Genomic DNA, 260,679 nt, shown 5'->3' with positions numbered 1-260,679 from the left:
CAAAAGATGTGAGCTTGACGAAAGCAATGTTGACTTCATTTTAATTTGTAATGAATTGAAGACAGAAAAAATTATTTTACCGTAATATACACATCTGTAACAGCAAGTGATCATCAAATTGTAAGTAATGCTGTTGGTAATAGAAAGGTCAAAATTATGGAGAAATTATTCTTCAAATGCTTGGCGTGTTCTGCTTCAATGTTTGGCATGTTCTGGTTAGTTTTTCAAGTTCTTCAGCTTTTCCTTATAGGGAAACTTTGATTTTTATTTGCTGCTAAGAAAATGGCGTCCGTCATGGCCAAGGAGTTTGATGGAACTAAATGAAAACGTGATAAATTAATGTCTGATATTTACAGGCTCCCGCTAGATGGCATACTCGAGCGTTGCGATCGCGAATTAATTTTTGAAATAAATTGTGTTTCAAAAAATGGTAGAAAGGTAAAAGTTTTTTTATTGACAATTACATAATTAATATAATCCACGTGAACAAAGATGAACTAATTTTTAACGATAACTATTAGATATAAATTGAAGAATTGGTTACTTGAAACTCGAAAAGAAGTGAAATGATTATGTTTAACCATGTGACTCAAATCAGATTTAATTGGATACATGTTAGCGACGTCACGCGCATGTTTCGAATCTGATTGGCTTCTAAATCGATAAATGCCACGATTAATTTATAATGACGTTTCTTGAAGATATTTAATTGTTTAAACCTAACTGTATCCAAAATTAACTTCCCAAAGTACATTCAGCACAAAAAATGTTTGAAAACTTACGGAAATTATGATTATGGGAACAAAATTTTTATCTTTCAAAAAGAAAAAAAAAATTTAGAAAAGAAGATTTTTTTTACAAACATTATATTTAATTGGGTATAATATAAAAAAAACACAACTACTTCCACTTAGTAGGAATAACATTTACCATGACGCAATGCTAAATTCTATGCCACTATCCACATAAATCAATTATTAATGAAAAATCGAATATCAATTACTTTTCTTTATAATGCAATAAAATCTGGCGAGCAGCTATTTAAACGATCAAACACTTCGTTTGTTTATTTGTGGCTTGAAGTTAGGCTCGCAGAAAATGCCATTCATGGGTTAAATTTAGTAGGAATAACACAACCTGTGACGTAGGCTATAGTATACCCAATTAACAATTACGAAATTAATATTATCAACATGAAGGAAGACTTAATTTATTCTTTAATATTGAGAGAGTATAATTGAAGCTTGATTTTAACCAAACAATTTTCTGAAATTTTATTCACAATTTTACCTGTGCATTAGGAAGGAAAAAAAAAACTGGAAGAAAGAAAGAGCACAGTTATTGACAAAGGTTACTAAACCATTTCAAATTTAAATGAGAAAAAAAGTGAAAAATGGGTATCTTGCGTCACTTACACTCTGTTTTAGGCGGTTACAGAGTTTCGAATTGTGTGTATACTTTTATCCGAAATGGCGCTTGTTGATTGCGTAGGTTATGAGAGTTCGTTAGCCGCAAGTGCTCTCTCTTTCTTTTTATTCATGTCAAGGATAGCCTGGTAACGAGAGTGTGGAAGTTGTATATCAGCATATGTGGAATGCGTGAATACAAGCAAGTTTTTTTGCTACTGATATTTATTTATTTACTTAATAGCGCACGAGACTGATTTTTTTATTTTTCGAACAACTTCTTACTGCTTCATTCTACAGGGGAAAAAATTTTTGAATTTTGAGAAGAAAGTGAAGATATTTAAACCATTTTAATGTAGACGAATAATAAATGGTAGCTTTCTTAAGAGGTTTGGCCATTCTAGCGGGGAAAAAATAAGCATATTTTGAGAGTTCATTTCAGCGAGATTATTCATGAAATATAAATTCTGAAAAAGCTCTATATAATACAAATTAGTGAACTATGAATTTGTTATTTTTCGAAATGATATTAAACAAAATAGTAATCGTAGAGCCCATTTTTGATGAATCTTTTATTGTTTTTTTTTAAAAATTTGTTGATTTATTTAATGAAATGTGTTTGGTTAAATCAGCAGCACTAGCAATTTTTACGTTAAGTTGAAGAGAATTTTATTATTATTATTATTATGAACAGCAGAAGTAAATAGAATGTTTTTTGTTGCAGATTCATTAATTTCTGAAAAAATATTGCAATAAAAAAATCAATCTGGTACTTTTCGGCTTGCCGGACACAAGGAAACTGAACTATTTTTTAATTTTTTTTTTATCTTATTTCATTTTAATGTGTTAAGAAATATATTAAATGAAATGAATAAATAAATAAAAGTTGGTGGAAGTCTGCATTTTTTGGCGACTTTTCGCTTGCCCTCGGCTAACTGAAAAGTACCACTCCATAAAATTTCCCAACAAAATCGCCAGAAATTTGTTTTTAATAGGACTCAAAATTTGTATACACTCTGCTGGGCATGTAAGTCTACACAATACAGACCCAAATGAACTTTTTACTTACCCAAGCATTTATAGTTGTATATTAATAGAAAAAATTTACATAAAATGCAAATAAATAAAACGTGGACACCTTGAATAATTTCTGATTTAAGGATCGTATTTTCACGTTCTAGGCCCAATTTTAATAGCTTGAGAGATCAATTTTCCTCTTTTCGCTCAATCAATCCTTTTATTCATTTACTGACTAACTAATTCTTTCTTTTTTTGAAGTTATACTTCTTATGCGACTTCCAACAAGGTTGCGTTAAACGTTTAACGCTACATTTTTATTGGCCGGGAAATCACGTGGTAGGATCCAGTTTTCCCTCATCATTCATTTCCATATTGTTTTGGTTCTCACTAGCATAAAAATAATAAAACTCATAAAAGTATTGTTTTTCTATAAATATTTTTTTAGTTTGTTTTGATACACATATAATTTAATAGGGTAGTATTTTTTATTTTCAAATTTAGTGGATAACAATTGTAAAAAATGAGTGAAAACAATCCCACGGACAATGCGACGGATTTAAGGTTATGTCAGGGTACGTCTCTTGTGAATATCAATTGATTATTAGATTTTCTCTTCTGAAATTACATTATGACGCATTCACATACATTATTAATACATTTTCCAGGGCGAGACGATGAGGCAACCACAATCACTTCCACTGGTTCAAGAGGTCCACGAGGGAAAAATGCACAATATTACCGTGATTACAGAGCACGGAAGCGAGCGGAGCAGGAAAAAGAGTAGTTGAATAGAACAAGTGATCCTTCTACGACTGCTGATTCTTCTACAATTAACGTCTCAGGTTGCGAAGTTTAACTTCTTCCACGCGGAGGGACTCCACGCACTATTTTTTTATTTACTGACTAACTTATTAATTCATTATTTTATTCTTTTACTTCCTAATTTATTCTTTGACTTATGTACTAGTAATGTCTACAATCATTGAAAATGCAGATATCATTTGGCAAACTAAATAAAAATACTTGTCAAATACAGGCTTAAAAACTTTAATTATTTACTCGCTGTTTTGACAATTTGTTGATTTATATTGGCTCATTTCCTTTTTTCCCCTTTCTATTCATACATTTATTCACTCCGCCTTTCATTAACTCACTCAGTTATTTGTATGTTTACTCACTGCATTGAAAATCATTATAAACGAAAATATTTGGTACAAAAAACAGTTTTCAATTGTAGGCTTAAATTCTTTTCTTTCATTTATTTAGACACTGATCACAATTTTTCATTAATTTCTTCACTTCTTTTCCCCCGTACTCCCCCCCCCCAATTTTTCAATCATTCATTCCCTCAGAGTCATTCTTTAATAACTGCTCGACTGCATAACTTCTCGAAAATCTTTATATGATGAGTTATAAATGGAAATGATTCTTCCATACAAAACTAAACAAATTTTTAATTTTTTAAAATCCCACTAAAAATCACAAACACCCCTCAAATACCCGCAAGAAAATAAAAAATGAAAAACATGAATCAAAATAGAATAAAAAGTAAAATGACTTTTAGCATATCTGAGAAGACAAAGATTTTTAAAATATTTTTAGTTATTTCCAGCACTTTAAAAAATTCTGAATCAAATTACAGAAAAAAGTATCGGCTCGTTGGGTGCATAATCCGTAGAATCCATTTTACTAAAAATTTCATTTTTACTGTAAAATATTATGTCGTAATTTTAAAGTAATTATTTATTTCATTAGAGTGATTCAGTGATTGCACGGTAATTGTTACTGTAAAATTCTCGGTATATTGGATTTTTTTTGTTTTCATTAAAATGGATTTAATGGTAAAATGTACCGGCATCTTGAGTGCTGGAAATTTTTACCGTAATTTGATCCAGAATTGTTTACAATGCACACAGGGTGCGTAGCGTTTTTCAAAAAAGCGCTTAAAGGTGCTTATTTTCGTTTTTTAAAAGCCCTTAAAGGTGCTTTTATCATTGGGTGTTTTTAAAAAGTGCTTAATTTTCCCTTTTTCATAGTGAGATTTTTCCTTTACTATGTTAATTTTCGCTTTGAATTATGCGAAAAGACATAGTTCACATTTTTCTATTCAATGTTTTCATAATTAATTCAACCCCAATCTATTTCGGCGTATAGTCTCTCCGTAGCGTATGAAAACGTCATTCGTTTTACATGATTCAAAATTTTAGGATTTTCGACAGTTGTCAAAAACAATGCCAAAAGTTTTTTTTTTTTTTTTTTTTTTTTTTTTTTTTNTTTTTTTTTTTGTTTGACATGACGGTTAAAACAAGACAAAACAGTCGATTATTAAAAACTTTCCAGCCCTGCCTAATTACGATATTTTTTAAAGTGCTTAAAAATATTTTTTGAGTGCTTGAAAAGTGCTTAAAAGGTGCTTATTTTTTGATGAATAATTTGGCTATGCACTTTGGTACATACTACAATTTATCACTGAGTAAAAGTAACATTTATAAAATATTGAATGACATTTTAATATTTTTCAACATTTCCTGCAATTTAATAAAAAAATTGTTTGTGAGTTAATAACTTTTGTTTATTACTATTATTTAATATTATAACTATTATTTACTTTTTTTTTGAAGAAATTCTTTAGCCTGAAATATTATTAATTACATAGTATGTATGTTTTAAAAAGCCTTAAAAAATTTAAGATTAATATAGTATAGTACTATAAATGGGGTGCTTTTTTCCCAGTTGACAAAAGAAAAAAATTAACCTGATTCGAAACTAATGTGGCTGTTGGAATATTATCAGAGGGGTATACTCTGCAGTTGTGTTATTGATTATATTTTTGAGTTTGTTCACAAATTTCTTGTAGTAAAATGTGTATGGAATTCATGAGGAAAAGCTGAAAGACCGCCATTACTTTCAAGAAACATCACACATCTTTGCTTCATTTCTACAAACCTTAAATCATGATGCAAATAAAATAGCCCTATCTGTTAGACTTAATGATGCAAAGTGATGCAATGAAATGACTCTTGCAAAGAAAGGACTAGACCATCCAGTCCCCTCCACCTCAGAGCTTACATACCTTGAACTTTTTGCAAGGCAAAAGGCCCAGAACAAACAAAAGTGGCTGCTTCCACCTATTCACTACTGGTATAAAGCAAAAAGACCAGGACTCTCTCCATCTCTCCCTGGTGACAGGCAAACCAACACCTGCCTATCCCGACTGGCCAGTGGACACCTGAAAAGTCTCACATTTTCTGCAAATCAAAAGATCTTTCCTCTTTGCCCTAAATGCCAACAAAACCAGGCATCACCTGAGCACATCTTGATCTGTTTAGGGCTGGACTGGAACGATATTCATTCCTCTCCCATTCTGGTTTCGGATTTTCTCAATATCAACGGATTCATTGATCTGGTCTGACCCCGTCAGACCAGATGGGAATTAGCAACAACAACAACAACAGACTTAATGATGATTTTGCATCGAAATTTATATTTAACGTTTCTCAACTAAAATGAATATTAACTGATCACTTAATCTGGTGTTTTCCATATTGGTTGAGATGGTTAAGTTTTCTGTATACACTGTAAAAAAATATGTATCAAATAAGTAAATATCACTGTTAAAATTACGGTATAAAATGGATTTTACGGATGATGTACCCAGGGTGCCAGAAGTTTTTACCGTAATTTGATCGGAAATATTTTACAGTAATAAGTAATAATAAGCAATATAATAAGTAAAAGTTACTGCCGACTTCATACTAATTCTCTCTCTTATACCGTAAAAACTAATGCCTGAAAAAATATAAAATTTTGTTTATATTTAGACAAATGTTATGAAAAATTCTGATATAAAAAAGTTATCAATGTGGTCATTACCTTTTGAATCACAACTTAGTGCCAAAATCGAAGATAACACTTTGTGTGTAGCATTCGTGAAATTTATCTTCACTGTAAAATTTTGTATCCTAATTTTTACAGAAATGTATAGTTAACTACCGTGATTCAGTAAATAAAACTGTAAAAATTACAGTAAAAATTGTGCTGAACAATAAAAATAAATTTTACGATAAAAAGTACTGGCACTCAAACTGCCGGTACTTTTACCTTCATTTAATTAGGAATTTTTTACAGTGTTGCTGTTGCTGAAATAATAAAAAAAAGAATTGTTTTATTTGCTTGTACTCTTATGAAAAGGTAAGCGAGACGTCTTAATTTTTTCAAATTTCGAATAGTTTTGAAACAAATAAGTAGTTTACATTGTTACATTCTTTTTACAGCTCTTTTTACAGCAAAACATTCTTTTTACAGCTCTTTTTACAGCAAAACATTCTTTTTGCAGCTCTTCAGTCAAAATAAAAATGTCAATAATGATCTTGGCTTAGTCTTTAGCATAATTAAAGTAAAGTAAACCCATAAAGTAATAAACAAGACTTTGGCGAAAAGATTTATCAGGAACCGATGTAAAAACATCGAGTAAGAAGTTTGAGAAGTTGGCACGCGTTAGCGATCAGGAAACAGGGCCACCTTCTAACTGAAACAATAAATTTAAACTAGTGGGCTAAGCCCCGTGCTCGTTAACGCTCGCCAATCCCCCGAAAATTGCTACGCAATCTTATATGCTACGCAAACCAAGCTCGCTTCGCTCGTTACTAACTTAGGTACATTGCAAATGCACAAAATTCTAAGAATTCAAAAGAATCATTCAAATCCATGTAACAACTTTTTTTTTTTTAAAGTTGCATCTTTTTAGTAAATACTAAGTCATTAAAAAAATTTGTATTCAAATAAATGTTGCATACGGCATGCAGCGCCACCTGTGAGTAAGCAGACTCCCTTACATTCTCTCACCGAACGGCTACGGGGAGCGAGCTCATTAAGATGTTCCAGCTCTAATTATTTTGTACTGCCATTTAAGTGTTTTTAGTCATAATAAAAGCTTTAAAATGCAACCCTAGACTGCTTTGAAGCTTCATCGACACTCCCCGTCCGTAACATAAATGACATGTAATTCGTTAAACCTATTAGAAATGTGCTATAGTATAAAATCTTAAGATAAAATTTCTAAAGCGCTTTCGACAAAATACTAAAATAGAGATCTATTGACAAAGACTACTCACTTCTGCCTAGCTTAATAGTATGAGATTGCCGCAGCTAATAGGGTGAATTTCGGAAGAGATCACATTTGGTGAGAATGTTCTCTCTGGTTATTTCCGTTTCCGTTTTTAAAAGCGTCATATGTTGAGCCACCTCAGCTAGATTTGGCATGTGAAATTTTTAGCGGCAATCATTGGTCGATTTTCTAGCGTTGCCATTCGGGGAGTTGTAATGAGGCTTTTTTCTGTCGCCCTGTAAAAGAAATATATATATAGATATTTGCTTTGTTTAAGCATATTTTCCAAAATAGAGACAAAAGTCAACGCAATAAAAGCTAATTCAATAATACTGATTAATTATATCAATAAAAACAAACTTGTTTCCTTAACTTCCGTCTAAGCCTAATGTACAGTGCACCAAAAAAAAAAAAAAAAGGGNAAAAAAAAAAAAAAAAAAGAGTGTGGATCACCCTGAGTAACTTTTGATCTAATGATCGGGTCTTCAAGTTCTCAGACTCATTTTTAAATGGTTTGAGGGGATGACCTCAAATATACTAATTAATTAGAGCAACTATATTTAAGTTAGGAAATCGTCGCGATCTGCAAAATATGGTCCCCATAGTTTTGTCAGGAGAGCATTTAGACTCCTTAATGTAAATTTCAAATTTTTGCTTTTTTTCGCCATATCTTGAGAACTTTTTAAGCAAAGTGAAAAATTTTTGCACGTGATTAAAAAATTCTTTTATCCAGAGTTAACTCCAAACAAAAAATAAATTTTTGTAAATATTTATTATTTTTCAGTATTTAATTTAATTATAGTTGAAACATTTTGAATTGTAAGGTGTAAAATTTTTGTACGTCATTTTAAAGTATGTAATTTTACAAAGAAAAATGCAAAATGTGAGCGAAATCAGTTGAATAGCTCCTGAGAAATCAAATTTTAAGGAAATCGTATATTTAAAATTTGACTTCTCAGGAACTATTCAAACGATTTTGCTCAAATTTTGTATTTTACAATGTAAATTTACAAACTTTAAAAAGACGTGAAAAGTTATTCAGGGTGGTCTGTTTTTTGGCGCACTGTACAACTAAAATTACCGTTGGTCTCGAAATTGCGTGTCTTAGTCTCCATAATCCTTCTGGCTCCCGATGGACTGTTACGGGAATACTTTACTTTTTACCATTAAAATTCAATTACAATTTATGACTAAAATTTACGTTTTGGAATAGTAGTTTTTTCCTCTTTGTCTTGATAGAGACACAAGAAGTACAAGAAATGAAATGATTTCGAAGGAAAAAATAAATGGTAGACATCAAAGGACTGAAATATTTCAAAGTAACAAACTGCAATAGAGTAATTTATAAAAATTTTTGCTTCATCGTTTTTTTTTTATTTTATTTATTTTTTATTTTTTATATTTTTATAGAATCACAATGTATAAATTTTTTTTTATAGAACTATGCTGTATAAGAAATGTGTAAGGACCATTTTTATAGAACTATGCTCTATCTTTACAAATAGTAAAATAAAGAATTTGTGTGTGTCTGTATACTGGAGTAAGAGCGAACGGCTAACTCTAAGAATACGAAATTCATCATGAAGCTAAATCAGTACAATTGTAATCGATATTCGTCATAAAGTTTTGTGCATAGTTTTGTGCATAGATTCTTAGTGCTGATTAATTGGTACTTATTTCTTCATCCAGTACTAAGAATGGGTATTCATCTAGTATAAAATATACGAGGGAAAGTCTTAAGAAATTCTTGTAAAATTATATTTTATAAAAACTATGCAGCAAAGTGTCTTAGAGAACTGTGATTTATTAGAAATATTTTAGGGAAATAATCTATGGAGCTGTTATTTCTAGTATTTAACTGTTAGATACAACAGTCTTAAAATTTATTCAACATTTTTTAGTAATATTCAGTAATATTTCGATCTTTAGGAGGATAAAGTTAAACACGTTAAAATTGTTCACAACAAGCACATTTAAAATTAGTATATGTCTTGGAGAACTGTGATTTATTAGAAATATTTTAAGGATGTAATCTATGAAACTGTTATTTCTAGTATTTAACTGTTAGATACAACAGTTTGAAAATGTATTCAATAATTTTTAGTAATATTCAGTAATATTTCGATCTTTAGGAGGATAAAGTTAAACACGTTAAAATTGTTCATAATAAGCACATTTAAAATTACTTATTAAACAACTTCCTTTAAAAAAAAAAGTGGATTTAGGAAATATTTTGCTTGTAGATTTTTCTTGGATGCTATGACATTCTCTGAAAATCATTCATACAAACAATTATAGCTTTTAAAAACGGGTCTTTGTTTTCTTTTTTGTTAAAAAATTTTTGACGCTTGTTTAGTGTGACGCGTGAAGTGGAATTCTCATAGCCTTGTACAAACGTCCGGTCACAGTGCGCCAAGGTTGCCAAGAAAAAGAACCTTCGGATGGAACATTGACACCATCCCAAATCATCCCTCATCCTCTCTGCCTGATTTGGGGCTTCGATAAGGGTACTTTATAGAATAGAGCTGGAGAATTCGATCGCCAAATGCACGTTAGAATTTTAAATGTTTATTTACAGCAATTATTACGCACGGTAAGAAAAATTGATACTTTGGCGCATTCTTACAGAACGTGAGAGGAAAAAGAAAACTGTTATAATTGCCTGTCTAAATGAAAAAGAGGATGGCAACGTTTGAAAGAAAATAACAAAATTCTCTTTAAAGATAAGTTAGTTGAGTTAAGCAAAAAGTTAATTAGAGTTAGCACTTTTATATTATGAGAAAAACTCTCGCTAATTACTAATAGAAATTCAAGGTCCGAAGTTAAGGGACAGCATATTGTGATTAATGATTGTAAACTTCTTATTTGTGTATTTTTATCAGAGAGCCGTGACGTTTAAAATTTATGATTGTAAACTCCTTTGCTCGTATTTTTATTTCTTAGATACGACAATTAATTTTATGTTGTTTTCGAAGCACTTATAAAAGTTTCTTGATCTAACTTCAAGTTATTGTTAATTTTTTGTATGATAACTGTTTAGGCTACACTGAAAAAATTCCGGATTACGGTAAAAAGTACCGGCAATCAGGGTGCCAGTACTTTTAAGCGTAAAAAATATTTTTACCGGAACATGTTACGGAACAAAAAATCTGATATACGTAACTTTTACAGTAATAAATAGAGTAAAATCACTGTTATTAAATAAATAGTACTGTAATAATTATAGTATATTATTTTACGGTAAAAATGGATTTTACGGATGATGCACTTAAAGTGCGATTACTTTATACCGTAATTTAATCCCGAATTTTTTACAATAAATATGATAATTAAGAAATTTTTTTTTATCGTTTTTATTATCAAAGAAATAATTTGTCAGCAATTGCCTTTCAAATATTGGCGCAGAACATTACTGGAATCGATCAAATTAACATCTGATTAGGATAGTTAAAAGGAATCCAACCAAGTATTAGTATCTCAAGAGCAGTAGTACATTGCATTACATTCTACATTTATACATTTTATTTTATTTTATAATAAAAGGAACATATACGCTTAACAATTAACGGAACGCTTCACATTTGATATGTACTTATTCTCCAAAATAGGTTTTAATACTATAATTTTATTAAAAAAAATCTAGAAATGATTTTAAAAAAATGAGAAAATTCTAAAATACAACAATTAAAACACAGTTTTATTAAAATAATATTAACATGTGATTAACATGTTAATATTATCAAATTAACATGTGATTAGCATGTTAATATTATCAAATTAACATGTAATTAAGATAATTAACGGAATCAAACCGAGCATTCGTATCTCAAGAGCAGCAGCACATTACACTACATTCTACATTTGTACACTTTATTTTATTTTATAATGAAAGGAACATATACGCTTAACATTTAACGGAACGCTTCACATTTGATATGAACTTATTCTCTAAAATAGGTTTTAATGCTATAATTTTATTAAAAAAAATCTTGAAATGATAAAAAAAAATGAGAAAATAATTCTAAGAGTACAACAATTAAAAAACAGTTTTATTAAAATTATATTTTTATTTATTTTGAAAGAGAATTCTACTTACTCTACTTTTGTATATTTTAGATGCAAAAAATACATAGTCATAAGCTTTCCGATTAATTATACTCTATTAGAAATCTCACGCTAAGTGAAGAGATACTCTACTATTTTATTATAAGTTATTGTAAAAATTGTCTTTTTATGGAATTTACATTCAATTGATAAACACTTAAAATTTTAAGAAAAAAATTTATGTTAATTTTTCATTGAAAAATAAAAGCTTGAAGGTAAAAATGAGATACTGATTTAAAAAATGCATCATTTAATTTTATTTTAAGACGCATGCATTCCTTTTTTTTATTTTCAAAGTCAATTCTATATAAGATCTCTTTTATATAAATAAGAAAAGTACGTGTAAACATACGCTTTCACATTTTATACTTAAACTTAAAGAAAATTTTACCACTTATCCTTTTAGAAGGAGTTATGGAGTTAAATTTGAATATCAAATTCCATATTTTAAAAGTAAAATAAGCAAAGCATTTTTCATCGTTTTCTGGATTTCACAGTTAGTTATGATCTTTTATACATCTTTTATCGAGATCTTTTGCATCATGAGTGCCTTCGTCAATTTTTTTTTAAAAGTTAATACTGTGAATCTGTTTGTTTCAACAAATTATTTATTGGTAAGTTTTCGTTAAAAGAAAAAAAGCAGCCACCAAACATCTTTTATTCCACAGCTAAATAATTACGCAATAGCACATGCTCCAAAAACAATATTCATAGAAAACGATTTTGCTCGTCCTTAAAACGGTTCTAACAATAGTTTTCCATAAAAATAGAATACAATATTTTTTTCCTTGAATGTAACAACACAACCATAAAAATCTGTAGCAAATACAAACGTTACTTAATAAATTACAGAGATAGGAACTGATTCTTTTGTCTTGTATCCATAAACTTAGTTCCCTTTGTTCCACAAAGAAACAAGTGAAGCTTTAGCTCGAACAATCGCCATCTTGGATAGAATTTTTTGGCAGCGCTATCTCTATTATACCAAGGTTACATCCGCAAGACCTTGGCATGGAGCATCGAACTTGTGTCCTTTCCCCAGTTACATCCTACCCCTCAACTCATCCCCCCTTTTTGACAGAAAGGGATGGGGAAAAACAAACCTCTAGGGGATAAAGGGGAAAGATTTGGAATAAAAAAGCTTTGCAATCTGACAGAGAAATCAATGACGCGTTTAGAATTTCTTGTGGTGTTCTAGCTTGCAAGATTTTTGGGAATTAAAATTTCCGAGTTATAGTTATTTATGCTTTATCAAATTTAAAAACGATTAATATTATGAAAAATTGATGCTAAAATTTTTATATAATATACAAAATATATTCTACTTTCCTATTTTTTATATAAAATATTTTATGTGTGTATTTTTGCTGTTTAAACAACAAAAAAAAAAAACTAAAAGCCATATGACGTTCTCAGGAACAAAAGTGTGCTTTTTTACATTATTAAATACATCAGTTAATACATTTCAATATTTTCAATATAGAATTCATAAAAATTGCATACTAATCTTATCAGATATACATGAAATTTTATTTAAATTGTTTAAGTAAAAATTTTTTACAACATTATTTTAAAGTTTAATGTATTTTGCTATGTAAAATTATATTCTTTAAAATGAGGAGAAAATGTGTAAAAAAAATTTCGATCATTATCAAATAAAATAATAAAAAAATAAAAAAAATATTTTTTGTATTATAAAAAATAGTCAAATTTACTTTATGCATGGAATTATTTTTGGATAAACGAATTTTATAATTAAGTGCAAAATTTTTTAAATTCGTTGAAAAAGTTCTAGAGTTATAACGAAATACGCACAAAATAAAATTAACATTAAAAGGTCCAAACTTTGGAACGCTCTCCTGACTAAACTATTGAGATCATATTTTCTAGATTGCGGCTACTCCCTATAATTTGGGGTCAAAAATCCAAATCCGTCAGGAAAGAAAAGGTACGTTTATTCAGAGAAAGAACGTTTTTGCGTCTAATTTCTTAACTTAAAATATAGTCTGCATTTATTAATTAGCATATTTGAGTTCACCCCTTCGAACTATTAAGAAGGAGTCCTAGAACGTGAAGATCCGATCATTAGATCAAAAGTTATTCAAGGTAATGCGTTTTTTTTCCTTTTTTTTTTGCTCACTGTACATGAAAAATCAATTTTTTAAAATAATAATTTTTCCCTAAGCGTTTCGTCGAGTAAATTATAATGTTTTAATAATGAATTTGATAATAAATTTTTATTAAATTGCAACTTATTTAATAAAATTATATAAATTGTAAGTACCAGTAAAATTTCAAACTCTTTAAATAAGTAAATATGAAACATGTAAACAAACGCCTATATACATAAAATGTTAACAAAAAGTCAATAAAAAAATGAATGCCTAAGCATTTGAAACAAACAGAAATTTTTTAAGTAACATTTTGTATTTTTTATATATACAATATTGAAAATAATGACAAATATTTAATAGTAAAATTATTTACTTCCTTCTGGTAACAAATGATAAACAATTTCTTTTTCGATAATGTTTTACTTCACTTAAGTTACAATGTCTGTCAAATAAAATTTTAAGAGTGCTTAATTACAGATACGTTTCCAGCAATTCTTCCCCGAACCTTTTTTTCTTATACATTTCCTGCCAGCTTTCTAATGAATATTAATAAATAGTACACAAATCATTAATTAGATTATTAATCAATTATTCGGATAAATAAATAACTATTAAACAACCCTTATAGTTGCTAAATTATTTACATTAGCCTATTCGTAAGTATCTTACGAATAAGTAAGTTATCAACAGCAAAAACTCTTTAAGAATAAAACAACTTAAAAAGTACCAGCAACGGTAGAAAGTGCCAGCACATTGATTACTTGCAATTTTTATCCTAATGAGATCCGAAATTTTTTACAGTGTAGGAGTTTAAGTTTTGTTTAAGTGCTACATTTTGTAACAAAGGAAAGGAGGGAATTTTCAATATTATTGTACCTCCATAATGTTAAAAAAATTCATTATTATTGTACCTCAATAATGTTAAAAATGTTTCATTATTATTGTACCTCAATAATGTTAAAAAAATTTCATTATTATTGTACCTCAATAATGTTAAAAAATTTTCATTACTATTGTACCTCAATAATGTTAAAAAAATTTCATTATTATTGTACCTCAATAATGCTAAAAAAAACTTTCATTATTATTGTACCTCAATAATGTTAAAAAGATTTTTTATTCATCATTAACGAAACGACCTGATATCTTAAAATTTTTGCACTAATTGCTCATACATTTATATACATATTTTTTTAAGTAAGCTAAAAATATTTTATAAAAAATAAAGTTATAAGCCGATACAATAAAAATTAATTGAAAAACTTGTTAATAATGAAGTTTACTTTTATGGCTAGAAATGATATAAATGGAAAATGGAACATGAATCGAATAATAGGTCATACCAAGTCTCTCACCCTACTCTCAGAAAGAGATCACCATATAGTCTCCTTTGAGAGGGCTGAGAGAAATTGTATTGGAATCGGGCTCTAAATGTTCCAAAGATCCGGGTATTCAAAATTCTTAAAAATGAACCATCTAAGTTATTCGAATTAAGCAAATTACTTTAAGTGATTCATGTATCAATTTACGCTTTAATTAACACATTTTAAGTGAAGGTCTAACCGATAGATTCTTGTTATCAAATTTAAAGATTAAAATAAATATATTTATTTTAACGGCTTTGAATCAAATCAATAAATTCTTAGTACCTAATTCAAATAAAATCAATATGTATATTCAATTTGTTTTAAAAGATTTTGATTAATTTGATCGACTGGTTTAAATGAATCGATTTAAATCAACTTATATCAATCAATAGAGGACTGAAGCAATGCACAAAAGGATTAATTCGAATAAATGGATTAAGTCTAATGGATACGAATTAATAAATTTGATTCACTGACTCGTGCTTAAGTAAATTATTGCCGTCATTCGAATCTCTGATTTGAAAAAAGCCTTTTTGTATGCAGGAATAGTATCTAGTTCGTCGTTTATAGCTTAAATCTATCAGCCTTTACATTTACAAAATACTATTGAAATAGTTAATTTTCCAGTTTAAATAATCGAGCAGTCAAATCAAGAGTAAATGTTTGAGTATTTAAATTGAACATAAACTTCAAATTTAACTATAAAATTCTTAAAAAAATTCTGAAAATTTGACAAAGTGAATTCTTTTTTGTTTGTTTTGTTTTTTGTTCAAGTACAGTAAGCAAAAAACATAACTTTTGATGTTCAAATTAGTCTAGAATGGTATATTCGCTAATATCGTAAATAATATATAGAATAATAAACCTTTAGATGCGTTTATTTAAAAAGAAATTTATTCGAAAATTTTTCAGATTGATGTAAATTAGGCTTTAAACATAATAGTACATATTTTAAAAATTAAACTTTCATTATTTATTTAATATTACCAAAATATGTCGACTAAACAATATATTATAAATACAAAATATAATTATTTTTTTTGCAATGCATTGAAAAAAATTGAAGATGAAAAATAGTTTGAAAGAAAAATACTAGTAAAAATTGTTTTATTTTATTTTCCTTTCATTTAATCATTTTCACATCTATATTGTGTAAATTCATTGATTGCGAAACTTGAAGACTTTGCAGAATACGAACCACTCCCGTTATCGAAACCTAAAAAAAAGTTCCTCAATAAAAATTGAAACCATAATTAAACTTAGGAAATAATACCACAAATAAATCATTTACGAGAAATTCCCCGGTACACCTTTTCCTCATAAAGGAACACTGAAAATGTTCCTTTTTTAAGCAACTCCTACCTTTCCTTACTAACCCAAATATCCATAAGGAAATAATATGGAACACTTATTGGCGAACATCTTAAAATTCCCTAAAATTCCCTCTATTTTACCTCTTAGGCAGACAGATGTACAAAACAGCAATTCTCAAGGATTTTCTTTAGAAGATGATTCAGGGAGGCAGTAAATAGGGATGATGAAGAAGGTGAGTGCACCTTCAACCTGCATGAACCTGCAATGTCTTTGTTGGGAGTTTGAAGGTTGCACCTCCCAGAGGATGGGCCTCACCTTCCATCTAAGAAAACATAAACCAGCTCCTCTATTTTCGAAAGTGAATGTGGTGTTATATTATTGACAGAGCCTCTTGAGGAAAAAAAAAAGAATGTTTTTTCATGGTCGTTATTCTGTTGGAGATCAATTATTTCACTTTCGAAATGTTCGATCAAGGAAAAAAGGCGCAATACTGGAGCGATGAGAGTTTGAAATTGGGTTGCTGGTTGTGCAATTCTTCAACTTTTTAGAATAATTACTTGTTAAAGAAATATTCCTACTGTAAAGCTTCACGAGAAAAACCAATAATTAATTTTTGTTTGATATTTTCTTAGAAAGTGTGTAAGGAAATTAGGCGCAATATAGGCTGGGAATTAAGGCAGGATGTGCAGTTCCTTAACTTTTTAGAACAATTACTTGTTCAAGAAATATTCCTACTGTAAAGGTTCACGAGAGACCAATAATTAACATTTGTTTGATATTTTTTTAAGAAGTGTGTAAGGAAATTAGGCGCAATATAGGCTGGGAATTAAGGCTGGATGTGCAGTTCTTTAACTTTTTGAACAATTGCTTGTTCAAAAATTTCTATTGTAAATCTTCACAAGAAATCAATAATTAGTTTTTTTTTTATAGTTCCTTAGAAATGTGTAAGGAAATTAGGTGCAATACAGGCTGGAAATTAAGGCTGATTGTGCAGTTCTTTAACTTTTTAGAACAACTACTTGTTCAAGAATTTATATTGTAAAGCTTCACGAGAAACCGATAATTAATTTCAGTTCCCTAACTTTTTAGAACAATTACTTGTTTAAGAAATATTTCTATTGTAAAGCTTCACGAGAAACCAATAATTAATTTTTGTTTGATATGTTTTAGGAAGTGCGTAAAGAAATTGGACGTAATATTGGGATGGAAGTTAAGACTGGATTGTTGAAAGTTTAATTAATTTTAAAGAATTAATTTTCTTTTGATATATTTTGGAAAGTGTGTACAGAAATTAGATGCAATATAGGGATGGAAGTTAAGACTGGATTGTTGAAAGTTTGAAATTTGGTTGCTAGTTGTGCAGTTCTTTATCTTTTTAAAATGATTACTTTCTACTACTTGCTAGAATAATTACTTCTTGCAAGAAGGAAATATTTGTACTGTAAAGCTTCACGAGAAACCAACAATTAATTTTTGTTTGATATTTTTTAAAAAGCGTGTAAAGAAATTGGGCGCAATATTGGGATGGAAATTAAGAATGGATTGTTGAAAGTTTGAAATTGGGTTGCTGGTTGTGCAATTCAACTTTTTAGAATAATTACTTGTTCAAGAAGTATTCCTACTGTAAAGCTACTCAAGAAGCCAATAATTAATTTTTGTTGCATTTTTTCGAAGGTGTGTAAGGAAATGAGACGCAATATTGGGCTGGGGAAAATTTAAGGCTGGATTGATGAAAGTTTAATATTTGGTTGCTAGTTGTGCATTCTTTTACTTTATGAATAATTTCTTGTTCAAGAAATATTCTTACCGTATAGCTTCATGAGAAACCAATATATCATTTTTGATTGATATTTCTTGAAAAAGTGTGTAAGGAAATTAAGTGCAATATTTGAGCTGAAAGTTAAAGCTGGATCGACGGAAAATTTAAACTGTGGTTGTCATTTTTCTACTTTTTAAAATAGTTACTTGTTCAAGAAATATTCAAACTGTAAAGCTGAAAAAGAAATCAACAATTAATTTTTGTTTGATTTTTTTTTTAAAAGTGGGTAAGGAATTAGCTATAATATTTGGCTGGAAGTTAAGGCATTATCGATGAATGGTTAAAATTTATGTTTGCTAAAAATTGGAATTTGATTTAAAAAGTGTGCAAGAAATGTAGGCACAATATTGGTATGGAAGTTAAGGCTGGATCGATGAAAGTTTGAAATCGGGATTTTCTAGTTGCGCATACTTTTTAAAAGAATTACTTTCTCAAGAAATATTCCTAATGTAAAGTTTCACAGAATTCAATAATTAATTTTAAATTATATTTCTTCAAAAAATGAGTAAGAAAATTAAGTGCAATATTGGGCTGGATTGAAAAAAGACTGAAATTGAGGTTTCATAGTGGGGAAATTCTTCCACTTTTTAAAGCAATTTCTTGTTCAAGAAGTATTTATACTGCAAGGTTTTCACGAAACCACTTATTATTTTTTGTTTGATATTTCTGTAAAAAGTGTTCACCTAAAACAATTTAATCCGTTATCGTCTAAAGGCCGATCTACAACATAGTGTTCAGTTTACCAAACATTTTAACATTGTTCTATTTTAGACAACCGTCGTTTTTAGATTGTAGTCTTTATGTCGATGGAAATATACATTTTCTTAGATTCATACATGGTAGTCATATGTTATATCTGAGCCATATTCACAGATTCATCACATCTATTATTTTAATTCATTATAATGTTTTCTTCTACTATAGCTGAGCACTATTCAAGGAACAATCACTAGGTATCTCAATATAACAAGATTCCATTTGATTTACCAAATCTTTTGTTATTGATATTTTTTACACATCAGTCATTATATTGATGGAGAAATTCGTTTGGTACTTGCAGTCCTTATATTGATGGAGAAATCAGTTTTCGTTGAACCATATATGGCGGAAAGTATTAATTTCGGGACATATTCACAGTTTCTTAAGATAAACTCTTTTACTTTCTCATCATCATTACTTATTTTAACAGAAACAGGAAGCGAAAGTTTGTTTTCTAATACTCAATATATTTACTGATTATAACAACTTAATTAGTATATTTTAAGGTACCAAAACCATTAAGAATGTAATTAAGAGCATGAAAGTTGGATCATTCAGAACTAAAGTTGTTATGAAGCTCAAAGGTTTTTACTGTTGACCATAGGTTTTTAAAGTACTTAGGGTCTTAGATAGGTTTTTAAGAGATGAGGAGAAAAAGTACTAGTCAAAATTTCTGGAATCTATTCTACACTGTAAATTACGATAAAAAGTACCGGCACTCAGGGTACTGATACTTTTACCGACAATCCATTTTTACCATAGATGGTACGGAACAAAAAATCTAATATACCATATTATTTACAGTAATAATTACAGTAAAATCACTATATCACTCTAATTGAATCAATATTACTAAAAGAATTTACGGTATAATGTTTCACGATAAAAATGGATTTTACGGAAAAATGAATTTTACATATAATGCACTCAAAGTGCCGGTAATTTGATCCGGAATTTTTTACAGGTTATTACAATGCTTCTATTCACAAGGTGGTTTAAAATACACCACGGAGTTATAATAAACATACCGCAACAGAAAACGAGTAATGATAATATATATTATTAAAAAACATGAACACTTTTTTCAAACACGAAATGAAAAACGATTTTTAAAATCAAGGTAGCTCTGAAATAACATTAAATGGAATCCACTAATGGAAAGTTACGAAACAAATTAAAAATGGTATAAAAAACAATGAAAGTTTTCTTCATATCTTTTGAATCCTATCTCGCTCCCATCCTGGCTGGACAAAATTTACATCTTCTGTAATGCTTTCGCTGTTATCACAAACCTTTAATTTATGAGGGTTACTAAATCAGGTCAAAACTGGTTTTGGCGCTGGAAAGAAAAGGGTTTGATGTTCTATGAAACATCCTTTGAAGGCCACTAATGTTACATGTTGCTGGAAAAAAATTTTTTTTTGAATGATAATTGGAATTTAGTTCCATTTATTTAATTAAAAGAATTTTTTTCTAATAAAGTTAAATTCTTTGTATATTTGTGGTGTCTAAGAAAGTTGTGAAGGCAAGCTCAAAGTTTGTTTTTAAAATTTAATAAAATGACTTCATTCTGTTTTGATAAATGTCAAAAAGTTTTGTTGATATTGTCAAAAATTGTAAAGTTGCATGTTAAAAGGCGTTATGATAAATGCCAAATAATACGAATTTGGTTCCGTTCATTTCGTTTTTGTCACATGTTAAGGTTTCTATACATCTTATTTTATTTAAAAAAAAAAAAATTGCTTTGCTGAAGTTAGAGATTTCTATAGCCGTCGTTGAACTGCCGACCCAATTTTGGGTTAACGACTATTAATGTTCAACTCAGTAGCCTTGTAGTTATGAGCCCAACCCAGAAGACAAGGGAACTCCTGGATCAAATATTGGGAGAAATTTGCCTTAGTCGAGGACTTTTTAAGGGAACTAACCTGCATTTGCGTTACATGGAGTGGAAAACCACACAAACTACGGATAGCCTGACTGGAAGGGTACTCTAACCCATGATTCCGTGTACCACTGAGGATATTTCATGGCAGCACTGTGGTCGGTGCGAGCCAGGCGCGGATTCGTATCGATCAGCCAGATCTGGGATTCAAACCAGGTTGACCTCATTGGGAGGCAAAAGCTCTTGTGCTCAATTAGTAAAAAGAATAGTTAATCAATTTTCAAAGATATATTTAAAATATCAAAACTGGAACAAATATTTGACATTGCCCTAGCTTAATATAACATGCTAAAATGTTAAATTTCTTGAGTTCCTCAACGAGAAAATAAGTATGATCAAAACTTCCGGAATACGGTAAATATATCCGTGTTTCTGGCTCTATGGGAACACCAAAAAGTTCGGTCATGTTTATAGAAGCGTATGGTAAAATTAACAATAAAATATATGATAAAATTTTTTAAGTGTGGTAAAATGTGGTAATTTTATCTTGATATCTTAGAGCATGGCATAAAAATTTATTAGGTAAATTTACTTTTCAGTTTTATATTTCTACTACTTTTTTGCATTTTTATTTCTTTATTTTTTACTTTGTGGTATTTTTTACTGTGTGGTAATAAGAACAAAAATTTTGAAAACTTGAATTTCCGGTGAACCGTTACCATATGAATGGTTTAAATACCGTATATTTTTGTTTTAGTACCAGAATTATGTTGTTGTTTTTTTCTTTTCTTAAACCAGAAATGTCTTAAGTATACAGTTCGGTAATTTTTCCACAATTTTTTTTTTCTTCGTGATTGATATGAAAGAAAAACTGTTAAAATTCAAAACTTAAAAACTACAAAAAATTTTGATAAATGTCAAAAAGTTATATTGATATTGATGAAAACTGAAAATTTATGCGCTTAAGATCAATTCGATAATTTCAAAAATTCTTATACTACTTAAAACCTTGAAATTAATTTTTCTTGTTTGGTACACAGTTAAAAAAATTGAAGCGTGCTGAACAATATTATCGTTTAAAATTTTCTGCATCATTAATATGATACTAAGTTGAACCATATTACTGTACTTCTTATACTTAATTACACGATACTATCGCTCAACTTTAAAAGAAATGTGTTACAATTTAACACCTTATTAAGACTGAAGCAAATTTACATGATATTAGATTCAACTTTGAATTAATGTTTATGAGATTGTATAAATTAACTAACCCAAGTGATTCGTACATTTTTTTAAAAAAAGAACTTGTTTTTCACATATATCTCTTTCAATTTTGCAATACATTTTATTTCAATTGAAGCGTGATAATACAATTTAAGTTCTTATGGATGTTGCAGTTAATTTACCAGACATTATGATTTAAAGTTTAATCTATTTTTCTAAGCCGGTAACTATTTAAATATTCTTCTTTTTTAAATACTATCGATGAAAGCACAGATCACGATTTCTAAAGATAATCTGAACTTTTCGATTTAAAAAGATCGATTCGAAAATACACTGAAAAAATTCCAGATCAAATTACGGTATATAGTACAACTTAGGGTGCAACATCCATAAAATCCCTTTTACCACGAAATAAATTTTACCGTAAAATATTATACTGTAATTTTTGCAGTAATATTAATTGAATAGAGTGATTCAGTGATTTTACGGTAATTATTACTGTAAAAATTTCGGTATATCAGATTTCTTTTTGTTTCGTAACTTGATCAGGTAAAAATGAATTTTACGGGAAGAAGTATTTATAAGTTGTATTTGGCAAATATTTCATCACTGAAACTGTACTGTTTTCTTGGAACCTAACAAAGAGTTAGAATTTAAAAGTTTTTGTAATTTTATATTTTGTCCAAAAATTACAAATTTTTTGAATTTTTCAAGTAAACGCGATGTTTTCAAACATTTTTTGTTTCTAAAATGGTGGTGGGAGTACGTTAAAAAGTAGCAAAAGAAAATAGAAATATATTTCGAATAAAAAATGAAAACATTTAGTAAATAAAAATATGTTTCGTTCAATAAATATTTGATTTCGTTTCACATACAACTGTTCAAACATTGCATAGCATTTAAAATATATACAACGTCTATATACATTAAGAAAAAAATTCTGGTAAAATTACCACACTGCATTATAATTAGATTTCTTGTAAAAAAAAACATAATTTTAGTATTAAAAACCAAAACATACGGTATTTATAGCATTTATTCAGTAATTTTTCAGTTTATATGTTCCCTGTTTACTGAGAATTCTGGTTCTTATTACTACACATTTAATTAAAAATACAAAGCTGAAAAGCAAATTTAACCAAATAAGTGATTTTTATGCCATGCTTTAAAGCATCATGATAAAATTATCAAAATTTACCAGATTTACCAAATTTTATCACTTATTATAAAACCATATTTTACCGGTAATTTTATCAAAATCATTACTAAAATCATTACTGCTTCGGTAACAATTACAACTTTTGGTGTACCCCTAGGGTAAGTAACACAGCAAAATTTATAATACTCTCGCAGTTTTGACCAAAATTTTTTTCAGTGTGCAACACAATAAAATATATAGCTATTTAAAAATTGGGTTAAAAGATATTAAGAAAGTTTACTAAAACGCACTGTATTGAACTCAAAGCCAGTCGTAAAAAAACGTTAAAAACCTTTATTATTTATTTCAAACATATAAGAAAAACCATTTCTAAAGTAAAGTTAATTCTGGAATTACATTAAATGGAAACCATTAATGGAAAGTTACTAGATAAATTAAAAATGGTATAAAAAAGCTATGGAAGCTTTTTTCATTGACGAATACGATCTTACTATCATCTACGGGAAAAATAATTTTTGTGATACTTTAACTGTTATCTCGAACCTTTTATCTACTAGGGTTACTAAATCAGATCGAAACAAGTTTGGACGCTTGAAAGAAATACCGTTTTAAAAGGGTTTATTGTACTCCTATTCTCCGGAATAACCTTTGAAGGACACAGTTAATACCATAAAAAATAATTAGATTCAAATCATACGTGCCTGTCTAGGAGGGGACAAGTATTTTGTGAAGTGGTAGTATAATTAAAAATAATAAAAAGATTGCCAAAATATTTCTTAAGATTTCAAAACTGAAACAAAACTTTTGAATTATACTAGTTTGATTTAGCCTGTTAAAAAGTTGAAGGTTAAACGTTATTCATAGGGTTTCTCCTAGGAAGAAAAATCAAACTTTAAAAAAAAAAAAATGTTTTTTTTTTTTTTTTGTTGATAAATTAGGAAGTGATTTTTGAATAAGTTTTGCGGTAAAATGTGTTCAATTACTAAAACGAATTCATAAATGAATTTGCAAATATTTTTTTTATAATTTTAAATTTAAAACAATTTTGAAAATTTGACAATTTTAAAAATGTGACAATTTTAAAAATTTGACAATTTTGAAAATTTGACAGTTTTGAAAACTTGACAATTTTGATACATTATGCTATAAAGTTGCAGTACCTCTGTAAAAATTCCTGGATCAAATTACGTTATAAAGTACCGGCACTTTGGGTGCATCATCCGTAAAATCCGCTTTTACGATTTGTTTTTCCGCATAAAATAATATTCCGTAATTTTTACACTAATATTTATTCAACTAGACTGATTCAGCGATTTTACGGCAATTATTATTATAAAAATTAATGTATATCAAATTTTTTGTTCCGTAGCATATTCTGGTAAAAATGGATTTTACTGTAAAAAGTACCGACACCCTGAGTGATGGTACTTAATTTAATCCGTTACTATAGTTTGATGCTGAATATTTTTACAGTGTGCTTAGAAACAGGGTATAAATATATCAAGAAAGCTTATTAAAACGCGATGTGCTAAATTAAAAGCGAGTAGTAAAAAAGGTTAAAAAGCATTATTAATTATTTCAAACATGATAAAAAAAATTTAAAAAACTTTGTTACAGTCAAGGTAATTCTGGGATTTCATTAAATGGAAACCGTTATTGGAAAGTAACAAGATAAATTAAAAATGGTATAAGAAAAAGTAATGGAAGTTTTTATCACTGACAAATAAGATCTTACTATTATCTACGGGAAAAATAATTTTTGTAATACTTTAACTGTTATCTCAAACTTTTAATCTACTAGGGTTACTAAATCAGGCCGAAACAGGTTTGGACTCATGAAAGAAATACCGTTTAAAAAGGGTTTATTGTACTCCTGTTCTGTGGAATAACCTTTGAAGGACACAGTTAATGCTATTAAAATAATTTGATTCAAATCGCAATTGTCTGTCTAGCAGGAGACAAGTATTTTGTGAAGTGGTATTATAAAAAGATTGCAAAACAAATTTTTAATATTTTTTTTAAGATTTCATAACTAAAACAAAGATTTGATACAGCATGCTAAAAAGTTGAATGTTGTTTGTTAAGCGTAAATTTCTCTTTAAAAAGAATTAAAATCCTTTTTTATTTTTATTTATTTATTTATTTTTGTTGATAAATTAGGAAGTGATTTTTGTAAAGTGGTAGAAAGTGTTTAATAACTAAAAAGAATGCCAAACAAAATTCAAATATTTTTCTAAAATTTTAAATTTTAGACAAAAATTTGATTTTGTTCTATTCATTTTATTCATATATCATCATGATATAAGTTGCACACTGTAAGAAATTCCGGATCAAACTATGGTATTAAATACGGAAATTTTGTGTGCATTATTCGTAAAATCCATTTTACCGTAAAATCCATTTTTTCCGTAAAATATTATACCGTGATTTTCACAGTAATATTTATTTAATTTGAATAACTCAGTGATTTCATGGTTATCATTAATGTTAAAATTACGGTATGTTCCGTGTATATTGTTGTCCCATAACAAGTTCCGCTAAAAATGGATTGATCCGAGATTTTTTATAGAGTAGTATAATTATAAGTAATATAAAAGATTGCCAAAACAAAGTTTAGAATTTTTTTTAAAGATTTTTACACAAAATTTGAAATTTGTAAACTAAGATTTGAAATTGTACTTTTTTGACATCGCTTGCTTAAAAGTTGAAAATTGATCGTTAATCATAAATTTCTTTCTAAGAAAGATCGAAACTTTTTTTAAAAAAAAAAATCTTTTGATAAATTAGGATTGATTTTTGTAAAATGGTAGTTTGTCCTCGATAACTTAAAAGGATATCAAATTAGTTTTCAAGTCTCTTACTAAAATTTCAAATTTGAAAAAAAAATTTACATTGTTTTATCTTGATATATTAGTTTATAAAGTTGCAGGTAGACCTTCTAAGAGGTGTGAAAACCTTTCTGTCCCTTAAATAATGATTAAGGTGATTTTTTTTTAATAAAATAGTGTGCTCCATAATTAAAAAGAATTCCTGCTTAGTTTTCGCATATTAGTTTTAAAATTTCAAAACTGAAAGAAAATTGGAAGGGATTTTTACTAAGCATTATTATTATTATTATTATAATAATGCTGTAAAATTAACGTACTGTACGTTAATTTTACAGGAATTTTTTTCTCCATGAATCAATGAGATACTTGCAAGTAGCGTAGTATGGGTATCTCGAACCTGATTTGTTGTTGTAACTTACCATTTGTTTATGCATCAGCAACTGTTCTTTCCATTCTATTTCGAGTAAACCTAGCCGTTCAAGTAAGAAATCTATTAAGTGATACATTCTATATGCTTACACAGAATTTCTTTCACAAAAACTTCAATTCTTTTACTATGTATTTCTTACTTAACACAAAGACCGACATGAAGCCATGTAGGACATAAAGAAACTAATTATGCATCGAAGTTGCCAGGTTAACAAAACAAAAATATATCACGGTTACAGCAGAATGCATAAACAAATAATAAATCTAAGTTTAAAAGACGTAGCTGAGAACGAATTGTATTTCAACAAATTTGATGTGTGCTGCTATTTTTAATTAACCTCGCATTAATTTACATTTTAACTCATGTGGAGACACTTAGCTCAACTTTAACTAGCCATTTTGCTTATAAATGATCAGCTGGCGTTGACATCATAGGTCACATGTATGGGTATCTGTGATCTTCTTCTTAAAGTCCAAATACCCAATCATAAATAAAAAGTAAAATAAATAAAAAAGTTATAAATGAAAAGTAAAATAAATAAATAAATTATAAATAAAAAGTAAAATAAATAAATTATAAATAAAAAGTAAAATAAATAAATAAATTGTAAATAAAAATTAAAATAAATAAATAAATTGTAAATAAAAATTAAAATCCTGCTTTTAAATAGTTGAATTTAATTTGCGACTCGCAAAAGTAAAAATACACATTCAAAATTTTTTAAAAATGAGAATTAAAAAAGTCTCTATACTTACTTCCGAAGCTTACTTTTGAAACAAATTTAGTTAATTCATTGCTGTAATATTTAATTTATTAACTGTTAAAAATTTAATATTCAATTAATATTCACCGCTTTTAAAATAACTCAATATTTTTATACTTCAATATATTTTTAGTAACCTAATGAAATCACTTTTGTGGAGAATAAAGTTCTTAATTTTCGTGTACTAAGTATGAAAAAGTATATTTAACTTAGCAAAAATCAGTTTTTATGAAATTTTTTACTTATTTTTTAAACAAAAAGTTAAGTGTGTTTAACGAAGGTTAAAAGCAAAATAAAAGTACGTTTTTTTTGTAGCTTTCACCGTTTGTGTCTCTCTAAAAGGCTACAATCAGCAGAACGTCAGTTTAAAGGTAAGACGCTGTTATGTGAAAATAATAAGTTTGATCAATCTTTTTTTTTTTCTTTTTTTTTTTTAACTATTAAAAAAGTTACTCTAATGCTGCATTATCCGGATTCATTAGAGTTTGCAAAATTATTCATTGTTTTAAATGATTTTCATCGATTTATATCATCTAGGTATAAATATCATGCCAAATTGGCAATTTTTAAAAAATTTAATAACTAATTGTAATTAATTTAATTATTTATTATTTTTATTTTGTTCGTTCTAAAGCCTAGATCTGTGGTCCCCAATTTTTTTCAGTTACGGAATCCTGAACGATCGTAATTCTTTTTGTGGAACCCTGACTTCTAAAGAAAGTTCATTAGCTAAAAGAAAATGTAAATATGCTTAAAAAAAAAAAAAAAAAAAGTTTGATGATAAATACTGATGCAATCATTTGTGAATGAATATTTTTTTAGTAATGCGCCTTTCTTTTTAGTTTAATGTTCAATTCATTGTTTTTGTATAAAATTATTTTATATTTTTTGGTATTTTATTTAAATTACATTATTTTAATAATTCATAATTTAATTAATTGAATAATTTAAATGATTTTATAAAAATATCCTTAATATTAAATGAATAATCGATTATTGGATGTACACAAACCTGTTGTTTGAAAAATCAATACTGGTTAAGCAAGAAAAAGTCACAATTCACGGAACCCTTGTGATCTTTCTTTGAAACCATAGGGTTCCGTGGTACACTTTTTGGGAATCACTTGCCTAAATAATTCTTTACGACAAGACGGCATTTATTATTTAAAATAATAGTTCAGTCAGGAGAGCAGTTTTTTTTTTTAATTTACCTCGTCGAAAAAGCTTTGAAAAACAGTAAATTCTTCGAAAAACCTTGTAAAAACTTGGAAGCAAAGCTTGTTCTACCTATATACTTATAACTTTTATACTAACTTATTAAAATATTTGGTCTTCTTTACATACTAACTTATAAATCTATTTGTACTTCTTTATATACTAAGTTATAAATTTATTTGTGCTTATTTAAGTACTAAATTATAAATTTAATTGTAATTCTTTACATACTAACAAACAAATAAATTTCAACTTACATATTAACTTATTACATATTACCTAATAAATTTATTCGTACCTCTTTACATTCTAACTTATAAACTATTTTGTACTTCTCTACATAGTACTAATAAAAATTTTAATGTATGCGCTAGTAACTAAATTTAGCAAATTTTTTTCATTGAGGAGTTTTTTCCTTTCAAAAGCTAGGTTCGATATCTTTCATGATGTACATTTCTTCACTTTCGTGTAGTATCGAGATTTAGTAATGGTTGAGTGTATCTTTTTTTTGTTGTTAAACATGCATTGTTGTCAAGGTAAAATGACTGGAAGGAAACTACAAAAAAGTAGTATCAACTAATACAAATTTTAATGCATGCTCTAGTAACTAAATTTAGTAAATTTTTTCATTAAGAAGGAGCTTTATCCTCACAAAAACTAGGTTCGATATCTTCCTCGATTTCGTCACTTTCTTGGCGTATCGAGATTTAGTAATGCTTGAGGGCATCTTTTCTTTCGAAGATGCATTGGTGTCAAGGTGAGATGAAAGGAAAGAAACTAAAACCTTTAAGTGAAAAACACAAAGAGAGAAAAGGTAGTTTATTATAAGATTTTTATTGGAAGGCTTCAGGCTTAGGAAATTTAATTTAAATAATCGGAGAAATGTTTCAAATAAAATTTTAAAGTTAAAATGAAAATAAAATATTTATTAATTACGACTTAAAAATCTATGCATGTTGGCAAAGAAATATAGCTTATTAGCACTAAAATACAGAGTATAGTAAATAAGTAGTAAATAAAAACTGTACAAGTAAAATGTTTTAATGCAAAGAAACGAAGCGACTTAAATAAATACACAGTGAAATGTAGTTAGATTGCATTTGAGAGAGGCCAATTATTGTTAAATGATAATGCCTAAATGCTAATTATTGTTAGAAATTTTTAGTTTATGAAATTATTTCGTATAAAGATGTATTTAATCTGATTTTTCTAAACGCATAGGTTTTTACATTAATAAAAACCTACTTTACGAACGTTTTTTTATCTATTAAAACTATAGAAATTCGTCCTAAATGCTAATTATTGTTACACTGATAAAAACTATGATCAAAATTAAAAGAATATGGTAAAATTTGCAGTTTTTCAGACTCTCTTCAAAACACCAAAAACTTGGTAATTTTTCCCGAAGTGCTTTGATAATGAATTTGGTAAAATTAACAATAAAATACGGTTTTATAATGATATATGATAAAATTTGGTAAAAAATGGTAATTTTGTCATGATACCTTAGAGAGCATGGCGCAAAAACCATTTATTCTGTTAAATTTACTTCTCAGTTTTGAATTTTTTACTAAATTGGGAATTATAAGAACTATAACTGAGAAAACCAGGATTTTCAGTAAACCGATAGGAACGAAAAAATTATCAAATGAATGGTTTAAATATCGTATGTTTTGTTTTTTATTACCAGAACTATGGGTTATGCTTTCCAGAATTATCATTACTATGCAGTAAGGCAATTTTACCAGGATTTACCTCCGTGTGTCAAAATAATGAAGTAAATTAGATATACAGGTTATAGAGAGTTAACTGAATGAAAGCTAAAAAACTATTAAAAATAAAAACTTCATGACAAAGTTATTAATTTTCCTTCTGTTCCCAAAAATTACAATAATGTGTCTTAAATATGCAAAAAAAGCTAAAACAACTTGTTATTTTAGCAATTTAATGAATTAAATTTGAAAATGAGGCAATAGTCTATGTTCTTAAAGTTAAAACTTTTTTTTTTAAAAATTTAAATTTGTTTCTGGATTTTTATGAAACAATATTTTTATCTTATATTTTTAAATGAAAAAAAAAATGTTTTGTAAATTGCAACAGTCACTATAATCTTCACAAACAAATACTTTTAAAATTATATTTGTGTAAAAGGAGAAAAATTTTACATCTGATTCGGGCAGACATTTTTAAGTTGAAAACGTAAATATTTTGTCAGTACGAGTTTGGTGTTGTTGGTGACGTATCCTTAACTTTTTCAAAATAAAAATTTTAAAAAGAAAAAATCTATAACAATATTGCATTTCATAAATTACAGAAATTAACAAGTGCTATTATGATAATTAAAGCATTGATTTTTTTTTTCTTTTTTTGTGGAATGTAAATGATAGTTAAGTTGAACCCAGTATGAATTAAAGTTAATTAAGTTAAAAGTAAACTAAAAAAAGTTAATAAATCTAAAATCAGTTGAGAAATCAAAAATCAATTTGAACTAAACTAGGAAACACGAAATGAGACCGATGAATGAATAAACTAGGAAATGAGAATGTCATTGAATGAACAAAAATTAAAAAAAAAAATTCTTGTTAGTTCTGGTAAAAATAATTTCCTTATGGTATATGATAACATGGATACATAAAAAGGGGTATATTTTTGGGTAATCGGGGTAAATTTTTTCATTCTAAAGAAACTGAGGTTAAAAACAGTAAATATTTTGCAATATTATATTTTTTTTATTTCTCAGACTTTATAAGTTATTAAAGTATATTTTTAACTTATTTATCTAGATTTTATGTTAAAAGGGGTTAAAAAAAAGTAAAAATGTAGAAGATATCTCATCCACGAATGTAACTTTTAATATTAATGGGCAAAAATGGAGAAGTAAGCAAAAATGACGTAATCTAGTACTGAGTATTTATCTTCACTTCTGCAATTTAGGTGGTTACTCTCAAGGGAATGAAGTTAATCTTTAAAATAAATAAATTAAATAAAAATAATAAAAATAAAAAACAAATAAATGAAAGATAATAAGTAAATAAACAAAATAATAAAAAAATAAAACAAAATTATAAATAAATAATATTTTAACAATCTTTACTCTTTATTCTTTTAACACACATCTAATGTTTCTTTTACTGATCTTGCAAACATTCTGCAAATAATTTACTTAAAAACGCAAAATTATAATAAACGCATCTAATATGGACTTAAAACGTATTGTAAGGAGCTATTGCATGACAATAACAGATATACACATGAAGTATGGTTAGATAAAGATGATTAATCCTAAAATAGCTTACTTTATTTATATTTTTGAAAACAATAGTCGTATATGAAGTAAACTAAAATTCATGAAACCTAAAATACCTCTCTCTTTTTTTCTTTTTTTTTTTACTCTTTTTTTTGTAAAAATATCATAGATATACATAAAAGAAGATATACATAGAAGAAGATATGCATAGAAGAAGATATACATAGAAGAAGATATACATAGAAGATATACAGATGATATACAGAAGTTATGATAAACTAAAATTTTTAGAGCTAAAAGTCATTTTTTTACTCTTTTTTCATAATCTCATTTTGTGATTTTAATCAGCCCATAAAAAATTATTTAAAATTATTTATTTATTTAGAGTTGTTATTATTATTATTATTTTTTATTTTTTTTGTCTTGTGGATTTTCACGAATGTTCAGCACTTACCATAAATAAGCTAGAATAATGCAAATTTTAAAGTATATTATGTTCTGTTGACGTTAAATAGTTGATTTCTTTAACAGATAAGCGGATATTGTCAATTTATTCTGTGACTTTGCAATTTTGAACCCAACCTAGAAGACAAGGGAACTCCTAGGTAATGCTTCAAAACAAGCTGTATGAGAACTAAAAATAGCTATTGCATGAGATAAAAACCAGAAAAATATTTAAGGTTAATTTTCTCAATATAATTCTAAATTCTAACCCATGATTTTTTTTTTAAATTTTTGCTGATCCAATTTTGAGTTTACGACTACCAATGTTCAACTCCGTAACCTTGTAATTTTAAACCCAATCCAGAAGACAAGGGAACTCCTGGATCAAGTATTGGGAGAAATTTGCCTTCATTGAGGACTTTTTGATGGAAGTAACCCGCATTTGCTTTACATAGTGAGAAAGACCATGAAAACCTCCCACGTTTAGCCTGATTGCAAAGGGACTCTAATCCATGATATGTCTATCACTGAGACTATTTTACGTCAGCACCGTGGTCGGTGCGAGCCGGGTGCGAACTTCGTATCGACCAGTCATTGCAGGGATTCGAACCCGGGTCACCTAATTGGGAGATGAGCGTTCTATCCCCTGGTCATTTGGATATTTAGGGATTATTTATGCCAAAATTAGGGTATCCGTCATTTACCCGGTACCAGATTTTCATTACGAGGTCCCGGCAAAAGAATTTCTCTACCGGTACTGGATACCCTGACCAGGTTTCTAATTTCAAAACCTGGCAAATTCTACTGGATATTCAGTGCTAGGTAACATTCATTTATTTTCTACGCAACCGTATTTTGTGTCAAAATAACCTTAAAACTAATCATAAAAATAATTATAATTTTGGAAATCCACGCATACAATTTGTTTTTTAATAGTTGAGCTGAAATAACTGGTTTAAACATGACATATTTTACTGTTGAGCAAAATTTCAATTCAGAGAAACATTGGGTAAAGTACGTTTGGTACTGAGAAATATTTTTTTTAAAGAGAGAATACAGGACCTGAAAATTCAGATATCTATAGCTGAAAACTATTTCAACTAGACTAGCATGACATTTAAATAAATTCGAAATAGGTAATTACATTGATGATTGAAGCAATTTTATTATAATTTCTTCTTTACGTGGAAAAAATCGTAACACAGGTGTTACGTAAACCTACTCTTGTCAGCGAAAATAAGATAATAAAAAAAAAATCCCTTTCCTTTAGGTGTTTACGTAATATTTGAATACCTCGGTCGATGTAGCGATCTGCATATGTCGGGTTAACCGCGCTAGGTTTTCGTGGTTCTCCTTTCCATGTAAGGCTTATGTGCCATACTACCAGTTAAGTAAAAATAACAAGGTACAAGTGTCACGCCACTGATGAATGCGATGATAAAATTAAAGACAATCTTTGAAAATGCTTCCTAAAAAAACACTGTATAAACGACCCGCAAAATGTTTAAACTTGGCTAACAATATTGACGCCAAACAGAGGGAAATTGTGATTTTACATTTCAAGGGCAATGCCGGAAATGAATTTTTGCTCTGATAATCAATTCAAACTGCTATTAAAATAACATCCTCTCTTAATATATTTAACAAAAGAGAACTTATCTTAACTCTCTCTAACAAAAATTTAATATTCATCCCGAAACAAAGCAGCGTATTAAAAATAAAAAAAGGCCAAAAAATCCTTTCGCTCCGTTCTTTCTCCTTTCGCCCAATCAAATCCTCGAATATGGAGCCGCCACAGAATTATGTCAATGGGTCATGACGTAACATCCCCACCTTCCTCTTCACCCTCTCTTTCCCCCGAGTTCAACGCACTCGGCCAGGGTTGTGATTTCTTCCACCAATAACCGTACACCGTTTCATGGATCGGAAAAAAAGCATGGAGGAGCGAAGTTACAGTTAGCAAACAGTCACACATTTTGATTTGGCACCTTACTCTTCCTGACTGTAATTTGTTGTTTACATATCATTTGAATATTTTGGATTGCTTCTGCTAATTTAATTGAGGGCCATGTGCTTCCGATGTTGTGACACTTTTCGGACGATGATGCTCAGTTCTTTACCATGGAACCGGAAGGATTTTTAAATTGGATTTTATGTGTTTTTACTCAGGAACAAGTGTACAGTGTATTTGTGTACTTGTGTTTTTGTGCGTGAGTGTTCAGTGTACTTGTTTATATTAATTGTTAGACTTTGAACATGAGAGAAGATAATCCTATTGATTCTATTATAGAAGAATCTCTGCCAAATAATTATAATATTAGCAATATGACAGTGCCAACTGAGCCAATTGGTAAGTGTTCATTTAAATATTTTTATCATTATTTTTCGCTATTCTTAATAATATAAGAAAACCTTATCAATTGTTATCTTTGTTTATTGATATTCTTTGGGTATTACACATAAAATTTGTGTAACAATTTTTGTGTTTATAACGTAAACAATACATTAATAATAATTTATAAGTTTATCAACACTGCCTAAACAGTGCATTTTAATAAAATTATTTTTTTTAGAAAATGCCATTAACAATGACAAAACATCATGTCAATTACAAAATTTTTTTTTTTAATAAACTTAATAAGCTTTATAAACGTGTTTAAAAATATAAGAAACGTATAAAAGTTTGCCTTTTTTTTATAGTTTCTGTATTTATATAAAAGACATGATACAATTTACTTATTTATGAAGTAAACGGTACATTAATGCATATTTTATGTTTATTAACATCATGTATTATGCTTATTAACATCAATATTAACATCATAGTTTTAATAAACTAATCGTTGCTAGGAAATTGCCACTGACAGGAAAAGAAACATATAGTAAATAATAAAAAACTTAACTATTATTTATTAATCTATAGAAAGATTTATGTAAACAAAAGAAATATTTGATAGTTCTATTTGTTTATTAATAATTTGCGTATTAAATTCAAAACAGGTTAATATTATATGTATTTGTTGTGTAAACAGTACATGATTACAATTTTATGTTTATCAAATTTATGTAAACAATGAATTAAAAAAATCACTAAAAAAAAATTCATAGATGAAACATAATGTAAACAATTAAAGAAATTTAAGTTTTCAAAGAATTTTTATAAGCTACTACTTTATAGTTATTGACAATAGTTCTTTTTGTTTACTAATATTGAATATTACAAATAAAACAGCTTGCATAATTTGTCTATTTACCATGCAAAAAGTGGTAGAATACAAATTTAATGTTTTTTCAACTTACTGAAAATAAAAAAATTAAATAGATTATTTACTGTCAGAAATTGTTATCAACAGGGGGAAAAGATCATGCAAATATTAAAAAATCATGTAAACAAAAAATTTTATCAAACTATAATTTTATTGAATTATTATTTTTATTGAACTATCATTTTTTTTTATTATTTAAGAAAGGAATATTAAGATTGTTTTATGCTTTAAAATTCATATTCATACATTTGGTAAACAAGCTGAAACATTCCACACATTGGAATGTCATTTTAACAATTAAAATATTTACTTTAATCGCAATCAATACAATTTTCTAAGTTTTATAGTTTATTTCAGATTTTTTTAAATAATTATTATAATGTTTATTCTTAACTATCCTGTACTTGACATTATACTTAGGAAACATCATATAAGCATTAATGTAACTGTAATAAAGTGTTTTCAAAAGTAAAGTAATTAGCAATAATTAACTAAACAAATAATATATAAAAAAGTGAAAGGTTAACATATTATATATGATATAGACAGTTAACATTAAGTAAATTTTTAATTTTGTTTAATAATTTTTCATTTAATAACACATTTTTATAATCCATTTGCTTATGATAAATCATGTAAATAATAAATTTCAATAAATAATACACTATTAGAAAAATTTCAAAAAGAAGATAAAAATATATCATAAAAAATACATATATTAAATTTTAATGATACCAATAGTGAAAAAAATGGAAAAGATCATTCAAACAATAAATTTTGATAAATCATATGTTATTAGGAAAATGCCATAAAAAAGGTAAAATATGATGATATAATAAATTTTTATAATACCAATAGAGAAAAAATAGAAAAGATCATGGAAACAATAAATTTTAATTCATATGTTAAAAATGCCATAAAGGAATAAAGCAGATAAAACATGATGATATAATAAATTTTTATAATGGCAATAGTAAAAATAAAGATCACGTAAACAATAATTTTTCATAAGTAAATTGTTACCAGGAAAATGCCAATAGTAGTTAGAAACACATTGCTTAAACAATTAAAATCATGTAATCAATAAATATTAATAAGATTAACTGGAAAAATCTAATAAAAATAAATATTAAAATTGTTGACGATTATAAATGAGAATTATATTTCTTATTTATAACACAAAATTTAATAATGATTTCAAACAAAAATTTTATCTAACATAGATTCAAAAATTTTATTAAATTTTGTTTCTTTTATTAGATGAAATTTGTTTTAATTATTTTCAGAAAACAATTTGTTTCAAGAAGAAAACGAAAATGCAACTAACAGCAATCAAAAAGTTTGAATGGTTTGAAAGGAAATAATTTTCGATTTAAAATCAATTCATCATAACCTAATTTTTATCTAATAACTTAACTTTAACTTATAATTAGTTAATAGTAAGACAAAAAATTCATAAGGCGAATTAAAATTTATTACTAATTACAGTTTCTTATAGAAACAGGTAATAATTGTTAAATGTATTAAAGTAAGATGTTAAATTATAAGCCATTTTGATGTAAAATTTTAAAATGGATCTATTGATCTATAGTTTAAAATTGTAAGAAAATTTTATAAATTTGCAATATTGTTATTTTTACACGGAGAAAGAAGTTCTGGTAAAATTACCATACTGTATAGTAATGATTTTTTTGGTAAAAATAAAAACAATAATAACCAAATAATACCAAAAAAATAATAATAATAGCGTGGTAATGTAAACCAAAATGCACGATATTTAAAGCATTCCGTAGGTTATTTTTCTGTTTGTATGGTAACGGTTTTCAGGAAATTCTGGTTTTCAAAATTATAGTTCTTATTACCACACATTTAGAAAAAAATTCAAAACTGATAATAAATAGTTTTTATGACATGCTTTGAGGTATCAGCATAAAATTACCACATTTAACCACGTTCACCAAATTTTATCACTTATTATAAAACCATATTTTATTTTGAATTTTACCAAGTCATTACCAAAGCTCTTCGGAAAGATTACCATGCGTTTTGGTATTTCCAAAGAGCCAAAAACAGGGTAAATTATACCGTATTCTGGTAGTTTTGACCATACTTTTTTTCTCAGTGTGAAATTATGAATAAGTAATTATGTTTTGGATCAGCATATGAATGAAAGACATACAATTGTTTCACATTTATTTTTAAACGTATAAAGTACGAAAACATTGTTTGTTGTGAGATAAAAGATAATAATTGCAAAACTTATAAATAGTCATGAAAAGCAATTTTAAATTAAGGTTAAAAAAAATCAATGACAGTGTCTGATAAAAAGGAATAAAAATATTTATTTAAAAAAACAGTTAAAAAAATATTTATTTAAAAAGACAGTTTAAATTTATATGTCTCCTTCAAACTAATCAGGTAATTTATATGCCAAATTTAGTTATTTTGTTAGTGACACATAATAGGATTCCATAAATGACAGTTGATTCTAGTTTGTACCACCCAGAAGCGTTGTGGTAAAAATATCCCTAATGGTAGAAGCATGATGACTTAAAATTGCATTATAGTCAAGCTAACCGTGGGAGTTTTTCTTAATTTCAATTTTAATTTAATTGTTACTTTTTGTTCATTTAACGTAAAGAAGGCTTTTTAAAATGGCAATTTAGATCTTGCATTTGACTTATGAATATCCTCCAAATTGGGATATAAATTACAAAGATATTTAATACCGTAAATCCACTTGGTGGATTTAATGTTGTCTGGGAAATCATGAATTTTACCTCTGAATATTCTCAGCTCAGTATATGGTAAAAATTAAAATACTTATCCACTCAAATAAAATCAGCAACTACAGTAAAAGTATTTCAGAAAAATAATTTTCTACATAAAGAAAAAAATTCTGGCAAAAAAAAAAACTATATTTATTAGTGAAGAAATTAATTTTGTATTTTTTTCCGTTCTTATGGTAGCGGTTTACCGGAAATTCTTGTTATTATCAAAATTGTAGTTCTTATTAAAACTCATTTAGTAAAAATACAAAACTGAAAAGTAAATCAACTAAATGGCTATGACATGCTCTAAAGTATTATGATAAAGTTATCAAATTTTTTTACATTTATTACCAAACAGCATGGTAATAAAACCATATTTTATAGTTAATTTTACTAATAATTCATTACCAAAACGCTTCGGCAAAAATTAACGTACTTTTTGCTGTACCCATAGAGCCAAAAACACAGCAAAGTTTAACACATTCTCGTAGTTTCGATCATACTTCTTGTTTCAGTGCAACAATAATTAGCATTTAGGACAAATTTCGATAGTTTTAATAGATAAAAAATAGCTCGCAAAATAGGTTTGTCTTATTGTAAAAACCCAAATGTTTTGAGAGAAAAAAAGAAATCGAGATATCTACATAAAATCTAAAAATAAACAAAACCTATTAATTCAATTCCACCCACTAGTGTATAAAGCGTGATAAATAAAAACAATATCATCTCTCATTTTTAACAAAACCTACGGTATCAAGCAAGTAGAATAAAATAAAACAAAAACATTCATCACGAACTAACATAAAACGGGAGAAAAAAAATAACTTTTACTAGTAAAACGTAAGACAATTCCTTTTCATCAGTGCATTTGTTTTATTATTGGAAAAATTATATAGGTTATGGGTGCTGAAGTTGACCTACATAGAGTTTGTTGTCCCATCTAAACTTTCTGACCTTAATACATAGGCTAGGCGTTTTCACTTTACCTGAACCGCAGTAGACCTGCTTATCATTATATTTTTTTCACTGTCTATCTTAAAGTGTGGGGTGGGACTGGCCGTGTGAATTTGAAAGGGAAAACGAGTGGCTTCATTGTTTCTGAATGTAGATCACTATTTAAATGAGAAATTTATCCAGGATTCCAAGTTTTCCTTAGCAAGGAAAAATGTTCTGTAAAATGTTTTTCTTTTTTTGTAATGGATTCCACTCTGCTATTTCATTTATGACTTAAAAATGATAAGACACAATGGAAAATCGTTGAAATAAACTCTTAACTTTGATAAGTGGGTGGTTTACCCTGTTCGTTAAATCAGACAAGAAGACTGACGTAGTAAAAACAATTTTAGCTTGAATGTGTTGAAATTAATTATGTTTTAGAAGTTATTTTACGGAAAATTTGGATCATTAACTAGTTCATACCCTCCAACTTATGAGGATTTTGAAAATAATTCTTTCTAGTGGTAGCGAACCAAAGTAGAAATTTTTAAAGCAAATGGATCTCTCATAAAACTTTTATCAGAACTTAAGAATCTAGCCATATGGCCTGCACTTTTATAAGTAATAGTGAACAAGTTAAGCTAAAATTAAATTTTTTTTAAATATTAAGACATTAATTTTGCTACCGTCTGAAAAGAAGATTTCTGAAACTACGGAAATTCCGTAGCAGTTGGAGGGTATGCTAGTTTTTCACAAAATTTTTATTGTGACCGACTTATTAAAACTGACTTTTCAGAAAATATTTTATCTCAAAAATGGATCCTTCAAAATTAATATTTCGTAAAAACGGACCAAAAGCAAAACATTATATCTTAAAAACGGAGCTTTACCAGAAACTTCATAGGTAACGGTTAACAAGGAATTTTGATTTTCAAAATTATAGTTCTTATTACCACACATTTACTTAAAAATACAAAACTGAAAAGTAAATTTAACAGAATAAATAGTTTTTAGGTCATGCTCTAAGATATCATGATAAAATTAACAAATTTTGTTAATTTTATCAAATGTTATCACACATTATTAAACCATATTTTATTGTTGATTTTACTAAAATCATTAACAAAGCTCTTCTGTAAGACAAATTTTTAAATTGTATATATGCGATCAATAAATATTTTGTTAATATCTACCAACATTACCCCATTAAAATTTTCATTTGCATCAAATATATATAAATAGGGAATAACAGTCGACTTTTTCCAAGTTTGAATCGTTCAAAAACAGACGCCTATTTTCAAGACTTGTCAAACATGAGAATGGGTGCCTGTTTTTGTACGCTTGAAATATATTTTTGAAGCTTATTTATATATATTTTTAAATTAATGAAATTTTAAATCAGGTATTAATTTACCGCTTCAGTTTCAAAAGATTATTTATTTAATTTACGAACGTTATCTGGGTCGAGTTGCTCTAATTAATTTATTAAATTTTTAAATATAATTACTGTAATTAATAAATAATTTTGTTGATTTAATTTATTTAAAAGTGGACAAATAACACATTTTAAAAGTGCATTTTTAGTTTTTTTTTTTAGATTTATATTATTATTTATTATGATTAATTTAATATGATTAAATTATTATGATTAAACTATGATTAATTTCTAATTTTAATAATTCGTTTTAATGTGACACCTTTTTTTAGTAGAAAATTCTGTCTCTGATTAATTCTAGCTTTTTTTTAAAACTTTTTTGATGAGAAATATTCACAATTTTTTTCTCTTCATTAAATTAATACTTAAAGTTTTTTGTATTTTTTTAGAAATTGATATTTTAATAGCAGGTAATGAGCGAATTTTAAAATCTCATTATGTGCTCTTTCAATGATCTTTTAAATTATTTCTTATTTATTTCCATTTAAAACTTATTTAATTGACAGTGAATAATTTTAATAATATAGTGTATAATTTTAATCTATGACATAAATTTTTCAAAATTAAATATTTAATGATCTCTTCTATTTATAAATTATTGTTACATATCGTTTTTAAACAGTTGTGTTAATTTTTTATTCAATCGATAAGAGTTTTTGAGTTACACTACTTTATTCTCCAAAGCAGGATGTGAAAACAGTTGTATTGAGACCCTGAAACAGGAAGAAAAAATACAAATCTATTCGTTTTTATTCAACCCATTTCATTTTTTCCCAGAATACGACCCTCAACTCTATACTCCAGATGATCGGATTCATCATCAGGTCTATGACCCACCTTGATCCCGTCTCCCTGATCCCAAATGAAAAAATCCCCTACCCCCAGATTTCTAACTCTACCTGCCACAATAATCCCTCTTTTTTCCCTATATAAAGTTATAGGAAGCATTTTAAAGATTTTAAAATTGAGAAATGTATTTTCGTTGAGAGAAAAATTACTTTTTTTTTAAAAAAATTAGTGTAACACTAATGTTTCTGTTACTTGTTTTATAAATTAGTGTAACACTATTTCTTCGAAATAAGTAGATTATTATTATTTTTTTTCTAAATATAACTAAAAAAATACGAGAAAAAATAACTTCCAAATGAGCGAAAATGTATTCGTTTTATGAATAAGTGCAAAATTATTACTTCTAAATAAATATTGTCTTGATTAGTATTTAAATTTTCTGAAAAATTGAATTGAGAAAATTATTATATGAAAGGAATTTTTTTTAATTATTTTTTTTTATGAATAAGTGCAAAATTATTACTTTATAATAAATATATTAATTTACTATTATTATTTTTGTAAAAACTTCTTTTATATCAAAAAATTATTATTTATGAATAATAATTTTAAAAATTATTAGTTTTTGAAAAAGTATATTATTTGCTTCAAAACAGATAAATTAATTTTATTTACTTTAAAAAAATAAGATTTATTAAATTGAAAAATATTTTTTAACCGTGGAAAATAATATTTGTTTTATAAAATACTGCTAGTTTATGACTTCAAGAAAAATGTATTATTTTTATTGTTCACTTAAATAACAAAAATTTTACATTTATTTAATAATATTTAAGACGTTAAACAATGATATACAATGAATAATCTTATGATTAAATAAAATGTTTTATTATGATTTAATTAATATTTTTTTAAGAATTATGAATAAATACTTTAATATTTAATAATAGATTAACATGATATAATATAATTAATTAAAAAGTTTTTTACGTTTATAAATAAATTTAAATTCCTTTGTCAGGAATTTAAATTTATTTATAATTTGTTATTGTTATTAAAATCGTTATTTAACAATTTTTATATGACATAATAAAGGAATTTTATTTCGGGATAAAATTATTCAGAGAACTAATATTCATAGGGAATAATTTATCAGTATAGGGAAAAAGCGTATGACCAACCTTGAACCACGCATGTGACGTTGTACTTACCCCATGCTTTACCCCGTGAAGTGCCCCATTGTTCCGGCTTTTGGGATTGTAATAATGGAAAGTGGTGGTTGTGTTGGCCTTCACCCCGTTATTCAGCGGACACCATCTTCCGCGTGCTGAAAGGCTGAAGATTGGGAAATGAACAGTACGCAGAGTACGCACCAGTCTCTAGAGGGGGAGTTGTAGGAACTATGAACAATTGCACATTCGTATGAGAAGTGGTGCAACTGTTCCAGTATAAAAAATACGGATTAAAACTTAACAATTATCAAGTTCCGTTATGATATCATTTCGTGTAAATATATAAAGCTATGTGTTTTTTTGTCATTTATACATCCCGTTGGGTAATATATGAATTGTTTTTAAAAAATTCAAAAATTTTCTCCTCACACTTTCTACTTTATTATTTTCGTGCAACTTCAAGAACATCACATAAATAATCAGTGTATGTTTTTGTTTTAATTTCTTTGTGGTAACTCATCCCGTTGATCAATGTATGAACTGTTTTTAGGAGATTCCAAAATTTTCTCCTCGCACTTTCTTCTTCATTTTTTGATTACTAATTCAAGAAAAACTTATTTAAAATTAATAATGCTTTTAAATTATTTTTGTTGTTGTAACTTATACATCCCGTTGGGTAATATATAAATTGTTCTTAGGAAATTTTAAAATTTTCTCCTCACATTTTCTTCTTCATTTTTTTCTTACTAATCAGGGAAAGATTATTTAAAATGATGTTTTTTTTAAAATTTATTTCTGTTGTGGTAACTCCCGTTCGATAATATATAAATTGTTCTTCAGAAATTTTAAAGTTTTCACTTCACTCTTTCTACTTCCTTTTTTTCGTACAACTTCAAGAAAATCTCATTAATAATCAGTATATGTTTTTGTTTTAATTTCCTTGTGGTAACTCATCCCGTTGGTTTATATATGAACTGTTTTTAAGAAATTCCAACTTTTCTCCTCACACTTTCTACTCCATTTTTTTCTTACTAATTCAAGGAAAACTTATTTATAATCAGTATATGTTTTTGTTTTCATTTCTTTGTGGTAACTTATACATCCCGTTGGATAATATATGAATTGTTCTTAGGAAATTCCAAAATTTTTTCTTCACTCTTTCTACTTCTTTTTTTTCTTGATAATTCGAGAAAGCCTTATTTATAATTAATGCTTTTTATTTTTTATTTTGTGGTAAGACATCTTGTTGGGTAACATATGAATTGTTTTTAGGAAATTCCTAAATTTTCACCTCACTCTTTCTACTTAAATTTTTTCCTTCTAATTCAAAAAGAATCTTATTAAAATCAGTATATGTTTCTGTTTTCATTTCTTTTAAGTAACTCATACATCCCGTTGGATAATATATGAGTTGTTCTTAGAAAAAAATTCTCCTCGCACTTCCTACTTCATTTTTTTTCTTCCTTTTTTACAATTTCCAGAAAACCTCAGTGCCGTTAGTCTGACTTTAAAAGGCTTTAGTGGATTTCTTCTCATTGGGCACAAGTGTTTGTTAAACAATATTTGTTTTAATTCTTGATTTAGTTCTCTTGAATATTGTCTTCTGGGATATGTTCCGAATGAAAAAGTATCATAAGCTGAAATGTTTTAATGCTATGAATATATGGCGGGGATTTTTCAATTTAGTTTTCTAATCGTTAGTTTAAATTGTTATTAAGTTACATTCTTTATTTTTTTTAATTTTCTTAAGCTTCCATTTGTTTTTGTGATATACTTCCTGCTGGCTCTAAAGAATTCTTTGAATTATATGACCTTAAAATGAGGAAGTGTTGGGACGAAAAATAGGAAACGATTTTCAAATCATCAAATAAAAATAACTGGTATCATCCCCATGACCTAAAATTTCCTTGATACCCGGAAGAACTACTACTGGAGAAAGCATTTTAAATAAATAGATGTATCATCTTTTAATTGCAAGTTTAATGACTTTCGTTTGTGTTTTGTACTCAATGGGTTTTTTAACGGATCTTTATTCAGTGTAACTAGTATATTGGAACAGTTATATTTTGTAACTTGTTTCGGAAACAATAGTGGTCGTTTTTTATATGTATTTATAACGATGGATATATTGTAAGGGTTATATATTGCTGGAATTACTTTGAAAGCAACGGGTTGCATATAAAATGGTATATTGTAAAATAATATTTGAAATTAATATTTCATTTTTCAATTTAAAAAAAATATCTGTTTTAAATAGGTAAATAAATTGGTTATCATCGATCTTAAAAAGTTGAATGTTCGAAGTGTAGGTATTGTTGGTAAACTCCCACACGAACCCAGTTTTGCTGACCCTGGTGCTAGCAAAAGATATCCCCAGTGATTTTTTCCTCTGTACATTGTAAATGAGAGTTGTGTTACATAAACAGATAGGCCATGGTGTTCGTTTATCCTAATACTTGGTTCCTTTGCCTTCTGAGTAGGGTTCTAATTCCAAAAATATAATATTTTACAGTTTTTCTTTCTTTTGGTCTCAAATCTACTACGTCTATAGTAAAGTGCTCTAAACTAGTGTTCGAATTTGGAATGCCTTATATTAAATATTTATAGCAAAATAAAATCTCATATCTAAAGAAGATCTATTATTTGGAATATATTTAAAAATTAAAAAATTTACTAATTTATGAAAAAAAAGTAAAATTTTTTTTGCTAATGCTATGACTAGTTTTAATTTATGTAGATCAGAAATTTGTAATACATACAAATTAAAATAAAACATTTTTAAGTTCATAACTGTTTTAAAAATTTTTAATCATAATAATGATAAAAAAAATCTAGAAATGAAACTAGCATAGTTACGATAAAAATCATTTCTGTAATTATTACGATATTATTTTATTTGATAATTATCGTTATTGGTAATGATAGCAAAATTAGCATTATTCACGGTTTTTTAAAATCGACACTGCACCCAGCACTAAAACGACATATCGCACAGAAATAGAATGCAATAAACAAAAGAATTGCTCATCTTAAATTGTTACTTATTTTATAATTACGTATATCATAATTATTTATATTACAATTATTTATATAATTATTAATTAACATAATCATTGCAAATTTTAAATAATTACGACATAGTATAATCCTTTACTAGATTTTTTTGTTATAAAATCAAATAGAAGCACTAAACATAAACAATAAGATTTTTAAGTTATACGAACGTATTAAATAAAATTTAAAAAATGCGCTTACAAGCGCATGCAATGCAAATTGTGGGAGAGTGGTAATCATTTTCCCTTCACTTTCACCAATCTGACCTTGTAACACACTTCTCAGTGTTGCCGCAAGCGGGCGTTGCGATCACTAATGCTTCTCTTTCATGCTCTTGCAGTCACGTGAATTTTGGGGTCACGAGCCGATCCAAAAGCGTGTCACCTTAAGGGTAGGTCGTTGCCCTGCTGTTTGATAAAAGTTTTCAGATCTGATTGGTTTAAACTCCTGATGACGAAACACGATTAGGCACGCCTATTTATTCCCTTTTTTTCTTCTTCAAATTCATTTTACTTTCCGTGGTCGGAGTAGCTGTCATGAAATAATTAAAATTATGCTAATGAATAATCTATTTATTCATTGTATCTAATTATGCTTACGAAATTAATAAGGTGTTTTTTTATAAAAGTTCAAAAATTATATGCTTGACAGAATTAAAATATTTTATTACTGTTTTGTCTGATTGCACTTTGTAAAAAACGTATTTTAATTAAGATTCAGTTAGGAATAATTTTTTATGTCATACCATACATTTTTTATTTATATATTTCTTATAAAGCCAAAGTTTAATAATTTATTTTCTTTTGATGCCTCTTCATTTTCGAAATTTTGATCGTTTCATAAATTGAAAAACTTAATCTCCTTTTATGAGTTATAATTTGAATTTTTCTGTTTTAAATTTTAAAAAAAAAGTGTAGTCAAATTTTTGGTCATAAATATCCGTAATATGTCTTCCATTCGAAAAGAAATTTCTTTCAGAAATAGAAAAAATGTAAACAAAATTTCTTTCATTCGAATAAAAAAATTTTCATAAGTGGAAAAAAAAATATTAGCCAAAACATTAAAACTTCTACAAAAAATTTTTTTTAAGTATAAAATAATTTCTATAGTTAAATAAAATTTAAATAGAAAAAAAAGTGGTCTATAAGGATTGGAAGGGAAAGTAGTAAAAATTCTACAAATTTTTCTAGAAATTACTAATTAAAATTATCATTGTTTGATTAATCGATTTGCGGGAGAAATAAATGTAATTTTTATTTAATTCTTAAATAGTTAAAGTACAAATCTTTAAGACTTTTATAAACAAATTTTGACTGATTCTTAAAATTCCTTTAATCTACGATATATATTAAGAAAATAGCTAATTAATTTTGTAAATTAACTAATTTTTGAAACTTTAAAAGGATCAATGAAATTTTTTTACAAATCTTGAGAAAATAAATTTTTTTTTTATTAAAAAGTACTCCTTTATTTAAAAATAACTTTACCATAGAACTTTCATTTGGTATATTATACCTCTTATAATAATAAAAAGTTTACATATCGCCAGAAATTGTTAATAAATGCTAACTGATTTCATGACAGAAACTAAGGGAAATAACTATCGCACTAATCATTTTTGAAATAGTTCTCTTTTTGTTTGATCAAAAATATCTTGATCATAAACAACTATATTCGTTAAACCTCTTTGTGTTTAACAAAAAATCTAACACATCATGAGAAATTTTAAGAGATCAGATAATTAATTTCGTCAATGAAATTTTAAGGAAAAAAAAACACAAAATTTTTTCACATCCTCAGAAATTTCGAAGTTTTTCTTAAAAAATGTTTTTATTTTTTATTTTATTGAATAATATCTTGATCATAGAACAATCATTTAATGTATTAAACTGCTTGTAATTATATAAAAAGGTGTATAGGACTTGATATTTAAAGAAAAAGTTGATTTTTAAAGCTAATTTAAAAAAAAAAAAAAAAAATTAACTAACTCCTTGATTTTACACATTCTCAAAAATATTATTATTTTCTTAAAAAGTACTCTTTTACTTCATTAAAAAATATTGTGATTATAAAAACCTCTAAACCTCTTATAATTAATTAAAAAAAGCTCCCATATCGCGAAAAATTAAGTAATTTTATACTAGCAAAATTAGGAAAAAAATGTAACACAATTTTAGAAATACATAGTAATACAAGCTAATAATAAACAGATTTATAGGAAAAAATTACTGTAAGTTCTTAAAGACGTTAGAAAAATATGAAAGCAGCAAAACATTTACATTGTGCTAATATTTTATTTCATGGCATTCTATCTATGAAATTCAATTACTCAATAAAATATTAGTCAATGTTTTTCCTCTTTAAAAGCCTTGAAATTAATTGTTCAGAAAAAAAAGTGATTTACTTTCAGAAAAGTTCTTTCTAAAAAAAATTATTAATCTACTAATCTCCTCATCTGTTTCACGACGATTTCCCTATCTTATCTTTTTTCCCTTTGGTAAAGGGAATAAGGGATAATTATACATACGCCAGCGAATGGATGACGCAAAATCCCGTTTTTGACCTATCTTTCTCACTAAGTTGAACGAACTCTGGTGTGATTTTAGGTCGAGTGTTCACAAACAGATCTTTTTATGACCGTCCTCCACATGATAGGGTACTCCATATTTGTTAGTCTCGGTGGAAGTTTTAAAATTCTTTTTTTTCTTTTTGTTAGTTATCGTTGGTCAGGAAAAATAACAAGTCGAAAAATTTATTCAGCAATTTTTGCTTAAGTTGCTTCTGTTTGAATATTTATATTTAAATTTTGTACATTTTGAGGACTTTTACCACACAGTTCTAAGAATAAATAAACTCCCTCAGTTATACTGCATTTTTATTTACAATTTGAACTCATTTTACGATTTTACTCTGGATTTTGAGAATATAACAATAAATATTCTAAAAAATTTTAATACAATAAAACTGTTTTTAGTTTTAAAAAAAATCAACTTTTTTGCTAAGTAACATTTGAGTATATGACAATTTATTAAATTGTCGCACATAAAGTGCCCCCCCCCCCAACATTCTTCGTTCAAGTTTTAGATTCATCGAAAATCTACATAAGGAAAAAAAATATGAACGAAACAGCTAGAATTTAGTAAAATTGATTTTGGTAGAATTAGCAATAGAATATGGTTTTATAATATATCATACAATTTGGTAAATGTGGTAAGAAATTTTTAATTTTAGCATGATAACTTAGAGAATGACATAAAAACCGTTTATCTGATTCAATTTACTTTTCAGTTTTGTATTTTTTTACTTATTGTGCGGTAATGAGAACTATCATTTTGAAAACCAAAATTGCCGGTGATTTTTTACCATATGAATGAAAAAACTACCAAATGAATGGTTTAAATTCCTTATATTTTCGTTTTTAGTACAAAAATTATGTTGTTTTTTTTTTTGTTAATTTTTAAAAAAAATTTTTTTTTAGTAGAAATGTTATTACCACACAGCACTGTAATTTTATCAGAATTTTTTTCTCCGTGTAGAAAATTTTCAGTTAAGGTTGTTGATGAAATGTTTATTAATGATTGTACAAATTTGAATGAAAGCATATTTAATATTATATGTTTACATAATTAATCTTAAGCATAACTAGTTGAAAGAAAATTTCAGATTCATACAAAATACAAGGATATTTGTTCTAAGGTTCTTCCATATAAAAGTATCCGTTATTCTTTATAACAAATTTCAGACTCAATAAACTTTTAATACTATTAATTTACTAGAATTAAAATTTCAGTGATAAACTCTTCAAAAAATATTTCTTCGGGGCGGTTTTTTCCGTGGATTTTTCTACAGAGGAAAAAGCTTACGATTCCTGTCTATTGACATTTACGAATTAGAGGAATTTTTGGACACATGTTTCATAAATTACATGGTTAAAATAAAGGTGTTATATGTCGAAATAAAGACCTTAGAAGGCCTCATCATTTTTAGACCATCACTTTCGCAACAACTTTTGTGTCCCTTTTTAAAGGGGCAAATATCGAATCCTTGATCTAAAAAGCGTACAAACAACCCTTATTAGAGTTGTCGTAATAAGCTAAACTACTTTTAAGTTGTTTTCCTCCTACTGCTTTACTTTACGCAGATACTCCTCCCAGAAAATAATTGAAGTGGGTAAGGCAATAGCTTCACCTAGGCCGTTTAGTACTTATTTCATCATAAAGTACTGTTTATCGCATTTATATATTAACGTGTTTTTTAAATATAATAATGCTGCATCATTATTATATTTGTATTAAGAAAACATGACCTGTTTCATGGTTAAGTGATTTAGTGAAGGCATTGTGATAAAAATTCGATTTAAATTAAAATAAATATATAAAAATATTAATATCATATTTGTATATTTTTACTTATACATATATACTTATTTTTTCGTACTTCATGGAGTTAATTAATAACATAATAGGTGCGATTATTAAAATTTTATAGATATTCTTACTTTATTTTTAACTGAAGAAATTGTATTTACAAATCTAACACAAATTATTTTTAATTATTATCTATTGTTAAAATAAGATATTTTGACTTCTTGTAATTATCTTACAGATAAAAAATACTTTTAGTCTAAAATTAAATTTCAAAAACTCGGGTATTTTTAGTCATTGTTAATTTCCTAAATTATTCTTAACTTATAGATTTTATATTTTATAATCAATGAATGATGCTATTTAATTGCAGTATAAGAAAATAATGAAAAAAAAATCTAATAATGACGTAATTCAAGGGGTGAAAATTGTTAGCGAGTTGGCAATCGTTTTTCTGAATGATATAGCTTAATTACCAGTAATATAAAGAAGAAGAAAAAAAACGGTACAAACAGTAATCGGTCATTAATAATAATTTTATTCACGGATCTGTATTGGCTCATGTAATAGAGCGTTCGCCTCCCAATACCAGGTTCGAATCCCAGAGATGGATGGTCGATATAAATTCTGCACCTGGCTCGCACCGACCACAGTGCTGATGTAAAAAACTGCCAGTGATAGACGTATCATGTGTTAAGAGTCTCCTTGCTGTCAAGCTGATCATAGGAGATTTTTCTGGTTTCCTTCTCCATGTAACTCAAATTCTGGTTAGTTCCATCGAAAATTCCTCCACGAAGGCTAGTTTCTCACAGTGCTTGATTCAGGAGTTACATTGTCTTCTGGGTTAGACTCAAAATTACTAAATTATAGAGTTGGGCATCGATAGTTGTAAACTCAGAAGTGGGTCGACTGTTAAAAGCCGGTTATAAAATTTTAAATAATATCATTGAGATGAGTGATATATAGTAGGATTTTTTTATTTTTCTTTAAAATATATCGTTTAACCGCAATTACATTGAAGACGAAAACTAGTGATAAAGTTAGACAAAGTTATTGATAATTATATTATTTGGAGGGATGAAAGAATTAACAATAAAAAAAAAACTCAAATAAGTGATAACTATATATATGGATAACCCCATTAAGTCTCTTTTTTACACACATGTAGAAAGGGAATTGGATATGAAGAAAGAGATAAGAGTACTGTGACGAAATAGAAGGGGGGGAAAATCACATAATTTGATTACTATTCAAGCGGAAATGGTATAGAATGAGGCTGAAACTATGAGAGACTGATTTCGACTGATTTTCCTAAGAGCTGAAAACGTCGACAGAAAAGTGTGCCACTTTCACTTGACGGGTCGTTCACTTTTGACCCTAATGAGTGAAAGTTAAATAGAAAAAATGAAAGAAAAGGAAATAAAAATAATCGAGTTAACCTCGTGCTCAAAGTTTATCAAAAGTAACTAAATAAAAATGGATGATTAGTAGCAAAGCATTTGATTAATAATTGTCGCTACAGTCGGAAGGTAGAACTTTTTAACAGAGATGTTATTTCATAATATATATAACAGCACTACGTAACAATTGTAATGCATACCGATATACATAACATGTATCTTTGCTCAAAGTTTATGAAATATAATTAAATAAAAATGGATGATTAGTAGCAAAGCATTTGATTAATAATTGTCGCTACAGTCGGAAGGTAGAACTTTTTAACAGAGATGTTTTTCATAATATGCATAACAGTACTACGTAACAATTGTAATGCATACCAATATATATATAATATGTATCTTTGCTCAAAGTTTATGAAATGTAATTAAATAAAAATAGATGATTAGTAGCAAAGCATTTGATTAATAATTGTCGCTACAGTCGGAAGGTAGAACTTTTTAACAGAGATGGTTTTCATAATATGTATAACAGTACAACGTAACAATTGTAATGCATACCAATATACATAATATATATCTTGCTCGAAGTTAATGAAATATAATTTAATAAAAATGGCTGATTAGTAGCAAAGCATTTGATTAATAATTGTCGCTACCGTCGGAAAGTAGAGCTTTTAAACTGAGATGGTTTTTCATAATATATGTATTAGTGCTACCTAATAATTGTAATGAATGGTACATAGTATTGGTAAAAACAATTGGGAAAATAACTTAGTTAAAAAACAATGATAAAAAATTGTCAAACTGCCAGAATTTAGTAAAATGTATCATGTTTCTGGCTCTATGGGAATATCAATGGGAACATCATTTTTAGGAAACGATTTAAATAAAACATTTTGTCTAGCTTGTATTGGTTTCAGAAATATAAATTATTTAAAATGTGTATTTAGGTAAAAAAAAATAGACAACAGAAATTTCTTTGCATTTCTATGCCTTAAATAATATTGGAAAAATGTTAAGGTGCGTAATAAATTGTGAACGATTTCTAAATTAATTTCAAACGAAAATGCAAATGTTTTAACGCAATTAAAATAATTTCAGACTCTAAATTATATTAAAAGCATTATTTGAAGCCTCAAAGATTTTATATCGATAGAAATAATTTGATTTAAACAATCGAAAAATTAATATCGATAGGAATTTTGTTATTTGAATCATAAAATATTATATTTAAACAAATATTTATGCAAATAGCAGTTTTGAAATAAAATTAATTAAAAAAAATTTTAATATTACATATGAATAAAAAAATATTAATAAAATAAGAAATATGACTTTTTCATATTTTAGTTTTTATTCCAAACATTAGAGTTTAATTTTAATCTATTTAAAATTTTCTATGCATGTAAAATAATATCATAGAAATAGAATATATAAAGTTCCGAATCGAGTTGCAAATTATTGAAATCAAATGGAGTATTTATTGCTGGAAGGGAGGAGAATAATTATTTCGAAAATTCGAGAGTGAAAGTTGTGTTTAACAATTTCTTAACTGTTGCAAAGTTATCACGTGACGTCGTGTTGAGGACACGTGATTTGTGTTAGTAGAGCTGAGTTGAAAGAGTGCAATGTACTTGTTGCCTACTTTCGGCCATTTTAAATCACGTTTTGTGAATATGTGTCGGGGGCAGGGCGATGGATTATGTGGCCATTGCTTTAAGGCCATTTCTTCTTTTTACAACGAAAAAAATACCAGAAGTTAAAGTTGAAAGTTTAACAATGTTGATACAATATTTCTTTAAGGAAAAATTTCTCAAAAAAAAATTTTTTTTTTCATCGTTAAAAAAATTAACAATGTTTGAGATTGTATTGACGTTTTCTGTACAACTAAAATAGTTTCAAAAAGCTAAATTTTAATTAGATTTATACAATTTTTCTTCAATAAATGATTTTTTGAACTTGAAAGTGTTTTCAATTTAAGTTTATAAAAGGTTTAAAATGTTTTAATTTTATTTCTAATATATTTATATATATAATGTTTCTAATGACTTAAAATAAATTTGAATTAAATTTTCGATTCGATTAAAAGTTTTCCTTAACTGAATAAAAAAAATAAAAAGCGAAAGTTAACAATGTTGATGGAATTCTTCTTTATTAGAAAAATTTTTTAAACAGGTAAGTCTCTCAAATTTAAGTTTATAAAATGTTTTAAGCGTCTCAAAATATATTTTTAAAAAACATATAATTTTTTTTCATCACTTAAGACTGCTTTAAAGTCTTTTTACATATTAAAAAAATTCAACGAGTTTAGTTAAATTTAACAATTAAAATAAAATTAATTAATAAAAAAAAATAATATTACGGAAGCAAAAACGTGATAAAATACTTCCACAATAAATTTTTAAAAAATTTTATGGCATTTTAAAATTCCGTTTGGTTCTTTTATATTTGTTACAAAAACGTTATTCATTACATTATACAGTGAAACCTCTTGGGAGCGACCACTCTCTGTTCCGCAGTAATGGAGGTTGGTCAGCAATGAATGAAACTTAGCGCCAATAAAAATAATACTTACTGATATAATTATGTGAAAAACAAATTTACAAATTATGATTAATAGAACTATTTTATATAAATAAACTGTTATGTTTTTTGTTTAAGTATGCATTTAAATTTATAGCATAAAAATTAGTTAGCTTTAAGAGATCAGAAGAGGTTTGTTTGTTTAAGATGCTTAGCTTTTTCTACAATAAACTTTTTTTTCTGATTAAACTTTCAACTCAAAAAAAATAAATCATTGATAGCATCGCCTTTAGTGCCTTCTGACTGCAACATGAGGTTGTAGATTGCAACATCTTATTGAGTGCTCTTTTTGATAACATCTTATTGATAACATCTTATTGAGCGCTCTTTTTAATAACATCTTATTGAGTGCTCTTTTTGATAACATCTTATTGAGCGCTCTTTTTAATAACATCTTATTGAGAGCTCTTTTTGATAACATCTTATTGAGAGCTCTTTTTGATAATATCTTATTGAGTGCTCTTTTTGGCAACATCTTATTGAGAGCTCTTTTTGACTATCTCTTTCAGACGATTTCTTCGTCAAAAAGTGGATCTCTAAATAAGAGCCTCACACAAATATTTTGAATACATTTTAATCTACTTTTTTGTTTTTTGTTTTGATATTTTTTCGTGTTTCCTTATTTGGCCTTTTCCACATGTGGTGCAGAGGTTTGCCCGGTCGCTGGGAGAGGTTTTGATGGTCTCTCCCAGTTTTCGAAAGAGCACTACAAGTAGAGAAACTACTGTAGCCGCTACTTTTTATAAATTGTAGTGTAGTGTAGTACTTTTTTAAAAAGTAGTATAACGAGTAGTCCGATGCAGAAAAAGCAGTAGTTTGTAGCAATTCCCTACAACTACTTTTAACGCTAGTTTAGAAAAGAAACATGGTTCTAATGCATCTGTTTTTTCGAATTTTATAGGTACAAATCTTCACAGGTCTGTCAAAGAATGCAAGAAAATGATCCTGTGACTGCAGCTTAGCGTTAACAGAAATTACGTATTTTATATCTCGTATAACTAATATTTAAACGTGCCATTACGAAAACTAGATAATTAATCACTTTGGCCACACTTTGCACACTCGTGAATTATTGATGTTATTTCAAGGGAAGGGAATGTATTTTCGATGTACTTAGTTTCTTAGAGGACAAAAAAAGCATTAAGCAATTAAAAAATTGCAAGTATTTTGTAATTTCGCATTTCTTAAATTAGATATTCGCTGTCGAAAATAGCAAAAAAAAGTTGAAGTTTAAATGAACAAATTTGAAAAATGTGCTTTAAGATAACAAACTGACTCATGTAAACGTATATAAATATTTCTCAATTATTCCCTTATATTTAATGTTGACCAATTTTTTCTTTAAAACTATTTTGAGGTGTACACAGTTGTAAATTAAGTTCTCCAACTAAGTTCATCTCCTTAAAGCAGTGAAGTAGTGGCTAAATTCCAAAGTAGTTAGTAGTCAGTGCAATTTCAAAAAAAGTTGTTGTAGTTGTAGTTAACTACATTTTTGACAAAGTTGTTGTTTTCCTACACTGGCCGTTAGTCAGTGCATTTTCAAAAAAAGTTGTAGTTGTAGTTAACTACATTTTTAACAAAGTTGTTGTTTTCCTACACTGGCCGTTAGTCAGTGCATTTTCAAAAAAAGTTGTTGTAGTTGTAGTTAACTACATTTTTGACAAAGTTGTAGTTTTCCTACACTGGTCGTTCTTAGAGGTTTTCTTCGACACAAAGTCAATGGAAAAAATTGCGTGCCTCCCAAAAGTGGTCGTATATAGAGGAGATCGCTATATAGAGGTAGTCTTTCCAGGCGATTTCACTGTAGTATTCTAATGATTGATTTTATGATTGAATCAAAATTTTAGCTATTACACCACATCTAAATACTGAAAGCATGTGTAAACGTACTCGGTATTAATATTGCAATTTATTGAAGTTCTAATTTTTAAAAAAATGTACATTTGTGAACCTAAAAGATAACTTATTTTCTTTCTAGCTAAACTGGATTATCTTCTTGTTAGGGCATTGGCAGGGCATATAAGAGGTGAAAGATAACATATTTCTAACGTGTTGTTCTGGCTGTTAACCTCTGATAAGAAAAAAAAAGGCCATCGCACTCTATAAATTTGACGAAGAACTTAAGCAAGAATTCTTTATAAAGACGATATACTCATTAATTTTACTCATGTGTTATAGAAACAGGGAACTAGTTTTGCTACTTGCTATTAATTAAAATTATGTCTGCAAAAGATTTTTTTGTGCGACGAAAAGGGAGAAAGAAATTCGAATTTCTCCCATAAACAGCTTGGAATAAAAATCTAACTAAATTGTTTTACATTTTTTATTAGAAAATTGAAAAAAAAAAAAAAAAAACACACACACACAAATATCTCTTTCGCGTGTTTAGAGTACAACTAATGTATTTAAAATCTATGAAATTCGACAATTTTATGTTTTTTTTAAAGGAATGAAAATATATAAATACAAATTTTTTACATGTTTAGTAATGATTTTGTTAAAATTAGCAATTAATTATGGTTGTATAAATTGCGATAAAATTTGGTAAATGTGGTAAAATCTGGTAATTTTTGTCATAATACCTTACAACATGGCATAAAAACCATTTATTCGGTTAAATTTACTTTTCAGTTTTGTATCTTTTTATTAAAGTGGTAATAAGAACTATAATTTTGAAAACCGGAATTTCCGGAAAACCGTTACCATATAAAGGGAAACATTACTAAATGAATGGTTTATATTCCGTGTATTTCGGTTATTAATACCTAATTATCATTATTATTTTTTTACCAGAAATGTTATTACCTTATAGTACGGTCATTTTAACTAAGTTCTTTTCTTCTTGTATCAATTAGCTTTCATTTTTGCGGAATTTTTATTTATTATTATTTATAATTTTGTATTTATTATTAAATTAAAATAACAGAGTTTTTTTAAGTTTGATTTTAAAAATTCGTTAAAAAGAATCTCATGAAATTATTTATATTTGCCTTGTTAAAACCACTACATATGTAAATATTTTGTTTTCAAACCATTGTTAAAATATGTCTTTTTCTAGACTCATGTTCAACTACTATAATTTTTTAATTAAATTTCTATTTTTTTTAAATGCTCTAACAGATATTTGTCTAAAAAAACATTTGCATCGTGTCGAAGTTAATCTTGTTTTAAATCAAATTAACTCGCATTGTTAACTGAAAATGTACTTGCATTGTTTACTTTCAGTTAAAACACGATTAAGAAATAATACTACTACATTAGTTATAAGCTGTAAAATTATTCTTAAAAGAAATAATAATTCTTGATGAAATTGTCATATTTATTATTTATGTACTCTTTCTCTAACGTAAGATTCAATACGATAGTAAGTCAACATTGTTTATGGCGTTTATTTTAATTTATTCAGAATTAATTTTTCAAATATTGTAAATAGATTATAAATAAAAAGAGAACAAAACAAAAAAGTATTCTGCGAATAAACAGTCGCAAGTGACACACTTACCTATCTACCGCCTGCCCTGATAGCCTATAGAAAATTTAATTTTTTCACTAATAGCTTCTGCTTCTTTTTTTCTTCTTCTTTTTTTTGTATAGTAAATGCTAAATAGGAAAAAGAAAAAAACAATAAAGATGTGAGAGAAAAACGAACAGGGAAGCGGAAAAAAGTGTGGCATAGTTTTTTTCCATCTTTTTACATTGTATTTATTTTTACTCTAAACTGCTTTGTTTTTGGCTTCATAAGCTGTTTTTACTTTACAAAAACATCTACTTTAATTTAATTAATATATTATATAACTAAAAGAAATATTTTTTAATTAATTAGAAAACAATATTCAACTTTCAATTAAATTTTATGATTAACTAAACTTTAAGTTTAATGATTAATTAATACTATTTTTTTTTAAAAAAAAGGATCTAAAAATTAACTAAAAACAATATAGCCTTTAGAATTTGATATTTTTTCCTTATATATATATATTTATATATATACCATTTAACTTTATTTAAGAATGATAATTATCCATTCATTGCTCACTTCTAATTGTTTTCTAGGATTAAAATTTTATCAATCTAAACTTTTATGAAAATTAATAATTAATTAAATAAATATTAATGGTGTTATTTAAACAATTGGTAGAACTTTTGTTTTATAAAGTAATAAATATTCCTGCACAAAGAAAAAGCAATGCAAAATCTGTATAAAGTTATTATGTATTTGGATAAAGTATTGGGTTAATTCTTTTTCTTTATTATGTATCCTTTTTAGGTTTATTTATTTCAAGTAATGGAATGAGTATAAATTAAACTTCATGGGGTTTAAAAACAAACAGTTTTGGATAATATTAGAAATAATAATTTAAAAATTATAAAAGAATTTTTAGATTTTATTTGTTTATTTTTTTGGTATAAACAAATAGCACAAAACTATTTATTACTTCATGACCAATGTACAAAATTTTTTAACAGCTTCAACACTTTAAACTTTTTCCCCCAACAGTTGGAAATTCCCTTCTGTTAAAGGGAAGATAAGAGAGAAAGAGGGAAAATGTAGAGAGTAGCTGTGGTCGATAGTTCGTTGACTCTCGACCTAGAAAGTAGAAGTTTGCGACATCCGCTCTTTCACCCATAGATTGAGGTAGCCTCCTGACCTCCACTTTCACTTATTTTCGCACACACAACCCTTTTTTTTTCTTTCCTTTAGTTTTTTTCTTCTTTTTTTTGTTCTACTTAAATCTAACTGAAGGGAATATTTTAGGGATTTTTATCACCCTTCTTTCTACACGTGTTTGTCTAATGATTTGATAAGCTTTTTAAGAGTTATCAGAAATTAAAAAAATAAATAATAAATAAAGCAACACATTTTCAGGCGTCTGAATATTTTTAAGATAACCTTTGTCTCTTATATAAGTTACGTAGTATGTTATTTTTGTTACATAATTTATTGCTTTTTTTCACGCCAAGTTAGGACTAAAAATTACTCACGAAATAAATGTTTCTAATAATGCATGCTGTTTTTAAAAGCTACTCAATAATTGACAAAACTTAAAAACAACGGTTTTATTACGAAAACTAATAGCATTTGTTTACTACGAAAAAAACGTAATTTAAATCTAATTTTGTAATTTAAAAATTTAAATCAGGAAAAACAATAATATTGATTGAAATATAGGAACGAATGACATTGTTTATATTGGTAAATTAAATGTTATTAATTTAATCGATAATGAGCAATAATCTAACTTATCTAATAAGTTTAATTTATTTTTCACAGGAAATTTTTCACATTTATTTTCTTGTTTTTTTTTTTCATTACAAATCATTTCGGACATACATAAACAGTAATAATATTAGTCGACTAAGGTTTTTTTATAGCATAAATTATTTAAGTTTATTAAAACCAAACTATAGTGTTCGAATTTATCCTACACGTAACAGTCAAGAAATAAAAATTTCCATACATTTGCTCCTAAATTTAGTTGCCTATTTTCTCTATTAGTAGCAGCATAGTGCAGAAAAAACACTTTTAAAGATTTACGGAAAATGATTTAAGCACTTTTCACCTTTTGCAACTGCTATATTACATGCAATATTAAATAGAATACATCTCCATAGAATATAGATTCAATTTTTTACAGCATTAATATTTCAAGTTTGTTAAAACTATTTTTAAATAATGATGTAATCAAAATTTTCCTTCGTTTGTAACGAAATTTAATTATATTGCTTCCCGGCCAGAATGTAGAAGAACCACATTTACAGATTTGCGAAAATTGGTTTAAGCAATTTTAACCTTTTGCAATAATACCTGCAATATAAAATGGAACATTACTTCTTAGAATATAGATTTAATTTTTAAAGCATTAATAATTCAAGTTTCTTAAAGTTATTTGTCAATAGTGTTCTAGTTTAGAGTATTCTAGTTATCTAAAACATTTGTGAGGAAATGAAATTTTTTATACATTTGCAACGAAATTTAATTATATTGCTTCCCTGAAAAAGAAGAGTACAATGCAGAAAAACAACTTTAACAGATTAAATGGTTTACTACTTAAAGAATTTTCATTTACAACTCTTAGATTAATTGGAGTAGAAAATAGAATATTATTCCTAAGAATATAATCCTTTATAATATTGATTAAAGTTTTTTATAGCCTAAATATTTCAACTTAATTAAAACCATTTGCCATAAATTTTTTGCTTTAAACTAAAAATATCACTTAAGAAATTTAATTTGTCGTACGTTTGCACCAAAATTTTCTAATATTGCTTTCTGATCAATAGCAGATAATGAGAAAAAAACCACTTTTACAGATTTTCTAAAAATGGTTTATTAATTAGACATTTCCCCCAGCTATAACATTTACATTCTCTAGAATATAGAAGGAATAGAATCTTCATAATATTGTTCTAATTTTTTTTTAAAGAATACATATTTCAAGTTAAATAAAACCATTTATCATTTTCTCTCTTAATATATTTTAAAATTAACAGTCACAAAACAACAATCAAAAATGTTATACGTTTGCACCAAAATTTAGTGACATTGCTTCCAATCAGTAGAAATGCAATACGAGAAAACCACTTTTTCATATTTACTAAAATATGATTTAACTGAAAACGATCTATATTTTAAAATCATATTTTTAATTCATTGCGCTTAAAATTGTTTGTGTTCTTAAGTTTTAAATTATAGGTGTTTGTGGAAAACTTATGCTTTCTTTTCAATAAAAAACTTATGTATGTGAACAATTAAATGTGAAAGTGATGCAACGTTTTACTTAAATTCATTTCATGGAAAAATTTATAATTAATTTTTTTCTCCCTTCAATCTTAAATCGATAAGGATCATTATTTGAACTGATCATTGCTTCCCTGCCCAAAACAGCAATATGCTGAAAAACCACTTTTACAGATTTTCTAGAAATGTTTGTAAATATGTATTGGTTCTTATTTTGGCTTGACAAAGCTAATTTTATGTCGAAATTGCAATAAATTTCAGCTTAATTTTAAGTTTTCTTTCTTAATACCATGATTATGATACTAATTTTAATTTTTACTTACTTATCAAACTATATTAATTAATTATATTTAAGGTTATACAACTAATGTAAACAATTTCTACATTTATGAATACATAATCTGTATTATAAAAGTTTATAATAGCTAAAATTATCTTAAATTTTTACCTAACTTGAAAACTTATTATTGAGTGTAATTTTACAAATCTGAAAACAGTTTTTCTTTAATTATTTTTTCTATTTTGTTTAGATTGCATTCAGTAATTTTGTTTCAGTTTGCCCAAAACGAACAGTTATTATTTAAACTGTTTAAACTTTCTATATATAAATATTTATTTAAATTAAAATTTAATTACTTATTTTACGCGGTTAATTATAATTTTTTTATTAGATTTATGGGGAAAAAATAGTAGAAAGTGTTTCCGTAAATTATTAACGTCTTAGCCTAAGAATTTCAATTATGTCTTCATTGTGCAATTATTATGTAACAATTATTATTTAAACAGTTTAAACTTTTCATACATAAATATTTCTGTAAAATAAAATTTAATTACTTATTTTACGCGGTTAATTATGATTTTTTTTATTAGATTTCCGGGGAAAAAATAGTAGAAAGTGTTTCCGTAAATTATTAACGTCTTAGCCTAAGAATTTCAATAATGCTTTCCTTGTGCAATTATTATGTAACAATTATTATTTAAACAGTTTAAACTTTTCATACATAAATATTTATGTAAAATAAAATTTAATTACTTATTTTACGCGGTTAATTATGATTTTTTTTATTAGATTTCTGGGGAAAAAATAGTAGAAAGTGTTTCCGTAAATTATTAACGTCTTAGCCTAAGAATTTCAATAATGCTTTCCTTGTGGGGAAAGTGAAAGTAATGAAAAATGATTGCGGAATTAATACAATTTCACCAATTTTTTTCCTGACACACTACTGCTACTTCCAATCCTTCATCGAAATCCTCAGGCTAATTTGGTAATCTGGGTTACGAGAGAAACTCAGCCTAAGTTCGTTGACCTAGTAAGGCTGCACATATGCACTAGGCGCGTTGCTATGGAAACAGATCCCCCCTTTTTTTTTCAAGCTAAACCAGGATGGGAAATGATGGAAAAGGAGGCTTTGTCTCTTAGCTTATTACGCATGCAATTTTTTTTTTTTTTTTTTTTTACAAATGGGTTGTTAATTATGGTTTATTTTATAATCGATTTTCGAAAATATAATAAATAAATGGATTGAAATAAAATTATAAGTCCTTTGTGTAAGTTATAAGTCCTTTGTGTATTAATTAATTGTTAACAAACATTTAAATATAATAAAGCGTTTATAATTAAAAAGCAAATGAATAGCAAATAATTTTTAAATGCAAATTATTTTTTAATGTGAAAAAAAACTCAATATTTTTGACTTGTGAAGAGAGATAATAGAAAAATTACTTTTTCGATAAATTTATATATATGTTATAAAATTTAATTAATTATTTTTATAAATATACTATAATAATCTTTGGAAAGTTTTTGTCACGGAGTGATTTATTTGCTTTTTCTAGTGATTTATTTATTATTTTCTTTATTTTTTTTTGTAAACGTAAAAAAAAAAAAAAAAAAAAAAAAAAAAAAAAAAAAAAAACTATGCAAATAAATAAAAATTTTACTTTTAATTGTTACAAAACTTTAAAATTATAAGAATTCTTTTGAAAGCAAAAATTTATCTTCGATAGTAAAATTATATGTTTTTTATAAATTACAAAAAGTAATAAAAGTTTCACTATTTTATGTTCTACATTGAATGTTGTGGTAAATTCACTTAGAATATTATAGTTAATTTAAACAATGCTTTAATTTACTATTTTTTTTCTTATTTAATATATTTTAACTATCCTTTAACAGGTTGCGTAGCCAGATTTTTCATCAAAAAATAAGCACCTTTTAAATACTTTTTAAGCACTCAAAAAATATTTTTAATCACTTTCCAAAAAAGGAAAAGAAACAAAATCATAACTAGGATCTGTGCAGTAACAAAAATTATTTTTTTCTTTCCTTTAAGGTTCTTAATTTATAAAAATAAAATCAATAAAATTCAAAAACTTTACATAATCATCATAAAATGACTAATTTTTGATAAATATTGCAGAAAAAAATTATAAAAATCATGAATTTTTTGTAATTTAAGACGACAATCGATACGGCAAAGAAAAAATGTCTTCTTAAAAGACAAAAAATTAAGCACATTTTACAAACACCAAATAAAAAAAGCACTTTTAAGGGCTTTTAAAAAACGTAAATCAAAAATAAGCAAATTTAAGCACTTTTTAAAAAGGCTACGCACCCTGTTTAAGTTAAGGTAGAAATTGATATGAGCCCCATTTAAAAAGTCATAAATGTACACTTTTTCTTATAATTTATTGTAAATAAATGTAATGATATTAATATTAAATCATATTAATTTATAAATAAATATATCATTAATTATGCATCAAAGTATTTGTTCATAAGAATCATAATATTAACTGATAAAATTTCTTAATTATTAAATTTTGTAAATGACAATATTTTATTTCAAAATTAAAACCCTGAACTCAAATTTCCACTTCGCAATGAATAACCATTTTAAAAAATTTTTTTGTACTTCATTCTTTTTCAATTCGTTGCGGCTTTTAATTATTTTTTATGAAAGAAAAATTTTGAAGGATGCAGACATTAAACAAATTACAGGTTTCTGAGTTCTTTGAAAAATAATGTTCGGTGTGAAGTAGTGAGCGGTTGAACTGGTTTCCCATCAGCAAGTGAAAGTGAAGGGGGAAATGAAAAGTGAAATCATGATCAGGTCATACGTTCAACGACCTCAAGTTCTAGAAAACTGGTACAGAAAAAGTTAGGAGGGATTAAAGTATGTCAGTGTAACTCCGCTACATTTATCTTCATTCCTCACTTTCTCTCCTCTTTCCACACAATTTGAGTGAAAATATACGTGCTGCCATCTATTGACAAGAAAAATAGTGTTATATTTTCTAAATTTAAAATCTTTTGTTCGAGAATTAATATTTTTAATAAATTCAACGAAGGCTAAATATAAAAATATTTTTAAAGAAAATATACTTCACAATTTCATGATTTCACAATGCTAAAAATAGTGCATTTGGTTTGCTATTATGAAAAATGAATTAAATTAAAAATAATTAAAAGCAAAGAGATATTTATTACATATTTATTATTTATTTAATTATGTCAGAATTATGTAATTTATTATTTATTGGGGAATTAATTCAATTTATTTTAAAAAATTTATAAGCTTGTATTTGGGGTTTAAAATAAGTTTTATTTTTCGCTGATTTAAACCTATTATTTAATTAAAAATATAAGAAATTATGTTTTTGTTTATAAAAAATTTATAATTAGTGCATTTAAAAAAAAAAAAAAAAAAGTAAATGCTGTAATTATCGGTATTTCTATTTATACAATTTAATGTTTTGCAAAATAATTTATCGATGTTTACGATAACTATTAAATAATTATAATAATTTTTAATTAAGTGAACATTGTTTAAAATTAATTATGAGTATTTGCAACACGATTTATTTTGTATGATTTTTGGAATTAGTATGGTATGAAACAAACTCATTATAACGTCGAATTCTATAATGATATCTCAATTTGATCTTTAAAAAGAGAAAGAAAAAAAAACTGTTCACTTTCAACCCTTTAACTTTGATACAAATATATTATAATTCCCATTGAAGTATGTTTGAAGATTTTAAAACGATTACCATTAGTAAATGATCTGTAATTAATCTGTTCAGTTTTTTTATAAAATATTAAATTTTTATTTGTAGATTATTTCTACGTCGAGTTCAAATCATTGATAATCGTATATTGATAAATAATCATTACCATTACAATATTAAAAATGATTTTGATCATTAACGAAATTGTATGCGCTAATATATATAAATATTTTATTTGATAAATTTTTTTAATAATTTGCATGTTTAAATCGTGCCATTTTTATGAAAATGTAATATATTTAAAAAGAATGACAAAAATTTACACTGCACAGACGTAAAAATAGTTATTTTATTGATTAAATAATAAATTAAATTTACGTGTACGAATTTGGGGTTTGATAGCATTTCTTAATTATAAGATTTTAAAAGTTTGTGTCCCCCCTTTTTAACCGCCATCATACTGGCATATACTGTACTCTATTCCAGAAAAAAAAGAAGAGGAAAATAAAGCTCTAAAGTTCGAGTTCTATCTATGTTATCTTTACTAAAAAAGTATATATACTCGTAGAAAAATACTTTAAAATCTTTTATTTATTTATTTTAAAATCAATAACCCTTAGTTTTTTAAGTTAGAAAATTTTTGTTTCCTTTATATTCTTCCTATTAAACTCCTTTCATTTTACAAAAATCTAAACACAAGGAGAGAGATTATAAAGTTTTATAGACTTTATCTTTAAAATTTGTAATTTCCTAGATCAAAGATTATTAATATGCAGGATTAATTAAATAATTTAGTTTTTGAGCTTGATCAAGCTAATTCATCTGTACATAAACTCATGCATGCGCGATTTAGTGTGCGCACCAAATCGCCTCCTCAGAAAATCAAGGTCGGCGGAAAAATACAGCATCATCCGTCGCCAAACTCAATTCACGTGGTTTCACTTTAGCAACGGTATTTCTATTATAATTTTGGACATTTCATCTTTTCGGAATATATTTAGTTTGTGGTTTTTATTTTTCTCTGAAATGATAGATTTTTCATTACAGCTTAGATCAGAATTTTAAGTTGATTTGAAAGACGCGGTTAGTGACAGTTAAGGTTTTAAGAAGACAAAAGAATTCATCGTAGAAGAATCAGGAATAATAAAAAAAATTATAATTATCTAAAAGTAATTCATAGAAACCATGCCACCCGAATATCAACCAGGTAAATATTTTAAAGAATAAAATTTGTTTAAAATCAGTTAAAGAATTTTTTGAAGTAATTTTTTTTTAACGAACTGTACAATTTTGTTCAAAATAATTGAAGAGCTAGAAGAAAACATGTTATGAAATTTTGATGAATAAACAGAATGAATGAATTAATCCTTATTAAAATCTATAGGAACAGCAGGAACAAAAAGCTGCTATCGTTTGCAAAACAACCTTTTTTTTTTTATTGAAACCACTTGATCGAAGATTAGAATAAAATAATAACCGTTTTATATAGTAAAACAGAACGTTTTCTTAAATTCCAAGTATTTTTTTCTTCAAAATTTGGTTTTATGTAAAGCGTTTTTTAACAAGGGCCCTCAACATGTTTTCCATTAACGCTCTTCAATCGTTAATGTATGTAATTTATTGTATTTATTCTGTGTTACTCTGATTTAATTAACTTTAAAAAATAAAAAAAGCATGGTTACTTAAAAAACAAGGATTCCTGATTTTAAAAACATGTTTTTCCATTAACGCTCTTCAATCTTTGTGCATGTAATTTACTGTATTTATTTTATGTTACTCTGATTTAATTACCATTTATTTAAAAAAAAAAACGTGGTTACCTAAAAAACAAGGATTTTCTTCATTTTTAAAAAATTCATATTTCTGTCATGACTGATTTGTATACAAAGCAAAGAACATGTTTTTAAGAATTGAACTCTGTGATAAAATTGTGTGGAATGTGATTTATTGTTTATCTTTCATATAAAAGAAATGTTTTCTTAAATTTTAGCTGATGTAATGTTAGCATTTTAAAAATGTGCTAGTAAATGTTTTTCAAAATGCAGTTGCATAAAACTGTGTAACTATATGGATTTTGGGAATAACTGAAACTATTAACGAACATTTCGAAATTTGTAAATTCTGCAATTAGAAGCATTAATATTATGAGAATTAAGTCAAAATTATAACTATCAAATGAATATAAAATAATTTTCTCTGATTACGTGTGATTTTTGAGTTTGAACAGTAATGTAGCTCGACAGTGTAATTTTTCTGACTTAATTTTCTCTTAATCTTTTTTTTTATCTTAATTCCTTCTTTGATCAAAGTAAATTATTATAAATAATTTACTATTTGCTTTTTTCGATGTTTTAAAAATGTATATTCGGGAATAAATTTTGTTGAAATGCGGCTAAAAAATACGTATAATTTTTTTGAATAAAACTATTTATTTGTAAAGCGATAAAGCATAATTTTATAATTATTTATTTCTTTCTGCTCATTTTTACGATTTAAATAAGACACATCGCTTTTTTGATTTCCGGAAAAATTCACTTAAGAAAAATTATTAGAAGTATAGTAATATAATAATTTTTTTTAATTACGACTAACATTATTATCAGAACTTAATTTCTATAATTATCACTATTATAACAAAATGTGATAATTTTAAGTATGAAAATTAGCAAACAAAGTTTATGGAATTATTAAATTCATAAAAAGTTAGTTTATTGAATTATTATAAAATTATATATTTTTTTTCGTAATAGTTAGATAATATTCACGTTTGTCTCTATATGTGCGGCTTTTTTTAATTGTTATGGAATAGAATAAATGAACAAGTTCAAAAATTCCATTTTATAATTTTTTTAATGGAATAGAAAATTGGATCTTGTAGTTTAAATATTATTGAATAAACAAAAACTTTTTTTTGAAGAAAAAATTTTTTTTTTGTGTCTGATTTTTCAGACAAAGACTTCGTTCTTGCGAGACCGCCTGGCAACGAAGAACTTTTTTTTTTTCAAGCGAAAAAAAAAACTATCTTTGGAATGTAGCCAGAGCGCCTTTAACTCTTAAGGAAGGTCGTTTATAAATTTTCGATTGTGAATTTTTGTGTTTATATTTCAAGGTTTGGGTTGCTATTTTCCTGTAGATTTTTTGAAGGCCAAGGATGCACCTTATCTAGAGTTTTTTTTTTCTTTTTCGTTTGATGATAAAGCAATTTTTTTAATTACTGTAACCATTAATCTTCTTATGAAATATTTCAGATTCATTTAAAGCTGTTTAGTGATTTTCCTTTATCTTATGCTATGTTTTAATTTTTTGTAAAATTATTTTAAAATTTTGCTTTGATATTTATTCTATTAGAAGTTTTTAAAAAAAATTAAAAAAGCTTTCAAATTTAGATATTTTTCTACTTTTGAGCTGCACATTTGATCATTATAAGTAATATTTTCAAAATAATAGATTTCTTAATTTTATTTTATATTTTTTTTAAAATTATTAGGCTTAGTATGTTAATAATAACACAATTATAAAGTGATCATAAAATTTACATTTCCGATGAATGAAGTAAAAAAGAGAAAAATCTACTTTTTATTTTATTTTACAAAGTAGATTTGTCTGCTATCTCTTATTTAGGAACTTAGTGTGTTCAGAAAGTATTGAATTTTTAAATACCTCTGAAATTTGAACCGACTTCAGAAGACGAAAATACTGAGTAAACTAAAAGATAAGTAAAGATCTCGCTAAGAATTATTGATTTTCCTATAGAACGGATTTGATTGATTTTTATTTCAATCCAAAATTTGTGATTAAACCTGTGTTTGTCGGATTGACGTCAAAATTATACATCAACTTCTGAAAACTTCGTCCTCTGCATTATCACTGTGATTTACACAAAATTGTTAATTCATATGATTTGTTATTTAACTTATTTGTTCTTTACTCTAAAAAAATATTTATTTAAAAAAACTGTGTATTTAATTTCATATGCATAAAAAAACTTGCAAACATATAAGTTAATTTTTTATACTAGGTTAAAATTAAAAGAATTTTTTTTTTATCAATGGATAAAAAAAAGTTTTGAATTTTCTAATGAAAATGAAATATTTTTGTTCTTTATTGCATTAAAAACTGAGCCGCTTTGTTCCTATAAATAAAAAAGTTAGCTTGTTAGTTTTATTCTTACCGATAAAATATCATGCAATGTTAGAAACTGAAATCTTGTAGTTCATATTGAAAAAAAGTTAAGATACGAAACTTTTTATTATTATTGTCAAAAATTTAAGTAGCTAAAAAACTGAGCCGTTTTCTTCCTATTGTCAAAAAGTTAAGGAATATGAAAAACTGAGTCCTTTTATTCTAATAGATAAAAAGTTGAGTAATTGTAAAAACTTATCTGTTTTGTTTCTATTAACAAAAAGTTAAATAATATTAAAAACTGAGGCTTTTCGATCTTATTAACTAAAAAGCAATGTAGTACATACAAAACGGAGTCATATTTTTCCCAATGACAAAAGCTTATATCAGAAACTGAGCCGTTTTGATGCACATGACAAAAAGTTTGATTTATAAACTGACCTGCTTTGTTTTACAGGATAAAAAGTTCAGTGACATTATAAACTGAGCCGCTATGTTTTACATGACAAAAAGTTAAGTGATATTATAAACTGAGCCGTTTTGCTTCACATGACAGAAAGCTAAGTGATATTATAAACTGAGCCGTTTTGTTCCTCATGGCAAAAAGCTAAGTGATATTATAAACTGAGTCGTTTTGTTTCATACGGCAAAAAGTTAAGTGGTATTATAAACTGAGCCATTTTGTTTCACATTGCAAAAAGTTAAGTGATATTATAAACCGAGCCGTTTTGTGTCACGTGACAAAAAGTTAAGTGATAATAAACTGACCAGTTTTATTCATGCTGACAAACATATAAGAAAAGTTAGACACTGAATTAGAGTTAATGCATCCAAAATGCTGATACCTTATGTTCAACTGTTGTAACAACACTTTCTTGTTGTAATGATTATATCAAATTTTATCGTAACAGCTTCTGCGAACAACTACTTATTTCCCATAAAATGTTGCAACCATAGCTATTTAAGTGAATTTTGAAATGATTTCTTTCACAAAAATACTGTTTGAAGATCAATTGTAACATTATGACTTAGACAGCTGTGATAGCTGACTATCATAAATAATAACTTATATTGATATGTCTGGATCTTGATTTTAATTTTTTTTTTTTTTGCTAGTATCGTGTCTGTAGGTCAACCTTGGTTGAATATGTACAGATAATATACACGCGCTTACTTGAAAAGTCCCGACAAAGTCAAGAGTCAGTGCGTCTTCGTCTAATTTTTTGTTTTCCTTCTGTCTAGAAAAGAGTCTTATGAGTTCATTCCCGACATTTTTCTAGACTCTTTCGTTTTTTTATTGAAATTTATTCTTAAAATTTATGAATACTTCTAGAAACTAAATCATAAACTCTTTTTTTTAAAATCATATTTACACCTTGATTTAAAGTTTACTTCGTTTTTATTTATTTTTAATGTAAATATTTAAATTTGGGAATGTTTTTTAAAATTGAATCATAAAAATAATCTCTTTTTTAAAATTTAAATTTGGATGTCGAGTTCAGTTCATTCTTGTAGTGTTCAGTAAATACTAGACTCTTTCATTTTTTATTGAAATTTATTCTTAAAATTTATGAATATTTCTAGAAACTAAATCATAAACTAAGTATTCTATTTTTTAATCATATTTACACCTCGATTTAAAGTTTACTTCGTTTTTATTTATTTTTAATGTAAATATTTAAATTTGAGAATGTTTTTGAAAACTGAATCATAAAAATAACCTCTATCTTTTTTTTAAAATTTAACCTTGGATGTAGAGTTTAGTTCTTTCTTGTAGTTTTCAGTAAATACAGAAATAATAATGTACTCATTGAGAAAAAAAGAATGGTCAAAAACTGACTGAATATGGTAAAACTTACCGTGTTATTAGCTTTATGGGAACGCAAAAAATCACGGTAATTTGGTAATGACTTTGGTAAAATTCATAATAAAATATTGTTTTATAAAATGTATTAAATTTTGTAAATGTGGTGAAATATGGTAATTTTATCATGATGCCTTTGAGCATGGTATCAAAACCATTTATTCGGTTAAATTTGCTTTCTAGTTTTGTATTTTTTACTAAATGTTTGGTTAATGAGAAATATAATTTTGAAAACCTCAATTTGCAGTAAACCATTACCATATGAACGGAAAAATTATTGTAATAATGGTTTGAATAACGTATATTTTAGTTTTATAACCAAAATTATGTTTTTTATTTTTATCTTTTTTACTAGAAATGTTTTTATTAACAATACGGTAGTTTTACCAGAATGTTTGCTCCGTGATGTTAAAATGATATAATCATAATTTTAGAAACTTTTAGTTTGAAATATTGAAAATAACTGTACATTAATTATTACAAAATAGTTCTGCGAGGGGATAAGAATTATTCAAAAATATCTTACTGAATGATATTGAGGGGTCTAAAATTATTAAAGAAATTATCACTAATAAGCTGGATCAACATATAATTGAATTATAAAAATTTAATTTAATTTTAATAATAAAAAAAAACTTGAAATTCTGATATCATCATAAAAAAAAATAGATGTATCATTATAAATACAACTTAGTAAAAAAATTAAATTGATATTTTAAGTTACTGGAAATATCAATTGAATTTTTTTTCATATCAATTTGATTTTTTTTCAACATTTATTAGTGAATGTTTAATAAACTGACAAACTAAGCTTGCATTACCAAGAAAAAGTGTTTAAATGTTGAGAAAGTTCGTTTAAAAAAAATTTTTTTCCGACTGAAACCCTTTTTTTTTTTCTTTCAAAAATGCGATAAAACAAATTAATATTCTTATACTTTTACAGCTGACCATGTACCCAAGACTGTTTATACATAATAAACAGTCTAAAATAACTGTTGTTACACATAATAATGAAAGGAGACTCTTTGAAAAAAAAATATCTAAGTGTAAAATAATCTTAAAAAATCATCTTGAAAATTTTAACATCTGATTTTTGTCAATTATATTTCAGTAATGTAGTTCTCAAAGCAAGACTGTTGCTTATGCTGGGGAATTAAAACAGTGTAAATTTAAAAATGCAGCAAAAAATAAGATCACGAATTTTAAACAAAAAGTTCAGATTTTATTGTATTGAATTAGGGTGACGTTTAGAATAGATGTTATCAGGACCTATCAATGGTAAAATAGTGAATTCTTGAAACAGTTACCGCCAAAAAATGGAAATATTAATACCAACGAAATGAAAATTTTTACATCAAAATCAAATTCACTGATACCATTGCTATACAACGAAGCAAATGCTATTTTTGCTAAAATTTTTGCGATGAGCACTCCAATTTTTTATTTAAATATATATTGCTACTAAAATAGCTCGGTAAATGTAAACAAAAAAAACCTTCCAGCTAACACATTGTATCAAATTTAAACCGAGACTTTAAGAATCGAAGTTATCTATGCCGATAAAGCTAAAAATTGCGAATTCTAAAAAGGATCTTTAAAGCAAATCAATAAATGCTATCTTTAGCTAATGGTTGCTGACCTTGAACTATATCTCATCTGTTCCTGATGAGCCATTTTAATAACCTTCATGTGCACTCTGGATATTTTTTTTATTTCAGTCAATTGATATCGGATTACATCTTTCTTTTGGCGAAGGTGACTTTTTTAAATCTGAATATGGGAGCAACAGCGATAATTTCTGTTATTTTTCGGGTTTTTCGCAAGCACAATTGACGTTCGCAAAGTTGGCGAAAATATTAAATGATGTAAACAAGTGCAGAATTTTAGATTGAGAAACAATTGAATAACTATTTCAAAATTCATTTTTAAATTTCATAGAGGTCTAGACGATGGCTGGTTGATACGAATTTCGCACCCGGCTTGCACCGACCTCAGTGTTGGCGTGAAATATGTGATAGACGGATCATGGGTTAGAGTCCTCTTGTCGTCAGACTAACCTTAGGAGGTTCTCGTGGTCTTACTCTCCATGTAACGCAAATGGTTAGTTCCATCAAATAGTCCTCCACGAAAGCAAATTTATCCCAATACTTGATCCAGGAGTTCCTTTGTCTTCTGGATTGGGTTTAAAATTACAAGACTACGGAGTTGAACATTAGTAGTCGTGAACCCAAAAATTCAACGACGGTTATAAAATAAAATAGAGGTCTAGAGAGCCGTGGTGGCTCAGGGGATAGAGCGATGGCCTCCCACTAAACCGGGTTCAAATCCCAGCTATGGCTAGTCGATATGAATCCGCACCCGGCTTGCACCAACCACAGTGCTGATGTAAAATATCCTCAGTGGTAGACGGATAATGGTTTAGAGTCGCCTTGCAATTAGTCTAATCGTGGGAGGTTTTCATGGTCTATCACTCCATGTAATGCAAATGCGGGTTAGTTCCATCGAAAAGTCCTCCACGAAGGGAAATTTCTCCCAATACTTTATTTCTGCCAACACTTGATTGTCTTGTCTTCTGGGTTGGGTTCAGAATTACAGGGCTGCGGAGTTGAACATTGGTAGTCGTAAACCCACAATTGGGTCGTCGGCTGTTCAACGACGGTTATGTAATAAAATATAAGTCTAGATGCCCCTGTTTTTTTTAATTTTCACTGAAAAAATAAATATAAATATTTCATGTAGTTAATATTAGTATTTTAATGGTAATTTATGTTCATTTGACAAAGTTTAATATTAGTATTTCATAGTCCATGCCAGAGGTATAAGAATATAATGGTTTAAAATTGCAGATGCAGAAATATCGATGTATTAGGAAAGTTTTACATTTATGTTTAGAAATATGTAAAAATTAACTTTCAAATTTTAGCATTACTTACAAATTATTACAGTGTAGCACTGTGTTTCCTAGATTTAAAAGAAAAGATTTTTGCAGAATCTAAAATAAAAGTGTCAGAATTAAAATAAAAGAAAGTGATTATATAAATACAATATTTAAGTAATAGTTTTATTAAAAAAACAAATTACCTCAATAGGCGTGTTTTCTTACTATTTACGTTTATTACAAATAATTCATTTAGAAACAATTTAAACAACATGGAGAAATGTTTAGAGAAAGCCAAGGCCCATACAGACTTGTCATGCCAGTGATGTTTTGTCAATGATCATTTGTCACTCCAGAGATAAAATAGTTTCATATCTATAGAAATAATTAAACTATCGTTTTATGCATTGTATTATATTTAAATGTCGACATTTTAAATAGAAATAATTACAGACAATGTGATTAACTAAGAATTGGAATTATAAAATTTATTCCTTATAATTTAAACTCCTGTTTTTCTTCAAATTCATAATGTCATTTAAAGAATTGAATACACAAAATATGAAATTCTTAAGAATGATCATTAATTCATTAGAATAATTCATTTTAAAATGCTTAATAAAGTGTAATTTTGAATTATTCTTTGCAGTTTTCAGAATTGTAAGATGTTTCGGAATAACCCTTATGAATTAATTCTAAGAATTATTTACTACTATAATATTAAAATAATGTATATTTTGAACAATTTCTAACACTTTTTCGTAAACATAATTACTAAAAACTATTCATCCTTATTGTACTGAAATAATACATAATTATAAATAATTAATAGTTGTTTTTCATCATTATGTTGGTGTCTGCCTATTTTGTTTTAATTTATCGGTCATGTGTTGGGTTCGTACGGTTAATTAGAAAAATTAAAAAGTTGTAACAATATTGCAATGATGTTGTTGTTGTAGTTAATTTACGTCGCACTAGAGCTTCACAATGGGCTATTGGCGACGGTCTGGGAAACATCCCTGAGGATGATCCGAAGACAAGCCATCGCAATTTTGATCCTCTGCAGAAGGGATGGCACCCCTGCTTCGGTAGCCCAACGACCTGCACGCGAAGTCGAGCACTTTACGGTAGCACAGTTTAACGAGGACCAATACCGCACACCCTCGGTCCCTACGCAGACTGATCCAAGTGGTCACCCACCCGCACACTGACCGCAGCCAGTGATGCTTGACTTCGGTGATCTGCTGGGAACCGTGTCTTAACGATCAGTCCACTGCGGTACCAGTATTGCAATGAAAAAAATTAAAAATTTCTTTTCATTAGCTTTCATTTTAAGATTGAAAATACGGAACCCTCTTGATTTCACAAGATACATATATTAGAAAATATCAAGCGTAATACTGTATACAAATTTATCAAAATACATTTTATTTTCTTATTTTTGCTCTCACTTTTTAAATTTTTTATTGTTTGAGTAAAAAATTATTTCGAAGTTATCTTAGTAACTTTTACTTAAGATGGTGATGAATAATTTATAAAATAATATTTTTTATCGTTAATCCTAAAAGCAGTTACGACTTATATTTCACTAACCGCAATTTCCAATGTAAAATAACATGACACTCCGTATACCAAACGAATGTTTTTAAATCAAGTGTTAAAGAGCCAATTCTGGAAACTCTCCCGATATCCCGAAGCGGCAGCCTCTATCCTGTCCTTGGCCTTGACCAGATGATGAAGAAAAAGAAAATGCTGCTACGGATTTGGCTGTAGAATGACGTCAGCAGTTGGAAAGATGGCTGGCTGCAATGGGTAAATGTTTCATTCCAATCTGCGCATCGTTCTTTTTATTCTCTTTTTCTTAAGTACTTATGAGAATAATTTTATTAGAACGTCATCTCTCCTTCTAACAGTGTTTTTTTAGAAAGAGTATTAAAAATAGAATGAATGCCTTTGAAATGGAATAAAGGAATAAATATAGATTTTAAGATATCGACTAACTCTATCGATTTGAGATGGCGATAGAGATTTTTTTAATATGATTTTTGTCTTCAATAACTGTTAATTTTAGTTTTTTAAATTCTTTTTCTTCAAATTCATCGAAATGTTATTATATGTGAGGAAAAAAAAGAGTTTATGATCCTTATTTATGATATTATTAATATTGAATTAATATTAAATAGGTTTTGATTTTTTTGTTCTAGACGTAATGAATATCACAATGAACAAGGAATCTGAACAATTTTAACAAAGCAAATTAGATAAATCAAAATGTTCTTTTTTATATGTTCTTTTTTGACAGCATTGATTTTAAAAAACGTTTCAGACTGAACAAAAAATTATATTACCACATGAACAGTGTCTACATTTTAGTTATTAAATTTTTTATAAGAAGTAGAAATATCTCCATTTCATTGTTTATATCATCTGCATGAAATTCATTCTACAGAAATATAGAAAAGAAATTTTACTGTAATTTAACCACTTTTTTGTAAGATATTAGATAGCTTTATTTGTGATCAGGATGTTTTTTATTTCGATCTGCTTTTAGCTTGCATTGATTTTTAAAAAGCATTGTGATTTTTTATGTAATCAGGATGTTTTTTTATTTTGATCTGCTTTTAGCTTGCATTGATTTTAAAAAAAAGCATTTTAGACTGAAAAAAATTAACGTATTATCATAGAAATAACTGCTACAGTTCAGTTTTTATTAAGTTTTCAAGAATTAAATACTAAGCAATTTTAGATAGCTTTATTGTACTAGATATATTGATATTAGTACTCGTTCTGCAGAAGTAGATGAATAGATTTTAGATTGAATTGAATATGTGTACTGTTAGTTGATATGTTCTTATGATATTAAACATTGTCAAAAATTCTAAATTCTTATCCTTAAAAGCTTCCTATTAAATCACTCAAGTAGCCTTAATTTAGAGCAATATGCTATAATAGACACTTATTTTACAGCTGTTAATTTATTTACTTTCCGAACTATGATTTTGGGGAAAATGATAGCATATAAGATAAATTGAAAAAAAAATTTCAAGTAAGCTTTCTTCTGAAGCTAAGTTTGAACTCTTTTATTTATTGTTAATGACTGGTAAAATTGTATTTCATATTAACATATGAATAATACAAAAAGTCTTTCACAAATTTTTTTAATTGTTTTTCAGTTAAAAATAACATTTATGATTCGAAAAAGATAACTGTGCACACACAGATATTTTCTCTTCAATATTCATTAATTTATGTTTATTCATTAACATAAATTTATTTCATATATGAACATAACGAAACTGAACATGTTTAAGAACAATACTTAGTTCATTATATGATGGTTTTTTTGTTTAAATTTTTTCATGGAATTCTTACATTTGTAAGTCTTTTTTTAAAAAAAAAATATATATATGAAATTGATTTTATGCGCTTTTAAGTATAATTATTCTAACATATATACAATTTATGAGCATTACACGCCCCTATTTGTGTATTATAATATTAAGTAATTAAGTTATTGATTCTAGTACTTTCTTTCTTTTTTTCATTCGTTTGTTAGTTATTCTCAAGCCAAAATCGATCTTGTATATTTTGAATTGTTATTAATACAATTTTTAATATTTCCCAGAATAATATTAAGCAACGATATACCTTTTTCTAAAATTCATATATTTATTTATTTTTTTTAAGTCAAAATAAATCTAATATTTCTACCATCCTCTGACGCTACAAGCGGACCTCCTAGCAACAAGATTATTTAATTTATCACCGATTTCATCATAAAAAAAATAATAACTTTAATCTAAAGAATTGCAGTCACTGTACTGTTATCTGCTCTGTTCATTAACAAAAAATTTTTAAAAAAAGAATTAGTACATTAACCCAAAGACACATCTGGGGTATTTTTTAAGAACACACTTAAATTTTTTTTAATGTTTTTTGATAACAACCAATCAGACGTTTGGGTTTTATCTTCTTAGCACTTAATAGGTCATGCATGAACCGATATTATAAGCTAAGTTTATTACCCTGGTGTTTTGAGCGGGTGCGTTATCGGTTAAATTTGATATGCCGTATATTTTCGGGTAAAAAAAAATTATTTTCTCATAGCAAGTTGCTTAAATATACCATAAAGCACTCAACTGGATTTTTTTTCAATAACGGTATAGATTAATATTTAAGGTTGATTCAAGGGCAGTTTTTTCGTTTCTTTTTTTTTTTAATTGCCATCTGTGATGCAAAGTTTTTGAGATTATTAGTTAGATCTCTGGCAATAATAAAATGGTATTGACAGGAATGCTAAGTTTAAAAACGCAGATCCTTGAAAACCGTTTTTTTCTATTTGAGTAAAAAAAAAAATGTACTACTTTCAAAAGATACATTTTTTTAAAATTAACTTGAATAATATTTTATTTGGGCTTAAAACTAATTATTTACTGTTAGCAGTAATTAAACATCGTTATTAGCAATTTTATTGTGTTTGTGTAACGCGGCTATCGATTTATTTTCACAATTTAAAAACTGCAATTAATTATTTATGCACCTTATTAACAATAATAAGCTTACACATTGAAATCCAAAATTTATTATGTACACACTTGCAATAATAAAATAAATTTAATATTTATTACGTTCTAAAATGTATTTATTATTATATTAAAACATATTTAATTTTTATATTGGTTCATGATATTTTGAAATAAAATATATTATAATTTTTACATTATGAAATTTAAAATTTATACTTTTAACAAGTATAATGATTGATAGTATTATAAACTTTTTAATTCTACTTTTTTTTTTTTCTATTTGCTTAATTTTCTAATTGCAAAAGTTTCTAATATATACTTGCAGTAAATTTTAAAAATTTTGTTAAGAATAATTTTTTTTTTAAATGAAGTATTTTCTTTATTTTGAAAAAGACATTTTTATAGAAACGTATTAATTAGATTGAAAATCAAATGTTTGGTAGCAGTAACTTATTATAAATTTATTTTGTCTCCAAATATTAGAATACTTCATTAGATATATCTTCTTTTTTTTAATCCGTTATTAAGAAGTTTTCTTTTTCACGTAGTACTCAAGAAATAGTTAAATTATAATTTAAACTTTATGATGCAGTAGTGCCATCTGTTGATATTACTTCCATTCATTTTAATATGCTAATCTTGTTGCATATTTTTTAAATATTTTATTATATCTGCGTAAAAATTTAAGAGTAATAATAAACTCTGGTTGCTTTTATATTAAATCCAAGCTCAGTAAAATTTCATTAAGTGGTTATCTTTAATTTTATGCTTAATTTAAATTATATTACTTTAATATTCAATTAAAAAAATTAAAAATATTTAGAATGGATTTAATATTATGCATTTTAATATTTTTCTTCAGCGAAAAAATACAGTTCCTAATTAATACAGATATTTTTGGATTTTTTAGATATAAATTACTCGTTGACATAAGATAAAAATGCCTCATGCTTGAGCGCCATCTATCCCCGTTGGCCGAAACTACTAATTCAGGCATCTTCTGCTTGGTGTGTCATTGTACTTGACCTAGATTGGCACTGGGCGGTCGTTATGGCAACAGAGCTCTCAGCATGAGTGTTTGATGCAGAGAATAAGACACTAATGCTTCTATTCCATTGAATGCTTTCCCCCCTCTTTTTCTTTCTGCTTTTTCGAATTTTTATCCATTCGAAAAATAATCCTTTAAATATTTTAATAAAAATTTTTGCTTATTATGGTGAAATATAATGAAACATAAAATAATTATTCCGAATTAAAAATATTTTTTATATTCTAATTATTAATGTTTTATGAAAGAATCTACAGTGAAATATTTTTTTTATAAATATTTGTAATAGTTGTGAGTTATTTTTGATAATATAATAATTTCGATAAGCAGCTTAAGTAAAATACATTTAGTGTAGCACATTTAGTTTAGTACAGCTTCTTTTGTAAAAATAGAATGAAATTTTTTCCTTACATAGATTCATCATTATGATTCATACGCAATGGTCAATAAAATATTTATAGCGGCATTAGCTTTCTTCTTTTGGTGGATCGATGGAACAAACATAATTATTCTTTCAACATAATTATTTATTATTCATAATTATCGCTACTAACATAGCTATTTAGAGAAAAATTTAATTATACCAATTTTAAATCGAATAAAACTACTAAACAAAAAGTTATAATTTGTTACGTGTTCAGTTATTTTTTTTCTTCCAACAAGCTGAACGAGATAAATAGGGCCATAAAGTATTTGTAAGTTTGTATGTCTGTTTTATACATTATTTTTGAACAAGGAATCAAAGTTTTCCAAGTTTGTCCATAATTTAGAACAACTTTTTTTTGCTAATTAGCGCTAAACATAATAACGTGTCATGAAATAAAATCATGACGAAAGAAGTTTTCACAACATTTTATTTTAATAATTGATAATTTTCATAAACTGACTTCTTTTAAAAGTGAACAGTTTTGCACTGCTATTGATTACCCCCCGCCCTAAAAAAATTCGGATACAGATGTGCTTTGATTCTGCTTCAACAAATCTCTCGTTTTCTTTCTTTTTTTTTTATGTATGTTACACCGTAAAAAAAATTCCTGAAAAATTACGGTACAATTTTACGGGGAAAAAAATTCTGTCTAACCGTGATTTTTAAAGTAATATTTTACTGAATCTATGTAATTTAGTAAATATTACTGTAAGAATTTCGATTTAAAATTTTGCTGTAAAAATTGATTTTACGGTATAAAGTACTGGTACTCTGAGAACCGGTATTTTACCGTAATTTTACATGATTTTTTTTCCAGTGTAGAAAAGACGAGTCAGTGAATTGGAAGTTGATTTCACCAGTTTAAATTAATAAAATCGATGTGGCTAAGTTCAGTGGTAAGGCAGAAATAGTCTACAAGAAACTCACAATAATTATTAGTGAATAGTTCCAAATTCTATCGACTAGTTAAAATTTGTACTATTACATTATATTTATTAAATAGTATAAAACCAGCTGAAAACGACCATCAATGTAACATCAATTGCTCATGAGGTCATATTAGTAACTTTTCAAGATATTGCGAGGAAATTACCGCTAAATTATAATTGCAAATCACACGTTCAAAAACCAGAATCTTTCGTCGAGCTCTGCAACTCCTTATGTCATGAATTCTCTTGAACCTAACCTTCAACAATCGACCTTGTTGCAGTGTTATTGCAGAGTTGCAACAATTCTCGAACCGAACAGCGAAACTCTTTCATTTGATTGTACTTGAAAAGAGAGGAAAGTTTTCGAGGTTACAACAACAATGAAACAACAAATTTTGGCCAACAGCCTGGCATCTACTTTTAGCTGAAGGTCTTGACGAATGTATTACGAAACGTATTTAGCCTTGCTAATATATATGGCGAGTACACAAATAACGATTCATTTTCTTTGAAAAAAATCTCTTTTAGACAATAAACGAACGTTTTTATGGCTATTTTTGAATAGGTTTTTTTCCCATTGATTAATTGATGAACTTGACTTTTTAAAAGAAATATTTGAGTTTATTGTGAAAGAATAGGTTTTCATAAAATTTAGTTTGCAAAACCTTTCATATAATAGTCAATGGAGAATATAACAGAACAAATGAATTAAGAAATACAATGAATGAAAAGAACAAAGAAGAAGAAAAAAGAATCCGTAGCTTCCTCGAAGAAGAAAATCATCCTAGATGGCATAAAACAGTACTAAAACGTTTGTTTTGATAGGTACTAAAAATCGAATGAATTCTGATGAAAAATCTAATGGTACTGAATTTCGACTTCAGTACTCTTCAATGTTATAAAAATTCGTACCAAGTTTGGAATGGTGATAATATTTGTAATAAAAAGGAATTGTACCAAAAATCGTACTTTAGTTTCACAGTAATTTGTATCATAATTCCTATAATAGTAATTTGTATCATAAAATAATTTTATTGAATTAACACTACAATAAAATAAAATTTAAATTTTGTTTTATCGTTGTGGGTGCTTAAATGTACTTCGAGCACGAAATTTCGTCAACATTATTAGCATTTTTTAGAGTTGTGTTTTAGCTACTGAGTTGTTTCAACTACTATTGTATAAAATGCATTGTAGTTTGAGACCACAAAGGCTAGTGTAAAATATAGTTTTACCAATGGCTTAGCGAATACGAAAATTTTATACATAATCAAATTTGTAGTAACACATACTTATTACATTTTATTAATTATTGCGATTATAAGTGTTTGGTTGTCATTACTCATTATAAGAAAGAGATCTGAGCTTCATTTTTGTGTTGAAAAGTTGCTTATATATCTTGTTTACTCTTCGTATATCTCATCTTTACATATTTTATAATTTTACTTTATCATTCTATAACACTCTGTCCTGCTACAAGTTTGCATGATTGACAAACGAAATCCTAAATTTTAAGCAACCTTTCCGACTGGCAAAATAAATTAGAACTTGAAGTCGTTAAATTCTTAAAATTACTAGCAAACGATCACGCGTTCTATTTTAGAGCACTTTCACTGGTCACGTGGTTTTAGTGCTGATGCCTCTTTCCTGGTCCAGTTCGCACGTGCCTGCCTCCCTCCAGCTAGAATGATACAATAAAAAAACAGGTGATTCTTTTAACATCACCTATATGAATCGCTTGGTAAAAAAGATACTACAACTTCTACTTCCTCAATGGGGCATTGACCTCCATTCGATTCAGCATTTGCATCCCCCCCAAAAAACGTTTGCTCTCCATCTTCCCTGAAGAGTGCGAGATTACTAGGCCTGGAAATTGGGGTGGGGAAGAGAGAGATGTGCTCCAGTGATGGGCAGTGCTGTTAGTTTGTTTTTTGTACTTAGGTTAGGGCTGTATAGTTAGGGTTGATGACCTACGCGGTGCTATTTGTGGTCTATTGTGACCACCAGGTTGAACATTTGCTTCTTCCGGAAAAGGTTAAATTACGTGGGAGTAATTTACCGACAAAAAGAACGTTTTTTTTTAACTACAAATACTGTTATAAAATCATATTTTATGTTTGCAATTTTATGCTGAGCATTTTTTAAAAAGAAAAGGAAAAAATTGCTTTTTTTAAAACGTGTAATGGTATTAATTAGATACAGCTTTTATTAATGCAAGAACTATAAATATTTTTATTCATGTATGGATTTAATCTTTGTTATATTGCTATTTTGTCATCTTTATTATTTTTGCTCCTTTAATTTCAGTTTTAGCTTTATGTACATTTAGTCATTTTTAATTATTCACATCTTTAGTTTCAATCGGTTTCAATTCTAGCTTTTAGCTTACTACGTGGTTTTTAGTCTTTTTTTATATATGCTGTATTTAGTTTCAGTTGCATCCAGTCTTTGCTATAGACTCATTTAGTTATTTTTATTTATGAACTTTTTTAATGTTTAAAAAAAGTTTGAAATTGATAATTAATTTATAGTGAAAACAAATTAATTTTTATTATTTCTTCTTATGAAATAAGTGCACAGTGCAAATATATTTACAAATGTTTTTTGCACCAGATAATAAATATTAAATTACAAGCGGCATATATTAGTCAGATGGAAAATTCTCATGGTTAAAACAATTTATTTTGCTATTTATTCCAAACACATTTATTTGATTGATTATTATCGAATAAATTTCTAGCAAAAAGTTTTATTTCAAATAAAATTATAATCTATGTAAGTGTAACTAAACTATACTTACATTGTTACAAAGTTATATCGTAGATATTGTTTTGGAGAATTTTCACTTTCAAAAAGGATTAAAATAGTTATTAATAAATATTTTTTTAATCTAAAATTCGAAGTGTTAATACATGTTTTGGAAATCAAATTTTTGTTTTTAATTTTTTTAATGAATTATTATCATTAAGTTTTTAAATTAACAACTTAGTTTTGTTAACTTAAAAATAATAGTTAAGAAACAATACTTATATTCTAATTTTGAAACTTTTAATTATTTCTCAAACGTAATCAATATATTTTCATAAATTTTTAAAGAACTAATAATTTTTATTATTTAAAAATTTATTTAGTTAACGATAAAAACTTATTTAGTCATTGAATTGTAAATTATATTTAATTCTGGATACATAAGTTTTATTTAGTGTTTGATTTAAAAAAAGGATTTAGTTTTTAAGTTTTAAAATTTATTTAGTTATTGATTTAAAAAAATTGATTTTTTAATTGAAATATACAATTTATTTAGTTATAGCTTTTTAAAATTTATTTAGTTATTGATGTATGAAATTTATTTCGTTATTGAATTACACAATTTAGTAATTAATAAGAAAAATTTATTTAATAACTAATTTATGAAATTTTTTTAAAAATACTTAATAAAACGTAGTTATTTATTGAATTGTGCAATTTATTTGTCATTAATATGTAAAATTTATTTATTAATGTATTAAGAAAATTTACTTTTAATTTTACTAAAATTTACTTTTAAAATTTTACTATTTCATTAATTTAAAAAAAATATTTAAATATCATTAACATTTTATCATATTTGTTACCGTACATTACGATAAATTACATATTTATCGTATTTATTTCAAAACAAACAATTCGAAATAAAATTCTGAATCCAAAATGATAAACTAAATCTCAAGAGGACATTGCACCAATTTTTTTTCATACTTAGCAGTGTACCAACTGGAGTGGGAATAAAATAGTGTGATCAGGCCAGTACCTATTTTCAAGGTCCCTCGGTTATTGAACTCATCCGACAAATGATGGGGAAGCCCGAGATGAAGAGGGTGAGGGGGTGAATACGAGAAACATTTGTGGAGTAGGGGTGGGTTATTCGAACCTTCCAGAACACGAGACTATTAAGGTGTTGTGTCGGTCAGGAAGTACATAAAATTGTCCACATCAATAACATGAGCGCGTGGGCTTCTTAAAGAAAGAGTTTTCATCTGAAGAATCACCTCTTTCAGTCGACTTGAGGTTAAAGGTTATAGCAGAGCCGCTACCTCATGATATGTGTAAAATTAAGACTGACGGAAGTAAAATTTGGCAAAGGTGGTGTCGATGAACCTTGGATACAATGTCAGTAAAGCGATGAAAAAAAGAGCACTTTGTTTATTTAAGTCAATGTGTGTCTTGTTGAATTCTACAAAACATTTATATCTTTGATTTACAGTTAAGGAAATTTTAACATTCAAAAAGAATTTATTAGATAGCCTGTACAATTTTTTTATTTTTATTTCCATATCATCAGATGTGAATTTAAAATTTTTCTTCTTCTTTTTTCTTAATTATTATTCGAAATGATACAAACATTTATAAGTTAATCTTGATGAAGTTTTAAAAGTATAAATTAGCTTTCCTTAAATCATACATTCAAAAAAATAGTTTCATCCTTGAATTATATTAATTTACCTTGAACCAGAAAATCATGCAAGTTGCTAAAACCTTAAAAAGTATTAAAATGAATCATAATTTCAGTTTAAGTTAAACAACAATTTTGTGTACAATTTACTATAACTATATATATATATATACTATATTACTAACTATATATATACTATATTACTAACTATATATATATACTATATTACTATAACTGTATGAACAATATTTATGTTTTATTTACCCGATCAATTTTACGCGACATTATGGTTTAACGTAAGCCGTACTGCATTTTACAGGCTTTTCCATTATGAACTTGCATCTTGTAATTCATTTACTATGTAAAAAATTCCGGATCAAATTGCGATAAAAAGTACCGGTACTTAAGGTGCCAGTATTTTTTTCCGTAAGGTGCAATTTTACCAGGAAAAAAAAACAAACTGATATACCGTAATTTTTACAGTGATAATTGCCGTGAAATCTTTGAATCTCTCTAAATAAATAAATATTACTGTAAAAATTACGGTCTCATATTTCCCGGTAGAATTGGATTTTACGAATGATGCACCCGAAGTGCTTTGTACCGTAATTTAATCCGGAATTTTTTACTGTGCATATACAATTTTCTTTTCTGGTTGAAAATTGATATCTTCAAGCAAATTAAACATTTTGGATGCTGTCGGCTTATAATTGTTTTTCTTATCATTTTCTTTGTGAATAAATAATTAAAAAATCTTAAAAAAATCTCGAAAGTTATTGACACCAGGAGTATTTAGAATAAGCGACAAATCTCTAATGTATCTATCTGTAGAATTTATGTATTGTAATGATCTTATATATTGGGGAAAAAATATTATGAATAAACTAATTTAGTTAAAACTTGTTTATACATTTTTTGCGGTTAGGAAATTATACCGTATTCAGAACAATTTTTTCTTAATAAATAAACCATTTAATTTCTCCATAATCCTCCTTTTTTCCTTCAAATTACATAAATTCCATTATAGAAATTAATCGAATTTTTGAAGATTCATATTAATCTATAAAATAAGGTAATGCCGAAATTAAATTTAATGATTCAAAAAGCTAATCAGTTACAGTTGTATTATATAATACTATAAATTATATTAATATAGTTTATATATAATATATATTTGCTATATTTATTAAATTTCATTACAATAAGCCTAGATATTGAGATTGCTAATTAAGTTATTGATTTATTGAATGAATTTTGAATATTCTTGTCACTAATTTTTTAATTAATGAACATTATCATTGAACTTCTCGCTCTTGATCATTATATTTTTTTTAACTAAATAAATAATAAAAACTCGTAAAACTTCCTTTGAGAAATAAATTAGTTTCAGTAATTTTCTAATTTGTTGACAAACTAATCTCTCCTGCTAAATCGGGAATAACTTCCGAAAGGGCCTTGACCTCACCGGAGCAACGCCCGATCGCACTCTCTCCTCAGGTATGCTGCCGGAAGATGGGCTGCTTTTCACAAACAAACAAACAAATATTCCCTCCCACTTCCAAATCGGAAAATATCTTTATCCCAACATATTCACCACAAAGCCAAACGACATTTGCTCGGAACATGGATTTTGAGACAAATCATTTTCTTGTTTTGTATCCTGTTTGTTCTGTATATACTTTCGTTCTTGTCCAGAGTCTTAATGGCGGAGGAAATGGAATTATATCTAACGGATGTCAGTTTTCTTAAAGAGAGAGAGAGAGAAATAAGCAATTGATTTTTACTCCAGCTTAGGTTATTCACTCCGGTGATTTTTCCGTTTGTAAATGAAAAGGAAATTGTTCCTGAACTGTAAGAGGAAGCTTGTCCATCTTGAGGAAATCGTTTGGCGAAAAAATATTCGTCCGAAAATTCCTATTTGTTGAAATACATATTGAATAATAAGTTATGTTAGTTCCTCATCATTTTGAATAAGATTTTACAACGACTTAACACAAAAGAAAGCCAGTGAGAATCAAAAAAAAAAAGCAACTGTTTTAAAGAAATTGGTTTGAATATGTTCTTTAGAAATAAAAGTTTTAAATAAAGCAATGGAAATTTTAATCGTTTTCATAATATAATCATTTATATTCTTTGTTCATTACCATTTGCAAACGATTTAAAAGAAAAGCATAGAAAAAATTTCATGTTCGCTGAAATATATAATTGCACATATAGATTTAAAATCGTTCTAATAGTAAAATAAGTAATTAAAGAAAGCAATCACTTCAAAACAATTAGTCCAAAAAAATTTTTTCTGTAAGTTTTAAAAATAAAACAATGGAAATTTTAATCGTTTTCATAATCATTTATATTCTTCGTTCATTACCATTTGCAAACGATTTAAAAAAAATTCATAGAAAAAGTTTCATGTTCGCTGAAATATATAATTGCATATATAGATATAAAATCGTTCTAAAAGTAAAATAAGTAATTAAAAAAAACAATCACTTCAAAACAATTAGTCCAAAATTGTTTTTTCTGTAAGTTTTAAAAATAAAGCAATGAAAATTTTAATCGTTTTCATAATTATTTATATTCTTTGTTAATTACTTTATTCTGTGCTACTTAATTAAATAACTTTAATTAACATTTCATGTCTGTTGAAAAACATATAACATATACAAATCTGAATCGCTCTAGAAGTAAAAGAAGGTAATAAAAATAATTGCTTAATCAAAGAAAAAGTTTTTAAAATAAAACAAAAGATTTTAATTGTATTTATATCCATTAAAATTATTTGTAAATTGTCAATACGTACAAATTTATATTTAAATAATCATTAAACATATTTGCTTATAATTTAATCTTACTTCAAATTTTTTGAAAAATTTAATGAGCAATTAAATGTTTTGCAAACTATTTAAAAAAAGCAATAATCCGTAAAATGCTTTTAAAAAAAGTTCAACGTAAATTGATAGAGCGTCTAACTACGTTTTGAAAGCAATCTTCGCACTTGCATGTTTTGTCTGTAAGTAAACGAAAAGAACTATGAGTTTTGAACACAAGAATCATTTATTGAAAAAAAAATCAATCTAAAAAGTTAAATGCTATTTTTTTAATTATATATAATGCTTTTTAAACGTTTGAATCAATCTAATTTAAATTCTACGTAAAATGAATGAACGTTTAAATATGCTTTGCGAGCAGTTTAAAAAGAAAATTATTAGCGTAAGAAAATTATTTGCCGAAACAATTTTGAAAATTACATGTTTATACCATTGCTATAATTATTTAGGTTCTTCTTAAATTAAATAGGACGTTTTAAATGCTTTGAAAATTGAAATTACATTGTTTGTATCTTCGTTTAGTGGTCATTGACGAAATAAACTAATATCACACGCAACACATAAGATTTTGAATTCGAATTAAAAATTATCCCTTTCAGAAATATTTTTGTCTTCTTCACATTTTAGGGCATATTATCGCGTTTTATGGCAAAGAAGGTTGCAAAATTGAAATTCCGTCTAACAGTTTAATAGGATAATTCTGAATTCAATTCGGGTTTATATTTCATTACTTCTAAATTATTTATATGTTAGTTTAGAGTTCAATGACAAAATAAATTAAAATTACATGCAACAAAAACAAGAAGAAAAAGAATAATAATTATCTTTTTCAAAGATTCCGCTTTTTAAAATTTTAAATGCATGTTATCATTTTTCATGACTAAGAAAGCCGCAAAACCGAAAATTGGCTAATAATTTTGTTTGATTATTTGAGACCTGCTTTTGATTGCATAAAACTCCTGCCGTCTGTTAGTCTTGTGGTCAATGATCGAAAATAGATTAATGTTACAGGTGCAAAATAATAGGGGAAAAACCTCCCTGTTTCCAAGGACTATCTTAAGGTGAATGCTCAGTTTTATGTTCTTATGCTAGGGGCGCCTGTTCCTTAAACCAAGGACATTCTCTGATTTTCCAGGATACTTGGACCTAAAGGGCCCCTTAGCTGATAACGTCCTCGCTGGGCCTCAGGGGCCCATTATTAGGCAAAAATATTTTTGGCATTTTCCAAATCTTAAAATTGCGGATAAAGTGTTCTGTTGTAAGTTCGAATTATTTCATTCCATATTAAAGTTTCATTTATGAAAATATAATAATTATTATTAAAAGATTATAATAAAAAATTAATTAAAGGTGAAAAGTCAATTCTAAATAAATAAAAAAAGAAACTGATAACTTTGTTAATATTTTTTCAGGGTCCGAAAGTAACGGTGACCTCTTGGTCCGAGGCTACTGAAATTTAACTCGGACAATCACAAAATAAATTATAAATGATCCCCAGGATTCGAAATCAATATTAAAGAACGCAGTTTTTTTTTAAAATTTATTTATTTTTTTTAATTTAAGTTTTGTATTTTGGTCTGTTAATTTGTTACAAAACACACGGAGAAAAAAATTCTGGTTAAATTATGGTATTGTATAGTAATAACATTTATGGTAAAAATCCCCATAGTTCTTATTAGCACACACTTAGTAAAAAAATGCATAATTTAAAATTAAATTTAACCGAATAAATGGTTTTTATTCCATGCTCTAAGATTGGAACAAAATTGACAAAAATTATCCAATTTTACAACATTTATCAAATTTTATCACATATTCAAAAACCATATTTTATTGTTAGTTTTACAAAAATCATTACCAAAGTAGTTCGGTAATAATTACCGAGATTTTTAGTCTTCCCATTGAGCCAGAAACACGGTAAATTTTACCATAATTTGGTAGTTTTGACCATACTTTTTCTTAGTACACAGATTTCATCATAATTATGAACATTACATATTCTCTGTATGTTCTGAACATTACATATTCTTCTAGCATGTTAGCAGGGGTGTGTATCCCTTGAAGACATTTGCTGGCATGTTTATTTTTGAAATTTCGTTTGGTTTTCATTTTAGTTTTCTCATATTAATTTAAATTGTATATATTGTAATTTTACATCTAATTTCACTTTTTCAAATCGAATAGGGATAAGCAAATAGACCATTAAAAATACGCACTGACTAGTAATATCCTTTAGTTACTTAATAAATTAGTGACTAAATTTTCTTAATTTCCATTTCGCTCCGTTTTCCGTTTTTTCTTTTGATTGAGAAAAACAATAAGTTTTCCAATCATACTAAGAGAAAAAAGTAGACCTTTTACCGAAAAAAAATGTATTTCTGAACGTTTCTGGAAAGAAAACTGTAGAAAAAAATCATATTTCTGAAAAGATTGTTAACTTTCGGATAAAATGAGCACCTGAAAATAATATTTCTGAAAAGATTGTTAACTTTCACAAGTTTCTTTCGGATAAAATGAGCATCTGAAAATAATATTTCTGAAAAGATTGTTAGCTTTCACAAGTTTTTTTCGGATAAAATGAGCACCTGAAAATAATATTTCTGAAAAGATTGTTAACTTTCACAAGTTTCTTTCGGATAAAATGAGCACCTGAAAATAATATTTTTGAAAAGATAGTTAGCTTTCACAAGTTTCTTTCGGATAAAAATGAGCACCTGAAAATAATGACGTCTGAAATGAATGCGTAATTGTCTCATAACAAACGTAACATTCTATATAAGTGAAAAATAACGAATTGTTCCTTATTCTTTATCACGAATTTCAGAATAAATGGAATTGAACTTTCCGAACGATTATTTTCATTTCATAACTGTTTTAACGTTTACTTTTCCAAATAAATGCATCTGAAAAAAAAATTAGCACGCGTCTCTTTGTTTATGAAGTTTTCATTTGCATACGGCCATTAACCCTTTTTTCTTTAGGAATGAAGATTCAAAGCAGAGACCAATTCTTGATATTTGTTCAGCTGGATATTGCGAGATAGCATGAAATATGTTAGTTGAGGGCAACGTATGTTTTATATCTGTCCTTTTAGAACAAAAAAAAAATGTAGTTCACACTCTTTGTCTCTATTTGAAGGGGTTAAGGAACTATATTTCCTGATAAGCAATTTACTTCAAAATTTAGTATCAATACGGATGATTACTGATAATTTTTTTTGTAGGTGTCATTAAGTACATACTGTTATTTTGTTACTTAGTTTCATTTATTTTATATAGTAATATTATTTTATAACTTTTTGTTGTATAATATTATTTTATATCATTTTTTCTTTCAATTTTTATATCGTAGTCAAGTTTATTACTGTTATAATTGCTAATGGGGGCTTGGTATTAATCTGTTCAATATATTACCAAACAGAATGATATATGATATTAAAAAGTCTGTTCTATATCTACTTTTGTAAAAATGAATAAATACATAAAATAAATAAATAAGATAAAGATATAAAGCAAATATATAAAAATTAATTTATAAAATAAATAAATAAGATAAAAATATAAAGCAAATATATAAAAATTAATTTATAAAATAAATGAATAAAATAAAGAAATAAAATAAATAATTTTGATTTACACTCTTTTCCTTCAGTTAAAAGATTAACAAACTACGTTTCTCAACAAATAATAATTTATAAAATTTAACAATTATCCTGTGTTTTAGAGATTTTTTTGTGCACATTCTTATTGTCTCATGCATTTTTTTTTGTTCTTTTACTTTACTGTTATTTTTTTTTAAATATATTTCTTAAAAAGCAGCAATGCTTTTGTTTTATTGCTCAATATAAAAAATTTTAAGCATACACGAAATTGTGTACTTACGTACGCCAGAAATTAGTGGAATAAAAGTATCACTCAATTGTAAAGTTTTAAAAATTTGCATTGAGTTCTATGAAAATGTTCTCTAATTTAAAAAAAAATATTGTAATCGATTACAAGTTAATCAAGGTGTTTTCTAATCACCACCCTTAGTATATATTTTCAGATATCTTACTAAAGTATTACCAATAATATCTAAATAATACTATTTATAAAGAGCAAATTAAGTGAATTGCAAATTAAGTGAATTTTTATTGCGAATACTTCTTAAGTGAAAAGTATTTTTTTTAAAATTTTTTTAATTATATAGATTTTGTAAAAACTGCTTGAAAAATTTAAAAATTAGGAACGTATTCAAATTAATTTACCTACAGAAACGTTTGATTCATAATAGTTTTTCCTTAAAGTATGCATCTATCAGTCACCTCTATACCGAAAAAGAATGTGGTCAATTTGTGGTGTATAGTAATGACATTTCTAATAAAAAAAATAAAAATTAATACTAAATAAAAAAACAGCATAATTCTGGTAAATAAAACCAAAATATACGATCTTTAATCCATTAATTTTATAAATTTTCCGTTCATATTGTAACAATTTACCAAAAATTCTGGTTTTCAAAAATATAGTTTTTATTGGCACAGATTGAGTAAAAAATACAAAACTGAAGAGGAAATTCAACCGAATAAATGGATTTTATGCTATGCTTTAAGGTATCATAATAAAATTATTAAACTCCATCAAATTTACCAAATTTTATCACGTTTCATAGAACATTATTTGTTAATTTTACCAAAATCATTACCGAGGCGCTTCGGTAAAAATTAGCTACCTTTTGACTTTCCCAAGAGAAGAGCCAGAAGCTCAGTAAGTTTTACCATATTCTGGTAAATTTGAGCAAACATTTTTGTCAAAGTGGTTATTATTCAGAAAAATCATTCATTCATATATATTTTTGGATAATACGGTTTCAGATGGATTCCAGGACTATTCCGGGTAATTGTATTTATTTATAATCTTCAGCTGGCACGTGCATCCGATCTTGAAAAAAAGACGAATTTGCATTTTTATATTTTCATCTCCTTTTATATTATTTTCACCGTTACGTAAGAAACGCCAAAACAACTTCTGCTTTCTTTACAAACAAATAGACGAGGAAAAGCTAAAAATACGGACATAAATCTTTTCCTCTATCTACAATTCTGTTATTGAATCGGAGATGAAACTGCTGCAGGGGTCGGGCACACTTTCAGATGATAAACAGCAGATTTTTAGTTGAGGTGAAAGCGCACAGCCTTCCAGTGAAAGCTGCAAGTGGTAAAAATAAGTCCATTGGATCACGAGCCTCGAAAACCACTTTTCCGACTGACAGAAGGGAAAGCAATCATAAACACAAACAGCTGGACACGAGATCGACAGGAAAAATAGACTTATTTTTACTCGTGCCAGCCACGCGATAGCAGCTGAATAAGACACGCTTCTCGCAACAATGCTCCTCAAGGCTAGAAAACACATAAAAACCGTTCCTTTTTTTTTCTGCTGTCCCGTCCCACTAGTCAAAGGGGGTAAACAGACGAAAAGTGCCGTTATTTTGATGTTATGCTATCCCCTCGTGTTATTTTCAATTTCGGTTTTTATTACAATTCCTTTCCCTTCTTACAAGAAATAGAAAAAAATATTTCTGAGTGGAAGTTGTAGTATTTTTTTTGGAAGATTTTTACTGACGTGTAAACATGTAATTAGGTATTTGCTATTTCCGGGCCGCCTTTCAATTTTCGCGCCTGCAATCCTGTGGCTTGCACAGTTCATTGCAAAATTCAATCTTAGAAAGGAAATGTTAAGATTTAGCTTGACATGTAGGGTCATTTCCTTAGATGTGTTTTGGCTAGCAGTATTGGCTAATTTGCTTAGCAGATGTACACAATTTTCCTTCCACCGATATCTGAATGACAATTCAGATATCGGTTGGATCAATTGTTTAAATATAACTTTTTCTGGTAAATTATTGTCACGTTTTTGATGCTGGTAATTAACAAGTTATACTCGTAATAAAACTTTGCATGCATTGCTTTACATTATTTTTTCTGATAAGGGTTTGCATAATACCTAAGTAGTGGAAATTTTAAAACTAATTTTAACATATTTCTCAAAAACATGTAATCGTGAGTTTTAATTTAATTATATATTTTAGCATAACAGAGTTTTGAATGCTTTAACTCACATAAATGATAATGATTCGAAAATTCTATTGAAAATTAAGCTACTCACAAAAAAATAATCAAAATAAGTGTCTTATTTGATTACAATGTGAAAGTAATCAAATTCTGCGAAATATGTCAAAAATATTTTAGATACATGTAACTTATTTCTCAGAAACATGTGCGTTTGAACTTAGTTTCAAATTATAGCATAGCACGTGTAACTTAGTATATGATTTAATGAATTATGAATGCTTTTGAAATTCACTCAAATAATAATGAGTCGTAGATTCTGTTGGAAATTAAGCTACCCTTTAAAAATAATCTTAATAAAAAATCAGATCTGATAACGGTACAACGGTTAATAACAAAATACTTAGAAAAAATAAAAAAGTCATTTTGTTTTGTCAGCTTCACGTTCTACGAGCTTGCAAGGTTAACAATCTTTACTTTTGATTACTGATTTTATTTTGTAGGTTATTGTCCATGTCTAAATGTTATCGGTTGTTTTCTAAAGTTATGTTTATCACACGTCGACCGACCTGTTGAAGGTATTGCTCTCTTTGTAATGATAACTTTTTATGTGAATTAAGCAGTTTCTATTTAATCTGACGCCATAAACATCAAACTAAGAATTATAGGCTGCTAAATAATCTTGTATTAGAAACGAACGATAATAATAAGTATTAGATATTAACTTGATTTACACAATTTATGTTTTTAACTTAGTAAACCACTTAAATTATAACATATTAAAAAATTATAACACTTGAATGCTCCGAACTTCCAAGTTGCTGCTTATGTAAAATAGAATAACTCTGTAACATTCTTATTATGTATATTTTACTTTAATAATTACATTATACTCCACATTGTAAATAATTTAAATATTCTGGATATTTAAATTAAATACGAATTAATAATAATTCTGCTTCTTAGTTAATAAGTATTTTTCGTTTCGGTAATAAAAATTATATAACTAAATTTTTAATTTGTTACTAGACTTTAATGGTCGAATCAGCAATTTAGAACTTAAAACAATTTCTGGTATTTTTATTAGTTAGAAATTCGCAAATTTTACTATCAGCAATTTTTTTAAAAAAATAATGCACTATTCTTTTGGTAAATGCGCTCTTTTTGTTTATCATTTCTTAGAAACAGTTCTTTATATTAAATTATATTTTTCATATAATTCGTTATAAAAAGTACGGTTTAGTTTTCGTTTTAGAACTATTGATCACTTCGTTAGAAACTTAGAATTTTCAATGAAGAATGAAGATAAATTTTAGCATATTAGTTATTATATTAGTATTTAGTATATTAGTATTTAGTATATTAGTATTTAGTATATTAGTTATTATATTAGTTATTATATTAGTTATTATATTAGTTATTATATTAGTATTTAGTATATTAGTTATTATATTAGTATTTAGTATATTAGTATTTAGTTTAAAAGCTCAATTTATAGCAATTTAACAATTAAGATTGAGATTAAGTTAATTTGAATGAAAATTTTAATTTCAATATCAACTTTATATATCTAGCATTTAAATTTTAACGAAATATACGTATTAAATATTTACATATTATTTTCATAACTGAAGTTATAACTTATATAATTAAATGAGAAAATGGTATTACTTTTTTCAAGTTCAATAATTTATCAGTAAACATTTTGATATCCAAAATTGCCATTTTAATGCATACTAAATGAAAAAACTAGCTCGCTACAGTGTAACATATCTTTAATGTGACCTTTTACAATGTTTTCTCCTGAGGTTTTAAGATGCGTCTGGGCAAGTGTCTAGCCTTGTCTGGAAAGAATTTGGCGTAGCAAATTTGCCACAATGTTTCTGATATCAAGTATACAAAATTAAATTTTTGTCTGGCTGATATTAAATTTGTTTCTTTGTTCCAACCTGGCAATAGGCATAAACATGTGAGAAAAAAATGAAAAAAGTATTTTTTGTAATTTTTTGTTTATTTTATTGGCAGTTTCATAGTCTAAAAGAGTAATGCGCAAGAAGACAGGTGAAATCGATTTTTGCGTTGTCATGGAAACGCAAATCACTTATTGTTTCCGTCTAGATATCGTTTTCTCTGATTAAAATCCGAGAGTTTTTCGAAATTTTAATGCTTAGTCAGAACGCAACAATTTAAACATGGAAAAAAATGTTTTTTTTATTTCTGTTATTGAAACAATTTAAGTCATAATAAAAAGTTACAGTTAGAAGTACAATTAATAAAAGGTAACAAATAGTAACGAAGAGATAGATGGTTTACGTTTAAAGAATGAAATTAAATGTCTCTTTTTTTTTCTATTGCTTAAATAAAATGTTAGAATTAAATTGCTATGGATAATTCATTATTATAAATTAAATTTCTTATAAAAATTGTGTATACTAACTTAGCTTAAACTTTAAAGTAGAGGAAAAAGTAGCCTTAACAATATTTTATATATTCTGAGGTTTATTTCACCTATATTTTCTCTGAAAAACAAAAGCACTGTCTAAACTAACAGTATATGGTAAAACATACCGTATTTATGACTCTATAGGAGCACTAAAAAGCTCTGTGTTTTTACCGAAGGGCTTTGGTAATGATTGGTAAAATTAACCGTAAAATTTGATTTTATAATGTGGTAAGAAATTTGGTAATTTTATCATGATACCTTAGAGCATGTCATAAAATCCATTATTTGGGTAATTTTTAGTTTTGTATTCTTTACTATATGTGGTAATAAGAACTATAATTTTGAAAACTAGAATTTCTTGTAAACCGTATATTTCGCATAACAACGGTTTAAATACCGTATATTTCGGTTTTATTACCAGAATTATATTGTTGTTGTTTTATTCTAGAAATCCCTATTATGATAATTTTACCTGAATTTTTTCTTCCTTGTATTTGCGTAAAAAATGTAATTTGTTTGAATAGCCAGAATTTCTAGGATAAACCGTTGCTAAAAGAACGGAAAAATTAACCAATTAAATGGTTTAAATAACATATATTCTGGTTTTAATACCAGAATTATTGTTTTTATTTTATACCAGAATTGTCAGTACGGTAATTTTGTCAGGATTTTTTTTTCTCTATTCACCTATACTTTAAAATTAAAGAAAAAGAAATTGGTAACTTTATTTTTTTTAAATTAAATAAAATTTACTATTTATTAAAAAAACAATAACTTTATTTTGCTCGAAGTCTTGCTTACGTCACGTTTGTTTGGGTTTATTAACCTCTTCTGTGGGACTTGGCAAGGTTGTGCAACGTGCCATTGACCTCCTTAACGCTCTAAAAAGTTTCCATCTTTCTGTTGTTTTTTTTTCTTCTTCCAAATTCTTTTTTATTATCCTCTCTCTTTCCTTTCCTCTGCCGTGAAAGAGAATTGAGATTATCCATTGGTTTTTGTTTTAACTTAATCCCAATTGCTTCAATGAAATAATTTTAATCACCTATTTCGCACATTCCGGTTTTCTAATCTCTATTTTGTGTTGGAATTATGCTTTAAGTCGATTCAGCGAGTTGAGCAAAAACTGAGTAAATAAATATCTTTGTAGAAGGTCATTGAACCTTTTAAAATCTAAAATTACTACATTTGTTGTTTAACAAATTGCATATTGCTTAGATGTTATACAAATTGCTTAGATATTGGGGAAAAAATTTAAAAAAAATTATTTACTTGTCCTGCAGTTTCTTTGAATTTTAATTTTATGTTTCTTCAAATTTTATGTTTATTAAAAAGAAAATTTTATTGTTATGAAAAAAAAGAAGAATTAAAATCAGTTTTTGGGATCTTTAGAAATTTATCGTATTTTTGTTTATATTTTAAAAATACCGCATTTTAGCTTCTCTTCAATACTGTTAAACTGTAGGCAAATTTATTATCAATTTTCTGCAAAAAAGTCTTTAAAATGGTTAAAAACTAAAAGTTTTGAAAACGTTTAGATTATTATTGCGCGTTAAAAGCAGATCTTTGGAATTAATAAGAAAACGATTTTGAATGAAGCTATCTATAAAATCGCTCGTGGTTAATGTATTAAATGTCTTGAATTTTGATTTTTTTTTTCAAGCAGTTTAACTTCAATGTCCCACTTTTTAAAAAATATAAAATTTCATTTGCGGAAAATCCACTAAAATCATCTTAAATAAAAATAGTTTAAATATTTTGAAATATCTTTTTGTATCTAAATATATGTATGACAGGAAAAAATTTCTTATTGCTTAATCTACATGCATATGCATATATGAAATAGATATAACATGTGTGTGTTCTGCGTATTCAAAATATACTTTAATATATTTATAGTATATTTTTGTTTTGTTTTTATAAATATAACATTAGATTTCAGAATGATGATCAAAATTATATATTATTTTTCAACTGAGTTTTTGGAATAATTTGGTTTCTTAATTAACTTACTCTACCAATAATAAAAAAATTATGAAAGCAAAACAATAATCACAATATAATTGCATTTAGAATTATTTTCATTTTCAACCGTTGAAATAAAATTTAAACTTATCCTATGTTATAACCTATTATGCATTTCACCAAAAATACTTTGATTATGTACTTAGATTTACGTAAAATTTTTATATAACCGTTTTATAATACTTTCGTTTTTCTCCACAATGATATAACACGCGACAGTATGGTATAACACGCGACACGCGATTAACCTCACCTCGCATTTTTGCGTCTTGTTTATTTCTGTAACAAAATCAAGCATAATAATTGCAATATTTTTCTAATTGAAGCCAATTTTTAGAACTGATAACTGAGCAAAGAATGCTTTCAATCAATGCTTGCTTTAATACTATCATCTTAATTTTAAAAGCATTACACGACGAAGGAAATTCTGGTAAAATTATCATAAATGGCAATGACATTTTTTTGGTACAAATAATTCTGGTTAATAAACCGAAATATACGGTATTTAAACCATTCATTTGTTCGTTTTTTCCGTTAATAACAGTTAACCGAAATTATAGTTTTCAAAATTATTACAGCTCTTTTAATACCACACATATAGTAAAAAACGCAAAATTAAAGAGTAAATTTAACCGAATAGATGGTTTTTATGCGATGCTCTAACATCAAGATAAAATTAATATTTTTTCCACTTTTATAAAACCATACTTTATTGTTAACTTTGTCAAAAGGATTATTGAACAGTTTTGATAAAAACTACCGAGCTTTTTTGGTATTCCCATAGAGCTAAAGACACGGTGAATATTACTATATTTAGCAGTTTTGACCGTACTTTTTTTTTTCAGTGTGGAAATTGAGTTCTTTTTTTTTTTCTTTTCTTTTCTTAGTACGTCAACAAATGAGATTTTTATATTATTAAACTGTTTTACTTTATGTACTTTATTTTATGTAGAAAAATATTACAACATTAATAATATTCCACTTTCGATTTTTTTTCTCACCCTGAAGTCAATGTTTGATCTCGTTATGTGGTCAAACACGCGACGTCAAAAGCCATTGACCCCATTTTTAAATAGCCTCAACCCGTGTTGTGTGTGTGTGCTTCCGCGTTTTGCGTTTTCTAACAACCCTTAACTCTATATTTTCAAAAATGAGAACGAATGATTAATTAATTTAGATTTCGTGGCTTTTTACTTTTATACCTTTTTTTTTTTTTTTGAAAGAAAGTGTAGAACTTTTTGTTTCAAAAACCTATCATCGACATTGTTTTAATTTTGAAAAATTTTTAACGATAAAAAAATTAAATAAGAAAAAAATAGTTATAATTAAAAGATGAAAAAAAAAAGATTTTACGATAAAAAAGTCATTTTTTTTTTTTTTGCATTCTTTTAACCATTAAAAACTAATTGTACATTAAGTTCGAATTGTAACTTTAAATAATTATTTTTGATTGTTTAAATAAAGTTATTCTTAATTCTAATGAATGAAGTAGTTGTTTTCAATTTAAATGAAGCAAAAACATAATATTTTGAAGGTTAAGATATTTACTATGAATTTCTTTCGCATTATTTTTTAATTATTAAGCATAGCTACATTTTATAGCTCAAAAAGTTTTAAGTTTAAATCATTAACTTTTAACTGTGCAAATAAACTTAAAGTTTTTAACTTTTTGTATGAAGTAGTTGTTTTTAAATGGTTGAATAAAATAGTCGTTTTTAATTGTTTAAATAAATCATTTTTAATTGTTTTAATAAAGTTGTTTTTATTTGTTTAAAAGTAGTGGTTTTTAGTTTTTTTTTAATTCGATAGTAGTTTTTAATTGCTTAAATAAATAGTTATTAACAGTTAAAATATTTTTAATTGTTTATAATTTTTAATTGTCTAAATAAAAGAATTGTTTTTTATTGTTTAAAAAAATCAACCCTAAAAAAAATAGAATTTTTTATTTAGTGAATTAAATTAATTTTTTTTACAAGGTTAAGATACTTGACGATAAATTCCTTTACATATTTTTTATTTATTAAAAATATTTGGCATCATTTAAGTCTTGAATTGTTTAAAATTTAATGTTTTTCACAATTGACAAACAATTGTTTTTTATTGTTTAAAAAAATCAACCTTAAAAGAAATAGAAAATTGTTTTTATTTAGTGAATTAAATTAAATTTTTTTTTTATTTATTAACAATATTTGGCAAACTTTAAAACTTGAATTGTTAAAAATGTAAAGTTAAAAAAAAAATTTGATCTTTTACTCTTGATATATTTCCTAAGTTGAATGATCTTTAAATAATGAAAGTTTTTATTCTTATCTTTTTTTTTAGCGCGTTCTTCATTTATTGCACACTAGTAAGCAAAAAGTATGTAAATAGGTGTTGATAACCGCTCATTATGGTAACTGATCTAAATGTTCAAACTAGAATAAGTACTTCCGCATAGCATTTAAATTAAATCCCAACAGTCTTGGTTTCCCTGATGCCATTCAACTAAACCTAATTTCAATTGTTCATAAGTAAATATATACCTTAGTGCTTATGCGGAAGGAAGAAGATAAAAAAAATCTGATAACGTTTCGTCCTTGTTTCCTTTGATGGTACAACTAAGTACTGATACAGACTTTAATTGAAGACTGGAGTTAAATGTTTTGCTTCGCCAGTTTTTATTACTCGAATATGTTGGCTGATTATAATATTAGATAAATGAGAAAAAAATGTTACAGTGAGAATATATTAAAAAAATATACATTATAATGGGTAAGGTAAGTGTTATCGTAGGGACAAATTGGATATTGAAATATCAGTTATTGAATTCGGCTATCAGCAATTTTAATCATACAATTTGAATACACAGATTTATCATTTTAAATTGCTTTTGCTATATATAATATTGAATATTGTGAAAAGTCTGTCAAGTTTAAGAAAATTGGATGAATTGAGAACAAAGATTAATTAAGTAAATAAATACCTTGACTTTAAGGTATATGAAATTTAAAAGCAAAAAGAAGTTATTAATGATTTTAGTCTATTTGTTTCTGTTTTTTTAAATATACTAATTGATTTAAGTATTATTATTATTGTTTATTTTTTTAAATTATTTGAAAATAACACCATTTAATTGTTTTAAATTTTTGCCGGTCAACTGAATGCAGAATTATATAAATTCGCATTTGTAATTGGGAAAATTTATTGGGATGCAGGTTATTATGACGAACTTATATCTTGACTAAATAATGATTATAAACGTAATCTTCCCCTAATTTTATTAAAAATAATTTATAAATTAGTAATGGTAAAACTTATCGTATCGTGATTCAGATTTCTTTGTGTTGTATAAAATAGAGACTATGAGCAATTTTTTACTAATTTCATAAATAAAATTTATTTTTTTACATAAAAGTTTTACATGCGTAAATTTTTTTTGAAAAAAGCTAGCATTTTAATTATTGAAAAAAATATTTATAAAACTAGCATTTTAGTTATTTTGATTTCTGTGAGTTAACTGATATCACTAGTTGCTTATCATCTACTTTTATACTTCCTATACATTAGAAAGTGTATTGGAAATAGGAAAATTTAAAGGGGGGGGGCATTTAATTTTAGATTTAAATTTAACTATTAAAAAACATTCTGAATAAATTTGACTAATTTTGCAACTAAAATTTACTTACACTTAAAATTTATAAATAATTATTGTTTTAAAGAAATGCCCTTTAGTTATTTAAATTTTTGAGAGTTAACTGACTTCACTACTTTGTGCAGAAATTTCTAAGTTAGTAGACGAATTTCTAAGTTACTAGACGACTAGGAGCGTCGCCTTCAGTTGAACGGACATTGAACCGAAGGGCTCAGAGCTCAATCACCTTTCGAAAGATGGCTTTTTCTACGATTGGCTTTAAAATGGCCTTTTTCTAATAATATTTATATTGCTACCATTATATATAATGTCATTTTGGAACTTATTAGGCAATAGCGATTTACTGTTGACATATACACATTACTGTTAAAGTCTTTTCAAAACAGACAAAAATAAACATTTGTGAATGTATGTTTATGGAAAAAAATGCATGCTTATTACCTTCTAGTTAACTGTCTATTTTACTGAAAAGACAAATAACTTTTTAAGATAATTATGTATTCATGGTAGCACTTTCTACAATTATGTAATATCGGAGGAAAACCACGAAAGGTTGAAGATATGGTAAAATGAATGCGATCTTGTTAACTAGTATTCAAACGCTAAAAATATAATTACCATATTACTTTACGAAAGTATTGTTAATTATTATTGTTATAATTAACTTAAAAAATTATTTGACTCTTAAATATCCCATATAAACACAAGAAAATATTTTGTTACTTGTTAAACTATTTTCATTTATCTTTTTATTAAATAACTCAATGATTTACTCTTGTTTTACAATTTAGTGTTTTTCTGTATTTATAAGAATTTCGTTTTAATGCTTTTTTCCCGTTATATTTAATCTAAATAAAGCTTCATTATTTATTTATTATTTATGTTGTAAAATAAAACAGTGATACTTTAGTTTTTGTAAAAGAATTGTTAATGTTTAATATAAATAGTTGTCAAAATTGTAAATTTTTTAATTTGTTAAGAAAATGATTTTATTTTAAAAAAATTAAATAATTTTAACAAATTGATAATTTTTATTTTAAAAAGCTTAGTATAATTGGTTTAGATTTAAAAATAATTGCATTGCTTCTTTTCATTAAAAGCTCAATTTTTTTATCGCAATTTCTATGATTAGTTACTAGCTATGTCATATTCTTACTTCACTCAACATTTAAATCGAATAAACAATTGAAGAAGTAGCAATTCAAAAATTAAGTTCCAGACACAATAAATTAATACAACCAAGAATCTTACATCATCCTGTCTCGTTAAAATCGTTGCGTGTTTCTCCCTAATTTTTCTATTCTAATATAAAAATTTATCACTGCCATAGTCAGTTTGATTTTAGATTTAAGATTGGCTTTTAGATCGAAAATTTAAAGGTACCTAATAGTTATCATTTATTATGGTTAGTATGATTTATTGCGCTCTTTTAGTTCAATTTTTAAAGAAAATTGTGAGTTGATTAACAATAATGTGAATTGCAAATCAATAAATCATAAGTCAACAAGAGAAATAAGGAGATCTTACCATGAATTACAACTAACACAAGTCAATCAAATATAAGAGAAATTAAGAGATTTTACCATAAATTACCCAGTTGTAATAATTAACAGAATATGTTGCTATGTTAACCATTGAATCGATTCTATACCTACAGTTTCTCGTGCGTCTGTGAGCAAATTTACGATTGATTTTGTAAAACATAAAATTTGACTATGATTGAAAAAGATCAAATAAAATCAGTCATTCTCAATAATGTGAAAAATAGTTAATTTATGAGATTAGTTATTAAGTATTAGTTTCTGTATTTCATGTAAATGTATTTCATGTCTACGTCGAATAAGTGCTAAAGTTCAATAAAAAAAAAATAAAAGAGACTTAGATGTTATTCTAATGCATGTCAGTAAAATAACTATTGGAATATAAGCGATTTCTAAACATTTTTTTTTTTTAATTTCCTTTTTTTTATTACATAATAGCTTGCATTTTTGATCATGGCTGCCTCGAATTTAATGAGTATTAAACGGTTTAGCGAGCAAATTATTCTATCTCATTATTATCCTATGGTCAAAACTACCTGAGTATGGTTAAACTCACCTTTTTTCTGGCTCATTGGGAACAACAAATGCCCAGTAATTTTTCCCGAAGCGCTTTGGTAATAATTTTGGTAAAATTATGATTAAAATATATATTTATTATATGTAATAAAATTGGGTAATTTTATCAAGATATATTAGAGCATAGCATAAAAACCATCCAATCCGTTAAATTTAATTTTCAGTTTTGTATTTTTACTACATCAGCTGTTATAAGAACTATAATTTTGAAAACCAGAATTTCCTGAAAACCAGAACTGAAAAATAACAAAATAAATGGTTTAAATACCGCATATATTGGTTATTAATACCAGAATTATGTTTTTTGTTTTTCTTTTCTCCGTGTGCAGCTGTATCTATTTTTTGCCGTTTTCTTTTAAAATACTTATATTTTCCTAAAATATTGAGAATTTTTTTTCATTGAACATTTGGCATTTTCTTAAATTTCAGAGATTAGTATTTAATTAATTATTGGTCGTGTTATTTACTTCAATTTATATTTCAACTGAGTTTAATCAAGATATTTGACAGTATGTTTTTTAAATCGACATTCTTATAGAAACAGACGATGCAGATGATATGAAAATTGTGGGAGAAGGACCATTGTAGATAACCTTAGCTCAGAATGTGTGAGAGTGCTGAGGTTAATGCACCCCTTGTGTCAGCGACCCCTAGTTTCAGATTTCTTCCGCTTTCTATAAGGCCCAAATACGCCCTCGCTTTTCGTATAAAACTTTTTTTTGATCTGGTATTAAATATTTTTTATTACTTTTAACTATTTAAGCGAAACAGATGATTATTTCCGTATTGATATTTTTACTGTTATCGTACCTTAAGTTCAAAGTTGTTATATTTCGTTAGACGCAATTTAATGATATTTTTGTAAATTTATTTTTCAAGATGCAAAACTAATTTCAAGATACATGTTTTTTTCCTGAAAAAATAACATGTAAAATGTTTTGCTGCTTTATTTTACTTACTTGGCAGTGATGTATAAGTTAATCTTGAGAAAAAAATCGTTTAACTACTTTACTATCAAAACAAACTTATTAATATAGTATAAATAAGTGAAATAAATTTTATATTACGGTTTGGAATGTTATAACAAAAATAAATATCAATTTTTATAATATCATTGGAAAAGCTTTTTTTTGTGTGTGTTAGTAGATAATCAAATAAACACTAATTGCAGATCTATCTCAAAAATATGTATATTTGGACATATTATATCGTAAATTATTAGATAAGTGATCCTACCAAGAAAAATTTATATATATAAGTGCTTTCTTTAAACATAATTTATTTAAGAAATTTCTGTTCAAAAAGTATAAAATCAAGATATATTGAAACGAAAAAACTAATAATTTATTTTAAATATTTTTTTAAAAGAACATTAATTGTGAAACGCAGAGTTATATAGACACTGATTTTAGTCCTATAAGTAAAAAAAAAAATAAGCCTGATTTTAAAATTTGTCATTAAAGAGCAATTATGCCATAAAATTATTTAGAAATGCATTAAAACGCAATTTAAAAAATTTTACGAATTAAATTAAATTTTCTTGATGAATTAATTCATCCATAGTTTTATTAAAAAGTAATCTAAAAAAGACGAAAGAAATATTTTTTAAAATTTTATTTACACTAAGAACCCCTTATTTGCACGGAGGGACTATACTGAGGCTGGATTAGAGTTTTTAGGAATTGGTTTTAGGCCATATTTTATTATAGATTGTATCGAGAAACAATCTGCACAAAAATATTTTATTAAAACACTATTAAATATCAAATTTTTTAAGCTGTTGATTTCTTAAAAAATATATCTCAAGACAAAATACATCAACACGACCTGTAGTTATATAAAGAAGATATTATTTTAAGGACTCTTTACTCATTGTTTAGACCCCCAATTTGATTATTTTTTAAAAAGTTCAAATAATTAAAATGAAATTAATGCAAAAGAGCAGTTTAAAAAATTGGCTTGATTGTGCTATCCATAGTTGCTTCTGAAAATTTCAATTTTAAATATATATTTGTTGTTAAATAAAAGCAAAACTAAAAAAATATTAATAATAACAATAATAAAACTGAATAGAATTGATGATAGATCAAAAATACGGTTCGTAATTCAATTAGTGTTATTCAGTTCTGATATCACAAAATGCAAATGTCATTGACCTAGAGCTCGCGTTAATAGTTTCCAATGTTATTAAAAGTAATTCTAACTTAAAGCTGAATTTAATGATTGAACAATGAATATTATTTAACTTATTTACCAAAAAAAAAAAAAAAAAACTTCCATTTTTTCCCTGGGAATTGATATTCTATCTAGTAAGTAAAAGTAATGAAGATGCCATTGACCTATACGCTCGGAGCTTGAACCGTGAATGAATCACTTAATGTTTTAACTTTTAAATCATTTTAAACGCAGTTTAAATAAAATTGAATTTAAAGGTTAATCGTTTTCTCAGTTTTAAGTTATTTAATGTTTTCCGTATAAATTAAGCATTTTTTTTTTAGGAGAGAATTCCTTTTTTTTCCTCGCATTGAAAAAGTTGCCGAAGCCATTGACCTGTCGTTCACAAATTATGAAGCAAATGTGTCATATAAGTTTTTATGTATTTATTTTAAGTTTATATGAAAAAAATAATTAAAATTTAGTATAAAATTTTTGAAACATTTGTATAAGACTGATTCTGCCAATAAAAAATTTATAAAATAAGTTACAAGATTTTTATAGAAAATTAGCTACTATTTTGCTAATTTTGTGTATAGAATTTTTAAAAATTTTTAAGTACATCATCTAAAAAACTTTCCAAATGTCAACGACCTGCAGCATCCGAACTTGCTTTATGCTTTAAGGTTTAAAAGGCAATGTACCGTAAAATATAATAGAATGTTGGAAAAGTTACTAGTAAAAATTTTTTGTAAAAAAAAAAAAAAAAGAGTTTAATGCTTTTATTTTGATAATAAAATCTGTTAATGATTGACGATTCACGATTACTGCTAATGAATCACGATTTAAAGGACAATATATTATTGTGCCGATATAATATTGTTAAGAATATAATATCGTTAAATATAGTGACTGACATTTGTTAGAATTCGTTCAATCAAACTTTTTATAGCTAATAAGCATTTGTTTAAAAAAACTGAAATAATAATTTTTAAGGTAAAAACATACTCGAGTATTTTTTACGAAATAATATTGTTTTATTATGGAATATGCAAATTCTCAAAATTGTTAGTTTTTAATATCTTAATTTGTTATAATATAAAAAAGTATTATTAAGTATTATTTCACAAATTTTTAAAAAAATATATATTTTAAATAATAATACTTTTTTTAATGTTTATATATTAACAACTATAAAATAAATAATCCCAAGAAACTTAAAGTGGTTTGAAATTAAATTTGAAATATAAAATGCGCTACTTCTGGTTTTCTAGTTTTGTTTCTCACTTTTTTTTTCTCCTCATTCACTCCTGGCGAATATTGAAAATGGGTGCCTGTTTTTGAGCGCTTGAAACATCTTAACTCTTATTTCTAATTCGTATGTTTTTGAAGTGAATAAAGTTTTAATCTAGTAATACCAACTATATTATTTTACTCTACACTTAATAATCTCGTCGATTAATGTATAAACAAACTTTTTTTTGTTAAAAAAAATTCACTGATTAGGTTGAAATTGAAAGTAAAATTAGAACATAATTTTAAGATGTAAGGTTAGTAAGTTGAAGTAAATAAATTTTCTTTAAATCGAACAGGAATTTCACTTTTACTCTCCATTATTAAAAAGTACAGAAGGATAGATTATGATTGAAAATAGAACTTATATAATAATAGCACTTTGAAAGATAATTATAAGTTTTAAGTGCTAATAAGGGCAACGACATTCTCTGATTGAAAAATTTCATGTATCCGAACGGCAATTCGTGAGTATTTTTTCCACGAACCCGGTAGCGTAATGCCAAAATACCATGCCAATTCATATCCGCCGATCCAATATCATCAACCGAGCATGGCCCACTCTGTCCATTAAGCTAACAAAAAGTCGGTGTCTAACAAAGCAGAACACTGGAATTCTGATACTAACAACAACTCCAACATCAAGAAGAGTTGTAGTGCTTCCAAGTTCATTGCCATCCAGATTATTTGTTGTTGTTTTTACTTTTTGTTTCCATCAGAAAATCTTTACCAAGCATTTTGGCTCACGTAACACACTTTCACTTATTCCAGAGTCAATGTACCGCGTTGACCTTGTCAAGTTTTTGTGTGTTTTTAATGTTGAATTCTCTTTAACTTCAATCATTGCGTCATTTGAATACAAGAATGAGATTTCTGTTTGTTGACGTTATTAATGACCGGCCGGTGTCTATGTTGAAATGAATTGTCTCTGGTTTTTATTTATATATAAATTTGTGAATTCATTTAAAATGGCGTCGAAGGTTCAAGAACCTTTAGGAATATCGGGAATGGTATTTCGAAATTAAATTCAGCCTTATGTTTTTAAAACCCATTTATCGCTTTGGCATTGCTTCATAAAGGTTACAAAAGAATTGTTGCATATGTTTAATCTAATGGTTACACCCCATTTTATGATATAGGCAAATGTCAGAGCAATTTCATTAAATAAATAATATGTTATGGAGTAATGTAGAATAAATATACGCCTTCCTTTTGTGGTTTTTAGAATACAATGCGTAATTTACCATGGAATAAATCATTTAACCACAGTATAATGTTACTGTTAGGGGGAAAAAATTGGTTGTTAAGGTTGATACAATTAATGTTAAGGTGATACGGTAATGATTACAATTTAATGGACGGGGTATTGTTCAAGTTATTTCATTATTGTGATTATTTAAAAATCAAATTAATTTTCGATCAAAACTTAATGATATATTATCCATTTTATAAGTATAAAAAGGATTCGCCCTAAAATGGATCATATTGTACTACAATACCAGGACATAGAATCAAATAACGTTTTAAATTTGCTGCAATAATGTACTAAGTTGTATTTTACTACACTCTTTCATGAACAAAAATAAAGAATTGGACCTAGGCTGTTGTATTAGTAGTAAGTGAAACTATCAATGATGTGGTAAATTTGATAAATGCGACCCAATTTTTTTTAAGTTATAAAAAGTTTTATGTCTTTGTACCACAATATCTGAGCATTGAATCACACTACGTTTCTTGCACAATAATGTGCTAAATTAATTAATATTATGCAGAGATCGAAGCTCATAGGCAAAAATTTTGGGGTGATAGAAAACATTTAAAAGAGCAATGTTCACCATACAATGCATGGGTGCAGAGCAAGCGGTGAACCACTAGGAAATATCCATTACTGTCGCATGTAAGAACGAAACACCAAACGAATGGAAAGAGTACTAAATTAATTTTATTATCCGCCTATAGGCCTAATTACAAAAACTGTGTTTTGTACTTTTATATAACAGTAACGGATACCTCCTAGTGGTTCACTGCTTGCTCTCCGCCCATGCATTGTATGGTGAAAATTGCTTGTTTATATATTTTCTAACCCCTTAAATTTTTTTATATGAGTTTCGAAATGTTCTATTGTTCTTTTTGAAACACGTTATCGTATAAGATAGATACCTAGACCAAATATCGAATCATCTAGATCAGAGCTTATTAAACTATAACTCGTGTCTCCAAATGGGCCTAGACAGTAATTGCTGCAGAAAATTTAAAAATTTTTTTGATTGGAAATTCTGGCGCAATGCTTCAATAGAACTAGTTAAATGACAAAAAAAAAGTGTTATAATTGTTAAAATAAATGTTTTCTGTACGATTAAATTAAAAACTTTCATTGGTTTGAAATTTTTATGTACCTTTGGTTCAAATTGTCAGCTCTTAGAAATGGAATCATCTCAAAGATTGTTTTTAACTAAGTTGTATAGCATGCTGAGTTAAATATTATCTTAAACTTAATATCGATGACTTTTTTTTTTATGTTTATCTTTTTATTTTTTCTGGCGCGTATCAGTCGCGTGCCCCCAGAATAAAAACATGAAGGGTGAATGAAACCAAAAACAACTTATCTGAAGGAACGGTTTCTTTTTGTTATAGAAAATGCATATGCTGTATGTTATCCCCTATATTTTTTATATTTCACTGCCCCCTCCGGAAGTGGTGCACGAGGACGTTACATGTCCATTATCCTTTCACTGTGACCACTAAAATGGATGTTTATGCCCACCCACCCCTTTGAGGTGTTTTTCTGAAGTTTTTTCAAGTTGTTTTTCAAAATGGACGAGGGTAATAGAGCCAGCTGGGGTTATATTAAATTAAGTGTAAATATGTTGTTATGAACTCACCATCGAAAAATATATTCGGAAAAGAACTTTTTTTTTTACAAAAGTTGATGAACTTGTTTCTGAAAATTATTGAGAAGCAAATATGTGTAGTTTATATATGTAGTTTATGTTTAGAAAAGTTGTTACAAATTTACTAATGAAAAATATGTTTAGAAATGAACTTCAAAAATTAATGAAATTGTCACTGAACATAGTTTGAATGCAGATGTGTGAAGTTTCGTATTATAAATTTGCGATGCCAATTATGAACACTATTCCAAAATCTATAGATTAAGATATTTTAACTCGAATACTACGCTGATTTTTATGAACTAAAATCAATATTTATTAGAAATAAAAAAAATGACATGTGTATCGTGAAATTGATGATTTTAGCGTATGATCAATAGAGGTTTATGTTATCGATACATTTGGAATGGTATGCTTTATTTTAAGTTATAATTTTAAAAAAGAAATTGAAAAGTTTTTTTTGTATTGTTTATATTGTAATGTGCAGTTTTAAAAAACGATCAGCTTTTCAAAATTGCTTAACTCATGCTTTAAGAGAAAATTTAGAATGCAGTTACATATTTTGGACCACTAAACTAAAAACAAACTATACACTTTTGTTTAAGTAACGACACTAAATGATTCAATATGATTTAGCTGCAAACTTTTTTAAGCATTACATTAGTTTAATTTACTTTTTTAATTGTAACATAACTGTTATTGTAACATTCGCCTACTATGCATTTTAACTATTATAGTTAAAATAACTGCTGTAGTTATATTCATTAAAAATAAACTGCAAAAATTAAACATCATGAAATATTTTATTATAAAAATAATACTAAATTATGGATTATTTAAAATACATATATAATTTTAAGAATTTTTAATTGCCTTAATTTATTCTATATATTGTTATTAAAAAAATAAGCTCAATATATTAATATTATTACTTCTTAGAAAATGCATAGATATGTAAATAATGTGTTTTACGATTAAGTTTTAGTAATACATTATAATAAAAATAATTAATTCCACAAATTAAGTTATAAGATTTTTTTATGTACTTTAGGTAAACCAAATTATGTATTTCTTACTTTTTTCTTAAAGTGTGAATCATTTTCAGAGTTTGTTCAACTTTTAAGAAGGTGCAGCCTGAAGTACCCTTAAAGGGCCTTTTTTTACTTGACATGAAGTCGTAAACATAGTGCCACGTGGGGCCTAATAAAAGGGGTATTTTGTGTTTGCTGTTTTTGGTTTTAAAAGGGCGGATTGGATCGTTGAGCTCTCGCCCAAATGCGCAAGGCATATGCTCTGATTCAATTTTATTTTTATATTTAAAGGAAATAGTATTAGCTTCCATCTGTTTTGATGTTTATAGGTTTTGGCTTAACTAACCCTGCAATAAAAACAAATTTTCTAAAACATTGCTAGAGTTTCTAAGCAATTTTTTATTTGTTTATTCCGATATACCCGTTTTACAATAATAATTTCGCTTAATAATAATATTAGATGCTATTTTACTATACACGCTGTTTAACTTTGCTTAGTTCATGAAATAAAAATATTAAAGACTAGTCCAGTATGAAAATTTTTATCTTTGTGTGTTTGTCAAGTTTGTCAAATGTCAACATTAGAGACATTCTAATATTTATACTAATTCATTCCAGTAAGCAAACTTTTAACTATGTGTAACAGTCAAGTTCGTCTAATAAAAATATTACAGTAGAGATTATGGAAGTTTCTAATTTTTTTAAACTTTTTAGTCAGTCACTTTTTATTACTCACTAATATTGTTGGTCAAATAACAATATTAGTGACTATTTTATGTATGAATTTTTAACCTTATATAACTCTCTTGTTCGTCAAATATAAGAAAGATTCTAATAAAAAAATATACCTGATTTAAAATTTAAATATTAGAAATTATAAAACTTTCAACTAAGAATATCTGTTTATTTCGTCTATTGAAAATAATAAAAATTATTTAAATTTTAATGTGATATACAAGACTTTTTTTTTTTTTAAATAATCTTAACATACAACATTTCAACTTGGCACTATTTATTCATTATTTTTAATTACATTATTTATATTCATTTATTCATTATTAATTACATTATTAGGTATAATATTTTTCTTTCAAGCGTGCAAATAATGTTATTTCTGTGTTAATATTTTAGAAATAAGGATTTTGCTCATTTACAATTTAGATATGCTATTATGAACATGTGTTTAAACAAATTGCAGTTCCTCAATGATCATTAAAATAGCTTTTAAACACTTTTACAAACTCTCCATTTATTTAACCACCTGTAACATGAAAATGCGATTCATTATCTTTGTTTTCTAAAATGATTTTTCTTTATGTACTTAGCTTGATGTTATGTGTTAGTCTCATTTCTATAATTGTGTTTATCTAAGTTACAAAAATATAAGTTGTAATTAAAAGGGGGGGAAAAGATTTTTTAAATTATTTCATGAATTAGAAAATAATCGTTGATTACTTTAATGTAAACCGTTTTTAATTGAAATATTGCAGAATAAGACTTAAAGTAAAATTTTATCCCTACTTATTTTTAACTCAAGTTGTTGTTTCGAAATTTTTTCTAATAGTTATTTCTTTAATATTTAACTGTCATGAATTCTATAACTAATGTTTAAAAACACAAACAATTAAATGAAAAAATCCTTTTTTTTATTCAAAATATATGTAAATATATAACTACGCAGAAAAGTTACAAGTTGCTAATTACTTTTTTTGGCACTATGCTTTTAAATCAGCTATTAGTAATAATTTAAATGATCATCATGAAACATTTAACTATTGATTTTAAAATAGTCGTGCAATTAATATAAATATAAAAAATTGCATTTAATATTCAATATTATTATTAATTATATTTTTAATTATTATTTTCAAACTTAAAGCTCACTGATCATTGTTTAATATCGATGTTTATAATAAATTAACTTGCAAACAAAAAAAATAACATGTCCTTTATGAATACACATTTTTGATAATTACTAAAGCTCATTGTTGATTTTTATTACCACTAAATACTTATATTTGATGTTTTAACTATACTCACATAAGTAAAACATTATTTATTAATACTTATTTTTAACAAATACTAATGCTCAATATTGATAATTATTATCAAATAATGCTTATTTTTGCTGTTCTTACTATAGTCACAAAAGTTCATTGACCTTATCTAAAAGTAGATGAAAAAGAATTATTTCTCTATAAATATTGGTAATATGAATCTTTTTTTTTTCTTGACTGCTTCATGTTAATTTATAAAACATTTAATATAATAAATTAAGAAATCATTTTATAATTAAATCAATCAGAACTAAATACACCCGAAAAAATTCCCATCACCGCGCTCAGCATGTCATTGACATCTCCACATTTCCAACATTCATACGCAGTTCCATTCCGAAAAATAAACCTGACGATAAATGAATTTCCTTTGGGGTTTTTCTTTCAAAAGAGGGAGTTAAGGGCAGGTAGTATGAAGGCAGGCAGCTGCCTTCCAAAGGTTATTACACCCCTGGTAGTATTCGAAAACGAAAGCAAGAAGGAGGCAGTTGAACGACCCCCGTGTGCCAATGCCCTCATCTTCCTTGGTCAAGGCCAACGTCACACACTTTTCACACTCATCTTCACCCTCTCCTTCCTCTGCTCTTCGTCTTCTTCTAGCATCATCTCCATCCTCCTAATGGAATTCTGTCACGTTTATGTCTTACCTTCGTCTACACCCATCATAAATTCTACTTTGCCGATATTAAAATCGGGTTTGTTTATTAACCTTAGCTCGAAGGAAATAGCTATTAATATTGACTTTATGCTGCTAATTAATGGTTTCGTAAGAAAGGTGTATAATTTCTTACGAGGAGTGTGTTTATTATAAGTACAATTATTGATGAACATTAATAACCCATTCAGGTATTCGGAGCAATCCTCATTATTATGAACTGATAATGTGTGCAATAATATTAAATAAATAATCCCAGGTGACTGAAGCGGTAATATATTGCTTGATTAAAAACTTAATTTACTTCAAAAATTGGAAATAACAATTTGCATGTTTCAAGCGCTTAAAAACAGGCACCCATTTTCAAGACTTGCCAAATGTAGCATTTATTATGAGCGCTTGAAACATGCCGACTGTACTTATGACTTAATTTGTATATTTTTAAAGCGAATGAAGTTTTTAATTTAGAAAAAAGCAATAATAATGACAGACATATTACAAATGGTTTGGGTTAAAATGTTAGAAACAGTTTTTTTAAGACATAGGTTTAAACAACTTAATATCAATTTAAAGAAATTACATTAAATATGGTAAACCTTTTTCATTTAGAACCTTTGAACCTTTTTCTTTGTTTGATATTTTTCATTTTATGTAGATTTTTTCTACAACTTTGTTTTACATAGTGGAGGGGGTACTATAATCAGCCTAACATTCTGTTACAATATCATCCAATTTCGTACTTTTTTCAGTACTTGTTTTTAGTTTTTTGTCATCAGTGAATAAAAATATTTAGTAATAATGAATAAAAATATTTGAAACGTTTTATTTATTTTTTATTATGACATTTTTTTCATTTTCTATGTAAAAATATTTGTCTTGTTTTTTTTAACTATTAATTGTTGGAATTTAGCTTTACATAAATATTTTTAATCAGTATGAAATTTTAAAACTTATTATTAATTGTGATAAATTATTTGCAAAATTATTAATTTGATAGATTATTTGCAAAATTATCAGTTTGATAAATTATTATTTTTATAAATTTTATTATAATAAAACAATAATTTAAATATTAAATATCGTTCTTCATTGTTTTTCGTTTAAATTTGCCTTCCTGACATCTTTTAAAATTTTTTCAAAAGATTACGTATTTTTAAAAATAGTTTTGAATTTACAAGGTAAAACGACTTACAATAAGAAGAATATTTTCTAAATACTTTTGTATTTAAATATTCTAAAAATAAAGTTATCCAAAACTCAATATTGCCATTTCATAATGAATATAATTGTCGCCAAATTTCTGTATTAAACAAGCAAAATAAACCAGCATTAACTAATGATTTGAAGCATTCTCCCTTGCGAGTTTGAGGTCAATAACATTGTTTGGCGACATCACGTGCATCGCGCTTGGCGACATTTCATAGGTAATAATAGGGGTCAAATTGCTCTCGCATGGGTCTATGAACTTGGATGCAGAAAAGTGAAAGTGTTACAATGACTGCTACGTTAGTTTTCGCTAATTATTTTCATGAAGTGATTTCTGTCCTTTATTGTATATATCTGTATTTAAGTTAAATCTTTCAATTTCATTAAAATAAATCTAAATTAGGGTAAAATTTTATATTAAGAATCCATATACGAATAAGGCTGAAAAAAATCCAGAATATAATTTAAATTTGACAAGTTGATTATTAAAATCATCTTACTGATGCTGGTTAGTATGGTCAGGCCGTATTCAATTTTTTAATTAAATATGCAGTTAATTATGTTGAATATCTTAATAACCTTAATCTGTACACATTGATATAATTGTACAAAATTTAATGTACATTCATGATTTTTATCCAATATTACATAAAATCATGCCTTGTAGTGACATCAAATCACGCTAAACGTGAGTTCCTAATCAGTTGTGGTTTTCTATTCAGTGTAACGCACAAATGGTTTGCGTTTATGAATTTTGCAGTCCTTTTCATCTCTGAATTGCAAGACTTACGTAACAAATATTAAATCTTTGTTTAGTGATTTGGCTTTTCATTGTCGATGAAAAATAATAATTTAAAAAAAAAAATGCATTTTCTCTTAAATTCAGCTTACGGAGAGAATTGACACCAGAATACACAATAGATTTTTTTAAATCAAAATTTGTCAAATGCTTTATTAATAGATAGTTTAACATTTCTCGGAATAATAACAACTATTTCAAAATCAGGTCGTTGAACTTTTCTGAGAGCAGTTCAAATAAACCCCTTTCCGAAAATTACCACAATTTTTTTTAAAAATAATTTTTAAAAAATTGAAAAAGGCCTAAATTACTAAAAAATTACAAAATTTAATATTAAACATAACATTTACACAAAAACCAATAAAAAGCTTCTTTTTTTTTAGAATTTATTGAATAAATTCTTTTTCTAACAATCATACTTCATACAACTTTATTGTAAACAACTTTTTCAATTATTCAATTTCAACTTTTTCAACAAACTTTTCAATTACGTTTACATCATATAAATGCAATATGATTTAACTATTCCCCACAGTTAAATTAATAAAAAATACAACCTTATCCAACTTTTAAAAGAATAATATATACACGCATTAACTTAACTCTTAATAAATTACTTAAATAATTACTTTATAAATTAATAAATAAAAACTTCTTTTTTAGTAAAATCAAATTAATTCATGTTCTGTACATAAATATTTCCTCAACAATTTAGCAAAATATATTTTAATTATAATGCAATTTAAATTAATTTTTTTGTTATAATTAATTAATAAACGTTTATGTAATTAAATAAAATTCATACGATCCTAAATAAATTTCAAACGAGCTATAAAAAAGCTGCACTAAAGTAACATAGCATAAGCAAATAACTATAGAAAATAAATAAAAGGCCTTTTACAGTAATTAACGCATGACTTCATGCGCTGTAAATAAATATTTTCATAGCAACTTATCAAAACGAAATTCAATTATAATTCGCAACTTCAATTTAATTAAATTGAATTATCCCAAAAGGAAAAGATATGCCAAAAAAGGTAGAGGTGAAAGAAAGGAAGACCGGGGTTCTTTTTGGGAGAAGATCTTGAAAGTGTAATGACCAACCAAGGTCATTTCCCTCTCTCGTGCAATAACCCCTTTTGATCTGCTGCATGAACTACATTTGGTCGCACCGTTGTTTTTGCACGTGAGCTATTGTTATTTATAAATAATTCCTCGTTGGTGTTTATTTTGGTATTGAATTTTCTGCGGAGGTTAGTTAATTAAAAAAATTATAAATATTATTAGGCAGGGCTAGTTCCATTATACAAATATTAGTGTTTATTATTTATCTGAAAAAAATAATTTGATTCGGAAGCTTTGGAGGCTTTTTTAAAGGGAACTAGTTCAAATATCAAAAAAATCTGTATGAAATTTATTAAAAAAATATATTAATTCAGAAATGGGTTAGTTCACAATTATGTCATTAGAGAGTAATTTGTTTTTCATTTTTAAGTGTATTTTTTGTTATTTTTATGTTATTATAATTAATTTTACGCTTTAGGTTGTTATGGTAATTGCATAGTGCGTCGTTTGACAAGGCATTTTATTTATTTATTTATTTTTAAAAAATAGTATAATATTTAGAAAGAATATAATGTGTGAGAATACTGAAATTTAAATTGTGAGTTTTTAGTTATTCTTTTTTTTTCTTTTTGCATGTGTGTGTGGTTTAGGATTAACTGATGAAGAACTGACTATTTTAAATAATGTGAAAACTGCGTGATTATTGTTTTATAGTTTTTGACTATAAAGCATTTTATTTACTTCTTTTATTTGAAATTTGGCATGATACATTTCTTAATTTTTTATTGTTATTATTATTTCTTTTTTGCAAAAAAAAAAAAAAAAAACTTCTTGCATTTATTTAATGAAAATAATAACCTGAAAAGATTTTCTTCCTTATTTTTAATGTTCATATTTATTTAATTTTTAAAAAAATATTTTTTTTAAAAAAAATAAAACTTTGCAAAAATTTACTTAGGGCAAAAATTTTGCAGGAATTAGAATTTTTAAGATTTGTTTTCAGTCATCTTAATCTTAAATTCAAGATCATGAAGACTTGAGATACGATTATGAATAATTGTACATATAAAAAAAAATTATATATTTAGATCTTTAAACAGTTTTGCTAATAATTGTATTCAAATGAGTAAGTTCAAATGACGTATAATATTACGACAAAAAAGAAAGAAAGAAAACATTAATCAATATAATAGTATATAAAATATAAATAAATATTTTTATCTTGCTATTTGTATTAAGAATACAATTATATAATATAAATAAAATAATATAATAATTATATAATATAGATAAAATAATATAATAATTATATAATATAAATAAAATACTATTTATACTGATTGATTTGTTAATTTCCGAAATAAACAAGATCAAAATACGTTCTTTACAGGGAATGTTAAACTATTTTAAATAATGTGAATTGCTAAAAACTATTTTTCTAAATTCTTTTAAAAGGTCAATAACTTATTTTAATAATACTATATAGATTGGCGCTCGCCAAGCTATTCTTTAGGCGCGCATATTTGGCGTACATCAGACGGGTTCGTTGTCCCTATGCATCGAAATTCAAGGTCACTAGTGTGGAGGGGGGAAAGTAGGCAACTCACTCAACCAGAGTAGTGGGGCATTGCACTTCACTTGATGGGGTCAGCGCACGGCCTCGAACTTTAGAACACCAACCCCCTATGATTGATTTTAAATTTTGAAATTAATGGAATATTTAATTAATAAAAATTGCGGTTGAAAGTAATATTTTCCATGTAAAGAGATTTTTTAATGGCATATAAAATATACTTTCTATAAGAAAGCATTTCGTTACAAAGTCAGAGAATATAAATCACTATAACTCTTTTCAATTGATAAAATGTAAAGGACATTGGTTTTTAGAACGTATTTATATTTTAAGAAGAAAAAGTTTAAATAAATATTCTTAATTAGAAAACGATGTTGATTAGCAGAAATTCATTAATATTATTTCCTTTAAAACGATTTTTTTTTTCATTTATTTTATGCAAATATGCTTACTAATCCATTAAAAAATAATAGTCATTTCTTCAGATAATTTGAAATACTATTTTTTATTAATTGTTTACATTCAAGTTCTATATTAGCATTCTATTCAATAATTCTATTTAAAAACTTTTGTTAAAACACTTAATTGGTTTAGTTTTTCTATTTTGAATTTTAAAAAAATGCTTGGGGCGTTCTTATTAGTAATTAACTCGAATGCAAACTATAATATCAATAAACGAATTTAATCAATAATTGAAGGATTAAGAAAAAATTATTCTATATATGACTAATATATAAATAAAATATTCACTGATCTAATAGTTAGATGACATTGACGAAGCATGAAAAAATTAATTAACCTATTTCTTTTTTTTTTTTTTTTTTACTTAATTATCGATACTCTTTAGTTATATCACTTAAAACCGTAGTAGATGAAGGCTTGGCATAACATTATATAGTTTATCCTAAAAGTTTTAACTTATATAATTGATATATTTTGTGAGAGTTGAGAAATATATAATAAGTTATATCATCCTATTTTTTTACATTTAATTATTTTAATTAGTAATTATATAATTCCATCGATTTGTAAGTGCAATTTGAATTAGTAAATAAAGGGTTAAGCAAAATATAACTCAATATGACCCTAAAGTTCAATGACCTAATCGGTAGGTTTTGTGAAAGAAAATAAAGTATTACCCTACTACTTTTATACCATTACCTTCATCGTTAACTATATTTTGCTTTATTCTTTAAGTACAGTTTTAACTAATAAATGAAAGGTTTAGCAAACTACAACTCAATATATACGAAAAGTTCAGTGACCTACTCAATACGTTTTGAGAAATATAAGTAAGAGAAAAAAATATAAAAAAATTACCGTACTACTTTTATAATATTATCTCCACTGTTAATTATATTACTTTAACATAGTTAATTATATTTTCTTTTAGTTATTAAGCACAATTTTATTTTGTAAACAAAAAAGTTAAACAAACTATAACTTAATATGTTAAAAAAATTCATCATCAGACGTAATCATTAAGATTTGAGAGTCAGTAAAAATATATAGTATTACCCTATTATTTTTATATTATTACTTTATTGTAAATTATATTATTTTTTAATTATTAAATACAATTTCCACTAATAAATTAAAGCATAAACAAGTTAACAACTTGATTACTTTGGAAAGTTCACTGACCTAATAGTTAGGCTTTTGTGATATAGAAGGGAGGAAAAACTATATAATATTACTTATTTTTTATATTATTACCTTCATCGTTAATTATATTATCCTTTAATTACTAAGCAGGATTTTCACTATTAAATTAAAGGTTAAGTAAACTATTACTCAATATAACTGAAGAGTTCACTGACCTAGTTAGGTAGGTTATGATTGGGAGAAAAATTAATATTAATTTATAACCTTTAAGTCACTAATTATCACCTTTTCACTAATTATATTTTCTTTTATATAATAAGAGCAATTTTAACTAGTAAATGAAGGGTTAAGCAAAGGATATTTCAATGTATCCCTAAAGTCACTGACCTAATCGTTAGGCTTTTGAGATATAGAAGGGAGGAAAAACTATATAATATTACTTACTTTTAATATTATTTTTAATATTATTTTAATATTATTGTTAATTATATTATCCTTTAATTACTAAGCACAATTTTCGCTATTAAATTAAAGGTTAAGTAAACTATTACTCAATATAATTGAAGAGTTCACTGACCTAGTTGGTAGGTTATGTTTGGGAGAAAAATTAATATTAATTTATAACCTTTAAGTCACTAATTATCACCTTTTCACTAATTATATTATCTCTTATATATAGTAAGAGCAATTTTAGCTAGTAAATGAAGGGTTAAGCAAACGATATTTCAATGTATCCCAAAAGTTCACTGACCCAATCGGTTTTGAGAGATATGAGAGAGAGAGAAAAAAAATCCAACCCACATCCTCCCCTCCGAAACGACGAGAATTTCTCACTAGGTTAAAAATTCTCTTGTAGGACGGGACGGAAGCTACTAGAACGAAGGTAGATACATGAGTTCACTGACCGAAGTCATCATCAAAACATTCGAGGGTCAAGAACAAATATGGCTCTTGGGTTGACACGAGATTCAAGCAAGACCAGCGTGCATGTGTTGCCCCTTCGGCCACTTCTAATTGCTTTTTCCTTCCTTTTCTTTATTGTTCTAAATCATTTCTTTTATTAAAGGGTTGTAAAACTTTGCGCAATAAACTGGTTTTTTTCAAGAGATCGGTATCTTTATTGGATACTGACATTTTTCAATTGAAGATGATACTTCGTATTCGATGTTGTGAATTGGCTAATTTTAGCGGTTGAAAATTACGAAAAAGTTCTTTGCTAGAATTGAAGTGCTTTGTACAATGCGCCAAAAAAAAAGAAAGAAAAACGGACCACCCTGAATAATTTTTACATGCTGGTATATGCAATTTGTATGATTTTATTACATAAATTGCGATTTTATTATAATTTATTATTAAAACATTATAATTTACTCGACAAAAAGTTAAGGGGAAAAAATGGTTTTTCATGTACAGTGCGTAAAAAAAAAATAATAATAAAAAAACGGTTCACATATTCTGGTCAGAAGAGCGATTCAAAGTTTGGTTAATTTAACTTTTTTAAGCGAATTGAAAAGCTTTAGCAAACAATTATATAATTTGTTTATTCAAAGATAATTCCATACAAACAAAAAAAAACATTTTTTTTAAAAATATTTATGATTTTTTATTATTTTATTAAAAAACAGTCGAAAAAATTTTTAATCGTAAGGAATACAATTTTTTACGTCATTTTAAAATATGTAATTTTACATGGCAAAATACAAAATTTGAGCGAAATCGATAGACTAATTGATTCCTAAGAAATCAAATTTTAAAATTTGCTTTCTCTGAAACTATTCTATCGATTTCAATCAAATTTTGTATTTTGCCGAGTAAATTTGCATACTTTAAAATGATGCAGAAATTTTATGTCTTACATTTCAAACAATTTTCGATTATTTTTAAATAAAATAATAAAAAATAATGAATTTTTACTAAAATTTATTTTTTGCATGGAATTATTTTTGGATGAGGGAGTTTTATAATAGTATGCATTTATAAAAAACCAGCATGATTATGATAGTTAAAATAAAAGTGGAATGCATCTGAAATTCGAGGAACTTATTCTTACATATATAGAATAAATGCGTGATAACTAGTAAAAGTATTCTGTTTTTCGTTCTAAGAAATAATTTATTTTATAACCTTTTTAAAAAAAATTTTTCCAATTATTTTGTTCTATTTCTCAAGGTGTAATTTTAGAAAACTAGTTTTTTTAAGTGTAACAAAAATCAATTCTATGTCGTGTCGAGGAAATGTTATCAATTATTACATAGTAATATCGCATTGCCTTTCCTATTATCTTTGGTTACACTCCAATAATCGCCAAAATATGACAAAAAGTGTTGGATGTTATGACATTTCCTAAAGCAAAAATAAGAAAAAGGAAAATGTTTCGGATGATGCTATATTAACAAAATAAAAATTGCTCATAAAATGTGTTACTTTTTCCCAATGGTGTTTTTTTTATTCCTTTTTTATAACGGTATTATAACTTTTGTTACTTAACAACGTTTGGTTAAACAGTTAATATCGGGAATATTAAGCGAATTAAATTACTCATCTTACAACAATGTTTCTTGAATTCCTGTTTTTATAATAATACAATAAATGCCTTTTTTTAAAAACTTTTCCAAGCTTTGGTTATATAGTTAGGATAGAAAATTCCTAGTAGGATCATATATTAAAAGTATAAATCATTTTTCTTCTTGGTATATTAAAAATAAAGGAAAAATAAGCTAAATAATGATAGTATTTTTAAAGCATTTAAATTTTATATTTACTTGCAACTCAAGTAATTGTTCGTATTTATCTGTTATTTTCAGCTATAGTATTAGTTTAAATATTTTTTAATGTTTATAATACTATAACTAAGAAAACTTATAACTGTTACAATTATCTCCCTCTATCTATCTATCTATATATATATTTATATATATATAAGTTTTTTTTAAAGTTGTATTACTAGTTTAAAAGTGCTTTGATTTGAAATTATAAGTTTTAAGTTATACCCATTTAATTCTTTGCATTATTCATTTTATATGAAAGAGATATTTTTATTGAAAAAGAACAAATTAACTTTAAATATTTTGTTTTTGGCAAATAACTTATTTATTTTATTGTAACATTTATCATTAATAATAAAAATGAATATTTGACATAAATCTCAGATAATTTTGAATTGTATTTTGCTTTTGAATTTTTTTATTCATTTATATTTCCTACGTTTACTCTCAAATATTTTAATTTTATTCTAGAATATTTTTATTTAATTTTCTTAAATTTCTATATTTATGCAAAAAAAATTACGACAAAGTTCATTGAACCTTTTATGCCGGCAATGCATAAAAGGTATAGATATTTCTTATATACACATAAATTAGATGTTTTAGCTTTATAATTCCGTGCTTTTGACTTAAGAAACAAAAACATTATTAAAAAGAATGTTTTTGATGATGCCGAAAAATACTTTGGTTTGATTGAAAAAAAATTTTTCATAAATTTATTTAATGTTATTAAATCTACTTTTAAGAACTAAAACAAAAGTAAATTTGTTATTCTCTAAAGAATTGATATTATGTTCTTTACCGCCATTTTTATTATTCGTAAAATAATCAAGAAATGAGTCCCAAGACACAGGGTTAATGTCTTTTTCAAGTGCATTGCCCCTATCCACCACTGGAAAAGAAACTAGATATTAAATAAAAGAAGGTAATTCGATTATGAATACTACATACTAATATTCCTCATTCACTCATTAATAAGCAAACTCGGAAGTGGAAAAAAATGCTCACGTGAATAAAACTGATTTGGAAAAACAAAAGCAAACCTCAAAATCCAATCAACTGTTGCGTTTATTGTACCTGAAAGTTTAAGAAAGGTAAGTAACCCTCACTGCGAAAAAGCTTACTGAGAGAGATACACCGAGCAGGAGTTGAATGACCTGAACCAAAGCGTTCCGAGCAGTAGTGAAAGTGTTACAATGACCTAGCATTGGAAAAATACTCCGGCTTAGGAACCTCGCAGGAAAAGCAACTTTACCTGGATATTGGCGAGTATTTTGGCGCGGACAATGCTTTTTCTATGAAGTGTTATTTGCTTTGCAAATTGTGCTTATTATTCTAAGTTATGAACACAGTATGTTGTAATTACGTGTTATTCATATTTTTTGCATTGTAAAATTGTTGCAAAAAATATTAATAGTACGCAATTTCATAAAATCAATCTTTCATTCATGAAATGAAAAATAATTTTAATTTTTTTTAATGATAATATGAAAGTTATTTTGTTTTTAATTTTTTAAATATCTTAATTATTTCTTGAAATTTATTAACTTAATTATTAAAATCTAACCCTTCATTGGAAGAAAAACTTGAGTGTGTAATATATAGAAAAATAGTTCCGAATATTACAATAAAATTACGTAGTTTTTATGGAACTTGTGTCTCTATAAGGATATGTTAATATATTTTGAAATTTTCATAGTGGGAAAAAATTACAAAAGTAAAAATGTTTTTAAAATTTAGAAAAAGAAGTAAACTTTTATTTAGGACGGTTTTTAATGCATACTTTAAAATTAGTTGTTTTTTCATAATCGACGCTTTAAAATTTATAATGTATAATTTTATTTGTTTTATTCTTTTTTATGATTTTCATATTCATACATTTTTATTACTTTAAAGCATTTTCAGTCTCTATTTGCAATATAAAATTTGTATAGATTCACAAAACGCAAGAAACTGTGAAAAGTAAGAGCATTAAACTATCGCCAACTGTCGCCTTTGTCAATTAAAACCACCGAAAGTGATTAACTTTCACTTTTTTCTCCTTGATCCATGAAAATGATGCCAAACACTTTTTTACCTACTCAATGTGTGTCATCGTTCCCAATTTGTTATTTCTAAAAACCCTCAATTTCACTTTCACTGACCAAAATGAAGACTGAAGAATATAACTAGGCTACAAGGAAGAAAACATTTATAAAACCAGGAAGAAATATACAATCAGAGTAAGGCACGTTTTCGTTTAGTCTTCCTGGGTTTTTCTTCCCCTGAAGTATTTCAGACCAAAATGTTTCAACTGAATATAGGGAAATGTAGGTCACACAAAAATGAGATCAAATTTTGAAAAAAAAATCTAGAACATCACAAACATTTTGTTATTTTGTTCCCGTTTATTAGCATATAATATGTTTTGAATGGACAATGAGTACGCAGACACGTGACTAGTAGAAACTGATAGTTTTGAAAGAAACGTGAGTTGTAAGATTTGATATGATAATAGATTTGCCGTTATTATTATTTAATATCATTTACTTTTGCCAATAAATTATTTTCATTGTCAACTTCACATTTTTGTTTTTATTGCATAAATGATTCAACTCTTTTTTTTTTTTTTTAATGAAATATAATTTCTGTAAAAATTTCTTCACAGCTAAAAAGTTTTTCATTTATACTTATAATATCGATACAATACAATCCGTAATTTTTCAATGACATATAATTTCTCTGTTTTTCTTTATTGTTAAAAAAATTTCTGCATATTGCGGATACAATTAATAATGTTGGTTTAAATTGTCTACACTAAAGTGTTTAATGTAGGAATCGTATTTTGTTAAGAATACTTTCTTGTACAATATAATAATTCTACTTGGATATAGCATAGCTTCATCATATTTAACTATATTAAAATATTAAAGCACATTGAACTAAAGTATCGTATTCATTAATAATTGTTAAACATATTTTATAATCGTAACGTTCAATTTGAACCGAATTATATTTCAACTTAATACATTATTAAGGCTTCAGTAAATTTGGACAATATGGCTTAAAGTGTTAATATTATTGATTAACGGTGAACCAATTTTGCGAAAACTGTAGATTTTTATTAAATTTGTACGATAATATTATAGTAACACCATATCGTAAAAATGTATACAGTAATAAACTATCACAATAAAACATTTATTTTAAGTAGTTTTTTAGGCTGAATGTTTGAAATATTAACCTTATATATTTTGAATATATATTAGATATTGAAATATTTGGAAAGATCAGAAAACATATGAGTATAACAGAAAGTTATCAATTTCAAAAACATTGATATGTCTTGTTTAATTATTAAATTTAAAATCCTTATTTTTCGGAACTTGAATTTAGTTTTTAAAATTTAGCTTTTTTTAAGTTATTAATTAATTAATTATTTTTTATAAATTAAATAAAAGTTTTGAGTGTTTCATCAAAATGCAATTGAATACAGAACTTGAAAAAACAATTACGGAAATGCAATATTTATAAAATCGTATTCCGAAAAGTTAGAAAATATTCTCTTCTACTTGATAATATTTTTTGAAAATAAAAAAAGCATCGATACCTTTTAAAATACAAATAAAATTTGAAATAAAAAGCTTCGAATCGACCTAAATCATGAGTTTAAGGAATCCGACTGTGTTTGGCAAAATTTTTTTAAAACAGTCTTAGTTAAAAAAATTTATTTTATTTTTAGCTCTCAGGAGTTTTAAAATAATAAATCTAAAGTAAATTTTAAAAAGTTTATGAATTTTTTTTTCAAAATAGGGGATATTTTGAGCATAAAAACCCGAATTTTTTTATGTCACGCTAACAATTAATTTTATAACAAATTGTGATGCATCAATATCAAAACATTTATTTTTTTTGATCAATAATATGGTTACCTGTGTTTTCATCTAAAAGCAAGAAATATATATATATATATTTTTTTTTTTTTTTAAAGAAAATTTCTAAACATTCTTACTTAAAGCATGATAAAAATAAGAAATTCAAGCTTAGAGCTTTTCTTTCAAAACATATCTAATATTACAAAAACTCTATTTCAAAAGTTGCAAAGAATTCTATAATAAATTTTTTTGTTTGTGTGTTATCGTAATGAGATTTTCTCAAAATCAACGTTTTCTCTGAAAATGCATTTTAAAGTGTGTAATTGCCAAAAACATACTAAAAAAGCTTAATTTATGTGAATAAAATAGTTAGAAAGGCTAACACTTAATTTCAATCTTAAGATATTTAAAAAGCTAATGAACATAAGTTCAACTAAAAATATGGACAATAAAAAAAATTACAAATTTTCGTTAAAATTTTCTATTTACATACAATTGGATATCTTAAAATTGGAATGCTAATTTTTATTGTAATGCTATTCTGAATTTTGAATAGACAAACAAAATGAAAATATATCATCCTTAATTACGTATTTATAATTATATAGGATTATAGGTTTTTCTGAAAATCTAATAAACTACATCGGAAATCGAAAGAAGAAAAAAAGAATTAACGAATCGATAAGAATATTCTTTGATGCATTCCTAAGTCAATCACCTCCCTGAGAAATCAATATGTTTATATTTTACTTTTCTCTGGGTCCTCAGACCAATAACCTACGATTGTTATGAAATATTCAATCGGGCGGTGAAGCCCACTTTACAGGCCTTACAAGAAGTCAGCATTGAGGCCAATGTCCTCAGTGAGGGAGAGAAAAACTCGCACTTGACAACACCCGACCCACGTGACTTCCTAGCCTCGTGCCCAGGACGTTGACTTAGCAAAAAAACTCTCTTCATGAGATCACGGGACTCCGAATTTTCAAAAACTGTCGTCTGATTTTAGAACGTTTCTGCTCTACTCCCAGGTTTTATTCTCCCCCACTCTGTTTCCCGTGAGGATGGGGAGGTGAACAAAATGGAGATCTTCTCTATTTTCCCCTACTACGAGGGATTGAACTTGAAAAGGTTTTAGGTTTATAATTTGTTTTTGAGGTCAAGGTCTGAGTGGTTCAGGGCGTTGGTTGTTTATCTTTCAACCCTTTTCTATTTTGCATTCGAACAAAAAATGAGATAGTTTACATGAATTATACTTTTGTGGTGCAAACATTCGTGTGTTTTTTTTTTCTTTCAATAAAACTCTTTTATTAATAGAAGGGAGCGCGCTTTTTTTACTCCTTTTTTTTATAATTTGGACTTGTTTAACTTTATTTTTCAGTTAAATAGCAAATAATTAATAAAAGCTTATGAAAACTAATCAAGTGGGAAACTTAACTCAAGTGGGAAAAAAGGAGTATAACCGAACTACTGATAATAAGGTATCGTGTTGCAGTTGAATATTTTAAACAGATTTAATGACTTAGTTTTCTATATTTTCCAGCAAAACATTTACCTTATTCCTTTAAAAAAAATTCAATAAAAAATAAAATATTTCACTTTGTCATTTTTGATAGTTACAAAGTCAAACGAAAAATTTGATAAAAGAATAGTATAATATTTTAAATTTCTGTAAATAGAATAAAGAAAGAAATTAATTCAAAACCAATTTATTTATATTGTATTTCAGGAAAATTCTGAAGTCCGAAAACATAGTGTTTTCAAAATATTTTTTTTTCTAAAAAAGGACCCTTCTCAAAATATTTTACCATAAAAACAGACCCTGCACAAAATATTTTATTACAAAATTGGATCCTTCGCTAAATATTGTATCTTAAAAATCTCTGTTTACAATATACAAAATACTTTACAAGGAATATTTATTGAAATTTCTTCGAATTAAACAGAAGAAATTACGCACACGAAATGTTGAATTAGTATGAGAGACGAGAAAAAAGCAGATTTTTGAAATATATCGTTCTCCGTCATGTCAAGGACCTGCCTAGTTCATTGACTCGCGTCGTTTTGGAGAAAGCTTTTTCCGAATAAGTCCCTTCCGATCAATATATAAGATATTTCTAACAATTCATATTTCTTAAGGTGCAAGAAAACTCTTCTTTACAGAGTTCATTAACTCAAGAGGATTCCAAAAATTTTCCCTCATTCTGCGTGCCCAAATAGAGATTTAATAAACTAATTTCTTTTCATAAATGAAATGAATTTTTATTTCCATTTAAAGTACAACTTGAAATGCGTGCATTTGCTTTAAAAGATGGGTTTAATAATTTATTTTTTAAAAAGATGAATAAAGGTTACTTTTTTTTATGCATGAATGAAAACTTTTTAAATTCTATAACTTATTATCCCGTATTTTTAATTCTCAATTTTTTGAAAATTATTAAGCATGTTATAATCTAGTAAGTGTATAGTACCACACATAAATAAATGCTTCGTACAGTTATTAGTTTATTTGCATGAATTAAAGTGTTATTGTATGGTTTTTCCCATAATATTAATTCGTAATTTTTCAAAATGTATAGTATTATTCTGAAACACATATATAATTGTACACGAATAATTATGGCTACATAGACAAAACGTGTTATTGTATTGTATAGCCATGATTTTATTTAGTTTTCTAAAAATATGCATGTTTTTTGCACTCAAGTAAATATAAAATATTGTACATGTATGTATATGTATTTTATACCAATAATTTAGCCTATGTTGATAAAAATTGTTATCGTATTGTTTGCTCTTTGATTTTAATTAATAATTTATAATTATACTAAAAATGTTTAATATAAAATCATACTTAAATATTCTTATTTTAAGAATAATATTACTTGTAAATACATACAATTCGAGTTTTGATTATAAAGATTGATTTTTTGTAAACTAAGGGTATTCTCAAGTAAATATTACTAAAATTACAAAACAATGTTATAATATTTCAATTTATTTTTAAATGTAATTAGAGTTTTGATTACAAAGTGAAATTTCCTTGATGTTAATGCAAATTATTGATATTGATATTGAATTGTTTATAATTAGCAGATGGAAAGGACGAACTTAGATTCAAAAATAATTGATAGTAAATTACTAGTTAATTTTTAATCATAAATCATGTAAGTTTAGAATTATTTATATAATTATTATTAAATTAACTATAGAAAAACAATATATTTTAAATTAAAAAAATTTATTTATTTTCTTTACTTTTTTATTTGATTCAATTTTTGATTATCATACAAAATTCCTCTTCTTGTAATTAAATTATCGATAAAAATGACTGATTTTTCATTCTCAAGTGAATGATTATAATATTAATAAATTACTGATGTAAATAACTAATTTTTGATACTCAAGTTAATGATAATAAAATTATTAACGAATTGACTATCAATATAATAATGTATTAAATTTAACAAATTTTATTTATTTTTCAATATAGTTTTATTTTTTATTATCAAGTTAAAATTCTCCAATTGTAATAAAATGACCGATAAAAATGACGGATTTTTGATTCTTAAGCAAACGATAATAAAATATGAAAATGGTTGATCATTTATTACTAACGATTTCTTTATTATTATTAAAACGATATAAAGTATCAATAAAATTATATATCAGATTAAAACAAAGGCTTTCAAAATTAGAGTCGAGTTAAGAGCCCCTATTTACTATAAATAGAATGGAACTCAGCTAAACAGCAATCGAAACACTTTGACAAAAGAGTCTTGCAGTGCATCAAACTTTTATCAGTAGAAGGTCAGAAAGAATCATTATAATTCAACTTCTCTAAGATGGCAACGGAAGAGTTGAATGGCACTCGTGTATGTTGGTGAACGAAGGAGAAAAAACTATCGTGAAAAAAGGCTTTTAACATTTTAGGCTCATTGCCCAGTTAATTTTTTTCTCTCTAACCTCGAGTTAAAGATGTGAGCCAAATGACTTGGGTGTGGCTATATCTAAAAAGAAAATGGTATTTTTGTACAACTATATTTATATAATCTTTTATAGTCTCGTTTTTTTTATAAGCTTCTCTATTTGTTGATATAGTTCAGTTCGAAACTTTGGTTCTTTACAAACATTAATTTTTAAGTAAGTTTTATAAATTTATAGCATTCAACTTCGTTATAATTCATTATTATTTTGATAAATAGATTTTTTTAGACATTCTAATTCTATTTAGAATAAATTGATCTAATTCTATTTAGAATAAATTGATCTAATTCTATATAGAATAAAATCTATTCTAATTCTATTTAGAATAGTGAACATAGAGAAGTATTTACTTGTATCGACCATTAGTGATTAAATTTTGACCTGGAGTTTTGTATTGAAATATAATATTAACTTCGGTGTATTCGAGTCTACATTTATGTTTTTCAGTTACTACTATTAAAATAGCGTGCAATAGAATAAATAATAATTTGAATAGCCCCACAACTGACGTAAGACAAACTTAAGCTGCGTGTACAATTGGAAGTACAAATTTGTTCTTGAAGGGTTTAATTTTGTGACTCATGGTTATCCCAGTTGTCTGACTCATGGTTAAATCCCAGTTGTGGAAGGATCATGCGTTCGAGTCTTATTCCTATGGAGCTATCCGTAAAACCTTACTGTGGTTAAGCTGTCAATATAACTCTAAAATTTATATTGAGTTAAAAGTTAGCCTTCGTGATTCTTAAAATTTGTCTTCACTGTTGCCACACAATTAATGGGGTATGGGAAGTTAATATTGACTTACATCCACTATGGGGATAAATAAAAGGCGGAGAAAACAAGATCGCGAACTGTAAATATTCATTTTGGCTTGAATTATTAGCGTTTGGTAAGTATTCTTAGTATTTTTACGAAATATGTCTTTATGCTAAACAAATTAATACCAGTTTCAAGTATCAACTAGTGAAATCACATAAACAAAACCAGATCCTGTTGTACGTGACTTGTAGTAACTTTGGTAAAGCGAAAATGGGCTCTTATTTTGTAACCCACTGAATCGAAAAGGGTTACTTCAGAGCATGGAACTTTCATTTGACGCAACGTCTCTGTAGGCAATCGAAGAAGGTCAAAACAAGACGTTGACACGTGAGTTGAAAAAGTCGCCGCAGCGTCGAGTAGATTGAGTAAAACCAAACGATACCCTTATTGTAAAAGAAATGAAGTGAAGTAATTTTAGACTGACGCAAGATGAACTGTGGCCGAAATGAGAGACATAGTAGAAAGTAGTTTTTCATATTTTATGTGCGTCATTCCTTATATTATGGTAGGCATTTTTATCCTTTTTAGTACTTTGTGAAGGAATTGATGGCCAATTATCAAATTTTTTCAATTATAAAATTTTTTTGAGAAATAATATTTGGGAATTTTATCTAAATTTCAAATAGTATTAATCGGCAACTAAAAGCGTGACCATATTTAGATACATTAATCTTCTTAAACAAGTTTAAAATTATATTTAAAAAAAAAATAATAATTAAAAAAAGGATTTAGTAAAAAAAAAATTTCTGATTCTAGTTATTTATATATTTTTTTGGCTAATTAATTAAAATTTATAGATAAATGTCTTAGTTCTATATTACTAAAACAACAAGTTAAAAAAATTTGCTCTCACAATTTTTTGTTATTTATTTACTCATTATCGATCGTCGACCCATTATTAGTCAATCGAAATATTTAACCCTTTTTTTAAAAAAAAAAATAATAATAAATATTTATCTTTTTAAAGAAAAATGCATCTGAACGAGGTTCAAAGTTCATCAAAAAACTCCCCTATTATGTCCACACGACGTGCAAACTAATTTATTTAAATAAAACATCTGCAAAAATGCAAAGATTTTATTTAAACTACGTCCATATTATGCTTCAATGCCCACTTTTTTACTTAGTAACTTTCACTTTTTTCAACCAGACAAATAAGAATAAGGAAACACAACGTAAATTTAGGTCGTACGCTTTGTTCAATTATTTATAATGGTCTCGTGGATAGTAGAAAGTGTTTTGGGGGAAGTATTTTAAAGAAAAACGTGTCACTCTGGCCTAAGGAAAGTAGGCCAAACTACAAGCAGACCAAACCTCATCTGCAAAACCACGAGATCTGAAAGCAGCAGATATGACATACTTTGTGTACGTCGCCCTTGACCTGAAAATTTTAAACTATCCTGTAGCTGTTGCCATTCAGGAATTTATTATATAATCATTCACGTTTTATTGAATGAAAGCGAAAGGGAATAGATTGAAACAATGATTGCTTTTTTTTGTAAGAAAAATAAAATGCCAATCATTATCGATAATTTTTGTTTTTTGCTTCAAAATAAGAATTAGTGTTTTTCTTATTATTCATAAGAAATACTTTTTAGTGTATGATTTAGCAGTACATGTATTTAATATTGTACAATGACATTACATTTTTTCACTTTTTCATAAGGCTAAAATATAACTAAGTCTTGAGAGTAAATGCCGATATTTTCCCATTGCTACTTTGGCTATATTAGTACAATATTCGAAAGCACAATTTTTGCTGATAAATTGTGTGAGCTGATGACGAAATTATATCTTTTCTTTATTTTGTTTTCCTGCTTTTTAATGTTTTTTCAATATTTTTAAAATCCAATGTATTTAATAATTTTTCTTCTTCTCTTTAAAAATACATATTATTTTTTACTTGTTTTCTTTACTTGTTCAACTTATATGTAAATATTCTTCTCTCAAAATACCATTAAATGTATTGTGTACTATTTCACAATAAGCATTCGCATGAATGAAGTATAACATTTTTGAAATAAATTGTAAACACACACAGAAAGTATTTATGTAAAAGTTTCTTGATGTTAAAAAAAAATAATGATTCAATTACTGCAAAATAATTCTTAGATTATTTATTATTAATTTTCAAATCTGTTTTCGCAATTTAATGTTGAGCTTGAGATCAAATGTTGCTCTCTGTTAAATAATTTACTTAATCATCTTAAAATTGTAAGTATATTCAATTATCGCAATACAATTATACAATTACTGGTATTGGTTCTTCTAATTCACGATATGAAAGCAACTGAACACATTTCAGTATGAGTCTTAAAAGTAATAAGGTTGTATTTCAAATTCCCTGATGCTTTTTTTATTTAGCTTTAATTAAAAGTGGCATTGTTTCTTATTTGCTTCTGATTAAAAAATAGTTATGAACAATAATAAATTGCATTATTTATTTATTTTTTTGTAATTAAGAAGGTCTTGCTTGTTTTACAATATTTGTAAAACATAGTTAAATATTGTCATTTTTAGTGGATAATGATAATAATATCTTATTTATTAACTGATTTTGTTTAGTATTTAAGTTTTATGAGCATGAAATATTTAATTAAAAATGTGTCTTTCACTTATATTATAGTTATGTTATATCTTTAAATTAGTTTTTATATTGATTTTATATAATTAAAAAATTTAAGATAATTGTATTTAGTTTGACTATTTGTTTTAATCTATTTTTTTCGGTTTTTAGTCTATGCTTTTAATTTTAGTAGTAATTTTAAATTAATCCATTTGTTTTTAGTAATTACATAAACCATATATGTCACTAATTTTAATATTATTAATAATTTTCTTATAAATTTTAAACTTTTTTAATGTGTGATTTTTTTTAAAAAATTTAATGCGCATTTTTAAAAAAAAATATTTATGAAATTGTTTGTTTTGGTTAAAAAGCTTCTTTGAAATTTACTAGTTGCAGGAAATTCTTATTAACTTTTCCTCTTATTAATTGCTATAAACATTATTAGAAATTCTTATTAGTTTTCCTTCATATTAACCAATAATTTTAATATAATTTTTTTTTTAAAGTTTTTAGTCTCTATAAATCTTATTAGAAATTCTTATTAATTTTTTTATTGTTGCTATTCTAGCAAAATATCTTATTGTTATTTTTTTTTTTTTTTTTTTTTTTTTTTTTTGTAAATCAAGTGAAATAATTTTATTTTATTAAGTTTTCTTCAAGTGCAGTCAAGTAAATTTGAAAACTTCCTTTCACTTAAAAAAAAAAAAAATTCCAGGAATAAAACCTTGTGACAGTAATCACAAATATTTTCGCCAACTGTCACACAAACTATTCTGAACGCTGTCGATTACAAAGAGCCAGACAGCGAATTACCTCACCTATCAAATATTTGCCATTCTGAAGGAAAAAGACTCAATGAAATGAATATAACTCTTTGAAAAGGAGTCCATAACCCCCAGATACGCAACCGCCCATTTCCAGGGCTCATCACGAGACGTCTATTGTCCAATAGAATCTATGATTCTCACCTCAAATTTCACTTGAATAAGAAAAGACTAAATGGTAATGAGTTACAGTAAAGACCTCACCTTTTTCCTTCATTACATAAATGACAAAAGAAGCAAAAGTGGTCATTTTTTGAGGTCAAGGCAAACAAGCTGCCGAGGTGAAAACTCTTCACGCGAATGTTGTTTGACTACAAGCATCACTTGTTAAACAGCTTGTTAATGCTATTTATGTCAGAATTTAGTATCTTCCCTTAAAAAAATTTAAGTTTGGTGAATAAAGTATGCCAAAACCTTGTTTAACGGATATCTATTTGTTGTCCTTTCGTATTGTTCTAAAATAAACCATTTTTTAAACGACCAACTGAGATAGGTTCCAACTGTTGCTATTATATAGTTTATTATTAACTAGTTGAATTTGTTCTAAAGTATGTTTCAAAGTTTCATTCAACAAGCAACGTTGTTTGCAAATCTTTATGTCATTTTTTATGTGAAATTTAGTATCTTGCTTTTAAAAATTTAAGTTAAATGAATAAAGTGCGCCAAAACTTTGTTTAACAGATATATGTTTTCGTTTTGTATTGTTCTAAAATAAACCATTTTATTAACGGCTAACTGAGATAGATTTTAACTGCTGTTACTATTTAGAAAATTGTAAACTAGTTCAATTAACTTTGTTCAAAAGTAAGTTTCATATAACAGAGAAACGTTTTCTTGCAGGTTTCATTACAACTTAACTTCTTAAAAGAAACACTTTACTGTATAAAGATACTAAAATTGAATGAAATCTTATATTTTCTCGAATCTCAAGCAAAAGGTTCAACGGCAGGTATATGCTCCCCTCAATAAATATAAATCTATATCCCCCTAAATATTTCAGACAAATTATTAAACTTTTCGTGAATTATCGTTGATTAAATTCCTTAAAAGTGAAAAATAAGAAAGAGATTAAAAAAAAAAAATAGTTAATCTTTTTGCAGGTATTTAGCGCATTTAAGAATTTTTTTTTTTTGTAATTTAATTTCGCCCCCCTCCCTTTTAAAAATTCCTGCGATGCCCATGATGCTAAGTTTTATGGATTTGATTACTATTTTTAAATATATGTGTATACGTTTTGTTAATAAAGGACACGAATAAATTTATAGGTAATGCAAATAACGCATCAATTATTTGTACTAATCCTACCGAAATTTGTTATAATTTTTTTATATTAAATTAACTACCCAGTATTCTAGAACAACGATTAAACAACTGTGTTAACTAAAAGATAATGCATGAAATATTATCATACCACGATTCACTTTATAATTTACTTAGCAATTCAATCATTATTTTAATAGTATTGAGTTAACTTAACTTTTGCTTTGATCTGCACTATCAAAATTCTTTTAGTTATTTTCAAAAGTTCGTGAATCGTATGTTGAAAACAATATACGGTTAAATAATTTCCTTTAACGTAACATAGAGTTTTTTTTTTATTAGTTCTAATTTCTCTAAAATTAACTCTATCACAAACTTTTGGTGATTATATACATAAATAAAAATAAAATAATTTTTTCTTCAAAAATGATGATTATTTATTTTTATTTTTTTAATTTAGGGCAATTATGGTGGTAGCTATTTAAGTTTGATGTAACACTGTTATGAGCTCTGTATTCAATATTTGTGATTTAACTTAAAGAAACAAATGGATTTTCAGCTTAATTTAAATATAATTCAGAATTTGTATTTTCTAAAGATGTTGACACATATGCAGATGTAGAAAAACGAAGTCATAAATAACATTGGGGAACAAATTTTTTTGTTGCATTTATACAAATACTTGATCTTCCATAATTCGGATGTAGGGATTTCAAATTTGAAATTAGTTTTGCTTCTAAAGCTACAGATTTTTTTAAAGGACATTTTTAGTGTATTTTTTGTCGAAATGTGTAAGTTTAAAAAAGTTATAAGTAACCGAAAATCGCTTGAATGTTACCTCATACTTCTAGGGGAGTTAGGGCACACCATCAGGATTAACATTGTACAGGAGCTCATACCCTGAAATATCGTAGTACTCTGCTAAGGGTGCTTCCCTATTAGGGCTTGTTCAAAAGCACACGAAGAAGCAGTTCATAACGAGGAATCATATTTCTTGCATCAAATTCAATTACAACGCACTCAAACTATTTCATTGTACATAACTTTTCTCTTTAATATTTTGCATTTTAAACTTAATTTGATTATTTATATCGATTCATTTATATGCTTCAATAAAATGATAAAGTTGCTTATTATTTCATTGAAGCTTAAACATAAGCTTGTTATTTTTTTACTTATTGAATTCAATTTATAGCTGAGCGATAACATTTAGTTTTATCTGAAGTAAAAATTGACGTTACTTTCGACATAAGAAAATATTTGCGATTGGGAAAGATAACTTGCAACATATTTTCAATTAATGTCTATATCATCAGCAGATTTTGTTTAGTTATCAGTCCTTCAACTAACTGCCTTTAATTGGGCCTCACAACTTCGTGTCCAATGCAAGAGGGAAAAAGGTTAAATCTGTAAAGATTATCATTAAATGGACCGGTTGGGGCCTGACAGTTTGTTCCAGAAAATCTCTTTTTTGCTTTCATCTCGCCCAAAAATTTGATAGAGGCCTTCAATAAAACAATTATACTGGGGATTCTGCCCAAGAGGTGATTGCTCTTTCAGAATGTTGTTATGGCTAGTTGGGGGAGATGGGGTATATAAAATGGGGTAGTATTTAGGGTTTGGGGGACCTACAAAAAAAAGAGGGTCACTTCTATCCAAAAATGTCTTGTAACAGAATTGTGTTGAAAGCAATTGCGGAAACCCACAAAAAATATTTATGTTAGGTATCTGGTATGTTCCATTGATTTTTTCTTGTAGATGAGGTACTTGTTGAAGATTGACATAGTAGCAGACGATTATTTTCAAAGACATAGTAGCAGACGATTATTTTCAAAGAACAGAATTTAAATTGCTGTTGAAGATTGACGAGTCATATTTAACCAGGTTGGCAAAAAGCATGAAATTAAAAAAGGACATATTGTATTGGTAGTTCACGTTTTCTCCTTGTTTGTTTTTTGAAAGAATCAGTAGAACATTATATTCTTTTTTTAGTTGAAGTTTTTCCTATGTTTTTTCTCACAAGGTGAGATTATTTTCGTTAAATTAAGCAATAAAATTTTATTTGTTTTTTGTTTCGCAATATTTCTTCTGTGCTACATTTATGTTATTTATTTAGTAGTTAAGAATAAAATGTTCTTTTTGGTAATTGCAACAGTACTGATTTTAAAAAGGAATCAGTTCTAGATTTAGCCCCTTTAAAAGTGCTAAATGAATTAATAAAATGCAGTGAAATCAGCCAAAATAGGATTAAAATTTTGGAGAGACGGCTGTTTTCATGCTTGAGCCTCTTGCTAAAATATGTTCTAAGTTCCGGCCAGCAACAATAAGTAAAAATTTTGAAAGGTTACAAACATTGAATTTTTCATAATTTGAGTACTCTATTAGAAATTTTTGAATGTATCATTTGAATTGGCTGAAACTGTAATAAGTTGCTAATTTGAACATTATTATCTTGCAAGTTATTCTCGAACGTGATAACACGATAATATAGTTCAACATTAAAAAAAAAACATGGTCCAAACCTCAATAAGTTTACACTATAATATCGTTCAACTTGAAAAAAAAAAGCGTGATACAATTTAAAACCTATATAAGTTAGCTTGATCATATGGTTCGACTAAGTTGAAACGATGGTTCAATTAAAAAACCTCAATAAGTTCGCAGCAACGTAAAATTTACCGTATTTCTGGCTCTATGGGAACACCAAAAATCTCGGTAATTTTTACGGAAGCGCTTTGGCAATGATTTTGGTAAAATTAGCAATAAAATCTGGTTTTATTATATGTTATAAAATTTGGTAATTGTGGTAAAATTTGGTAATCATATCATGATACCTTAAAAGTAATTTATTCGGTTAAATTTACATTTTATTTTTGTAAATTTTATTAAATGTGTCGTAATAAGAACTATAATTTAGAAAAATAGAATTTCCGATTAACTGTTGCAGTATGAACAGAAAAGTTATAATATTAATGATTAAATAAATAATCCCAAGAAACTGAAGCGGACTTAACTTTAAAAATATACAGATTGGAAATAATAGTCGATAGATTGCCTGATGCGAATGACAGGTCTGGAAAATGGGCTTCTATTTTTGAGCGCTTAAAACATGTTGACTGTTATTTTCAATTTATATACTTTTGAAGCGAATAAAATTTTTAATCAAGTAATAATAATGATTACATGAATAATAATGATTATAAGTGAGCTTATTTTGATGAAACAAATATAAAAATAAAAGATATAAAAATATTTAATCTGCTGATTTTTCTTTACCCCTTCCTTCTCTTGTCACAAAAAGTCGAAAATTTACAAAACTTCTCACTTTTTACCAACAGTGACATCTTTTGTGGACGCCCCCTTGTTAAAAAGTTAAAAAAGAAAATATTTTAAGATTACTGCGTCGCGATATTCTATTTTAATATCAAACCCTACTATTAATTAAATAAATACATTTTTATTGTTTTCATTGCGGCCTCTTTGGTTGGAAAAAGCATACTTCTGTTGAAAAAATGTTCGAATAATATTTACTTTAGCTGATTCCACAAGCCTACTTACAAATAAATATTTTCATGTGGCTAGCTATAACGGTTGGACGCTGCGCGACACAGGTTCTAAAAAGGCGACTCCAAGGTCATAAAAAGAGCCGCGTATATGACTTGCCTTTTTTATTAATACACCCTTTAAAATAATTCTTGAAAAGTTGAATGAACGACGAGCTTGCATCAATCTGTGCTTTCCAAGGTCGATCCTTGAGGAGCGACGAACCCTGCTTTGTCTGTTGACCTTGGTGAGGCTCGAGAAAGATTGCCTCCTTTGACATAGTGATCTGGAGAGCAACCAAAAAGGCAGGTTGGGTCCTCTTTCTTATGCAAGAGCCCCCTGCCAAACATTTTTTTTTCTCTTTATTTAGCATCAAAGAGATTTTTTTTTCATGGATTATATTTAATTTCTTTCTTAAGATTGTTATCAATAATTATGTTGTCGGTAAGGTGCAGAACTTGATTAGGATTTTTATCAACAATTATGCTGCCGGTAAGGTGCAGAACTTGATTAGGATTTTTATCAATAATTATGCTGTCGGTAAGGTGCAGAACTTGCTTAACCTTTTGCTGGTCGGAGAAAGAGCTACGTTTTTTTTTAGAACACTTTGGGTGATTAATTTGTCTTGCGATCCTCCAGAATATCAGTAAAAGAGCAGAACTGATTAAACGTTTTTATTTGTAAACATTTTTTAGGTAATTACGGCCTAGGTCAATAATTTTATGATCAACCAGAATAATTTTAGCTTTAGTATCATCTTGAATGTTTAATGAATAATTTTGTTGTTGATAGCTGGCAGAACCCGAATGCAGTCTTACGTAGAAAAAAAAAGCTATGTTTATTTTTAAATACCTTTTGGGTAAATAAGGAGTTTGAAGACCTTCTACAAATATCATTAAGGTGATTCGAGTTTTTTTAGTCATGCAAAAAACCATTTCTGATTTTAATCATTCTTTAGGTATTTAAGTTATTTTATGGCCTTAAGAATATCATCAATTTTAGTATCATCTTGAGTATTTAATGAATACTTTTATTATCGGTAAAGTGCAATCCGTTTCCTAATCATAGAATGGACTGTTTAATTTAATCACTCTTTATGTTGATTAAGCTATATTACGACCCTCCAGAATATCTTTTGTTCTAATATTCAATGAATTTATAACATTTTATTTAATGAATAGTTTTGTTGTGAGTAAAATCCAGAACCCGATGACTCTTTTACAAATCATAAAAAGGATATGTTTATTTTAATCACACTTTTGCTAATTAAGATGTCTTACTCTCAACTCTCTTTTACCCTTATACTGACTTACTCTTATTCTCATTAAGAAATATTACATTACCTAACGTTATGGAGCATAAATATTTATTTATTTATTTTCAAACATTTATGTATATATTTATTTATTTTTGAATTCAAGCTTATTTTAAAGGCTATAAATTGCCTAAATTTTCCATTATTTTATTATATATAACACTCATTTTTTTCAATTTTAATTTAAACAATATATACATATTATATTAAGACAACTTATTTTATAAATATATAAAAGAAATAATATAATTCAAAACTTTATCTAATTGTAATTTGTAATTGCCCAAGAATTTGTTCTTTTTTTAACTAAGTTAATTGGTGTAATTTTTTATTCCAAATGAAAATTAATTTTTTTTTATATTAGTGGAAAGAATAACAGTTAATATTAATTTGTTATTAATTTTCAATTGATAATTATTCTTAAAATATATTATTTATTTTAAATAGATTTCTCAAACTTATTTAAAACTATTTCCCAAACTATTTAAAGAAAGTTTCTCGAATTTTTTCGAAATAGATTTTTAAAAATACTGAAAATATATATATATATATATATATATATATATATACCCGACAATTCATTCTGTGCATTTGAGTTCGACAATAATAATTACTTTTCTAAAAATCATAGTATTATTAGTATATATTTTAATAAATTAGTATTATTACATTTTTAATTATAAAAAGTATTCCTAGTACTATAAGGTGAACAACCAAAGTGACTCGTGTATATGAGGGTTATGGGAGGGGTGGAAATCGAGGCAGTTGGCACTTGAAATCGCACGCAAATAAGTAGGCTCTAACAAAAACACATAGGTCAGTGACATAAGTCGAGCAAATGCTATACTTCGAGGAAAAACTTTAGCATAATTATTTAACCAATCTGGTTGTTATGGCAACCGATATCTTTATGAGGTGAAAACGATTGCAGTTCACTTTTTTATATCTTTTTTGTTTTTGTTTTTTATTGAACATTTATGCATTTAAAACTATATATNGACGAATGGTCCGATATACTACTCAATTAATGTTTTTTTCTTGTATTTCTATAATCATTCTATAATAAAATTATATAAAATAAAGCTAATTGGTTTTTAATTTATTATTTTTACTCGTTAAAGAATGTTAATTTAATTTAAAATTTATTTGCCAAAAATACATAAAAATTTATTTTTGTTCGCTAGCCATTTAAAAGCAAAACATTGCTAAATAAATAACATTTGTTTTTATCAAGGCATGTTTGGCAATTCTCAATCACCTTGGGTTTCTAATATATTCTTAAATAACTTATTATGAAGATAAGGAAATAGTTAATTAGTTTTGAATTTGTGAATAATTATTTTTTATTTACTTTGATACAGAATTATGTAATAAATGTATTAGGCATTTCTAAAAAAAATATTAATCATATTTTCACTTACAGCGAATTTTTTATTTTAAACGAGCATAATTTAGAGAGGAACTTATATTTTTATTAAATGTCGAAGAATATTATGTCCACTCTAATCGATTTTTTAATCTTGATTAATTCCATTCTTTTAATTTTCCTGAATTTCTATAATATTTACGAATGACTGATGAAGTATTTAAGGAAAAGTTAATAATTCCTAATTAAGTATTCTTACTTCATTTAATAAAAAAAAAGAATCAAAAAATATTTTGTTAAAAAATACAAAAGAATATTTCATCCTTTTTGCATATTTTTCTTTCAAACGAGAGTAACTTATTGAACAACAATTGATTTTATTAAAAGTCATGGAACTTTGAATATGTCGATTCTCTATTTTAATAAATTCTAATCTTTTAGTTTTTTTTTAATTTCTATAATATTTTAAAATTACTTATGAGGTAGTCAAGAAAACAGTAAATAATAATTTCGGATTAATTATTTTGCTTAATCTAATAAAAAATTTCTATCTAAAAAAAAAAAAAATTTCTGAAAAAAAATCTTATTTTCTCCTTTTTTATTTCGAGCAGCCTTAAGTTAACGAGCAACATTTAATTTTATTAAAAGTTATTGAACTTTTTGCCCACTTTCAAACTTAATCAATTTTAATCTTTAAGTTTGATAATGAGATAAGAAATTAAATAATTTAAGAAACTACTAAGGAAAAGTTAATAAGAAATTTTTTTATATTTTTTTGCTAAAAACGTGCCTATTTAAAAAATACATAAACATATTTTCTCCTTATGCAAGCTTTTCCTTTAAACAAATGTAACTTAACGAGCAACATTTAATTTTGTTAAAAGTCATGGAACTTTATGAGCCTTCTCAAACTTAATTCTAAATTTTTAATTTTTCTGAATCTCTTTAGTTTTAAATAATTTATGAAATAATTGATAAAATTTAAGTTTTTTTTTAAATTTATTTTAATAAAAACATATCTATTTAAAAGTTATTTTTTTTAAAAATACATAAACATGTTTCTCCTTATGCACGCTTTTCCTTTAAACGAGCATTACTTAACGAGCAACATTTTCTTTTATTAAATGTCATGGAACGTTGACATTGTAACGATTTTCAGAGTGTGCGTAACCACCGTAACTCTCGTATCGATCCCCCTATGTCGCCTAAAAGTGACTTCACCAGCGAGCATGCAATCCAGAATGAGGATTGGGAATACCGTCTCCTGTATCCAGGCAACTGAAGTTCGATTTTCTGGCATCGCTCTTAAGTTGCTGTCTATGCAATGTTTTACATAAAATGCATTTAACAATATGAATAAAAGCTATTGTTATGTAAAGTTCGAAATTATAGAGTTACATTTTAACATTTAATAGAAACTGTGTTCACACAACAATTTATAGCAGAAAAATTTTTTTTATGTTTTATTGTAATTTTTGTTCTTTTATTTGTTTACAATGTTAAAAAACGTTACAAATACTGGAAATTTATTTATTATTTTTTTTTTTGGAAAATAAATATACGTACGTTAAATTTTTGTATTATAGATTTTATAATTTTTATAATACAATTAATAATATAATTCATTTCTATGCTATTATTTTTAGGAAACTTACGTAAGATTTAACACAAAAATTGTGTTAACACAACAATTTATTGCAGAAAAAAAATTTTTATTGTAATTTTTGTTCTTTTATTGTTTACAATGTTAAAAAACGTTGTTACAAATACTAGAAATTTTAATTCTTATTTGTTTTTTTAGGAAATAAATATTCGCATATTATATTTTTGTATTATAGATTTTATAATACAATTAATAATATAATTCGCTTCTATGCAATTTTTTTTATGAAACTTACGTAAGATTTATCTAAGGTCTTCTTATTTATATTTAGACTGGACTTACAAAATGAATGTAGTATAATAAATTAAACGATAACAATGTAACGAGTTTGAAGTACAATTTAAGGACAAGACTGTAATAACTTTTACTCTATCAATTTTTATTATGGACAACGGGAAAAAAATGTTAAAACTGCTGAAAAATAATTTTTTTAATGTTATTTTCCCTCTAAAATAAAGGAATATATATATTTTTGTATTCTATACCTTGTTATTTATATTTCTTATTCTAATAATAATAAATAACATGGTAGTAAAGAATGTATTGTATCAATTTCAAAACTGTTGAAGTAAGAATGGAATGAAGCGATTAAATTCCAAATAATTTAATCACATGTTGCAATATCACGAGAAAAAAAATTTATATTAACTATCGATATAATCTTAAAATATTTTTATGCATTTAAAGTAACTAATTGATCTATATATAAGAATAAAACTTTTTTTTTTAATTTCGACTGCTGATAGAATAAGAGTGCTAGAATAAACCTATTAAAAACGTTTAATATGTTTTAAAACTTATTTATTTTTTACTTTAAAAGATTAAACTGATATAATGTAATAGTTTTTTGTATTTCTCCAAAGCTGACAAACTATGAAATGCTAGAATAAAGCTACTAAACACAATAAAATTCCCGCAGCACTACAATGATATACGATATTAATTGGCGATAAATTAAGACTTATTAGTATTTAAAACGATTAAATTAAAATAATAAAGGAGGTTTCAGTTTTCTTTTCCTTTCTTATAAAGCGTATAATATAAAAATACCGGATTAAATTAATTAAAAACATTAACATGCTTTGTATTTAAAACTATTTTATTAAAACAGTTTAAATTTTTTAAATTTTCTTTTCATTTCTTATTAAACGAATGAAATAAAAATGCTGGTGTAAAGCGATTAAAAATAGGAAAATAATTTGTCTTTATAACTACTTAATGGAAGCAATAAAGAATGCATAAAATTTCTATTCATTTCATGTAAGGCAGATAAAATAAAAATAGTCTATTAAAGCTATTGAAAACATTAACATGTTATCTAAATAATTTGTATTTAAAACTATTTAAAAGAAATAATGAAGAATGTATCAGATTCCTATTCATTTCATGTTAAACAGATAAAATAAAAAATGCTGTATTAAAGCGATTGAAAACATTAACATGTTAAGTAAATAATTTGTCGTTAAAACTATTTGACTAAGTAGATAAAATAAAAATACGGTATGAAAACGGTTAAAAACATTAACATGTTATGTAAATAATTTGTATTTAAAACTATTTAAAAGAAATAATAAAGAATGTATCAGATTTCTATTCATTTCGTGTTAAACAGATAAAATAAAAATGCTGCATTAAAGCGATTGAAAACATTAAGATGTTATGTAACGATATGAATTTAAAATTAATTCATTAAATAATAAAGAACGTGTCAATTTTCTTTTCATTTCTTATAAAGCGAGTAAAATAGAAATGTTGTATTTAAGCGTTTAAAAAACATTAACGTGTTATGTAAATGTATTTGCCATTAGGGTTCGTTGTGAAATGAATGCTGGTTGGCGAACGTGACGATTAAAAAAGGTTAAACCCGTGTCAGTCACTCTCTCCGCGCCCTTGAAACCATTTTCTTTTCACCCTTTTTTCTCCCTCTTCTTCTAACCTGTTTCAGAGTTTTGTCTTGTTTATTTGTTTTTCTTAATCTCATTTCCCTCCTAATCACTGATTTTCATTCTTTAAGAATACACCTACACTTGTAAAAATTGCATAATTTCCAATGCTAAGCATATTAATTTCATTTTCCCTCTTCATAAAAAAAAATAAAAATAATGTAATATTCTTCGTTATAATAAATATATATATATATACATATGTTTTTCGATTATTTATATACATCGCTATTTAATTACATATATATATTTTTTTATTTACACAGCTTAAAATAGCATAGTATATTTTAAATTGCGGGCTAATCATAATGACCAATTTAAAATTAGTTTGAATTTAATGCCTTGTATAAAATTTATTTCAAAGCAAATCGTTTTGAATAAAATAAAAATTTTCAGAGTTATTTAGAATGCTAGGAATGGGTAAGATAAATGTGTAAAATTTGATTATTTTTAAAAAATATATAGTAATATCTTTCCTTATTTACGTTATTTTTATGACAATAAAGAAAATTAAAAAAAAAAATCTGGATTATAAATAATATAAAAATATTGGTTACTCGTTGGCAATTAAAATAAGAAAATAAAAAAAAATATGGAAAGGAAAGATACTGTAAGATGAATAAAAATAGTTGATTTTTAATTGCGTAAAATCCTTAGACTTGGTATTATATGTAAATTTTATAATTTATTTAGACTTGAATTTAATAATAATTAAATTCTTTTTCCAAAAATCATGTTTTTGAGTTTTACAAAAGCTATAAAAATTATTTTTCTTATTCTATGTTTTCTGCTATAACATTTCTTATATTCCCGATCATAATTTTACTAAACAAATCTTGCCTTAATATAATTTGTTTTATATATATATATATATATTAACTATGCTTTAATTTAAATCAATATTTTGCAAAATTATTAAGACTACGAATTAGCATTTTAACATTACATCATTAAACTAACTTTGTTCATAAAACTTAGCTATTTGTTTTAAATACATACTTAAGTAAATAAGAATGTTTAAAATGATAATTAGTTTTAATCCTTTATGATTCGGGAAAATGAACCTCATTATAATCCAACTTACTCTAAAGGTAAAGATAATGGAAATGAGAGTGTATTCTAAAATCCCATGACTGACACATAACTAAAACCCAGATAGATACTCTCACCTCGCATTCTATCAGAAACGCGATGGAGGAAAATCGAGAGTATCGGAGAGGCCTAAAGGCAGAAAATCTCAACTTTCGCCAAAAGGAGCGCCAAAAACCCGAGCTTCTGACACACTGATCAAAGTTACAACAGAATAGAAGCGGTGTTGGTAATCGACGGTCATTGAACCTCTGACGGTAGGCGTGGCCTCTTGCAAGAGAAATCCTCTTCCACCAATGGACGGAACCCTAACATTTCCGAGCCGCATTGAACTCGCATTCCCATTGGCTCCGGAAGCTTCTTGCCGGCTTTCGTCTTTCCAAAAAAATAACAAACTGAACTTGAAGCTAACATTGAAGCGAAAGGTTCTTCTTTAATCATTGAGTTGCTAGATTCTGGACGTACCGGTTTTGTGAAACTACCACACCTGAACGAATCTTTGGGCATAACATAGCCTACCTAACAACTTTCACTGTCAGTTCAGACCTTGAATTCGATACCGGCACATCATCTGTGATTGTTTTCCCTCCGCGAAGGATAATGTAACTACGTATACTTTCTATTTGTATTTATGGTGTATCAAGGATTTGGATTTTCTATTTACATCACATGTTGCTGGTCAACGTGTGTTTACCACAATTTTTGGATGCTGTAATTTTGTGAATTTGATGAAGAATGAGAAATTGTAGGAATATATTTTGTTACGAGAATTTTTAAACCTCATCAGAGTTTATATTTGAGATAAAGTTTTTATATTATCCTTACTGGTGGCTACTGCCTGTGATCTATTGCCGTTTATTATTTGTCTTGGATTTTTTCTTGTCAAAATGATTCTAAGTGAGAAAGACTTGCAACTTTTAAATTCCCTCCCAGCCTCAGTGCCTGAACAGGAAAAACGGGAAAATGACCTGAAAATTGGTAAATATTTATTGAATAATATCATTACTTATCTATCTGTTCCTCTTTTTACTGATAAATTCTTTTATTTAGCTATTTGTGAGCCTTTGATTGTCAGAATTTGATTTAAGTAAAACCAGACTTTAAAATATAAATTAGAGGTTGCCCCCTTAAAATTAAGCAAAATATTCAGAAAATTAGTGAATATAAAATGTATTCCAGTGTAAATTTTGTTGATCTTTTTTACTTTTAAAAACTTTTATTTAAATGAAATTAAGACTAAAAGTGTGGGGAATGATAAAATTACATTTAATCTTCTCTTCTCTATAAAAATGAGCTGCTTTTTAAAATCATTAACTTTTTTAAAAATATCAAATGAAAACTTAATTTTAAAAAAAAAATTCTATTAAATATAGTGTAGTACTTGGGATTTCTCTTTTTTAGCAAATACTCAGTTTCAAAATAATTTTAGCGAAATGTTTATCGTGATCTTATGTTTAAAAATAATTTTGATGTACTCTTTTGCAATACCTAATAATGTAAACAACAAGTATTGAATTTGCAGTTTCTTTGTTTAAACTCAAAAACTTTGTTTTTTTTTCTGATGAACCTTAGTTTTGTTTTGTTTTTTCTGATGAACCTTAATATTGAATTATTGTTAACGTGAATTTTTCTTGTTAATTAGATTTAATTTTTACTAGCTTCTACAAAATTGCAAGTTTTAAGAATAGTTTAAAAAAAAAACTGCTGTTTCATTCTTATTATGAAGTTTTATTGTATATATTAGTTTCAACGTCTATATTATATGTATAGATTATGTTTACTTTGTCAACTTTTTTATTATCGCATGGAAGACCAAATTGTTAATTATCGAAGTCAATTAGTTGAAATGAGACTGAAAAAAAGATTACCATTTGAATAACGAGCATCATTGGAATAACGCAGATCGTCTGTTAATAACTTGTTAGTGTTTTTCACGAGGAGGCCGCCATATTGTTAGGAATACAGGATGCCGGGAGAAAACGAAACTCCCAAGGTCGATGGCCGGATGCGAAGAGTTTCCATGACAACTGCGTTACTATGGAAACAAAGATGGCGGACTAGCGGTGATAGTGCTGAGAAAAGTGTGGGCAAAGTTTCACTGTTTGTTACACTGTCAATGCCCCCTGTCAACAGAGATTTGACCTAAAGGTTACTGACCTACTGATTTCTACATTTTTGGGTATCATCAAAAACAATTAAGTTCAATTACCGATAACACAAAAAAGCTCAGCTTTCTAAAATATTTTCAGAAAAATACACAAGTATTCGGTCAATAACCTGAAATCTTATAAACATTTCTGTGGAAAAAAATTTTTTTTTCATTTTATCGCAACATAAATTATAATAGAAAATAAAATAATACCAAGAAAGTAGAATTAATTAAACCTCAAATCTTACATTGTCATAAAAGCTTTTTTTTAAATTTTATTTATTAGTATTTTTTTTATTTTAGTTTTAACTTTGCTAATTTTAATTTTATTTAACTTTACTGTTTGAACATTTAATTTCTTTTTCAACTGTTTTTTTTTATTGTCATAAATTTATTTGTGTTCATTTTTTTTATTACATACAATTTAATGGGTTTTTTTTAATAAATTTTATTTTGAAATTAACAATTATTTCTCGAAAAAAAATTTTCATCAATTTTTTTTATCCATTTTGACTTTATTTTCTTTTCTTTATGAACTAGATATCTATCATCTTTAATGGTAGAATTATTACTAACGTTATGGAGTTAAAAATTTTTGTAGTTAAATTTTTAGTTTGCGCTATTATATATTAATGCAGTTCCATAAATGCAAATGTGTTTTATTTAATTTTAGTAAATAGTGCAAACTATTTCTGAACTGAAGGTGTGGAATAATTTAAATAACTCTAAAAAATCATTAATTTTTTGTGTGATAGAAATTTAAAAAAAAAAAAAAAAAAAAAAAAAAAAACATTTTTCATAAGTTTCTAAGGAATTTAATTGTGGGGTAAATTATTTTTAAGATCGTGCTTTTGCTATTTCCGATGTATATAAATTCGCAAAAATAAATTTATCTTCAATTTATAACGAAATTATTGAGGAATGAGTCAGCTCATTTTACTCAGCATCTCCCGACGCCGGTCACGTGAGGTCATTAACCGCCTTCGGTCACCCTAACTGTGTTTTGTCCACAAATTTCCATGACCTGTGCAAGAAAGTTAAATTTCCCTCCAACTTGAAATTATTTTTTGTTAAATAAATTCAAGATCAAAAGTATTGATCAAAGTTCTACGTTTTATCCTTTCAAAAAGGCATTACGTAAGGAGTGGGGTAATAATTAAAGAAACGTTTTTTCTCTTCTATATTATTATGATGAAATTAGGTAATAGTAATTTAATGCAATATGAATCAAAATTTAAAATTTCCCGTGTTGTTTTATTACCTATAATTTATATTAAAGATGAAATATAACTACTATTAAGTTTTTAACTTTTATATAATTTTTTAACCAACTCTAGTTACTATGTTATTATTACAAAAATGTTTTTTTATGAATTTAAAAATTTTTGAATAATTTAAATATTGTTAAATGTCATATGTTTTATTTATTTATGTATAGATATATTCGTTTATTAGTTTTATATCAGATAAAATTTAAAAGCTTAATGACCTTAGTTCATATACTTAGACAAAGGTTTCATATATGAAATTATCAATACGTTTTTATATTGCAATTTTTTTTTGCAATTTAATTGATTTGACTGTATCATATATTTAATGAAATCATTTTCTTTTTACATTTATTTTATACTTTTTTTTTTAAATCAAAAAAAAAAATTTTTTTGTTGATTAAATAATCCTGAAGTTCATTGACCTTTCGATGTATCCCAAAATACTACTTATGTACATTGCTTAAATATAAATATTTTATCTTATTTAGGGCATTTAAAACAGCTTTTAAGCATAAATTATAAATTAATTTTTTTAATTAAATATTAAATATATGTATTATATATATATAATCAGATTTAGAAATCTTTATTAATCATATTAAATTTTAAAACCATTGTAAGAAAGAAAATAGTTTTAAAGTAATTATTTTATGATTAGTTTTCAAAATAGAAACAAACTGTTAAGTTATTCCATTATCTACATTGCGACCAACGATATATCGTTGAAACTTTTTCATCTGTATCTTTGTTTTTCCTGCAAGTGTACTTAGCACTAGGTGAAAAAAAGCATACCATGCTTTTTCATCTTTCAGTATTTTTGAAAGGAATTTAATGTTTTATTCTGTATTACTGCTATTACGTTTGAATAAATTAACACGTTATCAAAAATTAACTAATTTCCATATCATGTTAAACTATAATCTTACTTGAGAATTTTTATAAATATATTTATTTACTACGATTAAACGATTATTTTTCTAGTTATCTTTTTAAAATAGTTAATTTCACTATTATATGCGAAAGTAAATAATAGTGAATTCGTTACAATTTTATTCGTAATTGATAACTAGTAGATCTTAAACTTCATAAATTCCGTTAAGAAGTTTAAGATCTACTAGTTCGTTCGTTCGTGGTAAGATCTGCTAGTAGACGCAACGTTTAAAAAAAAAAAATTATTGAATATGTTAAGAAATAATATAAATTGAATATGTTTGGAAATAATAATGAACGAAACACGTTTGGAATTTATATGAATTGACTATGTTTGGAAATAATAGGAATTGAATATGTTTAAAATTTATGTGAATGCTTTAAAAAAAAAATTTTTTTTTTTGAAATAAAATAAATTGCAAATGATTGATTGAGGGAAAATGAATGAGATTGATTTATAGTATTAAATGCAACGTAACAATTAGCGTCAAAAGATCTATAATTCGAAGTTAAAGCTTATTACTGCGCATATTTATTTTATTATTATTATCTCATATTTACTAACTCATAGATGCTCACATAAATCATGCCTTTAAAATTAAATATATCTCCTCATGATGATGAAAGCTTTTTAAATTATCTGCCCCAGTTTGTTTTTTTCCCCTGCCTTTTCCCACTTACAACATTGTTACCAACTACACTTCCGATTTTAGATGTGAGCTACGCGCGAGGTCATTGAACTCGAGCGTTCATCTACTACTGTCACAAAGGAGCGCACTCTAGCCACCCCCGATTTCAGCTAGTTCACGAAGGGGACATTTTTTTTTAAAGCGTTTCATCTCCCCCACTCAAAAAAATGTATCTAATTTATGTACAAGAAGATATGTACAGAAAATGATTTGTAATTTTTTGCTCTTACTATTTTTTTTTTTTTTTTTTTTTTTTTTTTTTTTTTTTTTGTATGCTAAGACAAAATTGTTATGATAATATATGCATATTTAAAAAAAATTCTTGAATTGCGGTTAAAACTGAAATGTAAGTATAATTCACGAACATAATGCAAATAAAATTTCTGGTTAAAATAAATAGTTGTGAATAAAGTAAGTTGTATGTGTGAAATTAAGAAAATAACTTTAAGTTTATCATTTTTTAATGTATTTAATATCATTAAAATGTAAAAAAAATATTTTTAAAAGAAGATGACTGATATTTAAAAGCATGGCAAGTTTGTTAAAATTATTTAAGAATTTTTAGAAAATTTTTTTCAATAATAAGTAATACTTTAACGACTTTAAAAAAGTAATAATATGAAGCTGGACAAATTCTTAAAATATTATTAATTTGTAACAATCCGTAATAAGTAATATAAAAATGCGTTTACTTCAAAAATGTTATATTAAAATATTGAAATTTGTATTATTGCATTTTGTTATAAACAAAAAAAATTGTATTTTACATTAATTTCAAAATAGTAAAATTGAAGTGAAAATATTATAAAATTAAAGCAAATTAATGCAATTTTGTGTAAATGTCCTCGATCATAAATTTTTTGTATATAGTTCCTAAATAGTAAAAATGTTAAAATGAAAGCAAATTAATGTAATTTTGTGTAAATGCCCCCCTCAATTATAAATTTTTTAGAAATTTATTTTTGAGTGGAGTTAATATTTGACGGAAAAATTGTTTTCGATAAAAATATTAAACTGTTACGTCTGAGATAGGTATTAAAAATATATTTAAGAATGTGTTGTTGTTTTGTACAAAACTGAAAACTAAATTTCTTTATTTTGTTCTTTTTGCAGAATTTGATGGTACAACAGTTCTCTGCAGAGTCTGTGGTGATAAGGCTAGTGGATTTCATTATGGCGTTCATTCTTGTGAAGGCTGTAAGGTAAGCAATACAAAATCCACTTTAAATTCAATTTGAAATCAAGTAATTTTAATACATAATTTATTTATTTTTCGAATTTGCAATTTTGCTAAGTTATGTGTTTGAAATTGAAAATTACTGATTAAAAACATTTAAAGTATCAATACAATGTTATTTAATATATTAAAAAAAAAGAGTAGAGTTAAGTATATCAATGTATCATTAGTAGTTGGCCTTGAAATCATCCCCTCCTTGAGGTGAATGACCTAGCATTACGATTCCAAGATCTTCTGGAGTATTCTTTAAGAGGTCGTTGACCCATTCAAAACTATCTTCGATTATGGATTATAAAAAATTGAATGTTGATATATATATATATTTATTTATTTATTAATTTACTTTTATTAAAATTTCGCCACTTATAAAGAATATTTTTTTCTTAATAAATGAACAAGAAACTAGGAACACACATTTTTGTGATTAAATGATTTTAAATGTAATAGGAAGGTTAAACAAAATTTTTTTTTTCTTACTTAAATTGGTAAAGTTTTTTTTTTTTCATACTCACTTCTGAAATGAGAAATTTCAAATGAAGTTTATTGATATATTTAAATATTTTTAGTGTCTGATTAATTTAGCGCATTGCGAACTTATAAATGACGCACGCTTTTTTCCTAAAGAATTAAAATCGATATATTAGTTTATATTTAACGAATTTTTTATAGCAATAAAATATTATTTAAATTTACAGTAAGTTTAAACTAAAAATTTCTATGCTATATTTTGCTAATTTAAAAAAAAAAATAATCAAGTATTATTTAATGGACTTACAAGAAAATTTTTATTATTTATAGACCAAAAAAAAAGAAAAGAAAAACATGATTTTTCTAATAACGAGAATTAATTTTATATTAACTAAAATACTTGAAATAGAAATTTTAAACATTCCTTTTTTACTTTTCTATATATATAAAAAACAAACAGTTTATGATATTTTAAAATGTAAGTATTGGGACTATTTATAAACAATTATTTAATGAAGTACCAAATACCCAAAGCGAATCACGTGTTGTTCACGAGAGTCATTCATTGGTCATTGCCCTGGAAGTAGTCAAGAAAGTGATTGGTTGTTGTTCAAGTTCAGGGTTACCCGTGATGCTGGGGTTCAACAACCGCTGTGAGTTCGTCTGCTTCCTGTGTTATTCTGAATGTAGGTTTTTGTTCTAGTGGTGGCAACAGAGTTTGTTAGTGCTTTGGATTTTATTAAGCTTTCGAATATTTCTTTACTTAAGAAGTTATTCACTAATTTTCTCCTATTGATGAATTTTTTTTTTTTAAATTTGTCGAAATCTCAAGAAATTTATGACAGTGGATAAATGCAAGGTCTGATATGATTTTTATGTATTATATTATTATTATCCACTTATTATTTTGTGCATTAAATTATTATTATCCACTAAATTAAATTGCATTTATACATTATATTTAGTATAACATTATACAACTCTAAAATTTACCACGCATTTTTGATAAATTTTAATTGTATCCTTCCTATAGTTTCTATTAATAAATTTGTGAGTGATTTTTTAAATCATAATTATCGGAAAAACCATTTAGATTCTAAATATCTAATTATATTTAAATATTTTGAGTTTACAATATTTATAGATTGTTTTATATTTTTGTTTTGTATAAATTTTAATTTCACATATTTTAACAGTAATAACTATAATGAAAATATTTAATAGTTAACGTTCTGTACATAAAGGTGAAGAATTATTAATTATTTTATCTTTCGCCACATTTGTTGCTATCGGAAATTTTATATTACAACTAATTATGCAATAAAAAAAATGAAATGTTCTTATTAATTAGAAACTTACATTTGTTGTAGTACAGTTTTTCACATATTAGAAGTACGAAATAAAATCTGTTTTAAAGTGTAAAAAATTGATAATAATAATTTTAAATCTTCATGCGTTTCAAAAAATAATATATTTTAATAATATGAATAATATTTAATAATATTTTAATAAAATACAATTGAATAAGCGATAAAAAAGATCTATATTTTAAAATGTTTGATCTACACACGTAATTTAGCGAATTATAAAATGTAATTAAAAATTACGTTATGTACTGTATTGTAAAAAGCGATAAAATAAAAAAGCTATAGTTAAAAACAATCTTACAAATGCCATAAATTCTATCTCAAAATTATTAATGCATTTTAATATTAATAGAAACGATTAGATAAAATAAAAAAGCAACGCGTTGTGCAAACTGTAAGAATTATTAATAATTGTTAACAATTTAATCTAAGCAGTATATTATGAATGCCACAAATTTCTGTCCCATAAGTATCAATACATTTTTTAATGATTAGATGAATGAAAAAAATGCTAGCATATCATAAAAATGTAACAGTAATGTGCAACTCAACAAAAGAAAACAATTATTGTTACATTTATTGAATAACATAAGAATCAACAAAAGGAGGGGGGAATATGAACACATGTGTTCCACCTAGTAACCTCCACTCTGAGCAATCAGCAGTTCCACCCCAGATGAAACAGTTGTCCAATGAGAATTGCTTCATGACATGACGTCACTGAGCGGTATTCTGCAGGGTGAATGACCGAGTGTAACCCAACTTCCAGGCCAACCGGGTCAACGGCCTATGGTGCTTGCACTTATTTTAATTTCATTTTTTTTTTCTTTTCTTTTTTTCCAATTCGAACACAATCCCTTCCCTACACATATATCGGTCCAGATCAGCTCCAAACTGAACTTGAATATATATCACGTGATTTTTAATTCCTTCCCCCTTTGATGAAACGTCACTGCTTATTGCTTACCCTCCCCATTAGGAAACTTTCACTTTCATGAAAAGTGTGCCATCGGTCAATGAACTTTTTTATGAAATCGGGTCATAATGTATGTTGGGGAGTTTGCGTAACTTATAGCTCTGTTTTCCCCCTTGTTTCTCCCCCCCCCCTTCATGCCTTGTTTTTGGAGTAGCCGTTTGGCCTGACCTAAATTGTTTGGAGTTTATTGGGGACTGCTCGAATAAAATATAATGAAAAAAAATCGAAGTAGGAAGCGTTTTGCGATGTTAGTTAGACCCAGTTACAGTTTCTCTTTGGATTTTGAGCAGTGTGCACGTATCGTTTGCGTTTTCTTTGCTGCTGTTTCGTTCACGGGGAAAATGGAATTTGATTTGGAATGCTCAGCTCGCTTTTAATGAAATACAGTAAACCAGTTATTGTCTCAAAGCGGTGTGAGATATGTTTCTGTTTTTGCCTTTTAATATGCTGATGTGAGCGATATTTTACCTCGTCTATCTACAGCTAGTCATTTATTTATTTTGAGTGTCGTCTTTTGTTTGTTTGGTGCAATTTCGTGATTTTGAGTGCGAGCTTAGTGAAATTCTTACTGCAATATCGTGATATTTATTATTTATTAATGTGCCTGAAAAGTGTGAAACCTAAGGCTTCGTGTGTTGGAAATAACAATTTGAAAAGTGTAAGTTTTGCCGTTCATGGAATGTTTATTTTGCGAGCAGATATTGTTATGAAGTTATAAATTATGCATTAAAAACTATTATTCAAGTAAAATGGTTTAATTTTTCTTGTTTACCTTAATAGCCGTAAATACGAGTATTTTATTCAATGTATTAAATGAATTTCTTTTACCAGTAAATACTTAGATGAATAAAAGAGTTAATTTTTATAAACATTATTTTCGACCATTTTAAGTTGTATAATATTATATTATTAAAAATCAGCCAAAGTTGAAAATCAGCTGATCTTAAATTATACATTTATTTGCAGGGGTTTTTCCGGAGAAGCATTCAACAAAAAATACAGTATAGGCCTTGTACGAAAAATCAGCAATGTTCTATTTTGAGGATTAATCGTAATCGATGTCAATATTGCCGTTTGAAAAAGTGTATTGCTGTTGGAATGTCTAGGGATGGTAAGTCAAAAGTTTTTTTTATTATTATATTTATTTTTATGCTTATTTAGCTTTAAATAATTTGAATTTAGATTTTAGAATTTAAATCAGATAGATTGAAAAAATATTATTGCAATTCTTCGTTTTTATTATTTAAAAGAAGAAGAAAAAAAAGTGAGAAAACATGCTTGATTTATAAACCTATTTTAACAAATTTCTTGAAATTAGTGAGTTTGTCATTTAGAACATTTATTTTTTTTATGTCAGTCAAGTGTAATTCAAATTTTTTTTTTTTTTTTTCGGTTAGAGATTTAGACGTTATTATTATGAGAGTATATTGATGAAATCAAATATTAACTTGTCCTGATAAAAATATATTAATTTAATTTCTTAAGTTGTGTTCTGGAACAATAATGGATAGCAAGCATATTCCGATCTTCTTTTTTTTTATTACTATTATTTAAGCTCTGAAATGTAGTTCAATGATCCGTTCCTAGATGGCAGCACCACCGTCGAATCACAAAATATCGGTCACGTTACTTTCATCCTGAGACAGTTGGGTATAGGCATCGACTGTTTCCCAATTTGGACTTCATGTTTATATGCCGCAGTTCAAGGTCAGCTCAATATGCGCTTCACTCCCTCTCACTCTCATGCACGTTTCACTGCTCCTTCTTTAGATCATTTTTCTCTTTTACAATTGGCGCATAATCTCTAGCTTGGCGCTATTTGTCTCTTGTGATATTTTGAATTTTGTTACAGGAAGTCGTTAATAAGACGTTTTTAAACAATTTCGCAAATTTAGGGTACATACAAATACGGATTTTTAAATCCTTATTAGCAGTTTACACTTAATGCGCTCGTTTTTTTTTCTCATTTGTTCTCAAAATACGATAATTTTTTTCTTCCGTAGAACATAAAACAGTTTTTTTTTTTTTTTTTTTTTAAATTTATAAAACTTATAATTAATTGAGTGTAAAGTTGCTAAAAGTACTTTTTTGTTAATGTATTTTTAGTAAATTAATTACATTTGCATCGAACTATTTTATGTTTAGTTTGTTAATAAAAAATACTATTTATCACTATTAAAAATACCTGGAATATTACTATGACTGTGGATTACGTGATGGCCGTCTGATTCAGATAAATTTGTTTTTAAACATTGAAAATAAATAGTTTCAATGTTACAAAGTCATTCATTTTTATTTTTCATAAAATGTGATAAAATTGGACATTAGTTCCGCATTTCATGGGAAATTGACACCAGGCTTATATAAATTATACCTTAGTTTCTAGTTTATTCTATTCTCTTTATTGTAAACATTTGCAAAAATTTGTTATTGACTGATAAGAGTTTCCTGGCATGTGCTTGAGAATGATGCAACATCCCTTAATGTCACCAGACAGCAGACGATAACATTTTTTGATGTGTTCCTCTCTTTCAAAATAGTTTTCTAGCAGTTACGCAAATTAGTATTGTTATAATTTTTCAAGGAGTTCCTCTGGTTGCTTCCTCTGAATAAAATTTTTTAAAGGTTATTTAGGGGTGAGGCATGCTGATTCACGTTATCTCACTAATGTTTAATATGTGAACTTTGCCTGCAAACGATTTTTAATCTTGTTATATACGCAAACGATTTTTAAATTTGTTATATATGCAAGCGATTTTTAATCTTGTTATATACGCAAACTATTTTTAAACTTGTTATATGCAAATGATTTTTAAGAAGCAACCTTATTATTATTTTTTAATTGTTATGTTTATTTTTTGCAGACAATTTTAGTTTTTTTAATAAAATGTATTTAGAATTAGTTATTTATCGTTTTCTTTTCTTCAATAACATTATTGTTCTACATAAGTTGGCTTGATGACAAAATCCGTTGCAACCATCGCAAAAAAAGAAAGAAAAAAAACTCTTGTTATTGATCAAGGAATGAACTGAAAATATCGAACACGTAAGAATAAAAAAATAAATAAAAACCAGATTCCTTTTAGAGGACAAGGTCAACCATATGAAACGCAGGCTGTTTACGTCTTGGGAAAGTGCTCTTTCGTCTGAAGGTTTTCCAGAAAAAAGGATGCGTTAACAATCCACGTGTAGAAAAATCGATCTCCGTTTCGTGCCAAACGCTTCTTCTGTTTGGCGACGAATCTTTTTACTGTTAACCCCTTCCATTCAACTTTCTCCTCTGAAGTTATTATAGAGATTTCGGGCGTTGGTTATGATATGAAAGAACAGTTTTCCAATTATAATCTCTCTCCCCCCTCCCTTCCTGCCATAAGTTCTAATTTTAGTGATTGCTTTATTATTTCTCTACCGTGCGTATTAATAGATTAAAAATAATGCATCCGTTCGTCCCTAGGGTTTTATAACTCCTGAATAATTGTTTCCTGACTTCTGAGCTGACCTTTGAAATCTTCATAGCCGTTTGCACTTTCAGCCGTGCTGTTATTTTGAAGGAGAATTAATTGTACTTAAAGGGCAAAAGTCTTTTCTTTTTTTTTTGTTGTTGTTTAGGAGAATTGGGATAATTATTTTTTTGTTTAGGTGAATTCGGATAATTATTTGTTTGTTTAGGAGAATTGGGATAATTTCGTATCTTATTTTTTTAAAGTTTTCTTATTACAATAAAAATTAAAATTCGATAAACATTTATAAATAAGTTGAATATTTTTAGCAGAATTATTCTACTGGTATGTAATTCTACTAATATGTTAATATATTCCTCTTATTATGAAATTCATGTGAACATATTCCTATTATCATAGGTAAAGATATCGAAATAGGTTAATTGTTGTTAAATTTTTATTGTATAGGATGCCCTTTTGAGAACTTCTTATCAGAAAAATAAATGAAAATAAAAAATATTGTGGTGATTTTAAATTTAGTATTGTTAAGGAATCTTTCAACAATGCTGTAAGCATAAAATTAAGCTTGTGTATAAATGAATTACTAATCAATTAGTTACATTTTTCAATTTTTTAAAAATAATTTTGCTTCAATTTTTTCTTTTTTTTTTAATTTGTGTTTTTTTTTTGTCTGACAATACTTTAAAAAAAGGAGGGGGGATAGACTTGAATGATTGTGCCGTCCCTTAGATTTCTCTTGCAATTTTTGCATTCGCCTTACATAAAAACTTTTCCCATTGAATGTGCTTAATGTGACAAAATATCGACCTGGGAAAAAGCGATACGGGCGCCAGAGGTAAATGCCAACTTGAAGGTCGAGGAGCAGTAAAAGTAGGTCGCCTATACTAAGAGAAACAAGTTCAAGGCTACGTTATAGCTACGAAGCGTTAGAGGGCGCTAGTTACTATTCCGTACAACATCCCATCTCTTCCTTATCTTTTTCTTTCTCCTTTGGCGCTTTTTCTCATTCGCCAACTATCAAATGCAAAAAATAATCGAACGATTTCAATGTATTAGGAAATCAAGAAATTTATGTTTTAAATTTTTTTTTAAAATTAAGATTACTAAAATAAAGTCTATACTTGAGACAAAAGGGCTATCATTTTTAAGCTTTATTTAAATACAATTACGCGGAATAAGCTGATAACGAAAATATTATAAAGGGTTGTACATTTTCCAATCTTGATAATTTTATGACTTTCAATTCCATTTTTAAACACAACGAAAAGCAATTGTCATAATAAAAATCTTTCAATATACATATTTGTAATTTTTTTTAAACATTTTTTTCGAAGTCAGAAATGTGAATGTATTTTTAATGTTATAAGGTTCAAATTAAAATCAAAATTTTAAAATGATTTCGTATTGCAATTGCTAAATTTTATTTCAATACTATTTAAAATTCACCACATGCAAACATTACAATAAGTACTTAAAGCAGGAGTGCTACCTGTTCGGAAAAGATTTAATACTGGTACCTTCTTTTAAGAGAACTTTTACGCTTTTCCATCAAATTTTTTATTATTTTTCTAATTAAAACTTCCTCCAATCGTACATTAATATCCAACTGCTTCTGACTAAAAGGAAACAATTGTAATGTTTTTGCTACCAGTATTTTATATTTCCTGGATAAGTAGTAGATTTGCTAACGTAAATAATTAACTAGAACTACCTCAATATTATATAATCAATATTCCAATTTATCGGGGTCTTATAATTCGAAGTAAAATTACTTAATATTTTTTTTCCGTTTTACTATTACATTAAAATGAAATTTATCTATAATAAATTACTGTGAAAATGTTCTTTAAGTTAGTCATTGCAAAGTCGTGTATCCATATTTGTACATAAAGTAGTCCTTATCAGTGATGCAATTTGTATTTGCCAATAGCGAGCGGTTGAATTCGGAAAAACTTACTATCATTTCCCCCATTTGGCGAGATTGGCGAACAGTCGTGTAATAACCTCGGCGCTTCGAGTCCTTGGTCACTGAAGATTGCCATTAACTACTGTTATTCTCCATCTGCTCTCCGAAGTGAGCAACAACCTGCGTATCACTTAATTCATTTACGAAGTGAATATGTGCATATTTAATCTTCTTTGATTGTATTTCGATACGTATGTAAGCTCCGTGACTTTTTGTGGTGCGTTTATTCTAGTCTTAATTTAAACGAAAGAAATGACGAGTATTTTAAGTCGTTTGCTGACCGCGGATAAACCGTGGACTGCACCGTATATGATACCTATCCAAAGACCAGTGTATAGTTCTAGTTCAGTTGTTCAGAACATTTCAACGATGTTACACCAACATAATGTGGTTAGTGGAAATGATTTTCCACCGGTTCAAACCCCGGCTGGAAGGCGGAAAAAGACCGCACGGAAAGCCCAGGATACGCGTAAGTTGCGCTTGTTTGTGAAATTTTTCATGATTTAGCTGTTTTCTCACCTTTTTTATAAATCATTTTTTCCAGCATTGTTGAACAATTTTTTTTTTTTAAATTCATAAAACATCTATTTGATGTATATATATAATGTCTGTTAGTAATTTTAATTATACTTATATGGTTTCAATTATTTATAAAAAGTTTTATGTAGCACTAATATGTTAAATACATTTTTCAAACATAAATTATAGTGTTTTTTTTTTTTTTTTTTTTTTTTTTTTTTTTTTTTTTTTTTTTTTTTTTTTTTTTTTNTTTTTTTTTTTTTTTTTTTTTTTTTTTTTTTTTTTTTTTTTTTTTGGATATTTTAAGTTGTGTAATTCTACGATGTAAAAAAGAAAAATATCTAGCCAAGAATTTTTAAATTTTATCTTTTGTTGAAGTTCTTTGACGCTACGCATTATTTAAAAGTATGTTCACCCTTTAACTGCACAATTTGAAATTAATATTCTGATTTTTGGTTAAAATAAATTGACCGTTAAGATTAATAATGCTTTTAATTTAATAATTATGTTAAAATTTTTAAATTTAGCGTAAATATTTTTTTTCTGTTTGGAGCTGTGCCAAAAGGTGGGAGGGAGGAAGTGAGTGTTATCCGAAGTTTTGAAGGTTGAGTTGAGCTGCAAATGTTTTTCTATTTTTCTTCATAATACCACAAGAAACGTCATCGTGTCATGAAATTCAAGGTTATTTACATATCTTTACAATATTTCACATTGATAAGGAAATATTAGAAGCGTGCCTATATATTTATGACTAGTTTTACTTATAAAAATTAAATTATAAAAGCGTTAATCTATTGTAACACTCAATTATAATAGATTAACGTTATAAGTGTGAGCTAGTAATTAAATAAGTATTTACATTAAATCATTGATATACATTTATGCATATTGTGTGAGGAAAAAAAAAGTCATGAAAAATGTGAAGGTCAGGTATTCACTGAAACAACATTTTTATTAATAACTGTTTATCGCCCTTTGTTTTGATTTCATTTGTTTTGCGAAGCTCATGACGTCACTCGAATTAAAATGAATAAATGAAACTTGGTGAATAACAAACACACCATAGGTATGTCGAAATATTTATATTTGCATGCAATGTGTTATTCAAAAAGTGATCCCAAATCTTTTCCTAGCTCAGTCTTAATGCCGATATATTTTTATTATTAAAATTTGAAAGGATTTATAGTATAATAAATATTTTAGTACTTTTACGCCATTACGCAGAAAATATCGACGATTGAAACTAATTTTATTCTAACTAGTTCGGTTTCTGCGTTACTAAATTGTGAGAATGTTCTATATTTTATTATTATTCAACTAGTAACTCAGAAAAAAACGTCCAGCTGATTTAATTCACTCTTTAAAGTTGATTTCTGCGTTGCTTATATGTCGATTGTGTTGTACCATACGATATTTTTTACTTGATGAAGTTTTAGTTGAAATTTCGCATCAATAGCTAAGCCTAAATGGAATTCTTTTTATTTGCAGCTGTTCGATTTGGACGCGTACCTAAGCGAGAGAAGGCTAAAATTTTGGCTGCCATGCAAAAAGTGAATGCTGACTCACAAGAAAAAGCCCTAAGTGCTGAACTTGATGATGAATACAAAATATTGGCTAACATCGTCCGGGCTCACGAAGAAACTAGTGATTTTACTAGAGAGAAGGTGGCTAATCTTGTGGAAAAAGCGAGAACGCACCCTCTGTATGCTCAATACACTCCCCAGGTAAAAATTTTCTCTCTTTTATTTTTAATGTTTTCTTAATTATTAACCCTTAACAGACGGACTAATACGACTCATATATGATGGCTAAAATCAATTTTTGAAAATCTCATATTATTTTTCTGTTATCTTTGCAATTACGTTAATTATATAATTAATCGTTATAATTATATCTGATGAGAAGTTGAACTAGAAATACTTCCGGGCCAATAAGGGTTAATAATTATTTAAGTCATATATATAAACTAAAATATTACATTTTTTGATAGCTAAATTTGTGATTATAAATTTAGTTTTTAAGAATTATATGTTCAGTTTTGAATACACAAATGCAATATTTTTGGATGACCCAAAAGAGGTGATATAATTATAAAATCTAAAATATATTAATTAATTAATCTCTAGAATTAAATATTCCCATTCATAATAGGTTTTATTTTTATTAGTGTTTCATTCAATGTTATATTCACGTATTAACGCGGAAGGGAGATAAGATTGATTTTTAAATTTGATAAATCTCGTAAAGCACGAATTGTAACAACAAAATCATTTCAATTTAGATCTTGACCTCATTTTATTTTACTACTCAGTCCACTTGAAGCACAAACAGTTAACGTAAAAAGAAAAAGACGCGATAAATGCTTTTCAAAACCAAGGTCGACGCCTGTGCTTTTCTGAAAACATCTCTATCCTAATAATTGCTCAAGGCAATGGTGTGTATGTGAGCCGCCATATTGGATTTTTATTTCATTTTTATGCTTTCATCCTATTCCAGTTGACGTCTTCTCCTCGCTTTCTCTTAAAATGGCATTGGCAAGGTCAGCGGTAGAGGGAGACCTTGATTTATCATAAGTAAAATGAACATTGCGCCTATTGATAATTTTTACTTCCTGGTTCATTTTACATTTCAGTTTATTTTAAATTATGATTCATCTAACAAAGTTTAAAATTTGCTGTTTTAACCATTATAATCCCACTATTTAATTCAGATCATAAATTTGAATAAGTACTTAATATTTCATAACAGAATTTTTTTCCTAACGTTAATTAAATTCATCATTCTGATTCCATAATTCTAAAAAGATTTCAAAATCGAATTTATTTTTTTTTAAATTGCGATAATATTTTTCTTAATGTTATGATTACTATTGGTCACTATTAAAATGAATTTATTAAAGTATTTTTATATTATATTATATATATTTAATATAATAGAGTTATGTAACATTTAAATACAGTGACTACCTTCTGGATGGTATGGGGACACTTTTTTTTATCAGTTTGGCATAGTAATCAGTGAGTTATATCAAATGAATTATATCTGATTATTGTATCGAGTTTCTAATTATAATATTAGAAATAAAATCACTGATTTTTATCATTTGATATTTATAATCAGCATATAAGTACTCCTCATATTTAAAATTTTACATAGTGATTTTTTTTATCATTTAGTTCCAGTTGAGTCATCTTTTTAATTCTTATAATTCGGTGAATTATTGAGAAGCATTCACAATTATATTTTTCTCTCAAATATTTTCGTTTATTCTTTTTAAACGTCTAGACAGATGTAGGAATGAAAAAAAGGAGGGTTGGGTTAAATGGTATGTGAACTCCGGTACGAAGAAAAAAAAAAAAATAAGATATCAAGTTAACGAATTTACTGGAGCAAGAGTTTTTTTTTTTTTTTTTTCTTCTTTCAGTGGCGTTTTGAAAAAGTAAAACTGCGACATGGAATGACGTCACTGAGCAAGCAATTTCACCATAACGGCTGCAGTGATAGTCTATCACGCACCTCTTCCAATAGTCAGTTTCTATTCAAGGCCAAGGTCGCGAACAGGCGCACAATTCCTCTGGCTGTTTGCACCAATCTCTTGCGACCTCGCTTGCGCGAAGGTTAACCAATAATTTCTATAGTCTGCGCTTCGCAGGAAAAGCATCCTTTTCAATTTATTTTTTATCTTAGTTTTTCGCAGAAAGTTTTTTCCTTGGTTTTATTTTCGATTGAAATAATTTTTTTGAGGGTTAAAAAATTAAATACAACTTCGGAGTAGTGAAAGATAATTTATAATAAAATAAAGAAATATATGTTTTTCGCATTAAACGTTTTTCACAATAAAACTTTGTTATAGTAGTTTTTTTTTTTTTTTAATGCAAGTGTTTACAAGTATAGATATAGTACTGGGATTTGCAAGAAAGGGTTAATCAATTTGGGAACTATTGGGTTAAATCTCGCTTGCACAAATATTAAGCAGTAATTTCTATAGTTTGTATCATCCTGAAATTTTTTTATAAGTTTTCAACCAAGGTTTTTCCTTATTTTATTTATGGAATAATAATTGAAAAAATGTAAGGATGGTAAATTGAGTATAATTTTGAAATACTTATATTTTATTTATGCAAAAAAGAAAAAAAATTTAAATAAGTACGTTTTTTTTTTTTTTTTTTTTTTTTTTTTTTTTTGCACAATTTGAGTGTACTACAACACAAAATTTTTATTATAACACTTTTTAGCAGACATTAATTCACATATATTTAAATAAATTAGTATTTCGAAATTCTATTTAAATTTTTATGAATATATATGTTTATAAAATTATGAATGATGAAGAAAAAATTTGAAGAGGGCTAAAAGAAAAAAAAAAGTATTTTGGATTAAATTCATTTATTAATTTCAAGTATGCACATACACTTATATAATTAAATAGTAAAATTTTGATTGTAAATTTTAAGCATTGTTGAAAAGAAAATGTACATTCAGGTATTAAAAAAAAACTAAGTTATTTTATATTCTGTGTGTTTTGTTCCTCTATAAAGGAAATTGAAGAAACACATGAAATACTTATTTGAGGTACAAGTTGATATAAAAAATGTCGCTTTTAGGAATGTATTGCACTATATTGCTCAAAGCACTTATGTATTTATTAAATTATAATTTTTTAAATGAATTTATGAGTATTTTAAATGTTTGAAGTATAAAAAATATTTTTGAACGAATTTGTTAGTTTAGTTTTCTTTGAACAGCAATATTAAAAGCCAATTATTTTTTTTACAGACACAGACTTGTCCAATAAATCCTATTCCCCATATTATGGAAGCTGGAACCAATTTGAAAGAATTCTCTGAGTTCTTTGCCCCCGCTATCCAAGGAGTTGTAGAATTCACCAAAAGAATACCAGGGTTTTCATTTTTATCCCAGGATGACCAAATCTGCTTGCTTAAGGTAAATATATTGTTAGAATTTTATTCATGTTTAATTTTATTTAGAAAGTTTGAGATGATTTGAGTTAGATATCTATCATGTGATAAACTAATTGTATGTTTTTTTTATTTATTTATTTTTATAGGCTGGTGTATTTGAAGTACTTTTGGTGAGATTAGCTTGCATGTTTGATTCTCAGGCCAGTATAGTGGTCTGCCTGAATGGTCAACTGATGCGTCGTGACACTTTGCCAGCTCAAAGCAATGCCAGATTTCTTTTGGATTCCATGTTCGACTTTGCTGAGAGATTGAATTCTTTACATCTGTTGGAGACTGAAATTGCATTATTCTGTGCTGTAGTGGTTATATCAGGAGGTAAGTTTCAATATTTTAACCAAACCAATAAGAATCTAATTAACGAACTAATCAGGGTTAATTAATTATTCAAACTAATTAAAAACTCTTAAAAGAAAATCAATTAAATATGTCAAGTAAAATAATTAGAAGATCTTAAAAAAATATTTTGAACTCAATTTAATATGAGAATTCAATTTAATTAACGAACTTAACAGGGTTAATTAATTTTTTAAACTAATTTAAAAATCTTAAGAAAATCAATTAAATATGTCACATTAAATAATTAGAAAATATTAAAAAAATATAAATAAATTAATATTAAATGCTAAATTTTTTTCTTTCTTTTTTTCACAGATCGTCCTGGCTTGAGAAATAAAGAATTGGTATTGAAAGTGCAACAGAGAATCATGGACCTGCTTCGAAAAGCAGTGAATGCTAATCATCCTGACCACCCAACCTTGTTCAACGAAATGATAAAAAAGATTCCTGATCTTCGCACTTTGAATACATTACATTCTGAGAAGTCGGTGCCAGGTCAACTTAACAGCGTGGAGCATCATAATCAGGCATCATCAACTGTTAATGGTGTGGTTGAAAATATGGCTGCTGATACATCAGTGAAGCTGGCTGACATATATGACGTACATTCTGTTCCCCATGATATATGGAACCAGTACTCTCTAGTATCGCATCCACCTGGTCTACCCACAGAGGAAGACTTGAGAAGTACATCTCCTGGACAACATAGCCATCATAGCGGCAACAGTAACGGAAGTGGCGAATGGAGCATTATGGATTCCAAAGATGAACATGATCTTATAGGATCTCCTAAGTCAGTTGGTAATGGCCTTAGTCATGAAGATATCAAAAGTCCACCGAGAATGTCCAATTTCTCCAATTCTCGTATCTATATGACTGAAGAAGTCTGGCATTCAGAAGCTAACCATATTGATTATCATCACTCATTGCCTGAGAGGCCGGCTGAAAACCCTGGTTCAGATCACGGTAGCAGCTCTGGAGATGAAGGATGTTACATTGACAGTCCCATGAAAGCTGTACTATATCCAAAATTGCACAGAGTAGATTCACCTACTGACTCTGGTATTGATAGCGGCAAAGAACCAAGTATTTCACCCACTAGTTCAGATTGTTCCAGTCCCAGATCTTCTACTGAAGAAAAAATGAAAGATGTGATGGACACTGATCAGCATGACAAACACGATTCTATTGAAGATATGCCAGTTTTAAAACGAGCACTTCAAGCTCCTCCCATAATGCCACCCAGCATGCTTATGGATGAAGCTTACAGGCATCATAAAAAATTCCGAGCAGCACGTAGAGAAGCTGAAAGTCCTTCAAGTCCTAGCCAACTATCACTGGCTAGCACGCACAGCACACTGGCGAGAACTTTAGAACAAGCTCCTAGATATCTCAGTGAACAACAGTTAAAAAGAACTGATCTAATTCATAACATAATCATGCAAAAAGAGACCCTACCTGGCCAGCAGACACATTCACTTCCACATCATCAACAAACTTCAACACAATCACATCATGCTGAGGCACAGCTTCTTACAAGTCCCCCTTTGCAGAACAATTCATATCCTTACAACAGTGTTCCTAATAGTTCTCCTGTTTCACCTTCAAACCTTACCTACGCCACATCTAATGCTCAGACGCACAAAAGCAATCTACTCGTTTATCAAAATGGTTACTGTGTACCACCTAGTGGCAATCCACAGCAAACATCTGTTTACACGCCAGTTACACTCTCTGCATGGTCTTTTGGTCAGCAACAACCCTCTCCTGTTGCTACTGTAACATCTGCAGCCCCTGTACAAGTTCACACTCAGTATGAACCCTCAAACATGTCGCAGAACTCTCACAGAAACACATCCAACTTCTCTTCAACTCTGGTGGTCAATTCTTCAAGATCCGGGTCTCCGAAGATGGTCATGTTCAATCCTAGATCCCCTGCATCTTCTGCTTCCCCTCTAGTCATTAATGGTGTTGGTCATAGCTCCCCTAGTGCTCCATCCTCGGGTGGCATGACAAACGCGAGGTCTGAGACAACCTACAAACTTTCCGGTGAACCTTCTTCTCAACCTCTGAACTTATCCAAAAAACTGTTTTCCCCACCCATGTTGAAGATTGAATCGTGATCTAAAGTCTTGGATCAATGAGGAAGAAAAAAAACCAAAATAATTTATCAAAATTTTGAGGTGGATACTTGTGATTTTTCATTTGCACTTCTTCCCCTCTAAAACCCCCCACCTTGTGATCATGCACCTGTCGTGTCTTAAACTGGAACTTGAAAACAGCATCTCTTTTTTCTCTTAATTTTTCCTGATGCAGTTGCCATGTTATTTATGTGCCATTCCAGAGTTTTAGAGGTAACACACAGGTTGTGTCTTTGCGCTTAGAGAGAAAATAAAAAGTAATCATACTGCAGAACAATGAATATATAAACTCTCGTTGTATATATTGTTTGTATAAAGAAAACATTGTATTCATTTTGTATAAAATAATTTACCATATTATTGACTTCTAAAGGAGGTGTGTTGCATTGTAAATTATAAAGAAAATTACTATATAATTGACATGATTATGATATTGATTTATTGGTAAAAAAAATATTCGAATTTAAATATATTGAAAAGTTTTTTTTTTAAATGGTGCAAAGTATCTTAATGTTATTTAAACATCAAGTACGAGATGTATAAAGGGTTTATTCTTTAAGTGAGGTCTGGAGATTCAAAGGGGTAGGACAGGGGGCCATACATTAGAACATTTTTGGGTAGTAAAATACTATGGTTCTTTTTGTAAATATTTTCATAGCACACAATTCAATAATTTAAATGTTTCCTTTTTCTGTCTTCGTGGCATATGTGCAGTGTTCTTTTGCTCTACAGTATTATTGTTAAGACAATTATTAGTAGGCATGTTTGTTATTTTAGGGTCAGTGGTAAACCAAATGCAAGGGTGATTGTCTTTAGGGATAAACACCATAATGTTCAAGGACTAACTCAGGGATGCCAATTAATACAAATTTTAATTTTATAGAAATTTCGTCACTACCCGTAATTTTACGGATATGTACATGAATTTTTACGGACAGCTTTAAAAAAAACTACGGGAATCTAGATTTTTTTTTTGCCTTTATTCTTATTTTATGGTACATTACTTTTTATTTATGTAAGATCCCTTTCTTTTAAAAACTTTTTTTTACCTGTCAATCATGTAATTTATCTTTTATTTCTAAAAAAAATTAATATACTGTGCTTAATAAGTGGTACATATTTAGTTAAATTCAATAATTGAAACTTTATTCCTTGCATTACGGGTTGGTATTCCTGCTGCCTTGATCACAATGGAGTTTCAGTTTAGAGGATTATACTTTGGTTGAAAGATCGTTACTACTATTAAGAAATAAACTATCAAATAAAATTCCTTGAACATATCAAGAAAATTGTAGATCACATAAAATCTGATATTTTTAATGAATTTTTGCTGATTAACAATCACCCTTGCCAAAAATGACACATCATCTACATGTATAAAAAAAAAAAGCTTCTGTGATTACATATATAGCTAAGAAAGAAGTTTTATTTGTGAGTTTTTTTTTTATTTTGTTAATTTATTTAAAGATAGTGTTAGAAGAAATTAAAAACTTAGCTCTCAGTGTCAGTTATGAAAAATTATTTATTGTTAATTATTTTATATTGTATTGAAATCATTTATGTTTTTATTTTATTAGTAGTAATGAACCTTAATTTGGTTTACCATTTGCATAAACCCTTATGTTGTGCTTTTTACAGTCTTTAGCCAAAACAGAAAACACTGTTGCATAGACAGTTATGTAGTACAATCAAACTTTTAATTTAAGTTCATTTGATTATTCTGATCTCTAAGATCGTACATTGGTGTGGCTATGTGCCTATTATGTGATCATGTCGTTTCATTAAAAAAAAAAATTTCTGAGTGAAATTATTTTTGTCTTTATTTCTTGTCATCTTTGTTTTCAATACAGAAAATTATTTTTCAAAGTTTTGACGCACTACAAATCATAACAATTGGAAATCAATGAAAATCATGCAAAATAAAATAATAAATTAAAAAAATTCTTGAGGGAAACTACTTTTATCTTAATTTCTTGGTTACATTATATTTAATACAGAAAATTATTTTTCAAAGTTTTGACGCATTACAAATCATAACAATCAGAAATCAATGTTTTGACGCATTACAAATCATAACAATCAGAAATCAATGTTTTGACGCACTACAAATCATAACAATTGGAAATCAATGAAAATTAAAAACAAAAGAATATTAAAAAAATTCTTGAGGGAAACCACTTTTATCTTAATTTCTTGGTTACATTATTTTTAATACAGAAAACTATTTCTCAAAGTTTTGACACACTACAAATCATAACAATTAGAAGTCAATGAAAATCAAACGCAATAAAATAATAAATTTTAAAAAATTCTTGAGGGAAACCACTTTTATCTTAATTTCTTGGTTACATAATTTTTAATACAGAAAATTATTTTTCAAAGTTTTGACGCACTACAAATCATAACAATTAGAAGTTAATGAAAATCAAACACAATAAAATAATAAATTAAAAAAATTCTTGAGGGAAACCACTTTTATCTTAATTTCTTGGTAACATTATTTTTTAATACAGAAGATTATTTTTCAAAATTTTGACATACTACAAATCATAACAATTGGGAAATCAATGAAAATCAAATACAAAAATATTTCCTGCTTTAATTAATCAGACCTATTACAAAAAAAAGTTTGAAAGGAATAAAAGTTACTGTCATTTAAATATTAAATAAATAGAAGAATAAAATTATATAAAAATTAATATTCAACTTAGAACATTTTCAGAAATTAAATTCGAAGGGACACAACTTCTCAAAACAGTTAAAGAATTATGTCATTTTTAAAGTAGAGACTTAATTACGAATGAAGCTATTATGAAAATAGAAGGTATTACTTTCATTTATAGGGACTTCATCTATATAGTGTAGAACAAACAGTGGTTTGAAAATCGTGTTCTGTGTAACTAAACGACTCCATGGGAGAGTTAAAAGGGTTCCAAGAGTTAGGACTTTTTTTTAAAATTAAGATCCAATCAATAAACCATTATATATTTAATATTAAGGTGGTCTTGAGGTAAAAGTGAAAGTTAAATGGCACTAAAAAACATCAAATATTTTAGAAGAAAAAAAATATGTATTTCTTATAATAATCGTGTATTGAATAAATCATTTGAAAGACGTGTCCTCATAAAAATTGCATTAGTTTTCCCATCACGCCTTTTAATTCAAAATGAAGAAACTATATTTGTTAATAAAGAAAATGTTATTACATAATGAGCATTTTCAATGTTCATAACGGTACTTTTCAGTTGCCATTTCAGCAAAAGCCGTAATTCGGCTTATTTCACTCAATTTCAGCTTATGTTTATACACCAAATTCATTTCAAGATCAGAGCTGCGAATTCAACTGTCGGGCATAAAACCTTATTTAAGATTATTAATGATAAAGCGTTGGAAAATTTTTTTTATCTGCTTAATATTTTCAAAATAATCTTTTATTATTAATGCGTTCACAATTACCTATCAGAAGTCTTTAATAGTTATATTTTATTTTATTACCGTCATTGAACAGGCCACCCAAATATTGGGTTTATGACTACTAATGTTCAACTCCATAGCCTTGTAATTCAACTCTTGCATGAAGAACTGGGAGAAATTTACCTTCGTGTAGGACTTTTTGATGGAACTAACTCGCCTTTGCGTTACATGGAGATTAAAACCTCCCGCACTTAGCCTAACGCCAAGGGGACTCTAGCCTATGATCCATCTACCACTGAGGATATTGTACGCCAGCACTGTGGTCGGTGCGAGCCGGGTGCGGAATTCGCTTTGATTCCAGTCATCGCTTTGAGATTTCATTGGCGAGAAATTTAGGAACCGCTAGTGCAGGATATACATACTTTTATTTTCAAATATTGTTAAATAAAATAACATAAAATCATGTTTTATTACAAGAAGTTGAAAGATTAAGTTTTTCCATTTAAATACTATATTATTAAATAAAAATACAAGAATGAAATCTTGTATCTCATTTAAACATTTTAGAATATTTAAGAAAGTGACACAATATCTCCAAAAAGTTAAAGAAATATTTCCAGTTGAAGCATTTATAACATAAAATCTTGATTACAAATGAAGCAATTAATAAAATTCAATGGATTATTTTCATATTCTAAATTAATAGTGACTTCGTATATAACTGAGAATATCATACATAAAAGATATTTTTTAAATTATTTGAATATAATTCTTATATCACAATTTATGTAAAACTAACAGGTAACAGCTATTGCGATAATTTAACAAATTTTATTAATCAATGTGTGATAAAGTAAGGAGGGAGTATTTAACTCTCAATAAAAGAAATTTTTTTTTGCACTCTCATTAAACTTATTAATATTACTTATGAGTTGACTCAATATATGAAGGTCCTAATAGCTGTAAAAATTGAGTTTGTCTCCACTTTCTTAGAAGTCTATCTTCTTTTAAAACTTGGTACATCTTCAGCTTATTTCTTCTGCCTTACAAAAGAAGCCACAAAACTGGCAAGGTAGGAAAAATAAATAAATACAGCAATGGTGCTGTATTTTAAAATGAAAATGGTTCATTTCAAAATATTTAATTTAAGCACTTTTTTTAGTAACCTGAAAAAAAATGTAGGAAAAAATTCTTCTCTATTTCGTCATTTTATACTTCGATAATTCGGAAAAGTCGAAACGAAAAAGCTTGCTGTAAATCCAGTTTTGCCTCAGACTAACGAAACAGGCAGTAAAGCAACTCAAGGATAAAATGCGATCTAAATGTATGAAACTTAATACTTTAGCGTTTAAACTACCTCTTAAAATACTTTAGCTTTCATTATGCTACTTACAAATTAGTTATTAATTTGCAGCGAAGTTTAAGTTATTTAAATTCAGTTGATTTTATCTTTAATTATTTTTTCGCCTCTACGTATCAAATATTTAAAGCCTCTAATTATAGAATAAAACTTTGTCGCAGTTACTAACTGAGGAGACTTTACGAGAGTTGGTAAAATTATCACTTATTCAACAAGTTTAACTTTTTAATTCGATACTAATTTATTAAAACTTTCACCGAAAGCGGAACTGTTGGCATCGCTGATAACGTATCAAGCTTTCGTTTTTGAAATACAGTATTTTCTGTATGTCTGGTTCAAAATTAGTTTTTCCCAATGAAAAAATGAATGCAAGATTGCTAAATTATTATTAATTTGCATTTAGTTAATTCGTTCGTAAATTAAATTAAAAAAAAAACTTTTTTGAAAAATCTGACAACTTTTTTAAATTTATTTTATTATTTAATTTACTTAAATAAGTATTTCTTAACATCAAAACGAAAATTTCTAGTTTGCTAAATTATTCATTATTTAATTAATTTGCTTTTAGCTAATAATTTTGTAAATACTAGTTTAATTTTTTTATTTTTAATTTGGCATAGTTTTAAATTTAATGAAGAATTTAGCGATTTGCATTGCGTCTCTAAATTTTACTCTTTTTTTCCTAATAAAAGGACTTGAGAAGCATTTTTATATTAACTTTTCAGTTAATTTCACGGTATTTAATGTAATAAATACTTAAATAAGTATTTCTTAACTATACATTTTTCAGTTAATTTCACGGTATCGAATAAAACTTTGTATATGTATAATAAATAATATATAATAAATACTTCACGGTATTTACGATAGTAAATACTTAAATAATAAATACTTAATTTCACGATATTTAATATAATAAATACTTAAATAAGTTTATCTTAACATCAAAAAGAAAATTTCTAGTTTGCTAAACTATTAATTATTTAATTAATTTGTTTTTAGCTGAAATTTTTGTAAATACTAGTTTAATTTTTTTTTAATTTGACATAATTTTAAATTTTATGAAGAATTTAGCAACTTGCATTGCGTCTCTAAATTTTACTCTTTTTTTTCTAATAAAACGACTTGAGCAGCATTTTTCATATAAACTTTACAGTTATATTTCAAGTATTTAATATTTATATGCAAAATTTTTTTGAAGAACTGCGATTTGAGTATTCAGTGTGTAAGAAAATTAGTTAAAAAGTAAGTATACCAGAAAAAAATGCAGGTGACGGTTTTTTAAAGTATTAAAACTTTTAAAAAAATGCATTTTAAATTACTTATAGTTCATGTATATTTTATTTTGAATAAAATGTACATTACAAGAAAAATGCATCCAACAATTTTGAAAAAAATATAAATTTTCATCTTATGTGTCACACATTCCTTTTACGTGTTTATTTGAGACATTAAATGCGTAGAACAAAAAGAGAACGGGGTAGGAATACGCACGGATTCACGATGACGAAATTATGTAATGCAATTTCTGAGAAAAACGCCTTCACAGTTACCTATCATTCTACTAAATTGCAACACGTTTATTTGGTTATAGTAAAAATCTAAGTATTGTGCTATTTATACTCCTAAGTAATTAATTGTAACTTATTTGCGAATTGCGACACACATAGAAATAATGTCTTCTGCGAGAAAAAACAATACTAGAAAAATTTTCTCTTTGACCATGAATTATCCATCTGTAATAGAAACACCTGCATCATGTACCTTAAATTTATCTTTTTAAATGGCAACACTTACTCGTGTTTTTCCTTCCCCCGCAGAAATAAAGATACACCTGCTGATTCTTGAGGATTAAGTACGTATTATAGAGAGATTTTATGAAATAGCTGAAGATCACACTACAAAAAAAATATCCTTGTTTTTTTAATTTTATTATCGTCGTTGAACATCCGACGCAATTTTTGGTTTACGACTACTCAAATTCAACTCCGTAGCCTTGTAAATTTGAACCCAATCCAGAAGACAAGGGAACTCTTGGATCAAGTATTGGGAGAAATTTGCTTTCGTGAAGGACTTATTGATTAAACTAACATACATTAGCGTTACATGGAGAGGAAAACCATGGAAACTTCCGACGATTAGCCTGACGCCAAGTGTACCCTAAGTCATGATCCGTCTACCACCAAGGTCGGTGCAAGCCGGATGCGGAATTCGTATCGACCAGCCATCTCTGGGATTTGAACCCGGTTAACCTCATTGGAACGCGAACGATCTATCAACTACGCCTAGCGTTTTTATACACACTGTCGTTGAACAGTCGACCGAATTTTCTTCAGTTCACGACTACTAATGTATATCTCCGTAGGCTTGTAATTTTGAACCCAATCCAGAAGACAAGGGAACTCCTGGATCAAGTATTGGGAGAAATTTGCCTTCGTGGAGGACTTTTTGATGGAATTTACACGTATTTGCGTTACATGGTGAGGGAAAGCACGAAAACCTCCCATAGCTAGCGTGATGGCAAGGGGACTTAAATCCGTGATCTTTCTGCTACTGAGGACATTTTGCGCCAGCATGACATGTTGTGTCCTAAAATATGGATTTATCCGAAAAATAATTATCTTTATGAGTTATAGGATATAGTACAGTAGTTAATTTAACTATAATTATACAGAGTTATTTAAAATCTGCTCGGAGAGAAAAAATTCTGGTAAAATTATCGTTCTATATGGTAATAACGATTCTCGTAAAAAAAATATATGTATACGTATTTAAACGAATATACGTATTTATCAAATTATACTGCATTTAAACTATTCATTTGGTATTTTTTCCGTTTATATGATAATGGTTTATTGGAATTTCTGGTTTATAAAAATTATATTTCTTACTACCACACGTTTAATAAAAACTGAAAAGTAAAATAATCTAACCGAAAAATAGGCTTTTATGCCATGTTCTTAGGTATCATGATAAAATTACCAAATTTATCATATATTATAAAACTATATTATCATATTTTATTTTAAACCATATATTATTGAAACAAAATTATTACCAAAGTGCTTTGGTAAAAACTACTAAGCTCTTTGGTGTTAATTTAGAGCCAGAACAAAAAAGTTTACCATATTCTGATAATTCTGACCATACTTTTTTCTAAGTATCCCATTTGAGGTGTTGATTGACGCTAATTAATGGAAACTAGCGGCTGAGAGCAGACGACCGCAAGTTATTAAATAAATTGGTTTAAATCACAAGTCGGGGCTAAATATATAGATTTTTTATACCTGGAAAATAATTATCTTTTACCAATTTTAAGATCAAATCTAATACATATTTTAAATATAATTATAGTGAGTTATTTAAAATCCATCCATTGAAACTAAAGTCGTCGTAATTATTTTGCTATCGAACATATTTATTTCTACCTTTTTTTTACATCTTTAGAATTTTATTGAAGAGAAGGAATTATTTCGCAATATTTTCCTTAATAAACATATTAACTGAATATGTATTTTCAGTGTAAACGAGACGGCATTTATTTTTAAATTCTTTTCAATTATAATGTCTATAACAGAAAACTATTTTTATAGAAACGCGTGTTTTCGACGAAATGTTTCTTTCTTCGAATCAAAATTTATTTTCCCTTGAATTCAGGAATTCTAAATGATCTAAATATAGTTAGATGACCTAACTAAGGTATACTTAAACAGCAAATATTGAATTTCAGACATATGATGCAATACTAAGTTTTCAGAATATCTATCTAAACCTTTATTATTCAACTGCGCAGCAGCCAATTTTTTTATAAATAACAGTAATCGATTTTTTTTTATATAATGATGAAAAATATTTTATTTATTAAATAATAAAAGATAGTCACGTGAATAAATCACGTAAAATTTTTTGATTGGGCCTGTGAAAACTAAATTTTACAAGTTACCCAAACAACAAAGTCACTTTTTCTTAACGTTAAATTACACAAAAAATCTTTACATTTTCTATCATTGCATTTTCCATATTTATATGCATTCGCACATTTTATATTTTTGTACCTCTTATGTTTTGCTGAGTCCCGCAGTGGATTGATCGTTAAGAAACGGTTCCCAGCAGATCACCGAGGCTGCGGTCAGTGTACGGGTGGGTGACCACTTGGATCAGTATGGGTAGGGACCGAGGGTGTGCGGAATTGGTCCTCGTTAAACTGTTCTACCGTAAAGGGCTCGACTTCGCGTGCAGGTCGTTAGGCTACCGAAGCAGGGGTGCCATCCCTCTGCAGAGGATCAAAATTTTGATGGCCTGTCTTCGTAAAATCATCAGGGATGTTTCCCAGACCGTCGCCAATAGCCCATTGTGCAGCTCTAGTGCGACGTAAATTAACTACTACTGCAAGTTTAAATAAATTTTTATATTCAGCACAGAGAACCTAAAATAGTTTGTAGTCGAAAATAATTATAAGATATTTTGTAGTTGTAGTTTTGTGTGTAATATTATGCAAAATAGTTTGTTTAACTTATTTTGTTTCGATTTTCTTTAAAAGAAAGATAGCAATCATTGACTATTTTTTCCCTGTGAAAACTAAATTTTACATGTTACCCAAACAACAAAGTCACTTTTTCTTGACGTTAAACTACACAAAAAATCTTTACATTTTCTATATTTATATGCATTCGCACAGTTTATATTTTTCGCACCTCTATATTTTGTAAGTTTAAATTAATTTTCATATTCAGCACACAGAGAACATAAGATAGTTTGTAGTTGAAAATAAATATAAAGTATTTTGTAGTTGTAGTTTTGTATATGTAATATTATGCAAAATAGTTTGCTTATTTTATTTTGTTTCGGTTTTTTTTAAAGAAAAAAAACAATTGTTGTCTAATTTTTACTTTTTCTGTAAATATGACATGCAAAGTCATTTTTAGCAACAAATATAACATCTACAAATTTTTGTAGAAATAATTTACAATTCTATATTTAAGATAGCTAAGAACAGCGGTTTTAAAAAGAACATTTTGTACTAAACTTGAGAATAATTCGTTTGCTCATAAGATATTAAGCATAAGAACACGCACCCCCGTTAAACTGTTTCTATACCCCTGGGGGTACGCGTACCACACTTTGGGAAACACTGGTTTAAATAATAATTTACGACGTTATTTTTGACTAGGAGACTTCAATCGACAAGGAGTCTAAATATATATATAATGGGCGGTGATTGCGGAACACCTTATATTTTCATGTTAAGTAACAAATGCTTAAAATGTTAAAGTGACTCAAATCTTTTAAAGTTAGAGTTCGTAAAACCAAATTGCTTCACAGAAGATGAGGTATTCATAATTATTTTTCGTTTCCCACTAAGGATTATTTTTCCCGACGACTTGAACTCAATCAATAATGAACCGCGAGACCTTGAATCAGTCGTTAAAGTTTTACGTTTTTGGTGTCACGCCATTTGCTGTCAGGAAGAGAGAAAAATAAGTATATAAATATCAATTGTATTTTCGAGAAGATAAAAATAGTATTGACGGAGAAGTTATTCGATCAATTAAATATATTAATTATTCATTTTAGTGAATTCCAAAGTCTGCCTAACGTAATTGTTCATTCCTTTATGAAGGAATGAAATAAAAATTAAATATTAACGAAGAAGGTTTTGATCAGTTAGTTTAACTATTCATTCTCCCTAAGTATACATATCATAACTAATTATTCATTGCTATGGATTTAAATGAAGTTTAAATGAAACGTAATTAAGGGAACAAAATTAATTGTAGTTCGTTGGTGCGAGGAGACTAAAATTAGGTTCGGACCACCATAATTAGGTTCGGACCACCATTAATAATTATTTATCAGTGACTGATGTAATGGGGATGGTATGCTGTTTTGACTTGTTTGATTTTCGATTTCATGTTTAGGTCTGCGTTTTTGTTGCATATTTTATGGTAATTGTGCCATTTCACATTTTCTGTATAGAAGTTTAGTAGTTTTTTTTGTATAGTATCATATTAATTCACTTTATTAACTTTTTATTTAAAAAAAAATCTTATAGCTTAATGCAAACATACCAGTGAAGTATCTTTTAATTACTGGTACTTTTGAATTCTGGTAAGAACAGTAACTTAATTTTTTCTTTTTAAACTCTACCCTTGAGTAAAAATTTTGACGAAGTTTTTCTTACATTTCTATAAAAACGTTTAATTCTTCATTCTGTCCAAGAACAAACACTATATTTATTTATCAGTTGCCATGGATTTAAATAAAAATAAATGGAATAAAATTATTGATAGGTAAATGTTTAATCAGTTAAAATTTTTAATCAATTTATCTTCCCAAAGTATGAACATTGTAATTGTTAATTAGTTGCTATGGGATTAAATAACACTTAGATAGAGTAGTAAACATATTGATGAGAAAATAAAAAATTTTAATCATTCAATTATTTGAATTAATTATTTTACTACACTTTAAAGTATGCACAACATAATTAGTCATTCCTTGCTAGAAATTTAATTTGAGCAATATTTTGATTCTAACCAAAATTACTTTAATTTGTTTATTTATAAGTATTAATTTTACTAAAATCTAAAATAATATTTATAAATAAACTGATAAGAAAAGATTTTTATCAGTTTATAAGTATTTATATTACTAAATTCTAAAATGCGTACCATAAGTGTTCATTCACTGTTATAGATTCAAAATTTATTAATATTGTGATTTTGTATGCACGGATTTGCGGATTTCTATTTTAAAATTAAAGGAATTTAAATTGAGTAAGGGTTTAAAGATTTATTTTTAACAGAAATTATTTTGATTTGTTTATTTACAAGCATTTATTTTACTAAGTTCAAAAATAATATTTATAAATGAACTGATTAGAAAGGATTTTGATCAGTTTATTTATGAGTATTTGTTTTACAAAATTCTAAAGCACGTGTATCATAAATGTTCATTCCTTGTTAGATATTCTAAGTTTATTAATTTCGTGATTTTTTATACACGTATTTTTGAATTTCTATTTTAATATTAGCGACTGAACTGGGGGGAGTGGAGCTATGATTTTCTATCCTTTTCTTTTTTTTCGTTTTTTTTGCGTGCGTGTTTTTGAAATATTTATACCAGGGGTCAGAATTAGGTTTTATGTAAATCACTTTTTTTTTTGTTTACTTGATTGTCTTCAGTAAAAATTTGTCATCGGAATACGTCTTCATAAAAATTCTTTATTATTAAGTACAAAGAGTTTATATTCTTAAATAAGGTGTGATAAAACTCGAAACGTTATTGCGTTATGGAATCGAAGCTATCTAATTTCTTTTTAATTTGTGTTCATCTCTTTTTGTCTACCACTTTTGTTATAAAATATTTTATTATGTATCTCTTAAAAAACGATTTTTTGTGTTTTTTTTTCGATGCCTGATATTTTAGAGTTGTTTAAGCAAGGAAAACGACAATGTGAATTCGTTCGTTTGCTCTGAGCATAATTCTTGCACAAAACTTGAATTCTTTTCATTTTATTTTATTCTATAACCGTCGTTGAACAGTCGACCCAATTTTGGGTTTACGACTACTAATGTTCTACTCCTTAGCCTCGTAATTTTGAACCCAATCTAACCCATGATCCGTCTACCACTAAGTACATTCTACGTCAGCACTGTGGTCGGTCCGAGCCTAGTTCGGAATTCTAATCGATCAGTCATCGCTGGAATTCGAACCCGGGGCACCTCATTGGGAGGCAAGCGCTCTATCCCCTGCGCCACCACGACCCAAATCTTTATAGCACGGGACTTTATAGTTACGATACTCTTTATAGCAATCCCTTCGACTGGAATGGGGTAGTCAAAAGTTAGAAAACTTGCGGCCCATTGCTGAAAATTTCAATAAGCGTATGCGCCTCTGCATGTTTGCAACTCTGCAAAAAGCGGCCATTTTTAAAAAAGATTAAATTCATTTATTAGTAATTCTATTTTATTATCAAATTATTATTTGTTGTGTTTTGATTATTCATTTTTAATAAAATTACACTAAATATTGTTTGTTCGTTTATTTATATATTTATTTTATTATAGTTATTATTTATTTATTTTTTACTGCTCTCTGAAAAAAATTTATAAAAGGTCACCCTTATTGCCGACTCAGAAACTAAAAAGAAAAAAAGGCAACAAGGAATTCAAACCATTTCATAAATCAAAAATATTTTTTTTTAGTTATTTGATGTGAACAGTTGACAATATAAAGCCTGGATTTTGATGACCTAAAAATATCTAAGAATTCCACAAAAAATGTCCTTAAAAATGTAAAAATAAAAAAGTTAGTCAAAATTCTAATTCAATTCTAATGCGATATATTTCTTTCCTAATGTTAAATGGATTTGAAATACATTCATTAAAAGTAATTTAGATGCAATTTTAATTAAGGATTATAATTCAGACGGTAACAATTTGAAAACCAAACGTATTAGAATTTTTTTTTTTTTTGAAAGAAAAACGTAATATGAAAGGAAAAAAAATGGCAAAATAAGAAAAAACTTAGAACAAGGGATATAAATATCAATCACCTTCCTCCCACGATGCTAAAAATGAATATATATATATGATTAATGAACAGATTATTTGATATATTAATGATGAACATAGTAATGATGAATATCTTAATGATGAATACATTATATATGAGAATTTGAATATTTGTAGACCTCCGTCTTAGAATGTAAAAATTAAATGGCATTAAATGTGAAAAACTATATAAATAGATAAAATTGAAAAAAACCTAATAAATATTCTAAAATGATCTAAATGTGTCAAACATCCAAATATTATAAATATCTAGGTCTTAATAATTTCATGTAATCGAATTGATTTGTAGAAGAGAAAAATGTTATAAATAATGAGTCCCAAAGCTTCTAAATTATTTTTAAAAAAAGTAAACAATTTTCATCAAACACTTGTAAAACGACACAAAAAATTATCAGCTGCAACTCCAATTCATTTCTTCAATTCAGAACGTACCGCAAAAATGAGTTAAAATCGTTCGTGAACAATTCTAATCGATAGATCCCTGGTTAACTTAGATTCTTGGGAAAAGCAGGTAGCTTAGCCAGGGGTTTAAAAGGTCATCCTCCTGCAAACTCTGATCGTTTTAAGGTTTGCTAACTGTCACGTTGGGTTCAGAAGTGACGGAATCAATGTATCGATTTCCCTTCAGCTGTGATTCCCTTCCAAACTGTGTGTTCTTGGTTGACATAGCAACTCCTTGTGCTCTTCAACATTTCACGCCAATTGTTGACGCTGTCTTTAACCATAACTCCAGAAGGAAACCTTGCATTTTTATTATCCTGCAAGGCCTTGTCCTTGAGAATAATTTTTTGTCATAATTAAAGGTTATTGATAGTGTATGTTTCGGGGGGGGGGGGATTGGCAGTTGCGTAATGCTTTTTTTTTTCCTGTTTAAATTCTGTTCGCATCAATATCTTTTTCAAATTTATGTGTAACGAATTACATAGTGATTATAAACATGCTCAAATTTGTAATTAGACTAATAGAATACAATAAAGAGACACAATAAAGAAACAAAAAAGAGCACTATTTTACAGTATAACACACTTCTCATATTATTGTATTGATATATTTTGCTTTGACTATATTAATACAATATTAGAAAGCACTTTTTTGTGGATATAATCGTGTGAGTTGATGACAAGATTATATCTCTTCCTTATTTCGTCTTTTGGATTTTTCTTTCTCTTTTTAAATTTCTATTTATCTTTTTTTTTTCAATGTCTTAAAAATATTACTGATAAATAACTTTTCTTCTTCTATTTAAAAATAATTTTTAACTTGTTTTCTTTGTTTTTATATCTATCTAAATTCTATTTGATAATATTTTTTTTAACTATTTCATGAACGTTTTTCAAAAATTTCTTTGATTAAAAAATACTGTTTAAATTCTGCTCTCATCCTTATCGTTTTCTAATTAATCTGTAATGAGTAACATAGTAATGTGAAATGATATTTTTTGAATGATTTAAATAATGATTTCCATAAATTTCTTTTCCTAGAAATATCCTGTTTAAGTTCTGCTCGCATCATTAACGCTTTCCAATTAATTTGGAATGAATTATATAGTGTTTGTCCATACGCTCATGAGACATCAGATTTTTTTTCAAAATTTAATCTTTTTTAAATGTGTTTTATACAATTTTTTCCCGTAAAAGTCTAATTAATGACATTTTTTAAACGATATTTCTAATAAATGATTTCTTTAAATATTTATTAGAAATAATGCAGAGTAGAAGAAAGATATAAAAACGTAAGAAATAAATATATTGTTCAATTGCACATTTACTATCTAAACGTGATAACCGCTATCTAAACTGTTTTGCATCAGACATTTGTTCATTATTTAATAAACACATCAGCGTAAATTTTATCTTTAATATTCATTTCAAAATTTCTCTTTATAAAAATGTTGCTTCGCGCGTGTTTAGTTTCAAGCTCGAAGTTTAGAAATAATATTTTACAGCCAGGAACTCATCCAAAATATGAAATTCACATTGATAAACACTTTTTTAACTGAGATTGGTCATATTTTATGGAGGTTTAAAAATTAGAGAGAATTATTTTGGAGAATTTTGTGTATTACTAATCAGTTTACAATAGTCATCACAATATTGGAAAGCGGTGACGTTTAAAAAATGTGAATTAAGAGTTAAAATCTATCTCATTTTAAATATAAAATAACTTTAAAGAGGCAACTGCCGAGGTCTACGGATTTTAAAGGAGCTCTGCAAATAGGATGTATAATAAACACCATATCGATTCACAACAATAAATCATAAATGCATACTCTTTAAATTTTAAAATATTAAAATAACAATAAAATTTTAACACTCATTTCTGAATATTTGCATACATCTATGTTCAACTTTAATTCTTGCTATCATTTATTAAAATGATTTGGAGGTAATTAAGATACCCTTTAATAAACATTTCTGACCAATAACTCAATTTTTTAAAAATCTTTTTGATACAAAGGTTTTTTGTTTTCAAGCTTTTAAAAGAATGGAGGCCTTTACTATACGCTACGTATCGAGACACGTAATGTGCATCAAAAAACAACATGAACAATATTTTTTATTAGAATAATTAATATAAAGCTCAACATCACTAGGATGCGCAAAATTTTTTGTGTCAATAATAATTCTTACTATCATTTATTAAAATGATTTTTGTATGCAATTATCATAATATTTGATAAACATTACCGATTAGTTACTCAGTTTTGAAAATATTATTTTGATGCACAGGATTTTTGTATTTAAGCTTTAAAAAAAATGAAGGCATTTAACAAACGTTACGAAATGAGATATGTTTTGTGCATCAGAAACAAAATGAACAATATTTTTTATTAGCATAATTAATGTACTAAACGTCTCTAGGATGCGCGACATTTTCGTGTCAATAATAATTTTTGCTATCATTTATTAAAATTATTTTTTGTGTGTAATTATGATAATTTACATAATTACTTAATTTACATAATTACTAAACATTACCGATTAGTTACTCAATTTTTAAAAAATTATTTTGATACCAAGGTTTTTCCTATTTAAGTTTTTAAAAGAAGAAAGGCATTTATCAAACGTTACGACAAGACACATGTTACGTGCATCAAAAACAAATTGAAAAATATATTCTATTAGCATAATTGATACAAAGCTAAATGTCGCTAGGATGCGCAAAATATTTTGTGTCAATAATAATTCTTACTATCATTTATTAAAATTATTTTTGTATGTAATTATGATAATATTTAATAAACATTACTGATTAGTTACTCAATTTTTAAAAAATTCTTTTGATGCCAAGGTTTCTTCGATTTAAGCTTTTAAAAGAAGAAAAGCATTTACCAAACGTTACAACATAAGACACGTTACGCGCATCAAAAACAAAATGAACAATATTTTTTATCGGCATAATTGATTCAAAGCTAAATGTCGCTAGGACATTTGTTGTGTCAATAATAATTCATACTATTATTTATTAAAATTATTTTTGTATGCAATTTTGATAATATTTAATAAACATTTCCAATTAGTTACTTGATTTTTAAAATAATCATTTTGATGCTAAGGGTTTTTTGTATTTAAGCTTTTAAAAGAAACAAGGCCTTAACCAAGCGATGCGCAACGAAACACGTAATGTGCATCAAAAACAAAATGAACAATATTTTTTATCAGAATAATTGATACAAAGCTAAATGTCGCTAGGACATTTGTTGTGTCAATAATAATTCATATTATCATTTATTAAAATTATTTTTGTATGTAATTATGATAATATTTAATAAACATTACTGATTAGTTACTCAATTTTTAAGAAATTCTTTTGATGCCAAGGTTTTTTCGATTTAAGCTTTTAAAAGAAGAAAGGCATTTATCAAACGTTACGATATGACACGTTACGCGCATCAAAAACAAAATGAAAAATATTTTCTATTAGCATTATTGATACAAAGTTAAATGTCGCTAGGACATTTGTTGTGTCAATAATAATTCTTACTATCATTTATTAAAATGATTTTTGTATGTAATTATGATAATATTTAAAAAACATTTCCAATTAGTTGCTCGATTTTTAAAAAATTATTTTGATGCCAAGGTTTTTTCGATTTAAGCTTTTAAAAGAAGAAAGACATTTACCAAACGTTACGACATGACACATGTTACGCGCATCAAAAACAAAATGAAAATTATTTTCTATTAGCATAATTGATACAAAGCTAAATGTCGCTAGGAAATTTAAAATGATTTTTTGAGTGTAATTATGATAATCTTTAATAAACATTTCCAATTAGTTACTCGATTTTTAAAAAAATCATTTTGATGCAAAGGGTTTTTGTATTTAAGCTTTTAAAAGAAACGAGGCCGTTACGCAACGAGACACGTAATGTGCATCAAAAACAAAATGAGCAATATTTTTTATCGGCATAATTAATATGAAGCTCGACGTCACTAAGATGCGCGACATTTTTTGTGTCAATAAATTTTGTTTAATTTCAAGAAAGAAAATATGGAATGCGTATCAGACAATTTCAAGGTAATTTTTATTACTCGTGTCAGTGTTTCACAATTTGTTATTTTCAGCTCTTATCTGACCTTGAAAAGAACGCGTAAGGGTTCAGTCTCTCATATAACGATTTATCTAGAATAGCACCACTGGAAATTTAAAGTTTGCGAGGGCGTTATGACAATGGTTTCTAAAAATGTAAACACTTCAAAAAGGGATGCAGGAAGAGAACATTTCAAAGAAAGCTAGAAAAGGCTAATGAGATTTATATATTTCGGCTGAATGGATTTAGGCTTAGAATGTCGTTTATTGTTTCGAATTTGAATTTAAAATACATGATTAGCATAAATGAATGACGTCATTGTAAAGATTATAATATTTTCTTTACTATTACACACATTATAAGCTGTGTAATGGCTTTACACATATTATAAAATGCAAGTTTTAAATGATACAAATACATGTTTTAAGTTGTAAAAATTACCGAGCTTTTTGGTGTTCCCATAGAGTTAGAAGCATGACAAATTCTATGTTCAAAGCGTTTCAGTAAAAATTACCGAGCTTTTTGGTGTTCCCATAGAGTTAGAAATATTACAAATTTCCCATATTCTACATCGAAAAATCATTCCATGTAAAGAATTACTCCTTCATTTACTAATGGTCAGAAAAATTTGAGTATGTAGTTTAACTTTTAACGTCAATTCAAAATAAATAATTTTAATGTCAAAACCCAAAATTTGAAATGGAATTATTTGAATAGTTCTTTAGAAATAAATTATAAATACTATTGATTTCTTTCACATGGCGAAAAACACAAAAAGTAAAACATAAAGGTGACCAAACACTTGCTTAAACTAACATGACCACACTTTTCACACTGCGGCTTCACAAAAACAAAATTCAGAATCCGTTTGAAAAAACTTAATTTTAAAGCTAATTTTAGATTTACAAATTTATGAGTGGATTTTTCCCAATTTTCTAAAAATTAGAGCTTTTAAAATACGCACGAGCTGTATTAAGACTTCGTGGAATATTTAAAATCTTTATGTTATTAACTTGAATATAAAAAGCAATATTATATAATTATATATATACAATTATGCTTATTATCTTGTTCATTATCATTTAAATAATTTTTAATTTATCACAGTTAATTACTGATCGGATTTTTCTGAAATGGGATTGAATGAAAGATTTTATCTTGACATTTAAGTAAATGAAATAAATAGATTATTTTATAAGACAGTTAAGTTAAACGATTCAATAAACAAAGCAGTTTTACATGCAGTCTTTAAAGTACTCTTTTAAGTGGGGGTGTTTAAACACATGTTATTTGGGCCTCTGGTGGCCAAACAATATTTTTCTAAATTGCCTCATTCAAATGAATACCATAGTTTTATTAGAAAATAAGAAAGAAAAAAAGACTGATTAATAAGAATTATATATTTCCGATGATTGGGATGTAGAACAAAATTCGTGACCGATACTCATAAAAATATCTTCTTAAACTTGTTTATAGCTTCGATAATATCGAAGAAATAAAACACTTCTTATATTGATTTGACCAAAGAACACTAACTCGAGAACGGAGTTGTCATTTGACAAATGAGTATTTGGAACAGATTGAGAACAGAAATTACAAATATTTCACTTGATACTGATGTTTTTCTTTTATTGATTCAAAAATAATCTCTAACTTCAGTTAAAACTGAGACAACGTTCACTCCTTTTGAAAAGTAAATAATTTTTCGCATTGCTGTACACTGTAAAAAATTCTGTATCAAATTATGGTAAAGTATCGGCACTTGAGGTGCATCATCCGTAAAATCCAGTTTTACCGTAAAATATTGTACCGTAATTTTTGCAGTTGTTTTATATAATCAGTGATTTTTACGTTAATTATTACGGTAAAAATTACTGTATATCATATTTTTTGTTTTGCAACCGGAAAAAATGTTCCTCTAAAAATGGATTTTACGGTAAGTGTACACCGATAAAGTGTACGCATCCTGAGTGCCGGTACTTGTTACGGTAATTTGAATCTGAAAATTTTACAGTGTACATATATGCTTAGTTTTTCAGTATAATCGTTCATCTGTTTCAAACAATATAAGAGAGGAAAAAATTGATTCATTTAAAATTTAATTTCTATTTTTAACATAATACTAACACGCTAGAAAAGAAAACTGCAATCTATTCTAAAATTAACTATGTCTCTTTTGCTAACGCAACTACATCATATTAACTATCAGATGGTTGGGCTATAAGATATCCCGAATGTATATAGGTTATCCTCTGCGCAATAGGCTTAAGTCCTTACTCTAAAATATAATAATTAATTCTCAATAATTTTCAGCTATTGAAGTCCGAATAATATTGAATCCTTTTGGCGGAATCCTTAGACATTACGTATAAAGTTTATTAGCAATTGTGAACAGATAAAATATAATTCTGAACCTGAGAAGAATAAATAGAAAGAATTAAATTCTTTCATCATATCGTTTTATCGTTAATATACTCCGTTACAAGTTAAAAAAAGATCATTGCGGTATAGGATTTTAAGTAACCATCCGCGACAGCATATAGTTCCGTTTTATTTCGTTATCAAACTATACAAATAAGTTTTCAAAACAATTTAAAAGCTTTTAAAACAATTTAAAAGCTTTTAAAAGTTTAAACACGTCAAACAGAAATTTAATTCGCGTTATCTTTTACGATATATATCGCAGAATAATTAAAAGAAGATTATTGCTTCAAAGTCTTATTTGAATCCTAGGGTGTTGGCGACGTATTTCGATAAATAAAAAGAACAATTGCTCTTGAAAAATAAACAACTATATAACGCTGCAAGAGTATTGGATTTGATTGAACTAAAAATGGCACGTCATATGCTGACATGCCTCTAACAAATCAAATGCGAGATAAATAATTTTTACTTTTGCTTCGATGTGGAAGAAAATCGTCTGACTGAAACAATATTTATTATTCTTCATCAATTTTTTTTAAAAATGAGAATAGAAAAGAGTATATTTTACGATTTTTAGATATTATTTTTATTAATTCTTATTACTTGATAATTGTTTATTCAGCAAGTTCTGTTTTCCTCATTTCACATGATCTAAAAAAGCAAGCAAAAAGGCTGTGCAATTTCTTTTCAAGAGTTAGTGATGTTGATATATGTTCGCGCTGGGAGCTTGGCATCCATTTGGCGTAGAATTAGATGCCAACAGGCTCTCTCCTAGGGGCAATGGTTTTTTCTTAACTTGCAACAGAGTTTAGTCTCAAAACAGGATTTTAAGTCAGACCGTTGAGTTAACAGATCTGGAGGGACATTCAGTCTAATTCTAAATTTAATTTTATTTCTATGCATAAGTTGAATTAAGGCTTTAGTTGAAATGTAAACGAAAAAGCTCGAATATAAATATTATGAATGGTTATCGGAGAAACAGACTTCTTTGTTAAGGAATATGGTTATTTTATTTTAAATTGAAAAGTTAGATGCGGAATTCCAACGCAATTTTTTTTATAAATGCATATTCTTTCATTATTTATTAAATATATTGTTACTTTAAAAAAATGTTTGTTTTTTCATCAACATTTTATTTGAATAATTTCGTACAAAAAACCAAATTAGTAAATGAATAATAAATAATTAATTGAATATAAATTTAATTACAGGTTTCGTAAATCATAACTATTTTTAAAAAAAAGTCTTACTGGTCGGAGTCCCTGTAACCTATTTACGGAATTTTTTGCGATGCACCTTTTGGGAACCATTGCTCTAAGGGCTCTTGTAAGTATATAAGTATATAAGACGGAAAAACGAGCAAACAAACATTCTTTTAATGTATAAAAGACCGGGATAGCTTGGTTGGTAGGGTACTGGACCCATATCGAAGAGATCGTGGGTTCGATCCACGCCGGACGAAGACTCCCGTGTAGTAAATGGTGACTGATGCACATTAAATTTGTTGAGTCACAAAGTCCTCCACGTTCCCATAACAAATCAATACCTTTGGGGGTACTGATTCAGGAGCTCCCTTGTCTTTTGGATTGGAATCAAAATTACGAAGAATCAAAATTACGTTGAATATTGATAGTCGTAAACCCAGAATTTGGTCGGCTGTTCAACGACGGTTATAAAATAAAATATAATTAAGCAAATGATAAATAATTTAGTTATTTTAGAGGTAAGGAAATAATTGTCTGAAAATAAGATTAAATCGCACAAACATGTAAGTTAGAATGCACAAAGTAGTCATCCTTTAATCGTGTTTACACATGTAATGAGACAAACATATACGACATCAACTTGTGGAGCAATTTATTGTCTTTTGTCGAAGTTAGAGTTATCTGGGCGCTTACTCGAAATAATTTAAAATTTCACAACTATCGTCTGGATTCTTTTATTGACCTATATATTCTACAATACTTTTTGCGGAATTTTAAAACAATTATTGGAATCGTAAACTTCCTGTTTGGGAAAGACGATGTCTATCAGACTTGACAAGCATCACTGTTTAATTTCGTCACATAAGCGATTAAACAAACTACTTCTAATTTAGGTAGTTAGAAAATGCGCCAAGTAAGATTATTTTGTGGTGGTTTTTGAATTTCGACTGGAAAAATTGCGCCAGATGAATGCTTGGGCAATACTGACTAGACACAACCGTTTTATGTTTAAAAATATTTGTTGTGAATAGTATTTTTGTTCTTCACAAGTTTGGCATACATTCCACTAAAAAGCTTGGCGCAATAGATGCCCTAACTGTAGAAATCATAATTCTAGAAGATGTGTAGTCAGTTCAAAACTGGGTCAACTTAAACAAAATTTTGTAAAAATAATTCATATTGATGAGTTTTATGAATAGTATGTAATTTTAAATGAATTAATTCAAGTTCTTTTTATTTGAGAGATTACTCTATTCTACTACAGAAAATTAGTATAAAGTATATATTATTGATTTTTTTTATTTTAAAAACCAACCGCATGAACTTAATGGAGGTTTACGATTAATTAAAATTCCTTAATTTATACTTAAACTAATTGAATATCCGTTCTCCGTACGGTGTAAAATAAAAATTAATAATTAATAAATCGGTACATACTGTAAAAAATTCCGTATCAAATTACAGCATAAAATACACTTAGGCACTTTATACACTTTGGGTGCATCATCCGTAAAACCTATTTTCACTGCAAAATATTATACTGTAATTTTTACAGCAATTTTTTTCAATTAGTGTGATTCAGTGATTTTACGGTAATTATTACTGTTAACATTACGGTCAATCAGATTTTTTTGTTCCGTAACATGTTCCGTTAAAAATAGACTTTACGGTACCGGCACTCTGTGCCGTTACTTTTTAGCATAATTTGATACGGAATTTTTTACAGTGTACATCAACACTACACAATTATGCACAAAACTGTAACAATTAAAAATTCTAAAATAATTATAATATTTTTATTATTATTTGCATCTCATCCCTGTAAATTTACGTTATTAGATTAAGCAAAACACGTTTTCAAAAATTAAACCAATCAAATGAAGATTAACTATACTTAGTATCATTCCGTACCAAAAATGATGCTACATTGCTCTCGGATAACTAAAGATACTCAAAGTGCACCACAGTCAAACAATTTCCTCCAATAATTTTGCATTTTTAAACATGTTTTATTTTAAATATTGTTGATTTTGCATTATACATATGTTTTTACATAAAATGTGTACAAAAATTTCCGAATCTCAATTTTCAAGCGAAGCAATCACCATTTATATGATATTATAAATTTTAACTTAGCCCATTCAAGACCTCAGAAACTAAACAACTGATTTCAATTTCGATTTAAGGTTATGCGATCCCAAATTTACTAGACAATTTAGACTTTGAATTCTCACTAGAGAATTGTGCGTTTTTTATTTTCGAAACTTTTCCTTAGTTTCAAAGAAAGTTCTTTTTTTTTTAGACGAAAATAATTGTAGTTTTGTGTTTGATTGATATTTGTCCTCTATGAGAAATTAAAGATAAATTATCTCGACAAGGCCTTTATTTTTATTCTGTGTTTCAGAATTTTCTGTGTTATAAGAGATGAAATTATATTTTGTTTAAGATGAAAAACTTTCGTTTAACGTTTTAAACAACATTTTAAACAAATCTAAATTGAAATGCATTTAGAATTCGTCTTCGTCTTTTCAATTTTGCCCACATTGTAAAAAGTACTGGTAATTTAGGTGCATCATCCGCAAAATGCATTTTTACCGTAAAATAGTATACCGCAATCTTTACAGTAATATTTATTTAATTAGAATAATTCAATAATTTTGTGAGAATTATTAGTGTAAAAGTTACAGTAAAAAATTTTTTTGCCCCGTAATAAGTTCCGGTAAAAATGGATTTTACAGTAAAAAGTATCGGCACCCTGAGTACCGGTATGTTTTATCGCAATTTGAACTGGAATTTTTTACAGTGCAAATACAATACTACTTACTTAACTTAAGACAAATAATTAGCGTTGCGTTTTTAAAAAGTGCTTTAAGGTGCTTATTTTCGATTTTCGTTTTTTAAAAGCCCTTAGAGGTGCTTTTTTGATTGGAAGTTTTTAAAAAATGTTTTTCTTCATTACAATGTCAATTTTCGCTATGTATTATGCAAAAGCGTGATTTTCACATTGTTCTATTCAGTGTTTTCACAATTCATTCAGAGATAATGTATTTAGGCGTACCATCGGTCCGTAGCGTATGAAAGCGCCAATCATTGTACTTGTTTGATGAAAAACTTGTCCGCATGTGCGTCTACTGAGCTGGGTTTGGTGAAATTCTTGCACTCTCATGTGCAACTCTGCTGCATTTTGCGAGATATTCTCAATTTCAGGCTTCATTTTCCACCCTCTGAAATCGAACTGAAAAATCTCCCGAATCAAGAAAAGAGTTCTTTGTCAAAAACTAGTAATTTTTTCATGATCATATAAAAGTCTTCGAAAATTATTTTGCCTTTTGTAAATGTACATAGTGCTTGAAAATATTTTTTGAGTGCTTAAAAAGTACTTGAAAGGTGCTTATTTTTTGTTGAAAGACTTGGCTACTCACCCTGGTCTTTTTCCTCAAAACCTAAAATATCACTTTGTCCTTTTTTAATCAAAATTTCCCAAAAAGAAAAATTTAAAACAAAAACGTTAAAGTATAAAAAAAATGTTGAACAATTTTTTTTTTTAACTTATGAATCACTACAACTCAGATTTTTATTTTAATGTTGCACCATTTTTCATTAGGTCATTAGATTGACAATCCATCGGTAAGTTCAATGTTCAAAAAACATGTTTAAATTGCGTTTCCCTAATGCAATTGTACTGTACAGATTTTGAAAGACAACTATTGTTCGCCTTTTTTTCCTATCTGAAAATAAAAAGTTTTAATTAAATATAATACATGCCTCTTTCTTAAAGCGAGAAGAACAAATAGATATACTGGAATGGTCTTGATAAGTCGGGTGACGCTTTTACAAAAGCTGTATCGTAAGCGAGGTTGACGACTTTTAAAATAATTACTCACTTCTGAAGTAGCGTACGTTCTCAAGAGCTTACGTCAAAGATACGCTTTTTATAATTTTATTTATGATTTTTATGTGAATAGATAGCTGGTGAAACTGATTACAATAAAAGCGTGATTTTTTTTTTTTTTAACTTAGTAACTTGCTTTAGATGGCTGTTCTCGGTGTATTTAATGCACCCTTCTGATGAAGAAAAAAAATAATCACGAAAAGTTTTGTGCTACTGTAATAAAAAAATTGCAACTTATTTGATTCCATTTTCTGTGTCTTTGTGAAATATTTAATAGTTATTTATTTTTTATTTAAAAAAATGTCGTCCCGAAAAAAAAAATTTATGGAAATAACAATAAAAACAAAATAGAATTTCTATTTCATAAAATCTTTTTTGAAACTTATCATGGGAAAATATTTCCTCTCCTTCAAATAGATGTAAGTTTTTATTGGTATAAAACAAGGGTTTCCAACTGGCAGTCCGCGGGCCACATCCGGCCCTCGAAGCCTTTTTTTGTGGCCCGCGAACTAAAATATCTTAGTCTTCTTAACGGACAATTTTCGTAAAAATTCTATAAGGGCTTAAAATACTTTTCTCGTTAAAAAGAAAAAAAAAAGCCTAATTTTTTTAGTCATTTGCAAAATTTAACATACCAAATGTGCAAAAAAATTTATTTCTCGATTTTTGCATCCAAGAAAATATTTATTCAAATACAAAAATAATCGTGTATGTGTGTATGTTGCTCTCTTTTTTTATTTCTTTTTTTAATTTTTTTTTTTAATTTTGTGAATATAATTTAGCATGTGCATATCAGAAATTCTCCAATTTAGCTTTTTGAAACCACTCATTTTTGACGAAATTATTTACATTTGTAAAAGTGCATAAAAGAGGGAATGAATATCATGTTTTATCTAAATTCCTTGAATTGAATATCGCATGAGCGGAAAAGAAAAAAAAATTAATTTCAGATGCTCGAGAATTTTTTAGTTGTTGCTATAATTCCTAATAAGTCGAAAAAATTTTAATTTATCACAGAATTAAATTTGAAAGTAAAAAAAATCTTGTCACTAAGTTTCAGATTAAGAGAAGATTCAAAATGATACGTAAAAAGCATTATTTGTAATGCTTGTTATTTTGTTTGTTTTTTTAATATTGAAAAAACTTTTATAAAAATCTGACAGCAATATTTAATGTTCCTTAAAACATAAAAGAGTCCTATATAAAATTTCGATAAAGTTGTGGCCCGCCATTTGACTGTTGTTTTTAATTGCGGCCTCATGTAAGTTGGAAACCCCTGGTATAAAACTTTAAAATGCTCTGCTTGGTAAAAATGTTTTTAAAAATTACATGCTAAATATTAAGAAAATTTAATTCAATTTATTTAAGTAAAAGTATTGTTATTATATTAAATTAAATATGATATTTTAGCACTAAAATTTCACAATTCATTTCTATTTAGGTACTTATTTTTGAAACAATAGAATATTACATTCCGAATATAGTAATAAAATAGCAGCCTAATTTGCTAAAGAGTTCCCCTGGAAAGGAACAGTATGAATTAAGAAGTCAAATTTGAAAAAGATAAAAAAAAGGGTAGAAAAGAAAAATAAAATGCTTAATATAATAACAAATACCATGCATACTATATATTAGGTAATGTATATGTAGTTTATTACACTGTCTGATTTGAAATCATATCGTCATTCTCTGCAATTCGCGGGAAAAGTATGAAACATATTGAATGTCTTATACTTTGAAAAAAATTGCCAAGCATTGGATAAAATTTCTATATTTCATATTATACTTTACCGATAACAAGCACCCTGAAAAGAATATGGTCAAAACTATCAGAGTATAATAAAATATACCGTGCTTCTGCCTCTATGGAAAAACAAAAATCTCGTTTTGGTAACGATTTTGGTAAAAGTAGCAATAAAATATAATTTTATAATATTTGTTAAAATTTGGTAAATGTGATAAAATTTATTAAATTTATCATGATACCTTAGAGCATGGCATAAAAATTATTTATTCTGATAAATTTTCTTCTAAAATGGTTACTAAATTTTTACTAAATGGGGAGTAATAAGAACTATAAATTTAAAAACCAGGATTTCCGGTAAGGTAAACCTGTTACCATAAGAACGAAAAAATTGCCAAAAAATTACCATATATTTTGATTTCATTAACCAATTTTTTTTTAAATTTATCATTTTTTTAAAAACTAGAAATTTCAATACCATAAGTGTGGTAGTTTTGCCATAATTTTTTCTTCTTCGTGTAACGTGTTAGTATTATGCTGAAGATTGAAATTAAATAAGTGCAGAATCAATTAATCTTATCTTCTCTCGTTAGCAATTATTTATAACAAACAAATTGCGATTATTATAAGTTTTCATATCTAAAGTACATAAGTGCAAAAATTATTTACTTTCTAAATCAATGGTTTAGTACTAAATGAATGGTATAAGTACTTTATATTTTGGTTTTATTAACGAAAATTATGTTTTTTTTTTTTTTTTTTTTTTTTTTTTTTTTTTTTTTTTTTTTTTTTTTNTTTTTTTTTTTTTTTTTTTTTTTAAGCGAAAAATTTTAATATTATACACTGTGGTAATTTCAACATAATTTTTTTTCTCAATGTAATGTGTTAGTACTAAGTTAAAGATTGAAATTAAATAATTGCAGAATCAATTAATTTTTTCCTCTCTAGTTAGGAATAAATTGTGATTATTCTGAGTTTACACATCTTAAGAACAGCAGTACAAAAAAAAATTGTTTACTTTCCAAATAAATTTTTATGGTTTAAATATCAATGGTTTATTACTAAATGAATGGTTTAAGTATCTTATATTTTGGTTTTATTAACCAAAATGATGTTTTTTTATTATTATTTTTTTTTTAACTAGAAATTTTAATATTATACAGTGCGTTAATTTGACAATTTTTTCTCTCAATACATAATAATAATACAATTTTTTCTCTCCGAGTAATCTATTATTATTATGTTAAAAATTAAAATTAAATAATTGCAGAATAAATTACTTTTATCCTCTGAATTGTTTGAAACTGACAAATTGTGATTATTTTGAGTTTACACATCCAAAGTATACAAGAGTGAAAAATTTTTTTTTTTCCAAATCAAATTAAATGGCTTAGGTATAAATGGTCTATTACCAAATGAATAATGCTAAAATAATGATTTTTTTTTTTTTTTTTTTTTTTTTTTTTTTTTTTAAACAAACCAGAAGTGTTATTGCGATACATTACAGTAATTTTTCCAGGTTTCCTTCCTCGCGTATATCATTAAAGAAATTTTATTACAGTGCTTCACACTTACGCATCGATGCATTTTTATCAATAGAAACATCGATAATAGTGTTACATAATTCGAAACCTTGACATAGAAATGTAGCAAATTTGTAAAAGTTTGTTTTTCAGGTTCAAGAAATTTCGCTGTTATCGATATTTTTCGCATAACATAAACTCGAGTATAATAATATGTTTCAAGGCAGCCTTTTTCTCGATAAGCGACTTAGTTTCAAAAATTTAGAGATAAAAAGGAACAATGCGCCAAAACACGTTTGTTTTAGTTTATATCATTAGTTCCAACTAATCAAACGGCCAAAGAAAAGTAAATATTTAATAGAAGAAAAAAATAAACGTTCAACGTACGGAGAAAATTCTTAAAATAAAGTAGAAATATATAGTTTTTTAAAAAAAATAAATGAAGAAAGATATTTTAGAGATTTGGCAGGGTAAATATTTTTTCAGAAAACTAAATTTTTTAAGCTTAACACAATAAATTCTCCTTGTCATAGGAAAATCTTGTTGAAGTTACTTGGTCATGGAGCATTGTATTTTTTTTTTCGAAGAAAGGAAGGACAATGATAATAAATTTAAACACCATATTCTATAAGCCTAATATATATAAATTCTAGAAGCCTAATACAAAATCTAGATATTATATTAATTGAAAGGCACCGCTGTTATGCTTTAATTATGGTGAACGAAAACACATATCTATAAAAGTACTTTCCTGTACTTTAATTACTAGTTTAGTGAAGTTTAAAGTTGCAATAAGTGTCAAATTCAGACTGGTGTCTAAAACCCATCTAAAGACAGATTCGAGAATTTATTACGATAACTGAAAAGCTAAGTAGAAAACGATGTTAATTGAGTGATATTTTGAAGACGAGGAGATTTTGAACATGTTATTGAATTACTATAAGCATTAAAACGTTAATTGATTTTGACAAATTTTCAAACACTGGAGTTGGCAGTATAAAGTAAGTAATCTGTAAACATCTTCGAACTGGTAGATTTCAAAGCTGATTTTATTTCATTCCCTTAAATATTCTTATTATCGAAATTATTTAAACTCTTCATGTATTAAATCCTCTGAATTATTATTTATGAACACATGGGAATATTATAAGTCATTGTTACTTAGTAAAAACAAAATTTTCATTAAGGATTTTTAAAAATGTATTAATAGTTTCGTTAACAGAAGTTTTTGATTTTTTTTTTCGTTTTGCGAAAAGAAGAACTTTTGAAATATCCTTTTGTAATTTTCTTATCCATACTAATAAATATTTCCGTGTTTATCTGAATTTTAAATTATTCCTTTAAAAATGTATACAACATTTCAAACAATATGTTTAAAATTTTAAGCACATTGCCAAAGTGATTGCCTGAATAAAAAACAGGAAACGATTTTACACTAGAACACAAGAGAATTGGAAGAGGAAAAGGTCAAAAAATGAAGAAATTGAGTTTCGAATTTCGATTAATTTTTTAGTCCATCAAGAGGATATATGAACAGTCCTTCTTTTCGCAAAAAGAAAAAAAAATAGAAAATTTTTTATGCGCAAAATGCTTAAAGATACGTAGGAAAACTAAGAAAACTGACAAGAATAGTAGTTGCAGAAATGTTTTTGTGTGTGCCTGTTATTAAATATATTTCAAAAGGGATGTCACAGAAATGTTCTTACAAGCAATTTCTTATAACATTTAAATCGCGATGTTGCAGAAACAGGTTTGTTATCCTTTTCAAAATTTTGTTACGTTTTTTCCTAACAGTTATGTATTTGTTAGTGAGAAACAATACATAATACAACAAGAATAGTAGTACTACATAATACAACAAGAATAGTAGAATAATAATACTACAAGAATAGTAGTTGCAGAAATGTTTTTGCGAGTACCTGTTATTAAATATTTCAAAAGGGATGCAACAGAAATGTTTTTACAAGCAATTTCTTATAACATTTAAATCGCGATGTTGCAGAAACAGGTTTGTTATCCTTTTCAAAATTTTGTTACGTTTTTTCCTAACAGTTATGTATTTGTTAGTGAGAAACAATACATAATGCAACAAGAATAGTAGTACTACATAATACAACAAGAATAGTAGAACAATTATACTACAAGAATAGTAGTTGCAGAAATGTTTTTGCGAGTACCTGTTATTAAATATTTCAAAAGGGATGTCACAGAAATGTTTTTACAAGTAATTTCTTATAACATTTAAATTGCGATGTTGCAGAAACAGGTTTGTTATCCTTTTCAAAATTTTGTTACGTTTCTTCTTAACAGTTATGTATTTGTTAAATTTCTGTAACTTTGTGTGCTGTACCGAATTTTATAGCGTGTTTGTTTCATAGAAATTTAAAATTTTTAATTTATTAATTTTGAGTGGTCAATTGAATTTATTAATTGATTTTATGAATGTTTAATAACCATAAAGAACTATGTCTTTTCAATTTCACTCTATATTTCTCTTTTAATAATAAAACATTTACCAGAAAATCATTTCCTCTTCTAACTTCGCTACAGCAGCGTTTCGAGTGTCTAAAAATATAGTTTACGGCATAACTTTTAAGAGTTTGAGTATTTTGAAAAGAAATTAAGAAAAGGTATTATCCATCAAAATTACAGATATTACTTGACCAATAGAAATACAAAAGTATTACCATTAGTTATTTAAGATAAAATATTCGGCTAACAATGGTAAAAACTTAAAGATATAATGAACTACTGGTAATATCAAACATTATGAGCCTTTTCAGTATCAAACTCAAATTATTGCTTTATAGTAAACGTAAAAATTCAATATTTTACCCCTGAAATTACCAGAATAAAATGGAAATAACAGTTCAATTTTCGTTTCAGAACCTTTCTTAAGTATGCATATAAAGAAAGGGGACATTTGGATCATAATTATATGGTAAAGAAAACTGTTTTATTTCTTTCCACTCCATTCGTATTATTAGAGCAAAAAAGTATTTCTTTAGTAAGAAATATAAACAAAACAATAACTAACTAAAGTGTTTTAAATCAATAGTTCGATTTTTCCAGATGTTATTAGATTATCGAAATCCATTCAAAGTGATATAGTTATTATTTAAATTTAATACATTCTTAAGTATTCTATTTCTATCTTAAGTATTCTATTTCTATATTAAATAAAAAATTACTGTTACCGGTGTTTCAAAAAATATTTGCTTTGCGCCCTACTTACTCTCATAATTTAAAACTGAGATGAAACTAGATGAAATTTCGCATAATTTTAAAGAAATTTTCAAGGAATTTTCCCTGCGAAAATGTTATTGAAGTAGTCAAGAAGAATTAAGTTTTTTTTAATGTTAAATTTGATTTCGCAGGGCATGGAACTCATCATTGATATAACTAAATTAATTAAAATCAGCTGTTTTTTTAAATTAAAATAAATAAGTTATGTACTGAAACGCACAATTAATGAATAAAGTACTAATTTGTTTAGAAGAAAAGTAAAAATTTGTTATAATATTATTGGCGCCAATGATGCTTGATTAATTTCGGTAATAAGTACTATTTGAAATAAAAAAATATTAGCTATGCACAAAAAGCAAAATTATTGGCGAAAAGGTACAAGAAATTTAGGAGAAGCGTTGAAAATTTCCATACTATTAATGACGCCATTAAAATTTAATTAATTTTGGTAATGAAATTACAAGCTTGCCTACACCTAAATATCTTGAGGATCATTTTTTAAATTTAAAAAAAAACTTTACTAACAAAAATTTAAGTTAAGCTCTGTTTTAAGGTTTCGACTGATCTAATTATTGAATTATATGTAAATTGATCACAAAAAGAGCAAAGCTTAAGTGGTCAATTTTAAGAGAGGAATAATCATTTTTTTTTATTATTAATCTTATATCACGTTCTTCTTATATTTTCTTATATATTCTTCTTATATCTTCTTATATTATTCACGTCGATTTGAAAAAAAAAATTATCTATATTTTTAAAAGCGAAGTTAATAGAGAAAAGGTTCTTACTCGTGTAAGGAGACTTTAAGAAATCGCCAAGCTTTTATTGATGGCAGTGATTCTTTATTAGTTTTTGTAATAGTTACTAATTGAAGCAAAAAATAAATTATGTACTAAAAAGTAAAATTAATGGAAAAATAGTACTAATTAATTTAAAAGAAGCGTAAAAAATCGCCTAACAATCATTGACGCCAGTCATGCTTTATTAATTTAGGTAATAAGTACTGATTGAAGTAAAAAATCATTAATAAAGTAAAAATTAAATTGAAGCAAAATTTTTAGAACTAAAAAGCAAAATTAATGGAGAAATTGTTCAAATTCGTTTAAGAGAAACGTAAAAGTAGCCATACTATTTTTGACACCAATGGCGCTTAATTACTTCCAAATTAATAAGTTCCAAATTTACAAATTTAGGAATAATGCATTTACGTTTCAATAATAAACCAAATATACGGATAGGTATTGTTGTGGATAAAAACAATAACGAATTCAGTTTTCTACATTCAAAATATTATTCAAAAGACAAATTAATGGATTATTAATGATACACGCAATTTATCTGTATTAAAATAGTGTTTTCAATACAGTTAATCTATAATAAAGTATTTCAGTATAAGGATATTTGCATAGTAATAGTATATTTTAAAATAGAAAATAGCCAAGTAATACTGTTATCAAGAGTAAATAAAAGATTCGTTCAAACCCGCAATAACCAAGTTCAATGAACCCTTTACGCTTTCATATGGACTCTTTATGAAAGAAAGGCTTTAACGTTACCTAAGGGATCATTCAAATATTTTATATCCTTTGAAGAGTCACAGTTCCTGTAAAAATTGCAATTTTTAACTTATGGGTATTTACAAAAATTTTTTTCAAAGATAAATTAACAATTTATAACTCGAATTCAAGCGTTTTAAATTATTGTGAATTAAATGATTATTACGATTACTGTGATTTTATTAAAAAACTTTTTTTTTAAATTTATTAGATTGCTCATAAATTTCATAGATTTATCCATTTTACATGTAGGAGAGCGTCCGACTTTGAAATTCGTTATTAAATTAATAATTATAGAATTTAAACAGTGGTAGTCGTAATAATAGTTTATATTGGTATATTTTTCACTGAATTTTAGGTTTATCAGTGTGAAAAAAGTTTATTAGGATTGTGTCACTTATAAAATACTTTAAAAAAATTCAATAGTCTTTTCTTTTGACATTTAAAGATCACAAGCTTGCACTCACCTAATTATCTTGTTGATAACTTTTTTAATTTAAAAAAAAAAACTTTATCAACAAAAATTTAAGCTAACCTCTGTTTTAAGGTTTCGATTGTTCTAATTAAATAATCATAGCAATGCATTGAATTCTGTGTAAGTTAATCACTAAAAGAGCTTGCTTAAGTGGTCAATTTTAAGAGAGGAATAATTACATTATTTTTTATTATTATTCTTATATTTCAATGATAAAAACATAAATACATGTACATAACTAGTTTTTAACTTGATACTTACCTAGTTTTTAACTAATGTTTCACTTGACTAGTTTTTTTAATAGGATTTTGAAATTTTATTTAACTGTTTTAGATAGGAGTAAAACTACTAGAATGAATTACAATTTATGACACAAATTTTATATTCAACTATCTAGTTTTTTTTAAACATATGTATTTTTTGTTAAAAATGCATACTACTTACAAGCTATTTAACATAAATAATTTTTTGTAGTATTCACACAAAAAAAACAATAATTTATTTTAATACTTTAAAATTCATTCTGTTTTACTCACTTGGGTCAATTTCAAAATTGGGAAGGCATTTAGAAAATAAATTCTTATTAAAATAAATATTCGAATTTCCATTTATTAAAATTTCTGCTGGAACGATTAGATTTCAGATGCTAATAAAGCCAAGTTTTTGACTTGGAACATAAATGAAACTCATATTAAATCTGGCATTATGTTCCCCTTCGTTAAAAGTGTTTAAATAAAAAAATAAATTTTCTTAAACAGTAAACAATTTATACTCTACTCAAATTCACACTGTAAATCACTAAAAGTGCTCTTGGTAAATAAAATAGGGAAATAAAGCTTAATACATGGTAGGTAACAAAGTAGAAAAATGTCACAGAGGGAAAAGTTGGAAAGTTTGCAGAATAAACTAAATTTTAAGTGTTCTTGAACTGCAAATTACTGAATTTTATCCATGCAAATATTGATACCTACACATATTTCTTTTTATAAACTTAGTATTAAATGAAATACTAAATTAAAAAAATCAACAAATAAAGTTACGATTAACATGGTAACAGAGAGAAAGCGAGGATAAAGAAACTGAAAATTACTTGGTCAGGCTCAATTGAAAAAAAAAAAAAAGAAACGTGTAAATATAAAGCTGTAAAACGTAATTTGCTCTTAGCATAAAAAATTAAATAAAATTTTTAAAAAATTATGCTATCAGCTGAACTGAAAGTGAATAAAACTTCCTACCCAGTCAAAGTTTTATTTTCTCAGAATACAGTAAATATATAACGATTTTTATGTCGGCTACCTTATTAAAAAATAGACCACCCAGAGAGACATTTTCGCCAACTCAACAGAAATAGTTAAATACAAGAACTATAGCAATAAAGTGGAAAAAAATCACTGCACACCATTAAAGCGTTCGATTTTTACTCAGAAGTAGTTTTAAAATTGCAGATTAGAAACTCTGTGCTGTATATTGCATATGACACAATATTTTCACTAGATAAACCAAATTTATTTTGAATTAACAGTTGGTTTAATTACTGTAAAATAAGAGGCAAAGAAAGCTAGGACATGGCAGTTCAATTGTATCTGAGATATTAGTAAAGTATTACACAGGTATTATTTTTAAAATACTAATTTCTATCACTAATTATGACTGCGTGTATTTTCTTAAACACATAGTAAATTAACTTGATTACTTAAAAATGGTATTTGGAATTTTTTTTCTGTAATTAAAATTACTTAAAGCCTTGAGACATAAAAAGAACAAGTTTTTTAAAAATGGCTCTCTTGAGAACATACTGGTCACGAACGAAAAAAGTAGTTTCCTTATTTGATCAACTCATTTAGATTAGTTTCAAATGTAATTTCACCGATTCAATTCAGTTCCATTACTTTTCATTATAACATTAAAAAATTTCTTTGCGATGTTTTTCTTTTCTGATCAACTTAAAAATAAAATATTCAATCGAACCTCTAGAGAAATTCGATTTATTTAAGAGGTCAACATTCAAAATAAACAGATGGTCAGAATTTTTCTACCGGTATAATATAGGATGAATTCTGTTCTTGATAACAGAGGTCAAATTCAACAGGTGGTAAATTTGACGGATTTACTTACTGTATACATAAAGCCAAACCTTTTTTTTTAATATCTTCCCGGATGGATAACATTATTAAATACAGGGTGAAACATAATTATGTCATATCTCTTGATTATGTCTCAAGAGAAAGTTAATTTTTTGATGCAGGTTTTGCATTCCAATTTTTTTTCAGAAGCGCTTCTAATTGATACTACGAGTTCCTCTGTAATTTTTTAGTCTTCGTGAAACTAAAACAAAGAAAAACTCAGGTTCAAGTCTAAAAACCATTTTACAACAGTAACGTTCTAACGTGACAATTAGGCAAGTGTTTTGGATTTGAAAAATAATAATCTGAACTTGAAAAAAAAGTGCAACCTAAAGAACACAGAATGTGTGACTCTATGAGAAGAAATGAATGACAAGTAATTTTACTTTTTACGAAACTTGTAACAATTTAAAGAGGGAACGATTCTTATCACTTTTTATTAAGTTTTTTCATTATAAAAAATTTCACTATAAATGTTAAGATTTATATCTGGCAACACGGGATCTCTTTTTTTTTGTTATTTTTTATTGACATCTACTCCAGTAGGATATTTTTTTGTCTTCACCAAAATACGATAAAAAAAAAAAAAAAAACGCTGGTTCGAGTTTAAATAAAATTTCTTAAGAACAGTATCCTGCAAGGGTGTAAGATTGTACCTTCTTTAGATACCTTTTGTGAGTGAGATAAAAAAAATGATTTAGCGTAAAAAATAAAAACACTGAAAATTTTAATTTATTAGAATCTGACCCCACATTTTCAAAAAATGTATTTAATTTAAGAAAGAAAACATATGGTCATAGATTCAAAATGTTACCGTCTTTAATCGTATATGCGATGCCTATTTATTCGGTTGTCTTTGCCCGTCTTCTTTTTTATTCTTTTTCTGTCTAAAACTTTGAATTTTAAAAACAAATGATTAACAGAAATCTAGACAGTAACTTTTGTCTGTCTTGCTTTTATTAAATTTATTGTAAGTTCACTTATTTATTCATTTAAAGAAAAATTCTTAATAGAATATTCTTAATTTTAAATTAATCATTAAAAAAAACATTATCTTCCATTTGTGCTTATACATGTTTTTATTCTATTTACTTAAAAAAAAAACTTTTAAAATTCATACTTTTAATTTATGTAAATGCTTAAAACGATGTTTTATTTGCACTCATCTTGATTTTTGTTGGTGTACTTTTTTTATGAATTACGATCCTGAATTTTAAATCAATCTGAAAAACTACACAGTTTAAGCAACAAATATTATTTTAAGAATATTCAATCAAATATTCTTTCTAAAATATATTTTTCAAAAAACCCTTCTTGTTCTTACATCTGTAGTATCTCAAACCAATATTAGTTATCTTGTCTTGGTCCTATCTATCACCTTTTCGACGTCATAGTGAAACAGGGAGAATAACCCGTTCATTTATCGCGAAAAGTTAAGTACCTAGAATTGGCCTCCAGTTATAGTGTTTCCTATCTTTCATGGCGACAAAACCGTTGTATGAAAGATGGGCTTTTCTCAAGATATTGTTTTTGTAAGGTCTCAGGATTTCCGGCGAAGAAGAATTAGGGTGTGTTATTAAATTATTAGTTGTTTTTTCTTTTCCCGGGTGCAGCAATTGGATTTCTTTGGGTAGCTAAGGAAAGAAACTTATTCGAGATATTAGAAGGGCAATTTTCTCTTCAAGAATATTGGTTAAACTCACGGCTCTCCAGTATTTTTTTTTTTTGGGGGGGGGGGGGCATGGAACCTTAATGTTCGCCATTCTTTTAGCCGAATTACGATTTCATGTGTAAAGTTCTAGTAATTATGAATTTATTAACTACATACGTAACGATTTTAAATGGACTACAGGTAAAGAATTCCGGATTAAATTACGGTATAAGGTACCAACACACTGGGTGCATCACCCGATCCATTTAGTCGTAAAATCCCTTTTTACCGAAAAATTTCATACTGTAATTTTTTACAGTAATATTTATTGAAGCACAGTGATTTTACAGTAATTAGTGATTTAAAAATTACGGTATATCAGATATTTTTTTATTCCACGATATGTTATGGTTGAAATGTATTTTAAGGTAAAAAGTATGGGCACTTTAAGTGCCGACGTTTTTCACAGTTATTTATCTGGAATTTTTTACAGTGTACTGAAATTATTTTAAATTTTTTTGATCTGAAGAAAGATTTTCATCTTTTGATGGATTTATGAAGATTTTCCATCGTTTTATCAATATTAGTTTCAAAACTAGATTTTACTCCATATAAAAGAATTCAAAATTACAAGGCTACGGAGTTGAACATTAGTCGTAAACCCAAAATTAGGTTGGTCTTTTAACTACGGTTACAAAGTAAAATGAAAGCAAAAAAAAAAGCTTATAGCTGGACACCTCCATCTATTTAAAAGGTAAAGAACTTCACAGGTACTACATGCTCCTGCTCTTTATTTATTTATTTATATTTTTGAAACGCACCATATCTCGTCTTTTAATTAGCATTCTTTTAATTTTTTTTAGTATCTTATTTTGAATACAATCCCATTTATCGGTCAGCTTTGAACTGAGGTATTTCCTTTCGCATTGCAAATTCTTATTGCTTCACGCATACTAAAATAAACATATATAATTCCGAACAGTAGAATTTTTAACATAATTTTGAAAGTGCCATTTTAACTGTAATCATGCTGTATGTTTTACATTCGTTTTGTAAGTTTAAGTTATTGAAGGATCTGAACTTCGTTAAAAGAATTTTAAAAAAAAGAAAAAGAAACTTAAATTAGGGACGTGAAAAAAAACCACCTTATTATTTTTTCTCAAATCAATTAATCAGTAAATAAATGGATAAATAAATAAATTTATAAGTAAATGAATAAAATGAGTTTAAAAAGTACGCATTTAAAAAAAAGAGCATTTTATAAAAACATCAATAAAGAAATTATGTTGAAAAATACAGCCAAGAAAACGTGAGTAAAATGACATTTAAACGTCGAAAAGAATGTGCAGTTTATTATAAAAATATTAATGTTTGTCTTTAATCCATTGAAAAGTTCCAAACGGCAAGACAAATAAACTTACACTATTAACTTAAAAACATTTTCATGGTTAAGAATATGAATTAACTTCCTTCAAAATACAATGTGACAAACTATTCTTTTCAAATGAACAAATTGCCACAACAGATAAAATTGTTTTAAAAAAACTAGCTGAATACCTGTTCTTTGAACGGGCTGAAAAATCATAAATAATAAATATATCAGTAATAATTAACACTACGCAGTCGTACACAAAAATGAATGGCATCATAAACTGAATTAACTATAAATTAACTGAATTAAATTAAATGTTAAAATTTTTTTAAATTATGTGTTGCTTTTCTTGATGATTTCATATTATGTATAAGATTACAAAAAGAGCATTAACTCATCAAAAAAAAAGATTAGCTATATTCAGTATCATTAGGCACCTAAAACGCGCAATTGATCGCGGCCAACACACTATAGATTGACTACTATCAAGCCATTTTCCCAATTAATTTGCATTATCGTACATAACTATTTTTTTTAATTTCAATTACTATTTGCTTAACTTTATTTATATTAGAAAAGGTAAACTATAAACAAAAGCTATCCGAAAATGTAACTATAAACAAAAGCGAACTCAAAGCGTAACTATAAACAAAATAAGCAGGTAGTTTCAGCTTTCTTATTACTAAATTATGACGTCACCTCATTTTCATTTTGCCTGTTCTTACTTGTCATCCGATAAAGATTACCTATTGAAAAAGGATTGAATTCAAACTCGTTATTCATTCAACGGAGCTGTTAACAAACAAGCATAACTGATGTTATCTTTTAAATAATTTAAAAAACAGAATATCTTCAGTTTAATTTGTAACAATGTTAAATCTATGACAGATATTTAGTTTTCGTACACGAATTAAATTATGTTGAAATTGTAATAAAAATTTTAAGCTGGTGGAAAAAAAAATTGGGTAGTGTTTAGAGATTGCTGTTCTAGATTTAAAAAAAATATTTGAGGCGCATTTTTGACCCTAATAAGTTTCAAAAAATGTGCTGAAAACATTAAAATATTCAAACTTAATAAAATTTGATATTTTGAATGAATTTTTTATACTTCGCAAAATTTGATATTTCGAATCATAAGTTAATAGAACTATATAAGGGAAGAACTATAGAACTATATATAAGTCTTTTGAATATAATTCTTTGAATAGTCTATGAATAGTCTTTGAATAGTCTATGAATAGTCTCTGAATAGTCTTTGAACAGAACTATAAATCTTTTGAATATGTAATATTTATATGATGTTATAAAGTAATAAACAATCGTGTAATTTTATATTATAATATTTTATTCAATAAAAAAGTCTTGAACAAAAAAAAGTTATTTGGGTAATTTTTTCATCTTTGGAGTTCATAGAAATTCAGAATTCTTATGATAACATTTTATAAATAAGCAGAAAAAGCGATTGAAGCAATAGATTATGAAAAAGCAAACAATTGAATTTATTCATAGAATATTAAAATAAGTTCGAAAGTAACTCTTAAAATAAATTAGTATTATTAGTTTGTATTTATGGTTGTAATTAACAATTATTTAAAAAAGTTTGATAGCATATTCTCCTTTAAACCAAAGCTTCTTAAACTGTGGGCCACCACCCCAATATGGATCGCGAAACCTGCAGTAGGATTCACGAAAAATTTTAGTATTTTTGACATTTATTCAGAATATCATAATAATTTCATAATTACCAAATATTTTTATACAATGTGCCTGAAAATAAGTAAAGATAAAACATTACAGGCATAGAAAAAACGAAAAAGTTTCGACGCATTTTTATCATCGCATTATATTTTTAAGTTTTTTATTTAATTACAATTTTCACATTGCTCTCTTTTTTTAAAAAAATAAAAATTAAAGCCCTAAAACTGCAATATTAATGCAATACAAGTGAAGAAACTGACAATTTCTCTCACGCGTTTGCCAGATTTGCTCAATGCTTATGGAGTCCCCAAAACTTTTCGTAAATATTAAGGGGTCCCATCACCAAAAAGTTTAAGAAACCCTGCAACGGTTTCAACCAATATTTGAAAGTTTAAATCAGTTTTTATCGCTTGTCATGTCAAAAACCCAACCCTGCTAAGAGCATAATACTTAACTATATTTTACCTTTCCTTTTATTATTATATGTTCTCTTCTTTTTGAAACATTATTAAATCCATTTGGCTTTATGAATCACACAAAACAGATGTAAAAATTCCACAATTCACAATTCTTCAAGATAGGTGTTATTTTATATTTTTGTAACCGTTAATGTTACCTAGTTTTCCCTTTTCTTTAAAAAAAAATATTTGTCATATTTTTAATATATTTATTTTTTAAGTGAACATGTATTTTTTAATTAAATAACTTCTACAAGATAAGAACAAATCACTAAAAGATAAGAGCACCCGTTTACAAGGTTATTTTTAGTACTTTAAAAAATATATACTCTCTTATCAATTTCGGATGAGTCTCTTGATTAGAGAGAGGCTTAAGACACCAACCTTGAAATTCGAATTTCAAGGACGTCATTTGAAGGCGTCTGCCTGATAATTTGAGATAGAACATCAGGGATTATTGTTCATGTTTCGCTGATGAGGGGGAACGTGAGGACGTGATACGTTTTTATTCAATAATATATTTGAATTGCGTTATTATTTCGCAACATAAAAAAATACACAATTATTCAATTGAGCAGACGTATTAGATTACAGCATATCAAATGTCAACATGAATCCGATATGACGACATAATTTAAAAATTCTCGATGACTTAATAGTCACCTTGTCTGTAGAATATAAATTTTTTCCGAAGCAGAAAATAATAACTTTATTATTTTTTTTTTCGTTTACGTCTGTTTCTCGAAAAAAAAACACCAGAAAAAAAGCACCTAGTTAGTGATTACATAAATTTGACAACCGATTAAATTTGAGCCGTTGTGCCAGAATTTAATGTAATTAAATATTTAGTAGAATGCATAATTTAAAAATTCGCGATGTCTGTAGAATATAAATTTTTTCCAATGCAGAAAATAATAACTTTTTTTTGGCTTACGTCTGTTTCTCGAAAGAAAAAACACCAGAAAAAAAGCACCTAGTTAGTGATTATATAAATTTGACAACCGATTCAATTCGAGCCGTTGTGTCAGAATTTAATGTAATTAAATATTTAGTAGAATGCATAATTTAAAAATTCGCGATGACTTAATAGTCACCTTGTCCGTAGAATATAAATTTTTCCAATGTAGAAAATAATAACTTTATTTTAAAAGTTTTTTTTGGGGCTTACGTCTGTTTCTCGAAAGAAAAAACACCAGAAAAGAAGCACCTAGTTAGTGATTACATAAATTTGACAACCGATTAAATTTGAGCCGTTGCGCCAGAATTGATTGAAGTTAAATATTTAGTAGAATGAAATTCGATATTTATTATAAAATTAATTAACAAGTAAAGATATTTTTAAAGTTTACGAACAACTTTCCTCACTTTAGACTATTTAACAAAATGATCAGAACTCTAAAGCAGATCTAAAATCGCTCTAAATTTCAATAATTCTACTCATTGTATTGTCTACTCATTACCCATTATATTGTTAAAAAATAACTCGTAAAAAAGTATAGTGAAACCTTACTTTTCTAACTAATTACTTTTTTGAAAAATGTATTTAAGTGAAATACAGTATTTAGTCAGTATAGTAATTGTTTCACAATAATCGACTGTATTTAATTAAAATATCAAACTTTTACCTATCAAAAGATTATGTCCCAAAAAGAATATCGTTAATTTATACATTATTTATAACAATACCATTATATATTATATTATTGCATTAAAAATCAATATCTTAAGTATTAAAATTTTCTTTAAGTCGACATCAAATTAAAGTTAGCATATTATTTGATTTTTTAAAATAACATCTTTTTAAATTCGAACTTTATAATTTCAAATAATATCGAATAGTTTTTTTTAATATTTTTTTTATATTTAATTATATCGAATGATTATTTTATTTTATTAAACTCGGGTTCAACTGCCTTTTTTACCAGTACTTTCTTTTACATGATTACACATAGCTTAATTGGATAGAACTTTTTGATATTATTATTTTAAACATGCTATTAAAATATATTTTCAGGTTCTTTATTTTATTTTATCATTCAGTAGGTATTTAAAAATTCAAGCAAAATTAAAATAACTCAGAATTTATTTATTGTAACTTAATAATTTCATATTACAGTTTCTAAAACTTTTTAAGACTGGCTTGTGTATTCGTTGAGAAAGTGGTTGAAATTAATGTGGTTTAATTAGTGATTTTGTGGTTGAAATTAATAAAAAAAAGAAAACTCAACATAGTGAAATATATAAAGAAAAATAGTTTGTTTACTTGTGATGCATGCTATACTTATATTTTCAGTGTGTCTGTATTGTAGCTATTACTCGTATTTTTCTTGTTGTGTGCAGTAGTTTACTACGTCATAATAAATATATAAATAAAAGCAAAAGCGTCATACGGGAGATATTGTCACAAAGTTTTATGATTTAGAAATTATAATTTATTTATTTCAGAATTTAGTTATGAAGGAAATAATTTTAAGTTGAGAAAACAAAAATATATGTCTCAACGACTAATTAAAAATAACCCGAAAGCGAAATTTTATCTTGAAATCTTCAGTTTTCTTAAGGCAATTTATTCCTATTAATGCATTTTAATAGTTCTATTTATTCCTTAGCACATTTCAAATAATTAATTTTAAAAAATAAATTTTTTTTGACCGACAATTTTAAATTTTTAAAATGATTGAAAACGTATTTACTCGTTTTATGAAGATTCTGCTCTCGTATGCTTTGGTATTAATTCCCAGCGTCTTTTCTTTTTATTATTGAATCAGAATTTTCATTTTTTACCGTGTTTTGTTCTTTCTAACTTAGAGTTAGAAAGCGGCAAACGATAACTTAAAGTTCAAATTTGATTTGATAGACTGTTGAGAATTAACCACAGAATATTTTATTTATTCCCCTCAGATTGATTATCATAAAATATATTTAAACACCAAAATAAATTTGAAATGTTCTAAATTTTAATTTTAATGCAATTTCAAAAACAAATATTTTGCTTACTTCTTGTTTTCATTTGTTGCGTGCACAGAAACGAATTTTTTATTGTACGTTTAGTTTTTTCAGTTGTAATACGTTGCACTTTTTCAACTGGTTTTAAACGCAAACGAATAATTTTCCTCAAGCGAAATGCATAATTAATAATGTAAAAATTATCTTTTGACTTTTTATTAAAAAAAAAAATTTGCAATTTTATTGTTGATGATGTTTGTGCAATTAGTTATTTCTGACTGGTACATCAGGCATCTAGCCATAAATCAAATTGAAATAGAAGACAATGTTCTTTTATTTCTTAATTATTACAAAAATTATTTTTTATTCCGCCAAAATGTCAGACGTGCTTGAAGAAGAATGATTAAGCGTTTCTTTAAAAAGTTATAATGATTTTTGTGTTAAAGCTGTTTTAATAAAAATATGTGATTCTGGAGTAGTAAAAAAATATTATTTCTTAAATCAAATTTCGCAATTTTATTATTATTATTTCATTAATAAAAATTCATTCTTCAAATCAATATCTAGTATATTATAAATAAATTGTTTAATAAATGTGCAGGCATAATAATGATATAGTGATAAAATAAATAAAAAAGGAAGATAAGAAATTGTTTGAACCAGTAATAATTATTTTCATACATTTTCAGTTTCTCTCTCTCAGACCTGCAAATTTTTTCGCAAATATAGATCGATTTCCTTTTTATAATCGTATAAATTCTGAGCATAAATTTCTTTTTATCTTTATTGCTTTTTTTTCTTTCCTTTTTTTGAGATTTAACCATATTTTAAAAACAACAAGTTAATATAAGTTTGAAAATATAATTTACACATAATAATTTTAGGGTATAATACGTTTTTATTTTTTTAAGTAAATAAATATAAATGATACAGATGAGGATGTCTGAATACGTAATATATTTTTAATTATGCAGATTTAGATTTGTAGATAGTGTGACGAACTCTTTGCTTTCGCTTACAGCACTGTATTTTTTAATTATGTAAATAATATTTTCTGATTAACACTCAATAAAAACTTATTTGAATTGTCATCTGTATTTTCTAATAATTTTAGGGTATTATACGTATTTATTTTTTTAAGTGAATAAATATAAATCATACAGATGAGGATGTCTGAATACGTTATGTATTTTTAATTATGTATATATAGTATTTTCTGATTAATAATCTGATAAAAACTTATTTGAATTGTCATCTGTATTTGCTAATAATTTTAGGGTATTATCCGTTTTTATTTTTTTTTAAAGTAAATAAATATAAATGATACAGATGAGGATGTCTGATTATGTATTTTTAATTATGTACATATAGTATTTTCTGATTAATTATCTGATAAAAACTTATTTGAATTGTCATTTGTATTTGCAAATTATTTTAGGGTATTATACGTTTTTATTTTTTTAAGTAAATAAATATAAATGATACATATGTCTGAATACGTTATATATTTTTAATTATGTACATGTAGTATTTTCCGATTAATAATCTGATAAAAACTTATTTGAATTGTCATCTGTATTTGCTAACCCTTTGACACAGGGGCTGACCCGCCATGCGTTTGTTCTCCGTATGTTACGCCCTAGAATAAGGTCATTGACGTTTTCAATGCGTGTTAAAAACACTTCCAATGATGTATTATACTAGTAAACTGCAGAAAACTTTGATTCAACAATGATTCCTATAAATTATATTAAGTTGTCATTGGAACTGAGATCAATATGAAAAATTATTGACATCTACTTTTTCTTGAATAATAAATGATTCTAGCGTAATTTTTCTTTTGTTATTTATTTGTTATGGTAACACTTATTTCGAGGATGTACTAATAAACTGCTGATAATTTTGACTATCGTGGATTCACATAATTTATATTAAATTATCAATGAAATCGAGGGCAATATATGAAATCATCGGCTTCTTTTTTTTTAATAATAAATGTTGATTATAGCTTTATCTTAATTTTTATTTGATAAATACTTATTTTTTGGCTAGAAATATAATTTAACCAAATTTAAACTTTCATTATTACTAAATTCGACCCCAATAAATTGTAAATTTTTTTAATTATTTATTTTTAAACTATATTTCAATTGTTTATTTGAATAAATACAGTGAAAATTAAGAATTTAATTATTTATTCAAAGAGAGAGATATAACAATTTCATTTTTTGTTTATAGATTTTATTTAATTTTGACAAATTAAATATCTTTATATTACGTAAATTTCAAAGGATAAGAAACAGGAAATTAAAGAAAAAGATTATCAAAGCATATATATTTATTAAAAATTCAATATTTATATGGCCCGTGTCCTTCACCGTTACAATTAAAGATAAAGTCCTTAGAGGTTTTGTATGTAACTTATTATTTGTAGGTAACAGATAAAATATTGTGAACACTGCTAAGTTAATTTTAGGAACTGGTATTGAGAACTACTGCTCATAAAAAATTTTAAATGTCAAAACTGTTGCAATTATTTAAAATATTATGATCAAAACTTTCGAATAATACTATACGCATGCATCGAAAATTTGCACCAATTGCAGTAATCAGAAAATATTGAATTTTTTTTTAAATATTTTTTAAGTGAAAGTAATTTCTTTAATATTTGTCTAATTGCAAAACTAACAAATTAAAAGTTTCTTATTAAACTGTAGACCATTCTTATGGATTATAAAATCTGCTTATTATAATATAAAATGTTTAAGGTTGTTGTTGTTAAACTCACTTAGGAAAACAACACAAGGAAAATTCACTAGGCTTATGAATGTTAAAATTTTTTATTCTTATTTGATTTTGATGTTTTCAATTAAACTTAGAAAAAATATTGCACCTATAAAATTGGCATAGTTCTTATTGTTCTCATTAATTTTTTCACCTTAACGAGATGACGTCTGTGAAGAAGTGCTATGCGAAAAATTAAATCGACAGTTACATTTAAACGGGATAAACAGAGCACAAAAGAAAGAAAGAAAAAAACGGTTCACTCTGAATAACTCTTGATCTAATAATCGGGTCTTGACGTTCTAGAATTTAAGCTTATTGGCTCGAGAAATTAACCTCAAATATGCTAATTAATTAGGGTAGATGATATTTTAGGTAAAGAAATCAGATACAAAAGCGTATTTCCTCTGAATAAAAAAAGCTTTTTCGATCGGATTCAGATTTCTGACCCCAAAATATAAAGAGGGGATAGACGCAATCTGGAAAATATGTTTCCCATAGTTTGGTCAGGAGAGAGATCCAAAGTTCGGACCCTTTAATTTTAATTTTACTTCTTGCGTAATTCTCAAAATTTAAAATAATAATTAAATATATGTCAAGAACATTTTAAGTTAGTCGAAAAATATTTGCACGCGATTATGAAATTCGCTTATCAAAGATAATTCCATGCAAAAAATAAATTTTGGTAAATATTTGTTCTTTTTTATTTTTAATATTTTTAAATATCTAATTTTAAATGGCAAAATACAAAATTTGAGTGAAATCATTCAAATAGTTCATGAGAAATCAAATTTTGAAAAAGTCTTACAATTTAAATTAACTACTTGATAGATTACGTTAAAATTTTGAATTTTTCCATGCAAAATTATATACTTTGAAATTATATACCTTACAATTAAATTTTTTTTTGACTACTATTAAATAAAATAATAAGAAATAATTAATATTTACTAAAGTTGATTTGCTACATGGAATTATCTTTGGATAAACGAATTTTTAATCAAAAATTTTTCAATTCAAAATTTTTCAATCAAAGTTTTCTAGATAAGGCGAAATACGCAAAAAGTAAGCTTATTTAGTTTTGAGTAAAACTCTTGCAGCTCAACTTTTTCCTTCATCATTATTAGTTGCATTCTAAATTAAATGCATTTTAGTGGGAAAAAGAACTGACTGATAGATAACGAAGAATAAAAATAATAGATCAGAACTAATTTACGCTTTCAGCTCAACTTTTTCCTTCGCCATTATTTGCATCCTATATTAAATGCGTTTCAATTGTGAATTCTTTCAGCTCAACTTTCTTCTTCATCATTATTATTTTCATTCTATATGAAATGCATTTTAGTGGAAAAGAGTAAACTCTTATAGATAACAAAGAATAAAAATAATAGATTAAAAATATAGAATAAACTAATAATAGAACTAATTTACTCTTTCTGCTCAACTTTCTCCTTCATCATTATTATTTGTGAATTCTTACAGCTCAACCTTTTTTTTTAATCATTATTATTTGCATTTTATATTAAATGCATTTTAGTGGGAAAATGCAAACTTTTATAGATAACAAAGAATAAAAATAATAGATCAGAACTAATTTACTCTTTCAGCTCAACTTTCTCTTTCATTATTGTCATTTGCATCCTATATTAAATGCATTTTAGAAATGGGAAAGAACAAACTTTTATCGATAATAAAGAATGGAAAAAAAATAGATCAGAACTTATTTACTCTTTCATCTCAACTTTCTCCTTCATCATTATTATTTGCATCCGATATTAAATGCATTTTATTTGTTATTTCTTTCAGCTGAACTTTCTTCTTCATCACTATTATTTGTATTCTATATTAAATGCAATTTAGTGGAAAAGAGCAAACTTTTTTAGATAACGAAGAATAAAAATAATAGATCAGAACTAATTTACGCCTTCAGCTCAACTTTTTCCTTCGCCTTTATTTGCATCCTATATTAAATGCATTTCAATTGTGAATATTTTCAGCTCAACTTTCTTCTTTATCATTATTACTTTCATTCTATATTAAATGCATTTTAGTGGAAAAAAGCAAACTCTTATAGATAACAAAGAATAAAAATAATAGATTAGAACTAATTTAATTTTTCAGCTCAACTTTCTCTTTCATTATTGTTATTTGAAGCCTATATTAAATGCATTTTAGAAGTGGGAAAGAACAAACTCTTATCGATAACAAAGAATGAAAAAAAACTAGATCAGAACTAATTTACTCAGCTCAACTTTTTCCTTCATCATTATTCTTTGAATCCTATATTAAATTCATTTTAATTGTTATTTCTTTCAGCTGAATTTTCTTCTTCATCATTATTATTTGCATCCTACATTAAATGCATTTTAGTTGTTATTTCTTTCAGCTCAATTTTCTTCTTCATCATTATTATTTGCTTTATAAATGCATTTTAGTTGTTATTTCCTTCAGCTGAACTTTCTTCGTCATCTTTATTATTTGCTTTCTAATTATATTAAATGCATTTTAGTGAAAAAGAGCAAACTTTTATAAATAACAAACAATAAAAATAATAGATCAGAACTAATTTACTCTTTCAGCTCAACTTTTTCCTTTGCCATCTTATATTAAATGCATTTTAGTTGTAGGAAAGAACAAACTCTTATAGATAGCAAGGAATAAAATAAATAGATAAGAACTAATTTACTTTTCCATCTCAAATTTCTTTTTCATCATTATTATTTGCATCCTATATTAAATGCATTTTAGTAGTGGGAAAGAACAAACTCTTATCGATAACAAAGAATAAAAAAAATAGAACTAATTTACTCTTCCAGCTCAACTTTCTCTGTGAGATACCAGTATCAAAGGGACTGGTTAGAGTCAGAATACACCAGACCCTAAAAGGTTCTCGCCTAACAAAAGAGAACATAGCACACTGGGGGGTTCTTAAGACAAAAATAAATCAGTCCACCCAGAACCGAAGCCCCACAAAAGGCCTCTTACAGACCCAGTGTTGAGATAAGAAATTTTACCCTTTGGGCCCCGTGAGCATAGTTATCGCCCATCCGAAAGTGTCTTGACCTTTGAGAATAAAAGATCAAGGGTAAGATGTATTGGGATAAAGTCAAGGATTTTTCCGAAATATAGCTCCTGTCTTTGGTTTTCTTTTTTTTTTTTAATTTTTTTTATGTATATTTTTTAAAGGCACCCTTTGAGTCGCTGGCCTTGGTGAATCATTGTTTATAGACGTCACAGGGAAGGAATGGATATCTTCAAGGAAAAAAAAAAATGGCGAAGTAGGTCTTGGTACGTCGCTGCACAAAAGTGCTTTTTGAAATATGTGAGATGGTTGAAGGGAGGGAGTCAGTCATAAAAATGTTGCTGGTAAAATGATCTGCTTTACGTTTCAATGAAGTATGAAATTCAAACAAGATATTCAGTAGTTTATTGCTTGGATGGGTGCGATACGTTGAAAGGGAACTTTCCTTTTTATAGAAATCGAATGTGATTTATGTGGAAAATCTTTTAACTCTTTTGATTCTGGAATGCTAACAGCCATTAAAAACAAAAACTGAAATAATGAATTAAATGAAATATTAAGGGGAATTTCGTTCAGAATGAGAAAAATCATTTAAAAATCCATTATTTGGTTTTTGAGATGTATTTGAGATGAAAAAGAAAAATTCACGTTTTATTGAGTAACATGCAATTAATCGTATTCAAATCGGTGTTTTCCTAGTCGAGTTAAGAAAGTTTGAGCTTGTGAAGATCTATGGAAGATCTATAAATGTCTATTTATAGATCTATATACATATCTGTTGTGAAGATCTTGTGCAGTTCTCGTTGACAAAGTTGCTTTTACTTGAGACAGAATTTTTAAATGTTCTTGCAAATTTAAAAAGTTTCTTGCGTATTACGTTTTGTTTTATTGTTATGACAAATAATTAATTAATATATTTTAAGTGTATTTATTGAACTCAGGACCTGAAATTAATTATTTTAAATCAAACAAGTATAATTGAGATCTGCTTTTTCGAAGAAAGTTTCGGTGAAAAAAAACCAAAAGCAATTTTACTTCTAGGTATGTTATAACTTTATGCGGTTACAATAGTCACTTAAACATATTTAAATACCTATAAACTACGTATTTAAGTGAAAAATTAATTTAGAAAATTAAAATTTGCTCTCAAGGAATTTTTTAATTATCAACAGTTAAAAATAATACTTTCAGCTAAATAATTACAAAACTAATAATAATATTTTTTTAAAACTTTGTGCACAAACTTCTATTAAAGTTACCAATTTTTCTGTTAAAATTTGTAAAGTATCAAACAAGAATTGCACTTTTTTGTTTCGAACGTCCAAAGCTCCTTTACGTACTTAATTAAAGCAAAAATTGAAATTTTTGATTAAAACATAAAAAAAAAGATAATTTTAAAAAACCAGTTTGATTATAAGTCCTTAGTTAAGAGCATCTTTAAGGCCATTAAAAATGACAAATCAGTTCTTGGATAGTTAGTTATTGTAGGGTAGATGTTTAGTAGTTCAAGATATTTTAAGTATTTAATTGCTTGTAACAAAATTTAAAAGAACTTTCTTCTGGAAAAATCAAATACTTAAGTAAAAAATATAATTTCCTTTGAATAATGAAATGTTAACAATGCACTTATTTAAAAGAAAAACTTTAAAAAACTAATTTAAAGGAATATGAAGACTTAAATTTTGAAAAAAAAAGGAAATTATTGATTGAAATATGAAGGAAAAAATTTCATTGAAGATAAAAAAATATTGATTAACGTCTTTCTTTACAAAAATCATTAGCCTATTAAAAAATGGCGAAATTCGTTTTGTAAGGCAAATGTTTCGAAAAAACAATTAATTGATCATCAAATTATTGCTCTTTTCTAGGTGAACTTTTCGAAGAATTGAAATCAAGCCGTGGTAGCTCAGGGGATGGAGTGCTCGCCTTCCAATGAGGTGAACCGGGTTCGAATCCCAGCGATGATGGTTAAATACGAATTCCACACCTGGCTCGCACCGATTGCAGTGCTGACGTAAAATATCATCATTTCTCCCACTACTTGATCACGGAGTTCCCTTGTCTTCTGGAGTGGGTTCAAAATTACAAGGCTACGGAGTTGAGCATTAGAGACATAAACTCAAAATTGGGTCGGCTGTTCAACGACGGTTATAAAAGGAAATAAAATTGAAATCGATTTATGTGGAAAACATAATGCTCTCCATATAGTGAAGGTTTTAATTATTTTTACAATAAATATTAAGTATATCCTTTATTGAAAAATAAATAAAAATATTTTTTAAAGGTAGTAACGATTAGGTTTAAAAAAAAAGCGTGATGAAAAATAGAAGAAGAAAAAGACAAAAGCTTCTGATGGTTAATAATCGAATTTTTTTTTGTTGCTCCGGTTTAAATTTTCTATTTTATTTATTTATTTTGTGATTCATTTTTCTTGATAGAAGTTTCATAAATCATTTTGCAGAACAATAAATTCGATTGATTAAAAAAATATATAGAGCGATAGAAATTTTTAAAAGATTCTTCACCAACGTCACACAGCAGGGGAAAATTATGACTAAGAGGGTATTTCCCTATCATATTTGGAAAAAACCATGCTTCTGAATAAGGGAATCCCGCTCATTTGCTTCCCAAGAAAAACCGTTATCGATATTTATTTTCTGGAAATATCTATTTATATGTATTTTTATTATACAAAGTACTCACTGCTTGAATTTGTTTTTATTTCCAGAATTTATTAGCGCGAATTAATTTTTAAGATTTAAAATTTATATACACTGTAAAAAATTCCGGATCAAATTATTGCAACAGTATATACACTCACAGTACCGGAATTTTTTTCCCGTAAAAGCCATTTTATCGGAACTTGTTACGGAACAAAAAATTGATGTACTGTAATTTTTACAGTAATAATTAACGTAAAATCACGGAATCACTCAAATTAAATAAATATTAGTGTAAAAATTACGGTATAATATTTCAGGGTAAGAATGAATTTTGCAAATAATGTGACCTATGTATCTATACTTTATTTTGTAATTTGATCTAGAATTTTTTACAATATAAGCTAAGATTACATTAGTCATTTTTCTCAAATTTCTGAAATATAATATTTAAAAGAAGAGCGCCATGCACAAGTTAAAATATTTAAATACAAATTCATAAAACCAATGTGATTGCATAGGCCTGAAGTCCGTATACTAAGCGAGTTTATTTTACAATGAAGAATGCAAAATACAAATGCTTAATAAAGAGAAAATCGTTTATGTTCATTTGGAAGAAAAAGATAATTAATACCTCAATTATTTCATAATATACAATTAGTTTCGTTATACTTACAAAGAAGCCTTATTTGAAGATTAAGCAGAAATATGTACTGTATTTAGATAAGAGAGATTTAAATTTTATATGTTACAAAACTTAATTTAATTTTAAACATTTCGTTACAAATGTACGAGTAAAACGTTTTTTCGAAATTTTTTATAAAAAGTTTTATAGAAAAAGTGTGAAAGTTTGTTTGAAAAAATATTTGCTTAAAAAAATGAATAAAAAATAAAAATTAGCGAAACCAGTCAATTATTGTACAGGTAAACTAAATTCAAAAGCAATGAAGTTAAATTAAAATTAAGTTTTAAATTGCCTTTTAGTTGCATGTAATTAAAATAAATGTATTATCAGATCGTTAAAAACGTTTCGATCACGGTGGCATTTACAAAACGTCGATATTTTTTTAATTAATTAATAAATTTCAAATGTAATTTTTTTAATAAGCTTTATGTGACATTAAACCATCCATACTAAAAAAAAAACTTTGGTGAAAACTACCAGAATAAGGTAAAACTGCACAGTGTTTCTGATTCTATAGGAACACCAAAAAGCTGGGTATTTTTTACCGAAACTCATTGGAAATGATTTTGGTAAAATTATCAATAAAATATGGATTTATGATATGCCATGAAATTTGGTAAATGAGGTAAAAATTTGGTAATTTTATCATGATACATTAGAAAATGAGAATAAAAACCGTTCGTTCGTCAAATTTACTTTTCAATTTCGTATTTTTTGGTAAGTGTGTGGTAATAGGAACTGAAATTTTAAAAACCAGGAATTCCGGTAAACCGTTGAAATATTAGCGGAAAAATACCCAAATGAATGGTTTAAAGGGAGGATTAAAAGAATGGTTTAAAGGAGAGAACGAACAAAGAAGGATTTTGAAGCTAGTTACATTGCCAAATGCTATATTTTTTCTATATTTCTCATGCATGGCATTTTTTAGACCTGTTATTTTTTCTCGATTCCTAAACTGAAGAAAAAAGTATAGTTAAAACTCACAAAATAATGTAAAATTTGCAGTGTTTCTGGTTCTATGAGAACACCAAAAAGCTCAGTAATTTTTATTAGATCAGTAATTTTGATAATGATTTTGGCAAAATTAAAAATAAAATATGGAGTTATAATATACGATAAAAGTTGGTAAGTGTGGTAAAATTCAGCAATTTTATCATAATACCTTAGATCATAGCAAAAAAACTATTTATTCTACTTGAAAATTTACGTTCCAGTTTTGTAATTTTTACTAAATGTGTGGTAATAAGAACTATAATTTTGAAAACCATAATTTCCAGTAAACCGTTACCAAATGAATGGGTGATGTATCGTATATTTTGGTTGCTAATTCCACAATTAAGTTGTTTTTTTTTTACCAGAAATGTAAAGTACGGTTATTTTAGAATAATTATTTTTCTCCCTGTAATATCTGTTTTTCTAAAAATTCGAACTACATTGTTTGTTTAAAAAATGATTAAGTTAAAGTTTAATTAAATATAGTGTGATTAAATTATAGTGCAAAATGATTAAATTATAGTGTAATAATTAAATTATAGTGTAAAATAATTAAATTATAGTGTAAACTTCATAAAATGTTTTGAGCAGAAAAAGAATTTAGTGCTAGTAGCTAAATTTGATACACACAATATTTTTTCTGCGCTTTCAGAATTTTTAATCAAAAGGATCAAGTATATTTTGGATCGCCCTGGGAGGCGGTTATGTGGTTTTCCTGTTTCTAAACGGAAGTAGATAATATTTCTTTTAACTTTTAACAAACATTTTCGTGGTTTCATTAAAAGAGTTGCAACCTATCAACTTCACCAGAGCTTTCTACTTAACAGATCTGGAATTAAATGCAAGAAACAGCTGCCAAATGAAAAATTGCATCTCTTTCTTGTTGTTTTGGCATCTGTTGGCACCCTCAAAGTTTCACAAATGAAATGAATCATCATTTCTTAGTTTCTATGGGAAATGTATATATCTGGATTACTCTCGTTAAAATTTGATACATGATATACCGAAACAATTCTGATTGCAGCAAATTTCTTTTTTAGAGATTACCAGCAAGTTTGTAAGGGTAATAGACAGATGATATTATGCAGCTGAGCTATTCAGCGTTTTCATGAAATTCGGTACGAACTGTTTTAAGAATTTCTACAGGATAAAATTTCGAGTTTGGGAAATTTAAGGACGAGACATAACATTTTAACTGTTATATTTTTTTCATTGTGTAACAATTGTTTTAAATATTGTTTTTAGCTATATGCAATTTTTTTTAAAATTTTATTCTATAACGCTCGTTGAACAGCCGACCCAATTCTTTGGGTTTACGCTTACTAATGCTCAACTCCTTAGTCTTGTAATTTTAAACCCAATCCAGAAGACAAGGGAACTCCTGGATCGAGTAGAGGGAGAAATTTGCCTTTGTAAAGGACTTTTTGGTGGAACTAACCCGCATTTGCGTTACATAGAGAGGAAAACCACGAAAACCTCCAACGGCTAGCCTGCGGCAAGGGGACTCTAATTCATGATCCGTCTACCACTGTCTTACGTCATCACTGTAGTTGGAGCAAGCCGTATGCGGAATTTGTATCGACCAGCCATTGCTGAGATTCGAACCCGGTTTACTGATTTCAATGAAAAGAAATGTTTTTTCCTTATTCCCCAACCAGCAGTGATGTTGAAGAAGAGAGGGGGGGGGGAAGCAGGCAGCAGCTCCTGACATCCAGCCAAAGAGAGCAACCAATAGAAGACTGATGATATAAAAAATTTGAATTTTATACTATCATTTTTATGTTGAAATTAATATTTTACATTAATGCAAAGTATTATATGTATCCAATATTGTAATCCTAAATAACACAGAAAAGCTCAGGAGATCATCAAAAATAAAAATAAATGTTTTTTACATTTAAAAAATACTTAGAAAAATGCTGCAGGAAATATTTAATTTTTACCCTATAGAATGATTTCCGTTTTCATTTACTTTAAAAAAAAAAGAAATTTTGGATTTATATCACATTTTTATTAATGTATATATTTAACTATAAGAGAGTTATTTTTGATAGGAAATGAATGTGATGGTGCAACTTTAAACTCCCAGAAATATAAAGTATATCTGAATATGTCAGAATGTAATTAGTTTTGAAATATTTTTAAATGAAACGATATTAAGTCTATAAAATTGAAGAATGTCAATACTTTAGCTTACTAATTTTTTAAAAACGTTACTTTATGTATGATTATTTTAAAAATAAAAGATTTATACTTTTGAGTTTTGAAATAAATAGATATAAACAAAACAAATAAATTAGGTTGCACTTCGTTTTAAAAACGTTTTAACTTAAGATGTAGGAAGGGGCACTATTATTCGAAAGTTTTTAAAAAACTTCCTATTTTTTAAATTTTTTTCAGAAAATTATACGTTGTAGTTTCAAGAATTTAATGTACGTATAAGCTTTTTTTTATTGCAAAAGCACTTGACTTTACATCATTGGCCCCATGTACGCATAAATATTTTCAATGTGTGTACGCATAAATATTTTTAGAATATATAAATTTTAAACATAAAAAAATATGGATTTATCAACAAAAAAAATGTTCTTATAGGGCTCCTTTTCATCTTCATATTAACTAATATTTTATCTTACATTAATTTTCAGATTATTATGAACTACTATAGCCAAATAAATATTTCCTGAATTAAAAACTAAAACAAGAGCTTCATTTTCATCTAAGACCTCTATTTGCAACAATACTATTCATTTTACACCACAATTAGTTATTCATTTAACTTTTATGGCAGTCGTAACTCACGTTTGTTTTCATTTTTCCTTTTCTTTTATGAGACAGAGAATGGCAACATAATTGCTTTTTCTAACCATGGAGCGCCCTTCGCAAAAAGCTCGCCAATTTTCATTATTTTGTCAATTCTTTTTCGACTCAAGATCAGCAGTTAAATGGAAAGCGAAAGTGTGGCTTTCCAGAGAAGCTGTGACGTTTTGGCTACGGATGTTACCTTGGCATTACGTTTGGTGTTACCTTGTGTTTTCAAGGTCCCCAGAACGTTTGGTATTGTTTATTTTCAATGCCAGGAAGGAAAAAGAAGCGATGTTCTAGCAGTCTTTTTGATAACAATGGGATGAAGAACTTATCTATCTGCACAAATTTTTGAAATAAACGTTTCTTCTTTGAGTTGCGCTTCAAAATTATTTTACGACTCTGTTTTTCGGTACATCTATAAAATTTGTACATTCGTTTTTCTGTAGGTGTTGTGAGACATGTTTCGAAATTTGAATATGAATTCAGTTCATAAAAAATGAGTTCAAACTAAGCAGTAACGAGCTGAGGATTGCGAGCATCTAAGCGGCCACTAGAAGCACTAAAATGTGAAACTTTAATGAAAAACTTTAAACAAAGTTTTGAAATAAACATGTCTTTATATTACGCTTCAAAATGTATTAGTTTTATTATGACTTAGTTGATGACTAGTTTTTCGGTATACTTTTAAAATTTGAACATTCGTTTTTCTGTAGGTGTTGTGAGACATGTTTCGAAATTTGAATATGAATTTGGTTCATAAAAAATGAGTTCAAACTAAGCAGTGACGTGCTGGGGAGTTAGTTCATCTAATCGAACGCTAGAAGCACTACAATGTGAAACTTTAATAAAAAACGTTACGTTAATAAAAACTTTAAACAAAGTTTTGAAATAAACATGTCTTTATGTTGCTCTTCAAAATTATTTTATGACTTAGTTTTTCGGTATACTTTGAAAATTTGTCTGTTCGTTTTTCTGAAAGTGTTGTGAGGCATGTTTCCAATCTTGAATATAGATTCGGTCCATAAAAAAATTTGTTCAAACTCGGCAGGGTATAATTATTATTTTTGAAATTTTAAGCATGTACATTTACATAAAAGTGTGAAATGAAACTTACGTTGGTGCACATATGTCTGGAATAAATTTTTGTAAGATTTAAATTGAGTTTCCTCATTGTCTATGGTCCACACGATGCCTTATTTAAATTTCAACCGATTTGAGTGCAAATTTTATGCAATGTATATTTGTTATATAATTTCCATTGCACGTTTTTTTATGTTTTTACTTTCTGTTGCACGGGTGATCTAATATAATTTTGACTTACTAAATGATAAAATTAGACTCGAATCTTAACTTTTTTAATATTCAAAATTCTTAAAAGAAAATAATTCTTAAAAATAAAGGTTCTAAATGCGCATACTGTGCATAATGTAATTATATATAATTTATTTATTTTTGTTGTAAATATCACAGTGGTGTTTCTTCTTGAAACTGATTAGTCATATTAATTGATGATTTTCTTTCGGTTCATGGCATTCGTCGCCTTGTTTTAACAATTTTTATTAATTTATGAGCGTAAATGAATTTTTTATATTCATTTGTATGTAGTGTGCAAAATAAGTATACGATATAAAGTTTTAGATTTGTAATAAAGGTGCTTTTTTTATTTATTAAATCAAAATATTACACATTTTTAGATTTTTTTCTTTCAAATTCTGGATGAGACATTTTTTAAAAAAAATAATCAATATGTCTAAACTGGATTCTACGTACAAAATTATAAGCGGTATAATAAATTTTAAAAAAGAATTTGTTAACAACATTATTTTTTGTTAAAAGCTATAAAATTTTCTTAAAACTTTTTTACATTTTTATTGTACTGTATTATTAATTGCATAAGAACATGAAATACAAAAGTATTGAAATGCAGTATACAAATTTATTTATGTCGAAATGTATTGTCACAAAAGTTGTTCCGGGTATCATGTTATTCTAAGTAATATTGCAATAAATACTAAGATAATTAGTTATAATAAAATTTAATTTATTTATAATTATTATAAGTAAGATCAATTACGAATAACTTTAATCCAGTTTCTTTTATTTCTTTTTGTTAAGAAATATGTTAAAAGATATGTTAAGAAAATTGTCTCTTATCTTTAAAAAATTCCTAATCCAATTACGATATAAAGCTCCCGCACTTTGGGTGCATCATTCGTTAAATACACTTTACGGTAATACCAATTTTTTTCCATAAAATATATTATTAATATTTATTCAATTAGAGGGATTCAATGATTTTACGGTACTTACTATAGTACAAATTACGATGTATAAGATATTTTGTTCCGTAACATTTTTCGATAAAAAGGGATCTTACGGTACCGGCACTCAGAGTGCCGGTACTTTTGAGTATAATTTGATCCTGATTTTTTTTTTTACAGTGTAAATCAGCTCTACGTAATCATGCACAAAACTGTAACAATTAAAAAGGCTAAAATATTTACAATATTTTTTATCATTATTTGTAGCTCATCCCTGTGAATTTACGTTATTAAGCAAAACATGTTTTTAAAAATTAAAGCAATCAAAATAAAGATAAACTATAATTTCCTGTACTGTACTAATTAAAAATACCGTCTACATAATATTTAAAAATACCTGCACTCTGAGTGCCGGTACTTTTTATCGCAATTTATCCAGTATTTTTTGCAGTGTAAGAAATTCCTTATTTTTTTTTTTTTTTTTTTTTTTTTTTTTTTTTTTTTTNTTTTTTTTTTTTACTGTTATATCAATAATTATTAATATTCTGACGATTATTCCAGAAAATTATAATATTTAATCTCCGCTATCTCCAACACACTCTAAGAAACACTAAAGTTAAAGTAAATAGGCACGTTTATTGAAATATGAAAATGAAACAGCTGCATTAACATTTATACGCAAGTTATCGAAGTTCCATTACGTTCACCTTGTGATTTTTTAATCTACAAAAATTCTTTTTTTTTTTTCGTTCGAAGGTTGCTTGATACACTATATTCGTTTATTGCTAAATCAGTATGTGGTGTTAAATAAATAATAAAATTTAAAATTTTATGTTCGAAAATTGCTGAAAATGAATAATTGTTCTGTTTCTTCTATTCAGCATTTAAATTACAAATAAAGAAACTTTTGATTATCTCAAAACTACAGTACGTTTAACTTTTAATAATTTACTTTATGGATAAATAAGGAAAAAAATTATCAGTTGAAGTTGCTAAAAACTTACTTACTATAAAAATTATTCCAGGATAACTGGATAATTCATTTTCCAGATATAAGTCATAAAAAAAATTGGAAAGTAAATTTTTTGTATTTTAAAAAAGTCTAAAAAAAGAAAATTAATTAAGGAATCTCATTAAAAAAAACAAAAAGAAAATTTATTTCAGAATCTCATTCAAAAGAAAACAAAAAACAAATTTATTAAAGAATCTCAATCAACAGAAAACAAAAAGAAAATTTATTTCAGAATCTCAATCAACAGAAAACAAAAAGAAAATTTATTAAAGAATCTCAATCAACAGAAAACAAAAAGAAAATTTATTAAGGAATCTCATTCAACAGAAAACAAAAAGAAAATTTATTACAGAATCTCATTCAAAAGAAAACAAAAAGAAAATTTATTTCAAAATCTCATTCAACAGAAAACAAAAATAAAATTTATTAAGGAATCTCCTTCAACAGAAAACAAAAAGAAAATTTATTAAAAGAACTCATTCAACAGAAAACAAAAAGAAAATTTATTAAAGAATCTCATTCAACAGAAAAGAAAAAGAAAATTTATTAAGGAATCTCATTCAACAGAAAGCAAAAAGAAAATTTATTATAGAATCTCATTCAAGAGAAAATAAAAAGAAAATTTATCAAAGAATCTCATTCAACGGGAAACAAAAAGAAAATTTATTAAGGAATCTCATTTAACAGAAAACAAAAAGAAAATTTTTTAAAGAATCTCATTCAACAGAAAAGAAAAAGAAAATTTATCAAAGAATCTCATTCAACAGAAAACAAAAAGAAAATTTATTGAAGAATCTCATTCAACGGAAAACAAAAAAAAAAATTATTAAAGAATCCCATTTAACAGAAAACAAAAAGAAAATTTATTAAAAGATCTCATTCAACGGAAAACAAAAAGAAAATTTAATAAGGAATCTCATTCAACAGAAAACAAAAAGAAAATTTATTAAAGAATCTGATTCAGCAGAAAGCAAAAAGAAAATTTATTAAAGAATCTCATTCAACAGAAAACAAAAAGAAAATTTATTCCCCAATGTAATTTAAATATCAAAGTAAGCATATTTTTTACATTTATATTTCAACTTAAGATGCATTTTTAAAAAAGAATTTTTAAAATTTGGCATAACTCGTATTTAACTAAACAAAATACGAAAATTGAAAAAAGAGGAAAATTGTGCATTTTTTTTATGAAGAACACTCTCATCCAGAGTCAAATTAAAATGACATTTAACTTTAATATCACAAACATTAGCTTTATAGAAAAAAAACGAAATCTTTTTTCAAAGTTTTGTGTTATGAAATTACTTATCGACAACTTCGATTAATTTTCATATAATTTTCTTGTTATGAAATAATTTAAGAAAATTTTTTAACGACAATTTGTATTAGATTTTCAATAAAAAATATTTCTAAACTTTAATATATGAACAGTAAGGAAAAGTTACTTTTTTTGTTGTTACATTTCACCATAAGTTTCCTCGTAGACTTGTTTGTATATTACGTGAGAAAAGCAGCTTTTTACGAGATAAAAATGCGCGAAGAAAATGTACCAGAAAAAGTAAATTACATTAAATTAAAACATTAATTCTAAATATTTAAATTATAAATATTTAAAATAAACAACAATTTAAATTTTAACACTTCATGATCGGAAGAGCGTATCTTATTTCTTTCAGTTTCAATTAAAATTCTATATAGTCTTATTAAACAGCAAAACAAAATTTGCACGATGCAAATTTTCGAATATTTCTAATTTCGTCTAATGCTGTACTCGGTGAAAAGTTTCTGGTAAAATTACCGTAATGTATGGTAATAACATTTCTGGCGAAGAAGAAAACAATTTGTTAATAAAAATGAAAATAAACGATATTTAAACCATTCATTTGGTAATTTTTCTTTTCAAATAATAATGGTTCACCGGAAATTCTGATTTTCAAAATTATATTTCTTATTACCACACATTTAGTAAAAACTACAAAACTGAAAAGAAAGTTTAACTAAATAAATTGTTTTTATGTCATGCCTATAAATTTACCCAATTTTATCACATATATTAGAAATTCATATTTTATAGTTCATTTTACCAAAATGATTCGGTTAAAATTACCGAGTTTTTTGGTGTTCCCATAGAGACAGGAACATGGTAAATTTTACATAATCTGGTAGTTTTGACTATACATCTTTTATCAGTGTACAAAACAGAAAGAAAAAAAACTTCAATTATCAAATATTTTAAGCAAAAATCCGAAATGAATTACTTTTGAATTTATTTTTAATTGGTCCTCAAAAAAATACTGAAATATATTTTGAACTTAATAAGGTTTTTGCAGATAAAAGTATGTATTGTTAAGAAACTTCTTAAATCCAAAGAAACTTTCTCAGCTATCTAAAATTTTCCTCTTAAGGTTGTTTTTCGGACTCTTCGTTGTAAAATGAAAATATACTTTTTGTGAATAATATGCAGTTTTCATAACTGCTATGAGTTAGCAACAATTACTCATGACTAAGGCCCGGATTTTGATGACATTTGCATTTTTTTGCATTTTTGGACATTTTTTGTCCTTTAGAGCATTTTTTAAGATTTATAGGGCATTTTTTCTAAATTTTGGGCCGTATTTTGCATTTTAAAGCATTTTTTAAGCTTTTTGTTGATTTTTTCCTATTTTCATTATTTATTGGGGCATTTTTATTACATGAAATGCAATATTTGTCTTATAATTTTAAATTTCATATTGTAGCTCTCAATACCACCTGCATACCATTATGTTTTTCCACTATGTTATTGATTGATATAAAATCTTTAGAAGTAATTCTTTGTTACAGCTTTCCCATTTTCTCTGTTTTGTATAGTTAAGAACATTACAATTTTCTAGGAAATTTTCTTCTCCAGGAATAAAAATTTGCTTTAAGACAAGAGACGCTCGTTTACATTTCAAAATATCAAAAAACATTTAATAATCCAATGTAATTCTGATATTTAGTAATATTATGAGATGGAAGTTGTTATATTCATTAAAGTTTCTGTACAAAATGAAAATGTTTTGGAGTCAATATATTTTCCTCTTTTTTTGTTATTTTAGGAAGTAAAACATATTTTTCAAACTTTAATGAACGTAGAACAAGTATTGCATTGCTTTATATTTTTTGAAATGACTCATAATAATTTTAAAGAGTAAAACATTGTTTTAGTTTAATATTTTTTCTTTATTTAAGTCATGTCATAAGGCATTTTTAGCACATTTATCGCATTTTTAAGGGCATTTTTCGCACTTTTGAAGGGCATTTTTTGCACTTTATAAGGGCATTAGTTGAGACTTTTTAGGTCATCAAAATCCGGGCTATACTCATGACTCAATTACAAGTTTAGCCTATGTAGAGCTAGAACTGTCTATACTTATTCTGAAAATGGCGCTAAATGTCAAGATGGAGAAAAGCCACAGTTTTGTCTCAATGAAAAGAGTTTGGAGTCTATTTTTTTAATATTTAAATCTTACTCTTTTTAATATTTAAAAACTTACTTGCTAACTAATCAAACTTACTCTCTCTTAGAGCATTATCTGGGTTCAAAGAAATGTGCAAAAACTGAGAATAAGGCAGTGATTTTGGTAATTTTGTTCTAGGTGGAAAAATATCGCCACATTGACGATTTTAATAATAGTTTAGTAACTTTTAAAATATTTAAGTTATTCGTCCGTTCTACAGCCTAGATATAATTCTTCACAGTAAGATAATATAGACAGTTTAAAATCATCGTTTTTCTTCAAGTGTAAGGTAATTAAACTGTGGCTTTTTTAATTTATTTGGCGACAAAGCTTCAAAAAACCATGTTAAAGCTGCATGAAATCCCGTTTCTTAGCACAGAAAGCCAATTTTTTTAAGTGCTCTGGGACACCTATTACTTATAATAATTCTAGCCTGTTACAATAGTTTTTTTTAAACTTTTCCTTGCGATATGTGAAAGCAAATTACTTTTCGTTGTTAATTAATTTTTTCGTGCATGATTTTTTCAAACAAGCTGTTTTTTTCTGCGTGAATAAACTTTACTTACCATTTCAAGACGATCGATCTACGATATATCTTATGAGAAATATCTCATGGAATATTTTATGTAAAATTTTGTTTAGATTGTGTCTATTATTTATAGACTCAATTTCATTACAAAAGCAGTGATTTGTTTATGAAGTACTTTCTGTTTTTCATATTCTTTGTTTTTTATTTCTGTAAAAGTAGAGCAAGAATGCTTCGACTTTTTTTTTTTTGTTTTTCAGTTTTATAATATTGTAAAATTTTTTTAGAATGAATTATTGTATTTTATAACCAGCGTTGAACAGCTGACCTAATTCTGAGTTTACCACTATTAATGGTCAGCTCCACAGACTAGTAATTTTTAATCCAACCCAGAAGACAAGGTATAAGGCGATATAAATGGTATAAGATATACTATAAGACAAGAGAACTCCTGGATCAAACATTGGGACAAACTGGCCTTCGTGGAAGACTTTCTGATGTATATAACCCGCATTTACGTTACATAAAGGAAAAAACCAGGAAAACCTACCACGGTTAGTCCAACAGAAAGGGGACAATCTACAATTGAGAACATTTTACGTCAACACTGCAGTCGGTGCTAGGCGGGAGCATAATTTGTATCAAACAGCCACCCTGGGATACGAACCTGGATCACCTCCTTGTGAGGCGAAAGCTTTATCCCCTGAAAATTAGTTGGCATCCAACCATTTTAAGAATTCTTTTTTCATAAGATATCAAATATCTCCCGAAAAAATTTGTTTTATATTATGCTTATTTATAGACAAGATTTCATTGCTATGGACTCTGATTTTTTTACGAAGCATTTTCATCGCATTCTTTTTTATTTTTCTATTGGAAGCACAAGAATGTTTTTATTTTTCAGTTTTGCTATGTTAATGAACTAAAACGAATTATAAAACAGCAATTAATTTCACAGTTTGCACCATTTCCTTTTTAAATTTATCTTTTAAACAAAATACTTTATGAAAAAGTTTCACTTTCGTTTGCGTTCTATCTCACTATTTCACCTCCAAATGCAATTTCAACATAAAGGAAACAAATTTATCAGGAAGCATTTTCCAGTTATGGATATTTTGATAACCTAGGATTTAAGAGAAGTTCGAAAAGATTAATTCTCCAAAATCGCAGAGCCTTGTGGTTTTATACAATGTCGATAACATTATATGATTTGGCGGCGTTTTGACCTTGGCATAGAAGACTAAATCTTCTGATAATTCTGTGTCGTCGAAGGAAAATCCCTGGAATATTTCAGAAATAGTGGATAAATAATAATTTTGATATGGAAACTCGGCTGGTCAATGTCGGTTACAAGATCAAGGCTATGTTATTGGACTTTTCAGGCAACCATCCAAAAGATTTAGTTTACGTTCTTGTTTGCTTTCGAAAGATAAGCAGATTGAATTTTCTGAAAAATAGGTTAATAAATTTTGTGATAAAATCCATGTTGTTAATTTAGTTATGTTGTTAACATATAAGTCATGAAATAAATAACTAAGTTCTGTTTAAATACGTGTATATAATATTTAATCGTAAAAAAGCGAATCACTTGCTACTACTTATTACTATCAGTGTTAGTATTGCTTGCTAAAACTTAGTATTACTGTCAGCGTTAGATTTGCTTGCTATTACTATTAGTGTTAGTATAACTTATTGCATTATTTAGTAATAACTAATAATGACAATTATAGTAATACTGAGTCACGGTGGCTCAGGGGATAGAGCATTCACCTTCCAATGAGGTAAACTGGGTTCGAATACCAGCGACGACTAGTCGATTCGAATTCCGCACCCGGCTCGCACCAACCACAGTGCCGACATAAAATATCCTCAGTGGTAGACGGATCATGAGTTGGAGTCCCGTTGCTGTAAGGCTAACCATGGAATGTTTTGGTAGTTTTTCTCACCACGTAACGCATATGCTGGTTAGTTTCATCAAAGAGTCCTCCACGAAGCCAAATTTCTCCCAATACTTGATCCAGGAGTTCTCTTGTCTTCTGGATTAGGTTCAAAATTACAAGGCTACGGAGTTAAACATTAGTAGTCGTAAACCCAACATTGGGTCCGATGTTCAACGACGCTTATAAAAAAACTGGTAGTTATACTAACATTAATAGTAGGTAATACTATGTAATTTACATAGTATTACTATCAGTATTGATATTACATGCATTATTAGCATTACTAAATCATTAATGTAAAAATATATGAACAAAGGAAATTAATATTATCTTCTGTGTGTTAGATGTTATTTATTTATTTATCTTTTTAAAGAGCAGAGTTAAATAGCTCAGGGATAATGGGTTTCCTGCTATCAATGTACAACACTATAGCCTCGAGACTCCATTGTGATTAACTCATTGACATGGAATAGTTTTTTGAGAGAAACTTACTCGCATTTGCTTGGCGCTAAAAAACCAAAAAACTCACTGTCAGTCCGACAGTAAAATGAGTTTTACCATTCTATTAAATTCCCATCTGTTTAAATGTTAATGTGTTTAAATGTTACACCCATTTTGATGTACTATGTCATATTACATGAAAAATCAATGGATAATATTACTAATAATATCATACTTTAATAAATAATTTTGTCAATAGTATCAAATTAATATAAATAATGGAATTTTGAAAAATAAAATTGAAAAAAAAATCCACACGTTTAATTTTTTTAAAATTTTTTTCTTCGAAGTTTAAAACTTAAGCCTTTGAATTTTTTTAAAATTATTTTACAGATAACAGAAGAATTATAAAAATATACAAACTAATATTAATTAAGTTCCGAAATGAAACAATTAAGTAGTTTATAGCTTTTTCAGAAGTATTTGCAATTTGTCAAAATGAGGCATTGTTTTTGTAGGTGAAAAAAAAGCAGTAGTATTCTATAATAAATCGCGAAAATCTTCCGCATCTGGAATCGTGTTCATTTTATCACTGTTCTCAATTTAATAACGTATAAAAATGTATTATATAACGTTGAAGGTTACTGTATCTACATTGATGACGTCATAGATTGGGCATTAAAGTTCTGCTCAACCTTTGAATATTTAGCGGTACTTGTGATATGATTTTCATCTATTTTTTCTTGATATGCTTTGTTTTTTTTTAAGCATATATTATTCACGCTGTAAAAAATTCCGGATCAAATTACGGCACTTGGGTAGCATCAACTGTTAAATCCATTTTTATCTTAAAATATTCTACCCGTAATTTTTACAGTAATAGCAGGGTTCGTGATTTTGTTGATTTAAATCGGATTTTTTTTATTTTTATTCAAACACATTGTAAGAACTTTAATTTATGATTAAACATACTTTATAAATGTTTAATCAAAATTAAATTAATATTAAAACAATATTATAAGAATATTTCAGAAGCCTAACTTACTAATATAATTTTTCATTATAATACATAGCTTAGAATGCATAGCAACCATTTTGAAACAAATGCATAATTGAAATTTGAAGACTAGATGAAATAGAGAATTTAATGAAAGTGGTCTGTCTAGGTTTTTCTGAGAGGTATTTATATTGTGAAAATTTAGACATAATTTGTGAAAATTAAAAATAATAATATAATTTGTAAAAATAATAAAAAAATATAATTTGTGAAAATTAAAAAATCAACACGATAATATGGATTTATTCGCTTCTTACGAAACACAAAATTAAAAAAAAAATAAAAAAAAGTATTTTGTGAAACTATTGTTATTCCTTTCTTGATTTCCAAAGTTGAATTTGCGAAGATACCCTAAGCAGTAGCAAATTTGGCTTGGACAGACTCTTTAACTATTAAATTAAAGTTTCAATTAGCAAACCATAATTTTAATTTAAAATAGTGTTTTTTTTCTCTTGATTTTCAATATGACAAAATAAATGTAACAGATTGTGTTTATAAATGCAGTCATTCATCAAAAAATAAATAAATATTTAATCTATATATTTTTATTATTAAAATATTCATTTTTAATTCTATATCAAAATAGATCAGCTAAAAAAAATTTTTAAAAAAATCTATGCACTCATTGGAATTTTTTTTCACAAAATTTCTTAATAGAAAATCTGATAATGTCAAAGATACTGTAAACATATTATGAGAAAAAAAATACCAGTTACCAGTTAATAACTCTACTGCCTCAAATAGACTTTGAAAGGGCAAGAATGATATTAGGAAAAAATATCTGGATTCATTAGCCTTTTTTTTCTTCTATTTTTGGCATATTAGGGTAATTTCTTTTTAATATAACCATAAGTTTTAGAAATATACATTTTCCACCAATGAAATATAATGTAGGTTTTAATTCCATGCTGTTTCAATCAAAAGGTAGAATTTTAATTAAGATTATTTAAAAAAACTTTTTCGAAATTCATGTCTATTAATTACTTTCTACAGCTATGCAAGTCTATAATAAGACAGCATTAAATGTGTACTTTAATCTGTACTTTCAATCTCAAAAATCAAAAGATTTTTAAAAATGTAAGTTCAAATGTGTTGGAATTTAGCACACAACAAGAAAGAAAGTAATTTCGCTAACTAAAATTAATTAACGCAGCAATTTATTTAAAATAAATTTTAAAATTAGGAAAAGAAAATAATAAAAGTATCAATAATTTAAAACACTGTTCTTTAACTTTTAAAATCAATATATATATATATTGGTTTTAAAATTGATATAAATTAGTTGATTTAAATCAATGATTTTTAAAAAAAAAATCATTTGATTTAAATCGTGATTTAAATCAAGCTGATTTAAATCAACGAACCTTGAGTAATAGTATTTATTTAATTAGAATGATTCAGTGATTTTACTATAATTATTTATAAAATAACCCAGGCTGCCGTAATTTGATCCGGAATTTCTTACAGTGTATAACGCTACAGCACACAATGGCCTTGGCTAACAGAATAATGGAGTTCCTATCTCTTGATATTAGCCTGAGATTTACCATTTTAAATTTTCGTTGTGTTTAGATCTATTGTGACATTATATCTTCTTTTTTAAGTCTTCCTATCTGTCTTGAGTTAATTAGTTTCCAATTTCAGATTTTATTTTATTCTAATACATTCTTTTTGCATTGTTCCAGCATACCAAGCGTCTCAATTGTATAAATCAAACGTTTTTCTATTTAATTTAATGGTCAACTTCACCAATGTCTCAAATTCTCCCCAGTAAATTGTTACATTGTATTGATCAAAAATTCGTAAATGGATTTTACTGCAAAAAGTAATAGGACTCTAAGTGCCGGTTTTTTTTACCTTAATTTTTTACAGAAGCGCTTTAGTAATGATTTTCGTAAAATTAACAACAAAATATTGTTTTACAACATATGATAAAATTTAGAAAATGTGGTACTATTTGGTAATATTTTCACGATACCTTAGTGCATGACATAAAAAACCACTTATTCAGTAAATTTTAATTTTCAGTTTTGTATTTTTAGCTAAATGAAAGTAATAAAAACTATAATTTAGAAACCTGAATTTCCGTTACCAAAATTATGCTTTTTTTTTTCTTTGCCAGAAATGGTATTAAAATACATTATGGTAATTTTACCAAAACTCTTTCCTCTGTGTACAGAAACTGTTGGAATCTAATTGATTGTACTCGCTTTTGCTATAAATTCTATAAATTGGTTGATTTTACAACAGAAAATTATTTATTATTTTCCGAAAATATACTAAGAATGTTGAAAATAATAATCTTTCGACATTTAAATAAATCGTTTGAATCAAAAAGATAATATCTTCAAAAATTCTTTTACATAGACTCAAATTTTCCATGCCTTATTTTTGCTTTTAAAAAATTTAGTTCTATAAAAACCAATAAGCGCAATCAGTCAATATATACTTTAATATTAGACGATTTTATAGTGACGACCTCACTACCTAATTTTATGCATGTTTTCATTTGCGTGATTACAAAAAAGCAAAGTACTTTTATAACGAATTCTTAAGATATTATATCGATTAAAAGTGAACTGTTTACGGAAAAATAATTATCACGTGATCTCCTTTAAAAAAATGAGATAAAAAATTCTATTAAAATGACCGTACTGTATGATAAAAAAAATTGGTAAGAAATAATTTTGGTAGGAAAACTAAAATATGTTTAAGTATTCTTACCATTAATTTTTTTCCAGTTCATATGTTACATCGCTTGCTTGCTGGGTATTCTGGTTTTTTAAAGTTATAGTTTTAAATACCACACATTTAGCAAAGAATACAAAATTGAAAAATAAATTTAAATGAATAAAAAGCTTTTATGACATGCTCTAAGACAGGGTTTCTTAACCTGTGGTTCATGGACCCCTTAGGGGTCCATGGGTCATATTTTGGAGGTCCGCCGACTACTCCTAATTTTTAAGACGTTTGGGTCAATAATATTTAAATAACATTGATCTTTTTTTCCCTAAAAGGTAAAAATACATGCATATTTGAAACTAGGTAATTTGTGAGAGGCAAGTCACCCCGTGATCGAGATACTCCAAATTCCGGGCGGACTGCACACAGCCCTCTAATATCCCTGTCAATTATTATTTAATTATTATTTGATTTAATATTATATGATATTTTTTGTAGCCCCAATCTAATTCGAAATGTCCAAAAAAGGAAGTATTATGAAAATTATGTTTCATATGGATTCTTATTGCATGAAGGAATCTGTACGGAAAAGCTCCAATGTTTTCTGTGTGGAAAAGTTTTAGCAAACGCAAGTATGAAACCAGCAAAATTGATAGAGCATCTCAAATCTTTTCATCCTGAAAATGCATCTAAAGATCTTATGCGCCTTAGAGTCTAAGGTATCATGATAAAATTACCATACTTTACCGCATTTATAAATTTTATCATACATTATAAAACCATATTTTGTTGTTAATTTTGCCGAAATTATTACTAAAGCTCTTCGTTAATTTCCCGAGTTTTTTAATTTTCCTATTTTACCACATTCTGGTAGTTTTGACTATATATGTTTTCATTTTAGAATTAATTTTATTATTATTGACATTGTCTGAGTTTTTATTTAAAAAATTATTAAATGAAGAATTTCTAATAGAAGGAAAAGAATTAATAAACAATGAGGAATTAAATAAATTAGATCAAATGCACAATAATAAATTAATGTGACTTTGATTTTAGAAATTTATTAATTTTTTCAATTTATTTTGTCATTTACAATGTCAGAGTCATTTTATTTAAAAAACATTTTTTGGATATGTTTTTAATTTTTAATATTTTAAATATACTTATTTTCGCTCAATTTAATTTACATTTTCCTGGATGCACCTAAAATAGATGTTTTAAAAGTAAATTTATTCAAAGAGGAAAAAGAATGCCGTCTACTCTTTTATCGAAAATTTTTTAAAGTCATCAAAATTTTGTATCCTATATTTTACCAGTTAATAAGATTGAATTGAGTAAAAATTTATGAACGTGGGGCATTTTCCAAATTACCCTTTGTTTTAAAAAAAATTATAGGTTTACAGTAAACTAGAAGGTTTTATTGACACTGACTAAGTTTTAATTTAAACAATAAGGGTAAATCAGGAAAATTGAATCAAGAAGCGATAAAAGAATAGAAAAAAAAATAATTTGAGCTACAAGTTTTCATAATATTATCTGATACTTTACAACGTTTTCTTTGTAGTGGTTTTGCAGTATTTAAGACAAAAAAATTGACATTTTAATCTGTTAACCTTTAACTAATAGTTGCTATCTTCCAGACAAACGCCCAAAATTACTTCAATTTCCGCATGTGGTTAGACAGTTTGCTTTAATATGTCATATCATCCTCATCATATGTGCTTTAGGTTGGCGACAAATTTCATTGCAATTCTCAATTAAAAACCGCAGGCACAGTATTTCTTTTTCGAGGACAAAGCCTGAGTCACGATTATACGAATTGCAAATGATTTTAAAGACCTTGAAGATGATCGTAATAGTACATACACTGTTCATTTCCAATCACGTTACTTTTATACTTCATAAATCGAGAAAAGGTATAATAATTAGCATAAATTAACTTAAATTTATAAAGAGAAACTAAATATTTTCTATTCATAGAAGTAAGAAATTAAATATTTACTTTATTTTGATATTTTTTTCCTTTCTTAGATAAGGAATTTTATTGAGTTATAATTTATTACACCAATCAATAATAAAGATAGTTTTTCTTGCACTTATGTAATATCGATATTTAGCATTATGAAAGCAAAGTATTGATATCGATACTAACGTTTTTATAAAATCTAAAATTGAATACTGCTAGATACTTTATAATATAATTACAAAATTTAAATTTTTGTTTTAGATTACTGTAAGTGATAGTAGATTATTGTACGTGATTAGATTACTGTACGTGATAGTTAATACTTTCATCATCCGTAAAATTTATTTTTACCGTAAAATATTATATCGCATTTTTCACAGTATTATTTATTTAACTAGAGTGATTTTACTGTAATTATTAATTTTTACAGAAGTATTCATTCAATTAGAGTGATTTTACTGTAATTATTAATTTTTACAGAATTATTCATTTAATTAGAGTGATTTTACTGTAATTATTGCTGTAAAAAATATGGTATATCAGATTTTTTGTTCTGCAACATGTTCTAGTATAAATGGATTTTACGGTAAGAAATACCGGCTCCCAGAGTGTCTGTAGTTTTTACCGTAATTTGTACAGGAATTTTTTACAGTGTATGACGCTACAGCTCACAGTGACCTAGGCTAACTGAATAATGTCGTTCCTAACTCCTGCTCTTAGCCTGGGATCCAATACTTCAAAGTTTCATTGAGGTTAGATCTAATGTGACATTATCTCTTTTTTGGTCCTTCTTAGGGTCTTGAGTAGGACTGGGCTATAAATCGATATATCGCGACATATCGATTTAACGCCTATATCGGCAAACCGATACAGCAACTTTCATTCCAAGCGATACATCAGAAATGTGATTTAAGCCGTCGAGTGAAGAAGACGATATAACGATATAGCGATACACGCAAGGACTTTCTCTTACGTTCCGATGCCAACTCGCGCTGTGGAAGACGATATTGTTTCGTTATGTTGAGACGGCCTTGACTGATGAGCGGTAGAATCAGAATCACTTTTGAGACCTTATATCGTTATATCACATGTTCGTTTTCGCACCTTCGCGATTTGAAATCGTTTCTTGTAGATTATTTTCAATGGGATTAACTTCGTGATCGCCGTCGTAACCTTGTTCTGAACGCAATCTATTATTGAAAAGAATTTATAAAGAAAAGTTTCTTCATTAATTAGGTAAGTTTTTTATTTATTTTCTGACAAAACTTTTTTTATATTTTTAAATGTGAAAATTATCGGAAATCTAATTTAAGGCACCCATAAGGAATTAAATTACAAAGTAAATAAATTTGTTAGGTTATTTTTTTACTTTCTTTTAATTTATTAAAAACCTTTCGGATAAAACTTCTAATAATTTAATGGGCTTCTATTACTGATTTTAAATTTATAAATCTTGAGTTGTTTTTATTTTTAGAAATAAAGTTAAAACAAAACTTATTTTTTGGACATAAGTCAATAAACTTTATTTGTTCAAAAGAATTTGAAAAGTTTGCGAATTTTATTCATTTTTTTTTTTTTTTTTATCAATTACTACTTCGTTTTATTAGAGAGTAAAATCATTATTTTTTTTTAATTTTCGTTTTATATTATTAGTTAATTAGCTAAATATATTACCGAATATCACAATTCTTTTGTTTTTATTTTTAAGAATTTAATTAAGAAACTTTGCCTTACTTTGTTTTTCGTTCATAATTCGGTCATTATTTAATTTAATTTAATTATTTATATGAAATAATAATAAAAATAGTGTTTAAGAAGCATTTTTTTTCTAAAATTTATTTAGCTCTTTGTTTTAAGCATACAAATAATTTTTTAACGAACTTATTTTTTAAATTTTGTTCCTATGCTGTTAGGTAAATATATTGATAAATTTCACTTTTATTTATTTTTTTATTTTTAAACTAAGAAATCTTTTGTTATTTGCGTGATCATTTTTAGAAAATATAACAAAACTTGTGTTTACTTCTTCATTAAGAATTTGAACATTACGATCGAACTTAATAATTCTGTAATTATTTACGCATAATAGTACAAGCAAATATTGATTTGTTAAAAAAAGTTTTTTTTTTTAAAAAAAAAAAATATTTTTAACACTTTGTTTTAAGTGTATAATGAATTTCTTAACAAACTTTTTTTTTAATTTTTTAAATTTTCTTTCAATAATTTCAGCTAGATATCTTTATAAAATTCCCTTTTTATTTTTAAACTGAGAAATCTTTCAGAGAACGAAAATTTTAAGAAATTATTACAAATCTTATGTTTACTTTTTAGTTTAAAATTCGAACATTTTTAATTTTAAACTTCGGCTTTTAGTCAATCTAACTTTTATTTTAATTAAAATATATTTTGAAATTTTAAAATCAGCTTTTGTTTAATAACAATATTTTTTTTCATTAAGGGTGTTTTAGGGGTTAACTTAAATTAAGACTGCTTATACCTTATAAACGATAAAGAAGTGCAAATATTTCATTCTGTATCTACACACATTTTTTCAATAAATATTTTAAGTAAGATTTGTACATCTTAGTCAATTTATTTAATATCTTTCTTTAGCAAAACATATATATTTTCAAATTTATAAATTGATTTAAATCAATATGCGTATGAAGTCTTGATAGAAATCTGACTTTCTGTGCCTTAAAGTAAATGAAATTCAAAACTTTTAACATGATTGATTCGATTATATCGCGATGCAAAACTGACGATATATCACGATATATAATTTCTAATATCGCCCAGTCCTAGTCTTGAGTTAATTAGTTTCCAATTTAAGATTTTCCCATATTTAAATACATTCATTTTGTATGGTCCTGCCATGCCAAGGGTCTCAATTTTACAACTTGAATGATGGTTTTTCTATTCAATTAAATGGTCAACTTCACCAATGTCTTTATTTGTCCCTTATAAATTGTTTATTTGTATTGGTGAAAAAAAATTCTTATATATATTTTTTTTAAAAATATTAATGAGTGATTTTCATCTTTTCGTAGAATTTAAACTTTCAGAATAGTAATTGTAGTGAAATATTATCATCAATATGGATTTGTGTTTTAGTAAGTACTGTTTGCCAATTTCGGCAATTATGTAAGTTACTGCAATTGGACGAAACGATAGCACTAACAAATCATCTTCAAAAGCAGTTGAACCTAATTTCTTATTCGGATAAAACAAAATTCAACCCAAGGAAAACGTAACAAATATGAAAGACTTACGGAAGTAAGAACTTAAGAGAGAAAATAATAAATATAAAATACATTTATTACCAAAACTTCATCATATAGATGGATATTAAGATAAACTATTTTAAAGACGCTTATTCTAAATGAATTTATACTTAATATTAGTTTTTAATTATTATTATTATCTTGACAGTTTTCTTGCTATTATTTAAATGAGTTCATGTAAAAAAATTAATATCCTTAAATGAAACCTAAATAGTTATTCAGCTTAAATTTTTTAAAATTTATGAAATGTTTTTTAATTATATTTAGTTATAATTTATAATAATAAATTATGATTAGATGCAATAATTTATAATGATTAATATTATTTTTAAACAATTATTATTTAAATGAATAATAAAAAATACGAAAAACAAATTATAGTAACGAAGCAAATACTCTTGATGTTTAATATTTTAATCATATATTTAAAAAGTACTACAAATAAAAAATAAAGACGAATTTTAATTTTTGAAATCTGGAATTATGCATCTATGCTATGACACTGCCTTGATCTCGAAATATTGCTTCTGTTTTTTATAAATTTTAGTTTTTCTTTAACATTTTAATTATTTTTATAATTTTAAAATTTAAATTATTTCTTTTTTTTTTTTTTCTTTTCTAATTTTATTTTTCTTTCAGGTTGTAACAAAATAAAATTTTTTTCGAGTTTTTCTTTCAACGTTGTTACTGCTTAAAAAATTTACTGAAATAAATTTGAAAAAAAAAAAAAAATTTAAAATACATTGAGTGAAATTGATAAAGCAGTATGAATATTATGAATCACGAAACTGTTTCATTAAATATTATTCCTTCCTGACATCTTACTAATGCCTAATTTTGAAGAAGATTATGCGTACAGTTGCAAAAAAATAATAATAATAATAATTCTAGAAATAAAAATAAGTCTAACTCAATTTTAAAAAGTAAAATTGCGCAGCTTCAGTATTGTTTATGACTCACATCACCTTATATATTATTAAACAATTCGATCATTTATTCTTTTCCTCGTTAGATGGCGGTACCTCCTTGCGCGTCTTGATACTCTTCTCTTCATGGTTTTCAATGTAAACAACTAACTACAAAACAATGGCAGAGACATATGTAATTGCTAAATATGATTATAAAGCACAAAGTAATCAAGAATTAAATATCATGAAAAATGAGCGTCTTGTTCTATTGGATGACAGTAAGCATTGGTGGAAAGTTCAGAATACTCGAAACCAAGCCGGCTTCGTTCCGTCGAACTACGTCGAGAAGGAGAAACCTTCCATGTTTGATAGCATAACCAAGCGTATATTTAGTAAGAAAAGTGAACCCAAAATTGCTCCTCCGTCTTCATCAAGAATAGCTGCTGCCAAGGAAGCCGAAGCAAAAGGTATATCTCCTCGAGTTGCAACTCCTGCTGATAAAATATGCTTGAATACGACGGCAATCGTCAAATATACCTACGAAGCTCAAAAAGCCGATGAAATCTCTCTGGTCAAAGGTACAAGAGTTGTGGTCATGGAAAAATCTGGTGATGGTTGGTGGAAAGGTGAAAGCTGTGACGCCCAAATCGGATGGTTTCCGTCTAATTATGTGCAAGAAGAACCTAGAGACGCGTCCAATGTGGCCGGTGTTTCGACTCCTAGCAAGAAACTATCGGTCACCTATCAAAACATTCCATCAAATGAAGGTGAACATTTGCCAGAAATATCTCGTAATTTGCAACCAGAAGGTGAACCTGCTACAGTTACATATCAAAACGTTCTTCAAGGTAATGATTTTGTTATTACTCTCTATCCGTTTAGTTCCCAAAGCGACGAAGAACTTAGTTTCCAGAAAGGTGACCAACTTGAGATAGTGGAACGGCCATCTAACGATCCAGATTGGTGGAGGGCACGCAATAATATTGGACAGATCGGCCTGGTTCCTAAAAATTACCTGCAGATTGTGTCTCCTGGTCGAGCTGATACTGCTCCACCAAAACCAGATGAAGCGTCTGTCAATGGTGCTCAACATGAACACCCCAAGCCTGTATTAGGAGCTTGCGGTGGTTCTCCAATGGTGAAACAACGTAACAAAGGTAACAGCGACAGGCCATGGTATATTGGAAGTATTACTCGAAGCGATTGCGACAGAATGCTGAATGATTTTGCAGAAGATGGCGATTTTGTAATAAGAGACAGTGAAACCATTGTTGGTGATTACTCTGTGTCTTTAAAGGCTCCAAAACGAAATAAACATTTTCGTGTTTATATGGAAGACGGTGTGTATTGCATAGGTCAGCGACGGTTTAATTCTTTAGATGAACTGGTTGAGTACTATAAAAGAGCTCCCATATATACTGGTCCAGATGGGGAAAAACTCTATTTAATCAAAGCATTTAGAAAAGTCATTTGAGTATTTCCTCTCCTTTATTTATTTTTATACAATTTTAAACTTAATGCTCTCATTTGCATTTTTGAGAAATAAGTGTGATAATTTAGATTTTAGTGTGTGCCAAATTTTTATAATTCTATTTATTTTATTTTCTCATCTATTGAGTTTAACAAGTGTGATATTTTTTTAGTTTATTTTTCTACCCAATAACTTGATTTTTGCATTTTTTATGAACATTTTAAGTGAAAAAGAACTTCAACTGTGAAAAGGAACTAAACATGGTAAATTAGTGATAGATTTCCTAATGTTGTTTGCTGAAGTTGAATATCAAAGTATATTTTATTTGCATGCATTTCTAGTTGCAAATTATTGAAGCTTTTCTAAAGTTTAAAGTAGCTTATTGGTATTTATTTTTAAAATTTTTGTTTGAATTTTAAAAAAGTCAGCATATACATGAAATTATACTTAATACCACTTCAACATGCTATTACCAAAGTCAACCTATCGAATGTATATAACATTCCAATATATAAACATTCCAAAAAAATAGACAAAATTACTTTGTCATTGTACTTAGATAAAACTTAGATGTGTTAAACACATGGAAGTAGCTTAATACTGGATAAAGGAAAAAAGCATGTTAATTAAAGGAAAAAAGCATGCTCTTAATTTAAACTTGAATTTAGTATTATGATAATTTTTATAGTATCAGCTATTTTCTCATATAACTTTTATATGGTGATTTAACTTTTTAAATCATGTAATTAATTTGACATTTCAGACAATGTAGTTAATCCAATTAAAATTAAGGAAAATTTAGGATAATTCTAATATTTGTTCAAATATACTAAAAGAGAAATTGAAGTAATAGTTCCAAATTAAGACATTTATAGTACACCTGCTGCCATCTATGTGCGATATTTATTACTGATTTGCGTAATAAACATCTTATTAAAATTATAAAAAAGAACAATCCTATTTTATGTAATGTCAATAATTTACTTCTAAATTAAATTTAGAATGAAAAAATTTTTAAAAATGTATTTCCTAAACTTTCAAATTATAGTAACTTGAATGAAATATTTTATAATTTATTATAAAATATAAGTATTATATATGTAAGTAATTTAAATATTTTATTGAGAATTATTCTTATAATTCTCAATAAAACAAATAATATAATTTTAGTTATTTACTGATACAAAAATAACCGCTTTAATATACTAGAAACAAACATTTAAGAAATTTAATTAAGATTTTACTTTTTTTGATGAAATTTTCACTTTTATTTCATTTCATTAATTTTAATTTTTAGTGATGAAATTTTCACAATGTATCAATACATTGTGAAAATAAAATAAATATTTTATCTCAATAACCTAAGGGAACTAAAAAATTAGACTTGCAATTTTAAATTTATGATTTATTTATAATCAGGAGTCTGTCAGGGCAAATTTACTACCGTTTAGCAGTACCTTCACAAATACAACTTAAGGAAAAACGCTAATTTCGCAAATTCAATTTTAGGAAAAACGGTAGTTACACAAAATACTTTTTCTTAAAATTTTATTTTTTTATCCCTTAAGAAACGATAAATCCATATTTTTTCCGTATCTTTGTTTTGATTTTTTAATAAAATTTTTAATTTTTCACAAATTATGTCTAAATTTTCACAAAATCGGTACCTCTCAGAAAAACCTAGACCAGAGGTCGCCAAAGTGGTCTATATAGACCCCAGGGGTCTATTTAACATAAGCCGGGGTCGATCTGAGCCAGGGGGTCGATCCGAACCGGAAGGGTCGATTGGTCGAAGGATAATCAGTATTTTTCAGATATGTGACAATAAGAAATAAAAGAAGAAGACTTGGAAATGTATACAGGTAATCTTCAAAAATTGAGCGACAATTTTAAACTGCGTCTTGTTGATTTGGAAAACATTGACATCCCTGATTGGATTATTGTGCCATTTTCTGCTCAAATTGAAGACGTGGACATCAGCCTACAAGATGAGCTTGCTGAATTGTTATGGGGATTTGAAGCAAAGACGCTTTTTAAAAAATTAACAATAAGCAAATTTTGGGCAAATATAAATATAATGCAAAAATATGTAAGACTTTACGAAATAGCTCAGCCATTTATGATAGCATTTCCAAGTTCCTATATGGTTGAAGCCGGTTTCAGTCACGTAAATTCAATCTTAACTAAGAACAGAAATAAATTAAATGTGGAGTTTCGAGGGCATTTAAGATTAAAATTGACCAATTTTGAACCCAATATAACGAACCTTGCTGAAAAAAACACCAGGCACACCCATGTCATTTATTAAGAAGCAATAAGTCCGTTGTTACTTTACTTTTTATTTCTGCTTACTTATAATTACTTATTATTTCATAAATATTAAGGTATTTATATTTCAACATTAATATATTTTTCATGAAACTATTGTTACACTATGTACTATTACTTTAATAAATGTTCAAAATCATAAAATAAATATACAAACACAGTATCTAATAGAGTTTTATTTTAATTAACAGAAAATTACTTTTATGGGGGTCGATGGAGTTTTCGAAAAATTATCTAGGGGTCGATGATCAAAAAAGTTTGGCAACCCCTGACCTAGACAGACCCCTGATAATGTAGTGATGGTATATATAGGTATATATAAATTATGATTTATGTATACTCAAAATATATGTTCTCTAAATAACTTAAAACAAATGCATGCAAATTTTAAAAAATAAGAAAAAGTCATTGTATCTTTTTTATTACATAAATATTTACAAATTAAAAACAGTTTTTTTGTTTTGCATTTAAATATAGAATATTTTTCAAGATATTATATGCATATTTATACAACAGAAAATGCTAAAATTGCATTCTCATTTTTATTTATTTAATTTACTTATTTATTAATGTTTATTTATTTTTTACGTGTATCTATTCATCTCTGTGCTGTGCATGCTATTCAATAAAATGTTTACATAAACGAAGGATTTATTTTATTTTATGTATAAAAACACATTTTAAACACTTTTCTTTCTGCTCATTGTAATTTGTTATAATTTGTTTAGGGGTAAATACTTATGTATTTTAAAATCAATTGAATAATTAATTTATTTATTATATAACAATTAAAATTAAAGTAAGTACTGAGTCTAATACTTACCTAACTAAACCTGGCACTATTTTTTCTAACTACTTAAATAAAATTATTAAGAATATTATTAAAAAAAGTTTTTCTCGGATTATCTCAAATAATTATCTCTGATTTTAAAAATTTATTGAGCAAAATAAAATATTTCTATTGTGATTTTTGTTTTCCAGGATCTTTTCAATAGCATTCCCCTTTTTAAACTAAAAGATGTTCTTTTGAGTTATTAATATGATTTAAAAAAAAATCTTTAAATGCGATTTGGATTATTGGGGAATTTTAATTAATTTTTATCTTTTTAATAATTATCTTTACAATGGAAAACATATTTTTATTCAAATTGCTGTAATCTACCACAAGGATCTAATTTTTCTTCTCACTTATCTAACTTATTTTTACACTATTTATGAAAAAAATTCTGCTCTTAATATTAAATTTGCTTTTAGATTCATTGCTGCTTTAATTAACTTTAATTTTCAAGATTATACAATTTTGTTAAATAATATTTACCCCAGGGAAATAATCTTGCTTCCTAATCATGATGACAATATTAATTTTAATTTTTTGGATTTGAGTATTTAAAAGAAGCTGATCAGCTATCTGTTTTGTTGATTTATACAACAAAAGAAAAAATTTCTTTAAGTAAGTTAATTACTTGGAATTCTAATGTTTCTAAAAATATTTATTTAAATATCGTTTTTAATCAAGCGAATATAATTAAAAGAATATGTAGCAATGTTTTCTTATCAAAAAAAAAAGGACAAACTCTTTCAAAATTTGATAAAAAAAAACAATGGATACCCAACTAATGTAATTAAATTATAAAATCATTGAGTTATTTGTATATTATTATTAAAAAATTTACTAAAATCTTCTTTATTAAATTATATTTTTACCATGTGTAAATCCAATTACAAATATGTGCGGCTAAAAATCTGTGCAAATACATATTTCTTTTTTTGAATAAATGTTAATTTTCTAAAATCATTAAAATTGTATAGTTAAATATCAACCTTATTAATTACAAGCTTTAAATTATCCAGTATAATATTATTACATTACTTTATCGCAATAAATAAATAAATTGAAGACAAAAAATATTTCTATGTAATGTACTTTTATTAGAGTCCTATTGCTGGGTTACAGTTACAGTTGATCGTTCGGTGGAACATAGAACTATTAAATGTAAATACATACATCAGTCAACTGAATCGATTTTTTAAAAATTGAGTTTGTTTAGCTTGAAAGTAATAGTTTGACATGAAAATTTTACAAAAAATTCGATATTAGTATAAGATGATGTAACTGAGTAGCTATTTCGAGAAAAGCAGTTTCTCATCGATTTTCTTTCCCTTGCTAAAACTATCAGCTCTTAAGTGGATTTTGAAAAACCCTATACAAAGAAATTGATTTTTTAATTTTGATGACGATGGCTGGTCCATATCAATTCTGCAACCATCTCTCACCGACCGTAAAATATTCCCAGTGGTTAGACGGATCATGGGTTAGATTCCCCTTGATCTCGATCTAACCGTGAGAGGTATGTATTCGTATTTTTCCTCTCCAAGTTACACCAAAGCTGAATCGTTACATCAAAAAAGTTCCCAATGTTTGATCCAGGAATTTCCTAGTTTTCTGAGTTGGGTTCAGAATTACAAGGCTGTGGAGTTGTTAATCGTAAAAACAAAATTGAATCGGTTGTTCAACGACAGTTAATAATATAATCACCCTGCATTATATGGGCTAAAAAATAAATAAATACATCGTGAAAATTGAGAATTGTTTATTGAATGTAATAATTTTCATTTATGTGGAAAAATTTCGCCAAATTGGCGATTTCATGAAAACAATTAAAATTTTTTTTAGAAGTATTTAGAGTTTATGTCCCTTTTCGAATCCATACCATACTCGAAAATACAGTACATAACAGTATAAGAGTAAAGCTGAACTTCAATTGTAAGGTACCCAGTCCGTGGCTTTAATTTATTTTACTTGGCGAAAGATTTTTGAAGAACATTCTTTAAACTGTTTTTAAATACAATCTGAACAGAAGTAGCAGGCAATAAATTAATTTCGTCTTCAGCTTCCTCCACGGGAACCTAACTCAAAATTAGAAATACGATTGCCGGGTAAGCCAAACCCAAGGACAAACATCAATCAATTAATACCCTCTAATTTTAGATGGGAAAAATATTTCTCCCAGCCTAACAAGACCCGAAGGACGACCATGAAAATGGGGGCCCTAAATTGACTCGTGGACATTTTTAATACTCCTAAACAATTCCGGGTCATGGACTTATCACTTAAAAGTGATAATACTGATAATCTCAGCAAGTAACAATATTTATGGGCTTTTTTGAGATTTTTAAGGCACGTGTTGTTGAAATGACTATGTCTGAAAAATGCATGTGCAAAGCCATATGGTTTTGTTTATGTTTAGGTATTTTACTTACAGTGGCCATGATTTGAGGAAAAATTGTTTAAACAGAGAGTGTTGCGAAATTTAAAAGAAAAGATAATTATAATAAAAAAAAAAGCTTTTTATTTATTTAGGCATGCAGGCTAAGCTTTACCGGATATAGCATGAATACCAAGTAAGATTAGCGGAAAGTAATTTTCGTGGAACTTTCTTTGTAAACTCAAAATATATTCTAATAATACTAAGAGAGATATTTGAGTGATATCATTAAGATATTTTAGCAGTATTTTGTATTCCTCTTGAACCATTCGAGAAATATTGCATGAAATTCAGCTACATAAGAGTTTACAAATATTTGAGTAGCCCAGATGTTAATGCAGTTAAGTACCTGTTTGATTAACACTCATTTGCTTCGTTACAGATTGCACAAAAGAAAACCCTCAGTGAAATGTTTCAAAGTAAATAATGGATGCAAATCAAAGAGGGATTTGTTAACTGAATTGGCGATGTATTATTACCAGAAGACAAGGTATTTACGTAAATCAGGAAGATAAAAAATAAAATTCAAGCTAAGGAAAAAAGTTTATCAGTAAATAAATGAATAAAAAAATTAAGTTTAATGTTAATTCAATGGCAAATATATATATAAATAAATAAAATAAAAAGAAAAAAATATATTCCGCAATCTTTTAATAGAAAATATTCTTACTTCGCATTGCGAGGATTTTTTTTCCAAAACGTTTACAATACTCCTTAATTTTTTTTTAATTTTACGTTTGTGTACAGTTTGAACGAATATCGGGTAATTTTAAACTATTATTTCATTCAACACATTTTAATCTTTGACGCTGAGTTTTTACTAAACATATTTTTCTTACATATTTTCATTATTTTGTACTAATTTGGGTCAAAATAAATGAAAAACGTTATATTTAGCATTTTAATAATTTAAGGTTATGAAACAGCATGAAAGACCGGTGTCTTTTTCTTCGTTAAAGGTAAAATCTTCCAACTACTGCTTGCTTACAAGCAGTAAGTTTGCAGTTATTTAATTTGCAGTTATTTAAATCTAAGAGAAACAGTTATTCCTCGTTGAAATTTCTTTAATTTACAATGTCAATTATTGTTAAATTCTTGAATATAAATGAAATTTTTTTAAAATTTCAAACTACATTTTGTGGATTTTATATTCTAATACAGATATAATTCCCATAATCTAAAAATTATTTAGTCACTGTTAGACTGTTTTTCATAATTAAAAAATACCAAAATATATTTTTGCTTGCGTTCTCCAGAAGGTTATGAAATTTAAAATTGTTTAACAATGGTTAATCATTGAATAATAATTTATTAAACTCTTATCTTCTATAAAATGACCCATAAAATTGAAAGTTCTGAAGACGTAATGCTGATTCGCCTTGAGGCAATGCTGATTGTTTCAGAGAGAGGGAGAAGGGACAGTCATTAGAAATGGTTAATTAGATTGTTTTAATTACGAATATAAATATTGATTCAAAAATTTGTCAAATATTATCAATAATTAAAAATAACAACAATGAGTGAGCGAAAATTTTAATTAAAATTTATCCTTATTATTCGTGAGCAGTTTTCAGTAAAAGTCTTTCTTTTATTCTCCATAGTTAGGCAGTGCCCAGGTATTTCCTTGTTTTTCTGATCACTCAAAATTATATTTATTGATATTAATTATTTCTGATTATTATATTAATGTTTTCCAACAAAACAGAGTGTTGAAACAGATTTTTAAACGATATGTGTTAGAATAGTTGAATGGTTAATTAGATTGTTTTAAACCAGAATATAAATATAGATTCAATAATTTGTTAAATTTTATTAAAAAATTAAAACAAAAATAAATGTGGGCGAAAGTTTAAATTAAAATTTAGAACTGTTACTCCTGTACTATGTGCATTTTTTTTTCTTTAAAATTCTTCATAGTGCACAAAAATTTCAATGTCCCAGACAGCAAAATAAGGTTTATTTTCACTTTGCAAAAACCTTTTAATGTAAACCTAAAAAGATTTTTATGCGGTTTACATGCAAACCTTCTAAACTTAAAACGATATCTGTGACAATTTATTAGGTTGTCCTATCATGCCTATGTTTACTTATTTTTACAAATTAACTTTTATTTTTGTTTCAACTGCTAAAAATTGATTTGGATAAAGTTGAAAAATTATTTTAACGTAAATTACGCAAAACTACAGACATTTTCAAAACTTTAGAAACAGACTAAAGTAAAGTTCATTTATAATATAACTGATATTTGTATAATTTCTCAGAAAAAAATCCATTTAAAGTTAAAGTTACTGCGCAGTATATTTGCCAGCTTCAGTTATGACGTATTTTACAAGGAAATATTGTATTTACGTGTTGAGTAAATAGAAATAATTAATTAATGAAAATTAACAGTCATTGATAATTAATTTATAATCGAGCCCCTGTGATGATCCTGAAATAGCATGCCTCTTATATACACCCCATATGGTATGAGTAATCATTGATTTTTTTAAAAATTTTATTTATTTATTTATTATTATTTTTTTGAAGGCTAAGAGCTTAGAAAAATATTTGCAAACTAAATTAGAAAGATTTTTAAAATTTTTCAAGGTATAAATGAATTTTATTTAAATTTTTTAAACTATTTAAGAAATGCTTGCATCTGTCTTAAAAATATATTTTATTTATGACGGACGTTAACAACATGAAATTAATACAGTGGTAAAGTATTTTGGATCAAATTAGGGTACCGGCACTTTCGAGGCATCATCCGTAAATTCCATTTTACGCTCAAATATTTTACCGTAATATTTATTTAATAATAGTGATTCAGTGATTTTAAACTAATTATTACTTTTAAAATTGCGGTATCTTAGGTTTTTTTTCCTTAACGGTTCTGGTAAAAAGGGATTTTTCTGTAATTACGATTAAAAGTACCGACACTTAGGGTGGCGGTACTTTTAATCGTCATTTGATCCGGAATTTTCACCGTAATAATTACGGGTTTTCACCGTAATAATTACATTTCTCTTTTTGGAGCGTCTAACATAATCTCTGATCGAGGAGTTATCCTTCACTGCGTTGATATGTTGAAGTCGGACATCATTTGAAAATTAATTTTTGCTAGGTCTGTCAATTCAAGTCACATGTATAGGTGCACAGTTGTACAATGGTTAAAAATAACTTATTGCTGCTTATTTTTAAATTATAAATACAGTTTTTAAGCAACGAACACCTGTAAATTTGATTTAATCGTGTCTCGACATTGTTAAATTACGTGATTTATCAATATTCTGTCATTACTAAGATGGTGATACAATTACCTCTGAATAAATTTATTATCATATAAATTTATTATTTTATTATTTATCGCAAAGATTTATTATTCTACTTATTATCTTGTAAAATCATTATCTTATTATTTATCTCATAAATTTATTTCAGCTTCAAGTTCAATCAAATCAGTATTCACAATCAAATCAGTATTTTCCAGTCCACTAACACTTTTATGTTATTCTTTAAAATTTTAGTGAGACAGTTCTCAATTACCCAGTTATTTCGGTATCTCATAAATAAAATGATTTATTAAGTAAGTGTTGAATTGAACTATTATTAACGAAATAGATCAATGCAAAAAAAATAGAAATTGTTTAAGTAATTTTAATTTAGAATTCTATTTTTCCGTATAATTTCTGATCAAATCAGTATTAACAATCAAATCAGTATTTTCCAGTCCACTAATACTTTTATGTTATTCTTTTAAATTTCAATGAGATAGTTCTCAATTACCCAGTTATTTCGGTATCTCATAAATAAAATGATTTATTAAGTAAGTGTCGAGTTGAACTATTATTAACGAAATAGATCAATGCAAAAAAATAGAAATTGTTTAAGCAATTTTAATTTAGAATTCTATTTTTCCGTATAATTTCTGATCAAATCAGTATTAACAATCAAATCAGTATTTTCCAGTTCACTAATACTTTTATGTTATTCTTTTAAATTTCAGTGAGATAGTTCTCAATTACCCAGTTATTTCGGTATCTCATAAATAAAATGATTTATTAAGTAAGTGTCGAATTGAACTATTATTAACGAAATAGATCAATGCAAAAAAATAGAAATTGTTCAAACAATTTTAATTTAGAATTCTATTTTTCCGTATAATTTCTGATCAAATCAGTATTAACAATCAAATCAGTATTTTCCCATCCACTAATACTTTTACGATATTTTTTTAAAATTTTACAGGATAGTTCTTCATTACCCCATTATTTTGGTATCTCACAAATAAAATGATTTATTAAGTAAGTGATGAATCGAAATATAAATATATATTTTTATCTGATATGTCTGTAGGCCTCTTTCAAAAAATGAATTTTTGCTGAATTTAAACAAATAGTTCAAATTGTTAGATCTAATTATACTGAAAGCATTTGCACCATTTCGTCGATCACATTAATAAATCACACAATTTAATACCATACGCAAAATTTAATACCATACTCCGTCCTAACTAAACATAAAATTTTTCATAAAATGAAGAAAAAAAAAAGCATGAGACTAATTTTTTACTTGCATATAATTACAAATGGTTTTCAATTGTTAAAGAAATTAAATCGTTATTAATCAACAAATAAAAAATAATTGTTTCAGAACATCGTATTAAATTTTAATATAGGACCTTTCATATTTAACTCATATTTATATTATTTTATTAAATTTTTGTTGATATTTTACTAATTTTTTAGTTAAGAAATTATTTTTATAAGAATGTTTTTGATTTCTTCAGCAATTTTGCCGTTAGATGTCACTACTATACAATTAAAGTACCTTCTCTAAAAAGTTTTACTTTTATTTTAGTTAATGCGGAATGCTAGAGATGGCGCCACTAGATATTTTTAAAAGTTTAAATAGCATTTTCAATTTAAATAATAATAATAATAATAAAAAAATAAAGTAAATAAAATAATTTAATAGAATAATCAAATTTTAAAAATTAAAGTAAATAGAATGAGATTTTATTTTATTATTTTTATATTGATTTTACATTTCTGATTTTTTTAAAACGTATACTTTCTACTGCAATATTTGTTTATTTCTTAAGATTATCTTATACGAGTTTACAAAATAAATATGACAAAAAAAAAAAGAAAAAAAAAAGAAATTAGCATTTATTATCATTTTTTTTCCTTCAAAATTATAGTTAAAGACTAATCATGTGACCCGGTACAGAAATGGTCTACCTTGTAAGTATTGCATTTGATATACTCTTTATTTTAATTGATTAAAGTTTTTAAAAATATTTTTTTGTTTTGAATGGAAGTTGGCAGTATCAACTCAATTCATAAAAACAAATGTAATACGAGCGAAATGTAACAGGAAAACAACGGTATATTAAATGAAAAATGTTTCAACTATCCGGATTTAATTTTTAATCACTTGATAACTTTTACTGTAATTTATGTGGAATAAAACTATACTTATGTGGAATATAACTATAAAAATAATTTATGCTATTAGTAGACTTTATAATAAAAATTTTTTCATGAACATTTGTTCGTAAAGTTTCTGTTAAGCCTGGGTAATTTTAGAAATATTTTAATAAAAATGATGGTATATTTATTAATTAATGTTTTAATTTAAAGAGTTTAATTTTTAATCATTCGATAACTATTAACGCAATTTATGAGAATAACTATAAACGTAATTTATGCTATTATACTTATTTATTATATAAATAATTAATTATTTATTATATAATTAATTAATTATTTATTATACTTATTATGCTTATTTATTATACTTATTATGCTTATTTATTATACTTATTATACTTATTTATTATATAATTAATTAGTTATTATATAATTAATTAAATTTCCAGTAGCATTTGTTTGTACAACTTCTGTTAAGTGTAGAATATTTTTAAAATATTTTAATAAAATAACGGTGTATTAAAGGACAGGTGTATTAACTTTCAGGATTTTATTTTTAATCATCCGAAAACTATGTACATAATTTATGTACAATATTCTACCCTTGTACAATTTCTCAAGATTTTATTAATCAGGGAGAAATTTTCTTTTTTTTTATACCAATGTTGAACAGAAGATTAATATAGTAGTTTTGCAGATAGTAGTTTCGGGAAAACTCCTCCATTATATGTCCCTGAGAAGAGGAGTATAATAATGAATAATAAATAATACATAACAAAACAAAAGAAATTCAATTAAAGTGGAACTATTCACGTCAATTCTGCGTCAAACTATGGAAGAACTACACTGGGGGTAACAATTTGTTTTTGTTTTCTATGAAATTGTTCCCCACAGGAGATTTTTTCTCCATAGATTTTTTATACTCTGTTGCAAGTTAAGAAATACCACTATCCCTATGAGAGAGCCTGTTTGCATGTAAGTGCACGCCGAATAGATGCCAAGCACCCAAACCGAGCGTATATCAACATCGCCAACTCTCATTTATAAAGAAACAGATGACGGAATAATAAATATTGTTTGTTGCACACAATTTTCTTCAACAGCGAAAAAGAAAAAAATCTTTATCTCGCATTTGATTTGTTAAGGGCATGTCAGCCTAAGACGCGCCATTTTTAGTGGTGCAATCAAATCCAAGGCTCTTGCAACGTCATATAGTTGTTTCTTTCTCAAGAACGAATGTTTTCCTTCTTTTTCGAAATAAGTCGCCAAATGTAGAATTCCAGTAAGACTGTGGAAAATCCTTTTTTTCCCAATAATTTTATGATACTAGTGGGCTGCGCCCCCTGCCCGCCAACCCCCGAAAATTGCTACGCAATCTTATATGGTTTGCTTCGCAAACCGAGCTCGCTTTGTTCGCTACTAACTTAGGTACATTGCAAATGCACAAAATTCTAAGAATTCAAAACAATCATTCAAATCCATATAACAACTTTTTTTAAAAAAAAATTACATCTTTTTAGTAAATACTAAGTCATTAAAATAAATTTGAATTCAAATAAACGAAAATTGAGATCTATCGACAAAGACTACTCACTTCTGCCTAGCTTAATAGTATGAGATTGCCGCAGCTGAT

The 260,679-nt window shown here is 26.7% G+C and overlaps 2 protein-coding genes across 8 annotated transcripts; both read left to right on the top strand.

Moving 5' to 3' along the window:
* Nucleotides 1–34,093: 34,093 nt before the first annotated feature.
* LOC107457247 (Ecdysone-induced protein 75B) lies at nt 34,094–171,663 on the top strand. Of its 7 annotated transcripts, none has more exons than XM_016075360.3 (7): nt 34,094–34,555; nt 153,517–153,605; nt 157,418–157,562; nt 163,886–164,121; nt 167,174–167,341; nt 167,466–167,694; nt 168,031–171,663. In XM_016075360.3, exons 1-7 carry the CDS (start codon nt 34,462–34,464, stop codon nt 169,836–169,838), a joined length of 2,769 nt encoding a protein of 922 aa, XP_015930846.1. In that variant the 5' UTR covers nt 34,094–34,461; the 3' UTR covers nt 169,839–171,663. The 7 variants fall into 7 exon arrangements, with proteins under 7 accessions (XP_015930846.1, XP_015930848.1, XP_071038336.1 ...); XM_016075362.3 differs by lacking the exon at nt 34,094–34,555 and adding an exon at nt 65,627–65,932; XM_071182235.1 differs by lacking the exon at nt 34,094–34,555 and adding an exon at nt 75,328–75,401.
* Nucleotides 171,664–246,256: 74,593 nt separating this feature from the next.
* On the top strand, nt 246,257–248,984 carry LOC107457246 (SH2/SH3 adapter protein dreadlocks). Its single transcript, XM_043046167.2, has one exon. It carries the CDS (start codon nt 246,743–246,745, stop codon nt 248,036–248,038), a length of 1,296 nt encoding a protein of 431 aa, XP_042902101.1. The 5' UTR covers nt 246,257–246,742; the 3' UTR covers nt 248,039–248,984.
* The last annotated feature ends 11,695 nt before the right edge of the window (nt 248,985–260,679 follow it).

This window comes from Parasteatoda tepidariorum, chromosome 6 (assembly GCF_043381705.1).
Source record: "Parasteatoda tepidariorum isolate YZ-2023 chromosome 6, CAS_Ptep_4.0, whole genome shotgun sequence".
NCBI classification, from domain to species: domain Eukaryota; kingdom Metazoa; phylum Arthropoda; class Arachnida; order Araneae; family Theridiidae; genus Parasteatoda; species Parasteatoda tepidariorum.
The sequence above is the reverse complement of the archived record's forward strand: the minus strand, read 5'-3'. Positions and strand labels throughout refer to the sequence as shown.

Excerpts from the sequence above, each read along its gene's own strand:
- LOC107457246 (XM_043046167.2), top strand. The coding sequence starts at position 246,743 with ATGGCAGAGACATATGTAATTGCTAAATATGATTATAAAGCACAAAGT.
- LOC107457247 (XM_016075360.3), top strand. The coding sequence starts at position 34,462 with ATGAGAGAAGATAATCCTATTGATTCTATTATAGAAGAATCTCTGCCA. Across the intron at positions 164,122-167,173 it reads ATGCTCAATACACTCCCCAG|ACACAGACTTGTCCAATAAA; the intron begins GTAAAAATTTTC and ends TTTTTTTTACAG. Across the intron at positions 167,342-167,465 it reads ACCAAATCTGCTTGCTTAAG|GCTGGTGTATTTGAAGTACT; the intron begins GTAAATATATTG and ends TTATTTTTATAG.